The sequence below is a fragment of the Amblyraja radiata genome, chromosome 13 (assembly GCF_010909765.2).
Source record: "Amblyraja radiata isolate CabotCenter1 chromosome 13, sAmbRad1.1.pri, whole genome shotgun sequence".
NCBI lineage: Eukaryota > Metazoa > Chordata > Chondrichthyes > Rajiformes > Rajidae > Amblyraja > Amblyraja radiata.
The window spans coordinates 3,298,945-3,566,372 of NC_045968.1; the positions used below are offsets into that span (position 1 = coordinate 3,298,945).

At 44.0% G+C, this 267,428-nt stretch overlaps 1 protein-coding gene across 1 annotated transcript; it reads left to right on the top strand.

Moving 5' to 3' along the window:
* The first annotated feature begins 44,692 nt into the window (after window positions 1–44,692).
* pik3cb (phosphatidylinositol-4,5-bisphosphate 3-kinase catalytic subunit beta) lies at window positions 44,693–241,630 on the top strand. Its single transcript, XM_033031101.1, has 23 exons — window positions 44,693–45,015; window positions 128,884–129,070; window positions 130,660–130,888; window positions 133,379–133,602; window positions 141,838–142,020; window positions 147,404–147,571; window positions 152,182–152,271; window positions 160,709–160,954; window positions 164,432–164,528; window positions 165,159–165,289; window positions 172,028–172,081; window positions 174,495–174,683; window positions 188,970–189,091; window positions 191,362–191,505; window positions 193,217–193,316; window positions 210,236–210,414; window positions 212,072–212,181; window positions 224,405–224,483; window positions 228,546–228,713; window positions 233,511–233,634; window positions 236,696–236,841; window positions 239,621–239,753; window positions 240,268–241,630. Exons 2-23 carry the CDS (start codon window positions 128,915–128,917, stop codon window positions 240,403–240,405), a joined length of 3,210 nt encoding a protein of 1,069 aa, XP_032886992.1. The 5' UTR covers window positions 44,693–45,015; window positions 128,884–128,914; the 3' UTR covers window positions 240,406–241,630.
* The last annotated feature ends 25,798 nt before the right edge of the window (window positions 241,631–267,428 follow it).

The window sequence follows — 267,428 nt, forward strand, 5'->3', positions numbered from 1 at the left end:
TTCTCTGGATGCTTTCAAGAGAGAGCTAGATAGGGCTCTTAAAAATAGCGGAGTCAGGGGATATGGGGAGAAGGCAGGAACGGGGTACCGATTGGGGATGATCAGCCATGATCACATTGAATGGCGGTGCTGGCTCGAAGGGCCGAATGGCCTACTCCTGCACCTATTGTCTATTGTCTATTGTCCATTGAATGGGTGACATTTCTGAAGAATGGTCTTGACCCAAAACATCACCCATTCTGTCTCTCCAGAGATGCTGCCTGTCCCTCTGAGTTACTCTAGCTTTGTGTGTCTACCTACATCCTGAATGGTAAACTGTCCTTCCTGGTAACGAGAGACCAAAATGTATTTTGCAAACTTCCTGATGACTTCTTGATCAATGGGAGCAAAGCACAAATTTATTATCATTATAAATATTTTAAACCATGATTTCAATTGTTTTTTTTCTAAATAGCGGTGTCATGGTAAGAAAATGCTTAAAAACACTTTCATGTTGAACGGCCGTGGATATTTGGAAATGGATCTGCCTCGTGACAGTGTAGGTCTAGGCACACTGACCATCTTTGTTTTGACAGCTATGATACACATGCTTTTCTGTGGGTCTTGTACACTGCCAGAGCATTTACATTGGAGAATGAAAGCAGCAATCCAAATCCCCATGTTTAGAGCAAATACACAATGCTGGCTTTCTAAACGAGTCAAGGCATCAGGCAAATTAAACAGCCCGAGGTCACAGATTTCTATTTGACCGATGATCTCCCAGGGCCTTTTAGTAAATGAAACATGCCAAAAACTATATACATAGTCTAAACAGCCAAGGCCACTAAACCACACTAAGCTCACAGACACTGATAGCCGAGGCTGTAATAGAGACCCAAACTCGGACAAACCTCTTTGCGAGTGTCCATGAATAATTTGTTGGCAAATCTCTGATGTAAATAAATAACATGAAAAGTACTGGTAGGGCCTATTGGAAAGCACAGCTTGGAAGCAGATGAATGAAGCTAGGAGCAATCATATTGGTGCTGATTCCCGAGAGAAGCCAGATATACTTATCGATTAGACTTCAATTTACCACGTATCATACAGAATAATATACATTTTCTTCGCGATATTGAAATACTTTTCAAAACAATACAGCTAAGGAAAATGTTTGTGGACTTAGACTCATAGGGACATACGACATGGAAACAAGCCCTTCAGCCCAACATGCCCCGGATGACCAAGATGCCCCATCTACACTAGTCCAACCTGCCTTTGTTTGTCCCATATCCCACGAAGCCTTTCTTATCCATGTTCCTGTCCAAATCCTTTTTGTATGTTGTTATAATAGTATTATGAGTATTCTGAATCACAGCTGCATTTAATGTTAATTTTGTACAGTTTTGCAAACATATCCATGGTTGGGGAGTGGTGAGAAATGAGCAACATCAAACCAATGACTTTAATTGGAAAAAAAATCATTGCATGTGTACTAAGGAACGGGTCTGTTGCCATCTGATTTATTTAGCTCCTTCTAAGGCACGGGGAAAATATGACATCCTCTCAAAAGTTGTGAAATTCTGATAATAGTCTTCTTCTTTCGTGTCCATCTTCCATGTTTCAAATGTTGACCTCACTGTCATCGTCCGTCCTGACAAGGACGCAAGCTTCTGGCGACAATCAGTGGGAGCCATCACTTGTTGCAATAGATGATGGTGGTAGCAGAATTAGCTCAGGATACTTCCAGTTCCCAGCCCCGCCACGTGGACGTTTCTGCTATGCTTTCATTTTCCGACATACGAGACAAGCAGAAAGGTCACTAAGACCAGATTACGTAGTACATTTCATCAACCTCAACGCTGTTCCCATTCGTCACTTTATTGAGAAATAGGCACAAGATTAGTAGTCAGTAAATTCATGCCGTGGCTTCAGTTCCTCTTTCATCAGATGTTTTAATCTCATCAGTGCTAATCGGTGGGGATAATGGAGACACAAGAGACTGCAGATGCTGGGATCTGGAGCCAATGATTTTTATGGAGATAATGGCTAAGTCAGAAAATGTTCTCAAAAGTAGGCAACATAAAAACAGATTGGCAATCAAAAATTCTGGGCGGGGAACAATAATTAATCATCTGCCACTCGCTTGGTAAATGGAGGGTGTAAGGTGATAACAGCTGATAGGGTTGCCCAGTGGCACAGCAGTAGAGTTGCTGCCTTGCAGCACCAGAGACCCACGTTCGATCCGGACTATGATGGGTGTTGTCTGTATGGAGTTTGTACGTTCTCCCTGTGACCGCATGGGTTTTCTCCGAGTACTCCGGTTACCTCCACACTCCAAACTCGTACAGGTTTGTACATTAATTGGCTTCAGTAGAAATTGTAAATTGTCTCTAGTGTTAGGGTATGGAGATCGCTGGTGGGTGTGGACTCAGTGGGCCGAAGGGCCTGTTTCTGTGCTGTATCTCAGAAGTCTAAAGTCTAGTCTGAATTCTGATGAGGACATCTCAAGTTAGATAGTCGATCTCTACTAAATTAACTAATATATAGACAATATATGGACAATATAGACAATGTAGACAATAAGTGCAGGAGTAGGCCATTTGGCCCTTCGAGCCAGCACCGCCATTCAATGTGATCATGCCTGATCATCCCCAATCAGTACCTCGTTCCTGCCTTCTCCCCATATCCCCTGACTGCTATTTTAAGAGCCCTATCTAGCTCTCTCTTGAAAGCATCCAGAGCACCGGCCTCCACTGCCCTCTGAGGCAGAGAATTCCACAGACTCACAACTCTCTGTGAGAAAAAGTGTTTCCTCGTCTCCGTTCTAAATGGCTTACTCCTTATTCTTAAACTGTGGCCCCTGGTCTTCTCTCCAGTATCTTCTCTCCGGAGATACTGCCTGTCCCACTCAGTTACGCAGCTTTTAAACCAGCATCTGCAGTTCCTCCTCACCATTCAGGACTTTTGGGAAGCAGGGCAGAAGCACTAATCTATTTACTCTATCTGATGATAGCCTTTTGCACTAGTGACTGAACAATGGGTGACCACTTCATTGCAGTTTGCTAGTTCCATTCATGATAACTTTTCAACTTGTGGGCAAGTTTGTGCTGAAGATCCACATTGACTGGGTACATAAGTTACATCTGCGACAGTGAACAGGAAACACCTATTTAATAGCAAAGAAGAGTGATCTGCATGTATTGATCCGAGCTGTAGCTGGATCTAGATCCCAAGGTGATGAGGCACTACAATAATAGATCACCTAGTTCCCGCTTGCCATTAGGAATCCTTCTAATTAATTAAGTTGATGGCTAAAAGAACACAAAGTGCTGGAGTGACTCAGTGGATGAAGCAGCATCTCGAGAGAACACAGATAGGTGATGTTTTGGGTCGGGACCTTTCTTCAGACTCTGAAGAAAGGTCCCAACCTGAAACGTCACCTATGTGTGTTTTCCAGAGATGCTGCTTGACCCGCTGAGTTACTCCAGCACTTTGTGTAAACCTTTTGTAGAAACCCAGCTGCTCCATTCACTCAGCATATGACAGTCCCGCCATCCCGGGAATTGACCTTGTAAACCTACGCTGCACTCCCTCAATAGCAAGAATCTCCATTGGGATGTCAGTAGGGACATATTGGGTCGCAACAGTGTTGACCCACTTGTCTATAATTTCCCTGTCTGATTGCTATACCAAAGGAAAATGTGATGGTGTTCGAAGTCAAGGTCATGAGGATCGTTGCATCATTCGGAGATGGAACCCAGCCGGAAATGAGAAGTGTAGTTACTTCTGTGAAGCGCTGTACATGTGAGGTGACTTTGTGTCGGCATTAACGAATTTAAGACACATTAGGTCAAGATGTTAAATGTACATAAAAATAAATTGACTTTGCATCTATGGATACAACACAGATTCATCTCCATGCAAGCAATGATTTAAACAGGACATTTCCATATAACCATATAACCATATAACAATTACAGCACGGAAACAGGCCATCTCGGCCCTACAAGTCCATGCCGAACAACTTTTTTCCCTTAGTCCCACCTGCCTGCACTCATACCATAACCCTCCATTCCCTTCTCATCCATATGCCTATCCAATTTATTTTTAAATGATACCAACGAACCTGCCTCCACCACTTCCACTGGAAGCTCATTCCACACCGCTACCACTCTCTGAGTAAAGAAGTTCCCCCTCATGTTACCCCTAAACTTCTGTCCCTTAATTCTGAAGTCATTTTAGGATCTTATCTGATGCCAAGAATTGCATTCTACGGCCCAAAGTTTATATTTGTAAGGCAGAGATAGATAGATTCTTGATTAGTACAGGTGTCAGGGGTTATGGGGAGAAGGCAGGAGAATGGGGTTAGGAGGGAGTGATAGATCAGCCATATTAAATGGCGGGGTAGACTTGATGGGCTGAATGGACTAATTCTACTCATATTCCTTATGATCTTATGACCTTATGAAGGTCATTGGAAAGGATTACGGAACACATGGATTGTCCGAGTTCATTCCACAGACTTTGGTCAAATCAGCAATTGTGGATTTAACTTTATTTATTATGGATAAATATTGCAGGAATTTCATCCCAGTTTCTAACTGTAATGAGTTGGACGCCATCAGCCTCCATATTCCTGTCACTGATATGGAGTTTGTGTAAGAAAGAACTGCAAATGCTGGTTTAAACCGAAGATGGACACAAAAAGCTGGAGTAACTCAGCAGGACGGGCAGCATCTCTGGAGAGAAGGAATGGGTGACGTTTCGGGTCGAGACCCTTCTTCAGACTTGATTTTCTTCTTGATGACGTATGGAATGCAGTCTGACTAATAGAGACAGAGTTTACACAGTACAGAAACATGCCATCAAGCCCAACTTACCCATGCCAACCCAGCTGCCCCTTCTACTAGAGTCCAACCTGCCCACATTTGGCCCATATCCCTCCAAACATTTCCTGTCCACGTACCTGTCCAAGTGACTTTTAAATGTTGTTATAGCACCTGTCTCGACTGCTTCCTCTGGCAGTTCATTCCAAATACCCGCCATCCAAAACGTTGCCTCTCAGAATCCTATTAAATCTTTCACCTCTCTTAACCTTTGTCCTCTGGTTCTTGATTCCCCGACTCTGGATAAAAGACTCTGTGCATTTACCCTATCTATTCCTCTCACAATCTTATACACCCCTATAAGATCACCCCTCATTCTTCTGTGCTCCTAGGAATAAAGTACCAGTCTGCCCAATCTCTCCCTTTCGCTCAGGCACTGATGCAGAAAGGGCCTGTCCCACGAGCATGTGACTCCATGCGGCAAGCTCGACCTAACGTGGTCGCTTGAGCCGTACGGAGCCGTATGGAGTTGTGCGGAGCTGCTCCCGACATCGCGCGGGGCTCCGAAAAACTGATCGTGTTCAAAAATTCCGCGCGCCAACGGCCTGCCGGCCCGCTGCTGCCTCGACACTGTACGCACCGCCTCGACGGGCGTATGCAGCGTCTCGACGCCGTACGCAGCGTCTTGACGGTGTACATCATGCGCGAACTTCCCGCGGACTTCGCTCGAACTTCACATCCCTCACTCGACCTCCGCGCAGCCCCCGCTTCCGGTTTGGTCGCGCTTGCCGCATGCAGGTCGTATGCTCGTGAGACAGGCCCTTTAGGTTAACAGACCATTCTCCATTAAATGGCGATAACTTCAATCAAAGGGATGATATACCTGCAATGTTCAGGCATCAATCTGTCATCAAAAAGTTTAGTTCAGTTTCAGTTTAGTTTATTGTTACGTGTACTGAGGTACAGTAAAAAGCTTTTGTTGCGTGCTAACCAGTCAGCAGAGAGACAATGCATAATTACAATCGATCAATTTACAGTGTACAGATACATGATAAGGGAATAACGTTTAGTACAAAATAAAGCAAGCAAGGTCCGATCATGGATAGTCCGAGGTTCACCAAAGAGGTAGATAGTACTTCAGTGCTGCTCTCTGGTTGTGGTAGGATGATTCAGTTGCCCGATATCAGCTTGATGGAGTTCTCAGATTACTCGTTGCTTTTCTCAGGGCCTGACCACTAGGGTCAGTTTGGTCAAAGCACAGCTTCCATAGAAACATACATGATGTTGACCAATATATCGTTCTATTTTAAGAGTTTATCATTGAGGTGAGAAAATGGCTGAGTGAGCTGGCATTGCAAGCAGGACATCAAAGGCTTTGAGAAGATGGAAATTAGTGACACAAGGAATTGAAAAGTTAATTTTATGTTTAGCCACAGTTTTATGAGACCTAAATCTGATTTTTATTTAACGGCTCCACTGTAAATATATTGGTAGCTGGTCCATATTGGACTTGCAGATATTTGATTCTCAATTCCTGATTCTTATTTGACTTCCTATTCCTCCTGTACACCTCATCTGTGCCCAAGATGAGGTGTTCCATACTAGAACAAGCGAGATGTCCACATTCTTTAGGGAATGGGTAGTCCTCTCTCCCATCATAAATGAGGCCATCACTCATGCCTACTTGGTACCCCGCAGCTCCACCCATGCTTCTCCTCCCCCTAATCGCAACAGAGACAGAGTCCCCCTAGTCCTCACCTTCCATACATAGAAACATAGAAACATAGAAAATAGGTGCAGGAGTAGAGGCCATTCGGCTCTTCGAGCCTGCACCGCCATTCAATATGATCATGGCTGATCATCCAACTTAGTATCCCGTACCTGCCTTCTCTCCATACCCCCTGATCCCTTTAGCCACAAGAGCCACATCTAACTCCCTCTTAAATATAGCCAATGAACTGGCCTCAACTACCCTCTGTGGCAGAGAGTTCCAAAGACTCACCACTCTCTGTGTGAATTTTTTTTTTCTCATCTTGGTCCTAAAAGACTTCCTCCGTATCCTTAAACTGTGACCCCTTGTTCTGGACTTCCCCAACATCGGGAACAATATTCCTGCATTTAGCCTGTCCAACCCCTTACGAATTTTGTAAGTTTCTATAAGATCCCCCCTCAATCTTCTAAATTCTAGCGAGTACAAGCCGAGTCTATCCAGTCTTTCTTCATATGAAAGTCCTGACATCCCAGGAAGCAGTCTGGTGAACCTTCTCTGTACATCCCTCTATGGAAAGAATGTCTTTCCTCAGATTTGGGGACCAAAATTGTACGCAATACTCCAGGTGTGGTCTCACCAAGACCCTGTACAACTGCAGTAGAACCTCCCTGCTCCTATACTCAAATCCTTTTGCTATGAATGCTAACATACCATTCGCTTTCTTCACTGCCTGCTGCACCTGCATGCCTACTTTCAATGACTGGTGTACCATGACACCCAGGTCACGTTGCATCTCCCCTTTTCCTAATCAGCCACCATTCAGATAAAAGTCTACTTTCCTGTTTTTGCCACCAAAGTGGATAACCTCACATTTATCCACATTATACTGCATCTGCCATGCATTTGCCCACTCACCCAGCCTATCCAAGTCACCTTGCAACCTCCTAGCATCCTCCTCACAGCTAACACTGCCCCCCATCTTTGTGTCATCCGCAAATTTGGAGATGTTGCATTCAATTCCCTCGTCCAACTCATTAATATATATTGTAAATAGCTGGGGTCCCAGCACTGAGCCTTGCGGTACCCCACTAGTCACTGCCTGCCATTGTGAAAAGGACCCGTTTACTCCTACTCTTTGCTTCCTGTTTGCCAGCCAGTTCTCTATCCACATCAATACGGAACCCCCAATAGCATGTGCTTTAAGTTTGTATACAAACTCTTATGTGGGACCTTGTCGAAAGCCTTCTGAAAGTCCAGATATAACACATCCACTGGTTCTCCCTTATCCACGCTACTAGTTACATCCTCAAAAAATTCTATAAGATTCGTCAGACATACAACACATAATCTTCCGATATTTCCGCCACCTCCAAAGGGATCCCATCACTAGCCATATTTTCCCATTTCCACCCCTTTCCGCTTCCCGCAGAGACCGTTCCCTCAGCAACTCCCTGATTAACTCATCCCTTCCCACCCAAACCACCCCCTCCCCAGCAGTACCTTCCCCTGCAGCCGCAGAAGATGCAACACCTGTCCCTGTACCTCCTCCCTCGACTCTGCCTAGGGACCCCAACATTCCTTTCAGGTTAGGCAGAGGTTCACTTGCACCTCCTCCAACCTCATCTCCTGTATCTGTTGTTCAAGATGTGGACTCTTATACATCGGCGAGAACAAACGCAGACTGGGCGATCGATTCGCTCAGCCCGCATGAACCAACCTGATCTCCCGGTTGCTGGACACTTTAATTCCCCTTCCCATTCCCACACAGAAACTTTCTGTCCTGGGTCTCCTCCATTGTCAGAGTGAGGCTAAACGCCAATTGGAGGAACAGCATCTCATATTTCGCTTGGGCAGCTTACAGCCCAGTGGTATGAATATTGATTTCTCTCACTTCAGGTAGCCCCGGCATTCCCTCTCTCGCTATCCCTCCCCCACCCAAGTCGCACCAGCTTCTCAGTTTACTATTTAGCCTCTTACAAACAGCTTACTTTATCATCGTGACTTTTTTGCACGTCTTTCATTCATTGTTCTTTATCTCTCCACATCACCGTTTATATCTCTCGTTTCCCTTATCCCTAACCAGTCTGAAGAAGGGTCTCGAACCGAAACGTCACCCATTCCTTCTCTCCAGTCTGAGTTACTCCAGCTTTGTGTCTATCTTTGACTTGCAGATGCATGCTGTGAACAGCAGAGGGAGTTGGGAATGTTCAAATGACTACTGATGAGCCAACTTTTGAGCCAAGTATGAAATGGAGAAGTTAAAATAAAAGGAAATCAGGAGGGTGGTCACAAGCTAAATATACATATACATATTGAGGCAGATATTCCATGTAATTGTATTAGGGTGGAACTGTAGAGCCTCACAGCTGCAGCAACATGAACTCCATTGCTGTTCATGTGGAGTTTGCAGGCTCTCACTGTGATTGTATTGGTTGCCATTTTCATTGCACATTTCAAAAACATATGTGTACCAAGATCAGACCCTGTATCTCCGATTAATAAATTCCTCGTGGGCACCTTCTGGTAACTCTTTGTACTCTGATCAAGACACCAAACTCGATTTATTTAATATGTAGGGATTCTCTATGTTATAACATAGGGTGGCACGGTGGCACAGGGGTAAAGTTGCTGCCTTACAGTGCTTGCAGCACCGTAGACTGGTGTTCGATCCTGACTACGGGTGCTGTCTGTACAGAGTTTTACATTCACCCCATAATCGTGTAGGTTTTCACTGAGATCTTTGGTTTCCTCCCACATTCCAAAGACATACAGCTTTGTAGGCTAATTGGCTTGGTGTAATGTAAATTGTCCCTAGTGTATGTAGGGTAGTGTGGGTCGGTGCGGACTCGGCAGACCAAAGGGCCTGTTTCCGTGTTTTATCTCTAAAACTAAAATAAACCTAAAAACATGTTTCATAATGTAGTATTCTTGTAAGGACCAGGACAGCCTTTCTTTCTCCTTCTGAAACCACAGAAAACTGTAGGCCAGTCGGAGTGTGAACGACGGCGTGACTTTCCTCGCCCTCAAGGTCAACTGCGTGAGATGCCCGCAAGGCAGAAAGGTGGATGGGTGAGGAGAGGGACGTGGGTTCTCTGGATCATCCAGGTGTCCAAGGAGGCGATGGCTTCAGACCCTACAGCAGCCTGGGGCTCGCCTGGTTTACCTGCCGCTCTGAACACCTTGAGCGCGGACTGGACATTGAAAAAGGTGCCAAAACTTGCCGCCCCTTGCATGCAATCTCAGTGGACTATTTCTGTGCAACTTTGGTAATGGGGGGTACACAAAAATGCTGGAGAAACTCAGCGGGCGCAGCAGCATCTATGGAGCGAAGGAAATAGGTGACGTTTCGGGCCGAAACCCTTCTTCAGGCTGCATTTTTGTGTACCTTCGATCTTCCAGCATCTGCAGTTCCTTCTTGAACACTTTGGTAATGGGGGATTGTGTGTAGGTATGGCAATACGTTACTGAGCTGCAACACACATGTGACAATAAAACACTATTGACTATTGAAAAAGATAGCTCAGGGCCTTATATTCTGTGGTGTTTCGTGAATTATTTTAAGGAGCAGGTTAGCGCGCTTAGCAGCACAAATTAATTAACATCTGTGAAGCGTGGTTTATCCACTCATACTTCCTTCCAGTCATGATCTCATCTACTGTATGTATATATATATATATATATGAATATTGCATGACCTCCTGTTCTCATTCACTCGTGATTCAGATTTGACCAAAGAGGCCAAGGACAATAGGATCATATGATGCTGGATCAAAGCTCCAAGTGACTACAACTAGCTCCAGACAGTGGCAGAGTGGCAGGTGAAATGTCTAATTGAATTAAGATTATATTACACTGACTTACTGTTCCGGGCTTGGGAACTACAAGTCTGCTGCCAGGTCGTTAAGTTTAGTTTTGTTCAGCTTAGTTTAGAGATACAGCATGATAACAGGCCCTTCAGCCCACGGAGTCCGCACCAACCAGCGATCCCCATACACTTGCACTATCCTATCCTACTCACTAGGGACCAATTATAATTTTTTAACAAACCCAATTGACCCAAAAAGCTGTACATCATTGGAATGTGGGAGGAAACGGGAGCACCCGGGGAAAACCCACGCGGTCACAGGGAGAATGTACAAACTCTGAAGGTACACAAAAATGCTGGAGAAACTCAGCGGGTGCAGCAGCATCTATGGAGCGAAGGAAATAGGCGACGTTTCGGGCCGAAATCCTTCTTCAGACTAATGGGGGGTGGGGGGGAGAAGGAAGGAAAAATGGAGGAGAAGTGCTGGGAGAAGTGCTGGGAGAAAACTGGGAGAATTCAACGTTCATGCCATCCGGACGCAAGCAACCGAGGCGGAATATGAGGTGCTGTTCCTCCAATTTCCGGTGTTGCTCACTCTGGCAATGGAGGAGACCCAGGACAGAGAGGTCGGATTGGGAATGGGAGGGGGAGTTGAAGTGCTGAGCCACCGGGAGTTCAGGTAGGTTATTGCGGACCGAGCGGAGGTGTTCGGCGAAATGATCGCCCATCCTCCGCTTAGTCTCCCCGATGTACAAACTCCATACAGACAGCACCCGTAGTTAGGATTGAACCTGGGTCTCTGGTGCTGTGAGAGAGCAACTCTACCGCTGCACCACCGTGCCGCCCAAGTTTGGTGTCAATTAGTCGCAGCAAGCTAGCTGCAACCCACCATTATCGATCAAGCAACCCAGGACCAGATTCCATCACAAAACAACTGAAATGACACCTCACCCCAGGACTATAGTTGTGCTGTTCCAATTGTTGTCTGCTCCGAGGTTTTCCAGAGGATCAGAATTTCGTTATTAAGAAAGATAAAGAGAAATAGCAAAATATTTGATTTTCAAAGCATTTATTTAAATTTTGATAATTTATTTAACTTCTGATCATTTTAGTGCACTTAAAATGTGTATACATCACTCAATCTCCTGTCTTTCTTCCAGGAAAGTATCATGCAAACATTTTATTGATAGAGCTTGTTGTAGAATTTTGCCAGAGGTCTGAAATATAATTTATCCTTTATTTTTATCACTTTGCCTGGGAAATTACACATGATTCAGAAGAGAAAATAAAAATTCAAATCTAATGCACTTTGTAAATTCTGATTGCACTGCTGAAAATGTTTTGAAAATTGTACAAAAATGTAATAAAAAGGAAACTGCAGATGTTGGTTTATACCAAAGATAGACACAAAATGCTAAAGTCACTCAGTGGGTTAGGCAGCATCTCTGGGAAATGGATAAGTGACGTTTCGGATCGGGACCATTCTTCAGACTGAAGAAAGATCCTGACCCGAAATGTCACTTGTCCATTTTCTCCACCGATATTTCCTGACCTGTTGAGTTACTCCATCATTTTGTGTCTATCTTTGAAAATTATACTGTTGTTTGCCATCTACAATCATTTATTATGCCTGTAATGACTTTTATTTCTCACTGTTTAAACCTAATATATTTACCTGCTTGTATAATTGGTTACACACTTGGAAACAAATTCAACGGGAGGAATTCCACAAATGATCCTAGCACTCTATTATATCCTTCCTTAGTTTTTGGAAGATGACGTATATCCTTCTTCTGTTACTTAAGAAAATGGCTGGTTTGACAACTTATTTGCAGCTTTTTTTATCCTACTTACGTAACTAGTGATGCATGTACAGGAGAAGCCCGTTTTAATAAAATGCTTAACTTTCACTCTCACTGTTGAAACAAGGAAGATCCAGCGTGGGGGAAATGTCGTTAAGGGGAGGGCGGAGAACAAAAAGAGGAGCTGGCATGGGACACTTTGTATCTTTGCCGGCGCCCTTTATGTGGCGGCTCTTTGCATACCTTGAGTATGCAAAACAAAGAATATTACTGTGACTTGTCACATGTAACAATAAAGTATCATTCATTCATTCACTGTTGAAACATTCCTACAATTAAAAAACACTGATAATATTCCGTATTTAGAATAAAGCCAAACATCAGACTGCCAATCCAGCAATCAAAATCAAGGTTCCTTACTCACTGACACTATAATCAGTAGAATCAATTTCTCCCAATAGATCCCACAAAAATGCTTAAAGGGCCTGTCCCACCTACGTGTCCTTGGCACGCAAATTATGCAACCTTGTGGTCGCGTTGAGCCGCGACGGTCCCGCGAAGGTCGGGCGCGATGACATGCGTACGCACAACCGTCTGGAGCGCGAGACGTCATTTGAAGATGGACACAAAGCTGGAGTAACTCAGCGGGACGGGCAGCATCTCTGGAGAGAAGCAATGGGTGAGGTTTCGTGTCGAGACTCTTCTTCAGTCTGAAAAGAAGGGTCTTGACCTGAAACGGCACCCATTGCTTCTCTCCGGAGATGCTGCCGGTCCTGCTGAGTTACTCCTGCATTTTGTGTTTATCTTCAATTTTCTTGGCCCCGCTCTGGGAGTAGAAGTGGGGGCGGATCCGGACCGCAACGGCCGTGAGCCCCAGGCCGAGCTCGGCGATCGTTTGCCTGCTTCTGCTGCTGTTGGAGGTGAGATGTTGCGTCGCGCCAGTGTCTTGGGCCTGTCCCACTTTCGCCGTCAGTTACGCGACAGGACATTGGTGCGCAAAGATTCCGTTCACTACAAAATTTTCGGAGCCCCGCTCGATGTCGCACACAACTACATACCCCTCCGCGCTACTCAGTGGGACCGGCCCCGCGGCCATATGATGCCCGTGTCCCTCAATGCGACCACGAGGTCGCGTAATGTGCGTGCTAAGGACACGTAAGTGGGACAGGCCCTTAACATTTTGACACTTGTTAAACCTCCACTTAATCTCCTTAGGTCTAAAGAAGTTCCCTTATCTCCATGAACAATGGAAGTTTCTCTTCCCTGCAGCGACCCTTCCTACTATTAGCAGCTATTTCTCATAGTTTTGCTGAGGAAAGGTGTACATCGTAAGGAAAGTCAAAATGTTGCCATTCCCAAACTCTGAGGCTTTAAGCCAGCTTCTGCCACAACAATAGTGGAAGATGAAGAGAACTGCACCGAAATTAGGGTTTCTTCAAGAGAAATAGAAGTTGGGTGCAAATTGGAAAAAAAAAAAAATCCAATATGAGCAATGATAATTTTTTGGTTTTTGTACCAGATGATGTTTACATGCAAATAAATATGAAAGGGATCAATTCTGCAAAAATGTAGTTTTTCCAGAGGTTATTACTTGTTTTGATCCATACAATTTTAAATTATGCGTTACTCATGGTATCAGAGGAAAAAAGGATTCAGAATGTAGAAATGTCCTATAAAGTTTCTCAGTCATCTGTAAAGCATTAGGCTTTCATCTGGTTTTGCAACATTATCCCATCTGTTACTACTTCGTATACACAATTTCCAAGGAATATGCAGACGGTGTTTTAAGATTATAGTTATATTTCAATTGCCAGTCTGTCAGTGGAAGCAGATAATGGAAAGGGACAAGTGAACTCCAAGAATGTTGTTGTGTGCAAAATAGTTTAATATAAACAAAAAATATTGAATACACCTACGAAATTAATTATTGAAAGGAAAATTCAAGTAGATGTATTGCTTAGGACATCGTGTTGGCCGACACGAGGCAACTAATGTAATTGGGCTTTTCAGAACCATACTTGCTCTTTTGTTGAAGGCTGTAAGGCAGTTAAGGGAAGCATAGGATTTTTAGTTTAGTTTAGTTTAGAGATATAGCGCGGAGGCACAGCTTCTGCACTGACCAGCGGTGCCCGCACATCAACACTACCCTACGCACACCAGGGACAATTTCACTTATACCAAGCAAATTAACCTACAAACCTGTACGTCTTTGGAGTGTGGAAGGAAACCGAAGATCTCAGAAAAAACCCCCCGAAAAGCAGGTCATGGAGAAAACGTACAAACTCCGTACAGACAGCACCCGTAGTCAGGATCGAACCCGGGTCTCTGGCGCTGCAAGGCAGTAGCTCTACCGTTGCACCACTGTGCCCCCGTGCCAACATTTCTATGTTGATTTCTGCTCCTATAACTTATCAACTTAACATGAATTTCACTCCCTAGCAGGGATTTGAAGACCAGTTGTGGTTGATATATTGGTGACAATCCTTTGGTAGGGTCTGCAAAATCATCATAGATCATCCAGCAGATAAGTTGGTAACTGAGAGGAAGTTCATTCCCATACTTCTGCTGGGCAGATCTCCAGCCTTGGGACACCTGTGCTCCACATTTGGTCTCCTCACGAAACCCAACAGGATACATAGAACATGTACTCCTCTCATCCAGTTCCTCTCAACTTCCCATTCCCCCCCCCCCGCCTCCCATCATCTGAAGAAGGGCCCCGACTCAAAACTTCGCCACTTCACATTCTCCCGAAATGCCGGAGTGTTACTCCAGTACTTTATGAATCTGTTTGCTCATATTAATGTTCTTGATTTGCTGTGCAGCAAGCATGCACCACACTCAATAATGCAGCTGTCAGAACACTTCAAATTAATTCAATCCATCTGTGCTGTTTTGAGAGGTTTCTGACAGAAGTGGCAATGTACTTTGCAAATGCAAATATTTTCTCCTTGCAGTTGCTGACATTGCTATCCTATCTTGTTTGTCATTCCAAATTACAGCTATTAATATTACATATTTTGTGTGGATTTGAAATGTTTCCATTAGTTTTATTCTGTCAATGCATAACTAAGTCTACAATGGAGCTAAGTCCATTATACGGGTGAATAGGTGGTGAAGTATATTTCCCTAACTATTTTAAATCTACCTCCATTACCTAAACATTTTGCAGCACTTTAGGAAATCTAACCTAGTCTGAACCTGAGCTGACTTGAGTCTGAATCTGAAGAAGGGTCCCGACCTGAAATATCATTCATCCTTTTTCTCCAAAGATGCTGCATACGCCCAAAGGTGCCCGTATGCCTCAAGCGACCACGAGGTCGCGTAACTTGCGAACCAAGTAAGTGGGACAGGCCCTTCAGGATCTCATACTCTACCAACTGTTGGGCTAGGCTTGTACTCGCTGGAGTTTAGTAGAATGAGGGGAAACCTCATTGAAACATACAGAATAATGAAAGGCTTGGATAGAGTGGATGTGGAGAGGATGTTTCCACTTGCGAGAGAGTCAAGGACTAGAGGTCATGGCCTCAGAATTAAAGGGCATTCTTTTAGAAAGGAGATGAGGAGAAATTAATTTTGTCAGAGGGTGATGAATCTGTGGAATTCTTTGCTACAGAAGGCTGTGGAGGCCATCAGTGGATATGTTTAAGGCAGAGATAGATAGATTCTTGATTAGTACAGGTGTCAGGGGTTATAATAATAATAATGTCTTTATTTATATAGCACATTTTTAGTCAACTTGCATTGACCCCAAAGTGCTTCACACAATTACTTCCATACAGACGGGCAAAGGTGGTTGAAGTGTCTTGCCCAAGGACACACACAGGCAAAGGTGGGTGAAGTGTCTTGCCCAAGGACACAACGACAGTATACACTCCAAGCGGGATTCGAACCAGCTACCTTCCGGTTGCCAGCCGAACACTTAGCCTATTGTGCCATCTGTCGTCCTATGGGGAGAAGGCAGGAGCATGGGGTTAGGAGGGAGAGATAGATCACAATAGACAATAAACAATAGACAATAGGTGCAGGAGTAGGCCATTTGGCCCTTCGAGCCAGCACCACCATTCAATGTGATCATGGCTAATCATCCCCAATCAGTGCCCCGTTCCTGCCTTCTCCAAATATCCCCTAACTCTGCTATTTTTAAGAACCCTATCTAGCTCTCTCTTGAAAGCATCCAGAGAACCTGCCTCCACCGCCCTCTGAGGCAGAGAATTCCACAGACTCACCACTCTCTGTGAGAAAAAGTGTTTCCTCGTCTCCGTTCTAAATGGCTTACTCCTTATTCTTAAACTGTGGCCCCTGGTTCTGGACTCCCCCAACATCGGGAACATTTTTCCTGCCTCTAGCATGTCCAAGCCCTTAACAATCTTATATGTTTCAAATCTTATATGCATCAGGCATGATTAAATGGCGGAGTAGACTTGATTGGCCGAATGGCCTCATTCTATCCGATCACTTTTCACCTTATCACTGAGCTAGCCGGGCTGATAATATGTAGCCGGTACATATACTTGTATATTTGCTAGTCTTTGTCACTGGGCAGTTATTATAAGTTGGAACCCTGACAATAATTCTCCTGCTTTTGAACGCTAAGCTACTAAACCTGACCTGATCTCCCTCAAAGTTAAATTAGTAAATTCAGAACAGAGCTCCAGATCTTCCTGACCAGATAGTACACAGTCACAGGGCAAAATTAATTTCTCTTTTTTGAGATGAATTTATTTCCAAAATTACCTTCCCAAAAACAATAAACTCATTTTCCCCTTAAATCCATATCAGTATATGCTCTCTTCGGATGGTCGCCTTTAGTAATATAATGTGCTCAGGAGATTCCATGTTTGTCTTCTACATTACGAAACAGGAGTTATCATTTAAGTACACTAATATAATTAGGCTGGCTTTGGTACTAAAACATGGTCAGTCTGAATGTCTCCACCGAGATTAAGCCTGATTTCATGTTACCAAGTCTTCTAAGTAAAAACAAACCTTTTCTCCATTTGTGTTCTCCTTACTTTCTCTGCAAAAGATGCCAACTTTTGCTTTTCTACATTTCTAGGAGTATTTCCTGAATAGTCAGACTGTGTAAACCTAAAGAATGAATTAGAGCAGCTGCCTTCAATAAATATATACTTGGATAGGACATTTTTTAATGGATATGGGTCAAACACAGGGTTATAGCACTATCTTAGATGGGGCATCTTGGTCAGCATGGATGACTTGGGCCTGTTTCCATATTATGCCTCCATAATACTAAAACTTCTACAGGTGCACAGTAGAGAGCATGCTGACCGGTTGCATCGTGGCTTGGTTCGGCAACTTGAGCGCCCAGGAGCAGAAAAGACTGCAAAAAGTTGTAAACACTGCCCAGTCCATCATCGGCTCTGTCCTCCCCACCATCAAGGGGATCTTTCGCAGTCACTGCCTCAAAAAGGCTGGCAGCATCATCAAGGATCTACACCATTCTGGCCACATACTCATCTCCCTGCTACCTTCAGGTAGAAGGTACAAGAGCCTGAAATCTGTAACATCCAGGTTCAGGAACAGCTACTTCCCCACAGCCATCAGAGTATTAAAATCAACTCGAACAAAAATCTGAACTTTAATAGCCTATTGCACTTTATATGCTTATTTATGTGTGTGTGTATATATATATATTCAATGATATATGGACACACTGATCTGTTCTGTATTTATTTATGCCTACTATGTTCTGTTGTGCTGAAGCAAAGCAAGAATTTCATTGTCCTACCTGGGACACATGACAATAAACTCTCTTGAATCTTGAATTATAAAGTGATATCCCGTTATATTACTGCCACATAACAGACTGAATATATGGAACTGAAAGTTATTCATTTAGAAATTAAATATCTTCCTGTTTATTAAATGTCAACCTAAAAATAACATGAGGGATATTGTGTGTGGAAAATGGATCATATATCTACCCCAAGTTCATTCTTTTGCCTTACGCTCATTCTGATCGCTTGGGTAATATAACTATAAATGTGGCAACGCAAAAGAGAGCGTCTTCAACACAGAAGATAAGAAAGGAATGTATGTTTACTTTAAAGTTAAACCTGTGTGTGGTTCTTTATTTGATAACATTCTTCCCTTAAGTCAGAAGATTGTAACTTCAAGCCTCATTCCAATGTTTTAATCCCTCATCATGTCCGAGCATTAGTGAAGGAGTACTACATTATCAGCTGCCGGTCTCTCTGATCAGGTGATAACTTATGTGATGGCAAAGCAGGTTGCATGACTTTGTTTGATGAAGAGCAGGGGTTCTCCCAATGTGCTGATCGATAATACCACAAAATACATGAACACGGTGGTGCAGCGAGCGTCAGAGATCCCAGTTCAATCCTGACTACGGGTGTTGTCTGTACGGAATTGTACGTTCTCCCCGTGACCGCGTGGGTTTTCTCCGGGTTCTCCGGTTTCCTCACACACTCCAAAGTCGTACAGGTTTGTAGGTTAATTGGCTTTGGTAAAGATTGTAAATTGTCCCTAGTGTGCAGGATGGTGTACGGCCGGCACGGACTCGATGGACCGAAGGGCCTGTTTCCGCGCTGTCTAAAACTCTCAACTAATCTATTATTCTCATTACCATTACTAGAATTTAGAAGATTGAGGGGGGATCTTATAGAAACTTACAAAATTCTTAAGGGATTGGACAGGCTAGATGCAGGAAGATTGTTCCCGATGTTGGGGAAGTCCAGAACAAGGGGTTACACTTTGAGGATAAGGGGGAAATCCTTTAGGACCGAGATAAGAAAAACATTTTTCACACAGAGAGTGGTGAATCTCTGGAACTCTTTGCCCCAGAAGGTAGTTGAGGCCAGTTCATTGGCTATATTTAAGAGGGAGTTAGATGTGGCCCTTGTGGCTAAAGGGATCAGGGAGTATGGAGAGAAGGCAGGTACGGGATACTGAGTTGGATGATCAGCCATGATCATATTGAATGACGGTGCAGGCTCGAAGGGCCGAATGGCCTCCTCCTGCACCTATTGTCTATGTTTCTATGTTTCTACTAGAATCTTGCTGAGTACCTATTTGCTGCCGTTTCTATCTACAGAAGTCTTACAGACATACAGTCATGGAGAGATACAACACTGAAACAAGCCTGCATCATGATGTCAAGCCCACCTTCATCACTAGGCTGCCTGGGCAAGTCACAGAATGCCAGGCTAACACGAGGAAATCGAAATCCAACATAACTCATTTTGCAAGTAAGAAATATACATACCTAAGGCATCAGGTTGAGAGTGGAGATCTTGTGCTTGTGTAGTGGTGGATTAGAATAATAATCAAACAAGCTGGTCCCATTATATTTTAATTAGTATTGTTGGAATTATGAGTATGTTGTTCGACATATTAGATATACAGTATTAGCTATTACAACTGCAAGCATTTAAAGTCATTTTTAATTTTGCTATTGAGTTTACAGCTGTCATGGTTGCACGAGGCTTATATTATATATTTTCATATATTATGTTATGTTTTCTTATATTAGATCATATATATTATATTATAATACATTATATTATATTATATTATATTTTATTATATTCTTTCTATAATTTTATATATTTCTCAGGTCACCCCTCAGCCCCCTACACTCCAAATTCAAGATTTACTTACCTCTTCTTGCAGCTAATACTATAGCTTACACTCGTTAATCCAGGCTACATCCTTGTGAACCTTTTTTGCACCCTCTCCTGCCTCTACCTCCTTCATGTAATAGTGTGACAAGACCTGTGCACAATTTTACAATTGTAGCCAATGCTAGCCAGTTGCCACCTGTACATCAATGCTCCAAAGGGTCCTGAAATTGATTGTATACATGATCATAATGAATGGCGGTGCTGGCTCGAAGGGCCGAATGGCCTCCTCCTGCACCTATGTTTCTATGTTTCTATGTTTCTATGTTTCTCCATTTACATTTGACCTCCTAAAGAGCAGCATTTTACACCAGACTAACACGAGGAAATCGAAATCCAACATAACTCATTTTGCAAGTAAGAAATATACATACATTAAGAGGGAGTTAGATGTGGCCCTTGTGGCTAAGGGGATCAGAGGGTATGGAGAGAAGGCAGGTACGGGATACTGAGTTGGATGATCAGCCATGATCATATTGAATGGCGGTGCAGGCTCGAAGGGCCGAATAGCCTACTCCTGCACCTAATTTCTATGTCTATGTTTCTATACCTAAGGCATCAGGTTGAGAGTGGAGAGTCTGTAAGAGCTGGATTAAACACCATCTGCCCTTTCCCTGCCTTTGTTTCTATCTTATCTACATCTATCCTTTTACAATCTTCCTTACGGTACAACTCTTGCCTGTTTATATGTCACCTGCAAATGAAACCTGCACCTATATGTCACCTGCAAACTTACAAATTAGTCCATGTACGTTTTTGTCCAAATTATTTACAAAGAATCACAAATATCAGAGTTCCCAGCACCGACCGACACTTACGGATCACCAATGGTCATAGGCCTCTAGTGAGAATAACATCCCTCCACCCACCACCAGAGGTTTGTTCCTACTTTTACATAGAATTGATGAGCTCTTGTGCTGTAAATTTCCTGCCCAACTTCAATGTAATAACACAATACAAATTCTGAACAGGTAATGGTTAAAGACTGTGTAGGGAAGAACTGCAGATGCTGGTTTAAATCGAACGTAGACACAAAATGCTAGAGTAACAAGCTTACACCCCAGCGGTAAAGGAACAGCGCCTCATATTTCGCTTGGGCAGCTTACACCCCAGCAGAATGAATATTGACTTCTCTAACTTCAAGTGACCCTTGCTTTCCCTCTCTCTCTATCCCCTCCCCCTTCCCAGTTGTCCCGCCAGTCTTACTATCTCTGACTACATTTTATCTCTGTACCGCCCGCTCACCTGACATCAGTCTGAAGAAGGGTCTCGACCCGAAACATCACCCATTCCTTCTCTCCAGAGATGCTGCCTGTCCCGCTGAGTTACTCCAGCATCTTGTGTCTACCTAATGGTTAAAATACCTTTCTGCTTCTATCTAGCCTGCTTTATCTGAGTGAGTGAATATTGTGACTTTAAACCCAGTGAGCAGATCAGAACACCAGATTGAGGCAGGTAGCTCATTCAATCAAGTCGAATAAAGTCTGGATGTTGATATGTTCAGACCTTTCTCAGCTGGAGAAGACACAGTGACCAGCTAAATACCCCAAATCACATCCTAGTGCCACAATTCAACGTTATTAATCTTATAAATGATGCATATCGGTGGACACCAACCAGCTCCAAAGCCGACTAGAGCTCCAAGTTCTCCCAGCTCTTAAAGGGGAACTAACTTTAGAGGTGCAGCACGGGAATAGGCCTTTTGGCCGACTGAGTCCGCACCGATCTGCGATCACCCCGTACACATGCACAATCCTACACACTAGGGACAATTTACAAACAACCTCCAAACCTGTACGTCTTCGGAGTGTGGGAGGAAACAGGAGCACCTGGAGCAACCCCACGCGGGTCACAGGGAGAACGCACAAAATCTGTATAGACAGCACCCGTAGTCAGGATTGAACCCAGGTCTCTGGTACTGTAAGGCAGCAACTCTGCCGTCGCGCCTCTGTTACGCCTCACATCTCAATCCTGCCCCGCCTGCACTCCATGTACTCCGACTACAGTCTCATTCTCATGGATCACCAGGGTGCATTTATTGAAGTGGTTCAGCATTCCTTTCATGAACATTTGACACCTCTTCATGATCATCAGTGGACTATGGAATGACTCGTTGGGTGTCTTCAATATGAAGACCTTTCGTACTCAGGTGACACATTGGACGTTCTGTAGAACTCGTTCCCATTCCATCACTAAATGTATGTATTGGTGGCGCGGTGAGCTGCGAAGAGGATGCTATGAGGCTGCAAGTTGACTTGGATAGGTTTGGTGAGTGGGCAAATTGGGGTGGATGATTGCAACCTTTAGCATTCATAGCAAAAGGATTTGAGTATAGGAGCAGGGAGGTTCTACTGCAGTTGTACAGGGTCTTGGTGAGACCACACCTGGAGTATTGCGTACAGTTTTGGTCTCCTAATCTGAGGAAAGACATTCTTGCCATAGAGGGAGTACAGAGAAGGTTCACCAGACTGATTCCTGGGATGTCAGGACTTTCATATGAAGAAAGACTGGATAGACTCGGCTTGTACTCGCTAGAATTTAGAAGATTGAGGGGGGATCTTATAGAAACTTACAAAAATTTTAAGGGGTTGGACAGGCTAGATGCAGGAAGATTGTTCCCGATGTTGGGGAAGTCCAGAACAAGGGGTCACAGTTTAAGGATAAGGGGGAAATCTTTTAGGACCGAGATGAGGAAAACTTTTTTCACACAGAGAGTGGTGAATCTCTGGAATTCTCTCCCGCAGAAGGTAGTTGAGGCCAGTTCATTGGCTATATTTAAGAGGGAGTTAGATGTGGCCCTTGTGGCTAAAGGGATCAGGGGGTATGGAGAGAAGGCAGGTACAGGATACTGAGTTGGATGATCAGCCATGATCATATTGAATGGCGGTGCAGGCTCGAAGGGCCGAATGGCCTACTCCTGCACCTATTTTCTATGTTTCTATGTTTCAAACCTTCACGTGGTCCGCCCTGTTTCGACGAATGCAATCAACCCGGCGTGCACAATCAAATAAGATCAAATAGAACAACTTTAGACTGTGCACGCCATACGCAAGAAGAAGAAGAAGTGGGCAGATGAATGGCAGATGCAGTATAACGTGGATAAATGTGAGGTTATCCACTTTGGTGGCAAGAACAGGAAGGCAGATTATTATCTGAATGGTGCAGAATAGGATGGGTGGTGCAATGAGACCTGGGTGTGCTTGTACATCAGTCACTGAAAGTAAGCATGCAGGTACAGCAGGCAGTGAAGGAAGCAAATGGCATGTTGGCCTTCCTTGCGAAAGATTTTGAGTTTAGGAGCAAGGATGTCCTACTGGAGTATTGTGTGCAATTTTGGTCTCCTAATTTGAGGAAGGACATTATTGCTATTGAGGGATTGCAGTATAGGTTCACCAGGTTAATTCCTGGGATGGTATGACTGGCATATAATGAAAGAATGGGTCGACTTGGCTTGTATTCACCAGAATTTAGAAGGATGAGAGGAAATCCTATAGAAACATATAAAATTCTTAAAGGATTGGACAGGCTAGATGCAGGAATAATGTTCCCGATGTTGGGGAAGTCCAGAACCAGTGGTCACAGTTTAAGAATAAGGGGTAGGCCATTTAGGACTGAGATGAGGAAAAACTTATTCTCCCAGAGAGTTGTGAATCTGTGGAATTCTTTGCCACAGAAGACAGTGGAGGCCAATTGACTGGATGTTTTCAAGAGAGAGTTAGATTTAGATCTTAAGGCTAAAGGAAACAAGGGATATGTGGAAAAAGCAGGAACGGGATACTGATTTTAGATGATCAGCCATGAACATATTGAATGGCTGTTTGACTCGATGGGCCAAATGACCTACTCCTGCACCTATATTTCTATGTTTCTATGATTCAATCTAACATAGCTAAATATTCAGAAATGTCAGATGCTTTGGACTGACAATTACAAACAGTCAGTAAAGATCTGCTGAAAGATTTTGACAGATCATTCAATTTTACCATTTGATTGTGGATATAATGTCATTTGTTGAAAACTCTCCGAAATACCTGCAAATTCTATATATCTGAATTATGGCTCATTATTTGTGCTTGGGTTTCCTGCTATTCTAAATATTATTTGAATTATAAGGGACTGAGGTGACCACAAGAGGTGTCAGGGTTACGGGGATAAGGCAGGAGACGGCAGTTAGGTGGGAGAGATAGATCAGCCATGATTGAATGGCGGAGTAGACTCGATGGGACATATGGCCTAATTCTGCTCCTATCACCGATGACCTTATGACTGCAGATAGCAGAATCTTAAGAAAAAACAAAATTTCTGGAGGGTCAAGTAGCATCTGTGGAGGGAAATGAACAGATGACTTTTCGGCTTGAGATCCTTCTTCAGACTGTTAAGAGGAGAGGAGAGGCCATGTTATTTGAGGTTCTTTCAAAACACTGCCAGTAGTCAGTCTAGTGGACCGGTTATCAGTTATCAGTTATCACTTATCAGTTTAGCCACTTCCTTAAATGTATTGCAGTGATCACATACAGCATGCAGACCCCAGCCATGTAACTCACAAATGTCAGCCTAGCCACAATGTTGTGTTGAAATTAAGTTTGCTTACTTGGCCAAATAAATATCTTTATGCAAGCCATTACAACGTTTGGAATGCATCATTTAAACTCATATATTTTCCTCCCCAGAATCACTCTGCATCTTTCCTCATTAAATTTCTGAGCGGTTTCACAATGTCTGATGGATGAGGGAGAATCTTACTCATATGTTGAGCAAGTCCCAACATAAATTGGACCAATGCCATAGCCGTCATTGTTGACATCTACAAAACTGCTTTAACCTTGGCTAGATCCACAAAATGTCCTTGACCTGTGGCAGAATGCACATGAAAGCAAGTTCTTGCCTTTCAAGAAACGCATTGATGTTTTTATCTTGGTCGTGAACTGTTTCTCCAAGCTTTCCCCCAAAACCCACAGCCGCAAAGTCAAGAGAAATGTCCAATTCTGAAGTACTGCTGACATTTTTTCCTTTCGAAAACTTCTATTTCTGTCATAGAGCCAATCCCAAAGCCATATATGTTCTCCGACAGGAAGACAAATTCCTGCATGAGCCACGATCACAAAGTTAAGTGGATCCACTTAAAACTTGAAGACTTTTAGTTTTTTTTTAGTATATAACCTTAGACCGGACTCCCATATCTGATGGAAATCTCGTGGTTTCCTGACTCTAATTTAAGAGTAACACAGTCGTCATTATTCAAATCAGAAGCATTAGTTTCATAAAATGATCAAATTTAATGTAGAGATTTGAAGGGCTTTAGTTCAGGCTGAAATCAGCGGGTTAAGTCTGAGTAAAGCAAATGAAGATGGCACGAGGTATGGAAAATTGGGAACTAATTTGGAAGGTAGTCAAGTCATGTAGTGTTTTGCCACCTGCATGGAGGTGCATGTGCAAAGAAAATCTAGCCTGCAGCAGCATCACAGTCACATAGGCTCAGACAAACACACAGAAATAAATTAAAGTATGATTTTAAAGGCACACTTAAATTATGCTTACATTTCTGCTCAACTTTAAAAGAGCAAAGACTGTGCAAAAAAAAACTTCAGTATAAAACACAATTAGAAAAATAAAATAAATCCATATAAAATGAATCCATGATAGTGCAAGAGGTAGTCCATAGTGTTCTGTTGGTTATAATTAGGGTTGTGTAGGTTGGCTCATGAAGAAGGGTCTCGACCCGAAACGTCGCCCATTCCTTCTATCTGGTGATGCTGCCTGTCCCGCTGAGTTACTCCAGCATTTTATGTCTATTTTCGGTGTAGATTCCTACTAACCAATTGTAGTGCTTGTTAGTAGTTGCTCCACCTAATATGCGATCTATATTACCAAAAGCTTGGTTACGTAATTCAGTCTGAGTAGCTGTTAGGTACTGTGACGTTCTGCAGCCCAATGCTGTAAGTGGACTTTAATAAATATGTGTTGTATTTTGATGTGTGTACGACTCCACTCATGACATGGTGTCAGAAGTGGGATTCGAACCCACGCCTCCAATCGGAGACCAGCGTTCTTGCCTTGCTAAATGTGACGTCTACCTGGACCTGCTCAATTTAAGGAACATTGCCAGTGATCCCATACTGGGTTCCCCAGCCCAACGGCTGATGTCCCGCCAAACCCGTGCTGCCCTCCCGGTACCCCAGCAGCTTATGCAGCCACAGGTTTGTTCTCCGCCTGCGGTCCAGAAACAACTTCACTTCAAGCGTGATGCACAGTGAAGAAACCGTGTCCTGCAACTCCGCATCCAGAGGTTTCGCGTTTTGTCTACCCTCCCACTACCGGGCCAGCTGCTCCACTATCAGAGACTGTGTCCCCCGCGACCTCCCCACGGCGTTCAGCGCCCAGCTCGCCTATTTCTCCACCTCTACCCGGCGGGTCCCCGGTCATTTCCCTGGTTCACTCCCCAATCACTTCAGGAGGAGATGCAGATTTGTATCGCACAAGCACCGGATGGGTCAGCAAGACACCCATTAGATACGGTGATTTTGTGTAACTATCTATACTTGCCCCTATGCGTTATTAATTTTCCAGCTACTATATTGTTTGGCCAGCATGTTTCCACTTATCTATGCTTTAGTGGTGGATGTTAAATCTGTGTCCATTGTGTGTTTTGTTATTTTATTCTACGATATGACTGCAAGGCAGGAAATTTTCGTTCAGACTGAAAAGTCAGAATGACAATAAAGGATACTTGACTTACTTCACTTACAATAAACTAAGCTGAACTGAAGCTACTATCTGTGATCCTTGTGTGGCACAGCTGGTGGAGCTGCTGCCTCACAGTGCCAGGGACACCATCCTGACCTTGGGTGTTGTCTGTGTAGAGTTTGCATGTTCTCCCTGTGACGACGTGGGCTTCTTCTGGGTGCTCCGGTTTCCTCCCACATCCCAAAGACATGCAGGTTTGTGGATTCATTGGCCTTTGTAAACTGCGCAGAGTGTACAGGGCATGGATGCGAAAGTGGGATAACATAGAACTCGTGTGAATGAGTGATGAATGGTCTTGGTGGACCGAAGGGCTTGTTTCCATGCTATATCTATCAATTAATCAATCAACTATGTATGCAAACTGCACTCATATTCTCTCCCCTTGTTTCAGAGTTTAAGATGAACCTATATTTGGGATGATAGATGGCACAATGGGCTAAGTGTTCGGCTGGCAACCGGAAGGTAGCAGGTTCGAATCCCGCTTGGAGTGCATACTGTCGTTGTGTCCTTGGGCAAGACACTTCACCCACCTTTGCCTGTGTGTGAATGTGTGTGAATGTGTGTGAGTGATTGGTGGTGGTCGGAGATTGGTGGTAGGCGCAGATTGGCAGCCACGCTTCCGTCAGTCTGCCCCAGGGCAGCTGTGGCTACAGAAGTAGCTTACCACCACCGAGTGTGACTGAGGAGTGAATGAATAATGCGATGTAAAGCGCCTTGAGTATTAGAAAGGCGCTATATAAATCCCATCCATTATTATTATTATTATTATTATATGGTTTCAAAACATGAAAAATCTCTGTTGTTTTCTAATGTCAGGTGAATTTTTCAAAGCAATGTTTTTGAACCTACAAATCTACAATTCCAAACACGTCCATCTTCTGAGTATTTCTCTGGGATGTCTCTGTTAAAACACAAGGAACTGTGGAACTGTGGAAGCTGGTTTATAAAAAAAAGGACACAGGAGTAATTCAACGGGTCAGGCAGGATCTCCTGAGAAGATGGATAGGCAACGTTTCAGGTTGTAAAGGGTCGCAACCCGAAACGTCACATAACCATGTTTTCTAGAGATGCTGCCTGACCTGCTGAGTTACTCCAGCACTTTGTGTCTGTTTTAATAGGATTCTGCATGATATTCTGCATTGATCAGACAATCAATTATTCTCTTGGTTTATGTAAACCTCTCAAATGAAATGCATTTTTTTGTGACTGATGACCCTCAGATATTTTTCACGCCACAGGTAATGAACTTGCATTCACCCGCACTTCAACTCAGTCTGTCTAAGTGGGTTAAACGTAACACACTTCTACTCTTTTCATGCTACTGCAACTAATTCAGCCATCACTGTACCACATTTCAGCCAAGCTAACACAAATACTCATCAGTTTTGGAGATCATCTCTAACATGTATTTTAAGACTTGGAGTGGTAGTTGAACACTTCACCAATTCTCTATGCACAACATTAGATTATTGAATATTAAAGTTTTTCATCGTATCATGATACATATGATAATAATATACCAATAGCAATAATGATAAGTTTAAGCCCCTGTCCCACTTAGGAGACCTAAACAGCAACCTCTGGTGACCTTGCCGCCACCCAAAAAAAAAATCAAGGTCGAGGAGACCTGCAACCTCCTACCACCTCCCACGCACATGTTGAAAACCTTCCTCGACTATGAAGAAAACCGGCTTTGACTAGACCCGCGACTAAAAAATTATCAATTTTTAAAACGGCAACCTATTTTTAGTCAAGACCGGTTGAATAAATAGCAGCAACCTAGATGAAGCCTCGACCACGCGGAAACCACTTTCGAGCATTAGGGAGAGTGACCAAAACCTCCGGTGACCTCATGGAAACCTTGGGTGGCGGGCAAGGTCACCAGGGGTTGCTGTTTAGGTCTCCTAAGTGGGACAGGGGCTTTAGTTTAGTTTAGAGATACAGTGCGGAAACAAGCCCTTTGGCCCACCGAGTCCGCGCCGACCAGTGATCACCGCATACTAACACCATCTTACACACCTCATGGGCCATTTGCAATTATATCAAGCCAATGAACCTACAAACCTGTACGTCTGTGGAGTGTGGGAGGAAATCGGAGATTCCTGAGCAAACCCATGCAGGTCACAGATAGAACGTACAAACTCTGTAGAGACAGCACCCGTGGTCAGGATTGGACCAGGGTCTCTTGCGCTGTAAGGCAGCAACTCTACTGCTGTGCCATTGTCTTTCAACACACCGCCAGCTTCATGAGATTCATTAATTACAGAATGTAAACAAGCACATCCTACACCTCACCAGAGACATGTATCAACTCTCTTTTAATTATAAGTGCACCAATGTTTATTACAAAGACAAATTAACTATTAATTAAATTAAAATAAACAGTGGAAGATTAACACTTCACTATGCATTGTTTTACTGCTTGCACAGAGGTAGACACAAACAAGCCATTTATGTGGTCACAATAAGTCATGAAACGTTGTAAATCTTCTTACAGAATTATCTTGTTAAGTGGTACCGTTGCAGGATACATCCCTGCTGTTAAGGACTGCTTGCTGGTGAGTGCAAGGATCATAGTTTCACAGAGAGCCTCAGGGAGGCACAGTGGTGCCTCACAGCGCCGGTGACCTGGGTTTGATCCTGCTCTTAGGTGCTGTCGGTGTGGAGTTTGCATGTTCTCCCTGTGTGACTGTCTGTGACTCTCCTCCAGGTGCCCTGATTTCTTCGTACATCCCAAAGACATGTGGGTTTGTAGATTAATTGGCCTCTGTAAATTGCCCCTATGTGTATAAGGAGTGGATGAGAAAGTGTGATAACCAACTCAATGTGCCGAAGGGCCTGAGTCCATGCTGTTTCTCTAATCTAAAACTAAACTAAACTACACATCATCCTCATGTGCTCCATGTCATTTGAATTCTGGTGAATCAAAGGAAATTATCGTAAATTATGTTTTTGGCAGAAAACATATTCTTTCACTTTGAGTGAATTAGGCTTCAAGAAATTGAGTTTCTGAGCCAGTATCTTTAAATATAAAACCTTGACCCAAACTTAACATGCTTCACTAGTCTGTTTTCCGTATCAATGCAGCATACCATCAGGAATCAAACTGTAGGATGTATATGGAGAGAAATATGTTTTAAAGGCTTAATAGGTTTTGTACAGAACATAATTTTGCTTTAGTGTTCAAGAAGGAACTGCAGATGCTGGAAGATCAAAGGTACACAAAAATGCTGGAGAAACTCAGCGGGTGCAGCAGCATCTATGGAGCGAAGGAAATTCTGAAGAAGGGTTTCGGCCCGAAACGTCGCCTATTTCCTTCGCTCCATAGATGCTGCTGCACCCGCTGAGTTTCTCCAGCATTTTTGTGTACCTTATAATTTTGCTTTATGTGTTTAAAGTGTTGAGTGTTTTGTAAAGATGACTGTGCTAAAGACAATTTACCTCTGACTGTTCTTAACTGCTGTTTCGGGAAATACGTATTCAAGCAGGACCTTTCTCACTAAACTGGTTTATGTGTTTTGTTTGGTGCAGATATTTAATTAATCACTCACCAATTGATAGGCTATTTATATAAAGTGCCCACACAAAGGTAGAGCCCTCTTGGTATTTCCTGAAAAGTGGCCCAACCAGTCTTTCACACTGCAGCAGGCGAGTCCTTCGGGGAAAAGACACAATTTGTGCTGAGTTATAACCTCTCCTGATCAGTTTTGCAGCGGAGTGCTTTTAGTCTGAAACCTCCGTGATTTACCGCACCACTTAAAACAGTACAAATCCGACCAGGACAGAAAAAACATAAGGTTAATGTCTGGTCGTTACTCAGTCGATGGTGTCAAGCAGGATGGTGATGGAAGTAGTGCTAATTGCTTCAACAATCCTGAAGTGCAAAAATAAGCCAAAATAAGAACAGTACTGCTTGACAATAGACAATAGGTGCAGGAGCAGGTCACTCGGCCCTTCGAGCCATTCAATATGATCATAGCTGATCATCCACAATCCATACCCCATTCCTGCCTTCTCCCCATATCCCTTGACTCCGCTATCCTTAAGAGCTCTGTCCAACTTTCTTTTGAAAGAATCCAGAGAATTGGCCTCCACTGCCTTCTGAGGCAGAGAATTGCACAGATTCACAACTCTCCGGGTGAAAATGTTTTTCCTCGTCTCTGTTCTAAATGGCCTACCTCTAATTCTCAAAATGTGGCCCCTGGTTCTGGACTCTCCCAACATCGGGAACATGTTTCCTGCCTCTAGTGTGTCCAATCCCTTAATAATCTTATATGTTTCAATAAGATCTCCTCTCACCCTTCTAAATTCCAGAGTATACAAGCCCAGCCGCTCCATTCTATCAATATATGACAGTCCCGCCATCCCGGGAATTAACCTTGTGAACCTACTCTGCACTCCCTCAATAGCAAGAATGTCCTTCCACAAATTTGGAGACCAAAACTGCACACAATCCTCCAGGTGTGGTCTCACTAGGGCCCTGTACAACTGCTGAAAGACCTCTTTGCTCCTATACTCAACTCCTCTTGTTATGAAGGCCAACATGCCATTAGCTTTCTTCACTGCTTGCTGTACCTACATGCTTACTTTCAGTGACTGATGAACAAGGACCCCCAGATCTCGTTATACTTCCCCTTTTCCCAAGTTGACACCATTCAGATAATAATCTGGTAAATTGATTCATGCACATGTTGAAACAAGGAACTGCAGTTGCTGGTTTACACAAATGGATACAAAGTGCTGGAGTAACTCAATGGGTCAGACAGCATCTCTGGAGAAAGACACAAAATGCTGGAGTAACTCAGCAGGACAGGCAGCATCTCTGGAGAGAGAGAATGGGTGACGCTTCGGGTCGAGACCTTTCTTCATTTCTGGAGAACATGGTACTGGTGACGTTTTGGGTTGGGACCCTTCTTCAGACTGGTCAGACCAGCATCTGCAGTTCCTTATTTCTACATTTTGACTGCCGGTCTGAAGAAGGGAACATTGTGGCAGTACCTGGTGTCTAGCCGCGGAGATAGCGAACCCTCGGCTCAGGAGGGAGGGGTTCAGCGTCTCAGAGTGGGAGGTGTTTGGTCATGGGGTCTGACCCGGGGTATTTAAAGTCGGGTCACGCCCGGTTGTAGTTGGAAGCAGCACGGTGACTGTAATAAACACACATTTTGTTCTCGTAACTCTGTTTTCGCCCCATTCTTGGCGGCACTCCTGGAGTCCCCGCTACAGTCCAGAACAAGGGGTCACAGCTTAAGGATAAGGGGGAAATCTTTTAGAACCGAGATGAGAAAAACATTTTTCACACAGAGAGTGGTGAATCCCTGGAATTCTCTGCCACAGAAGGTAGTTGAGGTCAGTTCATTGGCTATATTTAAGAGGGAGTTAGATGTGGCCCTTGTGGCTAAAGGGATCAGGGGGTATGGAGAGAAGGCAGGTACAGGATACTGAGTTGGATGATCAGCCATGATCTTATTGAATGGCGGTGCAGGCTCGAAGGGCCGAATGGCCTACTCCTGCACGTATTCTCTATGTTTCTATGTTTCTACAACATCACCTATCCATATTCTCCAGGGATGCTGCTGGTCAAACAGAACTTAATTGCGTATTTATGTGAGGCACCCCTTACGAAGTGTTCATTTTTCTCTGGTTTCCATCGCTACAAAAGATGCTTTGTTGTGTAAAATGGATACCGTGTAACAGAATTATTGAATTGGGGAAGCAATACATTTTTAAAAAATCATACTTTTTTCCTGCTTTTCTAAGAGCTTGCTATCTTTCTGTAGTAACCAGGGTCTAATTTCAAGGTTATTTCATGTAACTGCGAGACCTGCAGTTTTTGGTTTACCTGTATACTCCATCGGCTTTGCTCATTTGCATCAAGGAGAATTTGCTGGGATCGTTCATCAGGTCCTTGAGAATGGGCATTTGGGCATCTGTCCACTGTTTACAATTAGAGACGAAAGTTTAATTTCCTTTGTGGATATCTTTATTGCCGCTCTTCTTGTTGCATTACTTCCTATTAGTATTTAGTAATTTTTTTTTCAGCTTTTCAAAACAACATGGGTTCCCATTGCTGCCTTGCCGATAACTGCCCTTTCATTTGCTGCAAGCAGGTTTTGCTGCCTGGGAGTTGCTGTGGAATAGTTAGATATGGAGGAGGATAAAAGGTTTACAGAGAGGCACAAAACTGTAGTTGCGAATGCATCTAAGGCATCTGAAAACAAACCATACGTGACTGGTTCAACTGAAGAAAAGTAGTTGGACTTAAGGGCAATTGTCAATCTCTCCCTAAAAGAGCTCCATCTCTCTTGTATAGTTTTAGTTTCTGAGCATGGAATGGAAACAGGCCATTCGGCCCACAGAGTCCATGCCAACCATCGATCACCCATTCACACTAGTTCTCTGTTATCCCACTTTTGCATTCACTCCCTACATACCAGGGGGCAATTTACAGAGGACAATTAACCTACAAACCCGCACGTTGCTGGGATGTGGGAGGTAACTGGAGTACCAGTGGTCACGGGGAGGACGTGCAAACTCCACGAAGCCAAGGGCGGCACAGTGGCGCAGCGGTAGAGTTGCTGCCTTACAGCGCCACAGGCCCAGGTTGGATCCTGACTACAGGTGTTGTCTGCACGGAGTTTGGGTATTCTCCCTGTGACCGCGTGGGTTTTCTCCGGGTGCTCCAGTTTTCATTCCCCCACCCCGCACACAGAGACACAAGCAGACGTACACACAACCAGTTCCATCATTTTCGTTTGTAAGCGCCGACAGAATTTGTGGATTGCACAAATGAATTCCACTGTGCCGTGCATACGTGACAATAAAGAACCATTGAACCAGACACACACAAACAAAGCCCCACACACACAACTCACAAAAGGCCCCACCATGGGGTTTGAGGATATATCGGTCAAGTCAAGTTTATTTGTCACATACACATACAAGATGTGCAGTGAAATGAAGGTGGCAATGCTCGCGGACTTTTGAGCAAAAGACAAACAACCAAACAAACTATAAACACAATCATAACACACATATTCTTTTACATAATAAATAATGGAAGGAAAAACGTTCAGTAGAGTTAGTCCCTGGTGAGATAGGCGTTTACAGTCCGAATGGCCTCTGGGAAGAAACTCCTTCTCAACCTCTCCGTTCTCACCGCATGGCAACGGAGGCGTTTGCCTGACCGTAGCAGCTGGAACAGTCCGTTGCAGGGGTGGAAGGGGTCTCTCATGATATTGTTGGCTCTGCAGTTGCACCTCCTGATGTATAGTTCCTGCAGGGGGGCAAGTGAAGTTCCCATAGTGCGTTCGGCCGAACGCACTACTCTCTGCAGAGCCTTCTTGTCCTTGGCAGAGCAATTCCCAAACCAGATGGTAATGTTCCCGGACAAGATGCTTTCCACCGCCGCTGCGTAGAAGCACTGGAGGATCCTCGGAGACACTCTGAATTTCCTCAATTGCCTGAGGTGGTAAAGGCGCTGCCTTGCCTTACTCACGAGTGCTGAGAGCAAGAGCACTATTCATTGTGACTCCTACTGCATCCAAGTCTTTCAACGACTTTTTTCTCCTTATTTGTTGTGACCTGATTTCACTTTTCTTGGTATTTCTCTCTCTGAGCTGGCCCATCTCCAGAGGTTGTATCAGAGAGAGACGAATCTGGAATGTGGAAAATATTCTCCTGAGACAGTTCCATCGTTATTTATGGCAGTCATACCTTAGTCTTGGCGACTCCAGTTTAAAAAATAAGCATGGAATGGAGCATGTGGATAGATTCCAAATATGAATCCAATATATGACTCATTGCTGATGGATAGTAAATATCTCCATATTATCAAATGAGATTGATGAGGCAGCAAGAAGAAGTAAATGAGCATTATTGCACAACCAGTACATTACATTTTCCTTAACAACTATCTACTTACTTCAATGCAATTTATTTGTAAGCCTTGTATCTGCTGAATTTTCTTCTCATTTTTGAGGGCAAGGCCAACGTGACTTCGAGATTGATCCCTGGGATGGCGGGACTGTCATATGAGGAAAGATTGAAAAGACTAGGCTTGTATCCACTGGAGTTTAGAAGGATGAGGGGTTTTCTTATAGAAACATTTAAAATTATAAAAGGACTGGACAAGCTAGATGTAGGAAAAATGTTCCCAATGTGGGGCGAGTCCAGAACCAGGAATCCAGAACACAGTCCTAGAATAAAGGGGAGGTCATTTAAGACTGAGGTGAGAAAAACGTTTTCACCCAGAGAGTTGTGAGTTTATGGAATTCCCTGCCACAGAGGGCAGTGGAGGCCAAGTCACTGGATGGAATTAAAAGAGAGTTAGATAGAGCTCTAGGGGCTAGTGGAGTCAAGGGATATGGGGAGAAGGCAGACACGGGTTATTGATGAGGGACGATCAGCCATGATCACAATGAATGGCGATGCTGGCTCGAAGGGCTGAATGGCCTCCTCCTGCACCTATTTTCTATATTTCTATGTTTCAATGTTTCTCATAGTTGTCGGTGAGTTTTCTCAGAAAATACATAAAAAGAACTGGACACAAAGTGCTGGAGTAGCTCAGCGGGTCAGGCAGCATAAAGGGGAATGAATGGACTAGTGATGTTTCGGGTCGGAACCATTCTTTAGACTCGGAGTCTAAAACGTCGCCTGTCCATTTCCTCCCCAGAGTAACTCATCGGATCATGCGGCCTGCACCGCTGAGTTACTCCAGCACTTGGTGTCCTTTTGTCTAATCCAGCATTTGTAGTTCCTTGTTTCTGTATAAAGAGTTGGTACGGGTGTAAAAGCTTGTCCTTGTATCTACCTTGTATGTAGGATTTTATGTTTGGTTTTTTTCTCACGTGTACTGTGGTACAGTGAAAAGCTTTTAAGAAAGGAACTGCAGGTGCTGGAAAATCGAAGGTAGACAAAAGTGCTGGAGAAACTCAGCGGGTGCAGCAGCATCTATGGAGCGAAGGAAATAGGCAACGTTTCGGGCCGAAATGTTTAATATTTCCTTCGCTCCATAGATGCTGCTGCATCCGCTGAGTTTCTCCAACACTTTTGTCTACAGTGAAAAGCTGTATTTTTTGCATGCTATCCAGTCACCAGAAAGACTATAGATGATTACAATCAAGTCACCACAGAATACAGGAAGGAACTGCAGATGTTGGTTTCAACTGAAGATGGACATAAAATGTTGGAGTAACTCAGCGGGACAGGCAGCATCTCTGAAGTGAAGGAATGGGTGACGTTTAGGGTCGAAGAAGGGTCTCGACCCAAAACGCCACCCATTCTCGCCAGAGATGCTGCCTGTCCCGCTGAGTTACTCCAACATTTTGTGTCTGCCACAGTGTACACATACGGGATAACGGGAATAACGTTTAGTGTAAAATAAAGTCCAGTAAAGTCGGATTAATAATAGTCCGAGGGTCTCCACTGAGGTCAAGACAAGTCATATTCATTTATATAGCACCTTAAAAAAACCAACTCTCGTTGGTCAAAGTGCTTTATATTTGTTATAAGAATAGTACAAACAAACAAACTACATACATATATACATATAGCCCTCGCTCAGTGGACGTCAGGAAAGGCTTGGGAGTATAGATAAGATTTTAGTCTAAAGGAGTCGATGGAGGGGGCAGTTCTGATGGGAAGAGGGATGCTGCTGTTCTTCAGTCTAGGAGCTGCAACCGCAAAGGCACGGTCACCCCTAAGCTTATGCCTAGATAATATAACCATATAACCATATAACCATATAACCATATAACCATATAACCATATAACAATGACAGCACGGAAACAGGCCATCTCGGCCCTTCTAGTCCATACCGAACACTTACTCTCACCTAGTCCCATCTACCTGCACTCAGACCATAACCCTCCATTCCTTTCCCGTCCATATACCTATCCAATTTATTTTTAAATGATAAAATCGTACCTGCCTCCACCACTTCCACTGGAAGCTCATTCCACACAGCTACCACTCTCTGAGTAAAGAAGTTACCCCTAAACTTTTATCCCTTAATTTTCAAATCATGTCCTCTTGTTTGAATCTTCCCTACTCTCAATGGAAAAAGCTTATCCACGTCAACTCTTTCTATCCCTCTCATGATTTTAAAGACCTCTATCAAGTCCCCCCTTAACCTTCTGCGCTCCAAAGAATAAAGACCTATCTTGTTCAACCTTTCTCTGTAACTTTGGTACTGAAACCCAGGCAACATTCTAGTAAATCTCCTCTGTACTCTCTCTATTTTGTTGACATCTTTCCTATAATTTGGCAACCAAAATTGTACACCATACTCCAGAATTGGCCTCACCAATGCCTTGTACAATTTTAACATTACATCCCAACTTCTATATTCAATGCTCTAATTTATAAAGGCCAGCACACCAAAAGCTTTCTTTACCACCCTATCTACATGAGATTCCACCTTCAGGGAACTATGTACAGTTATTCCTAGATCCCTCTGTTCAACTGCATTCCTCAATTCGCGTTTGGCGCAACCAATTCGATAATAGTTCAGGATTGCTCTTTAGTTGTTGGTAGGATGGTTCAGTTGCCTGATAACAGCTGGGGATAAACTGTCCCTGAATCTGGAAGAGGGGAGGAGGGAGTGGCCGGGGGGGGGCGACTCATCCTTGATTATGCTGGTGGCCTTGCTGAGGCAGCGTGAGGTGTAAATGGAGTCAATGGAAGGGAGGTCGGTTTGTGTGATGGTCTGTGCTACCTCCATGATGCTGGTGACTGCAGGAGGACCGCTCTCTATTTGTGGTGAAGGGCTACAGCTTGATTTACACAAGTAAATCATATTGGATTTACAGAAATCTGTGGCTATAGGGGATAAACTGCAGTTGACAAATCCAGACTACCGTTCCACAGTTCTATAAACGGTGAGCCGTCCTGTATTATTGCCAAGCAACTTCTCAACATAATTACTGCACACTGTTTTTCCCATCATCCCATAAAAAAATTAAAACTATAGCAACATTTTGGAAATCTGATGAGTTGGACATAGAAAATATTGGAAGAAGACTGACTGGCCTCTGCTGAGTGAATGCCCTCATATAATTTTACGCATTTCATCTATTACTGATGTTATTAATTATGGATAGCTCGGGCAACTGAAGCCTCTATGCTCATCAATTAAGATAATTGTTCTTCTATTTTGGTGATGATGTCAATGCTGCGCTGGCAAGATCAGCATTTACATTTCTTCTTCCAATTGTTCTTAAAATAGTGGCACCGTGTTGCCTCTCCTGGACTGAAGAGCTATCAGAGAAAACATGGAAACATAGAAAATAATTGCAGGAGGAAGCCAATTGGCCCTTCAAGCCCTTCATCGTGATCATGGCTGATCATCCACAGTCAGTAACCCGTGCCTGCCTTCTCCCCATACCATAAAAACATAGAAAATAGGTGCAGGAGGAGGCCATTCGGCCCTTCGAGCCAGCACCGCCATTCATTGTGATCTTGCCTGATCGTCCCCTATCAATAACCCGTGCCTGCCTTCTCCCCATATCCCTTGACTCCACTAGCCCCTAGAGCTCTATCTAACTCTCTCTTAAATCCATCCAGTGACTTGGCCTCCACTGCCCTCTGTGGCAGGGAATTCCATAAATTCACAACTCTCTGGGTGAAAACGTTTTTTTCTCACCTCAGCCCTAAATGGTCTGGACTCGCCCAACATTGGGAACATTTTTACTGCATCTAGCTTGTCCAGCCCTTTTATAATTTTATGTTTCTACTAGACCAAGGGGAGAGGGGGGGAGAGAGGTGGAGAGAGAGGGGGGGGCAGAGAGGGGGGGGGGGAGAGAGAGGGGGGGAGAGAGAGGGGGGGAGAGGGGGGGAAGAGGGGGAGAGGAGAGGAGAGGGGAGGAGAGGGGGGGGTGAGGGGGGCTGGAGGAGAGGAGAGGGAGGGGGGAGAGGGAGGGGGGGAGAGGAGAGGGAGGGGAGGAGAGGGGGGGGGGGGGGGAGAGGGAGAGGGGGGAGAGGGAGGGGGGGGGAGGAGAGGGAGGGGGGGGGGGGGAGAGAGAGAGAGAGAGAGAGAGAGAGTGCCTTTTTACTTCAACCCAAACCCAAACAACCATTTGCAGGCAGTGCTTTTTTACCTCTAACCATATTTTCATTTTCAAACCAAATTAAGGGTACTCACAGTGCTGTAGACATTTGACAGTGTCATTCAAAGCTCTGATTGAGGCACACCACTTGCAGAGACTGATTGAGGCACACCACTTCCTGGTTTTATAGTCCCTCCCCCTCCCTCCAGCAGGGGCAGCAGAGAGAATGGGGAATGTTGTAAAAACATTAATATCTCTGTCAATTTTCATCGACGGTAAAAATCCTCGGCACACACGCGGCGGAGGGGGGCTCTGAGCGAGGTGGTCAAAAATGACGGCCGTAGGTGGCGGCGTACTCTCGGAAACCACAGCACAGAAAGCCGAAACTGGTCAAGAACAGAGTTTTAGTAATATATAGATAGATAAGAACCCCCTCATCCATCTAAACTCCAGTGAATACAAGCCTAGTCTTTTCAATCTTTCCTCATGTGACAGTCCCACCAGGGACGGCGGGACTGATTCTGCTAGCCCCAAGAGATTCTGCCCCAACATTGCCCCAATCTCCCCCAACATTGGGAACATTTTTCCTGCATCTAGCTTAGACAATAGAGTAGACAATAGACAATTGGTGCAGGAGTAGGCCATTTAGCTCTTCGAGCCAGCACCACCATTCACAGTGATCATGGCTGATCATTCACAATCAGTACTCTGTTCCTGCCTTCTCCCCATATCCATTGACTCCGCTATCTTTAAGAGCTCTGTCTAACTCTCTCTTGAAAACATCCAGTCAATTGGCCTCCACTGCCTTCTGAGGCAGAGAATTCCACAGATTCACAACTATCTGGGTGAAAAAGTTTTTCCTCATCTCCGTTCTAAATAGCCTACCCCTTATTCTTAAACAGTGGTCCCTGGTTCTGGACTACCCCAACATTGGGAACATGTTTCCTGCCTCTAACATGTCCAATCCCTTAATAATCTTGTATGTTTCAATAAGATCCCTTCTCATCCTTCTAAATTCCAGTGTATACAATCCCAGTCACTCCATTCTGTCAACATATGACTGTCCCACCATCCTGGGAATGAACCTTGTGAACCTAGACTACATTCCATCAATAGCAAGAATGTCCTTCCTCAAATTTGGAGCCCAAAACATGCACACAATACTCCAGGTGTGGTCTCACTAGGGCTCTGTACAACTGCAGAAGGACTTCTTTGCTCCTATACTCAACTCCTCTTGTTATGAAGGCCAACATGTCATTAGCTTTCATCACTGCCTGCTGTACCTGCATGCTTACTTTCAGTGACTGATGAACAAGGACCCCCAGATCTCGTTGTACTTCCCCTTTTCCCAACTTGACACCATTTAGATAATAATCTGCCTTTCTGTTTTTGCCACCAAAGTGGATAACCTCACATTTATCCACATTAAACTGCATCTGCCAAGCATCTGCCCCCTAACCCAACCTGTCCAAGTTACCCTGCATCCTCATAGCATCCACCTCATCGTTCACACTGCCACCCAGCTTTGTATCATCTGCTAATGTCCAGTCCTTTTATGATTTTATACACTTCTATAATATCTCCTCTCATCCTTCTAAATTCCAGTGAATACAAGCCCAGTCTTTCCAATGTTTAAGAAATTAACTGCAGATGCTGGAAAATCGAAGGTAGACAAAAATGCTGGAGGAAATCAGAGGTTGAGGCAGCATCTATGGAGCGAAGGAAATAGGCAACGTTTCGGGCCGAAACCCTTCTTCAGACTGATGCGAGGGTGTGGGGATGGGAATAAGTAAGGAAGAGGAGGAGCCGGAGGACAAGAGGGAGAGCTAGAACGGGAGGAGACAGTAAGAACTACCTGAAGTTAGAGAAGTCCAATGTTCATACCGCTGGCGTACAAACTGCCCAAGCGAAATATGAGGTGCTGCTCCTCCAATTTCCGGTGGTCCTCACTCTGGCCATGGAGGAGGCCCAGGACAGAAAGGTCGGATTCAGAATGGGAGGGGGAGTTGAAGTGCGGAGCCACTGGGAGGTCAGGTTGGTTATTGCGAACCGAGCGGAGGTGTTGGGCGAAGCGATCGCCAAGCCTACGCTTGGTCTCACTGATGTAGATCAGCTGACAATTAGAGCAGCGGATGCAATAGATGAGGTTGGAGGAGGTGCAGGAAAACCTCTGTCGCACCTGGAAAGACTGCTTGGGTCCTTGAATGGAGTTGTGAGATTCAAAAATCACAAATGCTCTTGAGACAAATTCAGACAAAGAAGTGTTTTTATTAATTTCATACATGGTTTCTTCTATCATTGGATTGGGTTTATTTTTCACATATACATTCAATGCCTGCTGTAGCCAATCCTCATCTGACCCATCCTCTGGCCACCAGACCGAAGCTCCTTTTATCGGGTGTTTTGGCCATTCAAAATAACAATACCTTATCATTGTTGTCTTCTCCAACCCCTGGGTATTTCCTGCCCTCCAGGGTCCAGCATTTGCCCCAACGGACTATTGGGCAGAATGCGGGGATTTGGCCCACAGCCTTTTTCCCTCCCTTCTGGGTTTGCCTTGCAGCCCCCTGAATCCTTCAGGGCGTTAACCACAAGGTCTTATATTCTTAATACCGTGTTCATTGTACCGTGTTCATCATTCTCAATAGCCCAGGAAGTACTTAATAGTAATTTTCCTACCTTGGTTCCATGCACTGGAATTGCTCGATTGATTTTTCGCGATTTCCGACTACTCCCACTTCTTTGTCGAGTCTCTGTGTGGTCCGGATACTACTGCTTAAACAGCTGACGGCAAGCAAGGAGTCTGAGACCGCTGAACTCAGCAGGGTGCACCTTCCCTTCGTCCGTCTACTCCCGTCAGCTGTCCAGAGTATTGGATCTCGGAAACGAGCCCCCAAATTGTGAAACAAGAGGTAAAATATCTGGGACATCTGATAAGTGGAGGAAAGAGACGAATAAACCCCGAAAGGATAGCTGGGATCACGGGAGTACCACTACCAAAGAATAAGAAAGAGATCCGAAAATTTCTGGGATTGATAGGATACTGTCGACTGTGGATAGATGATTACTCCAGACAAGTGAAATTCCTGTATCCAGCGGAGAAACAGGGTGACAAGGAAGAGGGCCCAGTACACTGCTGTAGTGAAATAATAGATTTACAGACAAAAAGTAGAGAAGACTTAGAAGAGCAACCTCTGGCTGAGGGCAACCGGTGGTTCATAGATGGATCCTCCAGGTGCATAGGTGGAAAAAGACATAGTGGGTACGATATAGTGAACGGGGATACTATGGAGGAAATTGAAAGCGGCAGGCTGCCTGGTAGTTGGTCAGCTCAATCTTGTGAATTATATGCATTAATGAGAGCTTAGAATTATTGGAGGGGAAGGAAGGAACAGTATATACCGATTCAAAATACGCTTTTGGAGTAGTACACACCTTTGGGAAGATCTGGAAAGAGCGAGGAATGATAACAACTCGAGGTAAAGAACTAGCGCATGAGCAATTGGTAGGACAGACACTGAAGCCTTGCAAAAACCAGAACGAATAGCCATAGCATATGTGGCAGGGCATCAGAAGGGTAACACCCTGGAGGCCAGAGGAGGTTGCAAAAAGAGCAGCCACAGAACAGATGGTAGAAATGAAGTCACTAATATCTTTAAGGGAACCAGAGGAAAAGATACCTATCTTTAGTGAGAAAGAACAGTAAAACTTAGAAAGAAATGAGGTGTCAGTAGAAGCCAGACTGCTAGTAGAATAGAAAGTAACGATATAAAGAACAGAGAGAAATTCTAGATAAAAAGTAGCATCAGAAATACTTCAGTAGAAGTTTGGGTGGGCGTTCCACGACGTTCTCGTGGAAATCTGGGTTTTATGTTATGATTGGAAGAAGCTCAATGGGTGTGAAAATAGTGAAAAGAAATGTATAAAGATAGAAGACATCCCGATCCTCGGTGTGCCTCTAGGGGACATCAGTGGAGAGGCACCTATTCTGCAGAATATGAAATTAATAAAAACACTTCCTTGTCTGAATTTGTCTCAAGAGCATTTGTGATTTTTGAATCTCACAGAGTCAAGCGGGGAGGTAAAGTGACAAGTGTAGCATGTTCTCCCCTTCTAGCTCTCCCTCTAGCCCTCTGGCTCTTCCTTTCTTCTTCCCACCTCCCCCCTCCGCCCCCCTCCGCCCCCCTCCCCCTCACATCAGTCTGAAGAAGGTTTCGGCCCGAAACATTGCCTATTTCCTTCGCTCCATAGATGCTGCCTCACCCGCTGAGTTTCTCCAGCATTTTTGTCCACCGGTCTTTCCAATCTTTCCTCATTAGACAGTCCCTCCATCCTAGGGATTAACCTCGTGAACCTACGCTGCACTGCCTCAATAGCAAGATGTCCTTCCTCAAATTAGGAGACCAAAACTGCACACAATACTCCAGATGTGGTCTCAGCAGGGCCCTGTACAACTACAGGTCCACTTTACTCCTATTTTCAAATCCTCTCGTAATGAAGGCCAACATGCCATTAGCTTTTTCACTGTTTGCTGTTACCTGCATGTTTATCCAAAGTTTCTATTTTTTCAGAAAGTCCAGAATTCATACTCGGAGATGTTGAAGGAATAATAATGTATTTTGAAGTCTGAAGAAGGGTCTCGACCCAAAACGTCACCTAGTGTATGTCACCTCGATGGTTGTTGGTCGGCACGGAATCAGTGGGCCGAAGGGCCTGTTTCCATGCTGTATCTCTAAACTAAGCTGGCACGGGATACTTTGTAACTTTGTTGGCACCCTTTTCGTGGCGACTCTTTGCATACCTTGGGGTATGCATGCAAAGAATTTCACTGTGACTTGCCACATGTGACAATAAAGTATTCAATCAATCAATCTCCGTTTCTCCAGAGATGCTGTCTGACCAGCTAAGTTACTCCAGCACTTTGCATCTATCTTCAGTGTAAACTGGCATCTGCAGTTCCTTGCTACACATAATGTATGTTCAGGTTGGGAAGGCGTGAGATTTGGAGTAACCTGCCATTGACTAACGCTTATTTCATTTAAAAAAAATATCAATATTTAGCACCGAAGATAGACACAAAAGGCTGGAGTAACTCAGCGGGACAGGTAGCATCTCTGGAGAGAAGGAATGGGTGACGTTTCAGGTTATGACCCTTCTTCAGACTGAGTCAGGGGAGAGGGAGGCTAGGAACATGGAAGGGTAAGATGTGGAAACCACAGAACAAAGCAGACCATGATAAGGAAATGTAGAATGGTTCATTGTTGGCTGATGGGAAGGTGACAACAGGTACCTTGATCTCAATATAAAACACATTTGTTATGCCTGGGATCTCATGCTTAAAAATGCTTACAAACAGCACCTGGTGTCAGAATCAAACCCAGTTCTCAGGCGCTGTTAGGAATAAATGTTTAATAGTGAAAGTCACTCATTTTACAATAGATTATTTTGACCCAGAATCCCAACACACGCACCTGCTATCATACTATTTATTCCACTTGCCCAAATAGTACTTTTCGAACGATGGTTAGGCTTTAGCGATACAGGCCCTTCGGCCCACTGAGTCCGTGCCGACCAGCGATCACCCCATACACTAACACTATTCTACATACACACTGGGAACAATTTACAAATGTTAAAAATACAATTTACAAAGCCAATTAACCTGCGCGTCATTGGAGTGTGGAAGGAAACCGCTGCATCCGGAGAAAACCCACGCGGTCACAGGGAGAAGGTGCAAACTCCGCACAAACAGCACCTGGTGTCAGAATCGAACCGTAATAAGGCAAGCAACTCTACCGCTGCGCCACTGTGCCATTATATCAGATAACCAAACACTCCAGAACTGTACATGACTCCGAAAATGACAACAATATTTTATTCTCATTAGATTTGCTAAAAACATGTTAAAATTGAATCTTGCATATATTGTAAATATTTATGAACCCTTTCGCTTTCCAGGAAAGGGGAACCGTGTTGAATGCAGGTGAAGTAATCCGCTTCGCAGTGTAACTTTATGGTGCAACTAATTATTGAATTGGTTTAAAAATAAAAAAGAAATGACTAGTTCTACCGAAGGAGGGCCCTGTGCAAGTGCATTTCCGGGTGAAATCGCGACTGATTTCCTGGTTTGCACTTTGAATCGGAGTTTGTGTTCTCGACAGCGGGTGTTAGTAGTTGGTTGGCTGGTTTTGCCCTGCCTGTGACCAACCCCGTCACAAGTTATCGTTCAAACGGCAGGACAAAGTACAGCGCCGGAGATAACAAAACTCCACACCACACACACAGTGGTGGACAGGCCGCTTGGAGATCAAAAGGCGCAGAGAGGGAAATTAAAGGGGCTTTGGCTTGAAAGTAGCGGCAAGGCTGTTGAGAAGACTTGGATTGATTTAACCACCACTGATTCATCTCGGAGCCACACGGACATCGTCCTCTGCGAAAGGTATTGTCTAGTTGTTCAGTTGAAGCGTTTCAGGGTGTGTGTGTTTGTTTGTTTTAAACAAGGTGTTGTCCTGTGGGTGGAATTGATCAGTTGTATTATGAGTGGTGTTTGTTGGAGTGCTGGAGTTTAGGGTGCTCCTGTTCTCATAGGTGGACTTTGGTGCGGAGTTTGTTTGTGTTTTCATTTCAGAGTTGTGAGTGGGTTGCGAGCGTTAGGACGGGGCTGAGTGAGACGGGGACTCTGCAGGTAGATGCAACGATGAAGATGCGTTCAGGGCTGGGCTGGGCTGGTGGCCGGACCGCTGGCTGGGGGCTTTGTAGCGCCCAGTGTCTATATAATAAAAATCGGCGAGTCTCTCGGTGCCGGCTCTCATGGGGACAAATGGGTGTCTGCCTCAAAATGCTGCGTGTCTCAAAGGCTCTATCGAACCTGGTCAGGAGAGGCTGTGTTTTGTTCAACATCCCATGTATAGTCACAGAGTGGTACAGTCATACAGCGTGGAAACAGGCCCTTCGGCCCAACTTGCCCATACCGACCTACCTGCCCCATCTACACTAGTCCCACCTGCCAGCGTTTGGCCCTATCCCTCTAAACCTGTCCTCTCCATGTACCTGTCTAATTGTATCGTGCATCTAGTGTTTCCATTCTCCCTTTTGCTCAGCTAAGGTTTCTATTTTTATTTTACATTATAGGCGGGGCGTCATTGTTTGTTTTTGTACTTTTATGTTTACTGCGTTGGTGTCACGTTAACCAAGTTTCGCCTAGAGCTCGGCAGTGGGTTGGGAAACCCGTGGGACGGGGGTCCACTGCAGACAGTTGACAATACAATACAAGTCTGCCTGCGATTCGCTTTCGCGTTACAAGCGCCGCTAGTGGGGTTGGCGATTCGCGTCTCGTCCACACAGTCTGATGTCATCTCAGGCCAGTCACAAGAGAAAGGAAATGGGACCCGGCGCTCAGTCTAAATCCCAGCGATGTTAAGCTAGCGAAATAAGGCAGAAGGCTGCACTTGGTGAAGATTGAGGAGCGCTACTGTTTTGGCAAGTCACTCTGTAATGGTCATCTGACCAATTCCCTCCATAGCTGCTGCCTGACTCACTGAGATCCTCCAGCACTTTGTATTCCAACATCCTCTGTGTAGAAGATAGACACAAAATTGAAGATGGATCACAGCCACAATTTAAATGGCAGGGTAGACTTGATGGGCCAAATGGCCTAACGCTTATGACCTTATGATACAAAAAACTGGAGTAACTCGGGAGGTCAGACAGCATCTAATCTCTGGAGAAAAGGAATAGGTAATCGTTTTCTCCAGCGATGCTGTCTGATCCGCTGAGTTGCTCCAGCTTTTTGTGCCCATCTTCGGTTTAAACCAATATCTGCAGTTCCTTCCTACACATCCTCTGTATAGAGTCATACAATGTGGAAACAGGCCCTTCATCCCAATTTGCCCACATCGACCACCATGTCCCATCACACTGGTCCCACTTGCCTGCGTTTGGCCCATATCCCTCTAATCCAGTCCTATCCATGTACCTGTCCAATATATAATGTGTAGGAAGGACCTGCAGATGCTGGTTTAAATCGAAGATGACCCAAAATACTGGAGTTTCAGCGGAACAAGCAGCATCTCTGGAGAGACGGACTGGGTGTTGTTTCGGGTCGATACCCATCTTCAGACTAGAAAGTATCTTGTGTCTACATTCTGTGATATTGCACGCCCAATTCTATGACTGTGATGAAAAGCACTATTTTTAATTGTAGCACTCCAGCTGTAGGTTCTGAAGTAAAAGTGGAGACAATTCATTGAAAATTGATTGTGGATGTTCTAAACTGGCTTGGTACTTTAAAAAAAATGGGTGTTAAGTATATTTGGAGTCCTGAGATTTCTACATTAAAAATCACAGAAATAACTTTGGGAGTTAAGCCACAAAATATAAAGTCATGCCACTTCGCTAAAAGGAAAGTTTCAAAAACAGCAAGGTATGGATGTCTTGTTAATCTGCTTTAAATTATGTTGGCTGAGTAGAATCTTGATCAATATACCCATTTGCATTCTGTCAAAATATGGCTTAGGAATCTATTTTTTAGAAATCCACCTAAGAGGTTAGAATGTGTCTCTTTTGAAGGATTACTCATCCTGCCTCTGTTGGTTGTGTTCTCTGGAGTGCTGCTTGATCTCAAAATCATCTGATTTGCTGATGACAGTGAGGAGGATCCATTTTGTGGAGATTTTTCTTTCATTAAGTTCTATAAATGCATTGATGGTGTAATATCACCCCTCGTTTTGCAGATTTTCCAGTAATTTAAGCAGCAAAATGTATACTTCAACATTCAACTGTTGATATCATTGAACTCAATGCTTATCTTTGCTAATTCACATTAGAAAAAACAGGACCCTTCTTGGTTCCAGATTTGATTCAGGATGAAGCAGTATCCTTAATCAAGCTGTATGACCTGAGCACATCTGAACTCTGAATTTCCACAACTGTGAGATTATGATTTTCATTAGTCCAAGAAATGACATCACTTGTGTGTGGATTTTGTTTTTGATTGTGGAGAAACATTCCAAACTTGAAGATGAACCATTGAAAGCTTAACATGAACAAATTAAATAGCACCAAGTAAATCTCGAGAGTAAATTTAAACGAAGGAACTGCAGATGCTGGTTTAAACCGAGGATGTGATTTATTTGTGTGTTGCTCCCCCCCTCCCACACCAAATACAATTGGTTTACTAAAAAAAAGATTGCCCAATATTTATTTGAACTTAGTTCATTGTAAAAGTAAATATGAATAAAATGAAAGAAACACATAACAGATTTCTTTCACTTGTGACTGGCCTGAATGGCATCAGACTGAATGCGATGGTCAGACCGCATTAGGAGTATTGTGAGCCAATTGTGGGCCCCATATTTGAAGAAAGATGTCTGGCGCTGGGGGAGGGTCCGGAAGAGGTTTACGAGAATGTTCCCATGAATGAATGGGTTGTTATATGATGAGCGTTGCCAGCGGCTGGGGGGGGAGGGGGAGGGGGGGGGGGGGGGGGGACCCGCATTGAAACTTACCGAATAGTGAAAGGCTTGAATAGAGTGGATATGGAGAGGATGTTTCCACTTGTGGGAGAATCTTGCCTCAGAATAAAAGGATGGTTAAGAAGGAACTGCAGATGCTGGAAAATTGAAGGTACACAAAAGTGCTGGAGAAACCCAGCGGGTGCGGCAGCATCTATGGAGCGAAGGAAATAGGCAACGTTTCGGGTTTCGGGACGAAACGTTGCCTATTTCCTTCGCTCCATGGATGCTGCTGCACCCGCTGAGTCTCTCCAGCACTTTTGTCTACCTCAGAATAAAAATACCTTGCTTTAGGAAGGAGATGAGGATGAATTTCTTTAGTCAGAGGCTGGTGAGGCTGTGAAAGCCAAGTCGATGGATATTTTTAAAGCAAAGATAAATTCTTGATCAGTGCGGGTGTCGGGTTATGGGGTGAATGCAGGAGAATGGGGTTTAGAGGGAAAGATAGATCATGCATGATTGAATGGTGGAGCAGACTTGATGGGCCGAATGGCCTAATTCTGCTCCTATCAATTATGAACTGATAAGTATTATGAACACATTCAGATATTTATTTAAATCCAACAAGAATGAACCAGGGGAATGTTGGAGGACAATCATCTCAAGGGTATCTTGATTATCCTCTGAATATCATTGCTGGAGATCCCCAGGGCAATGCCATTGAATGCAAGATGTGTGAAGAGCTAACACTGGACAGCATCCATGTGGGAAGAGATAACACTTGTAATTCCAATCTTTTCATTTAATCAATCTGAGTTTCATTCTGAGTTGGAAAAGTTTGATTTTCCTTCATTGTTGGTAAGTCAAAATCTTGGAACCATATCTTGGGAAAGGAAATTAAATGGTTGGTTTGTTTTAATGGAGATGAAAGCATGCATACAACCCTTTCCCAAGTTGGAAAATTCCTTAACTCTAGTTCAGCAGTGGGAATTTTGTAGCTATTAGATGCATTGGCATTACTTCGGAGAACGGCAGGCCAATGTCGTTGCCTGGCTGAAACTTATTTCTCAAGAAAACCATGTATAGGTTAGAGATACAGCGTGGACACAGGCCATTAGGCCTACCGACTCCATGCCGATCAATGATCACCCTGCACTCGTTCTATCCTACGCACTATGGGCAATTAACAGAAGCCAATCCACCTACAAATCTGCACGTCTTTGGAACGTAGAAGGAAATCAGCACACTCGGAGAATGCCCACTCGGTCACAGGGAGAATGTACAAACTCCGTACAGACAGCAGCCCTAGTCAGGGTCGATCTCTGTTCTCTGATGCTGTAAGGTAGTAACTACCGCTGCACCACTCACTGTGCCACTCTAAATTGGCCAATGTAACTAATTTATCTCTTTGTTTCTCTTCTATAGATTTTGCGCAAATACTCTGTATTTGTCTGCTAATATTTGTCATTACTATATTTACCATTGTCTGATTTATTTCTCCTTTTGTTTTCTCCTCATTTAAGACTTTTGGCATATTTTTCTTTTTATTATTTCACAAGGGGCGGCGGCAGCGGTAGAGTGGCGGTACTTCCTGACTACAGGCGCTGTCTGTACGGAGTTTGAACGTTCTTCCCGTGACCTGCATGGGTTTTCTCCAAGATCTTTGGTTTTCCCCTCCACACTCTAAAGTCGTGCGGGTTTGTAGGTTAATTGTCTTGGTATAAATGTAAATTGTCCCTAGTGTGTAGGATAGTGATAATGTGCGTGGATCTATGGTTGATGCGGACTCGATAGGCTGAAGAGCGTGTTTCTGCACTGTATCTCGTAACTAAACAAAGCTAAAGTTGTGGCATTTTTGATTACAGTCCACAGTCTTCATAAATAATAGACACGGAGTTTAGGAATCTAATAAATGATTTAATATAACAGTATATAGTCTTGACTTGACTTGACTTGACTAGTTATTCCTATTTTTGTTTTTGTGAGTCAATGACCTACTGATTTATAGACTCTGTGTAAATAAATTGACGAGCTTGATCTAACAATGGAAGGGTAAATACAATTTTGTAGCAGGCCATGTTGACATTGAGAAAGCTTTTGTTTTAGTTCCACTTTTATAGCAAAGACACAATTTCCAGCAGCTTGTTTCTAAGGGTACAGATAACAAATGAGCGATGGTAAACTGTTCAACATGGTGGGCATCATCACCCTCTCTCTCTGCCCCTCTCCCACCCTAGTTTTACCATCGTCCTGCATCACTCATTGAAGAAAGACTCAATGAAGAAAGACTGGATAGACTCGGCTTGTACTCGCTAGAATTTAGAAGGTTGAGGGGGGATCTTATAGAAACTTACAAAATTCTTAAGGGGTTGGACAGGCTGGATGCAGGAAGATTGTTCCCGATGTTGGGGAAGTCCAGGACAAGTGGTCACGGTTTAAGGATAAGGGGGAAATCCTTTAGGACCGAGATGAGAAAAACATTCTTCACACAGAGAGTGGTGAATCTCTGGAACTCTCTGCCACAGAAGGTAGTTGAGGCCAGTTCATTGGCTATATTTAAGAGGGAGTTAGATGTGGCCCTTGTGGCTAAAAGGATCATGGGGTATGGAGAGGGCAGGTACAGGATACTTAGTTGGATGATCAACCATGATCATATTGAATGGTGGTGCAGGCTCGAAGGGCCGAATGGCCTACTCCTGCACCTATTTTCTATGTTTCTATGTTTCTATTCCACAGCCAACAATGGACCATTGTGGGCTCCACATTTCCATGATTATTATTGCTTTTTGCATATCTTCCATTCATTTGTCCTAAGTACCGTCTATATTTCTTGTTCCCCTTTCCCCTGACTCTCGTTCTGAGAAAGAGCTTCGACCCAAAACGTCACCGAAGCATTTTCTCCACAGATGCTGCCTGACCCACTGAGTTACTCCAGCTTTTTGTGTCTTTCTTCTGTTGGGCATCAAGTTGATCTAAACTTGTTCTCTGCTTGTCAATCTTTTAATCTTATCATTGTTGTAGGACACATGGTTAAGTTGTTTATACTTACTATGGGGACAGTTTAGTTTATTGTCACATTTAGGTACAATGGGAAAACATTTTCTTGCATGCTATCCAGTCAGCAGAAAGACTATATATGATTACAATCGAGCGGTCCACAATGTATAGATACATGGTTCAGGGAATAATGTTTAGTGCAAGGTAAAGTCCGATTAAAGATGGTCGGAGGGTCTTCGATGATGTTGATAGTAGCTCAGGACTGCTGTTTAGTTGTTGGTAGGATGGTTTAGTTGCCTGAAAACAACTGGGAAGAAACTGTCTCTGAATTTAGAGGTGTGCATTTTCACACTTCTGTGCTTCGTGCCCGATGTGAGAGGGTGGACGAGGGAGTGAACGGAATGAGGCTCGTCCTTTGGTGCTCTTGCCGAGGCAGCGTGGTGTAGATGGAGTCAATGGAAGGGGGGTTGCTTTACATGTTGATCTAGGCTGCATCCACAATTCTCCGAAATTTCTTGCCATCCTGAATAGAGATGTTTCTAAACCATGCTGTGATGCATCCCGATAAAATGCTCTCTATGGCGCATCTATAGAATCTGTAGTTGTTACAGCGCAGCTGATATTTGTTTTTGCAGACTATGAATCATAGTTAATATCTTTCAGTCTGGTATTTTTTAATATATGATGTAAGCCATCAGAAACTAATTTGCTGTGGTGTTGGAAAGAAAAATGTGAATGTTGTCTATCTACAAAAGAAATAATCTATTTTCTTATAAACAAAACTTGAATTTTCAACACCATTGGTTGTGGATGAACATGGGGGAGATGGGACATGTGCTCTTAAATACTAAGTACTAAATACCAAGCCTGCGCCGACCCACGATCCCTGCACATTAACATTACCTTACACACACTAAGGACAATTCACACTTATACCAAGCAAATTAATCTACAAACCTGTGCGTCTTTGGAGTGTGGGAGGAAACCGAAGATCTCGGAGAAAACCCACGCAGGTCACGGGGAGAAGGCGCAAACTCCATACAGGCAGCACCTGTAGTCGGGATCGAACCCGGATCTTTGGAGCTGCAAGCGCTGTAAGGCAGCAACTCTACCGCAGCGCCACAGTGCCACTCTCAATTTCAATTTTTTTTTTTTTTTTTTAATCAAAACTTGAATTTTCAATACCATTGATCGTTTGTGAAGTCTGAATAAGGGTCCAGACCTTGAAATGTCACCTGATTCTTGATTAGTACAGGTGTCCGAGGTTATGTGGAGAAAGCAGGAGAATGGGGTTAGGAGCCATGGGTGAATGGCGGAGTAGACTTGATGGGTCAACTGACCTAATTCTACTCCTATTCCTTATGACCTATCCATCCTCTCCCCAGATGCTGCCTGACCTGCTGCGTTCCATCAACTGTAGTGTCTCCTGTACTCAGTTTATCCAAACTTTCTTCATGGCTATGATATTCCTGTCTTGGAAACACCCTTGCGAATCTGCTCTGCATCCTCTCCCACAGTTGTACTGTCCCTATAATGAGTGACCAACCTTGCACACCAATATTCGACCTAGGGCCGAAATCATGATAAAGCCAATGAAATACGAAACAATCACGCAGTATTTCAGTCCATCAATGGGTGTAATTCAGAACTTGGTGCATCTAAATACACTGAGAAAGATATCTGATCATTCTCTCAAAGGCTCCTCATTTATCTCTCTCCAAGTATGGACAATTAAAGTTTATGAAAGCTTGAACTGGCATGAGGCAGCCAATTTTAATTCAATTTAAATTAAATTGCTTTTTTAATATATCAAATTTCTCCATTCTAATTCTCAGCAGATGTAAAGCCAGTGAGAGGAATATAATGTGGAATAATTTTTCATCTGTATCTAATGTAAATTTCCATTTAGTGAGTGTTAAATTGGTACACTTGATATAAAGTTTAGAAACTCCCCTGATTCCTAAGCCTGCGAGTAAGGATTATCAGATAGAAGAGTAAGTGCGGGAATAAATACGTTGTTTCGGGTGGTCACACTGTGATTAATGGGGTACTGCTGTGGTCAATGCGTGTGCCCAACTATCCACAACCAATATAGATAATTTGGCTGAGCAGACTGAATATATCATTCACCATGCCCACCAAGTTCAAGAGAGTTTATTGTCATGTGTCCCTGTATAGGACAATGAAATTCTTGCTTTGCTTAAGCACACAGAACATAGTAGGCATTTACTACAAAACAGATAAATGTGTCCATATACCATGATATAAATATATACACACATGAATAAATAAACTGGTAAAGTGCAAATAACAGAAAGTGGTTATTGATAATCAGAGTTTTGTCCGAGCCAGGTTTAATAGCCTGATGGCTGTGGGGAAGTAGCTATTCCTGAACCTGGTTGTTGCAGTCTTCAGGCTCCTGTACCTTCTACCTGAAGGTAGCAGGGAGATGAGTGTGTGGCCAGGATGGTGTGGGTCTTTGATGATACTGCCAGCCTTTTTGAGGCAGCGACTGCGATAAATCCCCTCGATGGAAGGAAGGTCAGAGCCGATGATGGACTGGGCAGTGTTTACTACTTTTTGTAGTCTTTTCCTCTCCAGGGCGCTCAAATTGCCGAACCAAGCCATGATGCAACCGGTCAGTATGCTCTCGACTGTGCACCTGTAGAAGTTAGAGAGAGTCTTCCTTGACAATCCGACTCTCCGTAATCTTCTCAGGAAGTAGAGGCGCTGATGAGCTTTTTTGATAATTGCGTTAGTGTTCTCGGACCAGGAAAGACCTTCAGAGATATGCACACCCAGGAATTTGAAGTTCTTGACCCTTTCAACCATCGACCCGTTGATATAAATGGGGCTGTGGGTATCCCCTCCTACTCCTTCCAAAGTCCACAATCAGTTCCTTGGTTTTGCTGGTGTTGAGGGCCAGGTTATTGCGCTGGCACCATATGGACAGTTGCTCGATCTCTCTTCTGTACTCTGACTCATCCCCATCAGTGATACGCCCCACAATAGTGGTGTCGTCAGCGAACTTGATGATGGAGTTCGCACTGTGGTTCGCTACGCAGTCATGGGTATAGAGTGAGTACAGCAGGGGGCTGAGCACGCAGCCTTGAGGTGTTCCTTGGAGGCAGATACCATGATGTTTCTGCCTCCAGACTCTTTCTATGGGAAGGAATCCTCTCCTCCTGGGGATGACCCCCTTGCCCCGTCTAAAACATATCCCCTCATGCCAGCCTTCTACCCATCGACCGCCCCGGGCCGTGGAGTTTGAACTGGCCCGTTCGCGGAGCTCGGATTCAGCCGCGGGACTGACTTACCATCACCCGGTGGGATCACAACATCGGAGGCCTGGATCGCCTCAGCGCAGCGGGAGAACAAGGAGGGAAGAGACAAGGACTTTAAGACTTTGCCTCCATCACAGTGAGGAGGTGCCTGGTAGACTCACTGTGGTGGATGTTAGATCTGTGTTTATTGTGTGTTTTGTTATTTTATTCTATGTTATGACTGCAAGGCACGAAATTTCGTTCAGACTGAAAAGTCTGAATGACAATAAAGGATATTTGACTTGACTTGAGTCTGAAGAAGGGGCCCAAACCTGTAATGTCACTTATGCATCTGCTCCAGGGATGCTGCTTGTCCCACTGAGTTACCCCAGCTGGGTGGTGTCCTTTTGAATCCTAGCTTGTAACTTAACATGAAACTGAGCAGGAAGGTGTATAGATGGGGCGAGGACAGAAAATTGGTGCCGTTGAATGGTAGAGAGAGGCTTGGGAAGGGGGAGATAGGGGTGTCTGTGAATGGTTTACTTCTGCCCCATTTCTCTTGTTCTTATGAAACAAATGTGTGTGGCTTGTATCGACACAGATGTCACGGTAATGGGATATGTCGTGTGTGTTACAGGGCTCCGATTCTGGAAATGAAAGTTGCTGATTCATTATCAGCTGGTCAAATTTGGAAGTTAGTGCCAGAAGTTGGGTGCTTAAAAACATAGTCATACCACACTGAGTCTTTCATTTGCAGGCTTTGAATAAGCCATTCTATCCAAGAATTCTGTTGGCTTTAGCACCTCATTTTGATCTGCTTACCAAAGGAATTAAAAATAAAGTCTTGTGATTATTGATGTAATGCATCTTGTTGACAAACTATGTCCTTGTGAGTCTCTCTTCAACGCCAGTAATCTACAGGAGGAGGATTACATGGCTTGGCAAATTCAGATTTTAAACGTTGACTGATCAGATAGGAATGATTGTTTACAGCAGCTAATTTTTTGGATTTACAAAAGTGAACGTGTGTAACTTTTTCACTTTTCTAAATTCATACACCATTTTCAGCTGACAGTAACTAGGGATATTTAGTTATGGATGTAAGGACTTTGTTCAATTTCTTCAGTAATAGTAAATAGGGTGGCACAGTGGTAGAGTTGCTGCCTTACAGCTCCAATGACCCGGGCTCGATTCTGACTATGGGTGCAGTCTGTGCTGAGTTTGCACATTCTCCCTGAGACTGCGTTGGTTTCTCCGGGTGCTCCTGTTTCCTCCCACATTCGAAAGACATGCAGGTTTCTTGGTTCACAAAAATGCTGGAGAAACTCAGCGGGTGCAGCAGCATCTATGGAGCGAAGGAAATCCTTCTTCACGTTGCCTATTTCCTTCGCTCCATAGATGCTGCTGCACCCGCTGAGTTTCTCCAGCATTTTTGTGTACCTTCGATTTTCCAGCAACTGCAGTTCCTTCTTAAACACAGGTTTCTTGGTTAATTGGCCTCTGTATAATTGCCCCTAGCATGTAGTGTATGTATGGCGTGTCAATGGTCGGTGTTGACTCGGTGGGCCGAGTGGGACTGTCTCCACGCTGTATCTCTAAACTAAATAGTTGTAAAGAAAAATAGTAGCCACGGTGTCAAATTTAATGACCTTTGAATAAGGTGAAAAATGTTGTGGGGACTGCATGTGGGAATGAGATCAACTCTGCCACACTTTTAGTGAACCAGTGCATAGATGTGTGGTTTCATACTGTACCTGTTTGGGAGTCTGCTGTTGGATGTGCAAATGGTGACCATAGTGGTGACATTCCATGTGCCAGGCTATACAGAGAGCCCTCTGTAGTCAATGCTGTTGGATGTGCCTTGAACCTTTTGAAGACGTTGATACTTGTACCATCTCTGTTGTTCCTGGCATGTCCTACTTGTGACACAAGTAACTGCCTCAAAATGTTGAAATCTTGAGCAAAACACAAAGTGGTGGAGTAACTCAGCGGGTCAGGCTGCACGGCCAAATTTGGTCAAATGGCCAAATTCAGCTCCTATGACTTATTCTGGACACTCAACTGTGCTATTTTGTTGCAGCCTTTTTTCTGGAGTCGAGTTCCTATGCAAACAAAAAATAGTTTTATCTCAAATGCCTGACCCGCTGAGTTACTCCAGCTTTTTGTGTGTACCCTCCATGATGTTGCTTGACCCACTGCATTACTCTAGCACTTTTTTTTGTTTGTTCAAAGTTCCATCATTGTGTCTCCAGTTTATCAATATGACTTGCATTTTACTGAAAGAACGAAGACTCACAGTCTTCTGCACAAAGACATTTATCCTGCTGTCCTTTCAAAATGGTATGGATGGAGAGTACTTCAGTTTAGTTGATTGGCAGTGAATTCTCTGCCACAGAGTGGAATTCTTTGCCACAGAAGGCAGTGGAGGCCAATTCACTGGGTGTTTTCAAGAGAGAGTTTAATATATCTCTTAGGGCTAACGGAATCAAGGGGTATGGGGAGAAAGCAGGAACAGGGGTACTGATCTAGGATGATCAGCCATGATCATGTTGAAAGGTGGTGCTGACTCGAAGGGCCGAATGGCCTGCTCCTGCACCTATTTTCTAATGCTATGAAAAGCTTTTGAGGATAGGGTGCTAATTGAAGTGTGGGATGCTGCTCTTCCTGATAACCTTCAGAATGATGTAAACTATTGAAATTGCATCTGCTGGATGGTGCATGACAAGTTTGGATGAAAACGTGCTATTTTGACTGCTTGCAATGCACAATTTGGATAAACAGTGTGACTGTCTCTAATGGAGATAATAGAGATTCCTAAATCTAAATCGTGAGTGTGAGATTACCAAACTGTCTTTTTGAGTGGGGCCCCTTCAGCGAAATTTGTTTACTTTCATCCCCATCCTGAACTCCAGTCTAATTTATACATACTGCATATAACTTTAAAAAATATTATTGTGGCCTCCTCTCCTATCTTTCCCACACACTCCTTGGAGAGCCCACATCTCCCCCCCCCCCCCCCCCCCCCCTCGCTCTGGAAGGAAGTCTTGACTCTTCAGCCTAAGGCTGTTTGTGATTTAACACTTCTCCATTTTGTAAATGTAATTTCAGTAATCCAGCCCAGTGGTGCTGGCAAGAAGGTTGTTTTATTCCACGGAGATGTGAAAGAGCTGTATGGTTTACATGTCATAGATGATAAGACTGATGTCCTCTTTCTATCGCTAACCGTCTTCCAGCTAAAAGACACAAAGTGCCGGAATACAGGGCTGCCAACTCTCACGCTTTGAGCGTGAGACTCACGCCCTCAAGCAAACTCTCACGCCCTCACGCTCATCGGACATTTCTCACGCTCAGTGGTGAGAAATTTTGTGATCAACGAAAATTTCAAAACTCGGATAAACTGCATGGTCCGCGGGTGTTGGAGAGCCGGGGCTGCGGGAGGGATGGGAGCAGAACCAGCGGCCGGAACAGATGCGGGGAGCCGGGACGGACGAGTGTTTGTCGGGGCCGGCGTGTTGCTCGCTGCAGCTCTGGCCATGGAGCAGCTCCGGACAGTGCGAGTGTCCCGGGCCGCGGAGGCGTCCGAAGCGTTGTGCCGCTACCGCTGCCGCGAGAGTTTCTGTGCTGAAGGGACAGACTCTCAAAGGGAGGTGGAGAGAGAGAGAGAGGGGAAGGAGACAGGGAGAGAGGGGGTGAGGGGAGAGAGAGGTAGGGGAGAGAGAAGGGGGAGAGTGAGGTGGGAGAGAGGGGAAAGAGGGAAGAGAGGGGGTGGAGAGGGTAGGAGAGAATGGGAGAGAGAAGGGGAAGAGAGAGGGGTGGTAAAAGAGAGAGGGGGAGAGGGGGGAAAAGAGAGAAATGGGGGAAAGAGAGATGGGGGGGAAAGAAAAAGAGACAGGAGAAAGAGAGGGGAGAGAGGGTAAGGGGAAGTGAGGTAGGAGAGAGAATGGGGAAGAGAGGAGGAGAGAGGGGGGAAGAGAGAGGTGAGAGGAGAGACAGAGAGGGGGGAGAGTGTGGAGAGAGAGATAGAGAGGGAGGGAGAAAGAGGTTGGGGGAAGCGAGGGAGAGAGGGGGAGAGAGAGAGGGGAGAGAGAGATGGTAGAGATAGAGAGGAGAGAGAGAGAGGGGGGAGAGAGTTAAGGGAAAGAGAGGGGAGGGAGAGGAGGGAGAGAGAGGAGGGAGAGAGAGGAGAGAGGGGACAAGAGAGAGGGGGGAGAGGGGGGAAAGAGAGGGGAGAGGGGGGAGAGAAGAGAGGGAAGGGGAGAGAGTTAGAGGGGGTGAGAGGAGAGACAGAGAGGGAAGGAGTGAGAGGGGGAGACGGGAGAGAGAGGGGGTGAGAGGAGAGACAGGAGAGAGAGAGAGGGGAAAGAGAGGGGGAGGGGAGAGATAGAGGGTGAGGGGAGAGAGAGGAGGGGGAGGGGAGAGAGAGAGGGGGGTTGAGAGAGAGCGGAAGAGAGGGGGGAGAGAGAGAGAGTCTCTGTGTCGAATTCACCCAGGTGACCGGCATGGATCAGACTGCGGCTCGGTGCATCCTGGAGGACAACCAGTGGCTGCTGGAAGTAAGTGCCAAGCACTGGGTAGATACGGTGGAAGATAGTGGACTTCAAAGGGGGGTGGTTGGTGAAAACATCCTGCTTGCCTGCTAGATATTCACTTACTGTAACTGCAGGAAAAATGTTCCCGATGTTGGGGGCGTTCAGAACCATGGGTCACAGTTTAAGAATAAAGGGGGGGGGGGGGCAGTTAGGACTGAGATGAGAACAAACTTTCTTCACGTAGAGAGTTGTGAATCTGTGGAATTCTCTGCCACAGAAGGCAGTGCAGGCCAATTCACTGGATGTTTTCAAGAGAGAGTTACATTTAGTTCTTGGGGCTAACAACATCAAGGGATATGGGGAAAAAACGGGAAAGAGGTACTGATTTTAGATGAATAGCCATGATCATATTGAATGGCAGTGCTGGCTCGAAGGGCCGAATGGCCTATTCCTGCACCTATTTTCTATGTTTCTATGCTTGAGTATTTGACAATAAAACTCGATCACTTGATTTTGAATCATTCATGCATGGTGGAGGTATAATGTAGTCATAGAGTGATACAGTGTGAAAACAGGCCCTTCGGCACAACTTGCCCACACCCGCCAACATGTCCCAGCTACGCCACCTGCTTTTGGTCCATACCTCCAAACCTGTCCTATCCATGTATCAGTCTAACTTTTTCTTAAATGTTGGGATGGTCCCTGCCTCAACTACCTCCTCTGGCAGCTTGTTCCATACACCCACCACCCTTTGTGTGGATAAAGTTACCCCTTAAAAAGTTACCTCTTAAAAATACGTAATACAAAAAAACATTGAAATCATACTTCTACAGTGCACTAAAACATGATTTTAGTACATCAAATTTCAAAAAGTTCCTACCCTTCTTCCACACCCTCTCCCCACTCGGTTGCTCCACTCCCTCACCGGGTACCCCCAAGGCCAGTGATCAGTGATCGCACAGCCTCCCCCCTTTCAAAAACGCTCCAATCCAATTTAAAGCATATATATTGCATTCAAGTGTAAGTTATAAGACTCGCTACAGTTTGCACCATATTGCACAATTTCAAGCCGAAAAATGCAAATGTTCCGTACCAATGGGAGGGGGCACAAAGTTCTTTGTGTCATTTGTATTTTGGTAATCTAGCATCTGAAGTTCCTGGTGTCTTGCAATTAAGTGGAAAATTGTGTTTTTGTTAGAAAGCAGTTCCTCTCCCAGAAGGATAAAGTCCCTTCCACAAATGTACTTTTCCATCTGCCTGGGCTAATAACCTTGCTTCAGTTTGACAGATGTAGTGGCTCATTTTCACCTTGTTCCAAGATAAAATGTTAATTCCCAATGTAATTAGTGGAGGAAAATTAACTTTTATGATGGGCTAGATATCCTCAAGTGTAGACATAAGAGACTGCAGATGCTAGAATCTTGAGCAAAAACCTGCTGGAGTAACTCGGTGGGTCTTGGAGGGGAATGGTTAAACATTCAGATCTGTGCCCTACTTTAATCCTCAAATGCAATTTGACATTGTCCTATTACAAGGAATCGAATATAGGACCAAGAAGGTCCTTCTGAAGTTGCACAGAGCCCTAGTGAGACCACACCTGGAGTATTGTGTGCAGTTTTGGTCCCCTAATTTGAGGAAGGACATTCTTGCTATTGGGGGAGTGCAGCATAGGTTTACAAGGTTAATTCCCGGAATGGCGGGACTGTCATATGCTGAGAGAATGGAGCAGCTGTGCTTGTACACTCTGGAGTTTAGAAGGATGAGAGGATATCTCATTGAAACATATTGGATTGTTAAGGGCTTGGACACGCCAGAGGCAGGAAACATGTTCCCGATGTTGGGGGAGTCCAGAACCAGGGGCCACAGTTTAAGAATAAGGAGTAAGCCACTTAGAACGGAGACAAGGAAACACTTTTTCTCACAAAGAGTGGTGAGTCTGTGGAATTCTCTGCCTCAGAGGGCAGTGGAGGCAGGTTCTCTGGATGCTTTCAAGAGAGAGCTAGATAGGGCTCTTAAAAATGCGGAGTCAGGGGATGTGGGGAGAAGGCAGGAACAGGGTACTGGTTGGGGATGATCAGCATTGAATGATGGTGCTGGCTCGAAGGGCCAAATGGCCTACTCCTGCATGTATTGTCTATTGTCTAATTGGCATAGAACCTGTGTGCTTCAGATGTGTCTCCTTCTTGAACACCTACTGCAGCATCAGCAGAGAAACAGAATAATGAAGGAGGGACTTCTTTCCTCTGGCCTTTTATGAAACACTTTTATAGCCACTGTTCAGCAGGTTTGAGCTTCTTGTTGCAATGTCTGTTAATAATCCCTTTATTTATGCTTATATTGAAAACTGAATGAACAGGAATGGTTTGGGCCGAAGGATCTCTTCAGTACAGTATGATTTCATGTCACTTCCTTAAGTGAACATGCTGCCAAAGATAGACACAAAAAGCTGAAGTAACTCAGCGGGACGGGTAACATCTCTGGAGAGAAGGAATGGGTGACATTTTGGGTCGGGACCCTTCTTCAGACTGAGCAAGGGTCTTGACCTGAAATGTCACCCATTCCTTCTCTCCAGAGATGCTGCCTGTCCCGCTGAGTTACTCCAGCTTTTTGTGTCTATCCTTGAGTGTCTAGTTCAATTATAATTTGGTCTGAATTGAATTTGTATCTTAAATGAATCATCTTGTAAATCAGGCATGGCAAGTCTATTTTGTGACATCTTTACAACCTTCTTCAGTTTACAGTTTAGTTTATTGTTGCGTGTACCGAGGTACAGTGAAAAACTTTTGTCGCATGCTATCCAATCAGTAGAAAGACAATACATGATTACAATCGAGCCATTTACAGTGTATCGGTACATGATAAGGGAATAATGTTTAGTGCAAGGTGAAGCCAGCAAAGTTCCATCATGAGGTAGATAATAGTTCAGCCCTGCTCTCTGGTTATGGTAGGATGATTCAGTTGCCTGATAACAGCTGGGAAGAAACTGTCCCTAAATCTGGAGGTGCGCATTTTCACATTTCTATACCTTTTGCCTGATGGGAGAGGGGAGAAGAGGGAGCGGCCAAGGTGTTAAGGGCCTGTCCCACTTACGCGTCCTTGGCTCACAAATTACGCAACCTCGTGGTCACTTGAGGCGTACGGGCACCGTATGCCAGCGCGGGGCCGGTCCCACTTAGAAGCACGGAGGGGTATGTAGTTGTGCGGGGCCGGTCCCGACATCGTGCGGGGCTCCGAAATTCTTGCAGTGAACAAAATCTTTGCGCGCCAACGGCCTGTCGCGGAACTGACGGCCAAAGTGGGACAGGCCCAAGACCCTGACGCGATGCATCGTCTCGCCTCCAACAGCAGCAGAAGCAGGCAAACGATCGTCGAACTCAGCCTGGGGCTCACGGCCGTTGCGGTCCGGATCCGCTTCCACTTCTACTCCCAGAGCGGGGCCAAGATAATTGAAGATGGACACAAAATGCTGGAGTAACTCAGCGGGACCGGCAACATCTCTGGAGAGAAGCAATGTGTGACGTTTCGGGTCAAGACCCTTCTTTTCAGACTGAAGAAGAGTCTCGACACGAAACATCACCCATTGCTTCTCTCCAGAGATGCTGCCGGTCCCGCTGAGTTACTCCAGTTTTGTGTCCATCTTCAAATGACGTCTAGCGCTCCAGATGGCTGTGTGTACGCATTAAATCGTGCCCGACCTTCGCTCGACCGTATAAGCTCAACGCGACCATGAGGTCGGGTAATTTGCGTAAGTGGGACAGGCCCTTTAATCTTTTCCTTGATTACGATGCTTCTGTATAAGGTGCTTGCTTCAATATGTTGCTGCAACCATATAATCAATGCATATCCAACTGAAGATAGATTTCTATAGAGACTTGGGGGAAATTGAGTTTGCATCTCCTGTGATGTTACTTTGAAGGAATGGGAGAATGTATACTTGCATAACAGTGAGAAAATTATCAGTTCACTGTAAGAAAGCCTTAAATATTAACAATTGAAAGCTAATTTTAAATGCTTAATTGTTGCCCAAAGCAAATTTTCCTCTGAACTAACATTTAAACATTGTCTTAAGGTTGCCATGCATGAGTAGATGGCATTTGTTTTGGAGCAAGTTGGAGAAAAAGGCAATGTTTATTTTTGGAGCATTTAGAAATTAATGTTTAATTTGGTGTTTCTCAACTGGGGTTTCCTCTACATTTATGTGGAAGCAGGCACAGGAAGTTGAAGCTTACTTAAGGGGTGCGTGGCAGAAAATGCCCGAATAAAAATTGGTTGGCATTGTTCTGTTGGAAGGTGATCAACATTCTGTTTCTTTCCTGACTTGGTCTTGCCTGCCTTTCTAATTCTGTCTGGCATTTTCTTTTATTATCGATTTCCCAGAATAGGGAATATTTTGCTTAGATTAGTTTAGAGATACAGTGTGGAAACCAGCCCACTGAGTCAACTCCATATGCTAGTTCTATCCTACATGCTGGGGACAATTTACAGAAGCCAATTAACATTCAAGCCTGCTCTTCCGTGGAATGTGGCAGGAAACCGGAGCACCCAGAGAAAACCCACGTGGTCACAGGGAGAATGTACAAACTTTGGCTTGCAAATAATTTCTTGACTTTGGTCATCAGGCTATCTTGTGTTCTGCTCCCAGTGACCACAACATTTCAGTTAACAGTAGACAAGGACTTGGTGACTGATCAGTAGTTCAGAGAAGTATGGTTTAAAATTCCCCACCCCTTTCCACTTGTGCAGGGACCACTTCCTGTTCAACTCCTTGCTTTATTGGCCTGTCCCAGCCAGAAGCGGAGTTTGTGCTAAGTTCGCGCGTGACGTCATTTACGCCATACTTACAAATCAGCTGGGCAGGAGGCGGTCTGGCTGAATTTGGGCGTCACATGGCGTCAGGACGTCATGAACGTCAAGACACTGCGTATGACCGCAATGCGCCTGCGTGCGTACGTGGGCCGGCAGGCCATTGGCGCACGAAGATTTCGGTCACTGCAGGAATTTCGGAGCCCCGCGCGATGTCGGGACCAGCCCCGCACAACTCCGAGCTTCTAAGTGAGACCGGCCCCACGCGCCCATACGGTGCCCGTACGCCTCAAGCGACCACGAGGTCGTGTAATTTGCGAGCCAAGGTCGCGAAAGTGGGACAGGCCCTTTACTCTTTCCTTTCCACCCAAACCCTCCGCTCCCCAGGTATTTAACCCCTGCACCTGCGGGAGATGTAACACATATACTTCCTCCCTCGCATCCATCCCAGGATCACAGCAGCCCTTGCTGAAGAGACCGAGGTTCATGTGCACCTCCTCTAACCTTATCAACTTCATTCAGTGCTCCCGATGTGGCTCCTTTACATCGGCGAACCCAAACACTGCCAAGGCCTGCTGGGTCTCTTGGTTACTAACCATTTTAACCCCTTCCCATTCCCTTACTGGCCCTTTATGTCCTGGCCCGCCTACTTTGCAAGAGTGAGTCGACACAAACTGGAGGAACAACATATCCAATCCAATCCAACTTTATTTGTTAAGCACTTTAAAACAACCAACGTTGACCAAAGTGCTGTACAGAAGAATAAACAAGACATCATAAACAGACAACATAACAGAACATAACATAACAGCTCACATAAGGCACAAAAATTACATATGAAATACAACAATAAATTAAAAGACATAAAACATGAGTAAAAATAATAACATACAATAAACTGAACACAATGGTTTGAACATTGAATTTTTGGTAACCAACCAACAATCCCTATCCCTCTTATTTATTTTGCTCCCCCTCTCTTCCCTGTCCATCCCTGGGATGTATATCCATTTTCCCACTCGCCCATCCCCCTCATGCCCTTCCTCCTATATCCCTCTGGCCTCGCATTTCAAGCCTCTGGGTTTTTTTTCCCCGTTCCCTTCCAGCCATTTGTCTCCTTCTCATCTTTGGCCGAAGTCCACCCATCTGCCAATGAACCCCACTCACCTGTATCCATTGTTCAAGAAGGAACTGCAGATGCTGGAAAATCAAAGGTAGACAAAAGTGCTGGAGAAACTCAGCGGGTGCAGCAGCATCTATGGAGCGAAGAAAATAGGCAACGTTTCGGGCTAGAGGGAGAGCTAGAAGGGGAGGAGACTGTAAGAACTACCTGAAGTTAGAGAAGTCAATGTTCATACTGCTGGGAGACAAACTGGGAAGGGGAGGAATTTTCCACTCCCCTTCCCAGCTCTCCCTCAGCTCTCTGGCTCCCCCTCTTACTTTCTTCTTCCTGTCCCCCTCCCCCGAAACATTGCCTATTCCTTCACTCCATAGATGCTGCTGCACCCACTGAGTTTCACCAGCACTTTTTTCTACCTTCACCTGTATCCATTATTTGCCCTGCTTTCTTCCCGCTAATACAATCTATCTGAAGAGGAGTCCCAACCTAAAGCATTGCCTACCCATGTCCTCCAGAGATGCTGCCTGGCTTGCTGAGTTCCCTCAGCACTTATTTTTTTGCAATGTTTTAAAATTGCCATGATCGTACCTTCAGGGAATATTCAATGGTAACAATTTGGAATGGAGTTAAATAAGAGAATATAAAATAAATGCTTCTCTGCACCAGATGAGCATTTAAACCTTTCCTCATAGCAAAAATATCATATCTGATCCTGAAATATCCAGATACTGTAACCTTTACAATTTGCTGTAGTTGATGACTTCACGTACATCACTAACCACTGACCACTTCGTCTGTCCCTGGTCTGTATCTGGTGTGTTGTGGCTGAAGAAACATAATGTAAAGGTTGTCCAAGATATAAAGGAACAATATTTTTATTTTGTGCAACAACATGATGACTTATGATTGATATCAGACAGAAAATTAATAAAATCAGTCTGAAGAAGGGTCTCGACCCGAAACATCACCCATTCCTTCTCTCCAGAGATGCTGCCTGTCCCGCTGAGTTACTCCAGCAATTGTGTCTACCAGAATATTAACAAAGGCAGGTTTAAATAATTACTTTGGCTAACTCCAGTCATACAAACCCAAGTGCAGTGAGGACAGTTCCTCAGAAGGAATTCAGGAAATTTGGGTAAAACCTTGGGTGCAAACGACAGCTCTGCCAGTAGCACCATTTGTGATGCGGATATATCAGGTGTATGGGTATCGGGAAATGGAAACTTATTTCTCAATCAAAATGTATTGTGGACTAGCAGGTGTTCTATATCCTGCCTAGCATTGAATTGTAATAAACCGGAAAGAACAGGTGTGTAGGAAGGAACTGCTGATGCTGGATTTCTTTTGAAGATAGACACAAAGTGCTCAAGTAACTCAGCGGGTCAGACAGCATCTCTGGAGAAAAGGGATGGGTAATGTTAGACTGTCTTTGGCTGTACTAAGGACTTCAGGATTTTTTGCACCGGTACCTGGGTTATTACTTTATTGATGTTTAACTCTGCACTGAATAGCCCCCCCCCCCCCCCCCCCCCCCCCCCCCCCCCGCCTCATTAGCCAATATTTATACTGTTACTAGACTAAGTGGGACCAGTCGGGTCCCATGGGAGGGCTGGTCCCCCAACGCAATATTCCACCTCTCCACCAATTCCCAAGAGGCTTTCTGCAGTGCTAGTATGGGTGTTGTGGGCTGAAGGAACTAGAGGTTTCCAGAGGGCTAGTATGGACATTGTGGGCCAAATGGATTATTGGGCTGGCAGCTCAGTCACTCAGGCCTGGTGGACTGACAGTTGAGTCACTCTCGGCTGGTGGGCTGGCGGTTGACTCACTCACGGCTGGTGGGCACACACACACTCACATTCACACTCTCTCACACACACTCCATCTCACACACACCCTCCATCTCACACACACTCACATACACACCCTCCATCTCACACACACCATCTCTCACACACACTCTCACCATCCATCACACACTCTCACACACAACATATATATGACAGTAAAACTCTCTTGAATCTACTCACGTGGTTGAGCGCGACCTCGCCCCCTGAACGAAACTTCCTCAGTGAGCGGGACTTCCAGAAGGAGTGCGACATTCAGTTCAAGCAGCACAGTGCAGACCAACCCTTTAATTCAGTTCAAGCAGCACAGTGCAGACCAACAATTCACTTCATGCACAGTGCAGACGCACAATTCAGTTCACTCACGGCATAGACTCACAGTTCTGGACTCAATTCCCACTCACGGTCTTCCGGGTTGACTGACTCGCATCCGGCCTCTGGCGCTTAATTCTCCTGGCCCCAGCGGAATGGGCTTTACCTTCATCATGGTGACTGACAGGCGAGAAGACCAATCTGATGATTTATTAAACATTCATAGCTTTTTTAATGAATTCACCGATCGGAAAAAACCTTGGGGCGGTTGGAGGAGAGGGGACAGTGAGTAAAATGGCGAAAAAATCAAAACAATATATGGTAGCATTAAAAAATATATTGTATTTACAACGTAGACAGGAAGTGGTCAAGATGAGACTTTTAGTAACAGTATAGGTAACACTATATCCTGTGAAATTCTGACATGACGTTTTTCTTGCCGTTTTTGCTGTTTTCATTGCCCTTATTATTTATCTGATACGTTAGAGCTCCGCTCGGGCAGTGCACCTGAAATGTTGTTGTATGTATTTACAATGACAATAAAATGTATTGTTATTATCTATATGTGTTGTGTTTACAGGTCTGTTATGCTGCTGAAAGTAAGAATTTAATTGTTCCATTGTCAATACATATGACAATGAAAGACTTTTGACTTTTAAATTGTTTGCATTATGTTTCAAAAATGTTTGGTGTTAAGACAGTCCAGTGAGTTAGACCAAATAAACATCCTTTGGACGTGGCTTTAGTGGTATTCCATGCATAACCTCGTCAATATTGACTGGACAAATTTGTAAAAATGGGCATTGCTGCCGATAGCCTAAACAATTAAACTTAATTTCTAAGATAAAGGAAATATGGTTAAAAATAGGTGCAATGTCATTGCTAAATACAGTGTAAGCTCTGGGGACAGGAATAGATGTCTGGGATTATTAGTTGATTTTCCTGCTGTACATTCTGATGCGTGGGACTTGTCGGTGCAAGTCTTCATCCTGCTACTGATCCAATTTCACTTGGGCTTGGTTTTGATTTCTAGATTCATTTAACCCTGGGTGGATTTTGGAGCTGGTTCTTAGTTTCACATTTCTCTGTCACATAAGATCAGACAGTGTTGCTTTTTTCCATGTTAAAATTGTTTGTAGTTCTTAGACAATAGACAATAGGTGCAGGAGTAGGCCATTTGGCCCTTCGAGCCAGCACCGCCATTCAATGTGATCATGGCTGATCATCCCCAATCAGTACCCCGTTCCTGCCTTCTCCCCCATATCTCCTGACTCAGCTATTTTTAAGAGCCCTATCTTGCTCTCTCTTGAAAGCATCTAGAGAACCCGCCTCCACCGCCCTCTGAGGCAGAGAATTCCACAGACTCACCACTCTGTGAGAAGAAGTGTTTCCTTGTCTCCGCTCTAAATGGCTTACTCCTTATTCCTAAACAGTGGCCCCTGGTTCTGGACTCCCCCAACATTGGGAACATGTTTCCTGCCTCCAGTGTGTCCAAACCCTTAACAATCTTATATGTTTCAATAAGATACCCTCTCATCCTTCTAAACTCCAGAGTGTAAAAGCCCAGCTGCTCCATTCCCCCAGCATATGACAGTCCCGCCATCCCGGGAATTAACCTTGAAAACCTACGCTGCACTGCCTCAATAGCTAAAATGTCCTTCCTCAAATTAGGGGACCAAAACTGCACACAATACTCCAGGTGTGGTCTCACTAGGGCTCTGTACAACTGCAGAAGGACCTCTTTGCTCCTATTTTCGATTCTTCTTGTTATAAAGGCCAACATGCCATTCGCTTTCTTCATATGACAAAGTTAATCAATTCATATTTTAATTATTTATTACTTATTTGGCTTTTGGAGTTAGTTTAGATGGAACAATTAATGTTAGTTTAGGTGTTTCTTGGTGTATCTTGTGTGGGGGGGGAGGGGGGAAAGGGGGATCGCTTTTGGTCGCCTCCTTGACGGAGAGGCAACTTTTTCCATGTCGCCTCCCTCGCAGCCTAACAGCATGGATTGGAGCAGCCTTTCTTGGAGTCAGGCCCGAAGCATCAGCAGCAGGCGCATCGTGGACTTTTCCATCGTGGAGCGGGGTGAGCCCTTGTCCGGGATCACCAGAGAAGAGCTCCGACCGCCGGCCTGCGGCCTATAACATCCTGAAGCCGTGGACTCCGATAGGAAAGTGCTGATTCGGGCACTCCAAGCCGCGGAGTGTGTTTGACCGCCCCAACGTCGGAGTTTTGATCATCCCGACGAGAGGGCCTGTACACCTGGCCATCCGTAGCGACAACTACAGAGGGTTCATGGCCCCGACCACGGGTGAACAAAGGAGGAGGACTGGCTGAACTTTGTTGCCTTCCACCACGCCTTCCGATGTTTGTGTCAAATCTTATTGTGCATTGTGTGTTCTTTTTATATGTGTCACTGCTGGCAAATTCATTTCACTGCACCTTTGGTGCATGTGACAAATAAAATTGGCTTTGACTTTAGAATACCACGGTTGTGGATCTTAGCCTGTCTCTGGATTTGAGCAAAGACAAGTCACCAGTGTTCAGACTGTCGTGTTCAGAGGACTGCTCTCAGTACAGGACCATTAAGCCAATTTAAAAAAAAAAATTTCCGTGTTATCTGCAAATGCCCAAAGGCAACTGGGGATATGCGTAGACACCAGACAGATACAAAAGATAGACACAAAATGCTGGAGTAACTCAGCGGGACAGGCAGCATCTCTGGAGAGAAGGAATGGGTGACGTTTCGGGTCGAGACCCTTCTTCAGGCTGATGTCAGGGGAGAGGGAAATGCATATATAAGGAAGTATAAGGTGTGAAAATAGGACAAAGGGAATGAGGATCATCGTAAATGTAGAATAGATCGTTGTTATCTGGAAGAAGGTAACATCAAAGCAGATAAAATGTAGTCAGAGATAGTAAGACTAGTCGGAGAACTGGGAAAGGGGAGGGATGGAGAGAGAGGGAAAGAGAGAGAGGGAAAGCAAGGGTTACTTGAAGTTAGATACAGTGCAGGTTTGAAAGCACATTGTGCAAAGTTCCTCTGTACCTGTGAGACCCACCGTGCTGTAACATGCCTGAACTGAACAGCTGACAACAGCTGCAGTACTTAATGAAGACCAGACCTGATCAAGATCACTGCTGGAGAGTCTAGGTGATGGTATTCCTCCAGATAGGAGTCATTAATTTACTATTATAGATCCATACCCACCTCCACATCTCTCCCCCCAGTATTCATGTCCTTGGGTCCACTGATATCCTTCCCAATTCCAATTGGGTGCTCCAAATTTGGTTATCAAATTAGACAATTGAAAGTGCTTTTTAAAAAATCAAACTCACTTTTACACTGATACCTAGCTTTCCGCCACTTACATTGTTGCAACATTCTTAGTCTGAGACACTAATAATAATAATAATAATAAATTTTATTTATGGGCGCCTTTCAAGAGTCTCAAGGACACCTTACAAAAATTGAGCATGTAGAGGAAAAACATGTAAGGGGAATGAAATAAATAGTAGAGACATGACTAGTACACTGACACTGGACACTGGACACTGACCAAACACAAAGAGATATGCAAGATTCACCATACCTGACAAACATCCTCTGGCTGTGCTGGGTAGCTGCTTTGACCGTGGTATACAGTAATATCATTTTTTTACAGAAAGAGCATTGTCCTCCATACAGTGAGCCGGCTCTGGGGAATATATTACACTTATGTTCTTGATAGTGTTCGGGATTTAGAACCCTTTGCATTTTGCACGGTGTTCTCCATTCATACTGGCTCTGTTGTGTCAAGAGTCAAGAGTTTTATTGTCATGTGTCCCAGATAGATTAGATTAGATTAAACTTTATTAATCCCCTTATTCAGGGGAAATTCTGATGTCCTTGCAGCACACTAATAAAAATACAACATAGCATTCAAAAAGAAGTTCAACACAAAAACATCCCCCCACAGTGATTCCCACTGTGGGGGAAGGCACAAAGTCCAGTCCCCATCCTCTTGTCCACCCAAAGTCGGGCCTATTGAGGCCTCCACAGTCGCCGCCACGGCGCCCGATGTTCTCGCCGGGTGATGGTGCTCCGGCGTCGGGAGAACCCCCAGCGGCTTGGGGTGCCAGGAACGGCCGCCTTCCCACCGGAGACCGCGGCTTCCAAGCCAACAGACCGCGCCGGACGGAGCTCCGCACACTGGCGATCTCAGCAAGAGATCCCAGGCTCCGGGATGTAAAGTTCAGCGTCGCAGCTGGGCCACTCCACAGAACCGCGGCTCCACAATGTTCTTATCGGCGGTCCCAGCATACTGGAGTTCCAGCGCGGCGACCCAGGAAAGGCATCGCCCGCTCCGCAATAGCGCTCCAGCGCTGCGCCGCCGCCAAAGCCAATGTTCTGCGCCGCCGCCAAAGCCGAGGTTCTGGCCAGGTCCCCTCAGGGAAACGTCGCTCCAGGACCCGCTGGTAGGCCGCAAGGACAGGCCGAAGTCGCTGCTCGGAGGAAGGCAACCCCTCCGACCAAGTAGGGACTCGAAAAGCAGTTTCCCCCTTCCCCCCCACCACCCCCCACACATAAAAAGATTAGGCCCCCTGACTACACACTCAACGTACTAAAAATAATAAAAAAGAAGGGAAAAAAAAACGGACAGCTGCAGGACAGGCAGCCGTTCAGGACAGCGCCTCCTCCGGTTTAGTACCGATAGGACAATGACATTCTTGCTTGCAGCAGCACAACAGAATGTGTAAACATAATACAGAACAGGAGATAAAGGTTCAGTGTGTCTATATACCATAGACCATATATATACACAATATATAAACAGATAAAGTGCAATAGGCCGTTATTGTTCAGAGTTTGTTTGATGGCGAGTTTCATAGTCTGATGGCTGTGGGGAAGTAGCTATTCCTGAACCTGGGTGTTCCAGATTTCAAGCTCCTGTACCTTCTTCCTAATGGCAATGGGCAGATGAATGTGTGGCCAGGATGGTGTGGGTCCTTGATGATGCTGGCAGCCTTTTTGAGACAGCGACTGCGATAGATCCCTTCGATGGTGGGGACGTCAGAGCCGATGATGGACTGGGCAGTGGTCACAACTTTCTGCAATCTTTTCCGCTCCTGCACATTCAAGTTGCCGAACCAAGCCACGATGCAACCGGTCAGCATGCTCTCGACTGTGCACCTGTAGAAGTTAGAGAGAGTCTTCCTTGACATACCGACTCTCCGTAGTCTTCTCAGGAAGTAGAGGCGCTGATGTGCCTTCTTTATGATTGCATCAGTGTGCTGGGACCCGGAAAGATCTTCGGAAATATGCACACCCAGGAATTTGAAGTTATTGACCCTTTCCACCATCGTCCCGCTGTTATAAACAGGATTGTGGGACCCTATCCTACCCCTTCCAAAGTCCACAATCAGTTCCTTGATTTTGCTGATGTTGAGGGCCAGGTTGTTGTGCTGGCACCATTTGGTCAATCGGTCGATCTCACTTCTATACTCAGTGATTCATCCCACAACAGTGGTGTCGTCGGCGAACGTAATGATGGAGTTCGCACTATGTCCGGCTACGCAGTCATGAGTATAGAGTGAGTACAGCAGGGGGCTGAGCACACAGCTTTGAGGTGCTCCCATACTGATTGTTAATAAGGACGACACATTTCCACTAATAGGGACAGACTGTAGTCTGTGGATGAGGAAGTTGAGGATCCAATTGCAGAGGGATGTGCAGAGACCCAGATCCATGAGCTTGGTAACCAGCTTGGCGGGGATGATGGCATTACGTGTACCGAGGTACAGTGAAAAGCTTTTGTTGAGTGCTATCCAGTCAGCGGAAAGACAATGCATGATTACAATCGAGCCATTTACAGTGTATAGATACATGACAAGGGTACAATGTTTAGTGCAAAGTAAAGCCAGCAATGTCTGATCAAGGATAGTCCAAGGGTCACCAATGAGGTAGATTAGTTCAGGATGTATGTTCCGCTTGAGTAGTTTACAACCCAACCATACAAACATTGATTTCTCCAATTTCTCCAACACCACCCATCCCTTCCCTTTCCCTATTCGCTCCCCGCCTCCACATACTCCTTTCATTCCCTCACCCCTGTGGACCACCTGGACTAGCACACATTACTCCCCTTCTACACCCCCCCCCCCCCCCCCTCCAACGCCCACATTCCTGGCTTCACAATTTACATCTGTCTCTCACATTCTGCAATCATCTTTGACCTTTGTTTCAACAGTGGCTATCAAAAAAAAAACCATTGTCTGTGTCCACCCATTACTGCCACGCTAAGTCCTGCCTCTCCTTTCCCAACTTTCTTTCCCACCAACCCCCCCCCCCCCCCCCCCCCCACATACAATATGAAGAACTATCCGCCACCTATTGATGGCAGTGCAGCGTAGGTTCACGAGATTGATCCCTGGGATGGCGGGACTGTCATATGAGGAAAGATTGAAAAGCCTAGGCTTGTATTCACTGGAGTTTAGAAGGATGAGGGGAGATCTTATAGAAACATCTAAAATTATAAAAGGACTGGACAAGCTAGATGCAGGAAAAATGTTCCCAATGTTGGGCGAGTCCAGAACCAGGGGCCACAGTCTTAGAATAAAGGGGAGGTCATTTAAGACTGTGGTGAGAAAAAACATTTTCACCCAGAGAGTTGTGAATTTATGGAATTCCCTGCCACAGAGGGCAGTGGAGGCCAAGTCACTGGATGGATTTAAGAGCGAGTTAGATAGAGCTCTAGGGGCTAGTAGAGCCAAGGGATATGGGGAGAAGGCAGGCACGGGTTATTGATAGGGGATGATCGGCCATGATCACAATAAATGGCGGTGCTGGCTCGAAAGGCAGAATGGCCTCCTCCTGCACTATTTTCTATGTTTCAATGTATATACGGTCTCCAGAGATTCTGCCTGACCCGCTGAGTTACTTCACCACTTTGTCTCCTTATGTTCCAGAGCAGCCCCCCCCCCCCCCCCCCCCCCTCACTTCCGTGTGGGCATATTTGATATGTTGTTGACTAAATAATGGAAGGACTGAGAAAGGCTGATGAAGTGACGAGGCTCCTTGAAGGGATGTTCTGAGTATGTCTACATGAAGTAATTAGAACCGTGAAATATAGGGAGAGGTTGAACAAGCTAGCACTTTATTCCTTGGAAGGCTGGAGGCTGAGGAATGATCTCGTAGAGAGAGGTGTGTAAAACTATGAGGGGAATAGATAGGGTGAATGCTCAGAATCTTTAACTCGGGGTTGTAGAATCAAGAGCCAGAGGGCATTTAAGGAGCGGGGGGGCAACTGTCACTCCAAGATGGCGGTGGATATATGGGATGAGCTGCCAGAGGAGCTAGTTGAGGCAGTTACCATAATAGCATTGAAAAGACCATTGGACAGGTACAAGGATAGGGAAGGGATATGGGCCAAATAATGCAGGAAGATGGGTCTCACTTGGATGGAGCATCTTAGTTGGCAAGGACAAGTTGGGCCGAAGGACCTGTTTCCTTGCTCTATTACCCAATGAAATGGGAAAAAAAATTATATGAGAAATTTATCAAAATACTTAAGAGAAACCATTTTTCAGTGTCCTTTGCAAGGGATAGCAGCGTGGCCATTCATAGTGTTCTCAGATACAATTGATGAATTAGTTTGAATACAGTAAGACATATTGTACAAAGATGACCAGCAAAGAAGGTGCTTACATCTGGCAGGGATAAAAGGATTTGAATGTTGTTATTGTTCTGGGACTTTGAAGTGACAATTGTGCAAATATTACAGAATGACTATTCAATTGCAATGCCACCGAGAGAAATGAATTGTGACTTCCCACAAATAAAATTGGCAGCCTTTCAACAAGCAACTGTGGTTGAGTCCAGCTCTGTGCAAGTGCCACACGCCTGTTTACATGGGTTTTTTTATTTGATACTTCCTCTCAGTGGAGCAAGCTGGTTCCAAGGTCAATTTTCAATGACTGAGAGGGAACTGAGCATTGAATTGTTCACATAGTCCCCAAATGGTTTCACCAAGCAGAGGGATTATTGATTTAACCATTGTCGAAATTCCTGAAATAGCAGCATTTGAGAAGTAGATTGGAAAGGTTACATGACCTTTGATCTTGCAGCAGAACCATTATGATTCTGGCCGACTAGTGAGTTGTACTTGCTTGACAGAATCGAACTATAGGTTCTCCACAGGTTATGAACGACCAATGTGCAGACAACCTAAATAGAAAAGTGAGTTTGTGGTGGTATCGTTGAATCTGAATGCTTCACTTAAACACCCTGGTTTACTGAATCTGAAATGCTTATCTAGAAACATAGAAACATAGACAATAGGAGCAGGAGTAGGCCATTCGGCCCTTTGAGCCTGCACCGCCATTCAATATGATCATGGCTGATCATCCAACTTGGTATCCTGTGCCTGCCTTCTCTCCATACCCCCTGATCCCTTTAGCCACAAGGGCCACATCTAACTCCCTCTTAAATATAGCCAATGAACTGTGGCCTCAACTACTTTCTGTGGCAGAGAATTCCACAGATTCATCACTCTCTCTGTGTGAAAAAAAAATTCATCTCAGTCCTAAAGGTCTTCCCCCCTATCCTTAAACTGTGACCCCTTGTTCTGGACTTCCCCAACATCGGGAACAATCTTCCTGCGTCTAGCCTGTCCAACCTCTTAAGAATTTTGTAAGTTTCTATAAGATCTCCCCTCAATCTTCTAAATTCCAGCGAGTGTCTAACATGTGTCCAAGTGCTTATGCACAGTGATACTTGTACTGAACTGTTTACAAAACATAATTTCTCTTTACCCTCGGCACGTGTGACAAATAAAGTACCAAACAGCCTGTGGTTGGTCTGTGTTTTTAATTAATTATTGTTGATTATTTAATTATAATGCTAGGCGGCTGCGTTTCTGACTGCCGATCTATCTGGGTTAGGAACGGTTCTCATGAACGGAAATGCAAGACTGCAGCTGTGCTGGAATCTGGAGCGATAATTAAACTGTTGGAGGAAGTGGGAGAGTCTAGGAGCAGAATAAAAGGAGATGAGGAGGAATTTCTTTAGTCAGAGGGTGGAAAATCTGTGGAATTAATTGCCACAGAAGGCTGTGGAGGCCAAGTCAATGGATGTTTTTTAGGTGGAGTTTGACAGATTCTTGATTAGTGAGGGTGTCAGTGGTTATGGGGAGAAGGCAGGAGAATAGGGTTGAGAGGGAAAGATAGATCAGCCATGATTGAATGACAGAGTAAGCTTGATGGCCCCATTCTGCGCCTAGAACTTGTGAACATGATGAACTTAGCGGGTCAGGCAGCATCTGTGGAGGGAAATGAACAGGACCGAAGCCCTGCTGCAACGTAGGGAGAACTGAATGGCCCTCTCACCAACTAGAGTGCGGGCCAGACCTGCGCTCGGTCCGCAATAACCAACCAGACCTCCCGGTGGCTCAGCACTTCAACTCCCACTCCCATTCTGAATCTGACCTCTCTGTCCTGGGCCTCCTCCATTGCCAGAGTGAGCACCACCGAAAATTGGAGGAGCAGTCTGCACCCTAACGGCATAAACATTGAATTCTCCAATTTCCGGTGGCCCTTGCTGTCTCCTCTCCTTCTCAGCTCTCCCTCAGCCCTCAGGCTCCTCCTCTTCCTTTTTCCTTTCTTCTCCCCATTCCCCACCCTCCATCAGTCTGAAGAAGGGTTTCGACCCGAAACGTTGCCTATTTCCTTCACTCCATAGATGTTGCTGCACCCGCTGAGTTTCTCCAGCACTTTTGTTTACCATCCATCTACCTCATTGGAGACCTTTGAACTATCTTTAACCAGACTCTTTTGGGCTTTATCTTGCACTGAACATTATACCCATTATTCTTTGTTCAAGAAGGAACTGTAGATGCTGGAGAATCGAAGGTAGACAAAATTGCTGGAGAAACTCAGTAATATGAGTAACTGACATGTATATAATATGAATAAATGTCTATGCTATCCAACTTCCGCAGTGTTGTACGGTGGCGTGCTTTTGATCATAGTGAAATGTTATTATGCAGGAAAATAACCCAAATAAATAATGTTGACAAGATGTACAATCGATTCCACATTAATGTGAACGATTTTGTGCTTAAGATGGGAACTCAAATTTAGAAACTCCACTTCAGATGTTGATTCAGTGTTTGGTGAAATTGTTTGCGTCACTTTCAGTTCTCTGTTCCTTGTGGGTTTGGCTGGTCTCAGCTTGCTGTACGAATGCTGCTACTGACGAAATCTGTATGGAGAGAAATGCAATTTGTGTCACTATTTCTGACTTGCTAATGATCAAAACTCGGTATAAGATTGTACTAGCCAGGTGAGAATTGGATGTTATCCCCCATTGTTGACTCTTCTACTAAGCATTTTGCCGTTTCATGTACAAATATCTGTCTATTTGGTGAGGAAGTTTGTACATCACAGAAGGATGTAAAGACCTACAGGGGGGGTGGGGGGGTGAGGGTTTAAATGCTTTGAAACCTTGTAATATACTTATTTCTCCTTAAAACCATGTTGCAGTGCTAACTACATCAGCAAACTGTGATCGGCTGTTATCACCTAGCCCACAGCCAACAATGGACCATTGTGGTCTCCATTTTTCCCAGATCATCTTTACATTTTTGCATATCTTTCATTCAATTGTTCTATATCTCTTGTTTCCCTTTCCCCTGATGCTCAGTCTAAAGAAGGGTCTCGACCCGAAACGTCACCTGTTCTTTTTCTCCAGAGATGCTGCCTGACCCGCTGAGCTTTTTGTGTCTATCTTCAGTTTAAACCAGCAATTGCAGTTTCTTCCTACAGTCCTTGCCCTGCTATCTATGATTGTTTGCCAGGATGCCGTCTGCTTGGGGAAGCCTGCTGTCATGAACATTTATTGCTGCATGTAAAATATCACTAAAAAGGCATATATTGGTACATTATGAAGTTTCTGACAGCCCAAGTAAGGGTTCGAGGTGGTCCTTAACTCAGTGATGAAATTCTGTCTTGGCCTCCAGGCATGGTCCTGAAATATACATCTTCTGTGGACACTAAGAGGGATGCAACAATCATAAATCATGTCTGATAATTTTCTTGGCTTGTAGTTGGCTTGTAGCTTTGTAAATATTTGATTAGTGTATAAATGTACACAATGTGGTGTACATATAGCTGCTGGTGTACATGTGGTGTACATATAGCTGCTAAATGTGTATAAGATAATTATAAGCAGTTGAATAAGGGGTGGGAATTAATAAGCTTTGGCTTCTTCCTGCTGTTTTTCGGACACATACAATTCCATTTATTTATCGATATTATTTATGACACTTTATAAATATTCTTGTTTTGTTTTTTTGTTTGTTGTATGCTGTTTCACACTTGCTTTTTATTCTTTTATTCTGTTCGAAATAAAGAATTAAAATAAATTTAAAAAATAAAATAAATAGTTGGACATGAGTTGCTTGTTTTTTCAAGCTGAGAATTAACCTGAAACTATTGGTTTCATGTCAAGGTTATGATTTTTGCTTTGGGATAGTATAAGACCAAGTAATCTTTTAATAGCGTGAAACAACAACCTGAATACATCTTTAGACCATGAGTAATAAAACGTTCTGGTTTTGATGCACCTGCATCCTAAATACAGGGAATTATTTCTGACTCGAATGATGCAGCCAACGCTTCATTAATGTGCATTGCTGTACCTTTTTATTATGAAGTTTACATTGGAAATTGGGAAAGATAGACAGATTATATTTTCTGGAGTCTAGTAGAATGAGAGATGATCTTGACACAATATCCACAATTTTAAATGGGCTCGACAATGGTGGATGTAGCCGAGGAGCTTGTGGCCAGGAAGAGTTTCAGGATGAGAGGTGGACTGATTAGGGCTGATGCGAGGAAAGGATTCTTCATGCCGATGGTGAAGAATCTTCTAAAACCCCTTGTCTCAGAAACCTGCAGAGGCACAATGATTATTTTGATTCAAAACAGAGATTGATAGATATTTGGACGTGGGGGAAATAGGGATAGTGTTGGGAAATGATGCGGAGGTAGAAGTTTAGCCATACTCTTGATCAATGATGGACCAGGTACAAAGGGTCAGAAGATCTCCCCCCTGTTATTTTTTGTGTTATTCTGACATGCCGACCTGTTTGTAATGAGTTCACTAGTTGCTTAGTGTGGGTGTCAGTGGTTATGGGGAGAAGGAAGGAGAATGGGGCTGGGACGGAAAGATAGAATCAGCCGTGATCGAAACGTGGAGTAGGCTTGATGCGCCGAATTCATAACTTATGAACTTAAGGGCCTGTCCCACGAGGATGCGACTGCATGCGCAAGCGCGACCTAACGTGGTCGCTTGAGCCGCCGGTCCCACTTCGATCACCGGAGTCGTACGGAGTTGTGCGGAGCTGGTCCCGACATCGCGTGGGGTTCCGAAAAACTGACACTGTTCAAAAATTCCGCCCGCAACTGCATTGAGGCCGTACGCACGGCCTCGACGGGCGTGCGCAACGTCTTGACGCCGTACATCACGCGCGAACTTCCCGCTGACTTCGCTCGAACTTCACGTCAACTCGTACGGGGATCAGCTGACCTCCGCGCGGCCCCCGCTTCCGGTTTGGTCGCACTTGCCGCATGTAGTCGCATGCGCGTGGGGCAGGCCCTTTATGAGCATCGCACCACTGGAAACTACATCAAGATGTAACAGGGGCAGAATTCACTGGACAAAGCTTTGGCCCTTAATCTGTTCTCCTTGCCACTGAACCATGTTGTTAAGCCTCTGAGCTGAAATTCCAGGTTGCTTGGCTTCTTAAACTATTGTCAACGGCAGTGCCTTTGTGTGCGTGTCTGCCTGGGCTCAAAGCGTGGACTGGGTCTTGAGCACAAACTTTGATGCCAGTTTGATTTCATTACCAGACGTTAGTAGAGATTTGGAGATTTGGTTCATCTATCTCCTGTTTGGAGATAGATGAACCATTAGAGTAAAACATTCTCACAAAGAGTTCTGTTAGAATAACTACATAAAACTCCATAAATTTGGCGGCACAGGTAGGGATGCTGCCTTATAGCACTGGAGGTTTGATCCTGACTACTGGTGCTGTCTGTATGGAGTTTGTACGTTCTCCCTGTGGCCACATGCGTTTTCTATAGGAACTCCGGTTTCCTTCCACACTCCAAAGAGTTGCAGGTTTGTAGGTTAATTGGCTTCTATAAAAATTGTAAATTGTAAAATTAAAAAATTGTAAAGTTATAAGAATTGTAAACTATTATGTTTTATCCTTAATGTTTTAATTTTTAATGTTTAATGTTTTAATCTTAATGGTTTACTGTATAATAATAATAATAATACATTTTATTTATGGGCGCCTTTCAAGAGTCTCAAGGACACCTTTCAAAAATTTAGCAAGTAGAGGAAAAACATGTAAGCGGAATGAAATAAATAGTATTACTTGCGAGCGGAGCACCAAGGCAAATTCCTTGTATGTTTTACATAATTGGCCAATAAACGTGCTCATTCATTCATTCATTCATTAGAATGTAGGATACTGTATGGGTAGTAGGATAGTGTATGCGGTGCTTGCTGCTCCGGGTGAAGGTGGTGGGGCAAAGGGCCTGTTTCCGTGCTGTATCTCTAAAAGTTAAAAAAATATATTTTTAAAAAAGATTGGAAAGTGTTCATGGGATTGGAGGAAAAAAACAAACAAAACTGCACATTTTTTCAGGGATGAAAACTATTTGTTGCCAGGCCTGTGAAGCTGTTTTAGCAGTCATTATTACTCACCATTATCACTTCCTTAGGATTGTTGACAACAGTTTAAGAAGGAAGTTAGTGAATAATTTAGTGCCTTATCTGTGCTGATACTATTGAAGCTTGCACCATTGTTGATACATTCTCTGAAAGCAGTTTCCAAATTCTTCTCTCGCGATACATTTGTTCATGACATTTTGCCAAGCGTTACCCGCTCAATGTCTCACTGTGTGACCAGCTGTATTTAAAATGCTTTTATTGTGTGTTATGGTGGTGCATGATTTAAAGAATGATGATTATCTGCATGGAAAGTTGGGATGAAGGGCCTGTTTCCATGCTGTAAGACTATGACACACTGTAGAAAGGGTGCATTTGCTCTGGAGAGGATCCAGGGGCGATTTATGAAGATGTTGGTAGGGCTGGATTTTTGTTTTCACTTTGAAGAAAGATTTGATAACTTGGATTGTATTGTCTGCAGCTACGGAGATGAAGAAAATACTTAGTTGAGGTGAATAATATTATGAGAATAGGACCTGTTTCACTTAACAAAGAGTGTAGGAAGGAACTGCAGATGGTGGTTTAAACTGAAGATCGACACTAAAAGCTGGAATAACTCAGCAGGACAGGCATCATCTCTGGATAGAATGAATAGGTGATGTTTTGGGTCGAGACCTTCTGACTGAAGAGGTTGAAAACCAGCCAAAAAAACAATGACTGGAGATGAGTGTTATCCAACTAAGGGCAGAAATCAGAATCATGTGTTCATCTTTATTGATGTGACACCATAATAAATATATTACAGACCCAGATTTGATCCTGACTACAGGTGCTGTCTGTACAGAATTTGTACTTTCTCCTGAAGACCACATGGTTTTCTCTGGATATTCCGGGTTCTCCCACATCCGAAAGAAGTGCAGGTTTGTAGGTTAATTGGCTTCTGTAAATTGTCCCTGGCATGTAGGATAGAACTGGTGTATGGTCGGTGTGGCCTTGGAAGGGCCTATTTCCATATATATGTTTTGCATATATATCTTAATTTCATTGAACCATTTACGGTTAAATATGTGGTATTATTTTGGTCTTGTTTCTATAGTCAAATGGTAAGGTTGATTGATTTATTTGTGCAGAACAGTGATGGAAGTCTGACACCTCCTGCCTTGTTTCTATGTTTTTGTTTCTCTATATTTACACAATACACAATACAATTTATTTGTCACTTGAACCTCATAGAGGCTCAAATGAAATGTTGTTTCTGCAGTCATATACACATGAAAAAAAGACCCAAGACACAACACAATTTACACAGACATCCATCACAGCGCATCTCCTCCTCGCTGTGATGGAAGGCAAAAAGACTTATCTCTCCCTGCACTCCCCATTCCCCTCCCGATGTCAGAGTCAGAGTCAAAGCCCCCGGCGGGCGATGGCAATTGTCCCGCGGCCATTAAAGCCACGCCGGGTGATGCAAGGCCACGCTCCGGGTCTTGTTGTTAGAGCCCCCAGCGGGCGCTAGCAAAGTCCCGCAGCCGTTGAAGCCACGCCGGGCAATGATGTAAGGCCCCGCCCCGCTCCAGGTCATCCTCGACCCCGCGACTCGGGCGGGTGAAGTCGCCGTTGCGGAAGCCCCGAAAAGCGGTCTCCCAGCAGGGACCCGCGGGCTCCGATATTACTGTCTTCCAGACCTGCGGTTGGAGCCTCCGAATCTCCGGGGGTGGGGTCACAGCCGAGCGCCACCACAGCTCCACCCGCTCCGGACTCGGCCAGCTCTACGATGGTGAGTAGCTTCGCAGCTCCGCGCGCGACTGGAGCCCAGGACGTTCCTGCTGGAGGCCGCTCCACGTTGCAGCCCCAACGACAATGGAGACCCGACAGGGAAAAGGTCGGGTTCTCCGTGCAGGGGAAAGATTTTAAACGTTTCCTCCCCTGACACACACACACACACACACACACACACACACACACACACACACACACACACACACACACACACACACACACACACACACACACACACACACACACACACACACACACACACACACACACACACACACACACACACACACACACACACACACACACACACACACACACAAAATAAAAATAAAAACTACATTAAAACGGGACAAAAAATAACAAAAAGACAGACGGACTGCAGAGGCCGCTGAGACGTGAGTCGCGCCGCCCATAACAGCATGCATTATAATCTGATCTCCATACATGAATATAATAAGGTCATTCATGTGCTGCACCTGTTGTACTGTGGAATGTTATTAGGAATGTAATTTAACCTAACCTTATTCATACCTATTCCAATTTGAAGCATAAATGTTGCATTTAAGTGTAAGTTAAACGACTTGCCGCATTATTGCACAATTTCAAGCTGATGAAAGCAAAAGCTCCCTACCATGGGAGGGGGTCACCCCCCCCCCCCCATCTCGGACGCAACGCTCCCTCGCAATATCCCACTCTCAATTCTCACCCAATGTTGGCAGCCCTGATCTGATTATTGATTTTTCTACTTCAAGTAACCCTTGAATCCCCTCTCCCTCCATCCCTCTCCCTCCCAAGTCACTGAACTAGGTTCAAAATTGCCTTATTGAGTGTCATTGCCTGTAACTCATTTTCACCTAGCCCACAGCTAACAATCTTCCTTTTATCATCATTACTTTTTTGCGTATCTTTCATTTGTTCTATATCTCCATCTATGTCTCATTTCCCTTCTCAGTCTGAAGAAGGGTCTCGACCCAAAACGTCACCTATTTATTTCCTCCAGAGACACTCTCTGACCCACTGTTACTCCAGTTTTTTGTGTCTATATTTCCTAGCGGGCCAGATGTATGACCCCATTCTGTGGTCGGCCTTTGTTTTTAAACGAATGTTCCAATTCCCTATACGAGACCATGGGTGCGCACTTCCTCTCCGCTTCTACCTCTGTGTCAGCAACTATCCACACAGTCGCTCTGTTTGTATGTTACAGCAGGTCTGTGTACCCATCTTAAGGTCTGGTTCCCAAGGTCGGAAATGCAGGACTAAATGTTGGCAGCTGTGAGATGTTTCTCCTTAATGAATTTTAATAACGTCTGCATTGTTGTTATGATTGTGATCTGATCAGCAATTTACACGGCAATGTAAGCAAACGGTGCAATGTTGTTTAATGTACCAAAGAATGTTTGGTGGTGATATCTGAAGGTAGTGATAATGGATGGATTGGACACAGTAGTTTAGCTTAGTGATACAGCGTGGATACAGGCCCCTCGAGTCTGTGCCGACCAGCGATCGCCCCGTTAGAGGAGGTGAGAAATGTGCATTCATTTAGGTTTGGGTTTGTTACTCTCACATGTGGAGTTACAGTGATACAGCGGTAGAGTTGCTGCCTTAAGGGCCTGTCCCACGAGCATGCGACTGCATGCGGCAAGCGCGACCAAACTGGCCGCGCGGAGGTCGAGTGATCCTCGTGCAGGGCCTGTCCCAGCTGCATACGGCAAGTGCGAACAAACCGGAAGCGGGGGCCGCGCGGAGGTCGAGTGATCCCGTACGAGTTGACGTGAAGTTCGAGCGAAGGCGTACGCCATCAAGACGCTGCGCACGGTGTCGAGATGCTGCGTAAGGCCTCAATGCGGCTGTGGGCCGGCAGGCCGTTAGCGCGCGGAATTTTTTGGACAGTGTCAGTTTTTCGGAGCCCCGCGCGATGTCGGGACCAGCTCCGCACAACTCCATACGGCTCCGGCAATCGAAGTGGGACCGGCCCCGCGAGACCGTACGGCTCAAGCGACCACGTTAGGTCGCGCTTGGCGCATGCAGTCGAATGCTCGTGGGACAGGCCCTTTACAGTGCCAGAGCCCCAGGTTTGATCCTGACTGCGGGTGCTGTCTGTACGGAGTTTGTACATTTTCCCAGGAAAATTCTAGACTAGTGACATCTTTAAAAAAAATATTTAAACAATTCTAAAGTAGGTTTAATAGTAAGCTGTAGATGTAAGGAACTGCAGATGCTGGTGTGTATAAAAAACAAAGTAGAGAAGTATAGATAGACACAAAGTGCTGGAGTAACTCAGTGGGTCGGGCAGTATCACTGGAGAATATGAATGGGCGACGTTCTGGGTCGGGTTTGAAGAAGGCTCCTGATCCAAAACATTGCCAATCCATGTCCTTAAGAAGGTCCCTGAGCCGAATCAACACCTATCCCTGTTCGTCAGCATGTCTCGCTCGTTTTCATTAATGAGCTGGATGTGCTATTTACCCATCAGTAGTTGTCAACGTCCTATTGAAAAGTGGAGCAGAATTGAACAGTCAAGTGGTCTTCCCCTAATCTGTATGTTTGGATATTTAATGAGATGCTACATATTTGCGGCACGCACACCCCCATCCACATTAACGGGACGGAGGTGGAACGTGTTTCTAGCTTCAGGTTCCTGGGAGTCAACATCTCCGATGACCTCTCTTGGACCCACAATACCTCAACTCTGATCAAGAAGGCTCACCAGCGTCTCTTCTTCCTGAGGAGACTGAAGAAGGTCCATCTGTCTCCTCAGATCCTGGTGAACTTCTACCGCTGCACCATCGAGAGCATCCTTACCAACTGTATCACAGTATGGTATGGCAACTGCTCTGTCTCCGACCGGAAGGCATTGCAGAGGGTGGTGAAAATTGCCCAACGCATCACCGGTTCCTCGCTCCCCTCCATTGAGTCTGTCCAAAGCAAGCGTTGTCTGCGGAGGGCGCTCAGCATCGCCAAGGACTGCTCTCACCCCAACCACGGACTGTTTACCCTCCTACCATCCGGGAGGCGCTACAGGTCTCTCCGTTGCCGAACCAGCAGGTCCAGGAACAGCTTCTTCCCGGCGGCTGTCACTCTACTCAACAACGTACCTCGGTGACTGCCAATCACCCCCCCCCCCCCCCCCCACTTATTATTATTTATTCAAATCATTTGCTATGTCGCTCTTCCAGGGAGATGCTAAATGCATTTCGTTGTCTCTGTACTGTACACTGACAATGACAATTAAAATTGAATCTGAATCTGAATCTGATATTTCAAGACCATTTTGGCTTGCAACAGTAACAGCCTTTTAATAGCCTTTTAATAGCTTTTGAACAATGGGTCCCACACTTCCACACATCGTTTCCCCCCAGAGATGCTGCCTGACCATCTGGGCTAGTCCAGTACTTTGTGTCTAGCCTTCTAATAGAATTCCATTTATGTTCAAAAGGCAAAACATTTAAACTGTGAAATATCTAAAGGGCAAAAATCATATTTTTCATGATAACTGCATGTTTTGTCACTTCACCATTGTCTATTTCTGTTCCTTGAAGTGATTTCTAAAAAGTTAAAACTGTGCGGGTACAAGGAACTGCAGAGATGTCATTCACAAAACATTATGTATACAGAATTGGTTGCGTAGAAAAAGCCTTTTAGAAACCAGGGCATTTACATGAATCGGTGAAAGTCAATGGCATACAAATATTTAACTAGAAAACAGTTTCAAGTAGTCCCATCGGTCTGAAGAAGGGTGTCAACCCGAAACGTCACACATTCCTTCTCTCCAGAGATACTGCTCGAACCCCTCGAGCTGTCTCCTCCCATCCCCCCGCCCTCGGGCTCCTCCTCCTCCCTTTTTCCTTCCTTCTCCCCCCCACCCACCATCAGTCTGAAGAAGGGTTTCGGCCCGAAACGTCGCCTATTTCCTTCGCTCCATAGATGCTGCTGCACCCGCTGAGTTTCTCCAGCATTTTTGTGTACCTACAAGGAACTGCAGATGCTGGTTTACATGAAAAAGACACAAATGCTGGAGTAACTCAGCAGGTCAGGCAGCATTTCCTGAGAACATGAATAGATGATGTTTTGGGTCGAGACCCTTCTTCAGACTAACTGCAGATGCTGGTTTATCCAAAAAAGACACAAGTGCTGGAGTAACTCAGCAGGTCAGGCAGCGTCTCTTGAGAACAAGGATAGGGTCCCGACTTGAAATGTCATAGAGCCATGATCTCCAGACATGCTGCTGACCCGCTGAGTTAATCCAGCACATTGTGTCATTTTCAGTTAAACGGTGGGTTTGATTTATTCTCTTGTCCTGTCTTCCAAAGTACTGACCTTCCTACCCATCAGATTTACAAACATTTCCTCCTTGATTGCAGTTTTAACTAATGGGTTGAATCCTGCAAATCTCAACCCATCTCGTTTTAATGCTTTTAGAGCCAGTACGTGGTTGGTGGAGTTATCATATTTTCCAAGTTTAATCTAGTTTGGCCTCAACTTGATACAGTGGATGTATCAGAATCTTGGTCCACACATCAACCTGAAGCTGTAGGATGGAACTGCGGATGCTGGCTAAACTGAAGACAGACACAAAATGCTGGAGTAACTCAGCGGGACAGGCAGTATCTGTGGAGAGAAGGAATGTGTGACGTTTCGGGTCGACACCCTACTTCAGACCGATGGGACTACCTGAAACTGTTGCCTAGTTAAATATTTGTATGCCATTGACTTTCACTGATTCATTTAAATGCCCTGGTTTCTAAAAGGCTTTTTCTACGCAACCAATTCTGTCTACATAATGTTTTGTGAATGACATCAGACTACAGGAAGTTTGCAACTTCCTTGTAGTATTGACCTCGTGGGTGGGGGTGGGAGATTTTCCACAACTACAGGCTATGAGATTACATTGTGCCTAATGGCAGTGGTGGAGCTTATACTGAGAGTGATGGATTAGAGTGGCTATGCAGAAGTGATTTATTTTCATGGTAACGAATAGAAGGTACATTTATCCCAAAATAAGAATATTTTGACCATCAGCTTGATTGGAAAAACCCATCGTCAATTTTTAAATATTTCTGTTATTGTAGATCTGAGGTCGTTTCATTTGAAGATAGACCCAAAATGCTGGAGCTCTTGGGGATATGGGGAGAAAGCAGGGACGGGGAACTGATTTTAGATGATCAGCCATGATCAAATTGAATGGCTCGAAGGGCCGAATGGCCTACTCCTGCACCTATTGTCTATGTTTCTATGTTAATACCACAATGGCACCCAATTCATGTCACATGTCTGGTGGAGTTTGGTGCTTCTTGGGCACCTCTTCTCTCATTTAATATCATTGGTTGGATGCGATTATTTTTCTGTTCCAGGTGGCACTACAAAGGGATATTGATCAAAACAAGTGTGTGCCACAGAATGGCTTGTCCAGGTTGTGTCCTGAAGCAAAAATCAAGTTAAACCTTTACATTTGTGAGCATATGGTCACAAACAGGTTGGGGGACAGAGGCACCAAGGTGTTTTGGCAAACTGGATCCAAAATTAGTTTGTTGATCAGAGGCAGAGGGTAGTGGTAGACAAAGATGCTTGCCTAAAGTTGCAAAGGGTCATGGATCAGTGGGAAAGTTGTATAGGGAGGAACTGCAGATGCTGATATTAAACTGAAGATCAACACAAAAACCTGGAGTAACTCAGCAGGTCAGGCAGGACCTGTGGAAAAAAGGAATAGGTGACGTATTGGGTCGAGACCCTTCTTTATATACAACCTTTTATACATTTTTAATACAATGATGCTGTTTACAGATGACTGGCAGCTCGCCAAATGTGACTATGAACACTTTTGATAAAGATGGTAGCATATCTGGGAACCTCCCCTAGTCCAAAGCATAAATTTGAGGTAGAGAGCCCACCTTGGTATGTCCAAATGGTGCCAGTTATGTTAATTGTCCAGTGTTTGTGCCATCATGCCTGGTCTACTCGTACTTTTCTGCTTTGCCTGGAAGGACTCTTTGGGGCCACTTGATTTTGGGGAAAGTCAGGTCTGAAGAGCAGGTGTTGCAGGGGAAACCGCCATGAGAAGGGGAATAGTTGGAGATTGAAAGAGGGAGCCAGGTAATGCAGAAGGGACAGTCCCTGTGGTATGTTGAAAGGGGAGTGTTGGGACTAAAGGCAAGATGTTTTTTATTGTAGTGTAATGCTGCATGAAAGAACATGCCATGCCAATGAATGTAATCAAAACTGGCTGGATTGCTAAAATTACTGAATCCTCCCTGCTCCATATTTGGTTAGAATGCATCAGAAATGTGGAGTCATGTTAAATAGTATTTTGAGACCATACTTCATTTACTCTTTTCAATGCTCATGAGAAGACATGGACCTCTAGTGTAGGTAGAAGGCGACTCTGCATCTGTTCTGATCTCAATCCAAACTGACTCGAGGAACTGCAGATGCTGATTCATCAAAAAAGATATAAAGTGCTGGAGTAGCTCAGCATGTCTGGCAGCGTCTCTGGAGAACATGGCTGGTCGACGTTTCGGGTCTGGACTCTTCTTCAGATCGAAGGAGGGTCCTGACCCCAAGCGCCATTTATCTATGTTTTCAGAGATAATTCCTGACCCACTGAGTTACTCCAGCACGTTGTGTACAAAACAGTAATTGTTCTTCTGCCTCCAGAGATGTTGCCTGGCCTACTGAGTTGCTCCATCTGCTTGTGTTCGCTTCATGTGTTCTGAGCCTGCTGACCGGTTGCATCGTGGCTTGGTTCGGCAACTTGAGCGCACCCTAAAGAGGAAAAGACTTCAAAAAGTAGTAAACACTGCCCAGTCCATCATTGGCTCCGATCCCCTCGATGGAAGGGAGGTCAATCGCAGTCGCTGCCTCAAAAAGGCTGGCAGCATCATCAAGGACCCACACCATCCTGGCCACACACTCATCTCCCTGCTACCTTCAGGTAGAATGTACAGGAGCCTGAAGACTGCAACGACCAGGTTCAGGAATAGCTACTTCCCCACAGCCATCAGGCTATTAAACATGGCTCGGACAAAACTCTGAACATTAATAGCCCATTATCTGTTATTTGTACTTGATCAGTTTAGTTTATTTATTCATGTGTGTATATATTTATATCATGGTATATGGACACACTAATCTGTTCTGTAGTCAATGCCTACTATGTTCTGTTGTGCTGAAGCAAAGCAAGAATTTCATTGTCCTATCAGGGACACATGACAATAAACTCTCTTGAATCTTGAGTCTCACTGAGTGTCTCTCTGGTCTCCCAATCCAAAGCCTGGTGTTTTATTTCAGGATTGATTTTTAAAACAATCACTCATTAATGAGAATGTCCCGTCCAATTTATTTCTTAATGTTTCTAGTTAAGATTGCTGACTCATTATATGACTGTTGGATAATTAGTTTGCATGTTCTTAGCAACAAGCTGTAGATTGTGGTTCACCAGCTGGAGTTGACTTTGTTATAATTTAAGTTGCTATTTAGCATGGCTAGTAGCTGCAATAGCAAAGCTGGTTTTGATAGACTTATGAATATGAGTGTTATTTTTCTGAGTTTTTTTCCGTCATTCTCGGCGTTTTCGTAATTGCGGTTTTGCTTTTTGAGAGAGAAGATTGGGAATTTGCTTTTCACAGCAAGAAATTTAGGCTGACCAAAGATAGACACAATATGCTGGAGGAACTCAGCGGGTCAGGCGGCTTCTGAGGAGGGAAGGAATAGGTGACATTTTGGATCGAGAGCCTTCTTCCGACAACTATTCCTTTACTCCAGAGATGTTGCCTGACCTGCTGAGTTACTCCAGCATTTAGTGTCTATCTTCGGTGTAAACCAGCATCTGCAGTTCCTTCCTGCACAGTCTTGGCTGACCATTGTTCCAAGGTGCAACTGTTGGATGTGTTGTCTTTCCCAAAATGTCACCCATTCCTTCTCTCCAGAGATGCTGCCTGTCCCGTTGAGTTACTCCAACATTTTGTGTTTAATTGCAGTGTCTACCAGCATCTGTCATTCCTTCCCACACAAAACTAAATGATTCTTTGGCAATAGTTTGAAGAAGGTCAACAAAGTCACTGGTGGTCTGGTTAATAGTTTTTTTATCAGCTTAGTGAAAACCAGGTCATGTGGTCATTAACACTTTGCAGTTTGTTGTTTACAAATTGGCTGCTGCATTTCTAACAGTACAGCAGTGACTACACTCAAAGAAATGAATTGTCTGTAAAACAATTTGGGACGTCATGCAACAGTGCAACACAGAACAAAACACAAGAAGAACCAGATGCGCTTGCCAGGAGAATGGAATTTGGTATCGGGCTATTTACTCGTGAATTAATCCTGTTCTAGGTTTGTATTTTGTTAATGGATTATCTGAGTCAATATTTTATGGGTTTTTTTTCACTTTTATCTCCATCCCAGCCTCCCCCAAATCCTTCAGGGCTAATCATTGGGTACAAAGCCTGCTAGGTCGGTACAGATCTGGGATCTAATCGGACATCACTGGCTTGAGTGAACACCAGGAGACTTGTTCATTTCACAATACTCCTGGCCCTTTTACACAAGAACGAGGGCCATTATTGCCAAGAAATTCAATTGCACAACGCCTGGTTGTCAGGATTATGCAATTTGATAATCAATGCTCCTTTTTCCAACAGTAGCCATTGCTGGGCAGTGAAGGGTGGTCCCTGGCTCTCTCATTAACGCCATCGTTTCCCAGGACTTGCTTAGATAGAACGAATACACTAGACCATTGTTAAATTTTCTAATACAGCACTGAGCGTTATTATTGTTTCAAATTTCACATTCCAAAGTCAATAGTTAAATACTTTGACTGAAAATTATAAGCACTTGCTGGCAATCCATTTGACGTTGGAAGGAAGCTTACGACGGGTGTCGAGGGTTACGGGGAGAAGGCAGGAAAATGGGATTAGGAGGCAGAGATCAGCCAGGATTGAATGGCAGAGTAGACTCGATGGGCCGAATGGCCTGATTCTGCTCCTATAACTTGTGAATCAACGTGACTAGCCTCTTCCTTCATCCTTTTAACTTGAAAGTAAGAGAAAAGAAAAGAGAAAGAAGAGGGAGAAAAAGTGAAAGGTGAAAGGGTAGGACCCCTAGACAAGTAGTGTGGCTAAAGAGTGGATAAAGATGTAAGAGGAGAAGGAAAAAAAAAGAAAGAAAGGAAAGAAAGAAAAAGTAGATATACTTGTCCCTCGTCCCCCCCCCCACCCCCCCACCCACCTCACCCTACCCATAATTTAAATCCAGTGTTGTGTTGCGCCATACTATCCTTGTAAGAATTTGTGACATTATGGGTCGGGACCCTTCTTCGGAAGTCATCTCCAAACGTCACCAGCCTTTTCCTCCAGAGATGCTGACAGGCCCGTTAACTTGCATCTGCGCTTCGTGTCTATCCTCCGAATTCTTAGTCATAAGTTCATAAGTGATAGGGACAGAATTAGGCCATTCGGCCCATCAAGGCCACTCTGTCATTCAATCATGGCTGATCTATCTCTCCCTTCTATCCCCATTCTTCTGCCTTCTCCCCATAACCCCTGACACCCGTACTAACCAAGATTCTATCTATCTCTGCCTTAAAAATATCCATCGACTTGGCCTCCACAGCTGTCCGTGGCAATGAATTCCACAGATTCACCACCCTCTGACTAAAGACATTCTTCCTCATCTCCTTCCTAAAGGAACATCCTTTAATTCTGAGGCTATGACCACTAGTCCTAGAATCTCCCACTAGTGGAAACATCCTCTCCACATCTACTTTATCCAGGCCTTTCACTATTTGGTAAGTTTCAATGAGGTCCCCTGCTCCCCTCATCCTTCTATACTCCAGCTAGTAGAGGCCCAGTGCCGTCAAACATTAATCATGTGTTAACCCGTTCATTCCTGGGATCAATCTCATAAACCTCCTCTGTACCCTTTCCAGAGCCAGCACATCCTGGAGTCCAGAACAGTTCACAATACTCCATATGCGGCCTGACCAGCACCTTATAGAGCGTCAACATTACATTACATCCTTTTGTCCTTGTTCCCTGAGCTGCCTTTTATCTTCAAGCTACCCTAGGAAGTTGTGAGCTTGTGAAACATTCCTGCATACTTTATTATCTCCTTTTCTCTGGAAGATCCTTGCCTCGGGCTTCTTCCTGTAATTCAATTTGGAGATGATTAGTGTCCCATTATCTCCTCATTCACTGGTCCCTTTTTCTTTGAGCTGATAATTGTGAAAGAACAATATTTGCATCTCATGTTTAAGAAAGAACTGCAGATGCTGGAAAAATCGAAGGTAGACAAAAATACTGGAGAAACTTAGCGGGCGAGGCAGCATCTATGTAGAGCTTTGGAGGCTCCAGCCGCAGGTCTGGTGGACGGTGACATCGGGAGCTCGCGGGTCCCTGGTGGGAGACTGCTTTTCGGAGCTCCCGCAACGGCAACTTCTCCCGCCTGAGTTATGGGGCTGAAAACTGCCCGGAGCGAGGACTTGCATTGCCCCGCGCGGCTTAAACGGCCGCGTGACTTGCCAGCACCTGCTGGGGGCTCCAACATCAAGACCCGGGCAGGGCCTTACATGGCCTAGGGACTTCCCAGCGCCCTTCGGGTGCTTTGACATCGGGAGAAGACTGGAGAGCAGGGGAGAGACAAGACTTTGCCTTCCATCACAGTGAGGAGGAGATTCACTGTGATGGATGTTTGTGTAAATTGTGTTGGTGTGTTTCTCGGTTCTCTTCTTCTTATACGACTGCAGAAACCAAATTTCGTTTGAACTTCATTTGAGGTTGAAATTACAATAAATGGTATTGTATTGAAATAGGTGACGTTTCGGGTCGAGACCCTTCATGCATCTCATTGTCTTTTATCTGCCTTAATTTTGAATCCTTTGGCCAGGAAGAATGGAATGTCTCTTAACGTCACCATAGATCGATGCTCAAGTAAAATTACCTCCTTTTTCCCCTCTTGCTTATAGAAGTTAATATGCCAGCCACATAACGTTGGCGGCACAGTGGAGCAGTGGTAGAGTTGCTATCTTACAGCGCCAGAAACCCGGGTTCGTTCCTGACAACAAGCATTGTCCGTGCGTACCTTGTATGCTCTCCCTGAGACCGCGTGGGTTTTCTCCGGGTGCTCCGGTTTCCTCCCACTTTCCAAATACGTACAGGTTGTAGGTTAATTGTCATTGGTAAAATCATTAACTGTCCCTGGTGTGTACGATAGTTTTAGTGTACGGGGTGATTGCTGGTCGGCGTGGACTTGATGGACCCAAGTGCCTGTTTCCACGCTGTATCTCTAAATTCAAACGAAACATCCTGCTGTGTGCAGCCTAGAATTCCCCACCCCCCTCGCTTCTTCCACTACCACCCTGTACATCCCTTCCAAGTGATGTGATCTTGTTTACTTCCTGCATCTATTGCAATGTGTGTAGCTCCTAGGCATAATGAGGACCTTCACACCCCTCTGGACATCACATCAAATTGATTGCTACCCTTCTGAAGAAGGGTCTCGACCCGAAACGTGGCCTATTCCTTCGCTCCATAGATGCTGCCTCACCTGCTGAGTTTCTCCAGCTTTTTTGTCTACCTTTGATTGCTACTCTATTCAATGCCCCCTCTTCCCCAACATACACGTTTCCTTGATGCTACCACTAATATTTGACATGTAATTTGGCCTAAACCTTCACCACACCGCATCCACAACACAAAGTGTTGATCTATCTTCCACACCACCACCGTGCCATGGCAACCTCGGGGAGGGGGGGGGATAGAGAAACAAAATATAGTGTCAGACTCAGGATTTTCATGACTTTGCAGCACAAAGGGCAGTTGGCACTGTTGCTGTTAAGCACTAAGGTATGTATTACCTTATTTACAGGTTGAGCGTAATGATAAAACCACGATTAAGTAGGAAGGACTACTATGGGGTCCCGACCCAAATTGTCACCTATCCATGTTCTCCACTGATGCTGCCTGTCCCACTGAGTAACTCCAGCATCTGTAGTTTCTTATATCCACACCTATAGACCAGTTAGCCTGAAATAGTTGGTGTCCATTATTAAGGAAGTGGTAATAAGGTACTTGGAAAACAATAACAACACTGGCAAAGGTCTACTGGTATACTTTTGAAAGGGAATTGAGCTTTGAAAAATCTTCTGGAAATGTTTTTGAGGTTGAAACTGGCAGAATAGATGAGTGTTTGTGGTGTATTTGTGCTTGCAGCAGACCTTAGACCTTTGAAAAGGTGACACGTGAAATATTAAGTATATTTAATAAAGGGAGGAGGGTAAGATATGGGAATAAACTGAGGATTTTCAAATAGATGAAACACAGTAATGGATAAATTAGTTAATTTTGGTTGGGCGGTAAAAATAATGGGGTGCCATTGATTTGCTGCAGGTACCCTAACTATATCAATGATATGGATAAAATAGACACAAAAAGCTGGAGTAACTCGTTAGGTAGTGGAAATGCTCAGTAATTCAGCATCTCTAGAGAAAAGGAATAGGTGATGCGAAAAGGAAAGAGAAAAAGCAATAGGTGACGTTTCGGGAACTTTCTTCAGACTCGATTTGAAACATCACCTATTCCTTTTCTCCAGAGATGCTGTCTGACCCGCTGAGTTATTCTAGCATTTTGTGTCTATCTTCGGTTTAAATCAACATCTGCAGTTCTTTCCTACACATAAAGATAAGGATACTAATTTTATAGGAAGGAACTGCAGAAGTTGGTTTACAACAAAGATTGACACAGAATGCTTTCCCTTTCCCCTGACTCTCCGTCTGAAGAAGGGTCTTGACCCAAAACATCGCCCATTCTTTCTCTCCAGAGATGCTGCCTGTCCTGCTGAGTTACTCCAGCATTTTGTATCTATCTTTGGTGTAAACCAGCAATTGCTGTTCCACCCTACACATAAGGAGGTTGTGGATGCTTAGTCTCTGAGTATCTTCAAAACCGAGATCAATAATTGAATGTCTATTTAGAACGGAAACACTTTTTCTCACAGAGAGTGGTGAGTCTGTAGAATTCTCTGCCTCAGAGGGCGGTGGATGCAGGTTCTCTGGATGCTTTCAAGAGAGAGCTGGATAGGGCTCTTAAAAATAGCGGAGTCAGAGGATATGGGGAGAAGGCAGGAACAGGGTACTGATTGGGGATGATCAGCCATGATCACATTGAATGGCGGTGCTGGCTCGAAGGGCCGAATGGCCTACTCCTGCACCTATTGTCTATTGAATGGTGTGATATGGAAAGTGTTGATGAGGAAGCCATGATCTTACTGAATGCTGGAGCATATTCATGTGGCTGTACGGCACACTTCCGTCTAAATTCTTCCCACCTCTAGAATGTCCTGGGGAAAAAAATCCAGTTTAACCAGAATGATTAACTTCCTTGCACAGCCAATCTTTTGCGTAATGCCAAAGTACGCATGAAGTTTTAGATTTCTCAATAGGCCCCTCTTTCTCCTTCACTGAGCTTATCACAGTGAAACATGTATCAGGAATGTATTAAGTAAAGGTCAGGATGTTCAAGTTCAAGTGAGTTTATTGTCATGTGTCCCTGTATAGGACAATGAAATTCTTGCTTTGCTTAAGCACACAGAAAATAGTAGGCATTTACTACAAAACAGATAAATGTGTCCATATACCATGATATAAATATATACACACATGAATAAATAAACTGGTAAAGTGCAAATAACAGAAAGTGGTTATTAATAATCAGAGTTTTGTCCGAGCCAGGTTTAATAGCCTGATGGCTGTGGGGAAGTAGCTATTCCTGAACCTGGTTGTTGCATTCTTCAGGCTCCTGTACCTTCTACCTGAAGGTAGCAGGGAGATGAGTGCGTGGCCAGGATGGTGTGGGTCTTTGATGATACTGCCAGCCTTTTTGAGGCAGCGACTGCGATAAATCCCCTCGATGGAAGGAAGGTCAGAGCCGATGATGGACTGGGCAGTGTTTACTACTTTTTGTAGTCTTTTCCTCTCCAGGGCGCTCAAGTTGCCGAACCTAGCCACGATGCAACCGGTCAGCATGCTCTCGACTGTGCACCTGTAGAAGTTAGAGAGAGTCTTCCTTGACAATCCGACTCTCCGTTATCTTCGATGTAGTTTGAATTTGGGAAGTAGAGCACAAAGCACCCACAGTCGCCTTAATCAGTATGTGAATTGTTTTGCTCTGTAGATCTTTAATGTTCTGTTTGCTATGCCCTACTCTCGTCAAATGACTTGGCATAGAGCGTCAACCTTTTAGGAAAAACAGGTTATCTTGGTAATTCTTGAAGGGTAAATCTTTGGAAATGCTGTCAACCAACAAAACAGTCTCCTCCATAATTATCCATGATGTGGCTGCAGAATGAGATCCTCTGGACCAATTGTGGGCAGCACGAGGACGCAGTGGTAGAATTGCTGCCTGACAGCGCCATAGACCCAGGTTCGATCCTGACTATAGGTGCTTGTCTGTACGGATTTTGTACATTGTCCCCATGACCTGTGTGGGTTTTCTCTGGGAGCTCCGGTTTCCGCCCACACTCCAAAGACATGCAGGTTCATAAGCTAATTGGCTTTGTAAAAATTATAAATTGCCCCTAGTGTGTGTAGGATAGTGTTAGTGGGCGGGCATCGCTGTTCGGCGTGGACTCAGTGGGCTGAAGTGCCTGTTTTGGTGCTGTATCTTTAAACTAAACTCCCTCCAATAAGTACAAGATCAGCCACACTTACGTGACAGAGCTTCACAGGTTGAAAGACACCATTTTATTGAATAAAATGAATACATTCATTTAAAATGAGTCATGCCATCTTTTCCTTCATTTTCAGTTAGTGTTAACTGATTATTGAATGAGAGTCATAGAGTCATTTGGTATGGAAACAGGCCCTTCAGCCCAGCTTGCTCGTGCCAACCTAGATGGCCCGTGAATGATAGTCCCACCTGCCTGTGGTTGGCCCAGATGCTTCTAAACTTTTTCTATCCATGTACCTATCCAAATGTCTTTTAAATGTTGTTATAGTACCTGCCACAACTATCTCCTCTGGCAGTTGGTTCCATATACCCAGCACCCTCTGTGTGAATGTAGTTGCCCCTCAGGTTCCTATTCCAACTTTCCCCTCTCACCTTAAACTTATGGCCTCTGGTTCTTGATTCCTTTGACAAGGTCAATATTCACCGGTATAAAATCTCAGAGTGAAAGTGCTTGGTAAACACTGGTCATTTGAAACATAGAACGTGAATCACGTTAGACACAAAAAGCTGCATTAGCTTAGCAGGTCAGACAGCATCTCTTGAGAAAAGGAATAGGTGACGTTTTGGGTCAATACCCTTCTTCAGAACATGGTTGCCAACTTTGTCATTGTTTCTCTGCCCCATCCAAAGTTCAGAAGCCTCTCTCGTTTCCCTTTCCCCTGACTCTCGGTCAGAAGAACGGTCTTAACCCAAAAACATCGCCTATGCCTTTTCTCCAGAGATGCTGTCTACCCGAGATCAATTGAGTTACTCCAGCTTTTTGTGCCTATCTTCGGTATCCTCCAGTTCCTGTGCGCACACATGTGGTCCATGTTTTTGCATTGACACTTGTCCAATTTAAATCTGCCTAGATTTGAAATTAATCATTAAAATAAAATTGATAAAACTGCCGGGAGCCAAAATAGACTGCAAGCATAAAGGTGAGGCTAATGTCACGTTGTTCGATTTCAGTGCAGGCTCCATTGATCAGGCAGGTCATCAAGGATTTAACACAGGACAAAAGGCCTGGTTCAATGAGGCACCAGTTTAAGAGTGTGTGTGATCAGATCAACATTGTTGTAACTCTACCCTGCTAAGGAGAGAGACTCAATAGCATCAGATGAGAATGTTCAGGGAGCAGCATATAAAAAAAAACCCTCGCAAAGCCAATGGTTTTATTATTTGTATACAATGTCTCTTTGAGAAACAAAAGAACGCATTTCTATGGCCACCGGATCAAATTTTAATTCTGTTGATGTTACCTGTCTTGTTGCTGCATAGTTGCTTTCTCGCAGTTGTTTGCCGCGGGATTTCAGGACTCCGCTTCATGTCTGTTGAATTGTAAATGCCTTTTCATCTAATTATAGCTCTGCAGACTCGTTAAAACTTGTGGCTGGAGCAGAGATCTTCTGTGTTCGGACAGGTTTACTATAAATGCAGAGTTCTTTAAAAAATGCTGTGCTCAGCAGCTGAATCTCTGGTTTGCTACAGAAATGTTTATGTCCTTTTGGCCGCTCCTCTATCCAGCTCCTGTTTTGAATCATAATCTGGACAGCTCCTGGACTAATCACTGCTCTCATTTCCAATTGGAATCAATGATTCCATGATACTTTATTTTCATATGCACCGAGGTACAATGAAATTCTTTGTCTTTGCACGCAATCCGGCAAAATCATACAGCACACCTCACCCAGGCAGTACGTAAAGAGTAGCCACCTCTCTGGTGCCGATACCCAGCTCTGTGGAATTCTTTGCCACTGAAGGCTGTGGAGGCCAAGTCAGTGTATATTTTCAATGCAGAGGTAGATAGATTCTTGATCAGTGTAGGTGTCCGATGTTATGGGGAGAAGGCAGGAGAATGGGGTTTGAAGGGAGAGATAGATCAGCCGTGATTGAATGGCAGGTTAGTCCTGATGGGCCGAATGGCCCAATTCTACTCCTTTTGACCTTATGACCAAGTTACTGAAATTCATCAAACTATCTTATTTTCTCGCTGCACGTGGCGGCAGGCCATATTATTCCGTTGTCTCTGCACTGTACACTGCACAATGACAATAACGTTTGAATCTGAATCTGAATTCAATATTATATGTGTAAGAAGGAACTGCAGATGCTGGTTTACACCGAAGATGGACACAAAATGCTGGAGTAACTCAGCAGGTCAGGCAGCATCTCTGAAGAAAAGGAATAGGTGACATTTCGGGTCGAGTCCCTTCTGCAGACTGAGAGTCAGGGGAGAGGGGGAAACTAGAGGTACAGTATGCTATAATGTGGATTTTTTTCAGCTAGCATTATTTTAACGATGGGTTTAACCTTTTCACTTCAATAGTAGGGTATTAAATTTGACCAGGAGTGAGCGTTATAAACCTGCATCAATTATTCTCGTGCCACTTCTGAACGTGTTATCTCCCGGAACATGGCTTCTAGAGGATTCCCAGGAGCATGCTTTACGTACAAGCCTCAACACAGACTCCTGGCGGAGTTTCATAGCATGCCCGCTCCTGTCCTCCTTGAAATACACATGCCCTCCGTTCCAGCAAGAGTCGCTGCAAAGTCCCTTCAGATGGGAATTTCTGATGAATTCTCCCAGCCTGTAATCCACTGTGACTGTGTGAGAAGTCGTATGAATACTGACCAGAAATTGTGAAGACCTTTCTGATTCGCTTTGTTTGGCTATTGTCTGAATAAATTCACTCTGAGGGTGTTTTCCCTTGGCCCTTTTAAGTAGACAAAAGAATAGTGTTTTTCACGTATATAGTTCGGGTTTCAAGTTGAACTGTAATATAAACCAGAATGCTTCAAATTAAAATTAGCCGCCTCTAGTTGATCTTCAATTTCAATGTTGCCATTCAAACAAGGCATAACCATGAGGTTGGACCGGGTGAAATGACCCTGACTGGATCAGTGTGTAAACATGGTAACATTTATCCAAGCTTTAAAATTAGAATAACTACTCCATTTTAGTTTTTTCTTAGAGATACAGGAGGAAACATGCCCTTTAGCCCACTGATTTTGTGCCGACCAGCGATATCCATACACAAGCACTCTTGTACACCCTGGGAACAATTTACAGTTTTTACCAAAGCCAACTAACCTACAAATCTGTATGTCTTGGGAGTGCAGGTGGAAACCAGAGCACCAGGAGAAAGCCCTTGCGGTTATAGCCCTGTCCCACGGTACGAGTTCATTCCAAGAGCTCTCCCGAGTTAAAAAAAAAAAAAATCGAACTCGTGGTAAGCACGGAGAATGAACGTAGCGGGTACGTCGGAGCTCGGGGACGTCTCTTAGCGGCTCGTAACGCTAACGGCAGGTACTCGGGAAGACTCGCTAAAGGCAGGTAAGCACGGGAAGACTCGTGAAGATTTTTCAACACGTTGAAAAATGTCCACGAGAGCCCCGAGTACCGACGAGTGGCCATTACCGTGAATCTCCGAGTTCGAATCAGGGCAAACTCGGGAGAACTCTTGGAATGAACTCGTACCGTGGGACAGACAGGGGTTTTACAGGGAGAATGTGCAAACTCTGTACAGACAGCACCCGTGGTCAGGATCGAAAGGGGGGTATCTGGCGCAGTAAGGCAGCAACTCTACCGCTGCACCACCGTGCCGCTCTGCCAGATCATTGTTTATGTATTTATTCAAAGATAGGCACAAAATGCTGGAGTAACTCAGTGTGACAGGCAGCATCTCTGGAGAGAAGGGATGGATGACGTTTCGGGTCGAGACGCTTGTTCAGCCTGAAGAAGAAGGGTCTCGACTGGAAACATCACCTATTCCTTCTCTCCAGAAATGCTGCCTGTCCCACTGAGTTACTCCAGCATTTTGTGCCTATCTTCGATTTAAATAAGCATCTGCAGGAAGTTCCTTCCTACACATTAATTTAGTTATTGTTTCGAGCAAGGAGGATGCATTATGAGAGCGGAGCTTTCCTTCTAAACAAATTAATCTTCAAATGACCTTCAAGTTTAAAAAAAACTATGCTTCAGTCACCTGCAAACTATTTTTGGTTTGAAGTTGATGTCATGTTATTCTTGCTTTCATTTGATGCCGAGGGCTTCAATATCTATGATTATTGCTGCTTAATATGTGGCAGATAAAGTTGATCCATGACGTTAGGGCAGCGGATGTTGTATACAGTATGTGGACTTCTATAAAGCTTTTTGACAAGGTCCATCATGGTAAACTGATCCAAAAGATGAATGCTCATGGGTTTAATGGAGACTTGGTAGACTTTGGCCGTTGAAGACATGGGTTACTGATGGAGGCTATTGTTGTGTGGGGTGGGGGAGGGTTGTTATTCTGACTGGAGTTCTGTCTGCTCCAATATTCGGAGCTCAATCCTGACCTCCATTGCTAACTGTGTGCAGTTTGTACTTTCGCCATGTGACCTTGAGGGTGCTCCAGTATCCTCCCTTGTCCAAAAGACATGCGCATTAATCAATTAATTGGGGCTCTAGATGTGTATTGAGTGATTGAAAGCTGATGGTGGTTGATGGAAATGTACTGAGAATAAATGGGATTGGAGTTGGGTGCGTGCATGCGGGTCTCACTACATCAAAGGACTTGTTGCTATGGCCTTAATTGGCTTTGAAAGGGATGATGATGTTGATGCCTGAATGTTATGCACTAGCTGCTCATGAGTAAACATCCTGTGACTGCATGTGTATCACTTTTAAAGTCTGGTGCTTATTCAAGATTGCCATTATTCATATCAGGGTCAAATGAGCTACCCCTTATTGTAAGGCAAGTCATTCTACACATGGCAATGGATCCTATTTTTGAAGCGAAATCATTTTAGCACTGCCTTCCTAAGCCCTATGGTTTATGTTGGAAGTTAGACAAAATTGCTGGATAAACTCAGTGGGTGCGGCAGCATCTACGGAGTGAAGGAAATGGGCAACTTTTCGGGCTGAAACCCTTCTTCAGACTGATGGTTTATGTTGGGAGCTGTGGTGTCTGTATTTTCATTGGGTTAGGCTGTGTAATGCCGAGGTCAAAGTAAACACACAGCTGGCTACCTACATGTACTGCAGCTGATTTAGTTCACTGGCGTGCTCGGAGACTGGAATAATAACAATGGGGTCTCACTGTACAGCCAACACAAGCAGTACCATGGAATCTGACTGCAGCTTTAGTAACACTGGTATTGTGTTATGATTCAATAAAAGGTTATTGGGTTAATTAGAAACAGTGTCTGCTTCAATTTAAAGTCTAATTTAAGAGACATTTCAAACTTGTGTATATGTGGCCTGCTAATTATCGAAGGTGCTAATTTTGATTCTGCTAGCATTTCCTCTTCACCTACCATGGATACAAAATGCTGGAGTGTCTCAGCAGGTCAGGTCTTCCAACAGAGTCTGAAGAAGGGTCTCGACCCATAACATCACCCATCCATGTTCTCCAGGGATGCTGCCTGACCTGCTGAGTTACTCCAGCACTTTGTGTCCTTTTCCGTATTAACGGCATCTGCCGTTCTTTGCTTCTACAACTACAGGGATACGTGATATGTGATTTAGTGAAGTCGTAAGGAACTACAGATGGAATCTTGAGTAAAACATAAACAGTAACTCAGTAGGTCAGGCAGCATATCTGAAGAACATGGATCGGTGATGTTTAGGATCGGGACCTTTCTTCAGAAGCTGCATTGAATGTCTAAGGAAGCAAAGAAAGATCTACATTTATATGTCATCTTAGCACCTTTCATAAATGCAGAGTTGCCCAAAGTGCTTTACAGTCAATGTTGTCACTGCTAGAATGTAGAAAATGCATCATCCAGGTTGTCCACAGCATACCACCCTGGAGTTGAGAATCATGCTGTTTCTAATGTTTACAGTGATGATATATTTGTCTGTTTTTAAGGATAACTTCCATAATAGGGTTAAAGGATCCTTGGTGCCACCTGAATATTTTGTCGTTTTGTGCTGTCTGAAGGTGGTATCTCCAGGTGTTTGCCAGTAAATCCTCCTACATATTTGCACTTTTGCCTGTGGGACTTCTTGCAAAACCAAAGTGAGTGGAATCGTACATGAGGGTCAACTGTGGGTTTCCAGAGACACAAGGAGCTGCAGATGCTGAAATCTTGAGCTAAACACAAAGTGTTTAAGATGAAGTGAAATTGCACTGCATTTCGCCTACCGCCACAACAGATCAACGGTGGATGCGATCTCGCTGGCCCTCCACTCTGGACCACTTGGACAACAAAAACTCATATGTCAGGCTGTTATTCATCGATTACAGCTCGGCATTTAATACAATCATCCCCTCCAAGCCGGTAACCGAACTCGCAGAACTGGGTCTCTGCGCATCCCTCTGCAATTGGATCATCGACTTCCTCATTCACAGACCACAGTCTGTCCGTATTGGTGGAGATGTGTCTGCCTCGATAACAATCAACACGGGAGCACCTCAAGGCTGCGTGCTCAGCCCCCTGCTGTACTCACTCTATACTCATGACTGCGTAGCCGGTCATAGTGCGAACTCCATCATCAAGTTCGTTGATGACACCACTGTTGTGGGACGTATAACTGATGGGGATGAGTCAGAGTATAGAAGAGAGATCGACCGACTGACCAAATGGTGCCAGCGCAATAACCTGGCTCTCAACACCAGCAAAACCAAGGAACTGATTGTGGACTTTGGAAGGGGTAGGATGGGGACACACAGTCTCGTTTATATCAACGGGTCGATGGTGGAAAGGGTCAAGAGCTTCAAATTCCTGGGCGTGCACATCTCTGATGATCTCTTCTGAACCGAGAACACTGATGCAATTATAAAGAAAGCACATCAGTGCCTCGACTTCCTGAGAAGATTACAGAGAGTCGGTTTGTCAAGGAAGACTCTCTCGAACTTCTACAGGTGCACAGTAGAGAGCATACTGACCGGTTGCATCGTGGCTTGGTTCGGCAACTTGAGCGCCCTGGAGCGGAAAAGACTACAAAAAGTAGTAAACACTGCCCAGTCCATCATCGGCTCTGACCTCCATTCCATCGAGGGGATCTATCGCAGTCGCTGCCTCAAAAAGGCTGGCAGTATCATCAAGGACCCACACCATCCTGGCCACACACTCATCTCCCTGCTATCTTCAGGTAGAAGGTACAGGAGCCTGAAGACTGCAACAACCAGGTTCAGGAATAGCTACTTCCCCACAGCCATCAGGGTATTAAACTCAACTCAAACAAACTCTGAACATTAATAGCCCATTATCTGTTTATTTGCATTTTATCTGTTTATTTATTCATGTGTGTATATATTTATATAATGGTATATGGACACACTGATCTGTTCTGTAGTCAATGCCTACTATGTTCTGTTGTGCTGAAGCAAAGCAAGAATTTAATTGTCCTATCAGGGACACATGACAATAAAGTCTCGTGAATCTTGAACAGTTGCTATTCACAAGTATTTAGACAAATATGTAAATGTAACAACTGTAGAAATCCCGATACTTCTGCAACTTTAAAGGCAACTTCCGATGAAGCGTCTGTGGTCTAGAAAACTGAAATTGGATTAATTAGTTTGGTTAATTCTATCTATAATTATTAGTTCCAGCATTTTGTAAATAGTTGGCTATTTTTGATGGTTTATTATGAAAGGGAAAAGCATGTAATATATTTACCGAAAGTCTATCTTTATAGGCGCCAACAGGTAGGCTAAAAGACTTAGTTTGTATTTCTTGTGTGACTTGATACATTTTTGCATCAGCCACTACTCGTAGTTGCATTTTTACTGGTTTCGATAAATTGTTATGTTATACATACCTGTCTCAACTACCTCCTCTGGCAGCTCATTCCATACATCACTACATAGAAAGATAGAAAATAGGTGCAGGAGGAGGCCATTCGGCCCTTCGAGCCATTCATTGTGATCTTGGCTGATCGTCCCCTATCAATAACCCGTGCCTGCCTTCTCTCCATATCCCTTGACTCCACTAGCCCCTAGAGCTCTATCTAACTCTCTCTTAAATCCATCCAGTGACTTGGCCTCCACTGCCCTCTGCGGCAGGGAATTCCATAAATTCACAACTCTCTGGGTGAAAAGGTTTTTTCACTACTTTTTGTGTGGCAAAAGCTACCCCTCGGGTTCCTATAAAATCTTTCCCCCCTCACCTTAAAGCTATGTCCTCTGGTTTCCGATTCCCCTACGCTGGACGAGAGACTGTATGTCTGCCTGAACTATTCCTCTCCTGATGTTGTACACCTCTAAAAGATCACCCCTCATCCTCCTGTGCTCGAAGGAATACAGACCTAGCCTGGTTTTGTGTTTATTGTTCTATTTATCATTACCATGTAAATACTGTTTAAGACTCCAGTGAACAAGGAATTTCATTGCAGCCTGATGTATATGGCAATAAACTAATCAGAATCTGGTAGTTTCACTCCCCTGGAAAATAGCATAACTGAAGCAAACATGCACAGCAAGTGACTCACCCGCTGAGTTACTCCAGCATTTTGTGTACTTCTCTCCAGAGATGCTGCCTCACCCGCTGAGTTACTCCAGCATTTTGTGTACTTCTCTCCAGAGATGCTGCCTCACCCACTGAGTTACTCCAACATTTTGTGTCTACCTTCGATTTAAATCAGCATCTGCAGATCTTTCTTACACATTTATGCACTGCAAGACATACTTTTAAAACAAGATTATGTGATTCTTGTGAATATTGACCAGAACAGACAAATATTGCATTTTTGGAAACTTTTAAATCCCAGAAAAAATCAGCAGCCTCGGTGTCTCCCTTAGTTTAGTTTAGAAATACAGCATGGAAACAAGCCCTTCAGCCCACCGAGTCCACTCCGACCAGCAATCCCCGCACTTTAACATCACCCTACACACACACAATTTATTTTACATTTACACAAAGCCAATTAACCTACAAATCTGTGTCATTGGAAACCAATGATCTCTGAGAAAACCCACGCAGGTCACAGGGAGAATGTACAAACTCCGTAGAGACAGCACCCATAGTCAGGATCGAACCCGGGTCTCTACAGCTGCACATCCATGCCGCCCCTTTGTCATTATCATTACAGCTCATCCAATGGAATAAACGAGTCCCTTGGCTTTTGTGCTGACTTTCTTTTGATGCACAAAGGCCAATCTGACTGAATTTTAGTAAAGTGAAATAACTTTAGTAAAGTGTTAAATAACTAAGGTGGACAAAAGTGCTGGAGAAACTCAGCGGGTGCGGCAGCAACTATGGAGCGAAGGAAATAGACAACGTTTTGGGCCAAAACCCTTCTTCAGGCTGATGCAGGATGAGGGGGGGCGGGAAGAAGAAAGGAAGAGGAAGAGGAGCCAGAGGGCTGAGGGAAAGCTGGGAAGGGGAGGAGACAGCAAGGGCTACCGGAAATTGGAGAAGTCAATGTTCAAGCCGCTAGGGTGCAGACTGCCCAAGCGGGGAATATGAGGTGCTACTCCTCCGGTTTCCGGTGGTCCTCACTCTGGCCATGGAGGAGGCCCAGGACAGAGAGGTCGGATTCGGAATGTGAGGGGGAGTTGAAGTGCTGAGCCACCGGGAGATCAGGTTGGTTAATGCGGACCGAGCGGAGGTGTTCGGCGAAACGATCGCCAAGCCTACGCTTGGTCTGACCGATATAGATCAGCTGACATCTAGAGCAGCGGATGCAATAGATGTGGTTAGAGGAGCTGCAGGTGAACCTCTGTCGCACCTGGAACGACTGCTTGGGTCCTTGAATGGAGTCAAGGGGGGAGGTAAAGCGTGGAGGTAAATAGTTAAATACCTAGCTGCACTTGCCTATGTTTTTCTTTTAGATGCTTCTGTGTGGGATTAAAATAGTTTAGCAACTGAGCAACACTGTACGTTCCTGAACAATGAAAGTAATTGGGGTGGAGACTGGAGTCAAAGGCAGGGAATCGTCGATCATTATACAACATAATAATAGACTTGGGCCAGGGCAATTAAAGAGGCCAGGATGTGATAACTGTGACATTTAGGATGCAGCATGTGATGGCATTCCAAAAATAAAAGTCACATCAAGTCTCGAGACTGAGGGTGTGTATGAGTTGTTTTCTTTCTCCCTCTGCTGAATGTTTATCCTGCCGGGGATGGTCACACAGAAGTATTATTATTTGGCTTGAGGTTTTCTTCTTTGAATAAATGGACATGCTTTAGTGTGTGTCAGGACAGAAAACTACTGTTTAGATTCCTGAAGTATTTGTGGTGCACAATCTGCATTTTGTTCTTTCTTTGCAGTCCATGGGCACATGTTTATCTGAAATGCATTTATTATATTTTTGCCGTATTGGTGATCGAGTGTCTTTGGGTTTTCTGTGCATCGTTAACTGGAGGGTGGGTCTCAGATTCATTTTTGCCTCTAATTTCCAACTAATTTTCTGTTTTCATTACCTCCGGACGCAATAACAATGAGCAAATTGTATTGTATTTGTAAAATCATAAATAAAATGCAAGCTATTTTCTCTAGGGAAAAAAACAAAAAAAGGGAGGAATTTGAGATAATTTATAATTTAAAGCATTGAAAGGAGGCATGTCAAGGTCCCTGAGTTTGAGAGGTTTTATTAGTTAGCTGTAGATTGTTCTTTGACTGAGAACTCAATTCAATTCAATTCAATTCAACTTTATTGTCATTGCACAGATACAAATATGGGTACAACGAAATGCAGTTTAGCGTCTGTTCGTAGTAATAATGTAATATAGAAATAAAAATACAGAATAAGCAAACAATGTGGACGGAGAGACACAAAAATGCTGGAGAAACTCAGCGGGTGCAGCAGCATCTATGGAGCGAAGGAAATAGGCGACGTTTCGGGCCCAAACCCTTCTTCAGACTGATAGGGTGTGGGGGGGGGGAGAAGGAAGGAAAAAGGGAGGAGGAGGAGCCCGAGGGCGGGGGGATGGGAGGAGACAGCTCGAGGGTTAAGGAAGGGGAGGAGACAGCAAGGGCTAGCAAAACTGGGAGAATTGACGGGACGCAAACAACCCAGGCGGAATATGAGGTGCTGTTCCTCCAATTTCCGGTGGCAATGGAGGAGACCTGTCGGTCAGAAGTCTGTCCCCTGCGATGGAGATGGTGAGGTCAAGGAATGGTAGGGAAGTGTCGGAAATGGTCCAGGTGTATTGGAGTGACGGGTGGAAGTTGGTGGTGAAGTGGATGAAGTCAGTCAGTTGTGTGTGGGTGCAGGAGGTGGCACCAAAGCAGTCGTCAATGTAACGGAGGTAGAGGTCGGGGATGGGGCCCTGGTACGTATTGAACAAGGATTGTTCGACGTACCCGACAAAGAGGCAGGCGTAGCTGGGGGCAGGCGTAGCTGGGGCCCATGCGTGTGCCCATAGCTACGCCTTGTGTTTGGAGGAAATGGGAGGAGTCAAACGTAAAGTTGTTGAGGGTGAGGACCAACTCCGCTAGGCGGAGGAGGGTGTCAGTGGCTGGGTATAGGTTGCTCCTCTGGTCGAGGAAGAACCGGAGGGCTTTGAGGACATCCTGGTGGGGGATGGAGGTGTAGAGTGACTGGACATCCATGATGAAGATGAGGGGGTGAGGGCCCAGAGAGTGGAATGCGTGGAGGCGGCGGAGAGTGTCTGAGGTGTCTAGAACATAGGTGGGAAGGGATTTGACCAAGGGGGATAGTATGGAGTCAAGGTATGTGGAGATGAGTTCGGTGGGGCACGAACACGCAGAGACAATGGGTCTGCCGGGAGAGCCGGGTTTGTGAATTTTGGGGAGAAGGTAAAAACGGGCCGTGCGGGGCTGGGGAACGATGAGGTTGGAAGCTTGGTCGGGTAGGGCGTGGGAATTGATGAAGTCGGTGATGGTGCTAGAAATGGTGGCCTGGTGCCAATGTGGACGGAGAGACTGGAGAAATCTATCGGCGAGACTCCGAGTTCAGCAATGTGATAGTGTTGTTGTAGAAGCTGTTCCTTATCCTACTAGTACGAGACCTGAGGCTCCTGTACCGCCTCCCTGATGGGAGGAGGGCAAACAGTCCATGGTTCGGGTGGGAGGGGTCTTTGATGATCTTCCCGGCCTGTCTCAGACACCGTTTTCGATGGAGGGCATCCATGGCAGGGAGCGGGGCTGCTGTTCATTGACTGACAGTTGTGAAGTTCGTATGGCCTTGTTGATTGCTGGATCCTACTGATGCAAAAAAAACTCCGCCAATGGATACTGGGGAAAACCCTACTTGATTAGTAGGACTAGGTGTTACAATCCCTAAGATTTCACTACAATAGACATTCTTGGGGATGACCACTATGTGAATTTACTAACAATCAGACACATCTTCAGTTGTGTACCTCAACGTCACTGGGTGTTTCGGCCTTTTATCACAAGACACCCTCAGTCGAGGCAGGCCCACCGCAGGGTGATCAGACCCTGGTGTGTGTCTTATGGTTAGCCTCTAGATGGTCACGTGGCAGCCCAGACAGAACCTTTCCTCTTCAGCCACAGCCAGTGACTGCTCCGTACGGCGGCATTGGCAAGTTCTTTCATTGCCCTCCTTTGTGCCAGGCCTCTGACTCCTACTTCCCTCAGGTGCCTTGCGGTGGAACTGGCTACAAAGCCCCTGCACCCCACCTCCACTGGACACATCCTTACACTCCAACCTCTCTCCCCTGCCTCTGCTGCAAGGTTTGAATATCAAAGCTTTTTCCTTTCATAACACAACTGTTCCCCCGCAACGTTGATTACACTGCGGGTCGGGTCCGGTTACGGAAATGGATGAAAAAAAGGCCCACATTCCGTTGCGTACTCCACGTCAGCCTATTGCATTTAGCAGGAGTGGTCTATCTTGCTCTGCTATAGGATCTTTGCTTTTCATCTCCAGCCTTTGTCTGTCCATCTTCCAATCAAACCCCCCTTACCTGTATCCACCTATCACTTACCAGGCTTTGTCCTGCCCCTATCTCTCTTCCAGCTTTCTCTCCCCTAAACCAGCATCTGCAGGTTCTTGTTTCTACATTATAAAGTGCAATAATTTTTACAAATGAACTTTTCCTCTGCTTCAAGATCCTTTGTCCAACAAACTCCATTGAAATCAGGGTCTTGAATCTTGAGTAGGAAGGAACTGCAGATGTTGGTTTAAACCAAAGATAGACATAAAAAGCTGGAATAGCTCAGCTTGCAACCCAGCAGTATGAATATTGATTTATCTATCTTCAAGTAACCTTTGCAACTCTCTCTCTCTCTCTCTGTCCCTCCCCCACCCAAGTTGTTGTACTACAAAGTCATCTTGATGAGTCTCATTGTCTGTAACTCGTTTTCACCTAGATCACAGCTAACAGTGGCCTGTCTCATTACTTTTTCATTCAATTGTTCAATAACTCTATCATCGACTCTATCTCTTGTTTCCCTTTCCCCTGACTCAGTCTGAAGAATGATCTGGACCTGAAACGTCACCTATTGCTTTACTCCAGAGATGCTGCCTGACCTGTTGAGTTACTACAGCTTTTTGTATCTATCTTGGATCTTGAACCAGGCCTGACCTTACACAGAATTGGGGAGGCGATACTTCTGTATATTTGTTTCCCCCCCCCCCCAGTGTAACGCTGTGGATTCTCAACAAGCCTGTGGTCTGCTACTGGATTTTATTTTATATTATCTAATCAAATGCTTAGTACATTTAAAAAAAATATTATACCGCAAAGAACAGTCACTAGGCAGCTAACAATACAAATGTTTGCAACTATGAAATAGTTTCATTGCAGACACCTCCCAATTCAAGCCTGTTGGCACAAGATACACTGCCAATGTTAAGAAATACTTTTTATACAGTATTGAATAAGGGGAATTGTTCTTATAAATTTATGTAGGTTTATGTGCTTTTATTTCAAGGAAAATCGCGGAAGGGAGCTACCAAAGAAGTCTATAATATAAACGCCCCCCAAATAACCAGAGTCCTGAGGTATGGACGCACCGCAATAAATAAGGTCATTAAAATTGGTAAAAATGCATGACGACAATCAAAAGAAAATGGGAGGAATCACACTATGTAGTTGGAATATAAGGGGTATTAATGAACCTATTAAATGGGGCAAGATACTAGCTCAGTTGAAATCATACAACACGGACATTTCGTTTCTACAAGAAACGCATCTTAAACACCAAGATCAGACGAGATTGAGGGCGAACTGGACAGGCCAAACATTTCACTCTTCATTCACTTCCAAATCTAGAGGTACTGCAATCATTATTCGTAAAGGAATACCATTTAAATCAAAGAATATTATATCAGATAAGGAAGGGAGATACCTTATAGTAACAGGAGAAATCAATACTACGCCAATTACGCTGGTAAACATATATGCGCCCAATTTTGATAATCCTCAATTTTTTAATAACATTTTGAATATAATTGCAGAATTTAATTATCAAAATGTTATAATTGGAGGAGACTTCAACTGTGTTTTTGACCCGTATCTAGATAAATCGATGCAAAAACAAAGAGGTAACATGAAATCTAAAACCAGTGAACTCTTACATACATATATAAAAAACACAAATATAGCAGACATTTGGAGGATTGCAAACCCGACGGGAAGGGATTATTCGTTTTATTCAACGGTACATAAAACATACTCACGTATAGACTATTTCCTAGTGGATACAAAATTAATTCCGCATACTATGAACCCTAAATACCACATCAATGCGATCTCAGACCACTCTCCGCTAACTTTTGTTTTAAAATTAGAAGGAATGTTTATGAATAAATCGTTCTGGAGGTTTAACTCGCAAATTTTAAAAGACCCACAAGGGAGTATATATCTAAAAAAACAGATGGACCTATTTTTTGAGATAAATGATACACCAGATATATCCCCCACGCTATTATGGGAATCCTTCAAAGCATTTATTAGAGGAGTCATTATTTCATTTCAAGCTTTTCAAAATAAAAAGAATAAGAATGAACAAAGACATTTAGAAGAACAAATAAAACAATTAGATACAGATAATGCTAAAGATCCAACTATGGATAAACATAATAACATTCTACTATTGAAATTCAAGCTAAACAAATTGTTGTCAGAGAAAGTTATAACACTATTTCAAATTACTAAACAAGAACATTTTGAATTCGGGGACAAATCCCACAAACTTTTAGCACGCCAATTGAAAAAACGGGAAAAAGAGAATGCAATACTAAAGATTAAATCAGATAGAGGGGAATTATTAACACTACCCAAGGATATCAATAAAAGATTTGCTCAATTTTACCAGAATCTATATACATCTAAAACGTCAATAGACAATAATAAAGTCTCAGAATTTCTGGATAATTGTAATCTCCCTCAATTAGAACTGAGGGAACAAGAGGAACTGGGAGCACCAATTACTTCTAAGGAGATAGAAGACACAATAAGCACACATAAGAATGGAAAAACACCAGGACCAGACGGATTCAGTAACGAATTCTATAAATCCTTTTACGACATAGTTACTCCACGCCTACAGAAAATGTATACATATGCTTTTAAAGAGCAAAGATTACCTGAAACATTAGCAGAATCAACGATCACACTAATACTTAAAAAATATAAAAATATAGAAGAACCAGGATCATATAGAGCTATTGCTCTGTTAAATACGGATCAAAAAATAATAGCGAAAACACTAGCTAGAAGACTAAGCAGGTATGTTAGTAGATTAATAAATGAGGATCAAACAGGATTTATACCTAAGAGACACTCATTCAATAATTTGAGACGCTTGCTTAACATAATGCACTCACATAAATCTCATGACCAAGAGTTATCTATCATTTCACTGGACGCAGAAAAAGCGTTTGATCAAGTAGAATGGGATTATATGATTAAAGTATTGCAAAAATTCCAAATGGGAGAGAACTTCATCGCATGGATAAAATTATTATATAACAAACCCACGGCTAGAATACTAACTAATAATATACTATCCACAAAATTTGAATTATCAAGGGGTAATAGACAAGGATGTTCATTATCACCGCTGTTATTTGCTTTGGTAATTGAACCCCTTGCTGAAAAAATAAGAACACACCCGGATATTTATGGTTATAATACAAAACACTCAAATAACATAATATCTTTATACGCCGATGATGTACTATTGTACATCACAAAACCACAAATTAGTATACCAAACATATTAAATTTAATTGAGGACTTTGGATCCTTCTCAGGATATAGAATAAACTGGAACAAAAGTGAAATTATGTCGATAAAACCAAAAGACTCAACACACCTCCGGAAATTCCCCTTTAAAATAGCCACAGAAAAATTCAAATATTTGGGAATTAAAATTACTAGAAACTACCATGATATGTTTAAAGCCAATTATAATCCCTTACTTAAGAAACTAAATAATTTGATTAAATTCTGGAAAACACTTCCAATGTCCCTAATAGGCAGAATAAACGCTATAAAAATGATCTTTCTACCACAAATCCTATACCTATTTCAATCAATACCTATATATCTCCCAAAAAAGTTTTTCAAAAAATTGGATTCAGACATTACAAATTTTATATGGGATTATAAATCCCATAGAATACAAAGAGCATACCTTAATAAACGAAAAGAGCTGGGTGGTCTAGCGCTCCCCAACTTTATGTATTATAATTGGGCAGTAAATATTAAAAATATGATTCACCTGCTGGACAATTCTGCCCAGCAGGTGGAATGGATTGTAATAGAAAGAAAGGACTGCTCTCCGTGTAATATAGGAGCGACTCTCCTCTCACCAATACATCTGAATAACAAATATTATAATAAAAATCCAATTATACATAGCACAATTAGAACATGGAAACAAATAAAACAGAACCTAAAATTAAGAAACCTATCTCTTTTAATACCAATAGTTAATAATCCATCGTTTAAACCATCAATTATAGACAAATCATTTATACAATGGGAAAGAATGGGAATCAAAACGCTCGGAGATCTGTATGAATTGGGAAAATTACTATCATTTCAACAACTACAACTGAAATATAATTTGAAAAATAATCAATATTTTAAATATCTTCAAATTCGTGATTATCTGAAAAAATACACAAAAGACTATCATAATATGCCTTCCGACTTACTAGATGAAGCAATGAAGACAAAGGCGGAATCAGCTAATCTAATATCGTACTTATATAACATCATCTTAAACATAGAAATACCCACAACTGATGGAATTAGAAGAGACTGGGAACAAGAATTAGCTATAAAAATTTCAAAAGAGAGCTGGGATAATCACTTACTACAGGTGCATAAATGTTCGATCAACGTACGACATACTCTCATTCAATTCAAAACATTACATAGACTATATTATTCAAAAACTAAAATAAATAAATTCTTCCCTAATGTCTCACCCATCTGTGATAAATGTCTGTGTCAAGAAGCTACCATAGCGCATTCTTTCGTTTTTTGTACAAAAATACAAAAATTCTGGAATGAAATATTTGACATCTTTACAAAATTAATTAAAATAAAACTGGTACCAAAACCAGAATGGATTATTTTTGGAATATCGGAAGGTAACCCTGAACTAAACGTGTTTCAGAAGAATTTACTCAATTATGGGCTAATAATGGGAAAAAAGCTCATACTTAAATTCTGGAAAAATGCGCCCACACCAACAATAAAAATGTGGATATCAAATATGTTTGAAACACTACATCTGGAAGAGATGAGATTCCTCTTAGCAGGTAAAGCAGACCAATTCCAAAAGACGTGGTGTACGTTTTTGGAACTATTACAAGCATGAGGTGCAATAGTGATTTAAAAAATAAATAAATAAATGATACCAGGATCTGGCAACAAAAACAACAACAAAAACAGACTTGGTTGGTAGTTCCCTTTCTGCGGAGTTTAATGTTATAATAGAGCGATTGTTTCTCCTTTCTTTTTCCTTCTTTTCTAGGGTCTACTTTCTTTCTTTCTTTACTTCCTTCTCTAACTTCTTTTCTAAGGGGCTTTCTTTTCTCAACACTCTCTTGCACCTTCACGACTCTTGCGCACTTTCCTTACTTTCTTTACTTCTATCTTTTTCTTAAAGCTTAAAAAATGAAGCGGTACAAAAAAATGTATTAAGACATATGTGTTGTGTATTATTGTAACTTACCGTACTTCTAATAAAAATATTTTAAAAAAATAAATTTAAAAAAATAGTTTCATTGCAGACACCTCCCTATTCAAGCCTGTTGGCACAAGATACACTTTCAATGTTAAGAAATACTTTTTATACAGTATTGAATAAGGGGAATTGTTCTTATAAATTTATGTAGGAAGTATTTGCTTAAGTTCAGCTTTGAGTTGGGAGGTGTTCACAAGGATGGGGGTCCCAGGTTGGAGAATTTGTGACTGAAGGCAGGCTTTGAGAAGAGTGACAAGAATTAGCTGGAAACTTCCTCATAGAATTCAATTGGCAAGTGTGAGCTTGGTTTCAGTGACTGAGAGTTGCAGCCAAATCTTGCATATAGATTTAGTTTCGTTTAATTTAGAGGTACAGCGAGGAAACAGGCCCTTCAACCAACTGAGTCCGCACCGACCAGTCATCCCTGCACATTAACACACACACACACGCACACACGCACACACACACACGCACACACACACACACACACACACACACACACACACACACACACACAGACATACACACACACACACACACACACACACACACAGACATACACACAGACACAGACACACACACACACAGACACACACACAGACACACACACACACAGACACACACACACACACACACACACACACACACACACACACACACACACACACACACACACACACACACACACACACACACACACACACACACACACACACACACACACACACAGACATACACACAGACACAGACACACACACACGCAGACACACACACAGACACACACACACGCACGCACACACACACACACACACACACACACACACACACACACACACGACAATTTTATATTTAGAGCATCACCATTCAGGATGAACTCTCACGAGTTCAGATCTTGCTCGCTATGTAGTTGACCTTCCAGCAAGTCTGAAGAAGGGTCTCAACCTGAGACGTCACCTATTCATTTTCTCCAGAGATGTTACTTGACCCCCCCCTGTGTTACTCCAGCTTTTTGTGTCTATCTTCATCCTCATTCTCTAGTGGCTCCAACACTGTTGACGTATTTCCACAAAGCACGTTATTTTACATGAGAAAAAGAGTTAACTACATTCTCAGAACATTGATGAGCTGTTTTGAAACGTGCCCAATGACTACTGCTGCACCCATGGCGATGAGCTGCTGCAGAAGGTGTTTTCTGCTGCCCAGTGGGATGAGTGGGTTTGGTACTCAATGCACTTAGCCCCTTATCTAATCTGCATCCAGTGGAGAAACACAACAAACTGAGGCATTTACTCATAATGGGGGGGAGGGGGGGTCACGAGATGATGCTCAATGTAATTTTCCAATCTCCCACGTCGGATTAAAACACTCATCTCCTGAATTAGAATTAATTGGTCACAAAATGCTGGAGTAACGCAGGAGGACCTCATTGAAACTAACCGAATAATGAAAGACCTGGATAGAGTGAATGTGGAGAGGATGTTCCTCGGGGTACACATCTCACAGGATCTGTCCTGGTCCCTCAATACCACCAAACTGATCAAAAAGGTGCAGCAGCGCCTTTACTTTCTGAGGAGGCTTAAGAAAGCCCACCTGTCCCCCCAGATCCTGACCAACTTCTACCGCTGTACCATCGAGAGCATCCTGACCGCCTGCTTCACGGTATGGCACAGCAGCTGCACCACAGCTGACAGGAAGGCACTACAACGGGTGGTGAAAACCGCTCAGCACATCATCGGTGCCCCGCTCCCTGCCATGGATGCCCTCCACCGAAAACGGTGTCTGAGATGGGCCGGGAAAATCATCAAGGACCCCTCTCACCCTAACCATGGACTATTCGCCCTCCTCCCATCAGGGAGGCGGTACAGGAGCCTCAGGTCTCGTACAAGCAGGCTGAGGAACAGCTTTTTCAATAACACCATTACACTGCTGAACTCACAGTCCCGACGCTACCTATCTTTTATACTCTCCCATCTGTATACATTTATTTGCCTATGTACCAGTTTAATTCATCCACAGTCCACACATTGTTAACCAGTATTTTTATTTTTATTTCTACTATCTTGCATTATGACCAGACGCTAAACTGCATTTTGTTGTAACTGTACTCGTATTTGTGCAATAACAATAAAGTTGAATTGAATTGAAGTTTCCACTGGTAGGAGATCTGAGACCAATGGTCACAGCCTCAGGATTAAAGAATGTTCCTTTAGGAGGAATTTATTTCATCAGAAGGTAATGAATCTGTGGAATTGATTTCCACAGAAGGCGGTAGAGGACATGTCAATGGATATGTTTAAGGCAGAGATAGATAGATTCTTGATTAGTACAGGTGTCAGAGGATATGGGGAGAAGGCAGGAGAATGGGGTTAGGAGGGGGAGATGGGTCAGCCATGATTGCATGGTGGAGTCGGCTTGGTGGGCCGAATGGCCTAATTCTGCTCCTATCACTTATGAACATGTCAGGCAGCATCTCTGAATAGAAGGAATGGGTTCTCTTCCCTCTATTTCTCTCCAGACATGCTGCCTGTCCCGCTGAGTAATGCCCCTGTCCCACTTAGCAAACCTGAACGGAAACCTCGGGAGACTTTGTGCCCCACCCAAGGTTTCCATGCGGTTCCCGGAGGTTTTTGTCAGTCTCCCTACCTGCTTCCACTACCTGCAACCTCCGGCAACCACCTGCAACCTCCGGGAACCGCACGGAAACCTTGGGTGGGGCGCAAAGTCTCCAGAGGTTTCCGTTCAGGTTTCTTAAGTGGGACAGGGGCATTACTCCAGCATTTTGTGTCTATCTTCAGTGTAAACCAGCATCTGCAGTTCCTTCCTACACATGAATTGGTGCTCATCTGAGAGTTTGGAGAACTGCATGGCAGTGCTGTGAAAGGGGAAGCGGGCTTTAGTGTCCTTTTATGGACTTGCATGTTTGTGCTAGTTTACTCCATCAGGCCCGAGCCAAGAATTCATTCAGCATTTAAACTGTCTAGCACTGTATTGAACTCACAGCAGGTGCGTTGGTGGGTCTTTTGCACAAATGTTGGTTGCGTTGCAGTTATCAGAACCTCCAGGTTCTGAGCAGCTACATCGAGCTGAGAAGCTTCATTCCTATTTGGTGTTTCCTTTTGCAGCACTTGGGAGGATGCAGGAAGGAAGGAAATTCTGTTCCTCATTCTATGTGATATGTTTTTACAAGGAGGCTTTCACAGTTCTGGGATATAAATAAATAAGACTACTTCTGCATCTAAGCTCAGTTACGTAATGACTTATTATCATGGAAATACTATAATATTATGGAAATAGTATTCCAAAGACGTGCAGGTTTGTAGGTTAATTGGTTTCTGTAAATAGTTTCTGGTGTGAATGTGAATGTGAATGTGAATATGTGATTCTGTTCCATTCTTTTTGTAGTTTGTTTGTTTGTGTTTTTGCACAATTTGCGAGCATTGCCACTTTTCATTTCACTGCACATCTCGTATGTGTATGTGACGAGTGAACTTGACTTGACTTGACTTGGTGTGTAGGATGGAACTAGTGTACAGGGATCACTGGTCAGCATGGACTCGGTGTGCCAAAGATCCTGTTTCCACGCTGTATCTAAAAACTAAATACTTTTTCTTAAGTGGCTTGAGAATTTAATGTAGTAATGATGAAGGAAGTGATCAGAGTGAGATCTGCATGTTAAAACTGCAGAATCGGTGGTGTGTCATCTTCAGAGGAAAGATATAACATGAAAACAGCCCCTTCCATCCAAACAATAGCTTTATGTCTGGCTTCATCAATGACCTTCCTTTACCTATAAGGTCAGAAGTACTTAGGAAGGAACTGCAGATGCTGGTTCAAACCGAAGGCACAAAATGCTGGAGTAACTCAGTGGGACAGGCGACATCTCTGGAGTGAAGGATTGGATGACATTTCGGGTCGAGGTCCTGTCTGAAGAAAGGTCTCCCATTCCTTTCCTCCAGAGATGCTGCCTGTCCCACTGAGTTACTCCAACATTTTGTGTCTATCTTAGGTTACAAGTCTGGATGTTCACTGTTGATTGTACACTGGTCAGCACCATTTTTGACTCTTCAGATAATTAAGCCATTCGCCTCCAAATGCAACAAGTCGTGGACAACATCGTGAGCTGATAGGTGATGAGAAGGAGTCAGGGTATTGCGTATAGAAGTTGAAATGTTATGTTACAGTTGTACAAGGTCATACTTGGAGCACTGTGTTCAATTTTGGTCACTCTGCTGTAGGAAGAACATCTTTAAGCTGGACAGAATGCTGAGAAGATTTTCAAGAATGTAGTCAGTAATTGAGATGTTGAGCTATAGGGAGAAGTTGGGCAGGCTAAGACTTTATACCTTGTAGTGTAGGAGGCTGAGTGGTGATTATATGAGTAGTGTTTAAAATCATGAGAGGAATTAAGAGGGTGAATACGGTGTCTTTTACCCAGGGTAGGAGAATCAGAAACAAGAGGACATATGTTTAAGATGAGAAGGACACGATTTTATCCAAATTTGAGGGGCAACCTTTTCACCCAAAGCCTGGTGGATAAATGGAATGAACTGCCAGAGGAGTTAATTGAGATAGATTAAGGCAGATGCTATAACAGCATTTAAACAACACTTGGTCAGATGCAGGGATAAACGGCCTGTCCCACTTGGCCGTCATTTGCGCGCCATTTACGCGACCTCATCGTCACGTTGAGACGTACGGGTAGCGTGTGGGCCGCGCGGGACGGTCGCATGGCGAAGCGCGGAGGGGTATTGAGTCGCGCGCAGTATCGCGCGGTGCTCCAGGATTTTGTAGGGCATAAAATCTTCGTGCGCCTCCGGCGTGACGTATCGCATACGCACGCGGGCATATTGCATGCAGGCGTCCTGACCTCGTATGTGTAGTGCGTGGTGATGCATGATTACGTCACCGCCTTTGACGCGTCATGGATATAACGCGTGTGATTTGCACAGTTTCGTAGAGAAAACTACGCGGTGAACACCAAAATACATTAAAACAGAAAGTGCAAAAGTGAATTGATGCTTCATTTGCAACGACTGCTTGGGTCCCTGGATTGTTGGTAAGGAAGAGGTTAAAAAGACAAATGTTGTATCTCCTACAGCTGGATGAACGAATGACATGAGAAGGGGGTGCAGTTGGTAGAAATGAAAGAGCAACCAGATGCGTGATACAAAATGCTGGAGTTACTCAGCGGGTAGAGCAGCATCTCTGGAGAGAAGCAATGGGTGACGTTTCAGGTCGAGACCCTTCTTCAGACTGAATGAGCACCACCGGAAATTGGAGGAGCAGCATCTCATATTGGGCAGTCTGCACCCTAATGGCATGAACATTGAATTCTCCCATTTCCGGTAGCCCTTGCTGTCTCCTCCCCTTCTCAGCTTTCCCTCAGCCCTCGGGCTCCTCCTCTTCCTTTTTCCTTTCTTCTCCCCGCCCCCCCCCATCCTCCATCAGTCTGAAGAAGGGTTTCGGCCCGAAACGTCGCCTATTTCCCTCGCTCCATAGATGCTGCTGCACCTGCTGAGTTTCTCCAGCATTTTTGTCTACTTTCGATTTTGCAGCATCTGCAGTTCCTTCTAAAACACAAAGTCAATGTGCAGGAGTAGGCCATTCGGCCCTTCGAGCTGGCACCGTCATTCAATATGATCATGGCTGATAATCCAAAATCAGTACCCCCGTTCCTGTTTTCTCCCCATGTCCCTTATTCTGTTAGCCCTAAGAGCTGTATCTAAAGGGCCTGTCCTACTTGTGCGACCTTTACAGGCGACTGCCGGCACACGTCATAGGCTGTATGGTCGTGAGAGGTCTCCAAAGAGGCGTAGCGTCTTTCTGGTTGCCGCTGAATTTTCAACATGCTGAAAATTTTGGAGACCTATGACACCTGTAAAGGTCGTGTAAGTGGGACAGGCCCTTTACTTTCTTGAATACAACGATGTACAGGTTTGTAGGTTAATTGGCTTGACATGAATGTAAATTGTCCCTAGTGTGTAGGATAGCGTTAATGTGCGGGGATCGCTGTTCAATAGACAATAGGTGCAGGAGTAGGCCATTCGGCCCTTTGAGCCAGCACCGCCATTCAATGTGATCATCCCCAATCAGTACCCCGTTCCTGCCTTCTCCTCATATCCCCTGACTCCGCTATCTTTAAGAGCCCTATCTAGCTCTCTCTTGAAAGTATCCAGAGAACCTGCCTCCACCGCCCTCTGAGGCAGAGAATTCCACAGACTCACCACTCTCTGTGAGAAAAAGTGTTTCCTTGTCTCAGTTCGCAATGGCTTACTCCTTATTCTTAAACTGTGGCCCCTGGTTCGGAGCGGACTTGGTGGGCTGAAGGGCCTGTTTCCGCGCAGTATCTCTAAACTAGGATAAACTAGACTAACAGCATTGTGGAAGCCCCTGTCCCTCGGGTGAAGTATTGAAAGTGTTGTTGGAAAAAGAAGTGCAGTTGCTTGCACTGCAATGAAAGACGGTTTTATCCGATGAATGAAAGGTCATGTGAGATGTTATTTTCTGCCTTGTTTAGGATGTGGCTGTGTTTTGAATGGAGAGAACGAAAGAGCTAACACAAACACCTCTGACTTTATCACCCTCGAATAGTAGCTCATCTGTTTTTTGAAGCTGATTGAAATTCCTGTCATGTTAATCTTGAAAGTCCAGATGGGCCTGTTGGCAGCTTTACAGAGCCGACACTAGCGAGGAAGATTAGTCATTTACCCACATTCTTACACCCTGGCACAATTTGGCTCGTGAGACAAGCTCGCTGCTGCCCTAGCTTCTGACCATAACTCTCTTTGCAATAATCCTGTCAGGCTGTCAATTTAAAGTAATAGTTATATCGTATAAAATTAATGAAAAAGAGGATTAATGAAGAAAGCAGACAGTTTGCTTTCTGAAGGTTGCCTCCAGAGTAGATAACTGTTCACTTCAGATCTGAAGTGTTGCCAATTTTGTTCTTGCAGCTAAAAACGTATTTTAACTCCCACTATTAGACTACCTCCATTATCAGAGGAAACTATTCCAGGGGGAACTTTTTTACACAAAGGGTGGTGGGTGTGTGGAACGAGCTGCCGGAGGAAGTCTTTGAGGCAGGTACTGTCGCAACATTTGAGAAACATTTAGACAGGTACATGGAAAGGACAGGTTTAGAGGGATATGGGCCAAACGCACACTGGTGGGTCTAGTGTAGATGGGACATGTTGGTCTGCAGGGATGAGTTATGCCAAAGGGCCAGCTTTCATGCTGTATTATTCAATGACTCTATGCTCTCTGTTAGAATGATGACTTTTCCCAGGCTAATACCTGAGCATCAACTAGGCTCTGGTTGATCAAGGCGATCCCTCTGATGCTGCAATATCCATATACCTGACTCTAGATTCCTAAAGCATTTACTCTTTTCCATGCTTCTCACAACAAGAAAGTTGCTGGGGCTCAGAGCAATTGCAGATGGATGTTCTTGAAGTCTCCTTGAGCACAGTGCTGCGACATCATTGACTCATGGGAATTCAAGGGCCTGTCCCACGTGCGTGTCCTTGGCACGCAAATTACACGACCTCATGGTCGCGTTGAGGCACACGGGCATCATCTGGCTGGGCGGAGCCCGTACCAATTAGAAGCGCGGAGGGGTATGTAGTTGTGCGCGACATTGCGCGGGGCTCCGAAATATTTGTAGTGAACAAAATCTTCGCGCGCCACCGGCCTGTCGTGTAACTGACGGCCAAAGTGGGACAGGCCCAAGACCCTGGCGCGACGCAACGTCTCACCTCCAACAGCAGCAGAAGCAGGCAAACGATCGCCGAACTCGACCTGGGGCTCACGGCCGTTGCGGTCCGGATCCGCCCCCACTACTACTCCCAGAGCGGGGCCAAGAAAATTGAAGATGGACACAAAGCTGGAGTAACTCAGCGGGACCGGCAGCATCTCTGGAGAGAAGGAATGGGTGACGTTTCGGGTCAAGACCCTTCTTTTCAGACTGAAGAAGAGTCTCGACACGAAACATCACCCATTGCTTCTCTCCAGAGATGCTGCCGGTCCCGCTGAGTTACTCCAGCTTTGTGTCCATCTTCAAATGACGTCACGCACTCCAGACGGCTGTGCGTACGCATGGAATCGTGCCCGACCTTCACCGGACCATCGCGGCTCAACGCGACCACGAGGTCGGGTAATTTGCGAGCCAAGGACACCTAAGTGGGACAGGCCCTTCACGCTCTGTATCCAAAAGGGAGGAGAAACATTCAAGAAGGCATTGAGAACCTTGAGTATATCTAAGGCAGGAACATATAGAAGCCAAGTAGAAGGAGCAGCAGACACTTCAAATATCCTGCCCATCCACTTCGCCAGGCACCTCCAGCTGTAACTGAAGTGCTCACCATGATGCTGTTTGCATGATTGCACAAAGCTGCATTAAACTCCTTGTTATGAGAGCATGAGATTGCATGTGGAATTTGCTTATTATGCAGTCAGAAGCACAACGAAAAAACATTCACATTCTTGGGCTTCATTGATTCATTCTTGAACCATGCACTCTGTTTCATATTTGGTAAATTCTTTCAAGTTTTATAGGGATTGAATGTATGCTTTATTTTCCATGTATTCCCAATTGGCTAAAGCGGCAAATGAAAAGAAACCCTATTTCACACTTGTCTGTTTCAGTGACAACTATCATACATTCAATACGAATCTTTCACATGAAGCATTAACCGGGATGTTTTACAAGAGCTCCAACATAGGAAGGAAGGGATAGATTGTGGGGAAAGCTGAAGTTGTTGATGGAGTCTTTCAATATTTAGTTTTAAATGTACAGTGCAATATATCTGAAGAGGAGTAATGCCCCTGTCCCACTTAGGAAACCTGAACGGAAACCTCTGGAGACTTTGTTGCAGGTGGTTGCTGGAGGTTGCAGGTAGTGGAAGCAGGTAGGGAGACTGACAAAAACCTCTGGGAACCTCCGGGAACCGCACGGAAACCTTGGGTGGGGCACAAAGTCTCCAGAGGTTTCCGTTCAGGTTTCCTAAGTGGGACAGAGGCATTAACTTTGTATCTTCAAACAAACGTGATGTAATCTGGAAGCACGTTAGGACTGAGATGAGGACAAGCATGTAACCAGTTCATTAGAAAATCTGCCGAAAAATTAATTTTGGCTGCTGCACAGCTGTTATCCCCATTTGGGTTCACAGGATGCCAGAGGTGCTGAATGCACACAATTCCTACACGGAGCAGACACTATTAATAATAATAACCCTTTACTAAGTGCTACATTGATGGAATTTTATTTGACCATCACTGGTTTTTGGGTCCCGACCTTAAAACATCACCTGTCAGAGATGCTGACTGATCCACCGAGTTACTCCATCTTTTTGTGTCTCTTATCTACTGGATTTTGGGTGTAATTTCCACCGTTAGTTGATGTGGGTGCAGACGAGGGGTGAAGTTTGGTCAGGACGTGACTGCAATACCTTTTTGCAAAACAGGAGTTTACGCGATCTCTCTGTGACCATGTGAGTTTCCTCCGGGGGCTCTGAATTCCTTGTACGTCCCAAAGACACCTGGGGTTGATTGGCTGCTGTAAATCGACCCTGGTGCGTAGGGAGTGGATAAGAACGTGGAATAACATAGAACTAGTGTGAACAAGCGGCACGGACTCGGTGATCTGAACGTCCCATTTACATGCTGTATCAATCAATCAGACACACTCTTCAGTTTGAAACGGCATGCTTCAATTTTTCAACAAGAGTGATGTGGTTCAACTCTGCATCAAATCCTGACCTTTTCCAGAAGTAAATATTTTGTCTCGAGAGGGCCGATCCTTCAGGGGTCGATTCTTTGCCTTTTTTGTTTTCTTGCACATTCTCCAAACTGAAATATTTCTCACCAGATGGCAACGCCCTGAATAGTTTTTTTTTAATTTGTTGCTTTAGGGATGAGCAGCAACTAGATCAAGACGCATCAAAATCCGTTTATGTATTTTCTTGGGTGTAAGAAGAGTCAGAATATCCATGAGGAATCTCTCTTAACTCGTTCAGATGAGTTGTAGAAAGTATCGGGATGAGATGTATCTCAGCCTGGTATGGCAGAGGCTCTGCTCTTGACCTCCTGAACCTGCAGAGAGTGGTGAACACAGGCCAAACCATCATGGGCTCGTCACCATCTTCAATGCATTGCTTTAGGAAGGCTGGAGTTATTGTCAAGGATGCCTGTCTTCCTCTGTTCTCTCATCTATTCCCTGGGAAAAGGTACAGGAGCTGGAAAGTTGGAACATCCAGATGTACAAACGGCTTCTTCCCCACTTTCATCAGACTCCTGAACCGATTGCCTCTTTCTCATTTCTTTCCGGAAGTGACAATAGACAATAGACACTAAGTGCAGGAGTAGGCCATTTGGCCCTTCGAGCCAGCACTGCCATTCAATGTGATCATGGCTGATCATCCCCAATCAGTACCTCGTTCAAGTACTGCTACATACTCTTACCCTTAACTCTACCTCATTCGATTATTCCGTTGTGTACTTTAATATGTATTTTTCCCAATACTGTATTTATTGGTGTATCGAATCTTACACTGTATGTACACTATTGAGTTTCACGCTTACAAGGAATTTCATTACACCCCAGTGTATATAACAATAAACTTAAAGGAATCTGTGTTGACTTGCTGTCCCACCATATAATTTCACCAGGACCTGAATTCAAGTTAATGGGTTGGCAGTAGTTTTTTTTAATATTGTGATTAGTTACCAAAGATATTTAAGACGCTCGATCATTAAATATCTGCAAAATACATGTAAAAATAATACATTAAGTGAGGTTAATGAGGGCAACATAACCACAACATTAAAGAAATCGACACGGTGCTGGAGTAACACAACAGGTCAGGCAGCATCGTTGCAGAACATGGATAGACAACATTTTGTGTGTGTGTGGGGGGGGATCCTTCTTCAGAGTTGGTTTAAAGAAATTGAGTTTGAGAATGTGCAGTTTTTGAGCACAGGGTGTCAATGGTTTTAAAATGGTGTTGTGGGTTGTGTAGTCATTGGCGTCCTGCATTAAGAAAGGCTGCACATTTGCTAGACTATTGTGCTTAACAGGATGGTAGTCGCTGTAGACAGTGAAGACATCAGCCCACAGGCATGAGTAACATCTGTTGCACGGTACAGATAGATCATTAATCATTTCACTCTGCGTGCAAATTGCTGCAAGGGCTGCTATTTTAGAACTCTACACTCCTAACGATAGAGTCCCTGAACTTCAGGCACCTCAACTCGTGAACATGGAGGAACCCACCAGGCACTGTTTAAGGGAAATCATGAGCTACCAACACTATGGTTGGTGTTGACATTTGCTTGCTGCTTGTTGCAATGGTTTGGTTCTGCTCCAAATTCCAGCGTTTAGCAGGGGTGTGGCAGATGCTGAAGTATGTTTTCCATCTTCCATGAACTATTTGATCCCTGAACTTGATGTATTGAGTACGAGAAGGCATGGCCACCCAGTGTGTTTAAGGAATAGTTCTCCTCTTTGAACCTTTAGTAAAGTGAGTGTTTTGAATTAGTGTAACTGCTGCATACACAACTCTAATCTCAGAGCAGAGTAAAGACTGCATGGCCAGACCCTGTGAAGGTGACAGTACCTATAAGATGTTATGTGTCAGAGGAAACTGCAGATACTGGTTTAAAACGACGATAGACACAGATTGCTGGAGTAACTCAGACACGGGTCAGGCAGCATCTCTGGAGAGAAGGAATGGGTGATGTTTTGCGTCAAGACCCTTCTTCAGACTGAACGTCAGGGGAAAGGGAGTCATAGAGATATGGAAGGGTAAGGTGTGAAAACACAATTCAAAGCAAACGATGATAATAAGTAAAATTTAATCAGGAGGACAGTGAAACAAATCGGAGAACTAGGTCAAAGGAGGGACGGAGAGAGAGAGAGAGGGAAAGTAAGGGTTACTTGAAGTTAGAGGTCAATATTCATACCATTGGGGTGTAAGCTGCCCAAGAGAAATGTGAGGTGCTGTTCCTCCAATTTGCATTAGGCCTCACTTTGACAGTGGAGGAGGCCCAGGACAGAAATATCAGTATGGGGATGGAAGGGGGAGTTAAAATGTTTAGCAACCGGGTGATCATGTCGGCTAAGGTGGTCATGTCTTGGAATTGTTTATGTTTGAACCTGGAACAGGGCGGCACAGTGGCGAAGGGGGTGGAGTTGCTGCCTTACAGCGCCAGAGCCCCGGGTGTGATCCTGACTACGGGTGCTGTCTGTACGGTGTTTGTACATTCTCCCTGTGACCGCCTGGGTTGTCTCTGGGTGCCCCGGTTTATCCCTCACTCCAAAGACGTGCGGGGATCACTGGTCGGCGTGGACTCGGTGGGCCGAATGGCCTGTTTCCGTGCTGTATTTCTAAACTATTAGCAATATTGTGAAGGTGGCATTGCATGAAGGCGCTCTCACTTTAAATCCTCTTACCAGAGTCAAACTTACAACATAGGCACAATAGTCTTCTAGGTTTGCAGCATTTCAGTAATCAGGATCAAGCCCAGTTTCTAGCACTGCAAGGCAGCAACTCTACCGCTGTGCCTCCGTGCTGCCCCTTTAGAACGATGGAAACAAAGATGTAGGAATGGTCTGCTCTATCATGTCCCATATGGCAACTTGTGGACATTCCATGCTGTTCTGTGTGTAAGGTTTACAAATTGGAATTACAATTCGCCGCTTGCCTTTCTCACTCAGTAGTTACCCTTTGGGTTACCTTGATGAGAAGACAGGAGCGAATGCATCAGAATGTTGTACGATGGGCTGGCTGTGGTAAAGACCACAGTGGTGAAGACCAGCTATGCATTGAGGCAACAGAGGTCGGGCCTTTACATTTCAATAGATGCAGGACATCTGTAAGTCAATGTACTTGCAGTCAATGGTATCTGTACCATTATGCAATACCAGTTCCCCATTCGCCAACAATACTGCTCACCTCGTTAGGACAACAAATGCATTTAACACCAGGATACTCCCCAAGTTGGTTCTCTGTGGCACCATTGCCACTTCCTCGGGTTAGACCCTCGGCAATGCCAGTGCTGTGCCCCACTGGCAATCCCATCAACATTGGACAATAATGTGACACCGTATCAGCACCTAATGTAGCACCAGTCTGAGCTGCAACACAAACCTTTGGTGAAACTTGTTGTGCTTTCGGATACTCCACGAAAGGACGAAAATATGTGGAGGAGCTTTGTAACAATATTTTTCATTAGTTCATGAGTTATAGGAGCAGAATTACCCCATGCACTCACCCTACCCCCTCCCCTATATTTATAAAATAAAATAAAATTGCCCCATTAATTTCCTATAAACGCCCCCCCCACTTTCTTCAAGCTGTCCTCTATAGTGTGATATTTTTCCCCTTCAGTCTGAAGAAGGGTCTTGACCCAGAATGTCATCTCCAGAGGATGTTGCCTGACTTGACGAGTTACTCCAGCACTTTGTGTCCTTTTATGTTGCATTCATGAAAGGCTAGCAGCAGCCATTTAAACCAATCGCAATAGAATCTTGATGATTGCCGCAAGATAGATATTTATATTGATAGATGCAAATATGATTGTTTCTATCTATCTGGTTTTTTTTAGGTGTGCGTTTGTTTGTGTTTCTCCTCCGTCTCTATCACTGCTCCTTCACTCTCACTCTCTCATTTCAACAAAAAACATCCTTTAATTGAAATCTGCTTTGTTCCCTCACAGGGCCATGATGTTATTATAGCCTTTACCTTTCATGATGCCTCCTGCTATAACAGACATCTTGGATATCTGGGCAGTTGACTCCCAGATCTCAGTGGATAACAGCATCACTGTCGACTTCCTGCTACCAACCGGGATCTATATTCAGTTGGAAATCCCCCGGGAGGCCACCATTGAATATATCAAATTGGTAAGTGAGTTTTTAAGCAGGAACTGCAGATGCTGGAAAATCGAAGGTACACAAAAATGCTGGAGAAACTCAGCGGGTGCAGCAGCATCTATGGAGCGAAGGAAATAGGCAACGTTTCGGCACCAAACGTTGCCTATTTCCTTCGCTCCATAGATGCTGCTGCACCCGCTGAGTTTCTCCAGCATTTTAGTCTACCTTCGATTTTCCAGCATCTGCAGTTCCTTCTTAAACAGATTATTTTATGATCGTATCATGAGCTAAGGGTATTGGCCTGATCTCACAACTTGCTTTTATCTGCATTTATCCCTGTAATTTTAATGCCATGATGCTACAACACTATATTCTACACTCTGGCATTTTTTCTCTTTGCACTACCTATTGTAGCTGCGTATGGCTTGATCGAACTCCTATGTAGTATGATTTGACTAGACAACATAGAATGCAGAACAGTACAGCACAAGAACCAGCCCTTGGCCCACAAGATGAAGGTTCTAGTGGCGAAGGGTATTATATTCGCATGGCCACAGGAAGAGTTAGCAGATGGAAATATTATAATGATTGCATTTATCATTTTTAGGTTGGCTGGCTGTGGTATGCCTCAACTATTTACAAACTGCTCTTTTTGATTTGGGCAAGGAAATTTAACATAATGATCAAGATAGACACAAAATGCTGGAATAACTCAGCAGGTCAGGCAGCGTCTCTGGAGAAAATGAATAGACTAGGTTTCGGGTCGGGGTGCGGTGCTGAACATAATGCGAATACCATTAATTACGGAATACATAAACCTCCATTCCCCGTGTCTATCACAAAGTCCATATATGCCACTATTGTGTGTGTGCCACCAGCAACATCCTCAGCAACACGCTCCAAGCACCCGCCATCCTCTGTGTAAAAACAAAAACATACCCCACACATCTCCTTTAAACTTAGATGGCGTGCCAGCAACGTATCTTGGTACACGTGGCACTAATAAACCATTACCAAGACAAATCACATTCTTGGATGTGACTACTAGCAGTGTTGTGCTCCGCTGCCCTTGATTGGTAAGTCTCGGACCTTTTTTCATCTTGTTCCAAGTTCCCTTTCTTTGTCCCTGGCACAGACTCTGAGAAAGAGAAAGGTACTCCCAACAACTGGAAATGTTCCACCAGTGGTACACGTATTGGCTCAAAGCATGAAAAAACCTTGGCTATCCTTTGGCCCACATGCTGCTTTTAGTGGCCGTATGCTAGCACTGTGCTACACGCTAGGGACAATTTACAGAAGCTAATTAGCCTACGAACCTATATGTCTTTGGAGTGTGGGAGGAAACCAGAGCACCCGGAGAAAACCTACGCGGTCACGGGGAGAACGTAAAAACTCCATACAGGTAGCGCCCGTAATCAGGCTCGAACCCGGGTCTCTGGCGCTGAGAGGCAGCAACTCTACCGCTGTGCCATCATACCGCCCTACAAAGAGTACGTTTTAGTTACTGTCTCATTCACCTCCTCCGACAGCTCGTTCCATATACCCACCACCCTTTATGTAAACAAATGTTTTACCGGCCAGGTTCCTATTTAATCTTTCTCCCCCCCTTCGCCTTGTAGCAATTATGGAGGCAGGCGCAGAGTTACCCACTGTACAGTGTCCTTGGAGAATCAGACTCCTACATGTTCCAATGCGTGAACCAGTCGGCGGTGCATGAGGAGCTGGAGGACGAGTCTCGCCGTCTCTGTGATGTCCGACCTTTCCTCCCTGTTCTGAAGCTTGTGGCTAGGAATTGTAATCGGTCCGAAAAACTGCTTGACTCAAAAATTGGCGTTCTCATTGGGAAAGGTAAGATCAATGTTTCACAATGTTATTCTTCCTAAACAGCATTTTGTCTTAATGTACATAGTGCTGATGCCAGCTATATATTTTATGTGATCTGATCTGTCCCATTTGCTTTGATACTCTAGACTAAGGCAGGTTTCAGTTTACGCAGATGAATTATTTGATTAAATTTATCTGACTCGTGCATTATAATAGTTACTCAGAACATATCCATTATATACTTTAAGGATGGTAGAATTCAATTAATTCTCTGCTCTATCTATGTGCATTAGTTTGACCTATCAGCTTTCCAAGGCAACAACAAAACCTTGGGTGATTTAAGTCAGGTCTTTGCATCTTTCACACAAAGTCAACCTTCAACTTTTTCATAGAAACATAGACAATAGGTGCAGGAGTAGGCCATTCGGCCCTTCGAGCCTGCACCGCCATTCAATATGATCATGGCATCATCCAACTCAGTATCCTGTATCTGCCTTCTCTCCATACCCCCTGATCCCTTTAGCCACAAGGGCCACATCTAACTCCCTCTTAAATATAGCCAATGAACTGGCCTCAACTACTTTCTGTGGCAGAGAATTCCACAGATTCACCACTCTCTGTGTGAATTTGTTTTTCTCATCTTGGTCCTAAAAGACTTCCCCCTTATCCTTAAACTGTGACCCCTTGTTCTGGACTTCCCCAACATCGGGAACAATCTTCCTGCATCTAGCCTGTCCAACCCCTAAAGAATTATCTATAAGATCCCCCCTCAATCTTCTAAATTCTAGTGAGTACAAGCCGAGTCTATCCAGTCTTTCTTCATATGATGGGTCAGATAGTGCTTTTTTATTTTGTGTGATGATGCATGTGAGGATGGCTCACATAGTCTACTTTCCTGTTCTTGCCACCAAACACAGGTGGACTGAGGTACATTAGTTTTGTTTTGTTTAGTCGGTTAATCACTGTATTCCACAGCATCATGAAAGTCATTTGACACAATCAGCTCGCTACCTAATTATGGACATGACAATTCCAGCCCAATGTTGTGGGTAAGGTTGGAGGCACTGGGATGGATGGGGATGAAGGTTGGATGAGATCTTTAATGTATCAAACATCCCTTGACTTGCTTGAGTCATAGAGTCTTACGGCATGGAAACAGGCACTTCGGCCCAACTTGCTCACACCGGCCAACATGTCCCATCCCCACTAGTCCCACCTGCCTGCATTTGGCCCAAATCTCCCAAAACCTGTCCTATCCATGTACTTGTTTAGATGTTTCGTAAACGTTGCAATGGTACCTGCCTCACGACCACCTCCAGCAGCTTATTCCGTACACCCACCACCCTTTGTGAGCAAAAGTTAGCCCTCAGGTTCCTATTAAATATTTCTCCCCTCACCTTAAACGTATGTCCTCTAGTTCTTGATTCCCCTACTTTGGGCAAGAGATTCTGTGCATTTATCCTTTCATGAGACGATAATTTTTACAGCCTGAAACCAAGAGAGAGATTTTGTGGCTGGAGTTGACATTTCTGCAGGGATGAATACGAACGGTGCCTGGATTAGATACCAATTGTACACCCCACTCAAACGTCCTCTCCAGCATGGAAACGGGCTGTTCGGCCCACCGAGTACATGCCGATCATTGATCATGTGTTCACGCTAATTCTATGCTGTCCTACTGTCACATTTAATCCCTAAACACGAGGGGCAATTTACCGAGGCCAATTAACCTATAAAACCACAAGTCTCAAGTCAAGTCATGTTTATTCGTCACATACACATACGAGATGTGCAGTGAAATGAAAAGTGGCAATGCTCGTGAATTGTGCAAAAAAACAAACAAACAAACAAACTACAAACAGAATGGAACAGAATCACATATTTCCATATTACATATTGTGGGAGGAAGGAAAAAGGAAAAAAACAGCAATTAAAAAAAAACAGTTGCATGGTACAGTAAAGTTAGTCCCTGGTGAGATAGGCGTTTACAGACCGAATGGCCTCTGGGAAGAAACACCTTCTCAACCTCTCCGTTCTCACCGCATGACAACAGAGGCGTTTGCCTGACCGTAGCAGCTGGAACAGTCCGTTGCAGGGGTGGAAGGGGTCTCCCATGATCTTATTGGCTCTGGAATTGCACCTTCTGATGTATAGTTCCTGCAGGGGGAGCGAGTGAAGTTCCCATAGATCGTTCGGCCGAACGCACTACTCTCTACAGAGCCTTCTTGTCCTGGGCAGAGCAGTTCCCAAACCAAATTGTGTTATTTCTGGACAAGATGCTTTCCACAGCCGCTGAGTAGAAGCGAGTCTTTGGGTTGTGGGGGGGAAACCAGAAGACCCAGAGAAAACCCATGTGATCCCAGTGAACGTGCGAATACCCATTTTACCTCTTGATAGTGTGGGTGTTTGAATTTGAGAGCAAATGATTGATTATTGAGGACAAGGGCTAAGGGTATTACACCGAGTTGTTCCAATCGGGTGACATGTTTGCGTTCTGTTTGCCACACAATGTAGGTCTTCATGAATTTGATGCACTGACGGACCCGGAGGTGAAAGAATTTCGCAGCAAGTTGCGCAAGATCAACGAGGACAACATGTTGAAGCGTCAGGGGCAGTCCTGGATGGACTGGTTGCAGCACAACTTTCCACCTGAAATTGTAGCAACCACTTCGAACAGTGCTGATGACAAACTGCACAAGGAACAGTTCCTTGTGGTGATTCGATTTGACAATTGTCGGGTAAGTTAGATTAAAAAGTGTAAATCCCAGGAGTGAAGATACTGAGTGTGCATGAACAAAGAGCTCTGGCTATAATAGTGATGGGAAAAGCCAGACTGCAAAACAGACTCTTGTTATTCTCAAAGAGATGGCCAATTTACCGTCTGGCCAGTGTGCATAGATCCCTCTTTTCTCTCAGATATAGTCCTTTGGGACTGAAGCTAAGTTGCCTTCACTCCAGTTTAGACTTTACTTTAGACTTTAGAGATACGGTGAGGAAACAGGCCCTTCACCCCAACGAGTCTGCACCGACCAGCCATCACCCTGTACACCAACACTATCCTACACACCAGGGACAATTTTACCAAAGCCAATTAACCGACAAATCTCTACGCCTTTGGAGCGTGGGAGGAAACCGGAGCAGCCGGAGAACACGCAGATTGTCACAGGGAGAACGTACAAACTCTGTAGAGACAGCACCCGCAGTCAGGATAGAACCGGAGTCTCTGGCGCTGTAAGGCACCAACTCTACCGCTGCGCCACAGTGCCGCACAGTTCTATGTATTCTGATGAGATCTGTGCAAGGTTGACAGACGATACCAGAGATGAGATATGAGGACCTGATTGAGACAGGCAGATGTTTGGTTTGTATGGCTGTCTATTTCTCTTGCCCTCTACGCTTGACAGTATAGATTCTTGAATTTGAGAGCTGTCTACTTGCTTCCAAGTGCTTCCAGTGCATACACTTGAGGTTCCTAAGTGTTTCTTCCCACTTCAAGAAGTCGTGGTTTAGAGATTCCTAGGAGTCAGTGAGGATGTTGAATTTTCTTGAAGATGTGGAAACAATGAACTGCAGATGCTGGTTTACAAAACAAAACACAAAGTAAATGCAGCATTTCCGGAGAATGTGGGTAGATGACGTTTTGTGTCGGGACACTCCCTCAGTCTGAATAATGGGTTATGGGGCGACGGCAGGAGAATGGGGTTAGGAGGGAGAGATAGATCAACCATGTTTGAATGGCAGAGTAGACCTGATGGGCCACATGCCCTAATTCTGCTCCTTTCACTTATGACACGACGCATGACCTGAAACGTTAACTATCCATGTTCCCCAGACACGTTGCCTGGGGAACCCGTTGAGTTACTCCAGCACTTTTTTTGTGTTTTCTTCAGGTGGTTTTGAGGGCACCCTTGAATCTTCTCCTCTATTTGCCTTATGATTTCCTCATATTAGTGAAATTAAGTATCTATTTCCAGAGCCTAGAGCAGGCATGCAAACAACGGCCTACTCATCGGAGCCAACTGAGTGTCATTAGGGCCTCAGTGTTGTGGATGTTGGCACAGGAGACAGTGCTGACATTGCTTTGCTTATCCTGCCAATGGATTTGTAGATTTTTGGCAGCTCCAATGCTGGTGGCAACTCTCCAGAGCCTCGGGGATACCTGTCCACGTCTTAGAGGATGTGGAAAGTCAGGAATTGCTGCTACCAACTATCCTATGAATTTAGAGGAAGGGTTTGAAAATACCAACACAAAATTGCTCTATATAGCAGAACATATTATGAATTAGAAATGGCATTAGTAAAATAGGTGAGAAGTATATTCTACTGTCTTTGGCTTTGTGCTGAGCGTATATTTACTCTTTCCAACACATTTTACACCAGACTTCCTTTTTAGAGTATATTCAGGTGTCTCTTGATACCAGTGCTACCCAGAGTAAACATAGCAAATAGCCAGACACCAGGAGATGGGATCAAGAACCACACTGTGGAAAATGGCTGTTTCTATAGAATACAATCACCACAAGGCTCTCGGGATGATTGTGGAGAGTTTGCTGAACTTTATTAGATATTTTTGAATGGAAGATTTGATTCACTTTTTTAAAAATAAATCCATAGGAAATAAATAAATTAATTCAGGATTAGTTAGCTCTTGTGATCAGTGTCAGTTGACCAACAATGATTCATTTGACTTTGTGAGCCCTTAGTCATACACAAATGAAATAGTGCCATTGGGAGGTTGGAACTTGCTACCTGAGCTGTGCTTGTATCTCCTGGACCCATCAGCAAAACGCAAAGGTAGACAAAAGTACTGGAGAAACTCAACGGGTGCAGCAGCATCAATGGAGCGAAAGAAATAGGCAACGTTTTGGGCCAAAACCCTTCTTCAGACTGATGGAGGGTGGGGGGGAAGGGGAGAAGAAAGGAAAAAGGAAGAGGAGGAGCCCAAGGGCTGAGGGAGAGCTGAGAAGGGGAGGAGACAGCAAAATAATTGTTCGGCATGGACTTGTAGGGCCGAGATGGCCTGTTTCCGTGCTGTAATTGTTATATGGTTATATGGTTATATGGCTACCGGAAATTGGAGAATTCAATGTTTATGCCGCTAGGGTGCAGACTGCCCAAGCGGAATATGAGGTGCTGCTCCTCCAATTTCCGGTGGTGCTCACTCTGGCCATGGTTCATAAGCAAAACACAAAGTGCTGGAAGAACTCAGCAGGTCAGGCAGCATCTGTGGAGGGAATGGAAAGGCAACATTTCGAGTTGTGGTTCTTCTTCAGACATTGTCGATGAGAAAAAGCTAGAAAAATCACTTGGAGCCCATTAGTTTATAATAACACTGACATTTTAAATTGTATTGTATTGTATTGTATTTTAATGACCACACAGCCAGGCTGGTGGAATTGTGGGTTGTCAGCAGCGATACAATAATAAAGAACACACAATAAAACTGTGACACAAACATCCACCACAGCATTCATCACTGTGGTGGAAGGCACAAAATTTGGCCAGTCCTCCTCCATTTCCCCCCGTGGTCAGGACCAGAGTCCAGAGTCAGTCCAGGATCGGCTCTTCCTCACCAGAGACCGCGGCTTTAAATTGTTGTAGGCCGCAGGCCGGCGGTCGAGATTTAAAGTCCCCGCCGCAGCCAGAAGCACCGTAGACTGCAGGGCCGGCGGTCGAAGCTCCCCTCCAGGGGTGATGGTAAGTCCATGCCGGTCCCGTGGTAGAAGTTGGCCGCGGGCCGGCAGTGATGGCTTCTTCTTCCCCCGGGTCCCCCTCGAGGGATCCCGGGCTGTAGACGCCGCACCAGCTGGAGCTCTGCAGACCGCGGCTTCAGGCTGCGACTTCAGGCTGCCGGCTGCCCCGGGCCAGCGAAACGGAGCGCTCCCCTCCAGCGAGCCCCAGCGAGGGTTCACCCGCTCCTCGCCGAGAGTCCACGCTGCGCCCGCTGCTGAAGCCCCGGGCGCGTCTCCGGGAAAGGCCGCGCCGATCCTTGATGTTAGGCCACGGGGGAGGCGACCTGGAAAAAGTCGCCTCTCCATGGGGGAGGCGACCGAAGCGGTTTCCCCCTTACCCCCCCACACCACCCCCCACACAAAACACGCGAAGGAACATTAAATACACACTTTAAAACATACTAAAAAATAAAAAAAAGTTGAAAAAACTGACGCACTGCTGACATAGATTTTTAAAAAATTTAAGTAAGTTATTTTAAATTTCATCAAAACTCGTTTTCTCCTCAGCATTTTTACGGTTTTGGAGTTAATACATTCTTTGGTGGAGTTGTTTTTCGTGTCGGGCAGTAAGTCAAAATCAATATGTCTGTTATAGACCAGGCTAGTGCTGCTCACTGGCTGAAATATATTTCTTCATGGAAAAGAGTTCTTGTATTCGAACAGTCTTGGGAGTTGCTCGGACACACTACATTATTGTATGTTAAAAAAGTAAGCTCAGGTATATAAAAACTTGAGAGGAACTGGGGCAATGCTTGGCAATTTGGTTCCTCATGTATACTTCACAAACTTTTTAAGCAAGAATTCGTTATCTGTTCAACTCCTTTCTTTGAATCACTGCCTCTCTTTTAGCCCCGTTCCCATTGCTTTTACCATGAATACCTAATGTTGCTCATTTTCAAACCATCTCACTTTTGTAAAATGTCCTAAATACACTGTCAAGGGCATGAGATGAGCTTTTTCTACATGGCAAAAAAAAATACTATTGTTTTAATTTCAACTTGCAAACTTCACCTGTTTTTAATTTTGAAAGGTTTAGAACAAAATGTCAGAAGTTATTATAGTCATGGAGTGCTACAGTGTGGAAACAGGCCCTTCGGCCCAACTCGCCCATACTGGCCAACAATGTCCCAGCTACATTAGTCCCACTTGCCTGCGCTTTGGTCCATAACCCTCCAAACCTGTCCTATCCATGTACCTGTCCAACTGTTTCTAAAACAATGGGATAGTCCCATCCTCGACTACCTCCTCTGGCAGCTTGTTCCATACACCCACCACAACTCTGTGTGAAAAAGATACCCCTCAGATTCCTATTAAATCTTTTCCCCTTCACCTTGAACCTATGTCCTCTGGTCCTCGATTCCCCTACTCTGGGTAAAAGACTCTGTGCATCTACCCGATCTATTCCTCTCATGATCTTGTACACCTCTATAAGATCTCCCCTCATCCTCCTGAGCTCCATGGAATAGAGACTCAGCCTACTTAACCTCTCCCTATAGCTCACACCCTCTAGTCCTGGCAACATCCTGGTAAATCTTTTCTAAACCCTTTCAAGCTTGACAATATCTTTCCTATAACATTGTGCCCAGAACTGACCACAATATTCTAAATGCGGTCTCATCAGCGTCTTATACAACTGCAACATGACCTCCCAACTTCTATGCTCAATTTTTTTTGTTTTTAATTTAAAAAGAGACTTTATTTGAGAAATAAATATATACAATACATGATCCTTACAAAACTCCATCCGACATTCTCGGAGGCTATACATACATACAATACAGTTTCCCCAAATCACAATTTTACCCCCCACCCTTGCCAATCATGTGGCCCACTGGCGTGGAATCCCTTCCCTTATTTTGAGGGGCATCTCCACCACACCCTGCCCCCCAATGTCCAGCAGCGGAAGGACCCTAGACTGTGGTCATCCCCACCAAGCCTTAGCGTTGGCTGCACCGAGCTTCAGTGCGTCCCTCTGCACGTACTCCTGCAGTCTGCAGCGGGCCAGTCGGAAACATTCCCCGACGGACCTCTCGCTCCGCTGGGTGGTCAACAACGCTCGGGCAAACCAAAGAGCATCTTTCACCGAGCTGATGACCCTCCAGCAGCCCTCGATGTTGGTCTCTGAATGTGTCCCTGGGAACAGTCTGTAAATCACCGAGTCCTCTGTGACGGAGCTGTTCGGAATAAACCGTGACAGGGACCCTCTCCAGACTCTCTTTGTGAATCCACACTCTGCAAAGAGGTGGGCAAACGTCTCCTCTCCATAGTAGCCGTCCCGAGGGCAGCGTGCTCTGGCACTGTTGGAACCTCAACAACCTCAATACTCTGACTGATGAAGGCCAAAGTGCCAAAAGCCTTTTTGACCACCTTATCTACCTATTCTGTTGAATTTGTGCCCACTTTTGATCGTGGGTGAGGAGTTAGGGAAACGGAGTTGCTATAACCAAGGTCATTTTCATCATAATTTAAGTTGATATTTTAAAAAGTAATCGGTATACTATTTTCAATGGTAATTTTGTTTTGGAAGGTGTGACTGTTTTAAGTGAATTCAGCTTGTCATCGCATTAGATGTGATCTCCTGTTCCTAGAATTAGCTTCCGTGATACCACACAATGAGACTGCAATCTGATTCCTTTGTGAACAATGATGATCATTGTACACCTGCGGCTTTGAGTAATGTCAAATTCTTGACTTCGACACTGACCTACTTTAGCTTGGTTCCTTTGCTGTAAACAAGGTATATTTTCAAATGAACACAGGGCAGATTTTTTTCTATCCATCGGAGTAGCTTAAGCATTTATTTTCCTTCCTACTTAGACGACTTAATAAGCTTAGAGAGTTCCCCTCTGCAGCCATTAGATTTTATAATTCGGACCGCTAGGCTGTAGGGGGATGCATTTTTGCATTTTTTTAATTGCTAATTGTTAGTTATTGGTATTTATTGATCTCGGGTTATGTCCGCATGGTATTTTATATATTTTCTGTCTGCGTTCGTTTTGAATGTGTGGGTTTGTTGGTTGGGGGCTTCTGGACATCTGAATTTCCCTGAGGGGACCAATAAAGTATATATTATTATTATTATCAATATTAGTATTATTATTTATTTAAGAGTTTAACTGAACAATGTTTAAGAAAGAACTGCAGATGCTGGAAAAATCCAAGGTAGACAAAAATGCTGGAGAAACTCACCTGCTGAGTTTCTTCCGCACTTTTGTCTACCTTTAACTGAACTACGTGGCTGGTTGAAATACTAGCCTCATCCACTGCCTGTGTTCCAGCAAGGTTGTAGTATAGTCATCAGTGGTCACAGAAGGTGAGGGGGGTAAGATTTAATCGGAAACTGAGAGAGAAACATAGAGGTGGTGGGTATATGGGACAAGCTGCCAGAGGAGGTTGTTGGGGCATCTTGGTCGCCATGGGTGAGTTGGACCAAAGGAGCCTGTTTCTATCTTTAAGCAAGAACTGCAGATGCTGGAAAAATCGAAGGTAGACAAAAAATGCTGGAGAAGCTCAGCGGGTGAGGCAGCATCTATGAAGCGAAGGGATTGGCAACGTTTCAGGTCGAGACCCTTCTTCACACATCATGTGGTATGGCTCTCTGACACTAAACTTGAATCCACCTAGACACATTATTTATGCTAGGTCACTGGCATTGCATCAACTGCATCAAAGTCATTTGAACACAAGTTTGTATACAGGGAGGGTTAGCTTAAATGAAGTGCCGATATGCAAGGTGGTATGCAAGGTGCAGGCGATATGCAAGGTGCAGGCCAGTTCATTGGCTATATTTAAGAGGGGGTTAGATGTGGCCCTTGTGGCTAAAGGGAAACATAATTTCGTTCAGACCGAAAGGAATCTAATCTAATCTAATCTAATCTAATCAGGGGGTATGGAGAGAAGGCAGGGATGGGATACTGAGTTGGATGATCAGCCATGATCATATCGAATGGCGGTGCAGGCTCGAAGGGCCGAATGGCCTATTCCTGCACCTATTTTCTATGTTTTTATGTAAAGAAGGCATCTTGTATGATTGCCTTCATAGGTATGAGTCAGGAAGTCATGATGCCAACTCTATAAGACTTTGGTTAGTCTGCACTTGGAATATTGCATGCAGTTTCGGCCGTTCCATCCGAGGAAGGATGTAGAGGTTTTCGCAAGAATGTGGAAGAAGTTTGCCAGAATGCTGCCTGGATTACAGGGCATTAGCTCCACTGAGAGGTTAGGCAGATCTCGATTGTTTTCTCTGGAGCACCTGAGGTTGAGGGGAGGGAGACCAGATAGAAGTATATAACGTACTGAAAAGCGGAGAAAGGATGGAGTCGGAACCATTTCCCCTAGGGTAGAAATGCTAAAGACTAGTAGGATATCTAAAAGGTGAGAGGGGGAAAGTTGAAAGGAGATGTGCGGGGCCGGTTTGGTATACTGAGGTGGATGTTGTACCTGGAACATGCTGTCAAGGGTGGTTGTGGAGGCAGAAAAGATAATGGGGGGTGTATAACAGGCTTTTAGATGGGTACATCGATATGGAGAGATATGGATCATGTGCAGGTAGATGAGATTAGTTTTATTTTGTCAGCATGTTTGGCACAGGCACCATGGGGCTGAAGGGCCTGTTCTATGTACAGTACAGAGGGATGGAGATAATGGAATGAGCTGGATCTTCCTACTTTTGTGTTGTTGCCATGGCCACACTTTAGATTAGTTTGGAGCTACAGTGCAGAAACAGGCGCTTTGGCCCACCGAGTCCACGCTGACCAGCGATCCCTGCACACTAGGGACAATTTACAATGATACCAAGCCAATTAACTTGCAAACCTGTACGTCTTTGGAGTGTAGGAGGAAACCGGAGATCCCGGAGAAAACCCACGCAGGTCACGGGGAGAACGTGTAAACTCCCTACAGGCAGCACCCATAGTGAGGATCGGACCCGGGTTTCTGGCGCTGTAACGCACTGTGTCGTTCTTGTCTACCTTCGATTTTCCAGCATCTGCTGTTCCTTCTTAAACAAATTGTTTCCCATGTTGGATTGACACTAGGATTTCAAACATTTACATTTCATGTCATCTATTTTTAGCTGCATTAGTTTAGTTAGCAGAAAACAGGCCCTTCAACCCACCGAGTCCGTGCCGACCAGCAGTCCCCGCACAGCGGCTGAGTGTGTAAATCACAACTCACGACCAACGAAGTAAATGAGATCTATCTTCTTCATCCGAGAATATTTAAACTGTTCTGTCCTTGCAGGATATCTTCAATTTCCAAATATCTCCTGACTTGAAACCGTTTGGCTTGAACGAACTTGCCATCAGGAAACAGATGACCAACCATGGGAAGGAGAACGAGGACTTCAATCCCCGAGATTTTCTGCTGTGCGTGAGTGGGAAGCAGGAGTACTTGTTTGGTGAGGAACCACTGATTCAGTTCCAGGTAAGTCAAGCAAGTCCTCTCATATTGGGGATATGTTATTTTGATTCTTCCTCTATAATTACCGTGCAAATTGAACTTGATGACGGGGAACAGAAGTGAAAGTAGAGAATACAATTCTTAAAAGTCTTCAATATTTAAACTAGTTCTAACGTTTGTGGTGTATGCATCAATTTTGGATCCTGTGCCCTGTCATAGTAGGGATAATGCTCAGCTGGAAAGAGTGCAGAGAAGATTAATGAGGATGTTTCCTGGACTTGAGGGCTTGAGCTACAGGGGAGGTGTTTCTGGCAGGGACTTTATTCCTTAGAGCGCAGGAGGATGAAGGGTGATCCTATGGAGGTGTATAAGATCACAAGGGAAATAGATTGGGTGGATGCACAGAGTATTTTACCCAGAGGAGGGTGAATGATGAACCAGAGGACAAAGGTTTAAGGTGAGAGGGGACAGATTTAATAGGAATCTGAATGGTAACTTTTCCACGGTTTATGGAACCAGAGGATTGAGTTGAGGCAGGTACTATAACAACATTTAGACAATGTTGGACAGGTACATGGTTAGGAAAGGTTTAGAGTGATGTTGGCCAAATGTAGGCAGGTGGGACTAGTGTAGATGAGGCATCTTGGTCAACATGGGCAAGTTAGGCCCAAGCACTTGCTTCTATGCTGTATTACTCTATGAGTCAATACGAGTGTTGGATATGACAGCCTGACAAATTTTACTTATATAGCTGGGGATTGTTTAGTAATTATACTTCTCGGTCTAGTATTTAACAGGCTAGGGTGTCTCAGCTGCCGTTCAGTGGGTTCTTGCGTTCCAATTGCAGTGGCAACAATCTTGTGAGTTCAGCAGACTGCCAGAAGGTGAATCCTATGCCACAGAAGTTTCATCAGTGCAAGCAAGAAGTTGCATGGCAGACTCTGCCATACAGTGAGAATCAGCCTGAAAGGTTGCCCTGCCCCGCCTGCCCGCCCTCCCTCCCTCGCTCCCTCCCACACTGAGCGGAGGTGTTCGGCGAAATGATTGCCAAGGTCTCACCGATGTAGAGACAAAATTGCTGGAGAAACTCAACGGGTGCGGCTGGGACCAAGCGTAGGCTTGGCGATCTTTTCGCCCAACACCTCCGCTCGCATTAACCAACCTGATCTCCCGGTGGCTCAGCACTTCAACTCCCCCTCCCATTCCGAATCCGACCTCTCTGTCCTGGGCCTCCTCCATGACCAGAGTGAGCACCACCTGGAGAAACTGGAGGAGCAGCACCTCATATTCCGCTTGGGCAGTCTGCACCCTAGCGGCATAAACATTGACTTCTCCAATCTCCGGTAGCCCTTGCTGTCTCCTCTCCTTCTCAGGACTCCCTCTAGCCCTCTGGCTCCTCCTCTTCCTTTCTTCTTCCCCCCCCTCCACCCTGCATAGTCTGAAGAAGGGTTTCGGCCCGAAACGTTGCCTATTTCCTTCGCTCCATAGATGCTGCCGCACCCGCTGGGTTTCTCCAGCAATTTTGTCTACCTTTGTGCTTTCTTTATGATTGCATCAGTGTGTTGGGTCCCGGAAAGATCGTGGGAAATATGCACGCCCAGGAATTTGAAGTTTTTGACTCTCTCCACTATTGTCCCATTGATGTAAACATGATTGTGGGTCCTCAACCTTCCTCTTCCAAAGTCCACAATCAGTTCTTTGGTTTTGCTGATATTGAGAGCCAGGTTGTTGTGATGGCACCATTTGGTCAATCGGATCATCTCACTTCTATGCACCGACTCATCACCATCTGTAATTCTTCCCACAAAGGTGCTGTCGTCAGCGAACTTGAAAATGGAGTTTGCATTATGTCCGGGGGCTACACAGTTATGATCTTATGAATATTCCACGTGTTCTTCTTTGTCCACCCACCCCCAACGCTGAGTATTTTAGACCCGTGACAGGCCTTAGTGTTTGACGTCTTAAAAAGAAACAGGAAGCCCTTTGAGATGATGATTTAATCAGGTTGCAAATGAGAGCGTGGACTCTGGGTTCTGTTCTCATGAGACTGTTTAGGGGCTTGTGGGAGAGGCATTGTGCCCACTTTTCTTCTCTTTCCTTTGGTTATTACTAAATGCAAAAAAAAAAAAGATGAATAGAAACATAGAAACATAGAAATTAGGTGCAGGAGTAGGCCATTCGGCCCTTCGAGCCTGCACCGCCATTCAATATGATCATGGCTGATCATCCATCTCAGTATCCCGTACCTGCCTTCTCTCCATACCCTCTGATCCCCTTAGCCACAAGGGCCACATCTAACTCCCTCTTAAATATAGCCAATGAACTGGCCTTGACTACCCTCTGTGGCAGAGAGTTCCAGAGATTCACCACTCTCTGTGAACTGTGAAAAAAGTTCTTCTCATCTCGGTTTTAAAGGATTTCCCCCTTATCCTTAAGCTGTGACCCATTGTCCTGGACTTCCCCAACATCGGGAGCAATCTTCCTGCATCTAGCCTGTCCAACCCCTTAAGAATTTTGTAAGTTTCTATAAGATCCCCTCTCAATCTCCTGATGCTCAGTCTTTTTTCCAGAGTACAGGATTCTCAAGCCAGAGGGCACAGGCTTAAGGTGAGAAGGGAGACATTTAAGAGGCAATCTTTTCATTCAGAGGGTAATCCATATCGGGAATGAGCCAAAGGAAAGTATAGAATTGGATATCATTTTGACTTTTGAAAGGTATTTGGACAGGTTTACGCATAGGAATTGTGTAGAGGGATATCGCCGAATGTAAGTTAAATGAGACTAACCCAATGTCAACTTGGGTGGCATGGACAAGGTGTGCCAAATCACCTGTTTTTGTACTGTACTGTACATCTTTATGGCATTTAACCAGTGTAACTGACAGCTTTAAAAGTGCATCTTTTAACTTTTTTCTTTTAAATACTTTCTTTATCACGTTTAATGGTAGTGACTCAGTAAAGCTTACTTAGGGGGTGGGACAGCGGTGCTGCAGTAGAATTACTGCCTTATGCCCCTGTCCCACTTAAGAAACCTGAACGGAAACCTCTGGAGACTTTGCGCCCCACCCAAGGTTTCCGTGCGGTTCCCGGAGGTTGCAGGTGGTTTCCGGAGGTTGCAGGTGGTTTCCGGAGGTTGCAGGTAGTGAAAGCAGGTAGGGAGACTGACAAAAACCTCCGGGAACCGCACGGAAACCTTGGGTGGGGGCGCAAGGTCTCCAGAGGTTTCCGTTCAGGTTTCCTAAGTGGGACGGGGGCATTACAGTGCCAGAGACCCAGGTTCGATCCCGACTACAGGTGCTGTCTGTATGGAGTTTGTACGTTCTCCCCCTGACCGTGTAGGTTTTCTCCAGGTGCCCCGGTTTCCTCCCACACTCCAAAGACGTACCGGTTTGTAGCTTAATTAGCTTCGGTAAAGATTGTAAATTGTCCCTAGTGTAGTAGGATAGTGTCAATGTGTGGGGATCGCTGGTCGGCGCGGACTCGGTGGGTTGAAGGGCCTGTTTTCGTACTAATTAAACTAATGAATTCTAGTGTCAATCCAACATGGGAAACAATTTGTTTAAGAAGGAACTGCAGATGCTGGAAAATCGAAGGTAGACAAAAGTGCTGGAGAAACTCAGCGGGTGCGGCAGCATCTATGGAGCGAAGGAACTTCGCTCCATAGATGCTGCCGCACCCGCTGAGTTTCTCCAGCACTTTTGTCTACCTGGGAAACAATCTTGCATGTTTGATGATGATATTTGATAGTGGATAATATAGACTTATTTTCTAGTTCAGAATTAGGTCCAGGGTTTGTCGTTTGCTCCTAGGTCTTTATTTCGAACGTCGGGCAATTTTAGTGCTGATCCTCTGAAAGCAAAACTCCGCATCTGCTGACTGTAAAATGCTATAAGTAAGTCTAGCTGTTCGACATTTAAATAAACACCCAGCAGGAGCTCGAAACCTACAAAAATATTGATTTGGAGGTGTTCGGAATTCCTTTTCTTTGATTATTGTGCCAACAATAGCAAGAATACTGGAAGCGCAGATTCAATAGCACAGATTCCATAGCTCAAGCCGTTTATAATAGGTCCCATATGTTCCATTGACCGTGGCATTTTCCAGGGTTTGGAGTATTAAACATTTCCCTGTTACTTGTTCCAATTCCTAAAGCCTAAATATTTAATTAATAATACTTAAATGTTTGAAGCTAAGCTTTGTTTAGTTTAGTTTAGAGATACAGCGTGGAAACAGGCCCTTTGGCCCACCGAGCCCAGGATCCCCGTACATTAGCACTATCCTACACACGCTCGGGACAATGTAAAGGCCAATAAACCTACAAGTGTGGGAGGAAACCGGAACACCCGGAGAAAACCCACGCAGGTCACGGGGACAGGGGCAGAAATCCCAGGGGGACCAGGTGGGACACGTCCCCCCCCCCTGTTTTGAGAGATGGGGGACAATCCCACCCCCCCCCCCCCATTTTTTGTAATCCGGATTTTAAAACCCGGTGAAATCTCAGTTTTCCGCGAGACAGTGGGGGTGGGACTGCTGATGGAGGGCGCCGATTGGACGAGAGAGACGCCGGTCAGCAGGCAATGGGGGCGGGACATGATAATTCAGCACGATCATTGGAGGAGGGAGACGTGCCAAAACACTCTCGGCACAGACCTGCGCCTCATCCGCTGCCAGGATCGAACCCGGCTGTCCGGCGCTGTCCCGAGTGCCCCCCCGCCTCCCACAGGTGGCCAGAGATGTCGGGATAGGAGCGGTACCCCCAGGCCCACAGCCAGCACAGAGAAGCAGCGCTAAATCCAGCTCAACTCTGCCTGTCCCGCCAGGTTAACCTACAGCCCTGCCTGGACTTGCGGGAAATATGGACCATGTTTACAGCCAGTGTGGGGAAGCAGCGCTGGTGTCCCTTCAGTCCAGGCAGGGCTGTAGATTAACCCGGCGGGACAGGCAGAGTTGAGCTGCATTTAGCACTGGATTGAGCCTCCGAAGCCTCGCGTGTGTGAGTGTGCGCATGTGCGCGCGGCCGCCAAGAAATTGTGTCTCCCTCCGGTCCCCTCCATATTTTGATAGCGATTTCCGTGCCTGCACGGGGAGAACGTACAAACTCCATACAGACAGCACCCGAGTTCTGGATCGAACCTGGTTATTTGCCACTGTAGGGGGTGGGACTGCTGATGGAGTGTTGCCCTTTGCTGTAAGACTATGCCGTCTTAAATTTGTACTTGCAAATTGTTTTGTTTTATTAACATTGCCAAAATCCTGTAACCTGTTTGTATCCTGGTCAGGTCTGCACATGCTGTGCTTTTATGCCTTTCCTGTTGAATGTGGGGAGGACAGACCTAATGTGGGTTCTAGGTTTTGCTGTGGATTGAGCAAGGCCCTTCTGCTTACTTTGTGATTTTCATACTTTTCAGTATATCAGGAACTGTGTGTTAAATGGAACCCACCCTCAGTTGACTGTGATGGAGTGCAGAGTCATCAAAGAGCTGTGTGATCTAGAAATGTCAGCCATTGGTATGGCCTTACATCGGAAAATATCCTCTGCTCCTCTTCCTCTTCCACCGAAGAAACGGGCTATTTCTGTAAGTAACGCAGGCAGCAGCTGCCATATCTTGTATTTATGTGCTATTTAAAATGATGTGGTCTCCCTTTGTGTTATAGTCATGCAGCGTGGAAACAGGCCCTTCGGCCCAACTTGTCCACACTGACCTATATGTCCCATCTTCACTAGTCCCACCTGCATGTGTTTGGCCCATATCCCTCTAAACCTGTTCCATCCATGTAAATGTCTAATTGAATTGTTTCTTAGAAGTTGCTGTAGTCCCTGCCTCAACTATCTCCTCCGGCAGCTCGTTCTGCCAAAGCCACCAAGGTAGGAATGTAGAACCCCGATTCTAGCAACCAGAGTGTGGAACAGGGACTGAATGGACGTCAGTGGACGTTACTCAAGATGGCCGTCAAGTCACCTCAAGAGGAAGTGTTCAAAAGGGAACTGCAGATGCTGGAATATCGAAGGTACACAAAATTGCTGGGGAAACTCAGCGGGTGCAGCAGCATCTATGGAGCGAAGGAAATAGGCGACGTTTCGGGCCGTCTGAAGAAGGGTTTCGGCCCGAAACGTCGCCTATTTCCTTCGCTCCATAGATGCTGCTGCACCCGCTGAGTTTCCCCAGCAATTTTGTGTACCACCTCAAGAGGAAAATGGTTTGCTGGTCTCTTGATATCATTGGTATAGTTTAGTGTTTTTTTAAAGTTTAGTTTAGGGAAAGAGGCATTTCGGCCCACCGAGTCCGCACCAACCAGCGATCCCCGCACCACTAACACTATCCTACACACACTAGGGACAATTTACCTTATACCAAGCCAATTAATCTACAAAACTGCACGTCATTGGAGTGTGGGAGGAAACAGAGGATCTCGGAGAAAAGTCACGGGGAGAACGTACAAACTCTGTACAGACAGCACCCGTAGTCAGGATCTAACCTGGTCTCCGTGCGCTGTAAGGCAGCAACTCTACTGTTGAGCCACCATGCCGCTCTTCAGGATGAGTTTGAGGATTGTTTCAAGCATAGAAACATAGAAAATAGGTGCAGGAGGAGGCCATTCAGCCCGTCGAGCCAGCACCGCCATTCATTGTGATCATGGCTGATCGTCCCCAATCAATAACCCTTGCCTGCCTTCTCCCCATATCCCTTGATTCCACTAGCCCCTAGAGCTCTATCTAACTCTCTCGTAAATAAAGTTACCTCTCAGAATCAATGGACAATAGACAATAGGTGTAGGAGTAGGCCATTCGGCACTTCACCATTCCCTGTAATCATGGCTGCTCATCCCCAATCAGTATCCCGTTCCTGCCTTCCCCCCCATATCCATTGACTCCGCTACCTTTGAAGATGTTTGTGTCTGTGGGGTCAGAACAACAAAGATCCAATGAACCAATTACAACAGAAACAAGCAAATGGAAGCAAATGCTTCAATGCAGTACTCGCAGTTAGTGAGCTGACATAGAGCTTTTTATTGAGCTCATCTTGACCATGTTATGTATGAAGCTGATTGTTCCACTTTGTTATATTCAGGACCAAGAGTGTTTGGTAGACTGGAGAGCTGGTAAATGTGCCGCAACCTCACACTTAGCCTGTGTTTCAGTGAAGCTTGTGGTTTGGTTGACGTCCACAGAGTCAGAAGATTACAGCACAAACTATAAGCTGACAAGGCAACACTGAGAGGTTGCTGCTCAGTCATGAGGTGGAACTTTGAAATAACCTATTGAATCCATTTGCCCCTTTTCTCCCCCGGAGATAATGGATTCCTGAGGAGAGAAGGAGAGTTCTCTTTGTTGTCCGAGCCAATATGCAACCTTTGCCCAAAGTTCTTGAAATAGATGTAGAAAGAAGGAACTGCTACAGAGAAGGTTTATGAGGTGGTTGTAGGACTCGAGGGAGGTTGAGTAGACTGGGACTCTATTCGTTGGAGCGCAGGAGGATAATGGGTGATCTTATAGAGGTGTATAAAATCATGAAGGGAATAGATCAGGTAGATGATGCACAGTGTCTCTTGCCCAGAGTAGGGGAATCGAGGTTTAAGATGAAGGGGAAAATATTTAATAGGAATCTGAGGGGTAACCTTTTCACACAAAGGGTGGTAGGTGTATGGAATGAGCTGCCAGAGGAGGTAGGTAGACAAAAGCGCGGGAGAAACTCAGTGGGTGCAGCAGCATCTATGGAGCGAAGGAAATAGGCAATGTTTTGGGCCAAAACGTTGCCTATTTCCTTCGCTCCATAGATGCTGCTGCACCCGCTGAGTTCCTCCCGCACTTTTGTCTACCTTTGATTTTCCAGCATCTGCAGTTCCTTCTTACATACCAGCGGAGGGAGTTGAGGTAGGGACTATCCCAATGTTTAAGAAATAGTTAGACAGGTACATGGATAGGACAGGTTTGGAGGGATATGGACCAAACGCGGGCAGGTGGGACCACTGTAGCTGGGACATTTTGGTCGGTATGGGCAAGTTGGGCGGAAGGGCCTTTTTCCACTCCGTATGACTCTACTCTATAGCTCCATCACACTCCCCTCCCCAGCCCCACCCAGCCCCACAATCAGTCTGAAGGAGGGTCCTGACCCAAATCATCGCAAATCCATGTTCACGAGAGATGCTGCCTGACACTGAATTAATCCAGCAGTTTGTGTCCCTTTCCTAAAATAGATGATCTTGAATTTACTAATGAATATTGGAATACTAATGAATAGTGGAATATTGTAATGTACATTGGGACAATATCAGGGCATGAAAGGATTGGCCCCGTGTTTGTCAAAAGATGTGGCAATGAAATGAAATGCTTAATTTCCCCCCGAGTTTTGTTTCACTGGAAGCCTATAGTTTTCACTGACAGATAGTCAAAGCCGTTATTATAATAGACAATTGGCATGATTGAATATACGTTTATGAGTGGAAGGAAATGTCTGAAAATAGATTATCTCCATTCTGTGATAAATAAAGTGAGGTCATTGTCCCATTGTGTGCAGAATTAAATACTAACTGCTCAACCGTTACCTTGATGACAATTTATCATTTTTTATGCTTTATGTACTTTAAAAAGAAAATATATCATGGTGATTTAAAATTGGGTTTACGATGAATCTATTCCACAGTCTGGTGCAGCATCAAAAGTTTCAGAACTTAATGTATATCTAACTCACCAACCTCGCCTTGTACTCTTCGCAGAAATCCAACTGAGTTTCAATTAAAAATAACTTATTTTTGCAGACATAACTATTATTTATGACTTCCTTGCTAACAGCAGAATCATGGAAATCACTTTGCCAGCTGTGCTGCGAACATGAGAATATATATGAAATAAGCAGTGGAGTAAGCCTTTAATTCAGTGAGGTTGATTTTTACCCTAGTGCCATTTCCCAGCTTTGTTTCCATATCCCCCAAAACCTAGTAATCCATCATTCCTTTGATATTTAGTTTAGTTTTGAGATACAGTGCGGAAACAAGCCCTTCGGCCCACGGAGTCCGTACAGACCAGCGATCCCCACTATCTACAGCGATTCCCGCTAGTATGCTACCCTACACACACACGATACACAATTTTACATTTGTCCCAAGCCAATTAACCTACAAATCTATACTACTTTGGATATTTACAATAAACACAATATACACCCCTGAAGAAGGGTCCTGATTCGAAATGCCACCTATCCATTCCCTCTACAGATGCTGCTCGACCCACCGAGTTCTTCCAGCACTTTGTGTTTTGCTCAAGATTCTAGCATCTGCAGTTTCTTGCGTCCACAGTGCACAGGCTCCAGGGGGAAAGAATACCAAATGTTCACCATCCTTGAAGTGAAGAAAGTCATTCTCTTCGCAGTTTTAAACAGCCTTTTCCTTATTCTTAGCTGTGCCCTTAGATTTGAGGCTCATGAGGCAGGAAAAAACCTTGTCATTACATCTCACTTGTTAAAGGCAAGGCAAGGCAAGGCAAGGCAAGGCAACTTTATTTATATAGCACATTTCATACACGAGGCAGACTCAAAGTGCTTCACATAAAAACATGTCATACAATAAATGAAATAATAAAATGAAATAAAATAGAAGAACTAAAAGAAAAGCAAAATTAAAAATGCATTATAAAAAGTGCAAAAGTTAAAAGTGCAATGTAGTTAAGATTTAGCTGAAAGCTAAAGTAAACATAAAAGTTTTCAGTTTTGTTTTAAAAGTGGTCAAAGTTGAGGCAAGTCTTAAATCTTCAGGAAGTTTATTCCAGCTATTTGTTGCATAGTAACTAAATCCTGCTTTCCCATGTTTTGTATTTACTCTGGGAATCACTAGCAGATTGGTTTAACAAGTCTAGAATCTTAGATATGCATGAATTTTTAAATCTTTGATATGCATGAATTTTTGAATGAAGATTTTAAACATACCTATGTACTAAAGTGAAATGGGTTTACATGATTGTCAGAAAAGATGAAATGGTTGTGTAATGCATTTTTAATTCACTCTATTTTAAATGTCTTCTTGACACTTTTGCTTCAAGTGTTACAACTTTCAACGTGTTAATAAGTTGCGTTCAACACTTTAAAATGAAACTGTTGATACTTGTCAGAATAATTTGTATTTATTTTTTGACCTACAGGTTGAATAGAAAGGAAGCTGATATTAATTTCTGCTTAATGTTCTTCTTTTTCAGCAAATGACGAATAGTATTTGGGATGTAAATGTTCCTTTCAAGATTGTTCTTGTCCGAGGGAATAAAGTAAATGCAGATGAAGCTTTGCGGGTGGGTACGACTGTTATGTTTAAAATGAAATGATAAAAAGTGGATTTTAAATGTACAAGATAGTGGTTATATATGTGTACGATGGAGTGTCCCATTATCCCATATTTTTTCCACAATATTTCACACAATCTTTCCCAGCTCCTTTTGTGACAAGACACTTCAAGGATATCCTGGACAAGTGTCATTTGTCTTACATGACCAAAGGGAATGTTAGTAGGGGAGGGGGGGGGGGGGGGGGGTTGACTGTCCACCCTACATATGGTCTCCCTGCAACCTCCAGCAGTCCAGAGAAAACAATCCCAGTCTGTCCCACCTCTCTCTGCAGCTAATACTCCCTAAACCGATGGTGGCCGATTAGGAAAAGGGGAGATGCAACGAGACCTGGGTGTCATGGTACACCAGTCATTGAAAGTAGGCATGCAGGTGCAGCAGGCAGTGAAGAAAGCGAATGGTATGTTAGCTTTCATAGCAAAAGGATTTGAGTATAGGAGCAGGGAGGTTCTACTGCAGTTGTACAGGGTATTGGTGAGACCACACCTGGAGTATTGCGTACAATTTAGGTCTCCTAATCTGAGGAAAGACATTCTTGCCATAGAGGGAGTACAGAGAAGGTTCACCAGACTGATTCCTGGGATGGCAGGACTTTCATATGAAGAAAGACTGGATAGACTCGGCTTGTACACGCTAGAATTTAGAAGATTGAGGGGGGATCTTATAGAAACTTACAAAATTCTTAAGGGGTTGGACAGGCTAGATGCAGGAAGATTGTTCCCGATGTTGGGGAAGTCCAGAACAAGGAGTCACAGTTTAAGGATAAGAGGGAAGTCCTTTAGGACTGAGATGCAAAAATCATTTTTTACACAGAGTTGTGAATCTGTGGATTTCTCTGCAACAGAAAGTAGTTGAGGCCAGTTCATTGGCTATATTTAAGAGGGAGTTAGATGTGGCCCTTGTGGCTAAAGGGATCAGGGGGTATGGAGAGAAGGCAGGTACAGGATACTGAGTTGGATGATCAGCCATGATCATATTAAATGGCGGTGCAGGCTCGAAGGGCCGAATGGCCTACTCCTGCACCTATTGTCTATGTTTCTATGTTTGAATGATCCGTGGACTATGTGGGTATTAATCTTCCCTTGGATGGATTTTACATGTTGTGTGATTGAGGTGTTATGGTTGATTAGGGGGGAGGTTGTGCTGGACCTAATGAAGATTCTGTCCTAAACCATGATGGATTTCCCAACTTGCACTAAGACATCCAGAAATATGTACAGAATTCCTCTATTCTGTGTTAACAAGATTTGAAGATGCACCACATTATTTATATATGAACTCCTTGAAGGAATTTTTTTTTTTACCCCCAGTGGAGGCAACTAGTTTTGACAGCTCTGGGCCTGTACTGGCTAGAATACAGAAAGATGAGGGGGAACCTCATTGAATTTTACCGAACAGTAAAAGGCTTGGATAGAGTGGATGTGGAAAAGATGTTTCCACTAGTGGGAGAGTCTAGGACAAGAGGGCACAGCCTCAGAATAAAAAGACATACCTCGGCCATGGAAAAGGTGGAATTTATTGAGTCAGAGGGTGGTGGAATTCATTGCCACAGATGGCTGTAGCGACCACGTCATTAGGTATTTTGGAAGCGGAGATTGACGGGACTTTGATTAGTAAGGGTGTCAAAGGTTATGGGGCGAAGGCAGGAAATGGGGTTGAGGGAAAGATAGATCAGCCATGATTGAATGGTGGTGTGGACTCGATGGGCCGAATGGCCTAATTCTGCCCCTATGACTAATGGGTACACTGATTGTTGACTTGACACTTTTTAGTGGATTTCTATTCACTTGAGTACCCGGAGATAATGCATGTAGACTTAAAAGTGATGCTTTGATACCGAGGATGATGTATGTTTAATTGGTATTCTGAATTTAATATAATGGATTTATGCTTTATTTGGTATTTAATTATTATTGATCAACAATTAGTTATTGATAACTGTGAGATTTCACAACCAACATTGAGAATCAGCCATCCAGCCTGGTAGCAAGGATGAGGGCCACAATGGTGCGAAGATGCCTGCCTGCCTGTGGATCGAGAAATCAAACCCGACCATTGTAGCTTCATGTTTACGAAGGAACTGCAGATGCTGGCAAATACGAAGGTACACAAAAATGCTGTAGAAACTCAGCGGGTGCAGCAGCATCTATGGAGCGAAGGAAATAGGCAACGTTTCGGGCCGAAACCCTTGGGTTTCGGCCCGAAACGTTGCCTATTTCCAAGGGTTTTGGACCGAAACGTTGCCTAATTCCAAGGGTTTCAGCCCGAAACGTTGCCTAATTCCAAGGGTTTCGGCCCGAAACGTTGCCTATTTCCAAGGGTTTCGGCCCGAAACGTTGCCTATTTCCAAGGGTTTCGGCCCGAAACGTTGCCTAATTCCAAGGGTTTCGGCCCGAAACGTTGCCTATTTCCAAGGGTTTCGGCCCGAAACGTTGCCTATTTCCAAGGGTTTCGGCCCGAAACGTTGCCTATTTCCTTCGCTCCCTAGACGCTGCTGCACCTGCTGAGTTTCTCCAGCATTTTTGTGTACCTTCGTATTTTCCAGCATCTGCAGTTCCTTCGTAAGCATGAGGCTACAATGGTCGGGTTTGATTTCTCGATCCACAGGCATCTGTGCCAGGAGCACTGCAACATAAAATGTTTTAAAGAATGCCACAGCCACGTAGCACAGTAGCTCATGGCCAGTGTTCACAATCAGCTCTCTGTATTTGCTTTTTGTGCCTCCTTTGTTTACGGCGGGGAGTCGTGTTTTACCAGTGGTTGCCCTGGTTTAATTGTCGTACTCATTGCTAATGCAAAGTCGGCTTTAAGACATGGACACAATCGCAACGTTAAGTCTCACAAAGCATATTTGGGCAGCAGGAAGTGTGAACGCAGCTCTAGGTGATACTCACATTCAGAGGAGATGTATTCAATGCATCCCCATTATTGTTTGTTTCGAGGCAATGCAGCAGCTTAATCATCATTTACAGTCAGATATAAGCAGCATTCAAATCCAAGTGAATTGGCTTTTTTCCTGCTGGACGGATGTAGCAATGGGCTTGTGACTTGCATTTTCATCTCTCTCCTGTCTCTCTCTGAGCCTCGCATTCGCTTTATTCTTTGTCCTAACTATTGAGATCTCTGTAGCTGTAGACATTGCTGAGCTTGCCCAGTATTTTCTGCTTTTAATTTCAGCTTTATTTTCTCTTTGCTTGCGATGTGCTAATGCAGTTGCCCTCACCACAGGCTTTTTTCCCCCCACATGTGGCTGTGTGGCTAAACCTGTGGGAGGTGGCTGCTGCTGATGTTCGGACCCTTGTGATTCTCATGATGGCTGAACTTTGAGTGGGGACACCTCACCACTTGTACACTTTGCCCACAACAGCAAACAGGTGGCCCCTTAAGGTCTCTTTTCCCTCCCAAAAATTAAACTTTATTTCAAAATTTTTAGTCGGAGGGTGGTGAATCTGTGGAATTCATTGCCACCGACGGATGTGGAGGCCAAGCCAATTAATATTTTTAAGGCGGAGATTGACAGACACTTGATTAGTGTGGGGTGTCTAAGGTTATGTGGAGGAGGCAGGAGAATGAGGTTAGGAGCGAGAGATAGATCAGTCATGATTGAATGGCAGAGTTGACTCAATGGGCCGAATGGCCTAATTCTGCTCCCAGAACTTATGAACTTATGAACTATCTATGCCTCCCTATTTCAGAATGCAATATAGTTGGTTGTGAAATTTAATTCGAGACAATATTGCATTTGGCATTGTGTTAATAACATAGTCACATTTGGCACATTCGTCTGTTGACTCTTGTTTAAAGGATCTGCATTGCTAGTGAGTCCCATTCATATGGAAGTTAGCTGGCGTTCTTCAAATGGAAGTTAGCTGGCATTTGTGGTACATAATGAATGAACGGTGCTTGCTTTTCATTATACTTCCAGCTGCCTGCAGATATTGTGTGCAGGTGCTCATAGTAATTTGAGATCCATTGAGCGCGGTGCCTTTTTAGCAATTCTGACTCCCGTGTGAAAAAATCAATCATTTCTTTAACCAATCCGACTGATATATCATTTACTGAGACAAAGGTCAAAACCAGAAAGCTTGATTGTTTAATCAGCTGTTGAATTAAGTGGTAAAGGGAAGGAACTAAGATAGATGCAAAAGCAACAGGAAGTTAAAACGGTTTGGTCTCAAATAATGATTAATTTCTAAATACATTAAATTATTCTTCTACATAAAAGTTAATTTGTTTAATGATAATGGTGAGGTCTTCTATTTGGGGGATTTATTTAGTGGGTGTTTAATGAACATTCCCATCATTTTTAATGTGAGAACTATTGTGGTATTAGTTTAGTTTAGTTTATTGTCACGTGTACCAAGGTAAGTGAAACGCCTTTTTGTGGTGAACTATCCAGTCAACGGAAAGACTATACATGATTACAATCAAGTGTACAGATACAGGATAAAGGGAATAACGTTTAGGGCAGGGTCAAGTCTGATTAAAGATAGTATGTGGGACGGCCATGAGGTCAGGACTCGCTCTTTAAACTGTTTATTTGACAGCAAGTCTTTGATTTCTGGATTGAACTATGTAGTCCTGCCATCAGCAGATGCAGTCAGATTTATTTTGTAACTTGATGGCTGATACAAAATGCTGGAGTAACTCAGCGGGACAGGCAGCATCTCTGGAGAGAAGGAATGGGTGATGTTTCGGGTCGAGACCCTTCTTCAGTCTGGCTGATAACTGATAGATTGGTGATTATTTCTGATGCCAGACCCAGGTTAATAATCTCCAGTGAGGGAATGAAGGCTCAATGAATGGTGTATTGACGTGCTAGTGCAGTGGGGTTTGGTGTAACATTCCATGAGAGGGGAGTGAGTAGGTCAACCACAGTGTAGTAGCATTAATCTGTCGCTCTCTGGAGCTGCCTTCTCTGCTTCTCCCTCCTCTTCACCTCAGCATTACTCATTACTGATGACTATTGCTCCACTTTGTCCAGTGGAAACTTCCCTGGGTGCTAGGAAGCCACAAAGAGGCATAAATCCATCTTTGACAATAGACAATAGACACAGGAAGAGGCCATTTGGCCCTTCGAGCCAGCACCGCCATTCAATGTGATCATGGCGGATCATCCCAAATCAGTTTTTAAGAGCCCTATCTAGCTCTCTCTTGAAAGCATCCAGAGAACCTGCCTCCACCGCCCTCTGAGGCAGAGAATTCCACAGACTCACCACTCTCTGGTGAGTCTGTGGAATTTGTATATTCTTGGATACTCCCAGGCTGATGCAAGCACCTGAACGTTTATTCAAGGCAGGTTTGACATAAGGTCAAACTTTGAGCAGTCGGCTACAAGTGTACCTAACAAATTCACAAAACACAGTATTAGTGAATAATGTTTAAGAAGGAACTGCAGATGCTGGAAAATCGAAGGTAGACAAACTCAGCGGGTGCAGCAGCATCTATGGAGCGAAGGAAATAGGCAGCGTTTCGGGTCAAAACGTCTGAAGAAGGGTTTCGACCCGAAACGTTGTGTATTAGTGAATAATTGGCTCAAATGCTAGTTGATGCGCCGAGAGACCTTGGTGTCTATGTCCATAATTCCCCAAAAGTGGCCGCACAGCTTGATAAGTTGGTGAAAAAGGCATATTGTCATCATAGATCAGAGCGTAGAATGGGAAAGTCAGGATGTTATAAGGGCATAAGGAATAGGAGTAAAATTAGGCCATTCGACCCATCAAGTCTACTCCGCCATTCAATCATGGCTGAACTATCTCTCCCTCCTAACTCAATTCTCCTGCCTTCCCCCATTACCTCTGACACCCGTACTAATCTATCTATCTCCGCCTTGAAAATATCTGTTGCAACTTTACAAAGCACTTGTTAGACTGCACTCGGTGTACTGTGTGCATTTCTGGTTGCCAAACCGTGGGAAGGATGTGATTGCACAGGGTGCAGCGCAGAGGAGATTCGCTAGGATTATTCGCTGGATGATCAGCCATGATCATATTGAATGGCGGTGCAGGCTCGAAGGGCCGAATGGCCTACTCCTGCAACTATTTTCTATGTTTCTATGTTACCTGGATTAGAGAACTTTAATTAAGGGGGGAGTTTGGATCAGCAGGGCTTGTCTTCCCTGGAATGAGCGAGGTTGAGGGGTGAACTGATAGAAGTATATAAGTTTATGAAAGGCATAAATAAGGTAGATGGTTCAATTCTTTTTCTCGTTGTAAGCATATCAAACACAACAAGGCATAGGTGAGATAGGCGTTTGAAATGTAATATAAAGGATATATTTTTGTTACAGTTGTTGATAAATGAAACATGTGGCCAGAGGGGGTTGTTGAATTGGATACAATCAATACGTTTAAAACCCATTAAACCATGGAATTAGAATAATGCAGACCTAATTAATGCAGATAAATGAGATCAGGATAGATGGGCAAAAAAAAAATAGACACAAAGTGGTAATTGAAGAACCATTTCTGTGTTGTAAAACGTCATGCATAAGGTGCTGGGTATTTTGAACTAGCTGCCAAAGGAAGTAGTTGAGACAGGTACAACAACAAGATTTAAAATACATTTAGACAAGTATATGGATGGGAAAGGTTTAGAGGGTACAGGCCTATGGCAAGCATTTAGGACTAGCTTAGATTAGGCATCTAGGTTGGCATGGGTGAGTTGGGCCAAATGACCTGTTTCCATGCTGTCTGACTCTATTTGTAGAGGAATAACTCAACGGAGGCCACCTGACCTGCTGTGTTCCTCCAGCAATTTGTTGCTTTTAATTACTCATTATGACCAAGAGTATTGTGGACAAGAATCTGTGGAATTCTCTGCCTCAGAGGGCAGTGGAGGCAGGTTCTCTGGATGCTTTCAAGAGAGAGTTAGATATTGCTCTTAAAAATAGCGGAGTCAGGGGATATGGGGAGAAGGCAGGAACGGGGTACTGATTGGGGATGATCAGCCATGATCACATTGAATTGAGGGGGGATCTTATAGAAACTTACAAAATTCTTAAGGGGTTGGACAGGCTAGATGCAGGAAGATTGTTCCCGATGTTGGGGAAGTCCAGAACAAGGGGTCACAGTTTAAGGATAAGGGGGAAATCTTTTAGGACCGAGATGAGGAAAACATTTTTCACACAGAGAGTGGTGAATCTCTGGAATTCTCTGCCACAGAAGGCAGTTGAGGCCAGTTCATTGGCTATTTTTAAGAGGGAGTTAGATGTGGCCCTTGGGGCTAAAGGGATCAGGGGGTATGGAGAGAAGGCAGGTACAGGATACTGAGTTGGATGATCAGCCATGATCATATTGAATGGCGGTGCAGGCTCGAAGGGCCGAATGGCCTACTCCTGCACCTATTTTCTATGTTTCTATGTTTCTATGGTGAGGTAGAGAGATCGAGAACAAATGAATGAAAGATATGCAAAAAAGTATTAACATAGCAGGTTCTTCAGGAGCAAATGCTCTTAACATATGGTAGTTGTGGAAAGAGAATCGAGGTCAAGAAGGACTGTTTTGGCCCAGTATCAGTGACTTTCCCCTGGATGTGAAAGAACTGGTGAATGAACGCTGCAGTGAAACTATTTTGGGTTGGATAACATCTATTTGAGTGCTTAGGCTCCAGATTTGGTCACATCGAACAAATTGTCGTGAATACAGAATAGAATTTCAAACCCTATGTCCTGAATCAACAGAAATAATTTCACCCCCCTCCTCCCCCCCACCCCCACCCCCATACTTTATTGAATAAAACACATTGATCTCATGTTACCAGCACCTGCAGTTCCTTCCTACACATTTTGTCTGCTCCACTACAAAAGCTCCTCAACGTATGCCTACTTTGAAGAAGTGCTTTTCATCTCTCCGACGAGAATTTAAAGCACCTGCAATCACATAGAAACATAGAAAATAGGTGCAGTAGGAGGCCATTCGGCCCTTAGAGCCAGCACCGCCATTCATTGTGATCATGGCTGATCGCCCCCTATCAATAACTTGTGCCTGCCTTCTCCCCATATCCCTTGATTCCACTAGCCCCTATAGAAACATAGAAAATAGGTGCAGGAGGAGGTGTTTTTAAATTTACATAATTCAAACCAGGTTTCGTTACGATTCTGGAGCTCCCGTTCAAAAGCCCCACAGCCATGGAATATTACAGCAGGCAAATTTGATATTGTTGGATGTTCTTCATTTGGCGTTTTATTTTTAACCTCTGCAATGCCCTCTTGCGAAGTAAGGTTATTGCAAGTGCAACTCTTGGCCACGGATAAGATGCAGGTGGTCGTACCTGTAATAGGAGATGCATGAAATCCCTTCATGAAATTGCATTGTATCCATTCTGAGGCAGCCACTTGCATCTTGCCACAGCCTTGCTTTGATCCATCTGTTTCCCATTCCCGTAGGTTCAAATCAGGGCCGGCATTTTCCATGGAACTGAGCTCCTGTGTGAACCTGCTGTAAGCAGCGAGGTCTCTGGAAAGAATGATCTCGTCTGGAACGAGACGCTGGACTTTGAAATTAACATCTGCGACCTGCCGAGAATGGCTAGACTCTGCTTTGCAGTCTATGGAGTGATGGACAAAGTGAAGAAACAAAAGTCAACGAAGAACGTGACTAAGTACCAAACCATTCGGAAAGCAGGAAAAGTAGTTAGTATTATCAATTTTGCTACCATATTTACATTTGAGCTGCAAAAACTGTGTCAATGGCTTGGGTGGAATGACTGGTGTTATATTAACTGTTTAGCCTGAAAGTAGGATGTTCACCTTGACCCCTGAACCTCTCTCCTTTACATCCTTCCTTGTATTTTATTACCTGAACCAAATTTAGGTCACCTGCACTAATATATCTTGATTGGGTTGGATATCATGTTTTGCCCTGTAAAGACAAAATATGATATCAAATAATTATATTATTTTGCACAGTGGTCATCATCGGCGGTCACTCAAAACGAGTATGACTGTCCTCGTTTGGGAGGACGCCTGTGCGTGACTTTGTTTAACGTGGGGAGACTGGTGCACAGACAGCCACCACACGGTTCTTGACAGATCTGGGTCAGGATCCAGTGGCATGGAGTCCAAGACGACCGGGGACCCTTTCCTGCTGCAGCCTTCATCCGCCTTCCCACTCCACTTAAGTCAGCCATCATTCTCCGCCTGTTCCACCGTTGAGGTCTTGGTTGGATTGCTCTTTGTCAGGGACCTCCCCCTCGACCTTACCGCCATGGGTGGCCCTACCAGGCGCATAGCTCCAGACGGCATCGCTCTCAGGACCACATAAGCTTCTCCACCACCACAAAGTGACAATCCATGGAGGTAGAACCACTGCCTCAAAGCGCAAGAGACCAGGGTTCGACCCTGAACTCGGGTGCTATCTGTGTGGAGTTTGCACGATCTTCCTGTGACCACGTGGGTTTTTTTTCCGAGTGCTCCAGTTTCCTCCCACATTCCAAAGACCTGTGGTGTTTGCAGGTTAACTGGCCTCTGTAAATTATTGCTAATGCATTGCGAATAGGGCAACGCACAGTAGAACCAGCGTTGATTAGTGATCAATGGTCGGCATGGGCTATGTAGGTCAAAGAGCCTGTCCCCATACTGCAGGTTTAAACTAAACTGAAGTAACAACTCTTTCTGGGCATTTCACTATATTAATACAAAGATGTAAATTTATCAACATCATTTAAAATGTTTTGAGGATTCCTGAAGACGGAACCTTATTCTCCTTCATGTTAGAATCGCAAAACATTTTGCACTATCATTGAATTTGTGCAAATTCACTCCTACTAACTGTGCCCATTAGTGTGGAATGTATTGCTGATGTTATTCGTTTAGTGTGGAGATACAACATGGAAACAGGCCCTTCTTCCCACCGTGTCCATGCCGACCAACGATTCCCCATACACTAGTCCTACCTTTATCTCACATTCGCATCCTACATACTAGAGGCAATTTACAGAAGACAATTAACCCGCAAACCTGCATGTCTTGGGAATGTGGGACGAAGCCGGAGCACCCGGAGAAAACCCGCGCGGTCACGGGGAGAACGTACAAAATTCAAACAGACAGCACCCGCAGTCAGGATTGAACCAGGATCTCTGGTGCTGTGAAGCAGCAGCTCCATAGATGTTCCACTGTGCTGCCCCTGTAGACTATGGACGTGTTGGGACAAACGAATATCCATCATGTCTTGCATAGTTGCTGGAATTGAATGGGTCTGTGTACTCATTGCCCGATTAGCTTCTTCCTTCTCCCAACCACCTCCAAACCCACCCCATTTCATGGTTTCCTTGCTCAGAGGCATTTTTCAACAAGGTACACAAAAATGCTGGAGAAACTTAGCGGGTGCAGCAGCATCTATGGAGCGAAGGAAATAGGCAACGTTTCGGGACGAAACGTTGCCTATTTCCTTCGCTCCATAGATGCTGCTGCACCCGCTGAGTTTCTCCAGCATTTTTGTGTACCTTCGATGTTCCAGCATCTGCAGTTCCTTCTTAAACATATTTCAACAAGGTTGTCCTGTGCTCCATCTAGTGGATACATATTGAACTGCTAACAGTTGAATGAGATTCTTTGCCCACTTTGTGATTTTTCTTTCTATATTAAACCTCCAATATTTTTAATACCAAATCTATTTAATGCAAGATATACATTTTCACCTTTTTTTCTGAGCACCAAACATGTTTAGTGTCTCAGACTTGGCGATTGAATGGCGGAGAGGATAATATGGAAAAGAGGCACAAACTGGGGACTTTGGAAGTTTTATTAGGATGTTCTTATTATCACCCACCAATGCATAAGCTATAGGCTCCCTGTCTTTGTAACTTCAAAGGTGCATATACCATTAGTTTAACTTTTCTTAATTTAACCCTCTGATCCCTGATGCATTTCTGCTGTAACCCCTCCAAATCTAGGTGGATGGCTGTCTTGTTGGTGAACAATTATTTCACTTCAGGATATCACTGCTGGAGTCCGTCAGGTTATTGTCCGTCCCCAGAAATCTTCAACTGGTTGTTCAATTACCATCCTTCCATCATGAGACCAAGCGTAGGCTTGGCGATCGTTTCGCCGAACACCTCCGCTCAGTCCGCATTAACCAACCTGATCTCCCGGTGGCTCAGCACTTCAACTCCCCCTCCCATTCCCAATCCGACCTCTCTGTCCTGGGCCTCCTCCATGGCCAGAGTGAGTCCCACCGTAAATTGGAGGAACAGCACCTCATATTCCGCTTGGGCAGTCTGCACCCTAGTGGCATAAACATTGAATTCACCAATTTCCGGTAGCCCTTGCTGTCTCCTCCCCTTCTCAGCTCCCCCTCAGCCCTCGGGCTCCTCCTCTTCATTTTTCCTTTTTCCTTTCTTCTCCCCCCCCCCCCCCCCCCCCCCCCCCTCCCACCCTACATCAGTGTGAAGAAGGGTTTTGGCCCGAAACGTTGCCTATTTCCTTCGCTCCACAGATTCTGCTGCACCCGCTGAGTTTCTCCAGCACTTTTGTCTACCTTCGATTTTCCAGCATCTGCAGTTCCTTCTTAAACACTAAATCCTCCCGTCATAATATCAGACATGGCGACGTTTGCTCCACTCACTTTTACAGCTCCTCAGCAAACAAGCTTACCTGCATGAAGCGACATTAAGGTACAAAGTGCTGTAGAAACTCAATGGGTCAGGCAGCACCTGTGGAGAACATGGGTAGGTGATTGTTTTGGGTTGGGATCTTTCTTCAGATAGATCGGATCCTGACCCGAAATGTCACCTATCCACCTTCTCCAGAGATGCTGCCTGACTGGTTGAGTTACTCCGGCACTTTGTGTCTTTTTATGTGAACCATCATCTGCAGTTCCTTGTTCCTCTCAGTCAATATTAAGCATGGTCAGGCCTGCGGTAAATAACATTTGCATCTCAATAAGGATTAGGCAACAATTATCCCCTATTCCTAAATGTTTCCTTAAAGATAGCGGAGTCAGGGGATATGGGGAGAAGGCAGGATGTGGTACTGATTGGGGATGATCAGCCATGATCACATTGAATGGTGGTGCTGGCTCGAAGGGCCGAATGGCCTACTCCTGCACCTATTGTCTATTGTCTATTGTCTAAAAGCCCAATATATAAGCAGGTCTGTCTTTTCCATCAGCATTATCCAATTGCATGGGTGAATACGATGGTGTTTGACTTCAGGGGTCAGTTGAAGAACGGTAGCCTCTCACTGCACTGTTGGTCATCTTTTCCGGGTACGTATAGCCCTCTGGACATCATCTCTCCAATTTAAGGGCCTGTCCCACTTGCATGCGATTGCGTGCGTTTGGCGCGACCAACCGGAAGCGGGGTTCACGCGAAGTTCGCGCGTGACGTCATTTACGTCATGCTTACAAATCAGCTGGGCAGGAGGCGGGCCGACTGAATTTGGACGTCGCACGGCATCAGGCGGTGATGTCATCATGCAACGCCACGCCGGGCGGTGACGTCATCAAGCAACGCCACGCGCTAGGCTACGCCGTCAAGACACTGCGTACGCCGTCAAGATGCTGCGTACGACGTCAAGACGCTGCGTACGATCGGAATGCGCCTGCATGCGTACGCGGGCCGACAGGCCCTGGCGCGCAAAGATTTTGGTCACTGCAGGAATTTCGGAGCCCCGCGCGATGTCGGGACCAGTCCCGCACAACTCCATACCCCTCCGCGCTCCTATGTGGGAGTTGCCCCGCACGGCCATACGGTGCCCGTACGCCTCATGCGACCACGAGGTCGCGTAATTTGCGAGCCAAAGTCGCGTAAGTGGGACAGGCTCTTAACTGTTTAAAATTTTCAGAATGTCACCTTCAAAATGTCAGTGATTCACATTTAATGTTCCCGGGTTTTAGATGAACTGGAAGAGATGCTGAACCCAATGGGTACGACACAGACTAATCCATACACTGAGAATGCAACTGCTCTGCAGATCCACTTCCACGAATACAGCAAGGCACCCATCTTCTACCCTGCTTTTGACAAGGTGGGTAACTCTTTTCTTGCACGAGGCTTAAACCAATCCGGAGACTTTATTGGCAAATGGTAATACAAACGCTGGTTGTCATTTAATTTATTACATTTATTAACAGGTCAATCCCAACACATTTTACATTTCTATACGAAGTTGACATTGTGTTTAATCAGACTTTATAAATTCATGAGTTCATAAGTTATAGGAAAAGAATTAGGCCACCCGGCCCATCGTCTATGGCGGCGGACTGGCTTGTGATGCGAATAGGGCTGTTGAGCCAAAACCAAAAAGGCCTAAGGCAGGCAACGCCATTGTAGTAGGAGACTCCATTGTGAGAGGTACGGACAGGGGTTTCTGCGGCAACAGACGGGATACGAGGATGGTGTGCTGCCTTCCTGGTGCCAGGATCCAGGATGTCATGGACAGAGTGCAGAAAATCCTCAAGGGCGAAGGTGAACATCCGGAAGTGGTAGTGCATGTCGGCACAAACGATGTCGTAAAGAGGGGGATGAATATTCTGCAGCGTGACTTTAGAGAGCTCGGAAAAATGCTGAAAAGCAGGACGTCCAGGGTTGTTATCTCCGGTTTGCTTCCAGTTCCTCGTGCTGGCGAGAGCAGGAACAGGGAGATACGGGACCTGAACGTGTGGCTGAGGAACTGGTGCACGGGGCAGGGATTTAGATTCTTAGATCACTGGGATCTGTTTTGGGGTAAGGGGGAACTGTACAAAAGGGACGGATTGCATCTTAACAGGTGTGGGACCAGCATTCTGGCAGGCAGGTTTGCCACTGCTACACGGGTGGTTTTAAACTGAATAAGGGGGGTGGGGTGTCGAATGGGCTAGTGGAGGATGGAGTTAAAGGGAAAGGGTTTCTTAAATGTGTGAGCGTAGAGACAGAGGGGTGTAAAATGAGGGTAGAAGCAATAGGTAGCAAGGTGAAAAGTAAAAGTGGCAGGCCGGAAAATCCAGGGCAAAAATCAAAAAGGGCCACTTTTCAACAAAATTGTATAAGGGGTAAGAGTGTTGTAAAAACAAGCCTGAAGGCTTTGTGTCTCAATGCAAGGAGCATTCGTAATAAGGTGGATGAGTTGAATGTTCAGATAGCTATTAATGACTATGATATAGTTGGGATCACGGAGACATGGCTCCAGGGAGACCAAGGCTGGGAGCTGAACATCCAGGGATATTCAATATTCAGGAGGGATAGAGAGAAAGGAAAAGGAGGTGGGGTAGCGTTGCTGATTAGAGAGGAGATTAACGCAATGGAAAGGAAGGACATTAGTTTGCAGGATGTGGAATCGGTATGGGTAGAGCTGCGAAACACTAAGGGGCAGAAAACGCTGGTGGGTGTTGTGTACAGGCCACCTAACAGTAGTAGTGAAGTTGGAGATGGTATCAAACAGGAAATTAGAAATGCGTGCGACAAAGGCAAAACCGTTATAATGGGTGACTTCAATCTACATATAGATTGGGTGAATCAAATTGGCAGGGGTGCTGAGGAAGAGGATTTTTTGGAATGTATGCGGGATAGTTATCTAAATCAACATGTAGAGGAACCAACGAGAGAGCAGGCTATTTTAGACTGGGTATTGAGTAATGAGGAAGGGTTAGTTAGCAGTCTTGTTGTACGTGCCCCCTTGGGCAAGAGTGACCATAATATGGTTGAGTTCTTCATTAGGATGGAGAGTGACATTGTTAATTCAGAAACAATGGTTCTGAACTTAAAGAAAGGTAACTTTGAGGGTATGAGACGTGAATTGGCCAAGATTGACTGGCAATTAATTCTAAAAGGGTTGACGGTGGATATGCAATGGAAGACATTTAAAGACTGCATGGATGAACTACAAAAATTGTTCATCCCAGTTTGGCAAAAGAATAAATCAGGGAAGGTAGTGCATCCGTGGATAACAAGGGAAATCAGGGATAGTATCAAAGCGAAGGATGATGCGTACAAATTAGCCAGAAAAAGCAGCATACCGGAGGACTGGGAGAAATTCAGAGACCAGCAGAGGAGGACAAAGGGCTTAATTAGGAAAGGAAAAATAGATTATGAAAGAAAACTGGCAGGGAACATAAAAACTGACTGCAAAAGTTTTTATAGATATGTGAAAAGAAAGAGATTAGTTAAAACAAATGTAGGTCCCTTGCAGTCAGAAACGGGTGAGTTGATCATGGGGAACAAGGGTATGGCGGACCAATTGAATAACTACTTTGGTTCCGTCTTCACTAAGGAAGACATAAATAATCTGCCGGAAATAGCAGGGGACCGCGGGTCAAAGGAGTTGGAGGAATTGAGTGAAATCCAGGTTAGCCGGGAAGTGGTGTTGGGTAAATTAAATGGATTAAAGGCCGATAAATCCCTAGGGCCAGATAGGCTGCATCCCAGAGTACTTAAGGAAGTAGCTCCAGAAATAGTGGATGCATTAGTAATAATCTTTCAAAACTCTTTAGATTCTGGAGTAGTTCCTGAGGATTGGCGGGTAGCAAACGTAACCCCACTTTTTAAGAAGGGAGGGAGAGAGAAAACGGGGAATTACAAACCAGTTAGTCTAACATCGGTAGTGGGGAAACTGCTAGAGTCAGTTATTAAAGATGGGATAGCAGCACATTTGGAAAGTGGTGAAATCATTGGACAAAGTCAGCATGGATTTACAAAAGGTAAATCATGTCTGACGAATCTTATAGAATTTTTCGAGGATGTAACTAGTAGCGTGGATAGGGGAGAACCAGTGGATGTGGTGTATCTGGACTTCCAGAAGGCTTTCGACAAGGTCCCACATAAGAGATTAGTTTACAAACTTAAAGCACACGGCATTGGGGGTTCAGTATTGATGTGGATAGAGAACTGGCTGGCAAACAGGAAGCAAAGAGTAGGAGTAAACGGGTCCTTTTCACAATGGCAGGCAGTGACTAGTGGGGTACCGCAAGGCTCAGTGCTGGGACCCCAGCTATTTACAATATATATTAATGATCTCGATGAGGGAATTGAAGGCAATATCTCCAAGTTTGCGGATGACACTAAGCTGGGGGGCAGTGTTAGCTGTGAGGAGGATGCTAGGAGACTGCAAGGTGACTTGGATAGGCTGGGTGAGTGGGCAAATGTTTGGCAGATGCAGTATAATGTGGATAAATGTGAGGTTATCCATTTTGGTGGCAAAAACAGGAAAGCAGACTATTATCTAAATGGTGGCCGACTAGGAAAAGGGGAGATGCAGCGAGACCTGGGTGTCATGGTACACCAGTCATTGAAAGTGGGCATGCAGGTGCAGCAGGCAGTGAAGAAAGCGAATGGTATGTTAGCTTTCATAGCAAAAGGATTTGAGTATAGGAGCAGGGAGGTTCTACTGCAGTTGTACAGGGTCTTGGTGAGACCACACCTGGAGTATTGCGTACAGTTTTGGTCTCCAAATCTGAGGAAGGACATTATTGCCATAGAGGGAGTGCAGAGAAGGTTTACCAGACTGATTCCTGGGATGTCAGGACTGTCTTATGAAGAAAGACTGGATAGACTTGGTTTATACTCTCTAGAATTTAGGAGATTGAGAGGGGATCTTATAGAAACTTACAAAATTCTTAAGGGGTTGGACAGGCTAGATGCAGGAATATTGCTCCCGATGTTGGGGAAGTCCAGGACAAGGGGTCACAGCTTAAGGATAAGGGGGAAATCCTTTAAAACCGAGATGAGAAGAACTTTTTTCACACAGAGAGTGGTGAATCTCTGGAACTCCCTGCCACAGAGGGTAGTCGAGGCCAATTCATTGGCTATATTTAAGAGGGAGTTAGATGTGGCCCTTGTGGCTAAGGGGATCAGAGGGTATGGAGAGAAGGCAGGTACGGGATACTGAGTTGGATGATCAGCCATGATCATATTGAATGGCGGTGCAGGCTCGAAGGGCCGAATGGCCTACTCCTGCACCTAATTTCTATGTTTCTATGTTTCTATGTCTACTTCACCATTCTATCATGGCTGATTTATCTCTCCCTTCTCACCCCATTCTCCTGCCTTCTCCCCATAAGTCCTGACACCCGTACTAAACACGAATATATCTATCTCTGCCTTAAAATTATCCATGGACTTGGCCTCCACAGCCTTCTGTGGCAAAGAATTCCACAGATTCACCACCATTTGACTGAAGAAATTCCTCCTTAAATGAACATCCTCTGGTCCTCGACTATCCCATTAGTGGAAACCTCCTCTCCACATCTACTCTATCCAGGCATTGACAAGGGAGAGGGGAATGGAGGATATTATTTAAAAATGAAAAATTCAATGCTCAGGAATAGCTACTTCCCCACAGCCATCAGGCTATTAAACTTGGCTCGGACAAAACTCTGAACATTAATAGCCCATTATCTGTTTATTTGCACTTTATCAGTTTATTTATTCATGTGTGTATATATTTATATAATGGTATATGGACACACTGATCTGTTCTGTAGTCAATGCCTACTATGTTCTGTTGTGCTGAAGCAAAGCAAGAATTTCATTGTCCTATCAGGGACACATGACAATAAACTCTCTTGAATCTTGGATCTGGTTCATACCATTGGGTTACAAGTTAGCCAAGAGGAACATGAAGTGTTGTTCCACCAGTTGTTGCCTGGTCTCACTCTGGCAATGGAGGAGGCCCAGAATGGGAAGGGGAGTTAAAATGGTTAACAACCAGGAGATCCAGCAGGATTTATACCTCAATCACAATCTCACCAGAATACCTTCACTCAATTAGACTGATGCTGCCAAACATCATTTCAGCATTGGTAATTTTATCTTGTTGGGAGATTTCTTACCAGTTCCAAGAACTGAAAGGGCAATGTCATAGCAAACTCCGTTTCTTGGTCACCGTGTCTCATTAATCACAGATAGAGCAAGGGCAAACAAGATTAGCCATTTGTTAGACAGGCCTGACTGGGACGTTAATTCTGCTGAACCCGACATTGCAATGCTTGCAGAAATTAAAAAATACTGACCAGAAGAACTGTTCCTTTGCTTCATGATTAAATTTATATTGGAAGTACAATGGACCATGACTGAAATAAATTCAAGTGGGTCAATGCAGTTACAGGACTCTTGGAGATTGTTTCCCATTTTTGTGTTGTGTTGTTGCCTCTCGTTCTACTCAACCAACACCTGATTAGTACGGGTGTGAGGGGTAGTGTGGAGAAGGCAGGAGAATGGGGTTAGGTGGGAGAGATAGATCAGCCAGGATTGAATGGCGGAGTAGACCTGATGGGCCAAATGGCCTAATTCTGCTCCTATTACTTATGACCGACCCTGTGATCTGCCCTCACCTTCATTTGGTTGATAATCTCGAGAACCAACAGCCTGGCCAGTGGAATCTCTCCCGTTTTTAACCACCATCGACCATTATTACAAACCAGATGGAAGCTGTGAAAATTTTGTTTTTGCTGGAAGAAAGCGACTTTTCTATTTTTTTTCTATTTTTCTATTCTGAGGAAAGAGAACAGATTTGATCGACAAAAGATTTTCCGGACAGAATGGACTCCTTTCAAAAAGAAAAATCTATTATCTAACTTTTTAATATACTTTTAAATGTCAGACTTCAGTAATAGTTTGGATTTGTATTGAAGTACCATAACTAGCTACATAATTTGAGAAGAAAAAAATGTGTCTTTAAATGAAGTGTTCACTTCAGCCTCGAAAGCTTGGAATCTGGGCCTGAGGGGTAAAACGTTTATGCCAAGTTTGTGCCTCAGGATAAGTTGAGGAGAATGTTTATGCCCAAGAAAAGGAATTAAACGTCATAAAGTCATACAGTGTGGAAACTGGCCCTTTGGCCCAATTTGCCCAAACCGACCAACATGTCCCATCTCCACTTGTCCCACCTGTCTGCGTTTGACCCATATCCCTCTAAAACCTGTCCTATCTAATTGTTTCTTAAATGTCGCAATAGTCCCTACCTCTTCTGGCAGCTCATTCCATACACCCACCAACATTTGTGTAAAAAAAAAGTTACCCTTCAAATTCCTATTACATCTTCTCTGTAGCCTTTCCAACTTGCAAACATCTTTCCTATAAAGTGGCACCCAGAACTGAACAAATACTCAACATGCGGCCTCAGCAACGTCTTCTATAACTGCAACATGACCTCCCGACCACTGTACTCAATACTCTGACTGATGAAGGCCAAAGTGCCAGAAGCCTTTTTGACCACCTGTCACACCACCTTCAAGGGATTTCGACAGGTTACTGCAGGAAGCTTAGAGTTTAGAAGAATGAGGGGGACCTCATAGAAAGGTACAGATGGATGTTGAGAGGAATTTTCCACTAGTGGGAGAGTTTCGGACTAAAGGTCACAGCCTCAGAATTAAAGGACATTCTTTTAGGAAGGAGATGAGGAGGAATTTCTTCAGTCAAAGTGTGGTGAATCTGTGGAATTCTTTGCCACAGAAGACTGTGAAGGCCAAGTCAGTGGATATATTCGAGGCAGAGATTGATAAATACCTGATTAGTATGGGTGTTAGAGGTTATGGGGAGAAGGCAGGAGAATGGGGTTAGGAGGTAGAAATAGATCAGCCATGATTGAATGACAGAGTAGACTTGATGGGCCGAATGGCCGAATCCTGATCCTCTCACTTATGATCTTATGAAGCTTGATCGTTTGAAACCACCTTGAAAGAAGCCGGGATTTTGCTAGGATCGATGTGCTGCCGAAACAGAATTGTTTTTGCTTTTGAATGCTAAATGTTTCTTCTTCTCTTTCTGTCCCTTTAACCAACACCAATGGAAGATTTTGGAGAAGGCGGCTGAGATTGCACGAAGCGGCGACACACTAAGTACTGCAGTAAGTACAGCTTACAACCAAGTGGTATGAATATTGATTTCTCTAACTTCAAGAAACCCCTGCATTCCACCTCTCTCTCAATCCCTCCCCCACCCAAGTCGCACCAGCTTCTTGTTCTCACCCAACAAACAGCCCTGTTTTCTTTATCATCGTTACTTGTTTTGCATATCTTTCATTCTTTGTTCTAAATCTCTCTACATCATTGTCGATATCTCTCTTCCCTTTCCCATGACTTTCAGTCTGAAGAAGTGTCTCGACCCGAAACGTCGCCCATTCCTTCTCTCCAGTGATGCTGCCTGTCCCGCTGAGTTACTCCAGCATTTTGTGTCTATCTTCTTTAACTTAAAGTAACCCTTGCTTTCCCTCTCTCTCCCTCTCTCTCCATCCATCCCCATCCAAGTTCTCTAACTAGTTTGACTGATTAAATATTTCTGATTGTAACATTTAAATAAATTGTAATTAATTGATTGTAATTAAAATATTTTAATTGAATGTTACTGATTGAAATGTACTGATACTGTCTGACCCGCTGAGTTACTCCAGCATTTTGTGTCTATCTTCAGTTTAAACCAGCATCTGCAGTTCCTTCCTACGCAGTCAATGAGTAGCTGGGGTCGCGATGCATGCTGTGAGGCCACCTTGTGGCTTTCGGCCTCATTACATTGGTGGTGGTGAATCTGTTGAATTCATTGCCACAGAAGGCTGTGGAGGCCAAGTCAATGGATATTTTTAAGGCAGAGATTGTGAGATTCTTGATTAGTACGGGGTGTCGGGGATTATGGGGCAAAGGCAGGAGAATGGGGTTGAGAGGGAGAGATAGATCAGCCATGATTGAATGGCGGATAGATTTGATAGGCCAATTGGCCTAATTCTGCTCCTCGAACTTGTTAACTTATATGGGTTCTGCACCCCATTTTGTCATCAAGTGGCACTGATGATTTCAAGGGGATCTATTATAGTCCATGTAATCAGTATTAATATTCTGATCATCAATAATCAATTAATGATCAATATACTCAAACTCAAAGATGTTATCTAAACTAAACCACAAAAGCAAGTTGTGTAATAAAAAACTAATTGCGACAAGTACCAATATTCAACTTCATAAAGATGCTCAAGCCAGTTTAACCATGGTAAGTTTTGTGGCTCTAACTGAATCTTGAAATATGATTGTGAAGGCCTTTGGAAACTAAAGTTAATAATAATAATAATAAATTTTATTTAATGGGCGCCTTTCAGACATCTCAAGGACACCTTACATAGTAATCGGAATAAAAACATATAATCGGAATAGAACAGGTAAAAAATACATCACAGAGACACAAATTAAAAACAGAATTCAATCCAAAAACAGAAAATCAAAAACACAGTGTGAAGAGAGAGCAGCGGCAGCCAAAGCGCGCCAGCGTCCACTCTCTCTTCACGGCAGCCATCTTGGACACAGACCTACAGGACTACAATTAGACAAAAAAATCATCCCCCCAAAGTTAGACAGAATAGGTTGAGCAGCAGGCAAACGATGTGCTTGGTCATATTCAAGAATGCAGAGAGGGTGAGAGGGAGTTGCCAAGCAAGAATTCAGCTAAGAAGATGACATGCAAAGATGAAGTAGGCATAGACTATTATATCTTCGTGCCACCTGCACCAATTGATATTAACCACAAATATATATAGACCTCTGTCTGACTGAGGTACCACAGTTGGTGAATCCCAAAGATACACGCTGCTATAGATGAAGGACTTTAGACTTTAGAGATACAGCATGGATGCTGGCCCACTGAGACCGCACTGACCAACGATCACCCCATACCTAACACTATTCCACACACTAGGAACAATTTACAATTTTATCAAAGCCAATTAACCTACAAACCTGCAAGTCTTTGGAGTGTGGGAGGAAAGCGGAGCATCCAGAGAAAACTCACATGGCCACAGGGAGAACGTGCAAACTCCGCACAGATAGCACCTGTAGTCGGGATTGAACCGGGGGACTACAAGAGATATGGGGAGAAGGCAGGCAAGGGTTACTGATTGTGGATGATCAGCAATGATTGCAATGAATGGCGGTGCAGGCTCGAAGGGCCAACTGGCCTCCTCCAGCACCTATTTTCTATGTTTTCTATCACTTCTCTGTCCTAAATGTCTGATCCTTCACATTAAGACCATGATTAAGACCTTTAGGAGAGGAATGCACATAACAGGACAGAACATTGACACTTAAGAGAAATTTAGCAAGGACAAAGGTCTGAAGAAGGGATTCGGCCCGAAACGTTGCCTATTTCCTTCGCTCCAAAGATACTGCTGCACCCGCTGAGTTTCTCCAGCATTTTTGTCTACCTTTAGCAAGATAATCCTGGTGTTAGGACTTGGATCGGACATTGGCTTAACGTGTAACTTGTAATTGTTCACTCAGGGCCGAGGATGGAAGATATTGCACATTGAACTAAAAGAAATCATGGAACGCGATCCATTATCTCAACTGTGTGAAAATGAGATGGATTTAATATGGACTCTGCGATATGACTGCAGGGAAAACTTTCCTCAGTCACTACCCAAACTGCTGCTCTCTGTCAAGTGGAATAAGCATGAAGATGTGGCTCAGGTATGGCTCTTGAATTTTTCCTTTCTCATGATTACCTCCATAATCGAGTGTCTCATGAAAAGCAGCTATTCCTACTGAGAGCTAGAAATGTAGCATTGTTTAGTTTAGAGGTACAGAATGGAAATAGTCTATTTGGCACGCCAAATCTATGCTGACCATCAATCGCCCGTCCACACTAGTTCTATAACTCAGTGGATCAGGCAGCGTCTCTGGAGATAAGATAAGATGAAACTTTATTCATCCCCGGAAGGAAATTGGTCTGCCGACAGTCACAACACAACTAGGTACACAAACTTGAAATTAAAAGTGAAAACAAAAAGAAAACTACAAGCGACTGTTGGCTGGCTGCTGTTTACACATCGCCTTCACCGGAACAATCAACAAAAACAAACAAACAAACACAGGCTTATCCCCTGGACAGAGGATTCTAACCTAGAGTGCCCTCCCCCTTCCCCACACCCAGGCCCCCCTTTGTTCTGCCACCGTCCCTCACGGCGGTCCCCCCATGCTGGGTCCCCATTGTTGTTCACGACAGCCCCCCCCCATGCCGGGTCCTCCACAGTTCTTCACAACGGTTCCCCCTCACGCTCATCGACCGCTGATGGACCGCGAGGCCCCTCCGCCAACGAGGCTCCCGTTGCCGCCGAGGCTCTCATCACCACCGCCGCTGAGGCTCCTTCGGCCCAAGCAGGTCTTGCCACCCAGCTTCACCGTAGTCTCCTGGGTGGCTTGTGGGGCGAGTTGAGCTGACCTGGGCGCGTTCCCGTGGGCGGCGCGGATGTTCGGCGGGACAATATCTGATGTTTCGGGTCGAGACCCTTCTGTTGAAGGGTTTTCACCTGAAATGTCACCGACTTCTCCCCAGGGATGCTGCCTGACTGGAGTTACTCCAGCATGTTGTGCCTATCTTCAGTGTAAACCGGCACCTGCAGTTCCTTCTTCCACACTAGTCCTACTTTATCCTACTTTCTCATCAACTCACCAAGCACAAATTTGTAGGCCAAATAACTTACGAACCCACATGGCTTTGGGATGTGGGAGGAAACCGGAGCACTCGGGGGAAAGGGGGGCATTCACAGGGAGAACGTGCAGACTCCACACAGAGAGAAGCCGAGGTCAGGGTTGAACCCCGGTTGAACCTCTGGAGCTGTGTGAAGCAGCAGGTCTACCAGCTGCACCGCTGCCACTCACTGTTTGCACGTTCTGCACTTGAGGGCTTGGGTTTTCACCGGGCGCTCCGGCTTCCCCCACATCCCAAGAGAGGGGTGGGCTAGTGGGTTAATAAGCCCCCAATGTGTAGCGAGTAGATGAGAAAGTGGGATAACATGGAACTGGTGCGAACATGGTGATCGACAGTTATCATGGACTTGGTGGGTCAAAGGGCTCATTTCCCTGCCGTGTTATTAAAACTAAAACCACGCCCACAATTTTCCCGCAAACTCTCCAAGAAGCGTGTTGAAGTCGGCACACTTTTCTCGTCACTCTTACAAATGTGCCTGTCGCGTTTTGAAGGACTTCTGACCGTTACTTTGATCTCTTGACCGGTAATTCCGTCGAGACCAAGTGTTTGCTGCAATCAGGCACAGTCATCACTGAGTTGCAGGAACCATCACTCAAACACAATGTGCCTTTCAAATGAAATGCTTATCATATTAATTGATTTTAAAATAAACTGCATTACCCAGGGGTCCCCTTCCTCCTTGCCACTGTTATTTGGCCAGCAGAGCAAAAGTGACAATAACAGGAAGCTACTCATGAAATGTTTTTCTGTAAGATACAGCAGACAGAGATGACGAAGAAGATTCCTTTCTAATTTTAAAGGGTACTTTCCAGTGAATTTTTTCGACAATAATCTTGTTGGCTTCCTCGCCTTTGATCTCAATCCCTGAATTTTTAACTCCTTTCCTTTATAATCGTCCGTTTAATATCCGTTTAATTTTGCGGGTGCAAGTTTCCGCAATGTATTATCATGCAGAATAATGCATCCCTTTCTGCCTGAAGCAGATTCTGTAAAATTGAATCTTAATTTGAGAGCAAAAACTGGATCTTTGAATCCATTTTCAAAAATATTAATATTGCTTCATTATTATGCGTATTGAGATGAGTTTGAATTTTCTTTAGTGTCACGTACCAAGGTATAGTGAAAAGCTATGATTGTATGCTAACCAGTCAGCGGAAAGACAATACATAGAAACATAGAAAATAGGTGCAGGAGTAGGCCATTCGGCCCTTCGAGACTGCACCGCCATTCAATATGATCATGGCTGATCATCCAACTCAGTATCCTGTACCTGCCTTCTCTCCATACCCCCTGATCCCTTTAGCCCCAAGGGCCACATCTAACTCCCTCTTAAATATAGAAAATGACCTGGCCTCGACTACACTCTGTGACAGAGAATTCCAGAGATTCACCACTCTCTGTGTGAAAAATGTTTTTCTCATCTCGGTTCTAAAAGATTTCCTCCTTATCCTTAAACTGTGACCCCTTGTTCTGGACTTCCCCAACATCAGGAACAATCTTCCTGCATCTAGCCTGTCCAACCCCTTAAGAATTTTGTAAGTTTCTATAAGATCCCCCCTCAATCTTCTAAATTCTAGCGTGTACAAGCCGAGTCTATCCAGTCTTTCTTCATATGAAAGTCCTACCATCCCAGGAATCAGTCTGGTGAACCTTCTTTGTACTCCCTCTATGGCAAGAATGTCTTTCCTCAGATTAGTAGACCAGAACTGTACGCAATACTCCAGGTGTGGTCTCACCAAGACCCTGTACAACTGCAGTAGAACCTCCCTGCTCCTATACTCAAATCCTTTTGCTATGAATGCTAACATACCATTCGCTTTCTTCACTGCCTGCTGCACCTGCATGCCTACTTTCAATGACTGGTGTACCATGACACCCAGGTCTCGTTGCATCTCCCCTTTTCCTAATCAGCCATGTAATACATGATTACAACCAAGCCATCCACAGTGTACAGATACATGATAAAGGGAATAACATAAATAATGTTTAGTGCAAGATAAAGCCAATAAAATCCGACCAAAGGTAGTCCAAGGGTCTCCAATAGTAGTTCAGCACTACTAACTAGTTGTGCTCGGATGGTTACAGTGAAAAACTTTATTTTCCATGCGGTCTAGGTAAAAGTGCAGGAGCTTGATTAGTTTTTTTTGGATCATTGGGAGATCTGCACATTATGTTACAGTTGTACAAAATGCTTGTGAGGCTTGGAGTATTGTGCACGGTTTTTGTTAACCTGCTGTAGGAAATGCATCACCAAGACATAATGAGATGATTTCAAAAAGAGATTTCTAAGAATATTTCCAGTCGATAGAGGGAATGGCTGTGGAAGGGTCTCGACCCGAAATTGCACCCATTCCTTCTATCCAGAGATGCTGCCTGTCCTGCTGAGTTACTCCAGCATTCTGTGTCTATTTTGTAAGAATATTGCCAGGAGTTGAGGGCCTGAGCTACAGGGAGAGGTTGGGCAGGATCGGGTTCTATTCCCCGGAGCACAGGGAGCAGAAGGATGATATCGTGGAGGTTTATAAAACCACAAGAGGAAAGGATAGGGTGAATTTTCCGAACATAGAAGTTGTGCTTAGAATGGAATCATGCAATTTGTTTCCCATTACGGTCAGGGTTTAGAAACCCATGATAGAATTGAGACAAGCTGGAGGCAATGAATCTTGAAGCAATTTCCAAAGTGCATAAACTCGAGTGTGATGGAAACTGTTTCATCTACCTTGCTAAAAGGATTTGAGGCAGAGATGAACACACCTGAGTCTAGGGACCCAAACAATGCCAGTTTCTTCACTGTCTGACAGTAATCCAAACAGCATTGATTCTGACGTGCAGCGCAGATTCCTGGTAGACTTGCAGGAACGTTGCAGGAATATGAGATGTTTTCCAACATGCCCTGAAACCCTTTGTATAATTTAATAAATTCTTCCCATATATGGATCGACCTGTTGGTGCCCACAGAAAGTAGTGGAATTCCCCAAGATGTCTATGTTGCCAAAGCCACATTGTAGAAGAGGATTTTGACATACATTTGTATTGAGGGTAAAATAACACTGTAAGAGGTATTACATAAGTGCATTGCATAACCTGGTGACTGAGTGGCTGGTTTCTTATTAGTAACAAGCAGTGGATAATGTCATTCCTAAGCCCCATTTTGACATCTTCCAGTATTCACAATGGGCATCTTCCAGTAGGAATTGCATATGGTGAATAATAGACCATAGAGTCATAAAGCATGGAAACAGACCCTTCAGCCCAACCTGCCCATGTCAACCAACATGCCCCATTTACACTAGTCCCACCTGCCTGCGTTTGGCCCACATCCCTCTAAATCCTATGTGGCACGGGAATAATCTGCTTCCCTCTCTCCACCATCTTCCAAAGGGAACACTGGAGCGTACACCTGAAATCAACATTTAAATTGTGTGTGCCTTTGAAGTTCTCAATAAGATTTGATTTTGCAGCTTTCAGAAGAAGCAGGGTAGCCCATTTAGGTAAAGTCCCCTTCACCCGGGCCTGATCTGAGTATCAAACGATATTGGAGCGCTGGAGGATGAGGGGCGATCTCATCGAGGTGTAATCATCAGACGAATAGATCGGGTAAATGCAGAGATTATTTTACCCAGAGTAGGGGAATTGAGAACCAGACGATATAAGTTAAGGTGAGGGGGGGAGGGGGAGGGGGGGAATTTAATGAGAATCTGAGGGGTAACTTTTTTTTTACACAAAGGGTGCCGGGTGTATGGAACAAGCTACAAGGAGGTAGTTGTGGCAAGTATTATCGAGGCATTTAAGTAAGATTTCGGCAGGTACATGAATAGGGTAGATTTAGAGGGATATGGGCCAAATGCAGGCAGGTGGGACTAGTGTAGATGGGGCATGTTGGTCAGCATGGGCAAGTTGGGCTGAAGGGCCTGTTTACACACTGTATGACTATGACTAATATATGCAGTCCTTTTTAGGTTGTAATGGAGCATGAGTCTGCTACTCACAGTTTCCTAAAATAAATTAAATTAAACCCCAGACTATATTAAAGGGAAGCTTCAGGTTACCGAAACGGGTACCTGGAGCAGCCTCTCTACAGACTTGAGGAATGTTAAATGTCTTTCCCTGTTTAAGACAAATGAATTTTTAATTTTTAATCCATTGCTATTTTTTTAATGAATGCATTGTGAAGCCAAGTACCATTCAAAATGAAGATGAGGCAGGAGACAACAGATGCTGGAATCTTGTCTGAAGAAGGATGAGGGGGATCTTATAGAAACATATAAAATTATTAAAGGACTGGACAAGCTTGATGCAGGAAAAATGTTCCCAATGTTGGGCGAGTCCAGAACCAGGGGCCACAGTCTTAGGATAAAGGGGCATTTAAGACTGAGGTGAGAAAAAACGTTTTCACCCAGAGAGTTTTGAATTTATGGAATTCCCTGCCACAGAGGGCAGTGGAGGCCAAGTCACTGGATGGATTTAAGAGAGAGTTAGATAGAGCTCTAGGGGCTAGTGGAGTCAAGGGATATGGGGAGAAGACAGGCACGGGTTATTGATAGGGGACGATCAGCCATGATCACAATGAATGGCGGTGCTGGCTCGAAGGGCCGAATGGCCTCCTCCTGCACCTATTTTCTATGTTTCTATGCAGGGCCCAATCCAAAAATGTCAACTGTCCATTTCCCTCTGTGGACCTTGCCTGGTCTGCTATGTTCCTTCAGTACTTAGATTTTAAAAAAAAAACTATTTAAAATAACAACCTTGCAAGAATAATGCTGAGAGTACAGGATCCTTTTCTGACTGTAAAGTTCTCAGTTGCCCCAGATAGTGAACTGTATTTTGAAGTAAAATTGTCATTTGGCATTGTTAGGGCAGCAGATGTAATTTGAAGACAAAAAGTGCACGAGTAACTCAGCAGGTCAGGCAGCATCTCAGGAGAACGAACGTAGATAGGTGACGTTTTGGGTTGGGATCCTTCTTCAAAGTGTAGAAAGGTCCAGGTCCAAAATGCCACCTATCCGCACTCTCCGGGGATGCCGCCTGACCCACTGAGTTACTCCCAGCGCTTTGTGTCATTTTTCATAAACCTGCATCTGCAGTTCCTTACTTGGTAACTATACCCGAGCCTGTTGCCATAAGTTAAAATTTGGGAGGAAATGGATTCACCAGACATAAAGAAATAAAAGTGCTGGGATCCTTATTGGTTTTGAAATAAATATTAAAAAATTGTGAAAGCGTATGCTTTGAGAGGAATGCAGAAAGCCAATGCTTAATAACACAGCACGCTATATTTGATACGTTGGAAGGGAAAATAAACTGGAGGTCGGTAATTGATTCTCTGTTTTGATGGTCAGCAAAGGACATTGTTAGGTTTTAAATAAGGAGTGGGTCCAAGCTGATTAGGTTAGCCGGAAAAGTTCATAAAGATCAGAATTAGGCCATTTTGCCCATCGAGTTTACTCGCTCATTCATGGCTGATCTATCTTTCCCTCTCAATCCCATTCTCCTGCCTTCTCCCCATAACCCCTGACACCCGTACTAATCAACAACCTAATCTCCGGCTTAAAAGTACCCATTGACTTGGCCCCCACGGCCGTCTGTGGCAATGAATTCCACAAATTCACCACCCTCTGACTAACTAAATTCCTCCTCATCTTTCTAAAGGTCCACCCTGTTTTCTGAGGCTATGCGCTCTGGTCCTAGACTCCCCCACTAGTGAAAACATCCTTTCGACCAAGTATTCTGTAGCTCCTGTAAAGACTGTAGGTGGTGGCTCCTGTTCTTGGAAGAACAATGGCTCACTCTATTAGCAATCCTTGGAGCATTTTGTGCAGATGCATCGCTGCAACTTTAACTTGCTGACAAACTAAGAATGCCTCAGCCGTCTCATTTGTTTGGCATATTACATTATACTTGTTTGCTTTCCGAATCAGATCATTTTAGTTTTTGGATTAGTTTAGAGATACAGCGTAGACACGGGACCTTCAGCCCATACACTAGCGGCAATACACTAGCGCCGAACTACACACGTGGGACAATTATTTTAATGCATGCCAATTCACCTATAAACCTACACGTGTTTGGAGTGTGGGAGGAAACCGGAGCACCCAGAGAAAACCCACACGGTCACACGGAGAATGTGTAAATTCTGTGCAGACACAACACCCATAGTCAGGATCAAACCCGGGTCCCTGGCACTTTATGGCAGCAACTCTACCGCTGCGCCACCGTGCTGCCAATTGTCTTGAGAACAAATGATCCGCAGAGTGAGCTTGCAGGAAAGCCAGCGTGAGGATGTAATGTGAACATTGCATAATTGTATACGCCCCAGGTGCTGCACTCACTATATATGCTCACCCAGATTCCTCCGTGTCCCCTTTATGTACCTGTATTGTAATAATGTAGAACAGTGCAGCATAGGAACGGGCCCCTTCAGACCACAATAGTTGTGCCGAACATGTTGCCTGGTTGAACTAATCTCATCTGCCTGTACGAGATACATATCGTATAAACCAAGACTGGATAGACTTTCTACTCTCTAGAATTTAGGAGATTGAGATTGAGAGGGGATCTTATAGAAACTTACAAAATTCTTAAGGGGTTGGACAGGCTAGATGCAGGAAGATTGCTCCCGATGTTGGGGAAGTCCAGGACAAGGGGTCACAGCTTAAGGATAAGGGGGAAATCTTTTAAAACCGAGATGAGAAGAACTTTTTTCACACAGAGAGTGGTGAATCTCTGGAACTCTCTGCCACAGAGGGTAGTCGAGGCCAGTTCATTGGCTATATTTAAGAGGGAGTTAGATGTGTCCCTTGTGGCTAAGGGGATCAGAGGTTATGGAGAGAAGGCAGGTACGGGATACTGAGTTGGATGATCAGCCATGATCATATTGAATGGCGGTGCAGGCTCGAAGGGCCGAATGGCCTACTCCTGCACCTAATTTCTATGTTTCTATGTTTCTATATTTCTATCCCTCTATTCCCTGCATATCCATGTGCTTATCTAAAAAGTGCTAAAATGCCACTCGAATCTTCCTCCACCACTGCCCCTGGCAGTGCATTCCAGGCCCCCACCACTGTGTGTGTGTGTGTGTGTGTGTGTGTGTGTGTGTGTGTGTGTGTGTGTGTGTGTGTGTGTGTGTGTGTGTGTGTGTGTGTGTGTGTGTGTGTGTGTGTGTGTGCGCGTGTGTGTGTTGCACCCGCAGAGCTCCATAAAACGTTCCCTTCCTCACCTTACGCCTATGCCCCCTAGTGTTAGGTATCTCTACCTTGGGAATCATAGGATGTGTAACCCCAATCAGCACATCTATAGACAAAAATGAGTAAATTGCACTATTTAATTGCATAGGCTTACACCCTATTGTCCCAGCCATGTATATTCTGGATGAAAATGTCTATTTCCAGGCCTTTAGAGGATTTGCAGTATTCCTGCAGTGACAAATTTGATCCAGATGCAGTAATACACACTGGCCTGCTGTCAAAACACCCCTTCTGTTAATCTTTTGACCTCTGATTGCTGCTGCCAGGTATCCACCCTGGTTGGCGTGTTAATTATCTCATACTTCCCATCTGAAAAGAATGACCATGGAAATATAAATAAACTCTACCCAGTGCTTTTGGAATTCCTCTTGCCTGCCTTTTGTTGAACTTGCGTGAATGATCGAAGATTGAGTTCTCAACCCAAAGACATACTTTTTTTTTAAATTGTGTGTCAAGCAAGCTAAGGGGAAAAAACCATACTGTGCTGTTCCTCTTGCAGCTGATATTGTGAGCATGAAATACCTAGTCTGTAATCTCCGAGACAGTCAACTCCACAGTGGATGGTCAAAGGTGTTGGATTGTTGGAGCATTTTATAGCAAAAAAAATCCTCAGCACCCACTTGGCTGAACAATTTTAGGTTTAAAATTGATCTTAAAAAAACAATAATCAGAAAGTGCAAAACCAGCAACATGAACCCCACTTGTTCAATCATGGTTATGTCTGAAGTTGCTACCTGATGTGTGTCCAAGTGTCTTTTTCTCATAACATCCACTGAGGCCAGTCAACAATCAGATTAACAATGACCTGTTACTTTTTTGCATATCTTTCATTCTTTTGTTCTTTATCTCTCTACACCATTGTCTATATCTCTTGTTTTCCTTTCAGTCTGAAGAAGGGACTTGACCCTTCTGGACTATGGTCTGGCTGGACTATGGTACCTTCCTCAACTTTGGTGCCACTGTGGGGTTATGTTGAGTCGTGGACTTCTGTGTTTGTGCTTTTTTTTAATAATATGTTTTATTTATTTATATTTATTTTTATGTTACTTGACTGTAAGGAAAATCCATCTCGTTGTCTCTTATGAGATAATGACAATAAATTGAATACAAAAAAAAAGAAAAAAAAAGACCAGAAACGTCATGGGTAGGTAGGAAGATCGGGACTAAACCTTCGCTTCTGGAAGCACTGTTCCAAATTCTGATAATGGAGGGGAAAAAGCTTCCCCATTTCTTCTCTCCAAAGATGCTGCCTGTCCCGCTGAGTTACTCCAGCATTTTGTGTCTATCTTCAGATTTTTTTGGAGATCCGTTATGAAGGTGTGATTTCTGTACTGATTGTGGCCAGGTATTCTGATTTCTGAATTCAAGCCCTTATTAGCTTTGGCTCCAAGATTTGCCGTCTTGGATTAGATTTGAACCCGATTACATTTCTATTCCTCCTATCCCCACTGCTCCTTGCATCAAAGTAATTAAGACTTGCCAACATAATCAAGAACCATTCTTCACCTCGGTCATTCCCACTTTTCTCGCTCCCAGTGTGCAGAAGATATAAAAGCATGGACCGCCAGATGCAGGAACAGCTTCTTCCCTTCCATTATCTGAGTTCTGTATAGTCCTTCCAGAAGCTATGGTATAGTCCCGATCTTCCAACCTACCTCATTGCAGACATTGGACTTTTTCTCTGGATCTGTTACATGACAATGTTGAGAAACTATATTCTGGTATTTTTCTTTTTGCTCATCCTGTTATACTTGAGTAGGGCTTGATTGGATTCATGGTTTAGTTTAGATACAGAGCCTTCGGCCTACCGAGTCCGCACCAACCAGCAATCCCCGCACATTAAGACTATCTTACACACGCTAAGGACAGTTTATACTTATACCAAGCCAATTTACCTACACTCTTCTAAGTCTTTGGAGTGTGGGAGGAAACCGAAGATCTCGATGAAAACCCACAGGGAGAAGGTACAAACTCCGTACAGACAGCACCCGTAGTCAGGATCGAACCCGGGTCTCTGGCGCTGCAAGCGCTGTAAGGCAGCAACTCTACCGCTGTTCCACCGTGCCGCATGATAATCTGATATGATGCGTATCATCTGATTGGTATGTAAAAGCTTTCCACCGTATCTCAGTGCATTGCCAATAACAAACCAATATTAAGCCAATACCAATACCACCTCAACAGATTAATCAATAGACGGACTATTATTCAAATATTTAAAGCAATGATAATTCAGTTTAGAATCATGAACTAACTTGCCAAGTGAGAGATATCAAGTACCCAGAAAGGTTTGAAAGATCCAGAGCTGAGAAGTTAGCACACAATGCTGTTTGCTCAACAACAGAAAAAGCTGTGTTGCAACTCGGCACTTGCTCTCTACAGAAGCTACTGTGCTGACTTGGAGTGTACAGATCCTCTGTGTGTTGTATATTGTGTGTCAGTCTGAAGATGGGTCGCGACACAAAACATCACCCATCCATGTTCTCCAAAGATGCTGCCTGACCCGCTGAGTTACTTCAGCAAACAATCTTCCCCAGCTAACAATGGGCAACTGTGGATTCCACCCTTCCTGAGGTCAACTGTTGCTGGCCCTGTTTTGTTCTGATCTGCTCTATCAGTCTGAAGAAGGGTTCTGACTGAAAACATTGCATATTCCCTTTTCTCCAAAGATGCTGCCTCACTTGCTGGATTAATCCAGCACTTTGTGTCTGTGTTCGAGTTATGCCAGCATTTTGTCTCTTTCACTGTATGCAGGACTTTTATTAGAGAAAATGGAAGCGTTTCTCAAAGATGAATATTTGAAGGTAGAAAGCTACGAATCAGGCCTGCTGTTTTATTTGTACAAGAAGATCATGTGGCACTTGGATGATTATCTGCAATGATATCTGTTTGTTTAATTCATTCACTTAACCCATTTATGTCAATCTGTGCCAGAGAAGGTCTCAGCTGTAACTTGTAAAAACGAAGGCCTGTCCTCTAATTAAAATGCTAGGATAACAGATCAGTTTGCCTCCTCCTGCCTCTTAATAGAGAATAAGGGATTAAATCACACTGTCTCGACTCCTAGGCTCCTGGTCAATTTAGAATGCGTTTGGGGGGGGGGGGGGGAATGAGTGCCTATGTTGTATACATGACCTAAAAATCTTCACATTGAACTGTGAATCATTTAGTTCTGGTTGTTTTGGTGTTGATTAGATTGTATATCTGTCTAACAGAAGACATGCTTAATTCATGACAAAATACAGAAGGAATATCAATTTAGTGTTGCAGAGAAGCACAATTCAACGTTCATTTTAGTTGTAGTGATGTATAAACCAGCTCCATACATGACTGTACTTGGGAGCCATCCAGAAAATGTCTTGTAAGTGGGGGAGAAGATTGCTTTTTAATAGATTCTCTCTTGTCAGAAGCTGTGGTACATCTGGATCTTGAGAGAGAGTTTTCCATTGGGGTATGTTAAAGAATGAACAAACCTGGGTTTTTACAGTAGATTCCGTGACCTAGAGATGGCCCAAAGCATTGCATAGGCAAAATGTAGTCACGTTGAATTGTAGTGATTGCTACTGCTACCAATTTGAACGTAGCCAGCTCCTTTACGCAATGACGATGTCAATACTAGACAACTATGGTATTGTGCTAAATTACACTTATTTTTCAAAGTATTTGCTTTGACATTTTTACGACGACCTTTTCACAGAAGAGATTGGTGAGGTTTAACGGGGTGTGATTGCTGATGAGGAGGTCGTTTCTTGAGGTAGCCGGCATTCAGGACACCAAGGTCAAAATATTCCCTAACAGCACCGCTCCCATCCAACGGTAGGACTTTGAAATGTCCTTGCATTTACGTGGGAAGAAGTCCTTCTCCCTGGGGTGGTGCAGCGGTAGACTAGCTACCTTACAGTGTCAGAGACCCGGGTTTGATGCTGACCACAGGTGCTGTCTGTACAGAATTTGTACATCTCCCCATGACCTGCGTGGGTTTTCTCCGGGTGCTCCGGTTTCCTCCCACACTCCAAAGACATACAGGCTTGTTGGCTGGTTGGCTTGGGTAAAATTGTAAATTGTCCCTAGTGTGTGCAGGATAGTGTAAATGTGCAGGGATCATTGGTCGGTGAAGGCTCGGTGGGCCAAAGGACCTGTTTCCGTGCTACTTCTCTAAACTATTTAAAAAATGGCACTAAACTATAGCATAATCTAACTTCTGATGGCTACTGTACACACTACGTTCCTGCCACCATCCCTCAGTTCAACCCGAGTCCCTTCCTGAAATAATAGATTTCTCCTTTTTGCTTATTTATTAATCTCGTCTATTGACAATGGGTTTTTTTAATGATAAGAAAGTTGATGCTGCTGGGTAATTCAGCACCTGAGAATGGAAAAATGCATACCTCCAGATTCGGGGACAGTTTCTTCACAGAAGCTATCAGGCAACTGAACCATCAGCTAGATTGTGGTCCTGACCTCCCATCTGCCTCATTGGAGACCATTTGAACTATCTTTAATCGGGCTTTATCTTGCACTAAATCTTGTTCCTTTTATCTGTAGACTGTGAACGACTTGATTGTTTAGTTTAGAGACACAGTATGGAAACATGCCGTTTGGTGTGGCCAGTACACACTGACCAATGCTCATCTGTATACTAGTTCAAGTCCAAGTCAAGTCAAGTTTATTCGTCACATACACACACGAGATGTGCAGTGAAATGAAAAGTGGCAATGCTCGCGGACTTTGTGCAAAAAAACAAACAAACAAACAAACAAACTACAAACAGTATTGAACAGAATCACATATTCTTTTACATATTAAATATTGTGGGAGGAAGGAAAAAGGAATTTAAAAAAGCAGTAGAGTGGTTCAGTAAAGTTAGTCCCTGGTGAGATAGGAGTTTACAGTCCTAGTGGCCACTGGGAAGAAACTCCTTCTCAACCTCTCCGTTCTCACCGCATGGCAACGGAGGCGTTTGCCTGACCGTAGCAGCTGGAACAGTCTGTTGCAGGGGTGGAAGGGGTCTCCCATGATCTTATTGCCTCTGGATTTGCACCTTCTGATGTATAGTTCCTGCAGAGGGGCGAGTGAAGTTCCCAGAGTGCGTTCGGCCGAACGCACTACTCTCTGCAGAGCCTTCTTGTCCTGGGCAGAGCAATTCCCAAACCAAATCGTGATATTTCCGGACAAGATGCTTTCCAAGCCGCTGAGACATTAGGGACAATTTACAGAAGCCAATTAACTTAAAAACATCCAAGTCTTTGGAATATGGGAGGAAACTGGAGTACCTAGAGAAAAACCCACATGATTACAGGGTGAGCGTTCAAACTCCGTACAGTCAGCACCCGTAGTCGGGATCAAATTAAGATCTCTGGCGCTGTAAGGCAGCAACTCTACCGCTGCACCACTGTACTAAACTGTAATCATGTATAGTCTTTTCATTGACTGGAGAGCAAGCAACAGAAAGATTTTCACTGTACCTTATTACACATGACAACAATAAACTAAACTAAAAATGGCAACAAAAAAAATGATGAAGTTATTTCAGTTGAAGCATTAATTCCATTTAATTTCAACTTGGTGAAACCCATCAGAATCTATTACTATTATACTTCAATTTCAACTTTGGTCCGGGCGTTGAGATATTTTGTGGGGACCTTTAAGACATTAGACTTTTAGATTTGGGAGAAAGGGGCCATTAGAGGCCCATTGGATCCATGCTGACTGGAGATCACCCCGTTCTCCTGTACACTAGAAACAAGGTACAATTTTACCGAAACCAATCAACCTGCAAACTGTACGTCTTTTGAAGTGTGGGAGGAAACCAGAGCACCCGGGGAAAACCCACGCAGGTCACGGACAAGCTCCGTACAGACAAGCACCCATAGTCAGGATCGAACCTCGGGTCTTTGGCGCTGTAAGGCAGCAACTCTACCGTTGAGCCACTGTGTCATCCTTTTTTTTTTAAATTTAAAAAGAAGATTTATGTTTTCCTGTTGAATCTTTTGTGACCAGATTTCTGTTCTTTTGGCACAGCTCCAAGCATTGCTCCAAATCTGGAACAAACTACCACCCCGGGAAGCGTTGGAATTACTGGACTTCAACTACCCAGACATATATGTACGGATGTATGCTGTGGCATGCTTGAGTGAAATGAGGTTTGTTTGTTCGCACATTTGGAGGATGTGTCTTTTAAGATATTGTGATGTAAAGTAATGAAAGCAAGCTTTTGAAACTTGAATGTTGCTGTGATAGAACATCAGGTGCTTCAAGTTAAACCTGTTTAAAATCTGAACAGTCTTGAACAGATAAGGGTTTATTTTAGTTTAGAGATACAGCACAGAAATGGGCTCTTCGGCCCACCAAGTCTGCACCGACCAGCAATGACCAGCACACTAACACTATCCTACACACACTAGGGACATTTTACAATTTTACCAAGCCAATTTACCTACAAACTTGAAACTGGAGCAAACCCACGCAGGTCATGAGGATAACGTACAAACTCCACACAGACAGCGCCCATAGTCAGGATCGAACTCTGGTCCCTGGCACTGTAAGGCACAACTCTATCGCTTGCCACCATGCCACCTGCAGTATGGAGAGAGTTTATGGACAACATAAAAATATGATCCAAAATATGACCATGTACCTGCTGAATTATAATAATCTTTGAGTAAGAAACCCTGTTGTACTTAACTGGTCTATACGTTGGTGCAGCCGACTTCAGTATGATTGAAGCTTATTTGCTGCCTTGAAGCAAAGTATTGAACCGTTGTATCAAACTACTTTAACTGCCTTACAACGCAATGCAGCCCCGGAGACCCGGGTTTGATCCCGACTAAGGGCGCTATCTGTATGGAGTTTGTACGTTCTCCCCGTGACCTGTGTGGGTTTTCTCTGGGATTTTCGGTTTCCTCCCACACTCCAAAGGCGTGTAGGTTTGTAGGTTAATTGGCTTGGGATAAATGTGTGTAGGATTGTGTTAATGTGCAGGGTTCACTGGTCGCCACGGACCTGGTAGGCCAAAGGCTTGCTTCCGCGCTGCATTTCGAAACTAAACTAAACTACTCTTGGAGAGCGATCATGTGTTGCAGAAGATTAAGAAATCTTTTGAGTCATTTGACACCCGAAGTATTCTTTGACCTATTTGAGAAAAGCAGAAACATCACCACTACTTTCTTGGAATTGATAAAAGCTGATCTTGCCAGCAATACTTCTCAAAACTTAATAAAAATCAAACTCTGTTGGTCTGTTGTATTAGGTGTTAAGGAATGGGGGGGGGGGGGTGACAGGCAAGGGGGGCATGGAGCATTAGCACGAGAGATATCATTCAAAAACGTTGTTGAAACAAAACAGGTTTAAGGAAAGCCTTTAGTTTCCTTTGTTCCTTTACACATAGTGAATGCTTTTCATGACTCACATATGCGGGATTACACCTTGAGGCTATTTTTTGATCGTGCTTGGCTGAAAGGTGACTCGTGACTCTGGTTATGCTAATAAACCATTCTCGTGGTCAGCATCTGTGAGTGGGGAATACATCCAGCAAAACCTGCAGGCTACAGTTTGCACACTGCCTGCCAGGGTAGAGCGCTGGGGAATTCATCGGCTTGAGCGTGCTCCAAAAGTCGTCTTGCCGAGCAGCAATTTTATTTTTAAAAGATGGGGAAATGGCAGGTGGTTCTGTCTGCTTTCTGATAGATTAAAACCCATTTGGACAATTGAACGGACTGCCCCGAATACATTTGAAGCACCTGGGTGCATTTTGCACCATATCGACACTAATTCCTGGTGATGTGAGATTGTCTCTTCCAAGCTTGGTTCGGGAGGTCTGAGACTATGAGTTGACTGTCAAATCTGCTGTAGAAGACACATTACACCAAGTGACATGAATGTAGTTTAGTTTAGAGATACGGCACGGAAACAGGCCCTTCGGCCCACCGAGCCCACACCGACCAGCGATTCCCGTACATTAACACTACCCTCCACACACTAGGGACAATTGTACATTTACACCAAGCCAATCAACCTACAAACCTGTACGTCTTTGGAGTGTGGGAGGAAACGGAAGATTTCGGAGAAAACCCACGCTGGTCATGGGGTGAACGTACAAACTCCGTACAGACAGCACCCATTAGTCAGGATCGAACCCGGTTCTCTGGCACTGTACGAAAGTAGCAAAACCTCTGCGCCACCATGCCGGCTGGTTTTAACACAAGACGTATAATACAAAATATGTACAATGCAGTGTTCCTGAGGTAACAGTTGAATTTAAAATCCTACCTGGTTAAGATGAAAATCATGTTGAAAAAACAGTAGGGATTTGCAGAATTAAAACCAGATAGCATCTGGACCAAATTTTTACGAAAATATCAGTATTTAAGCTACATTTTGATTTAAACTGCTATTGTTTTTTTTTTCCAACCAGTGATAAAGAACTCTCTCAGTATCTCCTACAGCTGGTGCAAGTACTGAAATATGAGCCATACTTCGACTGTGCACTTTCCAAATTTCTCTTGGAGCGGGCACAAGCCAACAGGAGGATAGGCCACTTCTTGTTTTGGCACCTCAGGCAAGTGTCATCGAATAATAAAATTCCAAACTGCAGTTGACAAATGGGCACGTGATGGTCACATTTACGCAGAGCTTGGGTGAAGAACAATGTCCCGGTTTTATCTGCGTGCTGAGAACCAAGTGATTTGTTGGGGGCAACTGAGCTGCAGAATCCTTTTGTGCCTGTTTGGCTTTTCGAGCATGACTGCTGGAGTGAAGGCACAGATGATGCAACTTGTGATTGCTGGATGTTGAGTTGTACCATGGAGTCATAGAGAGTCATAGAGTGATGCAGTGTGAAACAGGCCCTTCGACCAAACTTTCCCACACCAGCCAACATGTCCCAGCTACACTAGTCCCACCTGCCTGCGCTTGGTCCATATCCCCCCAAACCTGTCCTATCCATGTACCTGTCTAACTGTTTCTTAAACGTTGGGATAATCCCAGCCTCAACTACCTCCTCTGGCAATTGTTCCATACACCCACCACCCTTTGTGTGGAAAAGGTTACCCCTCAGATTCCTATTAAACATTTTCCCCTCACCTTGAACCTATGTCCTCTGGTAGAAACATAGAAAATAGGTGCAGGAGGAGGCCATTTGGCCCTTCGAGCCAGCACCGCCAATCATGGCTGATCGTCCCCTATCAATAGCCCGTGCCTGCCTTCTCCCCACATCCCTTGACTCCACTAGCCCCTAGAGCTCTATCTAACTCTCTCTTAAATCCATCCAGTGACTTGGCCTCCACTGCCCTCGGTGGCAGGGAATTCCGTAAATTCACAACTCTCTAGGTGGTCCTTGATTCCCCTCCTCCGGGCAAGAGGCTCTGTGCATCATCCCAATCTATTCCTCTCATGATTTTGTACACCTCTATAAGATCACCCCTCATCCTCCTGCGATCCAAGGAATAAAGACCCAGCCTACTCAACCTCTCTCTACAGTTCAGATCCTCTAGTCCAAATCATAATCCTAACAAAGAATTCCGAACCTTCTTACTATGATCTAGTGCCCTTGCACATGTCCAGTATTTGTTTACAGAGATGTATATCAGATTCTGCAGATAAACACACTCCAGTAGGACAGCCCAGTCGAAGATGGCTGCTGGCTGATCAACCATCCATGGATTTCCAGCAGATTGAACAGCTACACCAATGATCAGATGGTCAGATCACCACTCAGTGGTGTACAGGAGGATGGCGAATGATGTATCAAGCTTTAGTTTGTTTGAGTTTAGTTTATTCTCACGTGCACCGAGGTACAGTGAAAAGCATTTGTTGCGTGCCATCCAGTCAGCAGAAAGATATATTCAAGAGAGAGTTAGATTTAGCTCTTAGGGCTATTGGAATCAAGGGATATGGAGAAAAAGCAGGAAGGCGATACTGATTTTGGATGATCAGCCATGATCATATTGAATGGCGCTGCTGGCTCAAAGGGCCGAATGGCCTACTCCTGCATCTATTTTCTATCTTTTATACATGATTACACTCGAGCCATATTCAGTGTAAGGGAATAACGTTTAGTACAAGGTAGAGGCAGCAAATTCAGATCAAGGATAGTCCAAGGCTCAGCAATGAGGTAGATAGTAGTTCAGTAGTTTGTGGTCGATCCACAAACAGATAAACTAGCCTGGGATGATCTTGATTGATTGCTTTGCAAGTGTTTAGGTGAACTGTGCTTGACTGTACTAATGTTGTTGATCCTGTTCTAAATGTGCAGCTTCTTGTTCCTCCAGGTCTGAAATGCATCTGCCTACCATTTCACTGCAGTTTGGGTTGATCCTTGAATCGTACTGTCGAGGAAGTATCACGCATATCAAAGAACTTTCCAAACAGGTATTTAAACTCTTAGCCTTGAAATTCAGTCTGTTTTGAATTAATATTATGACGTTGATTGGGTATAGGTGCAGCGGGTCTGAATGTCCTGGCTTGAATCAATAATTATAATTTAACCTCAAATTTAGTTTGCAATCGAGCTAAAAAGGTTGATTCACCTCAAGAGGAAAGGTGCCCCCTCGGCCTGCTCCCCTTTCCTTGCCCCATAGGTTCTGTGTCTATTAGCCACATGTTTTCCCCACAAAACAAACAATGGATGGAATTGCTCATCACTTCTGTTCTATACAATGCAAAAGCCTTTCGACCATTTATAAAATGTGCTTTATCTGAGGCAGTGCCTTGCTGCCCATCTCCCAATCAAATCCTGCTCATTCATCACTCCTGCCATATGGAATTATCTGCCTCAGAGGGCGGTGGAAGCCAGCTCTCTGGATACTTTCAAGAGGGAGATAGATAGGGCTCTTAAAGATAACAGAGTCGGGGGATATGGGGATAAGGCAGGAACGGGGGTACCAGGGCTGCCAACATTGGGTGAGAGTTGAGAGTGAGAAATTGCGAGGGAGCTTTTGCATTTTTCAGCTTGAAATTGTGGAATCTGGTGCATAATGTAGCGAGTCTTTTAACTTACACTTGAATGCAACATTTATGCTTCAAATTGGATTAGGTATGAATAGGGCTAGGCTAAATTACATTCCTAACATTCCACAGTAGAGCCAGGCTCTGATCAACAGGTGCAGCACATGAATGACCTTAGTATATTCATGTATTGAAATCAGATAATAATTCATGTTGTTATGCATAAATATAGAGAAACAAAAACATAGAAACAAGGCAAGAGGAGTCAGACTTCCATCACTGTTCTGCACAAATAAATCAATCAACCTTACCCTTTGACTATAGAAACACGACGGAAATAATGCCACATATTCAACCGTATATGGTTCAATGAAATTAAAATATATATATGTAAAACATATATATGTATCAGGCCCTTCGGCCTAACAAGTCCACACCGACCAACAACCTACCATACACCAGTTCTATCCTACACACCAGAGACAATTTACAGAAGCCAATTAACCTGCACTTCTTTCGGATGTGGGAGAAACCGGAAGAAAACCATGTGGTCATAAGGAGAATGTACAAATACCGTACGGGAATGTGAATGCGGGTGAGGCAGCATCTATAGAGCGGTAGACAAAAATGCTGGAGAAATGCTTTGATTCTGAAGAAGGGTCAAACTCAGACATAGATGCTGCCTCACCCACTGAGTTTCTCCAGCATTTTTGTCTACATTGCCATTTTAAATAGTGTACGATGGGCTAAAGCCAATGAAATTGCTCGTTTTTTACGGGGAACCTGCCGACAGAAAACTATGCTCATTGATGAGTGTGGAGGAGTGTGACTTTATTTATTCATATATATATTTTGAATGTTTTTTTGAGCGTGAGAACTTCTGTCATCAGCGTGAGAGCGTGAGAATTTCCTCATGCGTGATTCTCACGCTCAATGCGTGAGAGTTGGCAGCCCTGGGGGTACTGATTGTAGATGATCAGCCATGATCACATTGAATGGCAGTGCTGGCTTGAAGGGCCGAATGTCTCCTGCACCAATTGTCTATTAGCTTTGCTAACCTCCGTGGAACACTTAGCCTAATGTCTTTATTCCACCATTCTTTATTCCAAAATTGGAAACTGTGTCTTTTATCAGAGCACATGCTCCAACCTTCCCTTCCTACTGTCCTACCGTCCTTGAAAACCTTTCTAAAGTCTATCTGTGAACATGCTCTTGATGAAGATGACTAACCTGTATTTTGAAATCAGATTAACTTCCTATAGATAATTTGTTATTCTTTAATTAAAAGGTTTACTTGTAAAGACCACATTTTTATTACTGTTGTCTTATTGTTGGTAATTAATTCTTTGTAAGAAAACTTATCTCACTCTGTAGTAAAGACATATGAAGATTCAATGTTAAAAGCGTGTAAACTCAAAAATACTAATATTATATTGAATCCCTTTGCAACCAACAAATACTGTCTCAGCGCCTGGAATATTAAATTCTACTTTTCCTTTTGCAATTGAACAACTTTATGGGGTAAATGTACATAGTTCAGAAAGATGATATCTCGCCTGCTACCTAGTATTAAAATACTTGTTTAGAACTTAATTGAAGGAATCTTCTGCTGCAATAAAAGGATGTTCTTTCAAACTCCTTTCTTCCGTTTTGCAGAGCTGTGACATAAAATTGTGGCACAGTGGAGCAGCGGTAGACTTGCTGCCTTACTGCACCAAAGACATAGGTTTATTCCTGAGTACGTGTGCTTGGCTGTATAGAGTTTGTACATTCTCCCTGTGACCACGTGGGTTTTCTCTGGGTGCTCCAGTTTCCTCCCACACTACAAAGACATCTAGGTTGTTGTAAGTTCATTGACTTCTGCAAATTCTCCCCAATTTGTCGGATAGTGTTCATGTACAGGTGGACGCTGGATGGCGCAAAAGTCTCTAAAGTAAAAGCAAAGAGAAATGCCCCTGTCCCACTTAGGATAGAAGAAGCAGAAACCACTTTCGACCATTAGGGAGACTGACAGAAACCTCCGGGAACCGCACGGAAACCTTGGGTGGGGCGCAAAGCTTCCAGAGGTTTCCGTTCAGGTTTCCTTATGCCCCTGTCCCACTTAGGAAACCTTAACGAAAACCTCGCGAGACTTTGCGCCCCACCCAAGGTTTCCATGCGGTTCCCGGAGGTTGCAGGTGGTTGCCGGAGGTTGCAGGTGGTTGCCGGAGGTTGCAGGTAGTGGAAGCAGGTAGTGAGACGGACAAAACCCTCCGGGAACCTCCAGGAACCGCACGGAAATCTTGGGTGGGGCACAAAGTCTCCAGAGGTTTCCGTCCAGGTTTCCGTTCAGGTTTCCTAAGTGGGACAGGGGCATAAATGGGACGGGGGTATAACTGGAACATTTTGGTTTTGGGAGCAAATATCGGAGATTGGCTGCCTACTTTTGTTCAGAGTTGTGGCAAAAATGCAGAATTGATGTTCTACATCTGCTCACAACAGTTACAAAGCTTGAGTTAATCAAGCAGTTCTTTATTTCTTCTTTGCAAACTGTTTCTTTTCATTTTCACTGGCTGAAGCATTTTTCTTTTGAATGGGCATCGAGTGTGCCACAGACCCAGATATTCTATGGTTGTTTGATGTCAGGATGCACCAGCATGGCCACGTGGAACTTTCCTCTTCAGCTTTTAATTTGTGTAGCTATTTAAAAATCGTTGCCCTTTAGATGATGTTGATGAGCTTCCTTCTTAAAACACTTCAGTTCTTGTGGAGAAGGTTTAATGTTAGCTCAGAAGTTCCAGGATTTTGACCCGGTGACGAGGAAAAACAGCATTGTTTCTCCCTGTTCAGAATAATAAATCACTCCGGGAGGATCTTTCACACATGTATTGTAAAGAGAGATGACACTCCATGCTTTAGGACATGCATTTAAGGTAATCCATTTAGAACGAAGACGAGAAAAACACTTTTTCTCACGGAGAGTTGTGAGTCTGTGGAATTCTCTGCCTCAGAGGGCGGTGGAGGCCAGTTCTCTGGATACTTTCAAGAGAGAGCTAGATAGGGCTCTTAAAGATAGCGGAGTCCAGGGATATGGGGAGAAGGCAGGAACGGGGTACTGATTGCCGATGATCTGTGGAATTCCCTGCTGATTTGTGGAATTCCCTGCCACAGAGGGCAGTGGAGGCCAAATCACTGGGTGGATTTAAGAGACAGTTAGATAGAGCTCTAGGGGCTAGTGGAGTCAAGGGATATGGGGAGAAGGCAGGCACGGGTTATTGATAGGGGGCGATCAGCCATGATCACAATGAATGGCGGTGCTGGCTCGAAGGGTCGAATGGCCTCCTCCTGCACCTATTGTCTATTGAAGCAAGCAACAAAGGAATCAATCTCTGCTTATCCTTACACACTATGGCTCTGGAGGTAGTTTTTCTCCAAGACTCGCGGAACCAAATTGCTGCTTATCGTAAAGCTGCACATCAGCTGGCCAAAGTTTTCCAATAATGTAGTTTTGCAATAAGTTCCTGCTGCAGGATTCTTGAAAATGGCATTATTTTTCTGTGAGGTCTGGAGGTGGGAACAGTTGAAGTGTGGTAAATCATCTTTCCACTCCTATCAAGTGAAAAGTATATTGGTTGCAAAGATATATTTCAGTTGTGTTTTTTAATCATTTATTCTCTCCTTGAGGACATTTGTTTTGTATTTAATTGCACAATATAATTATTAATAACATAAAACCCAGGGGAAGCCCCATTTTTTTGAATGGAGATGCAAGGAATTGCAGAAGCTTTATTCTTGCTTCGAACACAAAGTGCTGGAGTAACTTAATGGGTCAGGCAGCATCTTTGGTGCACATGGATAGTTGGCGTTTTGGGTCGGGACTCTTATTCCAAAGAAATGTTGCCTGTCCATGTCCTCCAGCCAATGTGCCTGAACCACTGAGTTATTCCAGAACTTTGTCCTTCGTTTCACACTGTTGCAGCTGTTAATATCTGAAGAAATGTATCCAAGATTTTTTTTTCCCATTTAAAGTTTCTTTCGATGACAGAGATGATGAAAAGCCATCACCCCCAAACATTAATTCCATTTCTCTCTCTACATATGCTGCCTGACTCACTTTGTTTTTGTTGTCAGAATGCCAGCATCTGCAATCGTTTGCTTTTCGATACATATATATAATTACACAAGAGGTTATTCTTGCATTAATTTTCCCCCCATATAATGTGGCAGTTTCAGTGAGCACATTACTAGAGGCATCTAAAAAAGTTAACCAATGTCATTCAGAAACTGCAGATTAAAGATAACAACAACTGCAATTAAGAGTATGGTATCAAATAGCTCTCTTTTAATTAGCCTTGCTTTCCAAGACAGTTTCAATATCATACTCTTAATTGCAATTGTTGTTAACATGTTAACTTTAACCTGCAGCTTCTGAACTTTGAGGTAGAAACACAGGTGGAGTAACTCAGCGGGTCAGGCAGCTTCTCTGGAGAAAATAAATAGATGACATTTCAGGTGTTAGGGGAAAGGGGAACGAGAGAGGCTTCTGAACTTTGGATGGGGCAGAGAAGCTACTATGTTCAGCCTTATTACTCTTGACCAACTACCCATCATCATATTTTCATGCTTTATTCTTTCTCCTCCAAATACCCACCTTCTGGTACCTTGATCCAATTCCTATCCCCAGTCTGTAGAAGGGCCCCAACCCAAAACATAAATTGTCCAATCCTTCCAAAGATGCTGCCTGACCCACTAGATTCCACCACCACTGGGCTTTGAGTGCAAAATATTTCCTCCTGGGTCATATCTTCACCTCAAACCCTTTTAAAATGTTTTCAAGGAATGCATCATTTGGTATCCTTGCTTCTCTCAATTCGTATACATTGCTCTCTAGCTCATGGCCATCTCTCTACTGAAATACTTTGGCCATCCATGCCGGCTTTGCATAGCTTGAGACAGGTTGCCATGGTAATTGTACTGACCATGGTGATTTTTTCCTCCCAACTCCCCGAGTCACTTTGTAATGCTTAGTATAGTAACATGCTCTGAAGTTATCTGTTCACTAGCATCAGTTTATACAAATTTGATAATGTAAATCACACAGCAATTAAGAACAATTGATTTGAGATTAGTTAATGAAGTTTAAGTTTAGGCCACAAATGATCTTTAAATATGCGATATAGAATTAAAATAGCTTGGTTCACAATATTATTCCAGGAAATACTAAGCCATACGTCCTACTTAGAATCTCAAATGTCTGACTTCTTATGAGTCGGGCCAGGCTGCTGTTCAGAATGGCAGACTAGATTGAGGCAATCAATATGATTATTGTAGAATTGTCCCATTCCATCATTTCAACTCCACTAGCTGTAGTTTCTCTTTCAGAATTCCCACTGAATCCATCTATAAGCTACCCTCTACATTGGCATGGGAAGGAACTGCAGTTGCTTGTTGATACTGAAGATAGACACAAAAAGCTGGAGTAACTCAGCGGGTCAGGCAGCGTTTTTGGAGAAAGGGATTGGAGACATTCCGGGTCGGAATCCTTCTACAGACCTGGATCTTTTGTGTCAGCCCTCTACATTGGCAAGGCAATGTCTGCACCTTATTACCAGTCACACGAAGCCCCAGATAATCACCTTTTTTGATTTTAGAAATCAAATCGTGGATGAATCAGAGTTTCCAATAACTGAGCACTGGGGAATGTCATTGTTGTTCTCAGCCTTGCCAAACGCACTCTCTTTCCCTTCATTGCAGAGTCGAAGACACCTCACTTTATCTACCAACTTGATAACATTTCCAAAATAGACTTTTTTCTGTGAAACTATTAAAAATGTGCTGGCTTTGCCCGTTAACCCCTCATTTTTCTCCCTATGTAAACCAGTCAAAACAAAACATGCCTGCAGGGTCCCATTTGCTAATTGCTCCCCTATCTCACAGTTCATAGTATCTCCCTTTATACTACTTTAGAGATACAGCGTGAAAACAGGCCCTTCGGCCCACCGAGTCTGCGCTGACCAGCGATTATCCTTCTTCTTCTGTCGTATATCTTTTAGACCTGCAGCTCCGTTGAGGCGAGCCAGGCCAACGTGTCATCGTCCAGGTCAATCAGACCTCGTTCACCATTCGGTGGCCGGTGTTTGGGGCAACTGGTGACGATGTGCTTCACTGTCTGTGTGTTGGGTCCCCACACTCACAGGAGGCGCTCACTGTCCACGAGGCCCCACCTCTTCATCGCTACTCCATAGCGTCCGACGCCTGTCCTCAAGCGGTTGAAGGTTGTCCACTGCTTTCGGGGCAGGTCCTGGCCAGGGACGTCCATGGGGTCATTGATGTACTGGTGTAGCCTAGATGGTTCCCCTGACTTCCACTGGTCTCTCCATCTCGTCTTGACCCAGGCGGCCTTGGAGCATCAGCCGGTGTTGTGCAGAGCAGCTCGTGGGCTTGCGTGACAAAGGAGCGCCGTGACTTGAGGCGCACATGTCGTGGTGTCTATGTGACGATCTGATGGAGGAGGTGGGATTCACTGGTCTGTGCCTTTCGAGAGAGGGCTTCTCGTCTGATGTTGGCTGGGGCGATGCCAGCGAGGACGGCCAGTTGGTTTACTGGGGTGGCTCGTAGGCATCCGGAGACAGTCCGCAGGGCCCTGTTGAGGGCAGCATCCAGCTTCTTGGCGTGAGGGCTCCGGCACCAGACCGGGGCGCAATATTCGGCGGCTGAGAACACTAGGGCCACTGTGGACATGCGCAGTGTCTTCATCGCGGCTCCCCATGTGGTGCTGGCTAGGCGGCGTATCAGTGCGGCACGGGCGCTTGTCTTTGCCTTGGCACCTTCCAGGTGTTGTTTGAATGACAACGTTCTGTCGAGCTTCACACCGAGGTACGTGGGGACGGGCTGGAACCGTAACCGGGCGTTATCCATACGCTAGCATTATCCTACACACTAGGGATAATTAACATTTTATACTGAAGCCAATTAACCTGCAAAACTGTGCATCTTTCGAGTGTCGGAGGAAAATGAAGCGCCCTGAAAAATCCCACGCGGTGACAGGAGGAACATGCAAACTCCTTACAGACAGCCCTCGTGGACAGGATCGAACTTGGGTCTCTGGTGCTGTAAGGCATCAGCTCTACCGCTCCACGAATGTGCTGCCCTACATTTCAACTGACTACATTTTTTAATTCTTCCCACGTTATAGTACAGGAAGACCCAGGTTACAACGGGGTTCTTTCCCCGAGAACTATTCACGTCAGAAATGAACAAAAATCAGCGAGTGGGAGAGGATCAAACAAGTGGGGCAGGGAAGAATGGCCACCAGTCAACCACACGAGTGAGCGACTTAGTCTACTCAACTCAACCAAGCACCCTGTTTGCTATGGCATGGGTAGGGGAGAGAAGAGGCACAGGAGTACCCCATTCCAAAAAGATGCCTGTAATCTTGCAGCAGTCAACAAATCCATCTCTGCCCATCGCACTGGTGTCCCAAACGCTCATTCGTAGTTATGGGGTGACCATAAGTTGGCAATTGGTAACCCAATGAGAACCTGAATGGATTAGATTCTACACTTGCTCAACTCTGTGCAAAATTCACATCCCCCTTCAATATTCACTTCTTTGACTTTGGGAATTGACACCAATCAACTGCACAAAACAGGCTGGTAAGATGTACAGATAAGTGGCTTGAGTGACCCTGACAGAGAGAAGCATGGGGTGATGTATGCTGGCAGAGGAGATGGGGAAAGGCAATATAGACTTCATGCTGCAGTTCCAAAGTGGGTGCAGGGCCAGAGGGATCTACATGGTCATATGCAGAGATTTTTGGAGTCCAGGACAAATGGAGAAAAAAATTACCAAAGCGAGATGTCGCACCAAAGTTGTGTTTCAATGGCAAATTATTAACGTTTTATGTTTTCTAAGAAAATGTTACTATTTGCAGCAAACAGAAATTAAATAAGTTTTACTAAACCTTCACAAAGCTCCAGTCAGGACACCAATAAACATTTGCATTATGTTCTTTACACCACTCTTTAAAAACAATCTGCAGAAAACATTTACACAAATGGTGTCGGAAAGAGCTGCAGATGCTGGTTTAAATCGAAGGTAGACACAAAATGCTGGAGTAACTCAGAGACCCGAAATGTCACCTATTCCTTCTCACCAGAGATGCTGCCTGTCCCGCTGAGTTACTCCAGCATTTTGTATCTACACAAATGGTTCCAGGGATGCGAAATATTAACGATAAAACCAGGTTAGAAACGCTGGCAACTGTTGTCCTTGGGATGAAAGAGGCTTACGGGAGATTTGTTAGAGATGTACAAGATGTTGACGGATTTAGATAAGGCTGACCAGGACAACATGTACCCATTAGTTGAAGGCACAAGGACTAGGGAGAAAGATTTAAGATGTGTGAAAGAGATATGTTTGAGGGGAAAACAAGGAATATTTGTTTGTGCAGTAAGTTGTAACACTACGAGGTATATATATATTTACACTAATACAATAAAAATAAACTGGAGGTGCTGGTTAATACCAAAGAAAGACAAAAATGTTGGAATAACTCAGCAGGTCAGGCATTATCACTGGAGAAAATGGACAGGTGACGTTTCAGGTCAGCATATCAGTTCCAGAGTCTGTACTTATGTATGACCTGATTGTAATCCCGTGTAGTATAATTTAACTGGATAGCCCTCAAGTAAAGTTTTTCTCCGTATCTCTGTACACATAGAGTCATCCAGCATGGAAACAGACCCTTCGATCCAACTTGCCCACACAGGCTAACATGTCCCATCCGCACTAGTCCTACCCATCTACCTCTCTAAATGCATCTTAAATGTTGCAATGGCACCTTCCTCAACTACTTCCTCTAGCAGATCGTTCCATACACCCACGTCCCTCCGTGTGGAAAAGGTTACCCTTCTGCTTCCTATTAAAACCCCCTTCAACTTAAACCTATGTCCTCTGATTCTCAATTTCCTTACTCTTGGCAAGAGATTCTGTGTATCCACCCGATCTATTCCTCTCATGATTTTATACACCTCTATAAGATCACCCCTCATCCCCCTGCACTCCAAGTCATAGAGTCCTAGCTTGCTCAACCTCTCTGTATAGCTCAGGCCCTCGAGTCCTGGCAACATCCTGGTAAATCTTCTCTGCACCCTTTCCATCTTGACAACATCTTTCCTATAACATGGTGCCCATAACTGAACGCAGTACTCGACATGTGGCCTTACCAATGTGGTCTTATACAACTGCAACATGACCTCCCAACCTCTATACTAAATACTATTTGACTGATTAGGGCCAATGTGTCAAAAGCCTTATTGACCACCCTATCTAAATAATAACCCAACGCCGATAATGGAATGTGTTGCCATTGACTGTGGTGAGTGAAAATGATCAATGATTTTGAAAGGAAGTTGGATGGATACGAAACAGGCAAACAAACGTGTAGCTTGTTGTTGATAGAACAGACACTGTGACTGACTGAATCAGTACAACAAAACAACATGGACTTGATGGCATCCTTCTGCACCATTATGATTCTGTGATTAATGAAAATGTCAACATGTATATATAAAAGTTGTTTGCACCTTCCAAGCGATTTTCAAATGACAAGCCGTGCATGGAAACAATTTCATGAAGTGTTTGGCTTGTTTGAGAGAAAGCCGACTTGGAGCAGAGGTGGGCTACTGCATAACATTGCGTAAATTGCTCGCCATTGAGGAATTTGCCCAGTTGTTGGTGGTTTGGATTGAGTTTTCGCCTGTCTGCAGATTGACCAATGAAGTCTGAATAAGAGTTGTGCTATTTCACCACGTAAGACATCAGAACACAATCCAGTTTTTGTTTAATGATGATCAGTATCAGACCGGCTGTTACTTATTTCCGAAGACACAGAGGACAATTGTAGCACCTGGAATCATCTGTTCTGTGCAGTTTAGTGTTACACACAACCATTATGGGAGCTCCTTTACAACGTTTTAAACGTTTGCATATTAATCCGTTTGAAGGTTGCCAAGCCACAGATATCCCTGCAATGCACGCCCTACCAGTATAACACATGCAGACATGTTGCAATGGGAAATGGATTGCACCTCAACTGTAATTGATTGCCTGATTGAATTAACCGTCCATGTGTGTTTAATGTTGCAAAATAATGTGGACTAAACAGCAGATGAAAATGGGCAGCTTCAACTTGTTCTTGGGAACTGAGAAAAGTAGGAAGAATAAGGTATGAAAATGTTGTTTGGAGGTTTAGAGTGAGTTGTGTCACCTATCACTGTAACCATCTCCCCCCTCTGCTACGTAAATAATCCACATATTGTTCTCCAATGACCTCCCTTGTCTTGCAGTAAGTGGAAACTCTTCATTGTGTCCCTGTCCCACTTAGGTAACTACAGGCGACAGTGCGTTTTTGACGCCAATGATCGTAGCTTGTCTTCTCCCGACGTAGGTGCTGTCGGAGATTGTCGCCGGGTGACATAGGTTGTCGCTGGTGCTGACTTTGGTGAATTCCATTGGCGGCTACCTACGTCAACCTGCGACTGAATTGTCCTACCTTGTCGTAGGTGTGGTCGTAGGTGGACGTCCTAATGGGTCGCCGATTGTCGGTAGCTTGCCGTTGCTTGACGTCGACTAGGTGGTAGGTTGTTGACGACATTGTCGTAGATGTCCAGTACCCGTTTTTTCAGCGACCTGCTACAACTATGACAGTCGCCGAAAAAAATCGCCTATGTGGGACAGGCCCATTAGTTTCGTCTTAGAGATGCACCCGGGTAACATGAGTCCTTGCATCAATCACCCATTCACACTACGGGTGCAGCAGCCTCTATGGAGCGAAGGAAATAGGCAACGTTTCGTCCCGAAACATTGCCTATTTCCTTCGCTCCATAGAGGCTGCTGCACCCGCTGAGTTTCTCCAGCATTTTTGTGTACCTCCGATTTAACATGTCCCATCCGCACTAGTCCCACCTACCTGCATTTGGCCCATACCACTCTCAACCTGTCCTACCCATCTACCACCCAGACAGGACCATCTACCTCCCTAAATGCATCTTAAATGTTGCAATGGCACCTTCCTCAACTACTTCCTCTAGCAGATCGTTCCATACACCCACGTCCCTCCGTGTGGAAAAGGTTACCCTTCTGCTTCCTATTAAAACCCCCTTCAACTTAAACCTATGTCCTCTGATTCTGATTCAGATTTTCCAGCATCTGCAGTTCCTTCTCAAACCCATTCACACTAGTTCTGTTCTCCTACTTTCTCACCCACTCCTTACATATTAGGAGCAATTTTGTAAAGGTCACCGGTCTTTGGGACAGGAGAGGAAACCAGAGCACCTGGAGGAAACCCACATGGTCACAGAGGGAAGGTACAAAATCCACCCAGACAGGACCTGAGGTCAGGATTGAATCCAGGTCTCTGGTGCTCTGTGGCAGCAGCTCTACCAGCTGCGCCACTGTGTGGTACCAAATCACCAGAGAGGAGAGGTTTATAGAGTAGCTCTTTAAATGTATAATGCTCTGATGCTTACCAAAATGGAGAGTATAAGCTACAGAGAGTGATTGGACAGGCTTGGATTATTTTCTCTGGAACACCAGCGTTTGCCTTCCATCACAGTCAGGGGGAGATTCGCTGTGATGGATGTTTGTGTGGATTGTGTTGGTGTGTGCCTTGGTCCTTTTCTTGTTGTATGACTGCAGAAACCAAATTTCATTCGAACTTGATGTGAGGTTCAAATGACAAATAAACGGTATGGTATTGTATTGTATTGTTTGAGGGGTGAACTGGTAGAAGGATATAATACTATGAGAGTAATAGATAAGGTAGTCAGTCTAACTTTTTCCCAGAATGGAAATATCAAATAGTAGAGGGCACAACTTTAAGGTGAGGGGGGGTAATTTTTGCAGGAGAAGTGGGGGGCAATTTTTTTTACAAAGGGCAGTGGTGCCTGGAAGCCTGCTGGGGTGGTGGTGGTGGAACCATATATGATAGTGGCATTTAAACGACATCTGGATAGGAATATTGATATGTAGGGAATGGAGGGATATGGACTATGTGCAGATAGATAAGAGTTGGCCTGGGCATCATGTTCGGCAAGGACATTACCAACCAAAGAGCCTCTTCCTGTACTGTCCTGTAATGTTGTAAAGCCATTGGGGCTGGTTACTGCACTACCTTTGCTAATACCAATTTAATTCTGCAGCATTTGCGTTGAGGGATTGTGAAAATATATGGAGTTTCCTGCTGAGTTCAGGCTCTGTAAAACATTTTCACACAAGTCAGAAATGAAAATATGAAAATTCAATTTTTTGTGTTGAGGAAATATTGTGAATTGCGCCGTTCCTTTTTGGCAAATGTCCATTGTTTGATTGGTAGTTAATGTAGTTGTTTATAATAGTATCGTTAGAGGGCACAGCATCTAATTGAGACCAACTGTACATCCATTTTACACACAGGAAGAGAAGAAGTCCTCTTCCAATAGTCCCTCCATAAACATCTTTTAAAGCCACGATGGTCGCCCAACATGATACCTTCACACACAGCTATTCTTATTTTTGGGAGCACAATCACATTTGTTTACCTCCAAGTCAAGTCAAGTCAAGAGAGTTTATTGTCATGTGGCCCTGATAGGACAATGAAATTCTTGCTTTGCTTCAGCACAACAGAACATAGTAGGCATTGACTACAAAACAGATCAGTGTGTCCATATGACATTATATACGTAAATATACACACATGAATAAATAAACTGATAAAGTGCAAATAACAGATAATGGGCTATTAATGTTCAGAGTTTTGTCCGAGCCAAGATTAATAGCCTTATGGCTGTGGGGAAGTAGCTATTCCTGAGCCTGGTTTACTAGGACCAAAACTTGAGCCCAACAGCTCCACAATGCCAGGCATTAGGTATATTATTGTCACGTGTACAGAGGTACAGTGAAAAGCTTTGTTTTGTATGCTATCTCCTTAAATCAAATAATATTACGCCTAAATACAACCAAGTCAAACTTGAGTGCAATAGGTGGAGCAATGGGAAAGATTCCTCCAGATTCTGGGACAGTTTCTTCCCCGCTGTTGAACCATCCTACCACCAACTGGAGAGTGGTCCTGACCTACCATCTACCTCATTGGAGATCCCCGGACTAACTTTTATCGGACTTTATTGGACTTTATCCTGCACTAAACCTTATTCCCTTATCCTGTATCTGTACACCATGGGCAGTTTGATTGTAATCATGTATAGTCTTTCCGCTGACTGGATAGCAGGCGACAAATAAGCTTCTTGCTGTACCTCGGTACACGTGACAACAATAAACTAAACTAAACTAAAGATAGAGTGCAGAATATAGTTCTCAGCATTGTAGCGTGATGGGGCCAGAGACAAAGTCCAATGTCTGAAATGGGGTAGAGGCGAATTGGACCGTACCCTAGCTCATGGAAGGACTTTTCAGAAGCCTGGTAACAGAAGGGAACAAGCTCTTCCTGAATCTGGTGGCGTCTGCTTTCAAGCTTCATCCCCAAACCCAGCCACATTAAAATATTACACTGAGATGGCCAAAGCCAGAATAGAGGCACTATACCTTAACTGTTTTCCATTCTCTTCTGATTTAAAGTGTGTTACAGTGCCATTGTTTTTGAGTCAGTATCTATCCAATAGTATTTTTTGTTTGTTCATTGTCAAAATTACATCCTTCATAAATGGAATGGGGTTTAAGTTCTAGGAAGGCAAAACATGTTAAGCTTTTTCCACTGATACATATTTTGCAATGGATACAATCCTCCTCACTAACCCCTTGTTTGTGTGAAGAGTTTGGTATTGCATTTTCATCCCAAGCAAGACTACCATTGAACACTGGCAGGTTGTCTAACTTCCACTTCTTCTTCTTGTAGGATTCCGGCAGTGTAGACGCTGCTAAGCGTATTACTGCCCTCCACAGGTCAAAGTTTGAACTAAATTCTTACATACAGTCCTGTAACTTGCAGGAATTGAAGAACAGCCCTGGATATCAGTTGATGTTTCTCACTGTGTCCAAACAAAGAAGAAACAGAAAAAGCCTCAACTCCAAGTCCTGTCAGTCTAACAAACAATACTTTTCTTTCTACCCTGTACTTTTTACATTCTAGGAAAACATGCTTAACTGTCTCATTACTCCCACATTCACACAAGCCAGAAACATGTTTCCCTACAATGCACAAATAGTAATTTAACCCACAGTGTCCCAACCTCAATCTACACAGTTTAACTGAGTCCCTACGGGACAGAGATGTACAGAAACATATTTTCCTAACTTCAGATTGTATAGAAAAGTAGTGTCTACCCCTGACTTCCATTTCCCATCCTCTCTGCCATTCTTTTGTTAAGCCCTCTTTAATTATTTCTCTCAGTTCCACTCTCCCCAATAATGCATGGATATCTATTTATCTTCTTAAACTCTCCTTTGCTATGAGGTCCACCTGCTCATTCCCCCTCACCCCAGCATGCCCGGGAGGTTGTCTAACTGATTACATCATATTAATTTATCTCATAATGGCTCAATCCCAAGTCACATTTGTTGTTGGAGTTGATAACTGGGGCGGCAGAGTGGGGTAGCTACAGGCCTTACAGCGCCAGAGACCCGGGTTTGATCCTGACTACAAGTGACGTCAGTAGGGAGTTTGTACGTTCTTCCTGTTACCACGTAGGTTTTCTCCAGATGCTCCTGTTTCATCGCACACTCCAAAGATGTACACATTTGTAGGTTAATTGGCTGCGTTATATTTTCCCAAGTGTAAGGATACTTGCTAGTGTACGGGGGATCGCTGGTTGGCACAGACTCGGTAGGCCAAGGGGCCCGTTTCTGTGCTGTATCTTTAAAATCTAAATCTCAAAAGACAATTAATAAATTAATTTGGGATTCTCTTGTTAGCTTCAGTAAATTAAGGAAGAACATCCAGTCTTTATTGCTTAACCATGTAAAGGCAACAAATCAGGTCTGGATCCAACTTCCTGTGCTACCCTAGAAGTTATATATCCTGCTCATGTACAGATACTGCACATACAGATACTGCTCATGTACAGATACTGCTCATGTACAGATACTACACATGTACAGATACTGCTCATGTACAGATACTGCTCATGTACAGATACTGCTCATGTACAGATACTGCTCATGTACAGATACTACACATGTACAGATACTGCACATACAGATACTGCTCATGTACAGACACTGCTCATGTACAGATACTACATATACAGATGCACACATGCAGAATATTGGGTGCACACACATTATCTGCATATTTTTTGTATTTTGTTGGGACAAATAAGTGTCTTCCTACAACAATTATGGTCACTTTTTTAATGTCATAGCCAAGGAAGCATTTTTCTTTCATGCATCTGCTTATCTACTAAATAATTCCCCCTGTTGCAATTGTATGCTGTCAAGACTTGCACTTAAAGATTCACTTGGGGGTCAAACGCACCATATTTTACCATCTGGATCAATGAAGTAGAAAGGGAATGCTTATAAAGGCTGTCAGACATGTGGCTCAAATTGTGGTATCTTTGCAACCTGGTTTCTGCCATTAATGTAGAAAGAGTCTCTTTTGATCAGGGGGGTTGTGGGTGGTGGTGGGTTGGGAGAGGACATTGGCGATAGGTGAAGACAATCATGGCACCATAATCAACTCGAGCTGAACCCCAATCTTGAGGTGATTATATCGTAATGAACTTCAGCAGGCAGATTATTCAATCATTCCTCTCATTACTCTTCCTCCCACCAGCTGCTCCTGTTGTCACATCCTTCCCAAAACAAATTGATTCAATTTATTTTGAGACAACTTTTTTTCGACCCAGCTATAGTATCCAGTTGAAAAGTTGAACATGAGATAATGATAACTTTGCCATCTATTTAAAAAAAAAATCCTATTGTATGAAAAAGTCTCATCATCTTGGAACTTCTCTTAAAATGTACTATTTCAAAGCTTTTAAGGAAGAAATAAACTAAATAAATACTTTGGGTCTGAGTCAGAAGAACTGGTCATTATTCACAGAGCACTTTAACATAGAGGTACTTCATCTGTGCTTTATTATAATATTGATCTCGTCAAATCTGTATTGGCATCTGTTAAGTGCTTCATCTCAGAATGCAAGTACATCTTATGCCTATTAAATAATGTAATTCAGATTGAAGGTTTTAGTTAATCATTGTGAAATTACTTGTATTTACACTGATTTTGTATAAACAGGTTGAAACTGTTAAAAGGACAAATTCAGAGGAATATATTGGTGTTTGCTAATATCATGTGAGATATTTTCGCTGTTTCTCTGAATTTATCAAAGGGAAAAACAGCTTCTGGATTTTTTTTCTGATTACAGATGGAAGCCTTGAATAAGATGAAAGCTATCAATAATCTAGTGAAAATTAGCTCCCTGAAGGTGGCAAAGAATAAACTGAAGGATGTGATGCATACCTGCTTAAAACAGCCTGTGTACAAGGAAGCTTTATCTGACATCAAGTCACCACTCGATCCCAGTGTAATCCTGTCTGAGCTGAAGTAAGTGCATTCACTTTTCTGTTACATAAGGGAGTCTGGAAAAAAAAGCACAGCATTTGAAATAGTTCCAAATGCGCACTGACATAACTAGAATGTCACGAGCTTGTAAACTTCATTCAGACAGTGGGAGGTCCATTCACTCCCACAGATAAGCTGTTCATGAATGCAAAGTGTAGGTTAACTTGTGCAGTAGATGATTGTTGAGGGAAATAACAGGCATAGTTTTTCAATGACTCATTGGGTAAACAGTACCTGCATGTTTTGCTGAGTTATTCCGGCCAGAAAATGCCAGATCTAATCGGCTAATCACAACCTAGTCAGCAATTGAGGACTTCAAAGATAGATGCAAAATGCTGGAGTAACTCAGCGGGACTGGCAGCATCTCTGGAGAGAAGGAATGGGTGACTTTTCAGGTTGAGACCCTTCTTCAGTCTGAATGGGTGACTTTTCAGGTTGAGACCCTTCTTCAGTCTGAAGAAGCGTCTCGACCCGAAAAGTCACCCATTCCTTCTATCCAGAAATGCTGTCAGTCCCGCTGAGTTACTCCAGCATTTTGTGCCCATCTTTGGTGTGAACCAGCGTCTGCAGTTCCGTCCTACACAATTGAGGACTCGGCTTTAAAATGTTCAAAAGTGATTAGTGATCTAACACTAACATCCTTCAGTATCAACATAAAACAAAAGATAAAAGATCATAAAAAGTTCCAGGTAAAGAGTATGTAGCTGAGCTTTTATGTGGTAAAACAAATGAGTAAAGTGTGCAGTGTACGCATGTACATATATTTTTTTGTTTCTAGCAATACATTGCTACTGAAAATGAGATTTAATTCAATCGCCCTGTTTTGAAGTCATTTGAAAATAATATTTTGTTGAGTGGTTAGTCATGCTCTGGTAAGATAACAAATATTTCATAATAACCCACTTAGAATCAGCTCAGTTCCTGATTTTCGCTACGTGAACTGATCTTGCCTTGCTAGACAGCCGAAGTTCAGAAGTATTTATTTTGATGATTACAATCCAAGTGCCTCGTGAAGGAGAGTGGATGCCAACTTCAGGCTTTTTTTTTTAACCAAAAATAATTTTAATCAATTATTTACAAAAATGCTATTTACAAACAACCCCACCACCACAATACAAGCAAAACAAATATTCTCAAATTACTATTTCCCCCTCCTTACTGAGGATACTTCCCACCCCCCGCAGTGCCCAACAGTCCAGGAAGTCCACAGGGCGCCCGTGGTCAGCACGTGGTCTTTTTCTAGTACCACCCGGGCGTGGACGTAACCCCAGAAACAACTTCAGGCATGGTGTCACAAACAAGGATTTAGTGCCGAGAGTTGTGGTGGGAAGTCGTATTATCTGTTGCAAAACGTGTATCAGTGGAAAAAGCTGAACAATTGCTGCCTTCCCAGAACTTGAAACCCATTCCATGTATTGAGAGTGGAAATATGCAGTCTAATCAATTCTTAATGTCAGACTAACATCACAGCAATAAATCTATATTTTGAATTTTGACTGAATGTTAACCCTATACTGAAAAATAGATGGGCAAATTTCAAATACAGTAATTCATAGCAGATTCATAGCAAATATATTGCAGTATTAACATTTTAGCAATTTGTTTTTGGTATTAATCTGATCCTTCTTGACTTTAATAGTATAGACAAATGTAAGTACATGGATTCCAAAATGAAGCCTCTTTGGATTCTATACAACAATAAGATGTTGGGAGGAGACCCTGTGGGAATTATCTTCAAAAATGGCGATGGTAAGCTTTTTCAGTTTATTGCCTCAAAAACGATGTTGTAATAATGACGTGCCTTTGTGATATGTGGGAATCATTACAGTGAAATAACATCTTCAATGTGACATTTAAATCATGAAAAGAAGGGGGTGGTGGAAAAGTAAACTCAACTGGATATAAAGCTATTTTTTAATTAGTTCTTTGGCACATTCCACTATTACTCTGGAATAATGTCTCACATTAGAGTGCAGTGGATCTGCCGCTCACAGCACCAGAGACTTGCATTCGATCCTGTCTACAGGTGCGGTCTCTGCAGAGTTTGTACATTCTCCCAGTGACCGTGTAGGTTTTCTCCAGGTGTTCCGCTATCTTCCCACATTCCAAAGACGTGCAGGTTTGTAGGATTATTGGCTACTGTAAATTGCCCCTGGCGAGTAGGAGGCGAAAGTGGGATAACATAGAATTGGTGTAAGGGCAATATAGGATTGGTGTAAGGGCTGTCGATGGTCAGTGTAGAACATGGCAGGCCAAAGGGCCTGTTTCCAAGCTGTTTCTCTTGAAAATATCTCTAAACTAAAGAAAGCTTCATGTCTAAGAAGGAACTGCAGATGCTGGAAAATCGAAGGTAGACAAAAGTGCTGGAGAAACTCAGCGGGTGCGGCAGCATCTATGGAGCGAAGGAAATAGGCAACGTCTCGGGCCGAAACTCTTCTTCAGATCAAAGCTTAATGTCTTCCCACGACAAGTGGTATCATAATTGTCCTGGTCAGTTTTGGTGTGCCGACCATTTTTGGATTTGAGTTTAATCAGCACAGTACATATGAGCGACCAAGTAGTTGAGCTTGTAGTGAGCAGGTTAATCTGCTGCCGCCTGTGGCTGTCTCCATGCATTGCAAGCGAGATACGGGTAGATTACTGTTGTCAATTACCCCTACTCCAAGCTTGACAGTTCACACAATTAAAGTACTTCCAATCAAACGCTGAGATTTATAGGTAGGGTCTAAGCAAACTTTAAAGGCCGGCACATTGACGCAGTGGTAGAGTTGCTGCCTTACAGCTCCAGAGACCCGCGTTGCATCCTGGCTACAGTTGCTGTCCATACGGAGTTTATATATTCTCCCAGGGACCGCGTGGGTTTTCTCTGGGTGCTCTGGTTTCCTCCCACGTCCCAAAGACGTCCAGGTTTACAGATTAAGTGGTTTCTGTAAATTGTCCCTATTGTGTAGGATAGAACTAGAGTACGGGTGATCATTGGTCAGTTCGGACTCGGTGGGTCGAAGGGCCTGTTTCCATGCTGTATCTCTTAGATAAACATTACATTAGCAAATTTGCAGATGACACCAAGCTGGGTGGCAGTGTGAACTGTGAGGAGGATGCTATGAGGGACTGTCATATGCTGAGAGAATGGAGCAGCTGGGCTTGTACACTCGGGAGTTTAGAAGGATGAGAGGGTGTCTCATTGAAATATATAAGATTGTTAAGGGTTTGGGCACCTTAGAGGCAGGAAACATGTTCACGATGTTGGGGGAGTCCAGAACCAGGGGCCACAGTTTAAGAATAAGGAGTAAGCCATTTAGAACGGAGATGAGGAAACACTTTTTCTCACAGAGAGTGGTGAGTCTGTGGAATTCTCTGCCTCAGAGGGCGGTGGAGGCAGGTTCTCTGGATACTTTCAAGAGAGAGCTAGATAGGGCTCTTAAAAATAGCGGAGTCGGGGGATATGGGGCGAAGGCAGGAACGGGGTACTGATTGGGGATGATCAGCCATGATCACATTGAATGGCGGTGCTGGCTCGAAGGGCCGAATGGCCTACTCCTGCACCAATTGTCTATTGTCTATTGTCTAAACTAAAAAGCCCAACACTACGATCCAAAGTTTAGTTTATTAACATAAGTGTGATTTACTCCAGTGTGTATGGATTTATAAAATATCGTGAGTACTTATGTCCCTGTCCCACTTAGGAAACCTGAACGAAAACCTCTGGAGACTTTGCGCCCCACCCAATGTTCCCATGCGGTTCCCGGAGGTTCCCGGAGGTTTTTGTCAGTCTCCCTACCTGCTTCCACTACCTGCAACCTCCGGGAACCGCACGGAAACCTTGGGTGGGGCGCAAAGTCTCCAGAGGTTTCTGTTCAGTTTTCCTAAGTGGGACAGGGGCATAACTGTACGCTGAATGTGTTCAGTAGGATGATTCTGCATAGCCATCCAATGACAGCATGTACCGTCCATTTTTAACCATGCTGAATCAACTTTATTTTAGAACAAGGACTTGGGAGTCTCGATATAGTGATTGTGTGCATATAAAGTTTGTATCGGGCACACACATACATTTGTTTGATGATCACATCAGACTTTGATCTCAGTTTGTGGACCATCCTTCTGTGAAAGGTTAGCAGCACTGTGACTCCTATGCTTACTGGTTTGCATTGTAGATCTAGAATGGAAAAGGCACACGTGGGCAGTACAGCTGGATATAATAAAGGCTATTTGGTTTTGTTTTAGCATTGTTAAGATTCATGTTTGCTTCAGAAACAGAAGGAAAGCAAAAACCTATTGAATCTGTAGTTGATGAAATGCAGCAGTGACCTCTCCTGGTCAGAAACGGAATCCTTTCTACTGTGAAGTAGTTTAGTTTAGAGATACAATGCGAAAACAGGCCCTTCGGCCCATCGAGTCTGAGCCGACTAATGATCACCCGTACACGAGTTCTATGTTACCCTAGTATTGCATCCTACACACGATTTACAGAAATGAATTAACCAACCAACCTGTACATCTTTGGATTGGATCAGAGCACCCAGTGAAAACCCACACATTCCCGGGGAGAGCGGTAAAAACTCTGTACAGAAAGCACCCATTGTCAGAATTGAACCTGGGTCTCTGGCACTGCAAGACAGTGACCCCACCACTGCAGCACTGTGCTGTTGTAGAAACATAGAAAATAGGTGCAGGAGGAGGCCATTCGGCCCTTCGAGCCAGCACCGCCATTCAATGTGATCATGGCTGATCGTCCCCTATCAATAACCTGTGCCTGCCTTCCCCCCATATCACTTGACTCCACTAGCCCCAAGAGCTCTATCTAACTCTCTCTTAAATCTATCCAGTGACTTGGCCTCCACTGCCCTCTGTGGCAGGGAATTCCATAAATTCACAACTCTCTGGGTGAAAAAGTTTTTTCTCACCTCAGTCCTAAATGACCTCCCCTTTATTCTAAGACTGTGTGGCCCCTGGTTCTGGACTCGCCCAACATTGGGAACATTTCTCCTGCATCTTGTAGCTTGTTCATTCCTTTTATGATTTTGTGTGAATAATGAGTTGGTTGCTTGTGTTTTTTAGCCATATACTGACAGGGCAGCGTCTAGCATTAAGAAAGACTTGGATATATGTAGTAGACAAAAATGCTGGAGAATCTCAGCGGGTGAGGCAGCATCTATGGAGCGAAGGAAATAGGCGACGTTTCGGGTCGAGACCCTTCTTCTGGTGTCTTTCTCTTAATTCCAAATTACTTTATAGCTAGTATGTGATGGCTGGCAGTGGGACATTGAGGAGCATATTGCCCAAGAGGCCATGGTTGGAGTGCCCTCATGGGAGGCATGAGGGAAGCATCAATGTCCTGAACCTGTTTGTGAGGTGATCTTTCAGTGGACTGTATAGACAATGGTCCAACAGCCAGATCATTCCAATATTGTTTCAAGCAAATCTGGGGCTTAATGGCTCCTCTACCCATTTGTTGCAAGATACTTCCTCTATCCAGAACGTTGACCTTTCCCGAGGGGTCATTTCCTGTGCACTGCCCTCCCTCCTGATCATCACCACCTTTGCCTAAACGGAGGTTACAAAGAATCTTGGGCAGCACCTGTGTTCGGTAATCACTTTGCAGGCCTAACCTCTGCATGGGGATGTGGACATCACATAGTGTGTGAGATTTTAATGGAAGTGCGAGTTTGTGCCTCTCCATAGTTTGGGGATTTGCAATTCCGGCCCCACCCTCTCCGCCAATTCCCTCAGGGCTCTCTGAAGACAGCTCTTAACGTGTGTCCTGACAACCCTCCCACATACTGGCCAACAGACAAAGGAGATTCACCTCACTGGATAGATGATAAAATAACAATCACACAGTGTATAGAGCATGGAAACGGGCCCTACAGCCCAACCTGCCCACACTGACCAACATGTCCCATCTATACTTGTCCCAGCTGCCTGCGTTTGGCCCATATCCCTCTAAACTGGTCGTATCCATGTACATGTCTAATTGACAATAGACAATAGGTGCAGGAGTAGGCCATTCAGCCCTTCAAGCCAGCACCGCCATTCAATGTGATCATGGCTGATCATCCCCTATCAGTACCCCGTTCCTGCCTTCTCACCATATCCCCTGACTCCGCTATTTTTAAGAGCCCTATCCAGCACTCTCTTGAAAGCATCCAGAGAACCTGCCTCCACCGCCCTCTGAGGCAGAGAATTCCACAGACTCGCCACTCTCTGTGAGAAAAAGTGTTCCCTCGTCTCCGTTCTAAATGGCTTACTCCTTATTCTTGAACTATGGCCCCTGGTTCTGGACTCCCCCAACATCGGGAACATGTTTCTTGAATTGCCTCAATTACCCCCCCTGGCAGCTCATTCCCTACACCCACCACCCTATCTGCAGAAAAAGTTACCTCTCAGATTCCTATTAAATGTTTCCCCCTTCACCTTAAACCACTCAAGTTCAAGTTCAAGTGAGTTTATTGTCATGTGTCCCTGTATAGGACAATGAAATTCTTGCTTTGCTTCAGCACACAGAACATAGTAGGCATTTACTACAAAACAGATAAATGTGTCCATATACCATAATATAAATATATACACACATGAATAAATAAACTGATAAAGTGCAAATAACAGAAAATGGGTTATTAATAATCAGAGTTTTGTCCGAGCCAGGTTTATTAGCCTGGTGGCTGTGGGGAAGTAGCTATTCCTGAACCTGGTTGTTGCAGTCTTCAGGCTCCTGTACCTTCTACCTGAAGGTAGCAGGGAGATGAGTGTGTGGCCAGGATGGTGTGGGTCTTTGATGATACTGCCAGCCTTTTTGAGGCAGCGACTGCGATAAATCCCCTCGATGGAATGAAGGTCCCCTGGTTCTCGATTCCCCCACTCTGGGCAAGAGACTCTGTGTGCCTACCCGATCTATTCCTCTCAAGATTTTATACACCTTTATAAGATCAAGGATAGAATTGAGCTTGTGCAGGGAAACCCAAAAACATGTCCATTAGTGGAAGAGTTATTTTCAATATGTAACTCAAAGCTGATGGAAGACTTCATTGTTGAACCAGATCGGTGGAACACAAATGTGCAAAAACTCTGCTGAATCTTCACGGTACATTGGTCAGACCACACTGGGAGTGCAGCTCCACATCACACAAGATGTGGATATGTTGGAAGGGGTACAGAGGAAAGAAACAGCACTGATCACTGTTGCAAAGGGCATGAACTGAGAGGGAAAGATTAGAGAAATCTGAGCTCTACAGTACAGAAAGAAAGTGGTTAAGGGAGGAGGGGAACTCATCTAGATAACTTCAAAGTGAACCAGTGAGGAAGGAACGGAAGACTTAAATGAAAACTGGTGAAACACAATTTTAAACATTTAAACAGGAATCAGTTCGCTGTGACATGGTGCATATTTGAAAAACTGCTTGAAGTGTCTGAGTTGGTGTCATATGTTATTTGCAAAGTCGATTTGGCTTTTCCCTCTATCTACTTTCAACCCAGTCTCAGCTTTCTGCATCCACCATATGATGCCAGCACCTTTACCCTCACCACCATCCCCCAATTCTTTCTTCCTGCCTCCTCTATACCCTTGCCTCTCCTGTCTTGCTGGTTTCCGACTGTCCTCTCAGGGGAATTAGAACAACTGTAGATTCAAAGTTACAGTGGCACAGCTGGTAGAGTCGCTGCCTCACGGCACCAGAGTCCCAGGTTCGATCCTGACCTCGGGTGCTGTGATGTGTGGAGTGTGCAGCATGTTCACCCTGGGATTTATTCCCTCCCTCATCCCAAAGACGTGCAAATTTGTTGGTCAGTTGTTCTCTTAAAAAATGCCTCCTAATGTAAAGAGTGGACAAGAAAGTGGGATAACAGAACTAACATGAATAGGTGATCCATGGTCAGCATGGACTCGGTGGGCCAAAGGTCCCGTTTTCATGCTATATCTCCAAACTAAATCAGGACCAATCTGCATTACAGTTCCACATCATAAAGATTATGTTGTTTTAACCTGCAAATGCAAATTTACCATTGTGAAAGTAATTTGGTAAATGATAACTAGATAATATCAAACACCAAAAACCAGACAACAAAAAACTACGGCAAATGCAATAAATTTCAATCATGCAGATAAGTGGTGGGAAGGTACAGAAAGGAGAAAGATTCAGGAACAGGGAGTAGAATTGATGAGCCACAGTGTCAAAGGTTATGGGAAGAAGTCGGGAGAATGGGGTTGAGAGGGAAAGAAGGATCACCCATGATTGAATGACTGAGTAGACTTGCTGGCCGAACAGCCTAATTCTGCTCCTATGACTTAGGAACTTCGAAGATTTGAGCAGCATTTTAAATGTAAAGATGCTTCGATATGAAGTTTTTAAAAATTGCAACTTTACCAATTTACACACTATATTTTCGGTCTTGCAGCAAATGTTTAAACCTCAGGCTCTGTGCTTTAATAATCGCTCACAATTGGCATTTCTTCCCCTATTCCAGTGCTCTGTGAAGGCAGGCCTTTTGGAATGTATTCCAAGCTGCTCAATGCTTTTAATGTGAAGGAATATTTGAAGACACCATTCTAACTAATCTGCTAATCTAATTTATGCATTTTTCCCCCCCACTCATGATTGAATGCATTTAAATGGAAGAAAACACTTCAGCATTTTGAATGTACTTGAAAGGCTGAAGGGAGCTTGTGCAAGATTGTGTGTGTGTGTGTATTATATATATATGTGAATAAGATGGATCATATAGCTTGCGAGGACTTGTTAGAGTGACTGGAGATTCATGTTACACAGCTGTATAATACTATCAAGGTTCCATCTTAAGCTGATACTTCAGCGAAATTAACTAATGCAAAATTTCTTTCTCAGCCAAATTCATGTGGTGAATTTTAAATGGCCATGTAATGCTAATATGTTTATATCTCAAAACATATGAGGCAAAGCCAGAGCTTGAGGATCCAATACACATTATGTGGTTTCCAACAGCAGGTCGAACCTGCATGAACTTGAGTATCATGGTTTCAGACATTTCAGGCTGCAGACAGTCGTAAATCGCCGTTGCGAGGCTCCAAAAGTGGTTCACCACTTGTCTCACTGTCGGCCCACGAAGAATCTGGGAATCTCGGTTTGTGCACTTCCAAATCCTGAAGCTGGAACAAAGCAACAATGGAGATATGCCTAATTGGGTGGATTTCAATGAGATGAGGGGCACATTCGCTGGCATATTTATAGAAATAGGGAACTGCAGGTGCTGGTTTACAAACAAAAAAAGTGACCCAGTGGATTTACAAAAAGAAAAGTGACTCAGTGGGTTACGCCAGCACTGTCTTCGCTTGTGTAGTTGATAGCACCAACCAATTAGATTGTAAAAGCAAAATAATAGTTTAGAACTGAGAAATGGATAGTGTGGATGGTTCTCTATCTCTCTTCCCCCATACCCACCTCCTTCCCATTTGCTTTTGTTTTTACCTAAATGATTGAGAAACAGCAGGCAGGTGAGACCAGTGCAGATGGGAGGTGTTGGCCTGTGTGGGCAAGTTGGGCCGAGGGGCCTGTTTCCACTCTGTATGGCTCGATCTTATTGTATGGGTAATGGTGGTTAGTTGGCAGAACAGACAAAAGAGAATCCAACTAAGTGGATACAAAATGTTTGTTTTTCTCATTTGGGAGATAACTGATTTGTTGCTTTACCTGCATTGTATTTGTTGGCTTCCTCACTGCCACCCACTTCCCCGGGAAAAACGTTGACATCGCTGTTGGTGATTTTTCTGCACAGTAACACCATGTGAAGCAGGCTGTCAGATGATTTGTTGCGGTCACTGTGACATGACGTGCAGAATCCTGTGATCGAGAATCCAGGAATTCAACCAAAACTCTGTGTGGTCTTAGACTTTATTTTTTGAAGAAGCAGAGTTTAATCATAGTACAGACTTTGTATTTCACCAGTTTTGCTGTTGCAGAAGTTTGGTCATAAGGCGTGCCTGCCTTGACACACTCAATCCCACATCTTTAAACTAAATTTCAGTTTACCTTGAATAGACACAAAATGCTGGAGTAACTCAACGGGAACAGCAGCATCTCTGGAGAGAAGGAATGGGTGACGTTTCTGGTTGACATCCTTCTCCAGACTGAGAAACATCAACCATTCCTTCTCTACAGAGATGCTGCCTATCTCGCTGAGTTACTCCAGCATTTTGTGTCTATCTTCGGTGCAAGCCATCATCTGCAGCTCCTTCCTACACACTCAGCTTACCCTAAGCTGGTTTGCAAGTATAGGTTGGACGTTTTGCAATGAAAACTGGCAATGCCTTTTATTAACATGAAGGAAAGATGACTATTCTTGCTGGAGCAAACCACAAAGTGCTGGAAGATCTCAGTGAATCAGGCAGCATCTGTGTAGGACAATGTTTCAGGTTGGAACCTTTCATCTTTCACATAGATGGCTCTGGACCTGAAACATAATCTGCCTATTCCCTCCACAGATGCTGCCTGGGCTGCTGAATTCCTCCAGCACTTTGTGTTTTTTTCCCTCAAGGTTCCATCATCTGCAGTTCCTTGTCTCTCCAATATCTTGCTTGATAGGTGTTGAAACGTTTCAATAGTCACCTTTTGCCAATTGTATAAATTACACTCCAGACGCTTGATTCGATGAGAAGCGATCTTGAGGAATTGTACGAGAAAACTTAAGTGAAATGTGGAACAAAGCACAGTGACGTCAAATCTGCGTTGCTAATATCCAAGGCAGCCGTGCTTCACTATTTTGGCCTCGCGGGGATAATTACCAAAGCTTAGTTAGCCCAAGCCAAGTTCCTGGTTAGTACTCAAAGACAAAAAGTAGCACACATTAGTCATCTGTCAATTGTTCAGGAAATAAACTGCTGAGATTGAAATAGAGGGCAGTTCTTGTTATAATGACACATTTATTAATAGTTTGCCAGTGTACTGGGCACTGGGAATAGTGCAACTCCACACAGGGATGTGCCACACACATATTGAACAAGGAATTAGAACAGTTAAGTCAATAAACATCAATCAAATGCAGTGAAATGTGGTTCTTAAGCAACCATGATATTATATATCTTGTAAGTTGGTGAACGCAGTGTTGACACAAGTAACCGTAAATGATCAAATTTTGCGTAAAACGCGGTGCTGGAGTGACTCAACGGGTCAGTACTCGATGTAGAAACAAGGGATTGTAGATACTGGTTTACACAAAAGGACAAAGTGCTGGAGTAACTCAGCAGGTCAGACAGCATCTGTGGAGAACATGGGACGTTTCTGTTCAAGGCCCACTAGCGTGAGCTAAGGGTGTAAACTAGTTATCAATTTGCTAATCTGTCCACATTTATTTTAAAAATCCGGGTTTTCTGCAGATTTTGTTACATAAGGTAGTAGGTAACTTGGTCCAGAACCAGGGGGTCACAGTTTAAGAATAAGATGGTAGGCCATTTAGGACTGAGATGAGTTTTTCTTTCACCCAGAGTGTGGAATTCTCTGCCACACAAGGCAGTGGGGGGCAATTCACTGGATGTTTTCAAGAGATAGTTAGATTCAGCTCTTAGGGCTAAAGGAATCAAGGGATATGGGGGAAAAATCAGAAATGAGATACTGATTTTAGATGATCAGCCATGATCATATTGAATGGCGGTGCTGGCTCGAAGGTCCGAATGGCCTCCTGCTGCACCTGTGATGCTATTTCACATGTTCTATGAGAGGGACATTTTTCTTATTGGAAAGGAGCAAATATTTCCCTAATCTTAGTCCCTGGTTGTTATTGAATTTTGTGAGTGTTGAATTCGTGAGCATTAATGGTGGACAGATTACTTGTTCTGGCAGTACAATAGTGAACACCTGCCCAATTTACCCTTATTGAGGAGCAGAAACGTGTATTCGGAATGACAGACATAAATTGCTTCTTGCAAAGACTCTACCTTCATTTCCCCTCAGTTAACAAAGGATCAATGGCTAATGGTTTTCAACTCATTTTGCTTACTCTACAATTGATTGAAGATATAAAATCAAGCCTTCAAGTGTAGTACTTCATGCAAGTGGAATCTGCTGCCTGTTTTGCTAAAACTACCTTTGGCAGTATCCCAGCTTTCACTTCTGAAGTCTGACAGATCATCCATAATGTTTACGAACAGTCTGATTCAGTCATGAATATTTCCAAAGGACTGGTTCATTAAAGTCGAGACACCCACCTGAAATAGAAAAATACGTACACCCTCCATGGCATTTAAAGTAAATGAATTTGACCAGCTTGATGTTCAACAAGCTAAATGCATAACCATATAACCATATAACAATTACAGCACGGAAACAGGCCATCTCGGCCCTACAATTCCGTGCCGAACAACTTTTTTCCCTTAGTCCCACCTGCCTGCACTCATACCATAACCCTCCATTCCCTTCTCATCCATATGCCTATCCAATTTATTTTTAAATGATACCAACGAACCTGCCGCCACCACTTCCACTGGAAGCTCATTCCACACCACTACCACTCTCTGAGTAAAGAAGTTCCCCCTCATGTTACCCCTAAACTTCTGTCCCTTAATTCTGAAGTCATGTCCTCTTGTTTGAATCTTCCCTATTCTCAAAGGGAAAAGCTTGTCCACATCAACTCTGCCTATCCCTCTCATCATTTTAAAGACCTCTATCAAGTCCCCGCTTAACCTTCTGCGCTCCAGAGAATAAAGACCTAACTTATTCAACCTATCTCTGTAACTTAGTTGTTGAAACCCAGGCAACATTCTAGTAAATCTCCTCTGTACTCTCTCTATTTTGTTGACATCCTTCCTATAATTGGGCGACCAAAATTGTACAGCATACTCCAGATTTGGTCTCACCAATGCCTTGTACAATTTTAACATTACATCCCAGCTTCTATACTCAATGCTCTGATTTATAAAGGCCAGCTTACCAAAAGCTTTCTTTACCACCCTATCTATATGAGATTCCACCTTCAAGGAACTATGCACGGTTATTCCCAGATCCCTCTGTTCAACTGTATTCTTCAATTCCCTACCATTTATCATGCATATCAACGCATATTCTGCTAGTGTAGCTTGCTACCCAACAATATGAACAGTGAATTCTCCAATTGTAGGTAAACAGCCTCCATCCCTTTTTCCTTCCTCTCTTCAATGTGACCCATCTGTGTGTACACCGCTTCTCCCCTAACCCACCCCACTCCCCCATCCCCTTCCACTTTGTATCTCTTCCTCTCTTTGCATTTCCCTCTTCTTATCCTACACCCTATAGTCTCCTTATCTGGTAGACACAAAAAGCTGGCGTAACTCAGAGCGGGACAGGCAGCATCTCTGGAGAGAAGGAATGGGTGAGACCCTTCTTCAGACTCTTGCTGAAGCTTTCGTGTCGATCTTCGGGTTAAACCAGCATCTGCAGTTCCATCCAAGACATGTCTCCTTGTCTGTATCTTCTGTTAATCCACATGGCAGTCAAATCTCCTCACCTATATCACTAGCCAGGCCTGTTTTCTTCCAGCTTCCCCCCCCTCTACTACAATCAATCTGAAGAAGGGTCCCCACCTCCAGTTTAAATTCCATTTGGAATATTTTGGAGGACCAAGAAGCCAAGAAGACCCAAAACGTCAACTATCCAGATCCTGCAGAAATATTGCCTGACCCACTGAGTTACTCCAGCACGAAGTGTTTTTGTTTTGTAAACCAGCATCTGCAGTTCCTTGTATCTTCATTATTCAGTACATTTGACATCATTCCTTCTGTAATTACTTAACCGTTTTAGATTTGCCTGCTATTATTAATGGAGCATATCCAGACAAAGAAAAATGCAAGAAGTACTGATTTATAATAAAGATATTATATTTCATTAAACCATCGCTTTAAAACAATTTGAAATTAAAAATCTACCGTGGCATGCTCATGGCATTATAGTCTTATTGTGCTTGCAGAGTTTCTAAAAAAAAGTGTTGTAATCTACAGATGTACAGTAAGTTTTCACATTACTTTTGTTCTCAGATCTTCGACAGGACATGCTGGCTCTGCAAATTCTGCACTTGATGGACTTGCTGTGGAAGGAGGCAGGCTTGGACCTCAGGTAGGCCTCCCACAGTTCACTTCCTTCAGCTGCCTTTCAACTGGCATAAGTTTACAAACCAGACTGTGACAGTGTGTGCGTGAACGTTTCCACTTATTCCATCTGAAAATTTGAAGCACATGGAAAGGAAAGCACCGAGCGGAAAAAGGAGACAGATTAGGCCTCAAGGCATAGTTAGCTTAGAAGAGTGCATATGGGTTCATTATGTGGGACCTTCGTCTTAACTTTGATGTGTTCACGGAGTTGGAGCATGCTTTTTCTTGAAGATGATGTTACAGCCAGTACACTTTGGTGCATTCTTCCAGAATTTAGTTCATCCACAACAAAGCAATCTTGAGTGCCGTTGATTTAAGTTTTTTTGTGAGTAATTGGGATAATTTAAAAAGCAGTAGAATAACTATTTAAAAGTCAAATCACCCATGGCATGGTGCACTTTAGCTCTGTATCTTGTTTGTGGTCTGAAGTGTAGGCTTTTCAGACAAAGAAGAATGGATCTGTTTAGTGCAAAAGGCACTTCTGGATGCAGCTAGTGCTATAAATTTCTCCAGGGCAGCTCCCAGGCTCTGGAACTCCCTCCCCCAACTGATCCGCAATTCCGTGTCCCTCACCATCTTCCAATCCCGCCTCAAGACCCATCTCTTCACCTCTGCCTACCCTTAGCCCCACGTCCCCCTCCCTTTTCATCTGTGCATTAATTGCCTCGTATTGTGTTTTGTATTGAATTCTGTCTTCACTTTGTGTACTAGTCATGTCTCTACTATTTATTTCATTCCCCTTACATGTTTTTCCTCTACCTGCTAAATTTTTGTTAGGTGTCCTTGAGACTCTTGAAAGGCGGCCATAAATAAAATTTATTATTATTATTATTATAAATTTCAGTCATCGAACGTAATAGCATTGCTAATGGAAGCATCAGTAAATCATTTTAAAACGTGGCTCAAGGAAGGAAAAGGACATCTTATTGCCAAGAATTGCTTGTAGATCTGTCAGTCATTTGTACCAAATCTGCAGAATTTCAGCAATGAAATTGTTGATTAAAAGGGGCAGGATGAGATGGACTACACCCAGAGGACATGTCCTCAACTTGACTCCCTGTCAAGCTGCCTTTCCAACCAGGATGTTTTTCTCCCCTTGCGGTGACCCCATTGACCCCTGGGTCTGCGGAACCTTTCATCGCAGTTTGCCTTCAGAGGGGAAGTGGTTGGAGGTGTGCCCAGCAGAGTTGTAAGGAGGGCAAGTTAAAATGCTCTGGCACGGTGCCAACTGACCCTTTGAACCTCTTGCACAGATGGGCTTCAATTGTTATTCTATGAGATGAGCTTCCCACTTTCAATAAGGCAGACATTAATTGGTCACAATAGTGTTATTGCCTTTCTTACCCTCCCCTAATCTTCCACAACTAAGATTATTTCTGGAATAAAAATAAAACATAACATTTATAAAATGTAATAAAATGCATTGTCTTTAATAATAATTCATTTTACTCGAGCACTGTTTAATTCCTGACAAATATTGTAGAATAAATAGGTAGACAAAAATGCTGGAGAAACTCAGCGGGTGCGGCAGCATCTATGGAGCGAAGGAAATAGGCAACGTTTCGGGCCGAAACCCCTCTTCAGACTCTTTTCCAAACTAGTCAGTGTATTGGGGGGAAATCAAGGGAGTGTGAATGAACTGCAAATGCTGGTTTAAACCGAAGATAGACACAAAATGCTGGAGTAACTCAGTGGGACAGGCAGCATCTCTGGAGAGAAGGAATTGGGTCTGAAAAAGGGTCTTGACTCAAAACGTCACCCATTCCTATTCTCCAGAGTTGCTGCCTGTCCTGTTGAGTTACTCCAGCATTTTGTGTCTATCTTCGCAGTGAATGAGGTGTTGTTTCTATCAACCTGATGTCAATCTCCCATTCTCTGTATTGTCCAATTTTGAAATAAAAAGGAACTGTAGATACTAGTTTTACCAAAGATAGACACAAATAACTGCTGTAATTCAGTGGGTCAGGCAGCGTGTCTGGAGAAAATGGACAGGTGACATTTTGGGTCAGGATCCCTCTTCGGTCTGAGTTACACCAGCATTTTGTGTCTATCTTTGTCCTATTTTAAATAGTCTAAACTGGAATTATTTACTGCAAACTGGGCAGCCAATGTGCACCTTGGCATTGGTCTTTATAAATGCAAAAATATGCAAATGCCACATAAGACAGGCTCGGAGGTTTTAAGCACCTATGTTGGCTATTGATAAGCCCAGCTTACATTCAGACACCAGCAATGAATTTGTTTAAGAAGGAACTGCAGATGCTGGAAAATTGAAGGTAGACAAAAATGCTGGAGAAACTCAGCGGGTGAAGCAGCATCTATGGAGCGAAGGAAATAGGCAACTTTTCGGGTTGAAGAAGGGTTTTGACCCAAAACGTTGCCTATTTCCTTCGCTCCCTAGATGCTGCCTCACCCGCTGAGTTTCTCCAGCATTTTTGTCTACCAGCAATGTATTTGGTTTCTGAACAGGCACATGGAACTTGTTAAAACATGAGCAGATAAAGGTTATCAGTGCTGGCCAAAATAGGTATTTGGTACTCTGGGTTTTAATTGTATTTTGCTCTAAACTGAGAGAAGCCACAGAAGTATTTCTGTGCCAGGGGAAAATAGATAAACTCCTCAGCATCTGGAATCTGTAGACTTTCTTGGCTTTGGTGAGGATTCTGAATGAGGGCTGCCTGCGAGACTTTGCAGCGCCATCTGTTGATCTTTTGTGGAAATCTACCAAGAGTTCCAAATTCAGCCAAATTCCAGAGAGAAAAATTCTTTGGGTTATTATTTATGAGAGTTTTCCATCAGAGTTTATGCAGTAAAAGCAAACCGAGAAGAACTTGCCCGTAAAAATGACCTGGTAATACAAAAGGATGTTTTGTCCTTAAAGCAGAGCTTCATCATCAGCCTTTTAAGAAGGAACTGCAGATGCTGGAAAATCGAAGGTACACAAAAATGCTGGAGAAACTCAGCGGGTGCAGCAGCATCTATGGAGCGAAGGAAATGGGCAACGTTTCGGGACGAAACCCAAGGAAATAGGCAACGTTTCGGGACGAAGTCCAAGGAAATAGGCAGAAAGTTGTTCGGCACGGACTTGTAGGGCCGAGATGGCCTGTTTCCGTGCTGTAATTGTTATATGGTTATATGGTTATATGGAAATAGACAAAGTTTCGGGCCGAAACCCAAGGAAAAAGACAACGTTTCGGGACGAAGCCCAAGGAAATAGGCAGAAAGTTGTTCGGCACGGACTTGTAGGGCCGAGATGGCCTGTTTCCGTGCTGTAGTTGTTATATGGTTATATGGTTATATGGAATAGACAACGTTTCGGGCCGAAACCCAAGGAAATAGACAACGTTTCGGGCCGAAACCCAAGGAAATAGACAACGTTTCGGGCTGAAACCCAAAGGGTTTCGGCCCGAAACGTTGCCTATTTCCTTCGCTCCATAGATGCTGCTGCACCCGCTGAGTTTCTCCAGCATTTTTGTGTACCTTCATCATCAGTCCTTGCTGACAAAATCCCACCTTCAGTTCAGATGTTGTTTCCGTACCACTGTTTGTTGAAAGATGGCATTTGAAGACAACTATTAAACAGCCTCCCTTCGTCAGTTCTTTGTGTCATTCTCACAGCACAGTGGCGCAGCTCGTAGATCCACTGTCCTCGCAGCTCCAGGCACCCAGGTTCAATCTTGACCTCGGGTGCTCCATATGTATAGAGTTTACATGTTTCTCCCTCATGGGTTTCCTCTTTTGGTATTCTGGTTTCCTTCCACACCCCAAAGATGTGCAGGTTGGTCAATGGATTAATTGACCACTGTAAAATGCTCAGCATGCTAGGTTGAGTGGTGAAATTTGTGGAGTGTCGATGAGAATGTGGGAAGAATTATTTTTTTTTAACTAGTAGGATTCTTGTAGGATTAGCATAAATGGGAGCTTGATGATTGGCATGGCCTGGGTGGGACAAAGAGTCAGTTGCCGTTCTCGACGACTACAAAATAAAATTGCCCTCTCTTCATCATCAATGTGTTTCTTTTTTCAGAGTTCTGCCTTATGGCTGCCTTGCAACGGGAGATAGATCTGGCATTATTCAGGTGGTTTCTGCTTCAGAAACAATAGCCAATATACAACTCAACAACAGTAATGTTGCTGCTACTGCTGCCTTCAACAAAGATGCTTTGCTGAACTGGATTAAAGAGAAGAATTCTCCGTAAGTTTTCATTCAGGGGAGTGCAGGGGAGAGATAAGTTTTTTTGCCTTCCATCACAGCGAGGAGGAGATGCGCTGTGATGGATGTCTGTGTAAATTGTGTTGTGTCTTGGGTCTTTTTTTCTTGTGTGTATGACTGCAGAAACAACATTTCATTTGAGCCTCTATGAGGTACAAGTGACAAATAAATTGTATTGTGTATTGTATTCCTTGTTGCTGTGGCCAGTGAGCCGTTACATTATTAACGACATCATTATTGGCATTGACATTGTGGGCTGTAGGGCCTGTTCCTGTGGTGTGCTGTTTTATGTTCTATCATTTGTCTATGTGCATTATTCAATACCTGCTCACTTTTTTGCGTTAGTTTACTTATTTTTCTCCCTGCAAAACGTCCTTACTGAACATCCACTAACGTCTTTTAAGAAAGAAATTGTCCCGCGCATCCCCTTTAAACGTTGCCACTCTCACCTTAGCTGTGCCCTCTAGTTTTTCCATATTTCCACCTTGGGGGGGGGGGGGGGGGGGGGGGGAAGGTTCAGACTCTCTACCCTATCTACGCTTCCCAACTTTATATACATCTATCAGATTTCTTCGGCACTACAGACAAAACAATCCAAGCCTGCCCAACCTCTCCTTATAGCTAATGCCCCCTATTTGTGTTGGCATTCGGGTAAACCTCACCTGCACCCTCTCCAAACCTTCCCCATCCTTCCTGTAATGGGGATCAGAACTGCATGTAATACTCGAAATATGGCCTAACCAGTCTTATGGAGATGTATCATGACTTCCAGACGTATTCTATACCGTGACAAATGAAGGCTAGTATAGAAACATAGAAAATAGGTGCAGGAGTAGGCCATTCGGCCCTTCGAGCCTGCACCGCCATTCAATATGATCACGGCTGATCATCCAACTCAGTATCCTGTATCTGCCTTCTCTCCATATACCATATGTCTTCAGGGATCCATGAAATTCGTCCCCAAGATCCATCTGTACATCGAGCTGTGTTATTACCTGGTGATTTAAAGGTCATAGTAACTTACATAAAAGGAGGATGCACCATCTGGTCAGGCAGCATCTGTGGAAAGAGACGACGGATCCAATGTTTCAAGTCAAAGAAGCACCAGAAATTGCTCTTCTACATGCCTCTAGACCCTGCATCCAGCATGTTCTGTTTTTGTTCAGGATCTCCAGTACCTGCAGCTTGGTTTTGTTTTTCAGCTATGTAACTTGGCTACACAGTGTTTCAAGTAAACTCTCGCCCTGGCACCTGATACACATATATATTAGCAATGATTTCAGATAGTCTAGTATTTGAAGATATCTAAAGTATTGCCTACCTTTCAGATGATATTCCGACTGTATTTCTTGAAATGAGGGAAGAGTTCCCGTCTCATAAAGATCTCCCAGTTTTTTAATTCCTAATCTTTCCCAGTGTGTGAACGCCTTGTCTAAAATAGACGGCTTAAACGAGGGATTATTGGCAATTGGTGAGAAGAGTTCCATTTCTCAGTTTAAGGGTTCACCACGTTTCCAGATACGTTGGGTACTATGGATAATCGGGTCTTTCTCATATACTGTTTTCTTCAAATTTATTGGAGAGAGAAGAATCGCGCCTATATTAAAAGGCGAACAATCTCTTCTCACCATTATTAACCATTTTACATGTTGGCATGTGTTGTCCATCCAATAGATTATGTTTTTAATATTCGTTGCCCAGTAATAGTACAAAAAATGTGTACAAAAACCTTGCATTCTGGGCATTAGCGGTGCTGGCTCGAAGGGCCAAATGGCCTCCTCCTGCACCTATTTTCTATGTTTATGGCAAGCGAAACCCTCATTGCTTCATTCTCCATCTTTTCATAGGCAGTCGCTGTTATGTTCCACGGCATCTAATGAAGCCGCAGAATTCAGTGAAAAACTGTAATGTGGTTAAGGCTTCGCCTCCACCCAATGCATGCGGCTCTAAACTATTGCTAAATAATGGCAGGTTTGCTCTGAGCCAAGTCTATTTGGACCAGTGCTACAGTCTGTGTGCAGTAAAGATGCACAAAATTAAATACAAATCATTGACTTTGAGCCCTTCGGAGAAAACAGTGAGCTGCTGTGAAAATATTTTGGATGATCCCAATCTTGATTTGGCTTGGATTTCTGCCTAGGTTTCCAAAGAAATTCTTGCGCATGTCTGGGAAAAATAACTACAGCCATTGGAAGAATTTAGTACCGAATTTTTTGACCAATCTATTAATTGCACCCATAGCAAGTTGTGAGTTTTGATTTTCAGGAATATTTTCCACAAATCGATGGCGTTTCATGTAGCAATCAAATTGAACTTGCAGTTCATGGATAAAGCAGAATAGTTGTTGAAATGTACAGTAAGGTTCCTGCTTTCAACATTTTAACCACTGGACTCTTAATGTCCAAGTCACTCTATTTTCAAAGAAAGCCACAGAGGTGGATGTCTTGCAATAGGTGATATGTGCATGGTGTGGAGATGTAATGACGGCATGTTCCTGGTCTCATAATCTAAAGGCTAGCAACTGTAATAATGACCATAATGCTATTTAATTGTTGTTAGATATCTAGTTCACTGGTGTCCCCTTGAGAAATAAATCATTTGCCCATAAATGTGGTGGCTCAGTGGTAGAGTTACTGTCTTATAGCACCAGAGACTGAGGTTTGATCCTGACTATGGGTGTTGATTGTACAGAGTTTGTACGTTTTCTCCCGGTTTTCTCTGGTTGTTCCGGTTTCCTCCCACACTCCAAAGACGTACAAGTTTGTAGGTTAATCACCTTTGTTAAAATTGTAAATTGTCCCTAGTGTGTGTGGGATAGTGTACGGGCTGATTGCTGGTCAGTGTGGACGCAGTGGGCCAAAGGGCCTGTTTCTGTAAAGTCTGGAGTCAAATAAACAGATTTATCTCTAAAGTCTGAAGTCAAATAGTATATAGTATATAGTATATCTTTATTGTCATTTTCCTGAGTACTCACATACCCAGAGGAAACAAAACAAAGTTGCTCAACCAGTGTCCATTCAGTGTGCAGTAAAAAATAAATAGAAATAAAAATAGATATATCATGAACAAATTAAACACTCTACTCTCTACTAAACATCAACAGGCGTTCCGATCGGCAGCGGCACGACAGTGGCTCTGCTGCAGTGTGTCCAGGTTGGTGGTTGGTGCGCGATACTTTGGCAGGGGGCAAAGTCCGTTTATCAGTCTTATAGCCTGCGGGAAGAAGCTGAGGAACATCCTGCTGGTTTTGCAGCTAATGCTCCCGTACCTCTTCCCAGATGGCAGGATGGAGAATATGTGATGCGATGGGTGGTAGGGGTCTTTGATGATGGGGATGGCTCTGCATCATCAAATAGACAGGCGATTTGAGGACAGACCAATGTGATTGACTCTCAGCTTTCTCCAAAACCACCTAGTTTGTCACTCAGCGCTAATGTTTACATCCACGAACTAAACGGCAAAGTTGAATGAACCACCTGGCATTGACGTAGACATCAGGTAAGACTAAGACTAAAGGGCCAGTCCCTCGAGCATGTGACTCCATGCGGCAAGCGCGACCTAACGTGGTCGCTTGAGCCGTACGGCCTCACGGGGCCGGTCCCACTTCGATCGCTGGAGCCGTGTGGAGTTGTGCGGAGCTGGCCCCGACATCGCGCGGGGCTCTGAAAAACTGACCGCGTTCAAAAACTCCGCGCGGCAAAGGCCTGCCGGCCCACAGCCACCTCGACGCCGTACACACCGCCTCGACGGGCATGCGCAGCGTCTTGACACCGTACACACCGTCTTGACGCCGTACGTCACGCGCAAACTTCCCACGGACATCGCTTAAACTTCATGTCACTCACTCGACCTCCGCGCGGCCCCCGCTTCTGGTTTGGTCGCGCTTGCCGCATGCAGTCGCATGCTCGTGGGACAGGCCCTTTAGGCCTAAGAGTCCTTTCCACAGCTCCTGGAGGTCTGTATGTGGAAAGGAATTGCAGATGCTGGTATTTACAGAAGACGGACTTAAAGTGCTGCAGTAATTCAGCGTGACAGGCAGCATCTCTGGAGAAAAAGGATGGGTGACGTTTGGGATTGGGAGCCTTCTTCACCCATCTGAAGAAGGATGCCAACCCAAAACAGCAGGCATCGTTTTTCCCCAGAGATACTCCAGCATTTTGTATCTATCTGTACGGGATATGTTAGTCAATAGCTCAGCGTTATCCTAATCATACACTTGTTCTTTGGACAATGTCACGGGGTTCCTGACCCATTAGTAGACCCAGGTTAGAACACAATAATATACACAATCAGGAAGGAGTGATCCTCCTTATTGATTCTGAACCCCGACGTCTTATGACATCAGGTAAAGTGCAGGAAGGGATATTTGGCCCTCAGTAGATTTATCTACAAAATATCAACTAAGGATCGTTATTTTCTGAATATTAATTGGAAGCAATTCTGAGGGCATTGGAGTAGGTGGACTTCCTCAGTTGCCAAGTCCAAAAGGAAGGAACTGATGGGCAGGATTTTCACTAAACAGTGAAAAGAAACAGGAACAAAAAACATTGCTCTGGTTGATCAAATATTTGCTTGTGTTCACTACAGTATTTGTGAGAATGTGAACATTTACTCTCTCTAAAAAAATGCCGTCTGGCCAGCTGTGCAGTTCCTGCAATTTCATATTTAGTTCTGAATGATAAAACTGTTGACATGCTTATTATCAATAGTTTAAGAGACCAACATTCAATGATTTTTTTGTTTCTTCTTCTTCTTCTTCCATATTGGGCTTGGCTGTAGGGATGCCTTGGAGCGAGCAATTGAGGAGTTTACGCTGTCGTGTGCGGGCTACTGTGTAGCGACGTATGTACTCGGGATTGGGGACAGACACAGCGACAACATCATGGTCCGTGAAACTGGTCAGGTATGAAGCAATATAGTTTGTAAAATAGCAGAGCAGTGACTGGGGATCGAACTAGAATGTAACCTGCCAACCAAGTCTTCCTCTCCTGCAGGGTTGATACTCCGTTTCTCCACCATGCTTTACATAACTACGTTAATATTTAAATCTGGGGCCTCGTCACCTGAATTAAGCGATCAAGTGGTTATCCATTTAAATGTCTCAGTCTAACAATAATTTTCTGCTGTAAAAATGGCGCATCGTAATTCAGTATAGTTTAGTTTAGAGATATAGCGCAGAACCAGGCCTTCGGCCCACCGAGTCTGCACCAACCAGCGATCCTCCCACACTTACACTAATCCTTCTTGATTAGTACAGATGTCGGAGGTTATGGGGAGAAGGCAGGAGAATGGGGTTAGGAGGGAGAAATAGATCAGCCATGATTGAATGGCGTAGTGGACTTGTTGGGCCAAACGGCCTAAGTCTACTCCTATCCCTTACGACCTTACACACACCAGGGACAATTCACAGAAGCCAATTACCGCTAATATACCGCTGCCCAACGGTGCTGCCCAATTGTGAAAGCAGAATATTTGCAAAATACAAATCCAGCAGCAGATTTTAGTAGGAGGAAGATTAACAAAAGCCATCATCCAAACGTTTTAAATATCTCAAGTAATTGTGTTCCATTTTGCTTTGCCATCACAAGGTTGGTGTGGTTCTGCTGAATCCATGCACCCATTAGGCCCTTGCAAACCCACCTGATGTGGGTCAGATTTGAAGTGTTGATCTTCCTTGGCCTTGAGTTGGATGGCAAGATCACCATGGCCATTCGGCTGCGAGTTAAACCTTGTAAAGTCCTGATTCCCCCACAGACTTTACCACAAACCCAAGTAATGTTTGTGCAAAACTGTCACTGATTTTAACATTTAAATTTGAAAATTAAGAACATGAAACTCAAAACTAAATTACTTTAGCTTCAAATGACCAACCACTTATCTCGAAGCTATGCCCCCTCGTCTGAGGGTATCCCACCACTGAAAGCCTCTCAACATTTACCTTGATATACTCCCTTACAATCTTATGGTTCTATCAAAATCACTCCTTATTCTTCTAAGTCCATAAAGTACAGACCCAACCTTTCTTGCTGGGACATTGCCCTCGTCCCTGCTATTAGCACAGTGACTCTTCTTTGTACAGCCTCCAATCTTACTATATCCTTATTAAAGGAAGCAAAAGCTTGGCCACATCAGCACCCTTACAATTCTAACAAGTCAGCAAATATCATATAGATAAGTTTATTGATGTTGTCAGAAACCTAAAACAGGTACCACTATGAAATCTGAAGAAGGGTCTCAACCGGGAACGTCACCCATTCCTTCACTCCAGAGATGCTGCCTGTCCCGTTGACTTACTCCAGCATTTTGTGTCTACCATTATGAATGGTTGTTGATCACTGTGTCGGCTGTGTATTTCTGCCCATTAATCATGGGCATGGTCAAGATTTCCTGCAGACCTTTAGTCCAGTAATCTTTGGTCATTGTCAGAAATGAAACTAATGTTCCATCAGTATAGGAGTAAAGAGGTTCTTCTGCAGTTGTATAGGGCTCTGGTGGGACCACATCTGGAGTATTGCGTACAGTTTTGGTCTCCTAATTTGAGGAAGGACATCCTTGTGATTGAAGCAGTGCAGCGTAGGTTCACGAGATTGATCCCTGGGATGGCGGGAATGTCATATGAGGAAAGATTGAAAAGACTAGGCTTGTATTCACTGGAGTTTAGAAGGATGAGGGGGGGGATCTTATAGAAGCATATAAAATTATAAAAGGACTGGACAAGCTAGATGCAGGAAAAATGTTCCCAATGTTGGGCGAGTCCAGAACCAGGGGCCACAGTCTTAGAATAAAGGGGAGGTCATTTAAGACTGAGGTGAGAAAAAACTTTTTCACCCAGAGAGTTGTGAATTTATGGAAATCCCTGCCACAGAGGGCAGTGGAGGCCAAGTCACTGGATTGATTTAAGAGAGAGTTAGATAGAGCTCTCGGGGCTAGTGGAGTCAAGGGATATGGGGAGAAGGCAGGCATGGGTTATTGATAGGGGACGATCAGCCATGATCACAATGAATGCGGTGCTGGCTCGAAGGACCGAATGACCTCCTCCTACACCTATTTTCTATGTTTCTATGATTATCATAATTTATTATTATTTTAATAATAATAATAATGGATGGGATTTATATAGCGCCTTTCTAATACTCAAGGCGCTTTACATCGCATTATTCATTCACTCCTCAGTCACACTCGGTGGTGGTAAGCTACTTCTGTAGCCACAGCTGCCCTGGGGCAGACTGATGGAAGCATGGCTGCCAATCTGCGCCTACGGCCCCTCCGACCACCACCAATCACTCACACACATTCACACACAGGCAAAGGTGGGTGAAGTGTCTTGCCCAAGGACACAACGACAGTATGCACTCCAAGCGGGATTCGAACCGGCTACCTTCCGGTTGCCAGCCGAACACTTAGCCCATTGTGCCATCTGTCGTCCCAGTCTGGAACTTGCTGTGACGTTCCTGCACCTATACACAGAAGTCAAAGGTCAAATTATTATTTTGCAAATGCACTGACTGTGGACCCCAAGAAAAGTCCAGCAGTGGAACAGAGTGTTTGTGACAATTCCCAGTACTTGATCTGGTTAATCTGTCAACTAAACATTTAGCTTATAAGGCCTGGAACAACTCCATTAATTTCACAGGCTGTAGGAGACCCGGGCAAAATGTAGGTGATTATTCCTCGTTTATAAGTGGTAGTTTTATTAATGCTCGAACATCAGGGACATTCTGAAACAATTGTTCTCAGCTTTTTCATGGGAAGAGCACATTGCTCCTCCAAAATCTGATGGGAATATTCATGGAAAGCCTGTAGGATTTAGTCGCTTTAAAATGGGCTAATTGTAAACAAGTTAACAGCAGTGTCTTGGCAAACATACGCACCACACATTTGGGGATAAGGTAGACTGAACAGTGTTGGAAGCAAGTTTTGACCCATAATTTTGCAAAAGTAATTTTTCTCCACTCTTTTTCAAGCTCTTTCATATAGACTTTGGCCACATCCTTGGCAATTTCAAGTCCAAGTTTGGGATTAAGAGAGAACGTGTGCCTTTCATTCTTACCCACGACTTCATTCATGTCATCCAACAAGGGAAAACTGGAAACACAGAGAAATTTTGCAGGTAAATATTGTTTAAAGGATGTTAACAATAGCAATAGCTACGGGATCGTTTTAATTTTCTATTCACCATTCTGTCTACAGTTAAGTATTGGCTTCTATTCTCAATATACACAAACATACCTTCCTCTTTTAGACACAAAATGCTAGAGTAACTCAGTGGGACAGGCAGCATCTCTGGGGAGAAGGAATAGGTGAGGCTTTGGGTCAAGACCCTTCTCCTGAAGAACTGTCTGAAGAAGGGTCTCAACACAAAATGTCACCCATTCCTTCTCTCCCGAGATGCTGCCTGAGTTACTCCAGCATTTTGTGTCCATCTTCAGTTTAAACAAGCATCTGCGGTTCCTTCCTATCTTTTCCTCTTTTGTTATATAGTGTGGAGCTGACAATTTTACTGTGACCAAAAATTGCAGAATAGACATATCTACTTGTACAACCAAACTAATCTGTTTGTGTTGTAGCTGGAATTGGCCACACAGCAAGTTTTGGTATTTAAGTACTATAACTAGGTAGTTGAATATTAAGGTTAGACGTTTCAAAGCTTCAGACTTTGATATTACAGTTGGTACTGTTAATATTCAGTGGTCAACTTTAGAAATCTGTGTCATGAATGAGGATGACAGTTCACCTTTGCCTGTGTCATTTATTCTTGATAACCATTGGTAGGTACAGATCTGACTCACATCAATACTAGTGTAGAATTCCCAATGTTTTACATCCAATAGACCAGGCTAAACGCCTCCACGCAGCAAGGTGGAGAAAGTAGAATGAATGACACCAGGTGGCAGGTCTGAGGCCTAGCTGAAAACTAGTGCTTTTTAGTTGATAAATAGATGCTGGTTCACAGAGTTAATAAACCCAAGAGTTTATAATAATTTACCATTTTAAAGACGTGCCAGTGTGCGGTCCAAGTGCATACCATCACGAGAGGAGATATTATTGGTTTAGACCAGAAGTAGTCCTATACAAACAAGGAACTTGTACTCGGCTTGTACTCACTAGAATTTAGAAGATTGAGGGGGGATCTTACAGAAATGTATAAAATTCTTAAGGGATTGGACAGGCTAGATGCAGGAAGATTGTTCCCGATGTTGGGGAAGTCCAGAACAAGGGGTCACAGTTTAAGGATAAGGGGGAAATCTTTTAGGATCGAGATGAGAAAAAAAATGTTCACACAGAGAGTGGTGAATCTGTGGAATTCTCTGCCACAGAAGGTAGTTGAGGCCAGTTCATTGGCTATATTTAAGAGGGAGTTAGATGTGGCCCTTGTGGCTAAAGGGATCAGGGGGTATGGAGAGAAGGCAGGTACAGGATACTGAGTTGGATGATCAGCCATGATCATATTGAATGGCGGTGCAGGCACGAAGGGCCGAATGGCCTACTCCTGCACCTATTTTCTATGTTTCTATGAACTGCAGGTGCTGGTTTACACAAAACGATACAAAGTGCCGAAGTAACTCGGGCAGCATCTCTAGATAACAAGGATGGGTGATGTATTGGGTCTGGAACCTCCTGAAGAAAGGTCCCAACCCAAAATTAGCACTGGTTAGCACGCAACAAAAGATTTTCACTGAACACGTGACAATAAATGAAACTGAAACTGAACTGTCATCTATGTTCTCCGGAGTTGCTGTCTGACCTGCTGAGTTACTCCAGCACTTTGTACCCTAACTGGTAGACCTGCCTCAGTTGTTGAAGGCACACACAGGTGATGTAGTGAGAGCAACATCTGGTATTGTTCATTATATAAGTTATTCATTTAACTTGAACTCATGAAAAAATGTTGACACCGAAAATAATTTACTTTTGAAGTTTGAACTTTGTCTATACTTTGTATGATGATAAAAGAATTGTTGATTACAAGTCCAAAGATTAGTTTTCCTGAATCAACCAATATACAAAACATACCTCCTCAATGGAATAGCATTTCTTAAATTGGGTGTTAAAAATATCTTCTGTGCCTTGTTGCAATTGATACCAACATTCGTAGTCAACATTAAAGGGAAATGCAAAAAAAGTATTGTAGTCTAGTTTAGAATGCAGCATGGAAACAGGCCCATCTAGTCCATGCTGAGCACTGTTCACCAGCGCGCGACCAGCTCTATCGCATCCTACACACGTGGGGCAATTTACAGAAGTCAATTAACCTACAAACCTGCGCGTCTTTGGGGTGTGCGAGGAACCGCCCACGCTGGAGAAAGCCCACGTGGTCACTGGGAGAATGTACAAACTCTGCACAGACAGCACCCAAGGTCAGTCTTGAACCTGGGTCTCTGGCGACATTATTATAATTATTTTTTGGCCATGCCATTAGCCTGAAGAGCTATGTCAAAAAGCATAACGAAGTGAAGGTGGGCAGGTTAATTTATCCACCAGAGGAATAGAAACATAGAAACATGGAAAATAGGTGCAGGAGGAGGCCATTCGGCCCTTCGAGCCAGCACCGCCATTCATTGTGATCATGGCTGATCATCCCCTATCAATAACCCGTGCCTGCCTTCTTCCCATATCCCTTGACTCCACTAGCCCCTAGAGCTCTATCTAACTCTTAAATCCATCCAGTGACTTGGCCTCCACTGCCCTCTGTGGCAGGGAATTCCACAAATTCACAACTCTCTGGGTGAAAAAGTTTTTTCTCACCTCAGTCTTAAATGACCTCCCCTTTATTCTAAGCGACCTCCCCTTTATTCTAAGATAGGTTGTAAAAGCAGTGTTTGATGTATCATTTAAGCTTCATCTTTCAGAATATAACTTAGCGACGTGTAATGTGCTGATATCCGCAGGTTTCGTCAGTGTTGTGAAGATGCCTATTTGATTCTCCGCAAGAACGGAAACTTGTTCATTACGCTGTTTGCCCTCATGTTGACAGCAGGTCTACCCGAACTAAGCTCCATCAAAGACATCCAGTATCTCAAGGTAAAGCCTGCTTGTCTTCGACTTTCCTCGTACCTTCATCGACACTGACCCCGACCATCCGAGCGCCACCTACAAGGGAGTAAAACAACCACGCACTACTATATCACGTGCTGCTGTTGCATTGGAAATGGTGCTGACGGATATTTGAGCTTTGTCCATTTCTCTTTATGCCCCTGTCCCACTTAGGAAACCTGAACAGAAACCTCTGTAGACCTTGCGCCCCACCCAAGGTTTCCGTGCGGTTCCCGGAGGTTGCAGGTGGTTGCCGGAGGTTGCAGGTAGTGGAAGCAGATAGGGAGACTGACAAAAACCTCCGGGAACCGCACGGAAACCTTGGGTGGGGCGCAAAGTCTCCAGAGGTTTCCGTTCAGGTTTCCTAAGTGGGACAGGGGCATAAAGTTTATGAAGATATACTCAAAATCAGCGGCCCCTTCAATGCATTTTGTTAACGAGTTTGATCCTTTGCTGTGTTACGGCTGCTCTCTTTTACTGAATCCTCTCCTACCGTCACCAGGACTCGCTGGCTTTGGGAAAAACCGACGAGGATGCCTTGAAGCAGTTTCGACAGAAGTTTGACGAGGCCCTTCGTGAGAGCTGGACTACTAAAGTGAACTGGATGGCTCACATTGTGGCCAAAGACGGGCGGTCCTAGCAAGAAGTGAAAATACTACAGGCTTATCAAATTGTGGAACATCTGACTTGTGCCCCAAATGGCAGGGCAATCCCCATTCGTTGCACTCCATGCCTTCCAGCACAGTTAGAACGTTGCCTAATTCAAAGTGTATATATTGCAGGACCCTGTTAGCTTGGCATGCTACTGGTTGCTTCATTTTTATTGGCATGGCACGCGTGGAAGAGGTGTAAATATTTCAGATGTTAGGGAGGATTGCTGTACAAACATTGAACGCTACTACTGGAGATTGTAGCAACAGTGGACACTGTTCATTTTAGTATCTATTTATAGTAGATTTTTAAGTTTAAAAGAAAAGACTTGAAATAAATTTCTTTAAGTTTAAAGTTTTTAATTAAAAAAAGTCAAAGGCTTAAAGATCACGGCAGGGTTCCAGTGAACAGGAATTGAATTCAGTATTTATATTATTCTGGATTGGCAATTAATACCAATCCGTTGTACAAGCATTAAACTTTATCAGTCATTCCCCTCTTGGGCAACCATAACTACTCCTTCATTGACGATATTATCAGAGTCATTTATTTAAAAATCAAAGAAAATTCTGTTAAGCCGACAACCTTGTTGAATAGCATGATGTGTTGAGAATGAGGAAAGAACTGGGTATTTTTATACTGAGCACATATCTACCCATGACACTATTCTGGTTTCTTATTTAAGGGCCAGAAAGAATTCAGTATCCATGTTGCTGTGACCTTAGCGCTGAATAAGGACAGACTGTCACTCAGCTTTGTGATCTCTCGTCAATTGACATTTTCCTGAGTGATTCACTCTTTCAGCGCAGTCTTTATTCCCTTGATATGCAAGAACTTTTACTGTTCGGTTTTCTCTTTGCAGTTTACATGGGACAAAAAATGAGAGCTCTGTGCAATTTCAGGTGGTGTTTCCATGCATTGTTAGCAACTGGGTTCTATTAATTTCAAACCACCCATCTGTCATTCAGCTATACTTTTTAAGTGCCCTAATATATCCTTTAATCATTTTCCAAGTGCTGTTGCAGATAGTTCCATTCTCAAGTGTAATAGACCCCCTACCCATGCCGTGTCCTTTGTGGAAGGTACATATTGTAGAGGTAAAGGGCCTGTCCCACTTACGTGTCCTTGGCACGCATATTACGCGACCTCGTGGTTGCGTCGAGGAGCGACGGTCCCGCGCGATTTCATGCGCCTGCACAGCCATCTGGAGCGCGTGACGTCATTTGAAGATGGACACAAAGCTGGAGTAACTCAGCGGGACCGGCAGCATCTCTGGAGAGAAGCAATGGGTGATGTTTCGTGTCGAGACTCTTCTTCAGTCTGAAAAGAAGGGTCTTGACCCGAAACGTCACCCATTGCTTCTCTCCAGAAATGTTGCCGGTCCCACTGAGTTACTCCTGCATTTTGTGTCTATCTTCAATTTTCTTGGCCCCGCTCTAGGAGTAGAAGTGGGGGCGGATCCGGACCGCAACGGCCGTGAGCCCCAGGCCGAGCTCGGCGATCGTTTGCCTGCTTCTGCTGCTGTTGAAGGTGAGACGTTGCGTCGCTCCAGGGTCTTGGGCCTGTCCCACTTTGGCCGTCAGTTACGCGACAGCCTGTTGGCGCGCGAAGATTTTGTTCGCTACAAACATTTCGGAGCCCCGCGCGATCTCGCGTACAACTACATACCCCTCTGCTCTTGTCAGTGGGACCCGCCCCGCGCGGCCATACGATGCCCGTGCGCCTCAACGCGATGACGAGGTGGCGTAGTTTGCGTGCCAAGGACACATAAGTGTCATCACTCTGAGACCACTATCATTGACGTCACGTATGCTTTAGATTGCCCCTTTGTACCATCTCGATTTCCTGTACGTTTGTGTATGATTACATCAACACCCAATTGCTCGACTCTAATGGTATAACAACGAAAGTCATCATTACGCACCCACCTCACCTTCAACAGTTATGTGACAAACTTGTATTGGGAAAATAACTATTTTCATAGTAAAGTGTGAATCTTCAGGTAAACTATGAATTTTCATGGTTTACCTGATTGCATCCAATGCACACAGACACAAATTGCATAGATAGTTCATTTCAATCTAAACTTAGACAGTTCTGACCTCCCACCTCCAGCAGCTATTTTTTTTTAAAAAGTTTGTCAGTTTTACCTTTCTGATTCAGCTCGGATGCAATGTCAAAACCTTGTGTTGCTTGAAGTGACAGTGGCACAGCTATAGAGTTGCTGCCTTACAACACCAGAGACCCGGGTTTAATCCCGACTATGGGTGCTCTACGTACTGAGTTTGTACGTTCTCCATGTGACCATGTGTGTTTTCACCCGGGTGCTCCGGTTTCCTCCCACACTCCAAAGACGTGGGTTAATTGGCTTAGGTAAATGTTGTAAATTGTCCCTAGTGTTTAGGATAGTGCTAGTGTAGTGGGTTCGCAGGTCAGCGTAGACTCAGTGGGCCGAAGGGCCTATGTCTGTGCTGTATCTCTGAATTTGATTATCCAATGCTGCTTTTTGAAAAGGGGGAATGTGCATCAACCTTTGTTGCATTGATGGCATGGTATTGCATTTCCTCTTTCCTGGTGCTATGCAGCTACCCACTCAGATTGTGCAATAGAAAAAAGAACGTTTGTGGGAAAGTAAAGCCATGGCATCCAACACATTGTTGAATGCACTACCCTTGTGGCTACTACTGAAGTATAGGATTGTACTGGCTTTAACTATGAAGCAACCTATCCCCAGTTCTAATCTAAAGACAAAGTAATGAATTTTATTACAATTATGGATTTGATATTGATTCATCTAACAGAATCTCAGTAAAATAGACATCACACTCATTACTTTTTCCAAATATTATGGCCCCTGAAAAATTCCTTCTTACAAACTAAAACATCTCAGCCATATCTTTACCTTAATCACTTTAATATGCTTATCATACCAGTTCTTCGTTTGCATATTTTAACAGAAATGCACAGTAAATATTAAAAAATAATTAATAACACTCAACTGCACTTTAGCTAATAAAATGTTTAGGTTTTGAGGTAAAAACATGAAACTAGACGAGCATGGATAATGCTTTTGCAGACTGTAAACTCTCATTTATATGCAGGCTAGCACCTTACAGATTGGGCATCGAGGCTATTAACAATAGTGTTCGACTTTCTCAAAAGCCATTAGTGTAGACGCATGTGAGTTACACCTTTTCAGAAGGTACATCAACAGCAGAAACTCAAGGCTAAAGTCCCCAGTTCACTACTACTTCATGGCAATGAAATATGGGCCACTTTCCAGTCAGGTTGACCAATTAAAGAAATCATCGTAACCGCTTGTAAAGACTTGAGCAAACTAGCAACTGACTGGAAAAGCAATAGAGAAAATCCTTCAGATAATCTGGAACTAGAAGAGAAAGAACCCATCATGTTCAGTGGTCTAATGGTGAAATAGACTCTTTGTGTACGCCAAGGCTTAGTGATTGTGAAGTGTTATTTATTTGTTTTGAATATTATATAATGTTCCTTTCCACACCTGCATACCTTTCCTCACGTATTCTATCTATCCTTTGAAAGATGGGATGTTCATTGAACCAACTGCTCTGTGGCTGCTGCCAATGCTGTGTTACATTGGTCCAACACATACACAAGGCAGGGGAGCATACACCTTTATCACTCTCTCTCCCACGTTTACAAAGACTGTTGATACAACCTTGTGACCAACTGGGAGACGTCACACTTGCCATCTGGCAGTAGCAGCGATTGAGTATCAGAGAACGGGATTTGTGCCAGTAAGCTTATTGGTATTAAGATGCTACAGGTCCAGTGCTACTGATTGCACATTGTTTAAAGTGGATGGCTTATTGCTACTACTGATGTGTCGATTTGTACAATGTTATCACGGATTAAATGTTTTGTTCAAAGGCTTGGTCAATACTCCTTTGTTACAGCAAATATTACGCAATGAATTTAAATTCCAATGTGTACAGTAAATGAATGGTAGAGCATTGCAGGAAACTGTGCCTTTTGAAGTTTGAATGTACTGACATTGTGAAGTGTTTTCAAATTTATTTCTTCGTGGTATGATCATCAAAATGTTACATTTCAGATGAAGTGCAATGATGCACATTAAATGGATGTCGATTGTATATTTTGCTTTTAAATAAACTTTTTATAGATAAACAAAATCACCGCTTTAGTGTTAGAGATACAGTGCGGAAACAGGCCAACCGAGTCCACACTGACCACCACCCCCCCCCCGGCACATTAATAATATCCTACACACACTGGGGACAATTTATACATACACCAAGCTAATTAGAAACATAGAAACATAGAAATTAGGTGCAGGAGTAGGCCATTCGGCCCTTCGAGCCTGCACCGCCATTCAATATGATCATGGCTGATCATCCAACTCAGTATCCCGTACCTGCCTTCTCTCCATACCCCCTGATCCCCTTAGCCACAAGGGCCACATCTAACTCCCTCTTAAATATAGCTAATGAACTGGCCTCGACTACCCTCTGTGGCAGGGAGTTCCAGAGATTCACCACTCTCTGTGTGAAAAAAGTTCTTCTCATCTCGGTTTTAAAGGATTTCCCCCTTATCCTTAAACTGTGACCCCTTGTCCTGGACTTCCCCAACATCGGGAGCAATCTTCCTGCATCTAGCCTGTCCAACCCCTTAATTAACCTACAAACCTGTATACCTTTTGGAGTTGGGGACGAAACCGAAGATCTCGGAGAAATCCCACGCGGTGAGAGGGAGAACGTACAAACTCCCGATGGACATCACCCATAGTCGGGATCGAACTCGGGTCTCCGGCGCTGTAAGGCGACAACAACTCTACCGCTGCGCCACCATGGCCGACGCTTGCTTCCTTCTAGGCGGTGGGCCAAGGAGCTTTATTCCAGTGTTTCGTGACCCAAGTCACAGAACTACATGAAATTTTCACACATTGTGTAAAAAAATATATATAAACCACCCCTGAAACTCGTCATGAACAGGACTTGCACATTTTTTAAATTAAATTAGAGAAAAACCGGAATAATTTCGGGTATTTTTCGTCCAATCAAAGCACGTTTAACATTGAGTTGTCTGCCAGTTGGCCAATCACACGCTTTGCTTCAGGCTAGCACACAACATGGCTGAGGGGACTTCACTGATGCCTGTTTTACTGGAGATTCCGATGAAGGTTCTTTCTAGTTCTGTGGAATACATGTCATGGAAACTTGCAGCAGGGTAATTGAATTTAGTGAGAAAAGCATTAAGAAGGCTGAAGAAAGTGCTGCTAAGTGGATAGAAGTGGAAGAAAGTCTTGAAAGCAAAGTCGCTGCTGAGGTGCTGCAGTCAAACTTTGTGAACCAACTGGAACTGAAAGGTAAGATCTAAAGTCTGAATTTATGAAAATCTATCTGTATGGACTTTAATTAATTTAATTGCACCCTTTTATAATGTGAAAAAATGAGATTTGGAAGGTACATTCACTCATTCATTCACTCACTCATTCATCCATTCATTCACTCACTCACTCACTCACTCACTCACTCACTCACTCACTCACTCTTTCTCCAGCTATTCTGCAGCCTCTGCTCCAGTGTCATTAAAAAAACACTCACAATTATATTAATCATATTATTTTTATATAATATAATTATACTTAATTATATGATTACAGTCATATTTACAAGATATATATATATTTATATTGTGTATACATTTTATTCACAATATTAAAAAGTCCAGGACTGCATCAGGGTGCTAAACTAAACTAATCAGTTTAATTAATTAATGTGCAACGTTTGGCAATGACGAGTTATGACATCCTTCTCAATTATATTTCATCTAAATCTGGAAAATTTCATGTAGTTCGGTGACTTGGGTCACGAAAAACGATATCTAGACACATTTTTGATGCTCGGCCCACAGCCTATTCTATGAAATAATATTTGCACCATGTTCTATACTGCAGCGTAACAATTTCAAGTTGGAGTAGGAAGCAAGACAAACTTTTGAAAGCTTGACTGGGGATGAGCAAAGGGTGGGCGGTTGAAAAATAAAGAGGGGTATTCCAGCATTAAAAGCTTGCATTCTGATCTGAACAAGGGGGGGTGATGACTGCTTCTGGGAAAGCAAGTCCCTTCATGGAAATCTAGACAACCCCAAATTTTGATAACTTTACATTTTTTTAATGCTTACATTAAAAAAAAAAGCACAAAGGATAAATATGTCATCTGCAGATGCCTTAACACACTAAAATACATTTACCACATAAACATTTGAATGACAACCAAATTGACTAATTTTACAGAATAACACAAATTAATAAATTTAAGTCTTAAGTCAGATCAACTGCAATAAATTCTGTATAGTATTATAATAAACATTGAAACTTTGGGTTGGATACTTTTAACAGCTTTCTGGCAGATTCATAGAACACAGCAAACTCGCTGTTGTGTGCATCTCAGTGTACTCCAGACTCATCATTGTGGTTGGTCACGTATTGACTGGTTGTACACAAATCTACAAAGCGTTGTGATTAAACCTGCAGCTGAAAGGTGGTGCAGGGCAGAGACCAACACCAGGAGACCACCAGTATGACTGATACAAACATACCCTCACCCCATAGCCAGGTAATCTCAAAACTAATTGCTTTAAGAACTTGTGTAAAAGAAAAACTGAGCACAGGTGAACCAAGGTCACACCCCCCTCTACAATAGTTTTCTCTTATTACTGCCTGATGCACTGAGTGTATTATGTATTGTGTGATTTGATCTAATCAGAGAGCAAAAAAAAACTTGGTTTACATTAAGGGCACACATCCAATTTTAACTTGTTTTATTATTGTTAGCACATAGGACCCTAAACATAATTAAATTGGCATTAACTATAATTGTTCAAATTGATTTCCAAAGGGTACAGATTTTAACACGGGTTTAATAGTACAGGGTGCTTTTAAATTTTTAACTCATGTAGTCAAAGCAGCAATTTGGTTCACAACACTTCCTTTATTTTTAAATGGAGCACATTGCAGAGGATCTAGGGAAGAACATTATGCAAACTGACAGTAATTTTATTTTTAGTGATCCTTTAACAAATGTGCACTTTTTCTTTTTATTTAACGCTTAAAAATACTTAATTCTACCACCCAGGCAACAAGAACACAAAGATAATCAGCAAGGCCCCTCAAGATCGCTCTGCCGTTCAGTCAGATCTGAGATAATCTGATCTAATCATAGTCGGCAAATCCACTTTCATATCTCATGGAAATCAATATGCAGTTCAGAACTGTGTCAAACATATTGGCTCAACACCTACAGATTTCAGGGATAGCATGCTCCAAAACATTTACAATCTTCCCCAGCTTCAGCAGTTGGCCCTAGAAGTTCATGTCATGGGAGCAGAGATGGGCCATTCGGTCCATCAAGTCTACTCCACCATTCAATCATAGTTGATCTATCCCTCTCAACCCCATTCTCCTGCCATCTCCCCATAACACTTGGCGCACCCTTACTAATCTGTTAATTTCTGCCTTAAAAATACCCAAATGACTTGGCCTCCACAGCCATCTGTGGAGGCCATGAATTCACCATTCACCACCATTACAGATTCACCATCCTCTGCCTGAAGAAATTCCCCCTCATCTCCTTTCTAAAGGTACATCCTTTTATTCTGAGACTGTGCCCTCTGGTCCTAGACTCTCCTAACAGTAGAAACATCCTCTCCACATCCATTCTATCCAAGTCTTTCATTATCTGGTAATTTTCAATGTGGTCCCCGCCCCTTATCCTTGTACAAACTCCAGTGAGTACAGGACCAGTGCCTTCAAACGCTTATCATACGTTAACCCAATCATGATAGACACAAAAGCTGGAGTAACTCAGCGGGTTAGACAGCATCTCTGGAGAACAGGAATCAGTAACGTTTCGGGTCGAGACCCTTCATCAGACAAGAGAGTCAGAGGAAAGGGAAATGAGAGATGGTGATGGTGATGCAGAGATATAGAACAAATGAGAGATATGCAAAAAAAGTAAGAATGATACCCAGGGATCATTCTCATAAACCTCCTCTGGTCCCTCTCCCATGCCAGTACATCCTTCCTCAGATTTAGGGACTAAAACTGCTCACAAGACTCCAAATATGGTCTGGCTAATGCCCTATAAAGATTCATCCTTGTTTTTCATATTCCAGTGTTCTCTAAATAAATGCTAATATTGCATTTGCTTGTTTTTTTAAACTAGGGATTCGATTTTGCAAATTAACGTGTTTGGGAATCCTGCACCAGCACGCCCAAGTTCCTTTTTACACCTATGATTTCCGAATCTTTTCCCCATTCAGAAAATAGTCCACGACTTTATTCCGACAACCAAAATTCACGACTGCACATTTTGCTATGTTGTATTCCATCTGCCACTTCTTTGCCCACTCTCCAAACCTGTCCAAGTGTCCCTGCAGAGTCTCTGTTTTCTCTACATGACCTGCCCCACCATCTATCTTAGTATCATCCACAAACTTGGCCACAATGCATTCAACTTACTTAGACGAGAAGCACCAAGTGAAACATACACACACACTACTGTATTTTTCTTTGTGTATAACTTTTCACTTGTGTATGACTTGATGGTACCCATGTATGGGATCATTGGATTTAAATGGGAAGCATGCAACAACAGATTCTCACTGCATCTCTGCACATGGCAATAATAAAGCAATGTTTGTAATTTAAGCCCCAAGACCAAAGTAAGTAACTGCAGGTATCCAAATTCTTAACATTACAGGTCAAAGGTGAAAATAGAAATTTTAAGAGTTTGTGATCTCATTCCAAAAAGTGTTTTACCTCCAGAACCCCCTGAAATCTTGTCTCCAATGATGTAGTATGGGGGTGGGGGAAAGGGAACTGCCCAAAATAATCGAGGAGCGGTTGAAATGTTGGCCTCTGCACAAAGAAGGTCTTCCCAACTGTTTGAAATAATGTCATGCTCATTTCTAAACTGTAGAGGATAACTCAGTCAAACTGTGCAGGCTAGTCTAGCATAGACCAGGCCCTACACCTCAATGTTTGTGAGACCACCTGATGCCAATTTAAACTAATCCCATCTACCTGCACATTATCTAAATTCATCCATTCCCTGACTGCTCATGTGCCTGTCTAACAGTTTCCTAAATATAGCTGTAGTGTCACTGTCTGTGTAACCCCCCCCCCCCCCCCCATCTTAAATCCAAACCCTCTAGTATTTGACATTCCCACTCCGGGGAACAAGGGTTTGGACTGCCTATCTTATCTACATCACTCAATTTTATATATTTCTATCAGTTTTCCCTTCAGCCTCTGGCGTTCCAAAGAAAACAATCCAAGCTTGTCCAAACTCACTTTGTAGCTAATCCTCTCTAATCCAGGCAATCTTCTAATAAACTCTCTCTAAAGCCTTCACATCCTTCCTATAATGGGGTGACTAGAACTGCATACAATCCTCCAAATGAAGCCCGGCCAACATCCTGTGGAGTTGCAACATGACTTCCCGCCTCTTTACTTTAACATCCAAACCCATAACGGCATGTTGTACACCTTCTTTACCTCCCCATCCACTCGAGTGGCCATTTCAGGGAGCAATGGACTTGCAGTCACATCAATTCTCACACGTTCTTGCCATTTATTGTATATTTCTCTCTTACATCTGACCACCCAAAGTACACCACCTCATATTTGTCCAGATTAAACTCTGACTCCATTTCCCGGACTCCATTTCCAAATGATCTGTATCCTGCAGTCAACCTTCTTCACTATATAGAACTCTGACAATTGTTACGTCACCTGCAAATCTATTAATTAGTCCACCTACTTTGTTGTGCAAATAGATTATGTGTATCACACTGATGTCCCGGTACTGATCCTTGTGGAACAGCACCAATTTCAGATCTCCAGTTAGAATAACATTCCTCCACCATTATACCATGTCTGCTACGGCCAAGCTTGAATCTAGGCAACAAAGTCTTCGGATGCCATGTGCCCTGACCTTAAGAATCAGCCCACCATGAGCACCTTGTCAAAAATGTTACTGTAGTCTATGTGGACAACAACCACAATCATTCATCTTCATCACCTCAAAAGTGTCAAATTTGATAGCTATGGTGACTATCCCTGACCAGCCCAGATTTTCTTGCAGATGTGATCAAATCTTATGCCCAAGAATCTTCGCCAATAATAGCCGTACCATTAACATAAGGCTTACCGGCTGATCATTTCCTGGTTTGTGTCCATTATTCTTCTTAAACAGAGGAACAATGGTGACTATTCTCCAGTCCTCTTGAACCTCACCTGTGATTAAAGAGGATATGACGATCACTGTCAAGGGCACAGCCATCCCCTCTCATGCCTCTCTCAATAACCTGGGATAAATCCTATTCGACTCTGTAGACATATCCACCTTAATGTTCTTCAAAAGACCCAGCACCACAACCTTCTCATTACTAAAATGCTCTAGAATGTCAACATACCCCTCCCTGATCTCACTCTGCCCCTTGACCTTCTCCTTGATGGGTATCAATGCAAAGTACTAATTTAATCTCACACACTTGCTCTGGCTCCAGGCATACATTTCCTCCTGTCCTTGAGTGGGCCTACCCTCTTCATAGTTCCCATTAAATATGCATTCATAAAATCCCATGGGATTGCCCTCACCCGGAACATTGCATGATCCCTTTTAGTCATCATGATTCCCTATTACAAACTTACAATGATTCCCTATTAAACTTACAAAATTCTTAAGGGGTTGGACAGGCTAGATGCAGGAAGATTATTCCCGATGTTGGGGAATCCAGAACTAGGGGGTCACAGTTTAAGGATAAGAGGGAAGTCTTTTAGGACCGAGATGAAAAAAATCATTTTTTACACAGAGAGTGGTGAATCTGTGGAATTCTCTGCCACAGAAGGTAGTTGAGGCCAGTTCATTGGCTATATTTAAGAGGGAGTTAGATGTGGCCCTTGTGGCTAAAGGGATCAGGGGTATGGAGAGAAGGCAGGGATGGGATACTGAGTTGGATGATCAGCCATGATCATATTGAATGGCGGTGCAGGCTCGAAGGGCCGAATGGCCTACTTCTGCACCTATTTTCTATGTTTCTATTATTCTGTGTTATTCTAAGTTATTTCCAACTTCCTTTATATTTTCAAGTATTCTGCCCGATTTCAGGTTCACAAAATTACATGTTTTATTTTTTCTTCCTTTGACTAAATTTACAGCTTCTCTCATCATCCGTTCTTTCCAAACCCTTGCCATCCTTGTCTTTATTCGTCTCGGGGATATCTTTGTCTTCAACTGAAAGATGGCTGTTCCAAGATTCAGAGCTCCTGTTCTACTGAACCAAGAGTCAGAGCTTATGTTTTCAAGAACCTGGAGGACTTGAGCCACAGAATCCTATCATCATGCCACATTGAGAACTACAAATGAACAAACTTAGTTAGATGTCATCTTCCAATGCATGCACCTCTGATTCACCTCTACCCCATTGCAGACATAGGACTTTGTCTACGGAACTAATGCGTTTCAATGCTGCATTCCATCTATTCTGCACTCCATATCTCCCCCTTAATCTATCTGTTGCACCCGAGTTTAATTTGATTATATTGATGTATGATAGATTTGATCTGTTTGGATAGAATGCAAAACAAAGCTTTTCACCATACATTAGCCTAAACTATCAAAACGGCAATCACCTTGTGGATAAGATTATTCAAGAAAATTGTAAATTCATAACTCAAGCCACTTAAAAATATTTTCAAACACCATTTATCATGTGGTTTGAGTAGCAATCCAGTGCTTATGGTTCCTGGAGCAGTCGGTTGATCTTCCTGGGCAATTGACTATAGATTTCTCCTCTTCCAACTTAACGCTCTCTAAGAATAACCTGTTAAATTCAGGAAAATCAATGTTGGCAAATTGTATTGCTTAAATTTTCAAAGTAACATGCTAATTTCAATTTACAAGACTTGTCGCCAATATTTAATAAAAAGGAACTGCAGATGCTGGCCCATCAGGCCCATCTCTGGCCCATCAGGGAACCACCCTATCTGAGGTCCTCTGTTGCCGGCATGATTTGTCCTGACCTTTTCTCGCTTCCACCCCTTCACCTACCACAATCGGTCTGAAGAAAGGACCTAACCCAAAACGTCACCTATCCATTTTCTCCAGAGATGCTGCCTGACCCACTGAGTTACTCCAGCATTTTCTCACCAAAATTGTTGTAATCAGAATAAATGCATGGGAGTTTTAGCAACAGTTCATTTTTCACAAATGCTTTCTGAATTTCCTCTATAATTTCACACACAGAGTGGTGAATCTGTGGAATTCTCTGCCACAGAAAGTAGTTGAGGCCAGTTCACTGGCTATATTTAAGAGGGAGTTAGATGTGGCCCTTTGGCTAAAGGGATCAGGGGGTATGGAGAGAAGGCAGGTACAGGATACTGAGTTGGATGATCAGCCATGATCACATTGAATGGCGGTGCAGTCTCGAAGGGCCGAATGGCCTCCTCCTGCACCTATTGTCTATTGTCTATTGCCTGCTCCCCCAACCACTGTTCTAGTAAATCCTGTGAATGACAAGCACCCAAACCGGACGTAGCTTGGGTGGTGGAAAAGCAAATACAGGGTTGGCTTAAATTGTGGCACAAAGTGCTGGAGTAACTGCACCGGTCAGACAACATTGCTGGAGAACATGGGGAAGGTGACGTTTCCAGTCGGAACCCTTCTTCAGTCTGAATAGTGTCCCGACCAGAAATCTCACCTATCCATGTTCTCTGGGGATGCTGCCTGAATCGCTGAGTTACTCCAGCACTTTGTCTCTTATCTTGTAAACCAGCATCTGCTTGTTTCTAATTCTGGTTTGTGATGTGCTTGTGGCAACTCTCTATGGAAGGGGCCAAAGAATGTCCCACTGTGCCATTCCAGAGTGCTAGATTTTTTTGGGCATGAGCTCTAGGTATAGCATGCTGCCATAAATGCTGTGTTGAATTGTGGACTAATAGAAATATAGAAACATAGAAAATGGGTGCAGGAGAAGGCCATTCGGCCCTTCGAGCCTGCACCGCCATTCAATAAGATCATGGCTGATCATCCAACTCAGTATCCTGTACCTGCCTTCTCTCCATACCCCCTGATCCCTTTAGCCACAAGGGCCACATCTAACTCCCTCTTAAATATAGCCAATGAACTGGCCTCAACTACTTTCTGTGGCAGAGAATTCCACAGATTCACCACTCTCTGTGTGAAATTATATAGGAAATTCAAAAGGCATTTGTGAAAACTGAACTGTTGCTGAAACTCCCATGCATTTTATTCTGATTACAACAATGTTGGTGAGAAAAATAGACACAAAATGCTGGAGTAATTCAGTGGGTCAGGCAGCATCTCTGTAGAAAATGGATAGGTGACGTTTTGGGTCGGTACCGTTTTGGGTCGGGAATCAGTACCCCGTTCCTGCCTTTTCCCCATATCCCCTGACTCCACTATCTTTAAGAGCCCTATCTAGCTCTCTCTTGAAAGCATCCAGAGAACCTGCCTCCACCGCCCTCTGAGGCAGAGAATTCCCCAGACTCACCACTCTCTGTGAGAGAAAGTGTTTCCCCGTCTCCGTTCTAAATGGCTTACTCCTTATTCTTAAACTGTGGCCTCTGGTTCTGGACTCCCCCAACATCGCAAACACGTTTCCTGCCTCTAGCGTGTCCAAACCCTTAATAATCTTATATGTTTCAATAAGATATCCTCTCATCCTTCTAAACTCTAGAGTATACAAACCCAGCAGCTCCATTCTCCCAGCATATGGCAGTCCGGGAATTAACCTTGTATTAGGCTTTATGGAGGTGCTGCAATATAGAGACATATAAAATTCTTAAAGGATTGAACAGGCTAGATGCAGGATAAATATTCCCAATGTTGGGGGAGTCCAGAACCAGGGGGCACAGTTTAGGAATAAGGGGTAGGCCATTTAGGACAGTGATGAGGAAAAACTTTTTCACCCAGGGAGTTGTGAATCTGTGGAATTCTCTGCCACAGAAGGCAGTGGAGGCCAATTCACTGGGTGTTTTCAATAGAGAGTTAGATTTAGCTCTTAGGCCTAAAGGAATCAAAGGATATGGGGAAAAAGCAGGAATGGGGTACTGATTTTAGAAGATCGGCCATGATCATATTGAATGGCGGTGCTGGCTCATAGGGCCGAATGGCCTACTCCTGCACCTATTTCTACTCATTTCTGTTTCTAGGTCCATCTTGGAGCAACTATAGGGAACATTGTGCAGGAAATTGATGTTAATTCATTCACCCAGCCCACAGATCAGATCTTGATTACAAGGGTGGGTGATAACAGAGAGAACCCAGTGACATGTCCTGATTGATGGAATGCATTGCTGCAATCCCAATTTTGTCTGGATACAAACAAGTCTTGATTAAGCTGGAATGAAAAGGAAATCAAGAAGTACTAAAGCAATCTAATGTTTTGGCTTGTGTACATGCATTTGGTCTACATGCAGGAAATGTCTCCATTTATTTTCATTATTTCTGCCTTCCACATTTGGACTCATAGTTGTGGAAATAATATACTGTGGCGTTTCGTACCTCGGGTACTTGGGGGGGGGGGTCCTGTGGCGGTCCCTGGGGGGTAGGCCACACCTTGGATCATCCCCCTCGCCGATTGAGGGACAGGGGCGTTGGTCTGCCACGGGGTTTCCTGACGACTCCCTAGGGGTAGAGATAAGGGTGTCGTGGTGTGTACTCGGACTTCTGGAATTAAAAAGCTTCTTTTGAATCCGCCTGGTGTCCGGTCTTTTCCTGACCTTGACCAGGCCACTACAATACATTATTTTCACAGAAGCAACAAACGTGGCTGTGGGGTTGTTTATCACCTCCATTAAAATGAAGGAAGAACAAGATGAATATGTATATACATAGAAACATAGAAAATAGGTGCAGGAGTAGGCCATTCGGCCCTTCGAGCCTGCACCACCATTCAATATGATCATGGCTGATCATCCAACTCAGTATCCTGTACCTGCCTTCTCTCCATACATCCCTTTAGCCACAAGGGCCACATCTAACTTCACGTATTCATACAATACATAAAGTGAATACATAAATCGATAAATGAATACATTCATTATCAAATTATATTGTATTATAATGCATATAAATGAATGTATATACACACACATATATGTATATTCAGGTATAACATTCATGAAATTGTATTATATGATTGTATTGTGTATTATAACACACATAAATTAAAATAAATAGATTAATTAATTCATTGTAATAAATAATACGCAAATAAATGTATCTATAATATGGAGAAATTAATCCTCTGCATGACAGGTTTCCTGGATCCCAATTCCTTCCAAGAAACCCTTGAATCAGTGGAATAAATGTAGCCATATTTGTGAATCAGCCAAATAGGTATGATATATGGGGTAAAATTATGATAATTTGGTGCATAACTAGATTTTGTTTCCTCCAGTTATGGAAAATTAAGCGGTGATCTAAGTGATGGTGTTATCAAAAGCTGATAAGACAAATTATTTCCACTGGAAGAAGGATGCAGAATATTACTAGACTTTAAAGGCTAGGGGGAAGCAAGGAAGAAATTCTGAGGAAGATCTTGATCACTCTCCCACCAATGGGTCAATTGAGTATTATGATGAAAATAAAATTTGAAACAATCTCAACGTTCAGTTGTGATTCAGTCAAAATTCATTGGGGATGTAATGTTGAGGCTCTATAAGGTGTTGTTAAAGGCTGCATTTGGAATATTGTGAACACATTTTGGGCACCACATCTGAGGAAGGATGTGCTTACTCTGGGGAGGGTCCCGATCCCAGGATCCCATGAGCAGGTTAACCTATGATGAGCATTTGTTGCCACTGGGCCTGTACTCACTGGAGTCCAGAAGAATGAAGGGGGACCTCATTGAAACATACAGAGTAGTGAAAGGCTTGTATCGAGTGGATGTGGAGAGGATGTTTCCACCAGTGGGAGAGTTCAGGACTTGAGGTCATAGCCTCAGAATTAAAGGACATTCTTTTAGGAAGGAGATGGTGAAATTTATTTCGTCAGAGGGTGGTGAATCTGTGGAATTCTTTGCCACAGAAGGCTGTGGAGGCCGTCTTCGATATTTTAAAGGCAGAGATAGCTAAATTCTTGATTACTACAGGTGTCAGAGGTTATGGGAAGGCAGGGGAATGTTAGGGCAGAGAGATAGATCAACCATGATTGAATGGCGGAGTAGACTTGATGGGCCGAATGGCCTAATTCGACTGCAATTATTTATGACGTTATGAGGTCTAAATAAATTCACCAGCATGCAACCCACATGGCCTGTGCTTGTCCCAAGCATGGCTCCATATCACCATTACAATGTGAGACTGATTTGGTGGAGTTCTAGTATCTACAGTTATAATGGCATCCATATTTGACACCAAGAACTGAAATGGGGGTTATGTTTCTTCTCACCTCTCACCAGAGATATTTTTTCAGCATTGGCGGTATTCCTTGGAGCACAGGATGATGAAGGGTGGTCTTATAGAGGTGTATAAAATCATGAGAGGAATAGATCGGGTAGATGCACAGAGTCGCTTGCCCAGAGTTGGGGAAATCAAGGACCAAAGGACATAGGTTTAAGCTGAAAGGAAAAGATTTAATAGGAATCTGAGGGGTAACTTTTTCATACAAGGGTAGTGGGTGTATGGAACGAGCTGCCAGAGGAGGTAGTTGAGGCAGGGACTATCGCAATGCTTAAACACAGTTAGACCGGTACATGGCTAGGACAGATTTGGAGGTACATGGGTCAAAAGCAGGCAGGTGGGACTAATGTAGCTGGGACATGTTGGCCAGTGTGGGCAAGTTGGGCCGTAGGGCCCGTTTCCACACTGTATGACTCATCTACAACCCTCCAGTAGGTTTTTTCCAAACAGGAAACTGTGGAGTGAAATGGATTATCCAACCATGGGACCATCTCAGGGGAACCTAGACATATTGATCAACCCCAATCTAAAGATCTCTGTCCAAACAAAAATGGGTGTCAGAGGTTATAGGGAGAAGGCAGGAGAATGGAGTTAGGAGTGAGATAGAACAGCCACGATTGAATGGCAGAGTAGACTAGATGGGCCAAATGGCCTAATTCTACTCCTATCCCTATGATCTTATAATTAAACCGGGAAACCCAACAGGACAAGCACAAGGACAGTTGTCATCTCTCATATCTTAATGCTGCCTAGATCCTTTCACGTGTGGAATGGAGATGACAAGGAGCACTAATTCACTGATCAAAGAGCAGGGAGTTGGAATCATAAAGTCATAAAGTACCCGAGCAGGCCCTTTGGCTCATCTAATCCATGCCAGCCAAGATGCCCCGTCTACAGTGGCTCCATACAAACACTAGATGACTACTTTGGTTTCTGGGGGAAGGGGCAGGGATACCCTTAATGTACTGATGAAATCTCTATGGATTCTCCTTCAATCTTTCTGCCAGATCTCTCTGATGCCCCTTCCCGATTACCTTCTTAAGTATGTTGAAATTTTAAAAATATTTTAATGTAAAGGATAGAATACTCCTTAAAAAAAAGATTTTCAGACAATGGAGGAGGTAGTTTATCTGGACCAATACTCACTCTGTAAGGATAGCTCCATTCACTTTTTCCATAGCTATTAACGGCACGAACCTTGAAGATGGCCTCAGAATTGTCCTTCAACATAGTTTCGAAAGAAGAAGCATTTATTCCTGAAAGCACTACGCCAACTTTCTGTGGGGTCATTATTCCATTATTGTGACCGACCTCTTGAAAGTGGACATCAAATGAATCCACGGTGTCATATTCTGGGACCATCCAAAAAATCTGGAAGAATTAAGTAAGTAAGTAAGTAAGTAAATGTTATTTATATAGCACGTTTAAATCAACTCGCGTTGAAACCAAAGTGCTTTACATAGAAGAAATAACTAAGTTTCCGCACATCGATAGAAAAATTAAAAATAAGAAAAATGACACAACATATTATAGAATTCAACATGAACGTCCCCCCACAACAGAATCAAAATTTTCCACTGTGGGGAAAGGCAACAAAAAGTTAAGTCATCTTCATCTGTGAAACACCCGAGGTCGGGGCCTATTTGTGGCCTCTGCAGCCAGTCCGATATTTTCAGGCCCCCTTTGCCGGAAAGCTGGAACTCCGGCGTCGGGTGAACACTCCTCAGCGGGTTGGAAATGTCTGGAGCGGCCGCTCTCTCCCCGGAGACCACGGCTCCTGAAGTCCTCAGTGAATTAAGATGCACTGTTTTCATCTCCTTTTACATGTATCTTGGGCTTGCTGTTAGAACAGTCTTATTGCCTTACTCGTTTTAGAATGCAATTGCACAATGTAAATTAAACTATGCTTAAGGAGTTTAAATTAAATTATCATTAAATAATCAATACATCCTCAATCAGGGCAGCACAGTGGTACAGTTTAGGGGGGGGGGACCCCATTGAAATTTACTGAATAGTGAAAGGCCTGGATAGAGTGAATGTTTTCACTCGTGGGCGAGTCTAGGGCTCGAGGTTAAAAGCCTCAGAATTAAAGGATGTACCTTTAGAAAGGTGATGAGGAGGAATTTCTTTAGTCAGAGGGTGGTGAATCTGTGGAATTAATTGCCGCAGATGGGTGTGGAGGCCAAGTCAATGGGTATTTTTAAGGCGGAGATTGACAAATTCTTGATTAGTACGTGTGTCAGGAGTTATGGGGGATAGGCAGGAGAATGGGGTTGCAAGGGAAAGATAGATCAACCATGATTAACAGATAGAGTAGATTTGATGGGCTGAATCGGCTAATTCTGCCCCTAGAACGCATGAAGCTTCTGCCTCACAGCACCAGAGACACAAGTCCAGTCCAGACCTCCGCGGAGTTTGCACATTCACCCTGTAATGGATGGGTTTCCTCTGGGTGCAGCGGCTTTCTCTCATTCCTGAAGACAAGCGAGTTTTAGGTTAATTGTCCCTCTGTAAACTGCCCCTCGTGTGTAGGGAATGGATATAAAAGTGGGAAAACATAGAATTAGGGTGAAAGGGCAATGAATGGTTGGCACGGATTCGGCGGGCTGAAGGGCCTGTTTTGATGCTGTATTTCTACACTAAATATTCCATCTGGATTTTAATAAGACCTTAAATCAAGCATGGGTTTTAAATGTTTAGAACAGTGGTTCCCAACCTTTTTTAGTTCATGGCCCCCTTGGGATCTTTTAATTTTTCCGTGCCCCCCCCCCCCTGACATTATTAGCGGAAAAAAAGTATTTCAATATTATAATACCTTCCATAAAAATATCAGTGTCTATTAATTGCATATATATTCTCTTTTATTCTATTCCACAAACATCAAAAAAATTTCAACTACATAATTTAAATTTATTAGAACTGAAATTTAGGAGGCAACAGGGTGGTAGCTCTGTGACCCCCTTCATTGAACCTGTGGCCCCCTAAATCCCAAAGTTTTTCTGTGGCGCCTCTGAAATTTGCCATATGGCCCCAGGTTGGGAATCGCTGGTTTAGAGTATTCAAAAGTTGAACACATTATGTGAATTTATCACCCCTCTTTCTGACTTTTGTGTTGCCCTGAGCTTTGTTATTAGTGACATCCATCTGAGAGTTGAAATTGCTATTCGCAATAAACACTGAAAATAACCATAATAAATTGCAGACCACAGGTGAAGTTTTAAGGTGGAAGAGAAATTGAATGTTTTTTAAAATAAAACAGGATCAACAGAGAGCACATTGACTTATTGCATCAAGGCCTGGTTCGGCAACTAGAATGCCGAAGGACATGGACGATTGCACAAAGTGGTGAACACTGCCCAGTCCATCACGGGTACTGACCTCCCCCCCCCCCCCATTGAAGGGATCTTCAGGAGTTGCTGCCTCAATAAGGCGGCCAGCATCATCAGAGTCACACACCACTCTGGTCATGCTCTCATTGTGCCCCTACCATCAGGAAGATGCTATAGGAGCCTGGAAACTGTTACTTCTTCCCTACCACCATCAGGAGATTAAACACTACAACCTCCAAAGAGGTTCTGAATAGCCAAAAAGAAAAACGTCACCATTTCTTCATTGTATTTGGGGATTTCAGAACACAAAAATAGTCTCTACAGCCAAACATAAAAGGGAAATGTATCATTATTGACTTATTTTTAACCTTGCATTCCAGGTTCTGATGAAAGATCGCATCTATAGTTAGTCAAAGCAGCCAAAAATAATGCTGCTGGCATTAACCTGCATAGTGAAAGGCTTGGATAGAGTGGATGTTTCCAGCAGTGGCAGAGTCTAGGATCAGAGGTCATAGCCTCAGAATTAAAGGACGTTCCTTTAGGAAGGAGATGAGGTAGAATTTCTGTAGTCAGAGGGTGGAAAAAATGTGGAATCCATTACCACAGAAGACATTGGAGGCCAAGTCAATGGACATTTTTCAGGCAGAGATAGATAGAACCTTGATTAGTATGGGTGTCAGAGGCGATGGGGAGAAGGCAGGAGAATGGGATTGAGAGGGAAATATAGATGAGCCATGATTGAATGGTGAATATAATAGACTATTATTATTACACTATTATTGTTTGTTTTTTTGAGTGTGTGTGTGTGTGTGTGTGTGTGTGTGTGTGTGTGTATACACATATATACAAACAACTTTTTTCTCATTTATCATATTATTTACAGTGTACTATGTTTACATATTGTGTTGTGCAGCAGAAAGTAGGAATGTCATTGTCCTATCTGGGACACATGACAATAAAATACTCTGGACTCTCGAGTAAACTGGATGTGCCGAATAGGCTAATTCTGCTCCGATCACTTATGAATAATAACCACTTAACTTGATTTGTACTGGTTGTCTGGTTTCCTAACCAGAGTGTATCGGACTTTTCTGCAAAGTCAACTTGAAAATCCAAGATCTTGGGGAAAGAAACTAGAGAAACCTGGCTTGACATTTTACGATTTAAAAATAGTGGCCAAGCATGGCTCAATATTAGTTCCAGACAATTAAATTCCAATGGAAATTGTAGGGAAAAAAAACCTTTCATATAATAAATGGTCAGGTTAAGTTCTCAACAGACAAGATAACTATCAACCATCCTGTCCTGAAAATGTATATACAGAGTAAATTTCAAAAAAAGGATAGCCTAACATTTGATTCAATCAGCTTCAGAACACAAATACCAACAAAGGCTGGTCACTTGTCACTTGTCACCAGAAAGTATAAATAGAAACGTGTCCAAAGACAGGCAGCTCGATTTGTTACTAACACCTATGAGAGAAGCGAGTGTCACCAAACTTCTGAATTCTCTGGGGTGGAACCCTCTCCAAGACAGACGTGAAGCTCACCGTTTGACCTGTTTTTACAAAATGTTAAATGGTCAGCTCGACATAGATTACAAGACCTACACCAAACCCAAACCAATTAGGAGCAGACGAGGGCATTCAATCCAATTTGTGATCCCAGCTACAAAGACAGATGTGTACAGCAATTCGTTCTTCCCCCGCACACACAATTAAAGCATGGAATAATCTCCACCCAACTATAGTTAACCAACCAGATGCAACTAAATTTAAAGTAGCTCTTTCTTCCCAATAACCCTTTCTGGCTTAAGCCCTCCCTTCACCACCTCCAGTTTAAATTCCATTTGGAATATTTTGGAGGGCCAAGAAACCAAGAAACCAAGAATACAAATTATGTTGTTGGACTTCCTACCATCAATACAATGTGTTTCACATCTATATCCATCCAAAAATAATTTCAATTCACATTCAAAGAAAATCACCATAGACCACGTGGGGACGTTTTCTTAGTCACATAATTGCACTGGACAGATTGGCTGCCAGTTCCAGATATTTTACTATCCTCAAACATAAAAAAACTTCCTTTGTCATTCACTCAACTTTAATGTCAGCATTTCATAGCTTAAAAACTTTACATGATCATCTTAAATAAAATCCCTCTGTACAACATAGAACAGGTGTTACTTTTAACAAACAAAGTGAATAAAAACATTAAAGTTTTGCACAACAGACCACACGGTCGTTAATTGTCCGGCAACTTTTTTCTTCCCTGCACTTGAGAATTGGAACTTTTTTTTCCCCACACACTTGATGAAATGAAATAACACTTAAAGGGAAAAGGGCGGAAAACAGAACAACAATGCCATACACGCCAAGGGGATAATTACTGCTTATTTGTGCAATGTACCCCATATTTCATCAAATGCACCTAATCTCTCTTTGTTTTAAAAAACAATACTCTTCTGAGTCAATTCATTTGGTGTGAGAAATGCAGTGTCAAAAATGCAATGTTGCCAATCCAGCAGAACCAATGTTTACTTACTTGGTCATCTGAGTTGGCCTCATTGTCTTGTCTGCAATTATTGCTGAGAAATGGTTACCATAAAACTAAATTGGCATGAATCACATTCAGTATGGAAACTGTGACTCTCACTATAGAATATTTAAGTAAGTTACTGCTTAGACCAATAGCCAATGTCTGAATTATTGTTTTGAACTGATACATTCATGTTTTATTTGCAGCCATTAAGGCTTCTGCAGCATATTAAAATATGTTGAAGCTTTTAACCTGTTCCCTCATTCACTGATCAATGCAATCGATCTGTTAATCATGCAACAACATAGTTGTTCTGTGTTTAGTGGATCAAGGATTCTAAAGGCACATTAAGTGGGATCAGGGAATCGTTGGATGTTTGATTAATAATGACTTTTAATTAACCATGTGGCTGCTTTACCACTAACTACTGTTCAATAGATTCAAGGGCTATCATTCATCAGAACGGATTTTTTAAAAAAGACACTATAATTAGAGAGTAGATTTTCAAAGTGATGTTTTGGTGTCAATTGTAGATTACCACAGAAACACAAGAAACTGCAAATGCTGGAATCTTGAGCAAAACACAACGTGATGGAGGAACTCAGCAGGCCAGTCTTCAGTCTTAGTTTAGTTTAGGGATACAGCTCAGAAACAGGCCCTTCAGTCCACTGAGTCCGTGCTGATCAGCGACACACTAACACTGTCCTACACACTAGTAATAATTTGCCATTTTTACCTAAGCCAATTAACCTACAAACCTGTACGCCTTTGGAGTGTGGGAGGAAACCGGAGCAACCGGGGAAAACCCACGCGGTCAGGGGGAGAATGTACACGCTCTGTGTAGACAGCACCCGTAGTCAGGATCGAACCCGGGTCTTTGGCACTGCCAGGCAGCAACTCTACCCCTATGCCACCATGCCACCCTTTAGATACAGTTCCATAGTTCCTTTGTTTTGTTAGTTATGACATGTTCAGTTTTTAGTTAAGGTCGGCAGAGGTTTTACTGTTTGCTCTGATATTGCATGACCATTGTGCTTGAATAAAAAACGTTATAACATTACCACTGAACTCGGCAAATCATTGAGGATTCAGTGATCCCACATCCTGCAACTTGACTGTGCCTCAGACGGGCCCATTAACTCCCCCCTATTTCTTATTGCTGTTAACTTTAAACTGCTAACACGCCTTTACAATACAGGAGGAAATTGGAGCACCCGTAGGAAGACCACGAGATCATCGAGAGAGAGAACATGCAACGGAAACAAGGTCCAAACCAAGTGTGTATGTAGGAAGGAACTGCAGGTGCTGGTTTACACCAAAGCTTGACACAAAATGCTGGAGTAACTCAACGGGACAGGCAGCATCTCTGGAGAGAAGGGATGGGTGGGACGGGATCTCAGCCCGAAACACCACCCATTCCTTCACTCATGAGATACTGCCTGTCTCGCTGAGTTACTCCATCATTTTGTGTCTATCTTTGATTGCTCCCGATGTTGGGGAAGTCCAGGACAAGGGGTCACGGCTTAAGGATAAGGGGGAAATCCTTTAAAACCGAGATGAGAAGAACTTTTTTCACACAGAGAGTGGTGAATCTCTGGAACTCTCTGCCACAGAGGGTAGTCGAGGCCAGTTCATTGGCTATATTTAAGAGGGAGTTAGATGTGGCCCTTGTGGCTAAGGGGATCAGAGGGTATGGAGAGAAGGCAGGTACGGGATACTGCGTTGGATGATCAGCCATGATCATATTGAATGGCGGTGCAGGCTCGAAGGGCCGAATGGCCTACTCCTGCACCTAATTTCTATGTTTCTATGTTTCTATGTTTGATCAAAACCTAGTGCCTGGAGCTAAGAAGTAATAGAGGAAATGGTTCCTTAAATTCACAACATTCTAAAAAAAAGAAGCTTTTTCAACACACCTTGGCTGATGTTCCAGACACAATATGGTGGTAGATAGTTGGTGGGACGGGAGTATCCATTTTTGTATGCAGTTCGCTGGTTTTTTTCTGATTATCCACTTCTATACGAGATATATTGCGAAAGCCCTCAATGCTTTCATCACGCTCTAGATGAGTCTCAAAAATGTGTTCCTGAGAAATTGCTGACGAGGCTATGTTTTCTTCTGATCCCATGACTTCAGGGGTCCTGACTTCAGGGGTCCTGACTTCTGGACTCCTGACTTCTGGACTCCTGACTTCTGGACTCCTGACTTCTGGACTCCTGACTTCTGGACTCTTGACTTCTGGACTCCTGACTTCTGGACTCCTGACTTCTGGACTCTTGACTTCTGGACTCTTGGCTTTAGGACTCTTTACTTCAGGGGTCCTGACTTCAGGACTCTTGGCTTCAGGGGTCTCGACTTCAGGTGTCTCGACTCGAGGGGTCCCGACTTCAGGGGTCTCGACTTCGGGGGTCTTTATCCCTGGTTCTGTATCTGCCGTTTTTGACTCCACCCTCTCTGGTTGCACTTCCACAGGGTCAGATACTTTCTTCTTCAGGATAGTCGAGACCTTGGAACCTTTCACCAATTCATATTTGTCTGCAATAGGTTGGAAAATCTCGTTGATTTGCTGTGAAATTTGTCCAAAGTCAAAAGCATTGACGTCCACAGGAGTTGTCATGAGTTCTTTATCGGACAAGTTAATGCCATTTGTTTTGTCCTTCAGCTGCTGAGTCAGGTGATTGACGGTTTGCAGGAGCACAAGCTCGTCCGTTTCCCTCGCTGCTTCCTTGGCGTATTGAACTAAACCTTCTGCCCCTGCGATGTGCTTAGCTGTGTCGTCCATAAAGTTGTTGATGTTGGTCAACTTCATATTCAACTCGCTGTCGTGTATTGCTTTCACCTCTTTTTCTTTCCCCCTCAGTTGGTTGTGCAACGCTTCAAATTCAGAGTTCACCTGCTTATGAAACTTGTCTTTATTCTCTTTCAGCTGGGATTTAAAAATACTCAGTCTCAGCAGGTCATTCTCGCTCTCATCTTTAGCTGGAAGACATGAATTTACAGTTACAGTTACAGTTTATTTATTGTCATGTGTGCCGAGGTAAAGTGAAAAGCTTTTGTTGCGTACAGATGGCACAATGGGCTAAGTGTTCGGCTGGCAACTGGAAGGTAGCCGGTTCGAATCCCGCTTGGAGTGCATACTGTCGTTGTGTCCTTGGGCAAGACACTTCACCCACCTTTGCCTGTGTGTGAATGTGTGTGAGTGATTGGTGGTGGTCGGAGGGGCCGTAGGCGCAGATTGGCAGCCACGCTTCCGTCAGTCTGCCCCCAGGCAGCTGTGGCTACAGAAGTAGCTTACCACCACCGAGTGTGACTGAGGAGTGAATGAATAATGCGATGTAAAGCGCCTTGAGTATTAGAAAGGCGCTATATAAATCCCATCCATTATTATTATTATTATCCAGTCGGCAGAAAGACAGTGTTCCCAGGATGAGACATTTCATACCAGGGCATCGGAAATGTCCTCGTTCTTCAGGGAACGGGGATTCCCCTCCGCCACCATAGATGAGGCTCACACCAGGGTCTCATCCATACCCCGTAACACTGCTCTCTCTCCCCATCCCCGCACACGCAACAAGGGCAGAGTCCCTCTGGTCCTCACCTTTCACCCCACCAGCCGGCAAATACAACACATAATCCTCCGCCATTTCCGCCACCTCCAACGTGACCCCACCACTCGCCACATCTTCCCATCTCCCCCCATGTCTGCCTTCCGCAAAGACCGCTCCCTCCGCAACTCCCTCGTCAATTCTTCCCTTCCCTCCCGCCCCACCCCCACCCCCGGCACTTTCCGTTGCAACCGCAAGAAATGCAACACCTGTCCCTTCACCTCCCCCCTCGACTCCATTCAAGGTCCCAAGCAGTCGTTCCAGGTGCGACAAAGGTTCACCTGTATCTCCTCCAACCTCATCTACTGCATCCGCTGCTCTAGATGTCAGCTGATTTACATCGGTGAGACCAAGCGTAGGTTGGGTGACCGTTTCGCCGAACACCTCCGCTCAGTCCGCCTTAACCTACCTGACCTCCCGGTGGCTCAGCACTTCAACTCCCCCTCCCATTCCCAATCCGACCTCTCTGTCCTGGGTCTCCTCCATTGCCAGAGTGAGCAACAGCGGAAATTGGAGGAACAGCACCTCATATTCCGTCTGGGGTCCTTGCGCCCTTATGGCATCAACATTGAATTCCCCCAATTTGGCTAGCCTGTGCTGTCCCCTCCCCTTCCTTCACCCTCTAGCTGTCTCCTCCCACCCTCCCATCCGCCCGCCCTCGGGCTCCTCCTCCTCCCTTTTTCCTTCTTTCTTTCCCCACCCCCCATCAGTCTGAAGAAGGGTTTCGGCCCGAAACGTCGCCTATTTCCTTCGCTCCATAGATGCTGCTGCACCCGCTGAGTTCCTCCAGCAATTTTGTGTACCGGCAGAAAGACAGTGCCTGATCACAATCGAGCCGTTTACAGTGCACGGAGACATGACAAGGGAAGAACGTTTAGTGCAAGGTAAAGCCAGCAAAGTCCAACCAAGGATAGTCTGAGGGTCATCAAAGAGGTAGATAGTAGTTCAGCACTGTTCCCTGGTTGTGGTAGGATGATTCAGTTGCCTGATATCAGCTGGGAAGAAACTGTCCCTGAATCTGGAGGTATGTGTTTTCACACTTCTCATA

What these genes read in the sequence shown, in the direction of transcription:
- pik3cb (XM_033031101.1), top strand. Translation starts at nt 128,915, where the DNA reads ATGATGCCTCCTGCTATAACAGACATCTTGGATATCTGGGCAGTTGAC. An exon ending in CCATTGAATATATCAAATTG is followed by an intron (nt 129,071 to 130,659) that starts GTAAGTGAGTTT and finishes TTCGCCTTGTAG; the next exon opens with CAATTATGGAGGCAGGCGCA. An exon ending in AACCACTGATTCAGTTCCAG is followed by an intron (nt 142,021 to 147,403) that starts GTAAGTCAAGCA and finishes CATACTTTTCAG; the next exon opens with TATATCAGGAACTGTGTGTT.